The 288,358-nt window shown below is 42.0% G+C and overlaps 9 protein-coding genes across 15 annotated transcripts; 3 read left to right on the top strand and 6 right to left on the bottom strand.

The window, feature by feature from the left end:
• Window positions 1–46,280: 46,280 nt before the first annotated feature.
• bhlha9 (basic helix-loop-helix family, member a9) lies at window positions 46,281–47,135 on the bottom strand. The gene has a single exon (XM_042009322.1). The coding sequence runs from the start codon at window positions 47,133–47,135 to the stop codon at window positions 46,281–46,283; it is 855 nt and encodes a 284-aa protein (XP_041865256.1).
• Window positions 47,136–83,121: 35,986 nt separating this feature from the next.
• sptbn4a (spectrin, beta, non-erythrocytic 4a) lies at window positions 83,122–118,845 on the top strand. 2 transcript variants are annotated; one of them, XM_042009113.1, is made up of 20 exons: window positions 83,122–83,799; window positions 84,022–84,176; window positions 96,721–96,984; window positions 99,645–99,878; window positions 100,094–100,183; window positions 100,270–100,548; window positions 100,650–100,780; window positions 102,248–102,452; window positions 105,263–105,508; window positions 105,646–105,780; window positions 105,979–106,220; window positions 110,315–110,453; window positions 110,579–110,663; window positions 110,948–111,159; window positions 111,457–112,838; window positions 112,990–113,050; window positions 113,146–113,414; window positions 114,900–115,070; window positions 115,230–115,272; window positions 118,126–118,845. In XM_042009113.1, the coding sequence occupies exons 2-20, from the start codon at window positions 84,054–84,056 to the stop codon at window positions 118,423–118,425; spliced, it is 4,611 nt and encodes a 1,536-aa protein (XP_041865047.1). In that variant the 5' UTR covers window positions 83,122–83,799; window positions 84,022–84,053; the 3' UTR covers window positions 118,426–118,845. The 2 variants fall into 2 exon arrangements, with proteins under 2 accessions (XP_041865047.1, XP_041865046.1); XM_042009112.1 differs by having other exon boundaries at window positions 83,122–84,176.
• An 18,477-nt stretch (window positions 118,846–137,322) lies between these two features.
• On the top strand, window positions 137,323–144,810 carry micu2 (mitochondrial calcium uptake 2). Its single transcript, XM_042007970.1, has 12 exons — window positions 137,323–137,567; window positions 138,016–138,145; window positions 139,825–139,856; window positions 139,939–140,014; window positions 140,097–140,144; window positions 140,324–140,406; window positions 141,098–141,151; window positions 141,245–141,357; window positions 141,653–141,824; window positions 142,284–142,392; window positions 142,476–142,633; window positions 143,897–144,810. The coding sequence occupies exons 1-12, from the start codon at window positions 137,370–137,372 to the stop codon at window positions 143,996–143,998; spliced, it is 1,275 nt and encodes a 424-aa protein (XP_041863904.1). The 5' UTR covers window positions 137,323–137,369; the 3' UTR covers window positions 143,999–144,810.
• Window positions 144,811–144,861: 51 nt separating this feature from the next.
• Window positions 144,862–148,951, bottom strand: LOC121654087 (interferon regulatory factor 2-binding protein 1-like). The gene is made up of 2 exons (XM_042007969.1): window positions 146,589–148,951; window positions 144,862–145,631 (listed from the first exon to the last, which is right to left on the bottom strand). The coding sequence occupies exon 1, from the start codon at window positions 148,393–148,395 to the stop codon at window positions 146,614–146,616; it is 1,782 nt and encodes a 593-aa protein (XP_041863903.1). The 5' UTR covers window positions 148,396–148,951; the 3' UTR covers window positions 144,862–145,631; window positions 146,589–146,613.
• A 1,625-nt stretch (window positions 148,952–150,576) lies between these two features.
• On the bottom strand, window positions 150,577–170,152 carry hnrnpl (heterogeneous nuclear ribonucleoprotein L). Of its 2 annotated transcripts, XM_042007888.1 has the most exons (14): window positions 170,024–170,152; window positions 169,433–169,551; window positions 165,401–165,638; window positions 164,036–164,121; window positions 163,803–163,899; window positions 163,654–163,726; window positions 153,268–153,303; window positions 152,956–153,024; window positions 152,597–152,847; window positions 152,396–152,517; window positions 152,117–152,318; window positions 151,977–152,034; window positions 150,991–151,086; window positions 150,577–150,896 (listed from the first exon to the last, which is right to left on the bottom strand). In XM_042007888.1, exons 1-14 carry the CDS (start codon window positions 170,105–170,107, stop codon window positions 150,838–150,840), a joined length of 1,590 nt encoding a protein of 529 aa, XP_041863822.1. In that variant the 5' UTR covers window positions 170,108–170,152; the 3' UTR covers window positions 150,577–150,837. The 2 variants fall into 2 exon arrangements, with proteins under 2 accessions (XP_041863822.1, XP_041863823.1); XM_042007889.1 differs by lacking the exons at window positions 150,577–150,896; window positions 150,991–151,086 and adding an exon at window positions 151,094–151,322.
• A 2,326-nt stretch (window positions 170,153–172,478) lies between these two features.
• slc8a2a (solute carrier family 8 member 2a) lies at window positions 172,479–221,683 on the bottom strand. The gene is made up of 13 exons (XM_042007887.1): window positions 220,722–221,683; window positions 199,617–200,021; window positions 191,963–192,100; window positions 191,541–191,768; window positions 189,245–189,523; window positions 188,693–189,127; window positions 186,005–186,366; window positions 181,951–182,054; window positions 179,101–179,213; window positions 177,831–177,854; window positions 177,308–177,407; window positions 173,272–173,544; window positions 172,479–173,188 (listed from the first exon to the last, which is right to left on the bottom strand). Exons 2-13 carry the CDS (start codon window positions 199,950–199,952, stop codon window positions 172,812–172,814), a joined length of 2,769 nt encoding a protein of 922 aa, XP_041863821.1. The 5' UTR covers window positions 199,953–200,021; window positions 220,722–221,683; the 3' UTR covers window positions 172,479–172,811.
• Window positions 221,684–222,648: 965 nt separating this feature from the next.
• nccrp1 (P1, F-box associated domain containing) lies at window positions 222,649–229,613 on the bottom strand. The gene is made up of 6 exons (XM_042009369.1): window positions 229,399–229,613; window positions 228,429–228,509; window positions 228,021–228,117; window positions 227,741–227,836; window positions 222,932–223,070; window positions 222,649–222,857 (listed from the first exon to the last, which is right to left on the bottom strand). The coding sequence occupies exons 1-6, from the start codon at window positions 229,535–229,537 to the stop codon at window positions 222,711–222,713; spliced, it is 699 nt and encodes a 232-aa protein (XP_041865303.1). The 5' UTR covers window positions 229,538–229,613; the 3' UTR covers window positions 222,649–222,710.
• A 21,437-nt stretch (window positions 229,614–251,050) lies between these two features.
• ckma (creatine kinase, muscle a) lies at window positions 251,051–254,416 on the top strand. Its single transcript, XM_042008995.1, has 8 exons — window positions 251,051–251,145; window positions 252,215–252,422; window positions 252,518–252,672; window positions 252,782–252,914; window positions 253,172–253,343; window positions 253,444–253,567; window positions 253,644–253,833; window positions 253,952–254,416. The coding sequence occupies exons 2-8, from the start codon at window positions 252,230–252,232 to the stop codon at window positions 254,128–254,130; spliced, it is 1,146 nt and encodes a 381-aa protein (XP_041864929.1). The 5' UTR covers window positions 251,051–251,145; window positions 252,215–252,229; the 3' UTR covers window positions 254,131–254,416.
• Window positions 254,417–257,858: 3,442 nt separating this feature from the next.
• Window positions 257,859–281,137, bottom strand: mark4a (MAP/microtubule affinity-regulating kinase 4a). Of its 5 annotated transcripts, none has more exons than XM_042008813.1 (18): window positions 280,484–281,137; window positions 278,463–278,660; window positions 276,959–277,012; window positions 270,672–270,720; window positions 270,302–270,367; window positions 269,474–269,544; window positions 269,326–269,382; window positions 268,609–268,845; window positions 267,383–267,502; window positions 267,188–267,287; window positions 266,967–267,076; window positions 265,116–265,302; window positions 264,750–264,961; window positions 263,924–264,027; window positions 263,523–263,807; window positions 259,984–260,066; window positions 259,355–259,399; window positions 257,859–259,320 (listed from the first exon to the last, which is right to left on the bottom strand). In XM_042008813.1, exons 1-18 carry the CDS (start codon window positions 280,535–280,537, stop codon window positions 258,944–258,946), a joined length of 2,409 nt encoding a protein of 802 aa, XP_041864747.1. In that variant the 5' UTR covers window positions 280,538–281,137; the 3' UTR covers window positions 257,859–258,943. The 5 variants fall into 5 exon arrangements, with proteins under 5 accessions (XP_041864747.1, XP_041864743.1, XP_041864744.1 ...); XM_042008811.1 differs by having other exon boundaries at window positions 259,095–259,280; window positions 264,750–264,976; XM_042008812.1 differs by having other exon boundaries at window positions 259,095–259,280.
• Window positions 281,138–288,358: the final 7,221 nt, after the last annotated feature.

The raw sequence follows: 288,358 nt of genomic DNA, 5'->3' as shown, positions 1-288,358 counted from the left end.
AGACCCATGTAGTTTATAACAAATCTAAACATAACAATGTACATTCATCCTAACTGATCACCATCAGACCTGCTTGTACATATGCACACACAGGAATTAATGAGAGAGAGAGAGAGAGAGAGAGAGAGAGAGAGAGAGAGAGAGAGAGAGAGAGAGAGAGAGAATGAATTTCTTTCATTTTTAAATGTCGATATATCAGGATGATCAGGCCTTTACCATGGTTTAAATGAGGTAGATAAAACTGTATTATTCGTTTAACAAAAACTAAGCCAAAATGGAAAAGCAGGAAAGAAAAAAAAATACAGTAACAGGGTAAAAGCTGACATTAGATGGACTTTTACTGGCAGGAAAGAGCTCAAAGAAGAGACAGGATGCAAGATGGATGCTGAAGTAGCCTTTGTTAGGAAGCTCAGTGATTAAGACATCTCACAACCCAGACCCGTTCCTATGGTACACAGATTTTAGACCCAGAACCGTCTTTTGTGTTAGTGTCATGGCTGATGGTGTTTGTCTTGTGTTTCTGTTCTGGGGTCTGATGTGTGTTTTTGGTTTCTTGGCTTATTGTAGAGTCTCACTCTTGTTTTTCCTGTACTTATTGTTCCTGATTAACCTCACCTGGTTCAGTTATGTCATTCACGTCACCTGTTCGCTGTTAGTCGTCCTCAGTATACAAACCCCTGGTTTCTCTTACTCAGTGCCAGATCATTGTTGTTCTCCCTGTGTTCCACTCTGTGTTCGTCAACTGTGTTCTTTGGAATAAAGCCTGGAATGATTGCATACATCTGTCTCCTGCCTCATCGGTCCACTTTTGGGTCCTCACCTCAGCCACTCCATGACAATAAGCTCTTTGGGAATCACTTTGTTGTTGGCTTTTTTGTCGATGCAACTGAAGAAAGTAGAAGAAATGATTAGAGGTGTAATCATACAATGATCAACAAACTAATAGCACTGATTCTACAGATGTCTTAAAGAGCGAAAGAAAGAAATAAAGGTTTAATTTCGGATTTAGCTCAAGCCTTGTTTTTCTTTTTTTTTTAAACCACATGTTGATGTGAAATCTCTGGTTTGAAAAGAGGATAATTTCACTGTTGTCATGGTAGAGGTCCATCAGTGATGCTCCATGCCTGTAAAGCATAAGTGGGATGGTCATTATGTGCATTAGGAGCTAATTAAATAGATTAGCAGTGAGTTCTATTCCCTGGATGCGACACGCTCTCTATCTGCCTCTGCATCAAGATAAAAAGCGGCTAGATACAGTAACGAAAAGGAGCCCAATTTTCAAAAAGGCTTTCTATTTCAAAACCTATCTTCTAATGAGGGCTCTTATCGGGTTGAAATAATGCTCAGATAAAGGACATGCTCTCAGACAGCAACCTCCACTGACCCACAGTCATGTCCTCATCAGGGTAAGCCTACATACAGGCAGGTAAAGAGGCAGAGTCCACTCTCCTAGCCCTGCTTTTAATGTTGTCTCCTGCTCATAAATAACTTTAATGAATTGCAGGCTGTACTTAATACATCCCATTTAATTTTGTGGGCAGGTAAATTTATTTGAACTGTATTTCTTCAACATGCTTTGTGGATTTTTTTTGTCATCATCTCTTGTTTTGTCATAGCCGTTCACTCACCCCTTCCACCTCATATCAGGAGAGGAGTTCAGGAAGTTTTCCTCCCATGTCTTGGAAAACAATTCCGCATAATTTGTGTATCTTTTAATTTTGTCTGCAGTCTCCAGTAAACATCACAGTCAACTGATTTGACATGCATGCGGGTCCGTGTTGGTCTCCAATGTGCTTTGGTGTGGAGATTGGGGTGGATTGTGAGAACTGTTTCAATATGTTGCTTCAGCATGCTAAAAGTCATAAGACCTCAACCCTTCTCTCCTATTTTCCCTTTAAAAACCCTGGTTTAGCAGCAAAACCTTAGTTTTTACAGATGAGTTGCTTTAAGTTACACTATAATCTCTTAATGTTAAATCATAGTAAGCTAACAGTATTTTCATCCTTTTGATGTTAACCACAGAAGGAAACAGTATCATGGAGGTTGGGAGTATATCCTTTATAAAACACAGAGTTTAAGATGAAGCAGCCGTGAAGAAATGAAGTCCTGTCAACTGTCCTCATATGCATCACACACACAGCCAGCAAATGTTGCTCTTTGAGTGGATTAAATACTTTGAAGCAGTGGGTCGATTTCACAGTGGACACATCAAAATGATTCAGTGCTTCATAAATCTTTGGCCTCACCATCCTTAGGCATGGGGCAGGCCTCTGCCTGGGGCCTGGGTAGTTCATGGGTGTGCAAGGCCCCAGGACCATGCCTCGACACGTGGTTGGGTAGCCATTGTCTGGTGGGGCTGGTGGTCTGTCATCCTGGGGCTCTGGATTAGGCCTTCCTCTGCCATCTTCTGGGTGGGTGCATGATTGTCCTGGGCCGCATGGCTCAGCAAGGTAGAGCGGTTGTCTCGTAACCTGAGGGTTGCCGGTTCAATTCTCAGCCAAGTCGAGTTCATGTCGAGGTGTCCTTTGGCAAGACACCGAACTCCTAATTGTTCCTGATGGGTCGTGGTTGAACGCCTTGCATGCAGCTTCCACCATCAGTGTGTGAATGTGATGTATAATGTAAAGCGCTTTGGGTATCGTTCCAGGTACAGTGAAGCGCTTTATAAATATGGACCATTCACTATTTGTTCCCTCAATCTACCTACATTTCATGCTCCATGGTGGCTGCTGGCTGCTCAGGCCTTGAGGCCATCTCTTTCTGCTTCTGGAGGAGGCATAGTCACATTTTCACAATCGCATCCATCATTACAAATAATTCAAAACATACATTTACAAACACACACCTACACACACTAACACACATGTTGCTTTGTTGTCTTGTGGGTTTAATCACCAACAGCTACAGGTCTGTTAACATTTATTTATTGCTGGTGTTCATGTTGTTTCTTAATTTGTCTTCCTGCAGGTGCTCCTGATGGTTTTCTGCTTTGTTTTCCTATAGAGGCTTTTGGGTGAGTTCTGTACAGTTTCTTCTGGTTTTCCTTTGTACAGCTTTTCTCTTCTTTCACTCTCCTCCTTTCCTTTCTTCCCCGGTCGAGTCCAGCATCTGGTCAGCATAATTCAGCCATTAACAAGTACAAAAATTAGAGAAAACAATAGTGCATAAGTATCAAGATGATTCTAATATCCGTTAAGCTTTGCATCCTTTATACCTTTAAGCTTCTCTTTGTTGATGTTTTTGACACAACAAGGCAGCCAGTGAATCATTCTGCCGCCCTGATGCTGGGCAACACATGGCAAGAAAAGAAATAAATACCATGAAAAAACTCATAATGAAGGAATTTTTTTCCTCATTAGTAAGCAGAAATGAGCAGGGTCCATATAGAAAACTGCTCTAACTCCTGCATTATTGCATGAAGAAATGTGATAAATGTGTGCTACCCATTAATTAACTGCCCTGTCTCAAACAACATTATCCATTTCTTCCTCCAAGAAATCAATCCCAGATATTTTTCCAGCGTGAATGTGATCAATGCCCTCAATTATAAAGGCTGCATGCTGCTTAGTCTTTGTTTTTTCTGTTTTTATCTGGTTGCTGAATCGTGATCACAAGTTAATCTTGCTAATGTCACACAGCAAGTATTTACTGGAAAGTGTGCATCACAAATAGCGACACTTAAAATTAGTAAGAGATTCGGATAGAAATACAGCCCTTTTTAGTGTTGTTAAGAATTTTAAATGAGATCTATTGTAATATTTCATTGTTTCCTTTTTTATATTTGCAGCAGTGATTTTCCTCATAAGATATTTATTCATGGATTTTTACTGAGACTTAATAATAAGCTGACTTAGTAAAAAGCTTTACAAACACAGCATATTTATAGCTCTCATTTGTGTTTTCAAGGCTATGCCCACATTTACAAGATCAAACAAAGAGTCCTGCTTCTTGGCTCACGAGTGCAAGTAATTTTCCACCATAAACTTTGGGCTATGGCACAAAATGATTCTCCCCAATGAAACCAGCTGAAACATTATCTTCAGCTGGTTTCATAACATCTTGATTCTGCTTCAAAATCCATCATCGTAATGAGAAAAGTATTTCTTTATGGTTTCAATAAGTGATCGTTTGTCCCATTAACATTACAAGCCACCAAATTATGCTAAAGCTCTTTAGTCATTTTTGTTTTAACTGAACTGGTTTTCAGTTCATGTTCAGCTCTAAAAGCTCCAAAGTAGCCTGATGAGCCTCTCTCAAGCCCCCACGCTTTATCTACTGTACCTCTTGTGATGATATGCCGTCATGTATCTCGCTGAGTAAGAGTGCAATTAGTAGTTCCTTTAGAAAACCGTTAGTCCAGGTCAGATGAGGCTAAAGGAAGGTCCTGGTATGAGGGTACAGTCTAGGCCACCTTTAAAAGATTATTCTGCTGCTTGAGATTCAATTGCTTTGAGGATATCAAGTTTTTTTTTAAATAAAAAGAGAGATAAATAAATAAACAAATAAATGGTTAACTGGTCAAAGTTAAAGTTGGGCTGCACTGAGATCAATGTGACTAACTGAAAGGAAAACAATGTTTATCAAGGATCTAATGTCGCAAATTTCAGCCAGTCTTTAATTTGAAGAATATGTGTTAATTTTTTATACTTGCTTCATCCTTTTCAGGGTCAGGGGGTGGCACTTATCCTCTCAAAAATAGCTATATTATTTCTAGTAATTCCAATTATCCCCTATCAAAATGATTATCGGTACAATTTTGCTGTGAGACATTTCAGTCTGGACCTAGAGGTTTATTCAAGCTGGAAAAGGCCTGAAATGTGGCCCATATGTTCTATGTTCTTATGTACTTAATTTGAGCTGCTTTCCAGTACTTTTTATGACAAATTTTACTGGGAAAAACTAACTTTGTTTTTTATGGTTTTCTTTTTAAAAAAAAAGTCATTTAAAATTGAAAATATGTTTTAAAGATATTTCTGTCAGAAAAGTGAAGAAGATACCTTGATCTGCCATTATATCATGACCAGTATTGGTTAAAGTGAAAAAACATGAAATTCTAACCACCTGACAGGGTGGATATATCTGAGTGTTAAAAAGCTGATGTGTTGGAAGTAGAAAAAATTGGTCTGGTTGTTGAATCACTGTGCAGGATGGGATGTCTCCCAGGAGCATAAGCCTAGAGCAGCATAACTAAAGGGTTGTTAAAGTTCACCCAAGCCAGTCCAGAATTCAAGAGTTATCCAAAGGGAAAGTTTTAAGCTCTTATCTGAAAGTATAGAAGGTGTCTGCTTCCTGAACCCAAACTGGGAGCTGGTTCCACAAGAAATGGGTCTGATGACTGAAGGCTCTGCCTCCCATTCAACTTCTAGAAACAGCAAGAGACCTTGCAGTTTGAAAGCTACATGATGCTCTATTAGGAAAAACTGAGTTATCAGATCTTGAAGATGCAATGGAGTTTGGTTTTTAAGACTTATGAGAGTAGAGAGAATTTAAAATTCAAATAATTTCAGGGAGCCAATGAGGGGAAGCTAAAATAGGATAAATATCATTTCAAATTCTCATCACTGCAACAAAAAAAACAAAAGACTAAATTAGCTGATGAGCTGAAAGGGGGCAAGGTGCCGTGAAGCAGAAACTCCTGGAACACAAACTACCAAACACACAAACACACCTACACACACACACACACACACACACATAAAAAAAAAACCTAGCAGGAATGAAGCAGAGCCAGAACAATGGATGAAGGAACACAATGATCTGCCACTGAACAGGGAATCCAGGCGGAATAGATCTTGTGGAAAAATGACAAAAGAACAATAGACGGGATGACAAAGCAAACAAGGACCAGGCATCACAAAACTCCTGATTTAATCAAGAATTCAAAGTATAAATTAATAGGAAGTAAAGTTTTTGGTTTTTTTATTTAACCTTTATTTAACCAGGAAGTCCTATTGAGATTAAAAACCTCTTTTGCAAGGGAGTCCTGACCAAGAGGCAGCAGACAGTATCAGTTACAACTAAAGTATTAATTACAACAATTAACAGTTAAAATAAACAATTAAACATACTTACAAATTATGAAAACATTTACAAGTTAAAGAATCTGTCTCAAGTGCTCTGTCTGGATTTAAAGTCATTCAATGACATAAGTTCTGTTAATTTCCTTTTGCATCATGTTCCATGTGGACGGCCTAGAAGACAAAGGCCCTTCTTCCCAGTTCAGTGTGGGCAAATGGTACAGAGAGCAACAAATGATTATTTGATTGCAAACCATGCAAATCAACATTTCTCCATGTGATTAGGTTACAAATAGAGAAGGGCAGTAGTCCAAGCATGGCCATTGTAGATAAGTGTACAAGTGTCCCAAATGCCGGGTGGACAAAGAAGGCCAACCCACTCGAGAGTGATAGTCAGGGCTCTACACTTTGTAATGAACCTCAAAGAAACAGATAAACAGCGTTAAGCTTTCTTAGACATTGAGCTGAAGCATCCATATAAAACAGATCTCCATAATATAAAATGGATAAAAAGATGCAATGACAAGCTGCTTTTTCACCTCAAAAGAAAAACAAAATTTTTTTAGAAAGAAAAAAACCTAATTTCAGTTTGAGTTTCCTCACATGATTATCAATGTGGGGTTTGAAAGTGAGAGCACCACCAAGCAGGATACCAAGATACTTGTACACATAAGCTACCTCAGTTTCATTTCCCTCAAGAGTGGACACTGTGGGGATAATCTGAGGAACCTTATTAGAATTTGAGAACAGCATTAATTTAGTTTTGTCAGCATTAAGAATTAGTTTTAGTTGCAAAAGTGTGTGCTGGACCACGTTGAAAGCCTTCTGCAGAGATTCAACAGCTCTAGCAGGATTTGAGCCAAAGCAGTAAATAATTGTGTCGTCAGCATAAAAATGCATATTAGCATCGGACACATTCTGTCCAAAGCATTAATGTACATAATGAACAATAGAGGTCCTAATATTGAACCCTGTGGGGCCCCCTTGTGGAGACTCACAAATTCAGAACACAGACCGTCATACTTAACACATTGGGTCCTGTCCCTCAAATAATTTGTGAGCCAAACTACATGAGCGAGGACAGCTTTTTAATCTAACATTATTACAAAAAATCAGTTGAATCCGAGAGTTTTATTTAAGGTTAAATTACTAACCCTAAGCCCTGTCATTTTAATGATGCATCCACAGAACTGTGTGAACTGTTTAAATCACTTTGTTAAAAAAAGTAAATGACATAACAAAACAAATAATTGCTCCGAGTCACACCATCACTGTAATAAGAGAATTTCCCAAGTGTTTTAATTGTTTTACTAATTTTACTTCTGCATCTCTCTCCTCTTTAGCTGATGTTTTATCTCACATTAAAACAACTACGTACAGTCTTGATGTCCTACCCACCAAATTCCTCAAAGATGCTTTTAGCACAGTTGGGCCCAGCATGTTGTCCACCATTAACCTGTCCTTGTCAGAAGGTGTTGTCCCTCCTTGTTTTAAACATGCTGTGGTCCAGCCTCTTTTAAAAAAGCCTAATTTAAGCATTGATGATTTTAACAGCTTTTGACCGATCTCAAAGCTTCCCTTTTTATCCAAAGTTTTAGAGAAAGTTGTTTCTAATCAGATTTTAGGTTTTCTAAATGGAAATGACATCTTTGAGAATTTTCAGTCTGGTTTTAAAGCTCTACACAGCACTGAAACAGCTCTCCTCAAAGTCTCTAATGAGCTTCTTTTAGCCTCAGATAGAGGAGAAAGCATCATTTTAATTCTTTTACATTTCAGTGCTGCATTTGATACCGTTGATCACGCTATTTTATTGGATCGTCTTAAAACCTGGGTTGGCATCACAGACACTGCACTGGACTGGTTTTATTCTTGTCTTTTAGATCGAACCTTTGTGGTCCCCACAGGTAATTTTACGTCCTCCTCTGCCCCCATTGCCTGTGGTGTACCACAAGGTTCTATTCTAGGTCCCATTTTGTTTTCTATTTATATGCTGCACCTAGGACACGTTATAGCCACCATAACGTGTCCTTCCACTGTTACGCAAACGACACACAGATTTACCTCCCGCTGAGACCAGGGGACACTGGAGGCCGAGCTGCTGTGTTAGTGTTTCAATGATGTGAACAGTTGGATGGCACAAAACTTTCTACAACTCAACAGTTCTAAATCTGAAATGATCTTAATCACTTCCACCGCACAAATTGAAGACGGGCCTTTTTATAACCCATTTTTTTGCTTATTGACTTTATTTTTTACTTATTTATTGTCAGACTTCTATCTGCCCAAATGTACTCATGCATGTGTCTTTTTTTTTATTGATTTTATTACCTTATTTTGCTGTGTGCTGTTCAGCACTTTGTAAACCTTGTTTTTTAAAAGTGCTATACAAATAAAGATTTATTATAATTATTTATTATGAGCTGACAATCCCAAACAAATAAGCCTATGCTTTAAAATGGCCTGGTCTACAGTTTCAAATGATTTTGTGCTTTTGAGAGGTCAATAAAAAGTGCAGCACAGTTTTTATCAGGAGCAACAAATATATCATTGATGACTTTAACAGCAGCAGTGCTTTGCTTTTTCCCAAAACCTGGTTGCAATTTTGAAAGAAGATCATTTGAATATAAAAAATCTTTAAGTTGATCACACAAGAGATTCAAGAATTTTTGAGAAAACACACGAATTTGATACTGGCCTGTAGTTGGTTAAAACTCATTAAAGTATCATTAAGTGGATGGTCAAAAACAAAGCACACCAATACCTCCTGCACAACATCCTCATAATTCAGCAGCTGTTCAGCCACAGATCTGGGTGTTTTTAATAGTGCTGGCTGCACCCACTGCAGAGATGCTCAACCAACTCTGTTTTCACAAGCTTTTAATTCTCAAGCAGTCCTCAGACTCTGCCGAGACAGACCGAGTGACATCGCTGGAGGCCATTCCTCAGATTGTTCTCCCTCTAGAGACAGAAAAGCTTTGTTTTAATGCACTTTCATTTTTCTGCAACAACCTAAAACAGACTTAAATATGAAAAATTGGTAGAGTTTACCTTTAATGATGTACCAGTAGTTATGGAGAGTGCTCCAGCTGCCGAGAACAAGAAGTCAACCTCATTTTTAATTGGTCTAAAAAACTGTTTAACAAATAGGGCTACATGTACCCCAGGGAGTACTTGAAGATACTCCAGGGGGTACATGAGAAAATAAAAAATGAAGATAACTTGTTCTATCTTTCTTACTTAAAAGATACAAATAGGCAAGGCAAGGCAGTTTATTTGTACAGCACATTTCATGTACAGGACAATTCAAAGTGCTTTACATAAAACAAAGACATTACAGATATTTAGAAATAGTAAAAGGCATCAACACATAATCACAATAAAATAATAAATTACAATAAAATGATTAAAAGCAAGATAAGTTAAAAAGTTACCGTGCAGATTTCATGCATAGGCGCATGAGAAAAGAAATGTTTTTAACCTGGATTTAAAAATGTCTAAATTTGGTGAAAGTTTAATCTCCACTGGCAGTTTGTTCCACTTGTTTGCAGCAAAACAGCCAAATGCTGCTTCTCCAAATAATCTGACTTCAGTTTATATTATGAGGTGAATCAGTTTAAGTGGTCAGGATCACTACGCAGATGTACAAATGTACATGTATATATGTCTAAAACACAGATTTTAAAAAAATACTGTAAAAGTTTCATAGAGTTTCCAGATCCCTGAGATTAAATGCTGTGGGATTTAGTAGATTTGTCATGATTGGTAAGTTGTAATTAATTTAATTAATTAAGTGATTTAACCAAGGCTAAATCAAGTTCCAGTTCAAGTTAATTTATACAGCATATTTTCTGCAACAAGTAGAACAACAAATAGAACAACATATAGAACAACAAAGACAACAACACATAGAACAACAAATAGAACAACAAATAGAACAAGTAGAACAACAAATAGAACAACATATAGAATGATTAGAACAACATATAGAACAACAAGTAGAACAACAAATAGAACAACATATAGAACAAGTAGAACAAATAGAACAACATATAGAACAACAAGTAGAACAACAAGTAGAACAACATATAGAACGAGTAGAACAAATAGAACAAATAGAACAAGTAGAACAACAAATAGCACAAGTAGCGTAGCTGAACAAATAGAATAACATATAGAACCACAAGTAGAACAACTTATAGAACAACTTATAGAACAACAAGTAGAACAACAAGTAGAACACCCCACAGCTGAAAATAACAAAAACAGTTCCATTATTGGCTAAATGTTGTGGAAACTGAATTTATTTTTGTCAAGAACTTCCATGATTTTCATGTTTTCTAGAAAGGAAAGTTCATTAAATGTACATCTTGGTAATGTTCCTGTACTTTGCACTAAAACAAGAGGAGAAATTAGGAGTTTTCATTCATGTTGTTATTTTTTAGGATAGCATTTCTGCTTTTAAATGAGATAAATAGACCTTGGAAAAGATAAATGTTGATGCTTGTTAAAAAGAGCGTGATGCATGTGTTCTGTTTTTAGAATGGCCTCCCTCTCATTTCATCACTACTGTAACTGTCTGTCTCTGGCTGCCATATTACCCGCAGTTAGCATCCGAATCAGCAAAAACAGAGCTTGAAGGACCCTCTCTGCTCATGATGGGCCCTTTGTGTCCTCCGTTCATCTTTGAAGGAACACCAATCCCTTTCCCTGCTGTTATGCTGCAGCAGCTTGGCTCAGATCAGCCGCTCGACTGTCAGGTTTCTTCTGCTGTGCAGCTGAATGTGGGGGCTGATGGAGGCCAGCCTCTCCCTCTGGCAGCTGTTCAGACTTACCGGCTTTTCTGCTTGAAGGCTGACTCTTAGCTGCTCAAAACAACTACAAATTCTTTTTCACCACTGCAAGTGCTGTCTGCACCAATTTGGATGAAATCCTTGAAAAGATGGGCGGTTCCTTTGAGCTTTATTTAAAAGACTGACCACTCAACATCCAGCACAACTAGACGGCTGTTTAAAGGAGAGAGACCGAAATTCTCCCTTTTTTAAAATGAAAATTTAATCTTACCTGGCCAAAGGACACATTCAAATTTAAAAAGCGCAACTAATTATTTATTAATTATGATAACTACGTTTTTAGTCCAGGGGGAGGAAGAAAAAAACAAGATTTAATTGGTAAATCACAGCACATTACTTCCAGGTCACCTCAAGCTCTACATTATAAATGAGGAAAACAAAGATAGTTTTGTATCTGCCAGCAAGTCGAAGTGCTCCGAGAGAGAACTGTGTACTCGTTTACTGAAATACCTCATATAAACTCAGTGAAATGACTGAAAATGTGATGCAGTGCAGCTGCACCAGTGGATGTTTATTCTACAAAAGCATCATTTTAGTATGAACAGGAGGGCATCCCCTTGCTGACATTTAACCAGTGATTCATTTTATTGTGCTTGAATATATAACCTGCCCTATTAATGTGAGGGCGGAGGGGTAATTGATGAGCGATATTACTCATAAAGCTGCACAGTGGTGTGGTGGTTAGCACCACAGCCTCACAGCAAAAAGGTTGCACGTTTGAATCTCGGCTGGGGGGGGTTCGACCATTGAGGGCGGTGGCCTTTCTGTGTGGAGTTTGCATGTTTTTCCCGGGTTCTCTCCGGCTTCCTCCTTGCACGTTAGGTTAATTGATGACTCTAAATCCTCCCTAGGAGTGAGTGTGAGTGTAAATGGTTGTTTGTCCGTATGTGTTGGCCCTGCGATGGACTGGTGACCTGTCCAGGGTGTACCTGCCTCTCACCTCTTCATGGTGGGATAGCCAGTTTACCTGCGACCCGTAATGGACTAAGCGGTAACAGAGAATGAATGAATGATATTACTAAAGAAGTCTTAAAAATTGGGCTTTTATTCAGGAAATTCTGTTTTATTAAGGAACTTGCCATCAGTCAGAGGTTAGTATATGTTGTGTCGCAGTGAATCAGGTCCTGGATTTATAAGCTTATTTATCTAGAGTGAAATGTTTCAGGTACGGTGTATTCACTTGAGAAAAATAAAGGCAATTTCTAAATTAATGGAATAATTTCACAAAAAAAAAAAAACTACAAGATCATCAAAAGTGTTTGTTGTTTTCTAAGTGAAATCATTTTACAGAAACAAGAAATAATTGTTTATCAATGAGATAGTACAAAATCAACAAAAAGAATCTGTTTGGCTTTTCTAAATTAAAGAAGTAATTCTACAGAAAAATATGGTATATAAATATTTTTCTGAATGGATGAGAACTTTTTAAATTAAAAATAAATTCTTTGATTTTTCTGAATTAATAACAAACCTCCAAGTTCTGCAACTCTCTGCTGCAGTAAATTTTTTTCAAAACTAATTCAATTAGTTTTGTTAGTGACTGTCAACGCCACACCTTCATTTTCCACATCCTCGCACACCACACACCATAAGCTCGTGAAGTCAAACTAACGTCATGTATTTTCTTGATATCTTAGAAACGCAACGAGCAAAACTACCTTTTTTAATCCTCTTGCTGGCAGTTTTTATCAGGCAAGAAAAAAAAATCCACATGATGCAACATAGATTTTATTTCCTGTCAAGAAAAACAACATTGCAGAAGTAAAAGTGGGACATCAAGAACAGAAGAAATTAAAACCATAAAATGATAAAAGACTGAATGTCACTGATGAACTGCAGCGTCCTCCGACGAGCATCACCTTCTGTACTCAGATATGCTATTTTTAACTGCTTTGTCTTATACAAGCCCTCACTTGTCCATCAACCTGTTTCTGCAGATTTTAAACTGATGTGTTAGTTAGCTGCTCCCCAGCGCTGAGTCTGCCAAGCAGTCACAGTTTGCAGCTAACAGACCACATCAGTGCCGTTATGATCTCAAACATACATTGCCACCATCTGTTCCTTCAATCAGAAAAGTCTTAAAAAGCCAAGTTTAAAGCTTAAAATGGTGAACTGTAGTATCATTTCTGAAGGCTGGTAGCAGCTACTGTAAAGTACATCTACTGGAAAGAAACTAAGAATCCTGAATTTTAATAGACCTTTGCCTTTTACTGACTTTTTTGCTACTGCAACAATAATTAATTATAAAGTTCTTCCCAAAACTAACAACCACCAAAACAATCCCTTCATGATCCCATTTTTAGTCCTATACATGCAACACAACCACATGCATTTGCAGAGACATGCAAGGTGGATTTTTCCATCTTTGGGAACCAGAAACGTGCTAATGCCAGTTAGAGAAACGCCTCTTTCAGTGTTTTGCTCCAGTGAATAGACGGCTTTATGTTGCAGCGGCGTCCATCTGATTAAATCTGATCTCAGCTTATTGTTGTTTCACAGTCTGATTGATGTTTTCTGTGATTAACCTGTCTAAGTAATTTCATCCCATAAACAAATATAAATGAATTTATGGATGTGTCTGCCTCTGCTGTGTGTACAACGTGCTGTTTTGATCTCCTTACTCAGCAGACATACAATCCTCATAGCACAGCAGCATGTATACTCAATAACTAATTCATTTACTGGACCAGCTACAAGATTAATTTCTTTCTGCGCATCTTTGCTCATCTGCTGTCTGAAAACAGCTGAGTTTCATTTGTTTGACTCCTAGATCAATGACTCAAATTATGTTTCTAAAACTCTCTACCCGTATTCACTACTGTATGAAGGTAAGTGGTGGATGAGAGAGGATAAAATAAATGTGTGACACTTCACATGGATGTGTGTTTACATGAAAAATGGCTTCTAATGAACTGTGAAATATTCAGTGATAGCACATTTCAGCTCCTTCGATGGTATCTCAGCACAACTACCTGAACAAAATGATGTATTGTTTCAGGCATCCTTCAGGAGGCACTGATCTTATTAGACATCAGCGCATTCACAAATGAATCTGACTAATTTTTGTGCTCCTGAAATTTTGACGGGTCTCCATAAATAGTTCAGGCAGATGACCTTTTCCACTTTATCCTGTTTCATGGTGTTTTCGGTTCGCTCTCTTACGACATTTATCAAAGTGTGATACTTAGCTGTCACGAGTTAATGTGCTATTTTAAGCCAGATGAAGCTTGCAGAGGCTGATAACACAGTAAATTACCCATGTCTTAATGAGCCAGTTATGCGCCACATTGTCATGGCTGATCTATTATCTACAGAAGCTTCAGCATCCTCATTAGTGTCGTCTGCTTTGTGTGGTATAATTCAGGGTGAACATACAAAAATGACTTTGTTTGCCAGAGGGTGATGCCGACATTATCCTGCCACTTGTAATCAATTAAAACAGCATCTTTTAGTAAAAATATCTACATGGGTGAAGCAAAGGCTTCAGTAATCACTTGATCTTAAATTTGACTTACCAGATCAATGTTGTCGTTACATTTTGGGATTACAGTTAAGGCCCACCGCCGATTAAAGCAATACAACACACATTTCTAACCATAAAACTCTGTGCTTCTGATCCGTTTTTATGGTACACTGGCATTTATTATGCACATTCCTGGAGCCACCACGGCCCTCTTAGTGTTCTGATGCTGAGAAACTGCACTTTACAACTTTCTGTTCCAGCCTGGAGCATCAAGTGATAATCCAGTAACTGGATATCAACACACTGGCTGTTTTGGATGTGCACCGGTTGATTCTAATAAATATTGCAAGAGGACATTTGACCAGTGAGACGACTCTTCTTCCAAATCGCCTCATTTTCTCCTGGAGAAACTCTCCCTCATCATGTTGGGTGGAAGGATAATCTAAAAGCAAGATTCAGAGTTAAATTCACTTTAAAATCTTTCCTCTGAATGCACGTTTTCCCTGTTTTGACCAGTTTTAAATTAACATCTGTTAACGAATGTAAACAAATAAGGAAAAAAGAAAGATGTATTAATTTATATCTCAGAGAGGCAGCTTTGTATTTAATCTTTGAGGTGTCCTTAGAGAAAGCCTGAGCCTGTCCTTTTAATCAGTAGTTGCTATGAATTATCTTTGAGGATCATTGACCACCAGGCATACTCTTCCTACAATAAAACGGCTTGACATTTCAGTACAATCAGCTGAGCAAAGCACATTAGTTCTGCAGCGTGTACTTTCACCTGAAATCACAGAACAAGACTGGCAGAAAGTAAATTGATGGTGCAGGAAATCGTTAAATATAGCACGTTAAGTATCACTCAGCCTTGACATTACAAAGGTTGCTTTAAAGGTTTTGTTATTCAACCTGCAGCACACTTGAGTTCGAATATGTGATTTTCATGGGAGTTGTAGTTCTATAAAAAAAAAGAAAAAGCTGAAGCCTTGAGAATTATTGTTAACATTGTGGTGGTTTCTCACAAAAGATGTTTTGAATAATCACAGCAGATAAAGCCCATGCTTAATTCATGATGTTACTGTGTCATTTACAATCCTCAGTAAGTCACTAAAATGAACTAGAAGCACTCAGAGAGCACTGACCTCCCCACTGACCTCTCACCTGAGAAAACCCCCAAAAGGCCCAGCAGCCCACTACTTACCAACCCCATGCTAACAATCTTATGTATACTTCAAGCTCATATCACTATCTGTTAGCATCATCAGGATAGAGGCTACATCTTAGTTAGAATCCTTGGCCCTGGAAACAAACCCTTAGACGCCAGGATGAAGCAAATGGCTTAAATAGTCCAGAAGTTATGGAAGAATTTAGGTTTGATCCCGGCCCGGAGAGCTCTTGTCGAGGTGTCCCTGAGCACTATATAAGTACTTACCTTTTCATTTCTGATGTTCCTGCACCATTTACAATCCTCAGTAGTTGTAAATGGTGCAGTAACATCCATTTAACATTACTATAAATACTAATGGCACTTCTGAAATGACACTGGATATTAACATAAAACAAAATGTACACAGGCTAGATGTCTGCTGCTAGATGAGAAGAGTCCATAAACACATCTTAATGATGCAACTCAGAGAAATAATTAAAGCTATCTGGGTCAAGCGTATTATGAGTTTACACCAGACAAAAAAGGAAAAAGTTTAGCCTAGTTTAAGTCAAACTAGGGGCTTCAACTCAGCAGTCTATAAACCAAATTACTGTGTCTCTAATACTTTAATACTTTACTACAGTCAGTGTAGCTGACAACACAAAACATGCCAGTTTTAACGTGTCCTCAACCTGCATACGTAGCATTAACTGTTAAAATCCAGCAGATAATTACAGCGATGCACATGTGATGTTTAGAGTCTACCAGCAGATCCTGCATGCGTCCCCTATGCTGAGCATGACCTAGTGGGTTAGTAAGCAAACGGCATCTGAACACAGCCGCAGTAGAATTTTACAGGCATACAAACTAAATATAAGTCTTTCCATAAAATTTCATGTTGCCGATTATTATCTGGCTGCTGTGAAGTAGGAGCTGGTTTTCCATTTAAAGTAAAACATCTGAATGGGGAGTATTCATCAAAACAAGGATTCCATATGTTCAATATGATATTTATTATATTTAAAATGATCAAAATACACCAGGACATAGACTGAGAGGCATTAGAACCAGTAGTCCTCCAGAAGTCTGCACACAGTTAACAAGGATCAGTGATCCAGCATCTTCTATCACTGAGCAAAATAAAAAACTATACTTGTAAAATGTAGAGAAATGTGTTTATCCACGGTAATCAATGCTTTTTGAAAGACGTTGCTTCTTCTGGTGTGTTCATGTACAGGTGTAAGGGTTTGTTGTCTGGTGATGGTGTGGATTGAAGGGTCGTTGCTTCTGTCTGTGATGTTTTTGTCTCCTCTTTCTTCTTTCCCTTCTGCTTCTTTTTGCTGTCTTCCTTCTTTTTCTTTCTGCTGTTTTTGGCTAAATGCTTCAGAAATAAAGCAACTCACTGTGTCAAATTTCTACTTAAAGCTTTTCAAGAATGTCGCTCTCTTCTGACTTTATAACCTGTAAATCAACTTGCCTTGCCGATCCTTACACGGTGATTCAGCGCACAGGGCTGCAGCGTTGGACGAAACGTCGGACTCTGTATGACAACAACGGTTCAGCCTTAAGAACAAAGTCTAGTTAAAGAAAAGCTGTCATCAGTATTAAAGTTTATCAGTTTCAGTATTTACTTTTGTGGGTCACAGATTCCACCACCTAATGAGGAAAAAGTAATGAGTAATGTACAAACTGTGATTCAGGCTTTGTTTTGTGAGAATAATCATAAGTTCAGTTGTTATTAACTTAACAGCATGAATTATACATGAAAGATTAATACTACATAGTACATTATTTATTTTGAAGTACAATAATAAACAGCATTTATTAGATATGATATACAATATTATATATTTCTTTAATAAATGTTATTTATTGTATATTATACAGCATTCTTTAGGTAACAAAACAAGTCTTTCATAAAAGCGTTAATATTTAGACGTGTGTGTACAACTCTTTGTACAGAGCAGTAGTTTTTACTTTCATTATTATCACCTCATTAACGCTGCCCTCAGACCATGGTGATTACTAAAAGAAGGTGTGAGGTTTAATCTGCTGCATCACTGAAGTTTTATGTGATCCCAACCTAAACCAGCAAAGTGAGCGAGCACCCAAAGGAAGTTGGATTTCCACCAAATTTAAATCCAGATGTTGAAATGATTCCATCTTTTAATGGCCACGTTTGGTTATCCATTCATTCATTCCTTCGTTTTGTTTTTGTAATAATTTAATAATTTGTGATTAGTAAAGCTAATCAATTTTTTACCTTTACTAGCCACTTCAAAGTTTTTGCTGTGGTTTTCAGGAGGACTCAGTCTACTTATCTGAACTTAGTCCTGACGTTGGTTTCATTAATATCTTAAAAAGGCTACTTAACATGTAAAATATTTAATGTATTACTTTTAATTCAATGAAAAGTTACACGTTGCATTTTAGGAGCAGGTAATCTCATCTCTTTTCTCTGTACTGGAAATGAATGCTGAGAACAAAGATAACTATTTACCTGTGTTGAACTGTTTATTAAAAAGATGAAATACTGATTTCAAGGCCTGTTCGGTGAATCACAATCACTCTTAGAATCAGGATGAAACCGTCACAGGTTTTTTTGTTTTGCTTTTTTAAGTGGCGCAAATGTTTCTTATTTCATAAAATCAATGAATAATGTAGAATACTAATTTCTATTTAGTCTCTTTTCTATTTGTTTTGTGTCTCAGCAAGGTAGAACGGTCGTCTTTTGACCCAAGGGTTTCCGGTTCGATCCTCGGCCAAGTCCAGTTCATGTCGAGGAGGCAAGACACCGAGCCCCTCATGGTTAGCGCCTTCAGTGTGTGAATGGGTGAAAGTGATGTACGATGTAAAGCGCTTTGGGTATCATTCCAGGTACAGAAAAGCGCTGTATAAATACAGACCATTTACCATTTGCTATCAAATCCATACATTTTATTAAATACCACATTATGAAAACACATTGTTGCCTCTGTGCGGTACATATAAGGCATAAAGACATTCCTCACAGCCAGAAATTCTACACAACAAAAGACATTAAAAGACTTCAGAAACAAAACACACTCATTTCTCTAAAATATCCAAAATAAATCTAAAAACTAAAACACACTAAAAGCAATCAACAAATTAAAGTGCACTAAAAGAACAAATTGAGATACAATAAAACATTAAGAAAGGCAGAGTAAGAAACTAAAAGGCTAAAAACAAAAGACTTAGACTAGAAAAGATTAGAAGGCTTAAATACACACAATTTACACCACAAGATTCTCATGTTGTGCTAAAAGCCAAGGAGTAATCTTTTCATTATTATTATTATTATTATATTATTATTATTATTATTATTATTGTTATTGTTATTATTATTGTTATTATTATTATTATTATTATTGTTATTGTTATTGTTATTGTTATTATTGTTATTATTATTATTATATTATTATTATTGTTATTGTTATTGTTATTATTATTGTTATTATTATTATTATTATTATTATTATTATTATTATTATTATATTATTATATTATTGTTATTGTTATTGTTATTGTTATTGTTATTATTATTATTATTATTATTATATTATTATTATTGTTATTGTTATTATTATTATTATTATTATTATTATTATTGTTGTTGTTTTTGTTTTTTGTGCAAATAAGTGTGGACATTTCAGGATGGAAAGTATAAACCTGAATAAAACCTATAACACATGTTGATAATAATTTAATCATGACCACGGGGGTTTGGTTGCTCTCTCACTGTGAGCAGTTTAGTGAATGAACTGTTTATCATGCAGTCACTGATTTATAGGATTTAGAAGACAGTGTTAATGCATCTAAGCTGAACATTACATGGATGTAAGTTTAAAATTACTTTTGAGGATCATTTTCTTCAACAGCACAGTAAATATAAGCCTGTTCGACTTACCAAAGCAAAGAACGCCAATCCATCTTCCTTTGACAGCTGGGGTTCAACTCTTTACCCTCATCATATTTTCTACTTCAGTAATTGCCTTTTCTTCCTTTTTCTCAGGCTTGGTAAAGGGAATTGATTAAATTGTGAGTCTCAGTGCAGAGAGAGAAAGAAAGAAAACCTCATTCAAATAAAAATACAGTAAGGCCCCTGAGGCCAAGTAAGTCTGGTATATAATGCATCTTTATCTATGACTAATGACATAACTCCTGTAGTACTCTCATTACAGCCGAGCTTTGCTTTTTCTCCCAGAGGACGCTAATCTGAATGAGACTGTAGAAAAATGTGTGAAAATCTATGTTGCTCAGAAACAGAAGCTCTTGTCCCATCTCCATTTTGATCTCAGGATGCTGAAGCTTAATCAGTAATGTGAATTTTCTCTCTTAAGCTGTATCATTTACAGTAAATGGCAAGAGGTGGTTTGTGGGTTAAAGAAACTATTGGAGACTTTGTTAAGATACAAGTATACCTCAGACCTCTGAGCTCCCTTCCTGCATTTCTTTCCACCTTCTCCTTTAACAAAAGTTTTATAAACCAATCTTCCTTGAAGAAAATCAAATAATTAAGGCTGCAGCAGTGAAAGAAGGTGCTGAAATGAGCCTGACCAATCACTTCACAAAGTCTTGCTTTATATTCCTGAGAGGTGGCCATGTGTTACAATACAGATAACCTTTGAAATACCAATTTACATTTTGCCATTATTTAGACCCCTCTATTAAGTAAATTACATACTTTAAGTGGTCCAGCCTTTGCAATGCAGCATGCCAATGAGCTTACCCTGAAGAGGACGTTGGAAAAATACCTTAAAGTGGTGCAAAAATGACTAAAAATACATAGTTTGCATAAAAAAACCATAGAATTTAATCCTCTATGGATCCTTTTGTTATGTTTAGTTTAGTTATTTTATTTATTTCATTCTTTACTAAACAAAACAATTCAAACAGTTAAATGAAAAGGAGCAGAGAAAAAAAAACTTCTATAATGTAATTTGATATAATCTGATATAATTCCCACTTACACAAATAATTAAACCAATAATAAATAGAATGTATAATGAAATAATAAATCATGAAGAAAGAGAGAATAGTCTGACGGAATATGTTTTTAGTAAAAGGACAGCATCTCCAGGTAAATGCTAACAGTTAAATTTATCTCTCAACATATGAACGAGGGTTTTGTATTTAATAAGCTTTATTTAAATAGGATTGTGGGGAAGGACAGCCCAAATATTCAGTCTAGTTTATTATCAGGCACCTTGCAAAGTCTCTAACTAGACAAGAGTCAGGAGTCTCAGGAGAATAACTGGAGTGAATGCACTCGCTGCTCGGCGTGTTCTCTTATTGAACGCTCTGTTCTCTAAGCAGGCATCAAACAACAGATCACATATTTCTGCAAGTGTCTACAGTGTATGTCTCATGAAACATGACTGAGGGAAATGTGTGCATGTTGACAATATCTCTCTATTCTCCTTGGCAGGCTGACTGATGATGTTCACCAAAACATGAGGAAATGGTATCCATCTTTATTCTTCAGGTAGGACGAAAGATAAAAAAAAGGAAATTGTATATTTTCATGTTTGTGAGCCATAACAATCATCTGGTTACCACATACAACTCTGTAAAATCTATCCTAACATTAAAGGAATAACCATTAACCTCTGATTTACTGACACAATGCTCTCCAACATCTCAAAACTGTCAAAACATGAACCACAATCAGAGACTCAGCAGCCTCTTTGAACAAAGTGTTATTGAAGTCAAGTAAGTGGAACACAAGCTCAACAGTGTTGGGCAAATCAAAGGAAAACAGTCTAAAAGAGACCAACCACAGCGTGATACCTACACTGGTTTCAGCCCAAATAAGTGGGATTTTCCCATCTTGTATTTACTGTGGAGCTGCTTCTGCTCCAAAAGGGAGAGAAACTGTCATCTGTAATTGTGTTAATAACTGAAAATATGAAAGTAATTGCTTTTTAAATAGGAATTTTTCAAATACAGCTAGCAAACCTAAAGAGAGAAACTTGCTCCAGATACAGAAATAAAAGCTTTTGCTGGATTTTCACCCTCTAGCCAGTTCAGTTTTCTTATATTCTTGACACAATCGTTACACTGCAAAGCATGCATTTACAGCCTTTTACTAAGAGGGCTCAGCACAAGAAAGCAGATGTTTTGAAAGATGCTCCAGTTGATTTTTGTCAAATTCTCTTCATGTATTCATGGTGCAGGTTGAATTGAACAAACTGTTGTCCAAACTGAATCTGAAGAGGATTCACTGAACAGGCAGAAGGAAACGAACGGAAAAACAGAGCAAGTGAATGACAGTTCAAAAAAGCTGTTCAGATACTCAGAAAAACTGAGAAAAATACACAGCTCTGGGTAAATAGACCACACATATGTCATGAAGTATTCCCCTGTGAGTATGTGTCTGTGTGCAATATTCTAGATGAATTAAAGAATAAAAATCCCAGTTCTGGTTATTTCCTGCTGCATACCGACTGAAGACTTTATCTCATCCGAAAGAAGACTCTTGTAAGCGAATGAGAAGGATGCGAAGGAGATTATATATATATATATATATATATATATATATGTATATATATATATATATGTATATGTGTGTGTATGTATGTGTGTATATATGTGTGTGTGTATGTACATGTATATATATGTATGTATATATAAATATATATATATATATATATATATATATATATATATATATATATATATATAAATAAATTCATAAACCAAAGGTTTGTTCTCCTTGACCCTGAATACAGGCTGTTATCCCAGAGCCAGAGCTGCCACCCTCCATTCTCAGCTTATCCCCATGTCTCTGTAACCTCAATGCCTGCCAAGCAAGTTATTCATGGTGAATCAGGAGATGTGTCATCTTGTCAGAGTGTCACCTTTTTGCTCTCAAGTCAGGCTGCCGTAGCTTAACTGAACACTTTCTGTAACTGTCATATGCAGGTTCAACACAAGGTCTACACTACAATAAAATGCTTGGGATGAGAGGAACCGTTTCTCTCGCTAAGAAAATCAAGGAGTACTAATGGCATGCAATAATAGTACATGGTAAAAAGAAGTCTTTGCAGATATACAAGAGAAATAAGTAAACAATATAGTAGGAAATATGATCAACTATAGTAAATTATAAAATACAAAGGTGTGGGTAGGATTAAGAATAAGGTGTAAGAGTATTTCACAGGTTGTAATATTGCTTTAAATTAATTTGGTATTGCACAAAGTACAGCATTGCACTCTGGTTGTGGAGCAGGTTGTTGCACAGGTAATAGGTAGCATTAACGGTAATGTAGTGACATGCATGATACATTCATATAGTGCAGCAGCGGTGAGCGTATGATGCATCACAAAAGTAGTTTAGTGCAGTATTATGGAGTTCAGTAGTCTGACAGCTTGGGGGTAGTAACTGTCTTTGAGTCTTTTTGTGCATGCTGGCAGGCTTCTGTATCATCTACCATAGGGTAGCAAACGGAAATATCCTAGTGCTGGATGAGTGTAGCCCTTAGTGATGCTGCATGTCTTACGCAGACACCTGCTGTGGTAAATGTCCTGCATGGAGGGGAGACTGCTGCCGGTGATGTCCTCGGCCGCTTGCACCACCCTCTGTAGTGCTCTCTGAGTGGTGCAGTTCCCATACCACACTGTGGTGCAACCCGTCAGCAGGCTCTCCATGGTGCACCTGTAGAAGTTCGTAAGGATGCTGGTGTTCATACCAAACTTCCTCAACTTCCTCAGGAAGTAGAGTCTTTGCCAGGCTTTTTTTTACTACAGTGTCTGGTATGTAATGTCCAGGACAAATCCTCAGTGAAGTGTACGCTGAGGAACTTGAAGCTGCTGACCTTCTCCACCTAAGCGTTTTTGATGTGGATGGGTGGGGTGCTGGTCTACACGCTGTCTCCTGAAGTCCACTATCATCTCCTTAGGTTTGCTGACGTTCAGAGAGAGGTTATTTTCCTGACACCAGCTGGTCAGTGATTTCACCTCTTCTCTATAGGCACCCTCGTCGTTGTTGGTGATGAGGCCTAGGATGGTGGAGTCATAGGCGAACTTGAGGATGCTGTTGGAGCTGTGCCTGGCGGTACAGTCGTGGGTGAACAGGGAGTACAGGAGTGGGCTGAGAACACAGCCCTGTGGTGTACCAGTGCTGAGGACGAGTGGGGAGGAGAGGTGACTACTGATTCTCACTGCCTGTGGTCTGTTAGTGAGGAAATCCCATATCCAGCAGCAGATGGACTTCTCCAGGCCCAGGGCGGTGAGCTTTGTGACCAATTTGGAGGGGATTATGGTGTTGAATGCCGAGCTGTAGGCAATGAAAAGTATTCTCACAAATGTGCTATATATGCAAACTGCAGGGGGTCCAAGTTGACAGGGAGGGAGCCACAGGTGTATCTCAATGATTAGCTCAAAGCTCTTAATGATGACAGATGTGAGTGCTATGGGCCGATAGCCATTAGGACAGGATGCTGTGGGGGTCTTTGGGATGGGAATAACAGTGGAGGTCTTGAAGATGGTGGACACAACAGACTGGCTCAGAGACAGGTTGAAGATGTTAGTAAACACCTCGGCTAGTTGGTCAGCACAGGCTCTCCGCACCCTACCAGGGATGCCGTCAGGCCCTGGTGCTTTGCGGGGGTTTACTTTCCTGAATGCCCGTCTCACTGTAACCCTGTCTATACAGAGTACAGCATCCTCCCTGACCACATGTGGTTTGGTGGCGGGCGTGGTGTTGTCTGCATCAAACCAGGCATAGAAGGTGTTCAGCTCGTCCGGAAATTATGTGTTGGACAGCTCCACCGGCCTGTTCCTCCCCTTGTAGTCAGTGATACAGCGTAGCCCATGCCACACGCGTCTGGGGTCATGGCTCTGTTGGGCAGACTCCACATTCTCCCTGTATTCTCTCTGGGAGGTCCTGACGGTCCTTCTGAGGTCATACTTGGCTGCTTTATAGGCAGAAGTGTCTCCCGAGTTGAAGGCAGCGATGCAAGCTTTGAGTTTAGCACACACCTCTGGTCCAGACCATGGTTTCTGATTAGGGTAAGTGCAGATGGAGGTTTTGGGCACAGTGTCATCAATGCACTTCCCTATGCAGCCTACGACAGAGTCTTCGTACGCATTGATATCACCATCCGCTGCGTCTGCAAACAGCTGCCAGTCTGTTGTTTCAAAGCAGTCCCGTAGCACCTCATCAGCCATACTGCTCCATTTGTAGATCTGCCTGGGAACTGGATTTTCCAGTTTGAGTCTTTGTTTATAAGCAGGCAACAGCAGAATTGCAGCAAGTTTCAGATTTATCAAAGGCTGGGCGGAGGAGGGGTTTGTAACTGTCTTTAAATGGGATATAACAATGATCCAGAGTCTGCACCCCCCTTGGTGGGGAGACATATGTGTTGGTAATATTTTGGTAAAACTGTTGTCATCTTAGCTCTGTTAAAGTCCCCCAATATAATAAAAGCGGCATCAGGGTGTGAGTTTTCAAGTTTATAATGCCATTCAGTTGTTCTAGGGATTGGCTTTTTACAGCCTGAGGTGGGATGCATGCCACTGTGAGGATAACTCAGCTGAGTTCTCTAGGCAGGTAAAAGGGTCTTACTTTAATGGTTAGTGCAGTAAGTTGTTAAAATACGTGCATCTGTTTATTTATTTATTTATTTGAGTTATTTGACAGGGACATTTGTACATAGTCACAAAATATTGTAGCTGATGCCATACAGAGTTTTTAGCCAAAGCTAGTTCTCAACTCTTGTCCCTTTCTACACTATATTACAATACATTAAAATAGAAGGATGTGTCACAAAACCGATATAAAACTAACCTTAACACACAATACAAAATCTGTAATTCATTTACACACACATACAGTTGCATAAGACTTGCCTGAATCCTGTGTTCTGTCCTTCCAGTAGATGGTAAAGTTGACTGCGCTGTCGGGAATAGCCGGGTCCAGCTATGATTCCGTAAAGGCAAAAACACAACAGTTCCTTATATCCCATTCGTAATAAATCCGTGCGTGCAGGTCATCCAGTTTATTCCTCAGAGACTGAACGTTTGCAAGCAGGATGGTGGGAAGAGTAGGTCTGTTGTATCGCTGGCGGGTTCAGCATAGCACGCCGGATCGCTTTCCTCTCCGCATCTTCCTCTTACGGCACCAACGTGAACAAAGGAGCCACGCAAGAACATTTGCCTTAAAGTTCTCAAAAGTCGGCTTAATGTCCACACTAACTGACGAACGTAACTCAAAGTGTGCTGCGGTCATACTCGTAGCGTGGAAGTGTAGTGCAAGTGCAGAAGGTGAAAAAGATAGTTGTGAATAAAACAAAAAGAGCGAGTCGGCACAGAGCTCTCATCTCATCTCATTTAAGACACAACAGAATTTTTGCAGATTTTCTCAGTTTCTCAGTGATATGCCCCTATCGACAGCTAGTTCAGCAGCCACCTTGCATCCAATCTGTACTGTGCAATCTCTCCAGTAAAAGACTTGTTTTGATTCGTCTTATCTCTTGCAAACTGCATTTGCACCCAGGTCAGTTTATGAGTGCACAAGGGGTTTTGCAACTCTTCATGCTTCCAGGACCCTCACAGTTCTGAGTGCGTGCTGCATTTAAGTGCTGGTGGAAAGCTGGGTCATCTGGATTTTCAATGGATTTCCTTCACCAGTTATTTAAAAGTGGGAAGTGCCCTGTCTGTGGCACAGAGAGTTATGTTCAAAATGATTTAGAAATTATTTATTAAAAACAAACCTATGTTGAGAAACCTGGAGGTGGAGCACGGAGGCGAGTGTTTGGTGGCCGGGTCTTTGCCCATTGGGCTCGGTCAGGCTCAGCCCGAAAGGTTGACATGGGCCCCCCCTTCCGTGGGCTCACCACCTGCAGGAAGGGCCATAGGGGTCGGGTGCAGTGTGAGCTGGGCGTCTGCCACAGGTGGGGACCCTGGTGGTCTGATCCTCGGCTGCAGAAGCTAGCTCTAGGGACGTGGAATGTCACCTCTCTGTCGGGGAAGGAGCCTGAGCTGGTGCGTGACGTTGAGCTGTTCCGGCTAGATAGTTGGACTCAACTCGATGCACGGCTTGGGCTCTGGAACCACTGTCCTTGAGAGGGGCTGGACCCTCTTCCATTCTGGAGTTGCTCCCGGTGAGAGGTGCAGAGCAGGTGTGGGCACGCTCATTGCCCCCGACTTGGCGCCTGTACGTTAGGGTTTATCCAGGTGGACAAAAGGGTAGCCTCCCTCCGCTTTCAGGTGGGAGGATGGATCCTGAGTGTTGTTTGTGCTTAAGCACCAAACAGCAGTTCAGAGTACCCACCCTTTTGGGAGTCCCTGGAGGGGGTGTTGCAGAGCACTCCTTTCGGGGACGCCCAGATTCTGCTGGGGGACTTCAATGCCCACCTGGGCAATGACAGCGAGACCTGGAGGGGCGTGATTGGGAGGAACGGCCCCCTGATCTGAATCTGAGTGGTGTTTTGTTGTTGGACTTCTGTGCTTGTCATGGACTGTCCATAACAAACGCCTTGTTCAGACATAAGAGTGCCCACATGTGCACCTGGCACCAGGAAACTCTAGGCCGCAGTTCGATGATTGACTTGGTAGACTGACTCGTCTGTCTTGCGGCCGCACGTCTTGGACACTCGGGTCAAGAGAGGGGCGGAGCTGTCAACTGATCACCACCTGGTGGTGAGTTAGTTCAGATGGTGGGGGAGGATGCCGGTCAGGCCTGGCAGACCCAAGTGTGTTGTAAGGGTCTGCTGGGAATGTCTGGCAGAGTCCACTGTCAGAAAGAGTTTCAACTCGCATCTCCTGCAGAGCTTCAACCATGTCCCTGGTGAAGAGGGTGACATTGAGTCCGAGTGGGCTGTGTTCCATGCCTCTATTGTTGAGGTGGCCAGCCGCAGCTGTGGCTGTGAGGTCGTAATCCCCAAATTCGTTGGTGGACACCAACAGTAAGGGATGCCATCAAGCTGAAGGAGTCCTATCAGGCTTTTTTGGCCTGTGGGACTCCAGAGGCAGCTGATGGGTATCAGCGGGCTAAGCGGAGCGCAGCTTCGGCGGTTGCTAAAGCAAAAACTCAGGCATGGGATGAGTTTGGAGAGGCCATGGAGAATGACTTCTGGACTACTTCGAGGAGATTCTGGTCCACCATCCGGCGGCTCAGGAGGGGAAAGCAGTGCTTCGTCAACACTGTGTACAGTGGGGATGGGGGGCTGCTGACCTCGTCTCGGGATGTTATGAGGCGGTGGAGGGAATACTTTGAAGACCTTCTCAATCCCACCAACACGTCTTCTGATGAGGACGCAGAGTCTGGGGACACTGGTGTTGGTTCTCCTGTCTCTGGGGCTGAGGTCGCTGAGGTGGTTAAAAAGCTCCTCAGTGGCAGGGCCCCGGGGGTGGATGAGATCCGCCCAGAGTTCCTTAAGGCTCTGGATGCTGTAGGGCTGCCTTGGTTGACACACCTCTGCAGCATCGCGTGGACATCATGGACAGTTCCCCTGGACTGGCAGACTGGGGTGGTGGTCCCCCTCTTCAAAAAGGGGGACCAGAGGGTGTGCTCCAACTCCCTGGTAAGGTCTATTCAGGGGTGCTGGAGAGGAGGGTCCGTCAGATAGTTGAACCTCGGATTGAGGAGGAGCAGCATGGTTTTTGTCCCCATCGTGGAACAGTGAACCTGCTCTACACTATGGGAGTTCGCTCAACCAGTCTACATGTGCTTTGTGGACTTGAAGAAGGCATTCGACCGTGTCCCCCGGGGACTCCTAGGCAGTACTCGAGGAGTATGGAGTGCCGGACCCCCTTGTACGAGCTGTCCGGTCCCTGTATGACTGGTGTCAGAACATTGCCGGCAGTAAATCAGAATGGTTTCCAGTGAGGGTTGGACTCCGCCAAGGCTGCCCTTTTTCACCGATTCTGTTCATAACTTTTATGGACAGAATTTCTAGGCGCAGCCAAGATGTTGAGGGGATCCGGTTTGGTGGCCTCAGGATTGGGTCTCTGCTCTTTGCGGATGATGTGGTTCTGTTGGCGTCATCGGGCCGTGATCTTCAGCTCTCACTGGAGCGATTCACAGCCGAGTGTGAAGCAGCTGGGATGAGTATCAGCACCTCCAAATCTGAGACCATGGTCCTCAGCCGAAAAAGGGTGGAGTTTTTTCTCTGGGTCGGCAATGAGCTCCTGCCCCAAGTGGAGGAGTTCACGGATCTCGAGGTCTTGTTCACGAGTGAGGGAAGGATGGAGCGGGAGGTGGACAGGCAGATCGGTGCAGCGTCTGCAGTGATGCGGACTCTGCATCGGACTGTCGTGGTGAAGAAGGAGCTGAGCCAAAAGGCAAAGCTCTCGATTTACCAGTCGATCTTTGTTCCTACCATCACCTATGGTCATGAGCTGTGGGTAGTGACCGAAAGAAGAAGATCGCGAATACAAGCGGCCAAAATGAGTTTTCTTCGCAGGGTGGCCGGGCTCTCCCTTAGAGATAGGGAGAGAAGCTCGGTGATCCGGAAGGGGCTCAGAGTAGAGTCGCTGCTCCTCCACATCGAGAGGAGCCAAATGAGGTGGCTCGGGCATCTGGTTAGGATGCCTCCTGGACGCCTCCCTGGTGAGGTGTTCCGGGCACATCCCACTGGAAAGAGGCCCCGGGGAAGACCAAGGACACGCTGGATGGACTACATCTCTCGGTTGGCCTGGGAATGCCATGGGATCCCCCTGGATGAGCTGGTGAATGTGGCTGGGGAGGGGGAGGTCTGGGTTTCCCTGCTTAAGCAGCTGCCACCGCAATCCGACTCCGGATAAGCGGAAGAAGATGAATGGATGTATTATTAAGCACACACACACACTCACAATGACATTCACTTGAATGTATGTGTAATATGTACACCAAAGCGCAATATTTTACATAGACAACACAATCCACACACATTTATAAGTCACTGGTCCAGAGCTTTTCTCTCTCCGATTTGCCTCAAAAGCATCAATATAACAGTAACAGCAGGACTTCGTTATTCATATCATGATAAGAAGTGGTCACAGCAGCTTTGCCTGATGTGATTCAGCTAACATCAGAAAATGAAAAGGTCAACTCAACTTAGACAGATAAGACACTGTCCAACCTTAAGAGGGGTTCCCAAATTATTTCATGAGGCAGTCCACCTGTGGAGGTGTGTTTGGTCCAGCAGAACCCACCAAATATTTCATGCAGTAAAATAAGCCAACAAGCATAAAACATTGTTACTGCATCATTTCCAACCAGATAAACACACTGAAGTCACAAAGTTTCCTCATCAGGTTGATGGACTGATAAAATGTTCTGCACTGGCCCAATTTACAGCTGTTTCTGACCTGGACCAGGACAGATGTGGCCAGATAGGAACAGATGGGGACAGATATGTATGTATTTTGACCTAATTTGACATCATAAGTCTTTGTTGTTATTCAGGATTTTTTAGTTAGTGACTAAAGGATAATGGTGTTGGGAAAAATTCAATTAAATGATATACCACAGGGAAAGTCTAACCATAAAATATAGAAAATTAGGCAAAAACATAATGATAATGCTGCAGTGTTCTCACCTGCAGAGTTATTAAATGTGCCATGTAACCTGCTTAAAACTCACAAGCAGTTAAGTTTATAGAAGATTTACTTCTAACAACAAAAATCAAATCTTTGATTTCATGTTGTTCAGTTTGATGTGAAGTCAAAAGAAAACCATCAAAATAAATCTATTTTTACTTTTTAATTAACTAGGGTGGGGCACGTTAACACGTTACTAACGCATTAATAACACATTATTAATGCATTAACACTTAAAAAAGTGAACAATGTTAATTTTTTTTATGCTTTAACGCTGATTTTTTTTCCCCAAGCTTCTTGCTGCTGGCTCTGAGCCAGAGGAACCTCATCCAGAGGCTTCATCCAGCCTCTTCCTCCATGTCTGGTCCTGCTGCAGCAGTGATGATGGAATCAGGAGAGAGCGGCTTTATTAGCATGAAGACACATTTTCTGTCTGGAACTTAAGAAAGAAGGAGAAGATCCAACATTTCTCTTTGTCTGTCAACACTAGGCAAATAGGAAAAAATAGTGATTCTGGACAAGAAACTGCTCCCAAAAGACAACGAGAAACATTTCTTGTTTTTTGGTTTTTTTTTTGTTGTTTTTTTAAGTAAATGCAGTTGGATACAATGCTGGATAAAAGTTTTATTTTATTACTATGTCTTAGAACAGAACAGAAAGCATAAATTGTGGGCCCTCTTTTTCCTCTGGTTCACTAAATCTTGGTCATACCGAAATGAATCTTTTACAGGATATTTATTGTCATTTTTGAAGAACCATATTCTTATTACTATTCTTAGGTTTTAAAGTAAAAAAGAGGATAGACAGACTTATTAAAATGTTAACTGATTAAAAAGGTTAATCGCTGCCCAGCACTAATATTAACACATATATTTGGACCTTTCATGTAACATTATAGTAATCAATAATGCAGATTGTACAACACATGTTGTCTGAGTGTATGTATGTGTAGGTCATTCACTGTCCCCAATATTGTGACATATATAATGATCAGGACATAACCAATCACCTTCTCCAGTTTTAATTTAAATTTTTTTTTTTTTCTTTATTGAGAAATAGAAAACAAAATCTTTTCCAAGAGGGTCCTGGCCAAGACAGGCAGCACACAATATAAAAAAAATAATAGAAATAATGTACATGTTGATTTCATATTAAGAAACTATTTTAAAAACTTAAATTGGATTATTTTTTTTTATTTTAAACTATTTTAAATATAAAAAGCTTAAAAAATTAAGCACATCAAGACATTTGACCCTGACGTAACCACCATGAATGCAATGCATCATTAAAAACTATGTTTCCATTGCTATTTACTCTTTACTGAAACAACTGTTATGTTTTTATTCCCTTAAAAAGAGACATTTATATCTACTGGTTCAGCTGCCATATCGTGTCTCTGAATGGACAAACAACTCTGTGAATGAAGCAAGCACCCTCTGCAGTACCAGCTTTAACTGATAGGTGCCAGAGCAGTGGTTCCCAACCTGGGGTCCCTTGAAGAGTACAGGGTGTCCCCGAGGCTTTAAACATGTAGCGCATGTGGCAGGTAAGTGACGCTAATGCTGTAGGTGACGTAGTTCCGGGGAGACGGCAGATTCTAACTAGGCGCGCCCAAATATTTATGCTTTCATTCAATTGTATTTTGTGCCAGCCTAATCAAAATATTCTTTAAAGTAGAAAAATAGTGTCTTTAAAAGGTACACTCTGGAGCACAGAGGGGAGGATTTGGCAAGCCTGACAGATTTTATAGATCGTTGTGAATCGTCATGAGGAAACCAAACAACACGTCCACCCCCTCCACCTCATCCAAGGCCAAGAGACAGCGAAATGAGGATTCACCTGGAACTATTTCACCACCGGGGAACGACTCAACAGATGTTCTGATCTCTATAGATAAGAAACTCAGTAGTTTTGATGCGCGTTTGAGTCTGGTAGAAATTCTCCACAAGGAGTTCCAGGCGCTACGAGAATCATTAGAATTCAGCCAGAAGCAGGTGGAAACTCTGGCTGTAGAAAATGCTGGTCTCAGAGAGTCGGTAAAATCCCTCACCGAGGGCTTGACCCGTCTCTCGGAAGAAAATAAGAAGATGAAGGAAAGGGTGATCGATCTGCAGGCGCGGAGCATGAGAGAGAACCTGGTATTTGCAGGGATTCCAGAGCAGACGGAGGAGGACCCCGAGACCACGGTGAAAAACTTCATCAAAACCCACCTGAAGCTCCCGGAGGAAACGGTGAAAAACATCTCCTTTCACAGAGTCCATCGGCTCGGCGGGAGGAAACCCGGGTCCAGCAGACCAAGACCCATAGTAGCGAAGTTCGTCAGCTTCAAACAGAAGGAGCAGGTGAAGAACCAGGGCCGCGAACTGAAGGGGACCAACTTTGGAGTAAACGACCAATATCCCAGAGAGATTCTGGACCGACCAAGAGTCCTGTTTCCCATCAGGGGGAAATTTATCGCTGAAGGCGCTCGCGCTGTCATCGCGGTGGATAAATTATTTATTAATGGACAGCTGTACCGCGACCCGGACATCACTCCGTGGCTCTACTGACTTGGTATGTGCTTTAATTTTCCTGTTTTCTCACTAGATCATGTTATATCCTTAAAACTGCCATAAAAGATCATTTAGTTAACAGTAAATCCACTGCCCGTCTCCACTACACAGATGCATTTTTTAAATGACTTTTTTCCTTTGGCACTGTCGCTCTTTTCACTCTTTACACTTCTTCTCTCCGACCCTTTAATGGTTAACGGTAACACTTGTCATTATATTATATACACATCAGCACTTTTCATGATTCACAGGAACACACACAGAACAGCACAAGCGCACATACATCCCTGTCACAACCAGCGGGCACATACACATGCACGTGGAGAAGCAGTGGGATGCACGCACACACGCTTCAGTAATATGCATATAGCCTCATCTCTGTGGTTGGTTCATGAACGAACTCACATTTATCACTTGGAATGTGCGTGGAGCTGGCACAAGGGAAAAGAGGTTAAACATTTTTAATCGTTTGTAAGAAATGAAAGCAGATATAATATTACTCCAAGAGACTCATTTATCAAACTCAACAATAGATCTTCTCTCAACAACCCAGTTTCGACACGTGTATTCAGCTTGTTATAATTCTAGGCAGAGCGGAGCAGCAACTCTTATTAATAGAAGGTTAAATTTTGACATAGATAATACAATCATAGATCCAGAAGGCAGATTTATAATAGTTACATTATCTATTAAAAATGTTAAGTTATGTATTGCAAATATATCTGGTCCAAATGTAGATGATCCTCCTTCTTTCACTCCCTCTTCGCCTCTATGGTCACTCAGATAACACACTAATTATAGGAGGTGATTTTAACATTATACTGGACAAACAAAGTACCACAGGAGCTCATTGAGTCTGGAAATCCTCAGAAACTGTAAAACATGAAGGATTTTGGTCTCTGTGATGCTTGGTGCTCTCACCATCCCACACTAAGAGAATACACCTTCTTCTCTTCAGTTCACCATTCCTATTCTAGATTAGATTATTTCTTAACTAGCAGCTCACTGATGAATGACATGTCAGAAATCAGAATCCATCCTATTAGCATTAGTGATCACGCACCAGTATCATTCACTCTGAGAAGTAAGAGCAATAAACCAGCAACTAGAAACTGGAGATTTAATACGTCATTACTTAAAGATCCTGAGTTTATCAGCCACTTTAAAAGAAAATGGTCCTTATATCTAGAAAATAACGACTTGCCAGAAACTTCAGCGTGTGTTCTTTGGGAAGCAGGAAAAGCAGTAATGAGAGGGAAAATAATTTCCTTTTCTTCTCATAAGTAAAAGAAGGAAACTTTGAGAATTTCAGAGTTAGAACTCAGAATTAAATCCTTAGAGGAGCTTACCATGTCTCCCCAAAAGAACACACACTAAATGCTATAAGGAAAGCTAAACCTGAACTTAATGAAATAATAGATAAAAAGACGCAATTCTTGGTGCAAAGACTTCGCTTGGAGAATTTTGAGCATGGCAACAAATCTGGAAGGTTCCTGGCTAATCAGTTAAAAACAAACAAGGAGAAAACAACCATCTCCTCTGTCAGAGATCCAGAAGGAAACATCAGCCACGACCCTGACAAGATAAATAACACTTTCAAAGAATTCTATAAAACATTATATACATCACAACTAACTACAACAGATGACAATATTGATAAATTTCTTAGTAACATCAATCTTCCACAATTAAAACATGAAAATAAAATGGTCTTGGATTCCCCCCTTTCAGTCGGCGAACTCCAAGAAGCTCTCCAGCATATGCCCAACAATAAAGCTCCAGATGGTTACCCAGCAGAATTCTGGACAATGCTCGCACCCACTTTCTACAATATGATATTAGAAATAAGGGAAAAACAAAAAATACCTTCAAATATGAACCTAGCCAATATTAAAACCAGGTAAAGACCCGACACTTCCATCCAGTTACCGTCCAATTTCATTAATAAATGTAGATCTCAAAATAATTAGCAAAGCTTTGGCCAGAAGAATAGAAAAAAATAACCCCTCTAATAATCCATCCTGACCAAACAGGCTTTATTAAAGGTAGACATTCCTCTACTAACATGTGTAGATGTATTCTATTCTATTCTATTCTATTCTATTCTATTCTAATTAACATCATAGATTATTCTACTCTACATAATCTGGAATCCACAGTCATTTCTTTAGACGCAGAAAAAGCATTTGACCGAGTAAACTGGAAATTTTTATTTGCAACGTTAAACAAATTTGGGTTTGGGTCATCTTTCATAGATTGGATAAAAATATTATATAACAACCCAAATGCATGTGTGAAGACCAATGATCAAACTTCTCCAAGCTTCTGTTTGCAGAGAGGCACCAGACAGGGCTGCCCGCTTTCTCCATCACTCTTTGCTATTTTTATTGAACCCCTAGCTGCTGCCATAAGACAAAATAAAGAGATTAAAGGAATCCATGCCAAAAATATAGAACATAAGATAAGTCTTTATGCTGATGATGTATTACTTTTTCTCCAGAACTCACCGACATCTCTCCCCCAGACAATCACACTTATTAACACATTCTCATCAATATCTGACTACTCTATTAACTGGTCTAAGACTATTATTATGCCCATCAACTGTGACCTACAAAACATACCCAATACTACAATACAGCCTGGAAACATTAGATATCTAGGCATAAACATTTCCCCCAGGTTATCAGAACTAACAAAGCTAAATTATGTCCAGCTACTTAAAACAATAGAGGATGATCTCTCATGGTGGAGGCGCTTACCCATATCACTCATGGGGAGGGTTGCCACAGTTAAAATGATGGTTCTATCTAGAGTAAACTACCTGTTTTCAGTGATACCCACTAAACCATCCTCCAGCTGGTTTAAGTCACTGGACTCACGTATATATAAATTTTTATGGAAAACAAGCCATCTTGTATCAGTCTAAAAACTTTACAACAGACTAAAGATAGAGGCGGATTGGAGCTACCCAACTTTAATCATGTTTTCTTAGCTAACAAGCTGCAGTATATCTCCAAATGGCTTAAACCTAGCAGTCTGGATGAATCATGGTTAGATGTAGAGCAAGCATTGTGTGAGGATGTGTTTATCTCTGACCTGCCATTCATCAGCTCAGCCATCAAAACACACACAAAAAGTGTTTTAAAAGCATTAATATCAGTTCCTCTTTAGTGGCTTGGTGAGAATTTCTAAAAATAACCAAATCCTCACTTTTTCCATGTAAGTTTACACCCCTCTGGAACAACCCTGACATCCTGCAAAACAAAAAGCTGATTAACTTCACTCAATGGAAAAATAAAGGAATAAAACAGTTAGAACACATAATAGAAAATGGAAACTTCTTCTCATTTAATATTCTCACTTCACAATATGGGATCAGTAGCAAAAAATTTTTAGAATATCACCAGCTTAAATCTATTATATGTAAAAAATATACCATTAATCAATTAAACTTACAGCTACCTATTAGGGTGGCAGAATTCATGAATCTCAATGCCCCAAAGCTATTATCAAAAACATATAGACTATTATCCAACTAGAAGACTCAATCTGTCTTCTAACTTCAAAATGGGAGGGTGACTTATCCAGTAACTTTAATAAAGATAAATGGTCACAAATATGTTTAAACACCTTTAAAATGACTAAAAATTCAAATATGCAACTAATACAATTCAAAATTCTGCATAGAACTCATTATACAGGACAAAGGATGTTCAGGATGGGTCTGTCACATATGCACACACTGCAATGAAAACACACCAGACAACTATCTCCATGCCTTGTGGTCCTGCACACCTGTCCGCAGGTTCTGGCTTCAGATATGTGTGGACATGTCAACATGGTTTAAATGTAATATTCCTGCAATCCCCGCACTATGTCTACTAGGTGACTTGGGTGACATTAATATGGCAATTAACTCTGCACACATGATACGCACAGCATTATGCATCACAAAGAAAACTATCCTTGTGAACTGGAAAAACAAAAATAATCTGTGTATTCAGCAGTTTAGGAATCTCTTAGTTGACCACATCAGTAGTGAGACAATGTCTGCCTCCTTAAAGAACTATTTAGCTCTCATTTCCTCTGGTCCCCTGTGCTTAGCTCCATAACTTAGTGTAGGTGGAGGACTGTGACCTCGTTGCTATGGGGGTTTGGGAAATGGCTGGGAGTGACTGGTGGTTGCGGGTTCTTTGTGGTTGCCCGTGGTGTGGGGCCGGGCTGCTCTGCAATGGGGGTGGCTCTGGGTCTGGCCCTGTCGGGGGCTGTGGGGGCCACCGGTTGGAGTTGCCTTGTGGTGGGGGGTGAGGCCACTGGTGACGCTTGGGTTGGTGGGTGTTGGTCCTGGGCTGGGCGGCCGGGCTATTCTAGGGCGGGCTGGGCGGGGGTTCTGGGCTCTGGTGCCCAGGGGTGGTCCTCCTCCCTCCGGGGTGGTGGGGTCCGTATGTGCCGGGGGTCTGGGCCTGCCCGGATGTGCTGCCGTGGTGTGGGTTGGTGCATGCCCTGGTGTCTGGTTGTCGCCCTGGGACCCAGGGTATGGCCCGGGGGCAGGAGGGGTGTAGGGGTTTGAAGGAGGGCTGAGTGGGATTCGGGGGATTATAGGGGGAGGTGCTGGGGTGTGAGACAGGGATGCTTGTATGTTGTGTGTGTGTCTATACTTTGGATGATGTTTGTGTGGGTGTGGGGGTATGTTTGTGTGCGTGCGTATGCATGTGCTAGGATGAGTGGGGGTGTGTCTGGGGAGTGGTGTGCCGTGGGTCTGCCGCTGTCCCCATCCTCTCATTCCCCGTTAGGGATGTGGGAGGGTGGGTACTTTCTGGGGTCGGTGACAGCTTACTTGCTGTGGTCCCTGAATGGCCCGGTTGTGGGGGGCAGCCTCTCCTGGCCTGTCTTGCCCTGGGGTGCCTCCTAGGGAGCGGGGGTGCCTTATGCCACTAGAGGCTCAACATCCAGAGGGAAGTTTGCTTCCCTCTGTACATTTTACATTTTAACCTATTTTCCCACCACAGTACAAACAATAGATTAAACTCTGAAATCAAAAATTAAAGTGTTTATGTTATACATTGTGTGTAGAAGAGCATCGCTGTTCTAATCTTGTCCATAATGCAGGGACCTTGTGCATTATTGTCATGTTTTTCTGTGTAGGATCTTTAGTTTGTGGCCAGTGAGCCCAGACTTTGTAAGCCTCTGTCTGTTTTTAATTTCTGATATTTGGAAGATAGTCTAATAAGTCAAACCTCTTTTTAAGCCAGATGAAATTATAACCTACTTTGTCTTTTGAGTCCTTCTTTCCAAGGCTGGAGTTTGGAAAATGTGGTGCTGCAAGACCAGCCAAACAGTATTTGAGACAGATGCAGTCGCACAAACTGACATAGGTGGGTCTTTCTGGTGCTCAGTATTCCAGGTTTGGAGAGCTCTTATTTGGAGGTGTTGGGGATTAGGAGACTGAAATTAGGTTAAACAGAAGTGGTTATCTGCCCAGAGTTTTATACTGAGATTTGTTGGTGATTTTCTGTGTATGTACAAAATATATCTGCAGAGTTCTGCAGATTTATGTTGGCTGAATTAACAGCTTGTACTTTATAATACTGTACAATGGCATATGGCACCATTGGCTCAGTAGCACTGTAAATTAGATTAGATTAGATTAGATTAGATAAGATTAAACTTTATTGATCCCACGGACGGGGAAATTCACTTATTACAGCAGCAAAGCAGAAAAAGTGGAAAAAAAAAAAATAGATAAACTTAAGAATTAAATATAACACAATAAACATAAAAAAAAACAATAACAGAATAAGGTGACTGCATAAATGACTGTGTAAACAGACTACAACATGAAGCCTGGTTCAGGTGTTACAGATTGTTGTAGAGTCTGACAGCAGTTGGGATGAAGGACCTGCGGAGCCTCTTTCTTACACCGTGGGTGTAGCAGTCTGCTGCTGAAGGAGCTGCTCAGGGACCCCACAGTGTAATGTAGGGGGTGAGAGGTGTTGCTCATAATGGATGTCAGTTTGGCTAACATCCTTCTCTCCCCCACTTCCTCTACGGAGTCCAGAGGACAATCCAGGACAGAGCTCGCTCTCCTGATCAGTTTATTGATCCTGCACCTGTCCCTGTGTGATGGCCGCCTAGGCAGCCACACACTGAGCCTGGTCTGGTAACCTTTTTTCTTTTCAGTTAAATCATTTTATTTGTAATATTTACCACTTCCTTTATATTTCACATTTTTCTTAGCAAGTTTGGCAGGGGGGGGTTAACTGATTGGGTGCACACTTTTAGTTGACTCATTCTTGTCACCTTGTTTGGTTTATTTTCAGTTAATATGCATTTTCTTTGAGTTATAGTTCCTGGGGAAGTTGGTGTGTGGGAGGCCCAAGCCTGCAAAGAAAGTCCCAGCTGAGGTGGATCTCCATTGACGAGGCTACAGCCTAATTGGACTCATCCATCTGCCAAAAAGATAGTGGGAGAGGGGTTTAGATCTTCTATTGTTTTGTATTACTTTGTTTGTTCTTTATGTAGAAGTATGATTATTTAGATTTCTGTTTCCCTAATGAGTTATGAATCTAAATGGTTTAAGTTCTGTTGTGAATTAGTTAAGTTTATTAAGTTAGCTGAAGATTGTTATGTTATGTATTTCCCTCTTGTGTCAAAATGGCCTGATCAGCCAGTGTATATAGTTTCCCTTGTGTGTCAGTTTGTTAGGTCAGTTAGTTTTCAGTTTCTTATGTTGATGTTCTGTTTATTTGACCTCTTTTATGGGCCCAGAACTTTATTTAGGAATTTGTATTTTTGTTGTTTTTTGGTAAAATTAAATGTCAAAAGACTTTTCTTTAAAAAACCTCCTGTGCTCTCGTCATCCTTGGCCTCGGTCCCTCACACCCTGTCTGTGCTGCTCCCTCTCCAGCAGACCACAGCATAGAATATGGCTGAGGCCACCACAGAGTCATAAAAAGTCCTAAGGAGAGTCCCACACACTCCGAAGGACCTCAGTCTCCTCAGCAGGTGGAGGTGACTCTGTCCCTTCTTGTAGAGGGCGTGGGTGTTTGTAGACCAGTCCAGTTTGTTGTTTAGGTGAACACCCAGGAATTTATAGTTCTCCACCACCTCTATGTCCGATCCCTGGATGTTCACCTGTGTGAGAGAGGATGCTGTCCTCTGGAAGTCCACAATCATCTCCTTTGTCTTGCTGGTATTTAGCTGGAGCTGGTTACGCTCACTCCAGCTGACAAAGTCCCTGATGACTGTCCTGTACTCCAGATCGTCCCCCTCAGAAACACAGCCAACAACGACTGTGTCATCGGAGAACTTCTGGATGTGGCAGTGTGTGTTATTGTAAGTGAAGTCCGAAGTGTAGAGAGTGAAGAGGAAGGGAGAGAGCACCGTACCCTGAGGGGCACCTGTGCTGCAGAGCACCACGTCAGACTCACAGTGCTGCAGCCTCACATACTGTGGTCTGTTGGTGAGATAGTCCTTAATCCATGCAGTCAGGTGTTGGTCTACTCCCATACTTTCCATCTTCACTCTTAGCAGTGAAGGCTGGATAGTATTAAAAGCGCTGGAGAAGTCGAAAAACATGACTCTCACAGCACTTCCGCTGACCTCCAGGTGTTGCAGTGATCTGTGCAGCAAGTAACTCTGTTATGGTCCTAGCAAGTGTTTTCTGGGCCAGAGATGGCTCAGAAGTCACAAGTTGGGCCAAATTTGGGCTCCTGCATTGTTGTACAGATTTGGTACAGACATCATGAGCCATCTTTAACATGGCTTAAGGCAAGTGTTGTGAGGGCCAGATGTGGTACAAAGATTTAAGAAAATGCACCATGTTTGAAGGATGCATGACTCAATTTAGGCAGCTGCACTCACCCCTGGAGTCAATACCGTGTTTCAAGAGACCAGAACACTGCAGATGTAAGTCATAAATGAATTTCTTCCTGTGTATGAAATGATTATCTGTAGCTTTAGTCACTTGATGCTCCATGGTCATGCTTCCATCTAGTGTTCAGAAAAGAAACTGCTTGCTGCTCTATGACTCCAAACAAATCAAGCAAACAAAGTGGTGTTTCACTGTTAAAGGGAGGAGAGGGCCCTTCATGTGTAAGAGAGGCAGTGGGTTTCTGTATATAACAAGAGACTATGTTGGATTTAGTTTTATGTAACACCTTGTTAAAGATTCAAAACTATTGTGGTGTCTGTGAATCCTACCCTAAACATTGTGGTTGGAACATCGTAGGATCCCCTGGACTTATTTAATGGAGGAACAGAGCTCTGTATTTTAAAAAGACGTTTACCATAAACCAGAAACTTTACCATAACATTTTATTTCTAAAGCACTTTAACAACAGCTGTACAATAAATTACACTGAGTTATTTGAAAGTTTGGGATAACTCATGAGCAAATAATGCAAGGTGATGATTAATTTGTCACCACTGTACTTAATCATTAGTTTTTTAATTTACCCTGCCTGAATCTAAGTAGAAATTACAGTAAATGGTAAATGGACTTGTATAGCGCTTTTCCAGTCTGTTTGACCACTCAAAGCGCTTTACACTACTTATCACATTCACCCATTCACACACACATTCACACCCCAATAGGCAACGTGGGGTTAAGTGTCTTGCCCAAGGACACTTCTGCATGTAGTCAGTGGAAGCCTGGAATCGATCCGCGTACCTTCCGGTCAAAAGACGACTGCTCTTCCTCCTGAGCTGCCCTACAGTAAACAGTCACTTTATTAGGTCCACCTTGCTAGTACTGGATTGGACCCTCTTTTCTTTACAGCCTTCTTTTCTAGTTTCATAAATTCAATGGTGGAAACCTTCCTCAGACGTTTTCTCCATATTAACATGACAGCATCACACAGTTGCTGCAGGTTTGTCGGCTGCATCCATGATGAGAATCTCCCGTTCCACCACATCCCAAAGCTGCTCTACTGGACTGAGATCTGGTGGCTGTGGAGGCCGTTGGAGTCCAGTGAACTCATCGTCATGTTCTAGAAAGCAGGTGGAGATGATCTGAGCTTTGTGACATGGTGCATTATCCTGCTGGAAGTAGCATCAGAAGATGCTCCACTGTGGTCATAAAGGGATGGACATGGTCAGCAACAATACTCAGGTAGGCTGTGCTGGTTAAACCAGGACACGTTGGTACTAAGGGGCCCAAAGTGGACCAAGAAAATCTCCCCCCACCATTACACCAGCAGCAGCCTGAAGCGTTGATCTAAGGCAGGATAGATCCATGTTTTCATCATGTTTCCAGCAGATTCTGAGCCGAGCATCTGAATGTGGAGCTGAAATGGAGACTCATCAGACCAGCAACGTTTCTCCATCTTCTATTGTCCAGTGTTGGTGAGTGTGTGTGAATTGTAGCCTCAGTTTCCTGTTCTTAGCTGGCAGGAGGAACCCGGTGTGTCTTCTGCTGCATCCTGGTCCAGACAACTGCTGCTCTGGATATTTTCTCTTCTTCAGACCATCTCTGGAAACCCTGGAGATGGTTGTAGAAATCCCAGTAAAGACTCAGACCAACAACCATGTCACATTCAAAGTCTCTTAAATCCTCTTTCTCCCTCATTCTGATGCTCAGCTTGAACTTCAGCAAGTTGTCTTCACCACGTCTACTTACTACATGTATTGAGTAGATGCCATGGGATTGGCTGATAGGATATTCGTGTTAATATGCAGCTGTACATGAACATTTGTGCAAAGTATTTCTTCGTTTAAAAATTCCTTCTTTAGAAACAGTTTACAAACTATTATAGCCAAACTGAAACTATGTCACAGTTTTAATAATAACTGCTTTGTTATATGTTTATGAAGAGGAGATAAAATCAATCCTTTTTCACAAGCAGACTTAACCGGATGACAGATGTTTCTGAAAGAGTTTAACCCCTGCTGCTATTGAGGGTGTGAGAAGCTAACTCGTAATTTAGGTTTAATCTTGGTACGTCATGGGAGCAGAGTAAAACAACAACACCTTCACTTTTGGCACCTGTAAAAAATCTCAGCACGTTTACAAATGATGTCGTAAAGCTGTTGATCTACTCATGTCTGCACTGTGTGTGTGTGTGTGTGTGCGTGTGTGTGTGTGTGTGTGAGGACGACATATAACACATCAACAAGCATCTTCAAGGCTGACTCATCCTCATATATCATATTTTTCCTCTCCATCAGCGTGGCGGCCCGGGTGTCGAGGAGGCGGGACAGTCTGAAGAATCGATGCATCACTCGCAGCTTCACTCGCTGGATAGGTGAGCTAAATCCTCAGGTGAGTCACAAGTCAACAGGAATTGTTGACCAGGTAAAGCAACTTTTCTGCAGAGAGTCTCCATAAAGCAGGATTTCCTCATGCAAACTGACTTCTCTGAAACAGTCCCCCTTGTTCATCACAGCAGGACAACAACTAATTATTTCCTTCTTTGTTTATTAACTCTCATTTTCCCTTTTCTTTTATCATTTTGTCTCAACCTTTCCCACAATTTATAGAAAATCAGCTGTTCTTGGTTAACAATCTTCCTGAAGTTCCCACCAACAACCAGAAATGACTAGTTTACCTACAGTTAGAAAACCACAACATCCACTGAGTAAACAAGAGTTTTATTCTCATCTTGTGGAAAGCAGAATTTCTGGCTGTGTGTAGAATGTCTTTATGTCTGTGTTTTATACAGTATGTACATTACACTTGCCACCATGTGCTTTAATAATGTGCTATATAAGTGGGTTAGATTGGATAATTTATCATCTAGACCAGGGGTGGCCAACTCGTTTTAGCTCAGGGGCCTCATACATGGTGCAATTTGATCTCCAGTGGGTCGGACCAGTAAAAAAGTAGCACAATAACCTATAAATAACAAAAACTGTGAGCACAAGTACATCATCAAGATGAATACATTTAATGAGCTAAACGTTTAGAAAATATAAACCTGAAATTTTTTGAGAAATTTTAAATTTATAAATCACAATAGATCTACAACATCACTAAGCTTTAAATCACAGCTATTTTGAACTAAAACAATCTAGTATTTCAGGGTATGATCATATAAAGTTTTCAATAGCTAGAAGTTATTTAAACGTACAAGCCTGTACATTTTCACATTTGTGTAGTAATCCTGACCCACCTCATCATACAAAATGAAGTGAGATCAGTTAAAAAGAGAATCTATATAACAAGCTATCTCCGCCTTGTAAATGCATTTTCTAAACATAAATATTTAATTTAACTTTTTATTTTAATTTCGAGCAGATCATGTTCCACAAGCGAAACCAACAGAATAAGATGCAGAACAGTAGCTGTGCAGTTGAGTCCACAACTGACTTCAATCAGGCTACACAAAATAAGAATTATACACTGATGTGAAAAGGAGAGGAGAAACTGGCTGAACCCCACCTCCCTCAGCAAATACAACCACAGTTTAATATCTGATTCCCAGCTCTCCCACGGGATTGGTTGTTCTTGAGCTAAGTTGTGCACATCTGGTGCTTTTTAATTTCAGCTTGCTTTTGGTTTTCCATTGTATGGAACTCATCCTATCTCACACAGTCATGGATCCAAGCGTGACACCATACAGTCCTGTTCCAGTCCTGTTCCGTCCTGCAGGGTTTAGATGTTTCCCTGCTCCAGCACCTAATTCAAATTAAATGAATCTCCTCAACAGCTTGTTGTCAAGTTCTCCAAGCATATTAATGATCAATTGATCTCAGTAAGTTAAGGTAAAGCAGGGAGACATCTAATACCTGCAGGACTGGACCTGGTCATGCTTGCTGTATGGTGATGTTGAAACACTGCAGAGCGTTAACTGTTTGGAGAGTCGTTGCTTGTGGGTGTAAAATCTACAGCTGCACACACAAAAACACTCACACAGTATGAAACACCTCCTTGTTTCATTAAGTCACTTAAGCATCCAGCATGCTATGTCCAACATGGATAACAGATATTTGTGTGTATGGATTGCATAATATGAACATTACTAGTGAAAACACTAGCATGTTTACTGACCACGAGTTCGGGTTGACAGATGAACTCTGCACCAATAAGTCACCATGATCCCTGCCAGCTGATATTGAAACTCCTATGAAATGACAGCAGTCACAAGCAGTCAGTGCAATAACTACTTTACTCTTCACATCACTGAAAAGAACATCTGCTGATTGAATAGAGCGCAGTGGTTTCACCTCTTCTGAGATTTAATGAGCATATTTCTGCATTCCTGGATACATCAAACGAGTTTCTCTTTATTAAAATCAACTAAAAGAATCCAGAAAACAACCATTGTGTCATCAGTCCACCTTCACTCTGGGGTGTCTTGAGCACCCAGATGAGCCTGTAAACCGGCACTGGGGTGAATGAGGATGAGCGTTTGAGCCAAAAAGGGAGGAGGAAGAGACATGCCGTCACTCAGTGCTGTCAGCCACTCTTGTCTCTCACTGGTGAGTCAAGGTTTCCCAGTGATTCACGTCTGTGCATGGTCTAAACAACGGGCTCAAAGTGCTGTCACTCTTCTTTTTCTCACCACCGACATCCTCCTCTTCCTATTATTTCGTTCCTCCTCTCCATTCATCTCTGTGTCCGTCTGCCCTCTCCTTCCTGCCTGCTAATTGCAAATGTACCATACCGGTTATTTCTCCAATGAGCCTGCAGAAGTTCTCCACTTTTCAGCAGCGTCTCCAGGCTCTTGTTGTTAGACCTCCAGGATGTTCAAAAAAACTCATAACACACCCAGCTCCACCTGCGGGCCGGTGCAGCCCGACAGGGGATTTCACCACGCTGATGATGGGGCACTCTTCCTTCCTGAACCCACATAAATCTGTCGTGGGTTCTGTCCTTTAGTCTAATATTAAAGCTGTTTTCCATGACATGCTGATTTGCGGGAAGGGAAAAGCTATTGTTGACTAACAAGATCTGTTATAGGTGGAGGGAGGGGGGGGGGGGGTGGGCTGTGGTTGGCGTTCACTCTTATAAAAAATGACAAGGTGACACCTTTGAAAGTGCTGATGTATTTAACTAAATGCCATTCTGAGGAAAAGAATAGCTATAAAACAGATATTAAAATAAAACTAATGCTTGTTGACTTTAGGTTAAAACCCTGTCAGTGTTGTCTTTCTCACTCTCTACTCATTTATGTTTAGCTGTGTGTAAATAACACCTTGACTTCTCCTCTCAGAAAAATGACAAGAATGGACTTGTAAGGACATTTCTCAACTAAGTGAAGGACCTCTGTCATCTCACACTGCAGAATGGAAGAGACTACCATCCTTAGGCTATAATCAAACACACACCTCTACAGGCATGCATGCATGCACACATGCAAGTTTTGTTTTTATTCAGTATGGATGTTCTGGGAAGGATGAGTGAAAAATAAGAGTTTTTCTTAGAAAAATAAGAAAAAAAGGAGTCATAAGAATTGCACACTTAACATTTAATTTCAAGGTTTAAAAAAAATTAAATGATGCACAAATTCCGTACAAATAAAAAAACAGAATAAATACACAAATGTTGAATTTTTGCAGCAGAATGAGTAGTTCTCTTCATTTCAGTAATGCAAGGTAATGTCCAATTATTTAGATTATGTAGAAGTAGTGTACATTTGTATGTTTGATTTGGATGCTTCTGCTCTAAAATTACAGCATTGTTGTAATACTGAAATATGGTGACAGCCCAAAACCCCCAGTCTTCTGCTGTTCTTCGGTCTTCACAGTGGTGGATTTATTCTCTTACAGTATGTCAGAGCAGAGAGGGAGGCTGTGCTCTGGCTCCTGCAGGTAGCTCACCTGCCATGGAAGCCCAAAAGTGGGCGATGGCTCCACAAAAGAGTCCATGTATCCCTGAGCACAGGAGGCCCACATGCCCTCGCCCACCTGAGGGTATCGCACTGGACTGGGCGGGTGATCGTGGGGACTGCTGCAGTGTCCATGTCCGTGTGAGGCGTAAAGCTGTCCCTCGGTGGGGTAACAAGGGTAGTGCGGTGATGGGGGACATGATGATATGGTGTTATCCATGTAGGCGTGTGCATCTGTGGACAACCGGTGCACGTGAGGCCCTTGTTGCATCTGTTGAGACATGGATGCATGCCAGGGGACGTAGCTCTGATGTTCCAGACGGGGAACAGCGACCCTGGTCTGCTCAAGGCGAGATGCTCCCATCGCTGCAGGCACCACAGATGACCTATGACATTCCCGGTGGGTGCAGGGCTTGCTGGGGGGATTAGAGCTCAGGAATACAGAGAGAGCAGAGATACGATTGATGGCTCTCTGAAGTGTAGCAATCTTAGACAAGCGTTTCCCACTGAGGTCATGATTTAGAGCAACACGGAGAGCATTGAAGGCTTGGTTGTAGTCCATTATGCGCTTTCTCTCGCGGACATTAGCAGCCATTCTTCGAGCTTTGGAGCGAACAGGTCGGTTGCGCTTCTTGGTCTGGCCTTCCTCTGGGTCACCGGGGCTGCTGGATAAACTCTCGCTGTCTTGGAAAGATGGCTTGGGACTTTCTTCGTCTTCACCTTGTTCGAGCACGCCGAGCTCCAGCTCTTCCTCAGAAAATTCTGAACCTGCGACACTGCTGCAGCTCATTGTGTCAACAATGAAGACCTCAGGACCTCAGACAAGTCAAAACAACGTTCTTGCTGCTGTTGTAGCTGCAGTCACCAGAGTTTGTCAGTAAGTTTTCTTGTTTGCAGGCCGAACAAACTTGGTGCTTCTTTAGTGGGGCTGTCGGTGTTTGCTGCCGTGCCGACAGCCCGAATATTCTCTTCCTCCGACTCCTCTGGTGCTGTGTGGTTACTTGTAATTCAACAAGACAGGTTTGCCTGCTTTTTAAGGATCCAGGAGTCACATGGTACAGTCACCTGTGTGGAATGGTGCTCTCTCTCTCTCTCTTTCTCTCTCTCTTTCTAGGTTTATGGGTGCCCTCCAGGCAAATGGCACTGTCACCTCCTCCTCCTGCGCTGACTCTCCCTCACTTCCCTCACAGGGAAGTTTTAACACTTTGCATCTTCGTGAGCTATAATCAAACACTGTACAAAATATTTACAAAGAGACAAAACATAGCTTAACATCTTCTTTTAAGACTTCCATCATCTGCTTTTCATTCTTTAACACTTTAACTCGCTCTTTTTATATCTTTTTATGTAAAACCATCTATGGAGAGGAGCTGTTTTATAAGTCTAAATTACTTCTTGGACACTTAATTGTCATTACAACGCATTTAATTAAATTAAAATTAATTAAATGTGCATCTCAAAATTTTGAAAATGACGAGAAATTAAATTTCCACAAATATTTGTCTTAAGGATGACAAATTGCACATTTATCCAAGTGACCTAATCTGTTATACCTATTTCCCTGTTTGTCAAGACTGGGAAGAGAGGAGCCCTCTTATCTGCCGTAGGATTGATTCATCCTGCCACTTAGCTGTCTCTGGACTGGCGATTCTCCCGCTCCCTGTCTCTCAAGTTTGCTCAGGTTTAAGGGCCATGTAATTTAGAGTAGCTGCCCTGAAACCCTTTCCCATAAATCAGGTCTGGGCAGCACCTGAGGACAAGAGCAGAGCAAGCCCAGGACTTCAAAGAGAGGAAAAAACAAGGGTAAATATTTTACAATTAGATCCTGTGATTGCTACTGGCTCAGATTGTCGATCTTTCATCGTCTTTCAGAGTTCAGTTTGGATGGAAATGCAACACTATCTGTTAAAATACTGAATTACTTCCAGTATTTTATTAATGGTTCTGAAAATCAACGAGATAGATGGCATTTGTTAAACAAATGGCTGCTAGATAAGCCAGAGAACCACTTTATCAATTCCAAATTTTTCATTCTGACACGAGCAGAGGAAATATCTGTGTGACAGGTGTTAGCGTTTCCAGTGAAAGGTCTGTTGACGTTTAGGGGGCTCCCGGCCAAATGCACAACAGGTAGCTAAAGAACAGGCCTCAGACACTGAACTGCTGGGGGTCGTTGAAACGCATTGCTTCCTTCCTGCCCTTTTCTTTTTTTATTGTACGCATTGTGCCAACCTTTAAAACAATTAGAGCTCAGAGTTTCTTTCATGGGAACATTTTTCCAGCTTTTTCATGGTTGTGGCCCAGAGTTCCGTACACATTGCATTTTATTTCACGCTTGCTTAGCCACAGATATATGCAAACTTATTGCTTTGGGTTTATAGAGTTAAGAACACTAAATGCATTCCTCTCTAGCCTTTTAAAACCTGAGGTCCCCTAGGTGGAAGATTTTGAGAACTGATAGCCAAAATGGCCATTTTAGAGACCTGACCTGAAATATCTCTCTAATGTTGTTCTACTTAACTTTATCAGTTGCCCTTTTTGTTGATATATTCATATATTGTACTATTACTTGATAGAGGTTTAGAGCTACAGCTGCGTCTTTACAAAAGGATTATCATATTCATCATGAAAGCATTAGATTTTTAGAGGCGAGCCTGAAACTTTTTCATTTGTGCGATTTGCCATCTTCATTTATTTTTCACCAGTAACACATATACTGATATTTACACTAATCTTACAAGTGTCTCCTTAACTATGACTCCAGAAGTTTTCAAGTAGACCTTGTGGTTACAGAGATATACTCATACTAAGCAAAAACAAAAACTTTTACTTTTTTCTTTAAAGGTGTCCGGAGCCTGTTATACATCCGTACTGCATTCAACAGTGTGACTGTTTTAATTCAAATCTAACCCGCGGTGTTAAATCCACAGGATTTACACTTTCACTTTTAGTTGCAGTTTGTGCTTACAAGTTCTGTGAGGAACATCTGAGTGATGGAGAATCTGTTTTTGCACCCGATAATTCAGCCTGGATAAAGAATGATTCGTCTTTCTTCAGCATGGAAGCAAACATCCACTGTGATCATTAAAATCATTGTCATAATGGCTGTATGGTTAAAGTGACATATATGACATCCGAACCAAAGACTTGCTGTTCTAGGATGTCACTACTTGTCTGTTCCTTTCCTGGGAAAGTTATCACGTACAACTCTGTGCTTATCAGACCTTTCTCCGGCTGATATTCTGAATACTTTTAAGGCTAAAGCTGTCTCAACCCATGTCACTCAGCTCTAAAAAGCGCACCAGCTTTATCACAAGCAGTGATTTATGGCTTCACAAACATGTCAGATTTACTGCTGTGGTGTAAAGAGCATGAAGACTACAGCCTCGGACTCTCCCTGTCCATTCATTTTTGACAGGTGACAAGACACCAGTAATTATCAGCCGCCGGGAATAAATCACAAGATTTTTATCACGCTGCCTGCCATGCCCTTTATGGAATAACCATTTTCAAGCATGGGGAACTTGTCCAACACCACTGAACCTAAGATTAGTAAATCTCCAGCTCTAGCCCCTATAATGACTGGTTGTTAGTCGTTTGTTATTAGAGGTCTGTGTGCCAAAAGTTATAGATGTATATTTCCAAAGGGGTAGTTACAGGTAATAAGTGAGTAAGTCCAGGTTCGCTAACCTTGGCTTTGCAGTGGTATGTTAATGCATGTTTTTGGTGTCTGCCATGGAATTTTCTCACCTCAATAAAATGCCTCAAGTCAAGTAAAAGCAGCATTAGTTTGAAAAAAAAACAGCACATTAACTGAGTATTAAAATCTGTGGTCACTTCGTGGCAGTGATTGTTTTTATTTTTTTCTAAAGCTCTGATATCTTTATTGAAAAATGTCTGTATTGCTTCACATTCACTTGGTAAATGCTACCTATCAGGTCATCTTCTGCCTCAGCTGGGCATTACCTGGCCAAGGTGAGCCATGACACATCTAGACTGGCAACTACGCCAAGGCAAGCAGTTCATGGGGGATTAGCATGTTTAGGCTAGCAACTGCAAAGTAATTCTAGGCTACCTAATCGACTTTTGGTTATTAGTATGACATAGCAGACTTTGGCAGGAATATAGCCTCCAAATACAACATAGCGCTTCTGAAGGCAAATCAGACCACCTCTGGCTAAAAAAAAAAAAAAAAAAAACACAAAAGAGTCTCATGAATTATTTGTGAATTTTAAGAAATCCTGCAAATCCATGGCTCACATCATGTCTGCTTCTTCAGTAAAATATTGCTGTACTTCTATGAACAGCTCATCAGCAGCAACAGTGGAATTTTTTTTTTCTTCTGTAAAAATCTAAAACTGTTCCACCCTCCTGTTAAATCAAACTTTTAAACTTGATGTATTTTAAAAGCTCTTGCCTGGATGTAGCCCTCTATCATCATGCACACTTGTTGGGGGTAATCCCTGCAGTAATCCTGTTACAGACAAAGATTCTCGTAGAGTATAAATGAACTGGACCAAAACAAACCTTTTTCTTGTTCTTACAAACTTGAGAACACCAAAACAAAGAGATCACTTCTCGCGGAGTATTTAACAAGCGTAACCTTCACATGCAATATAACCTATGACCACTAGAGGGCGCATATTATTTTAATACAATGAAAGAAGCGCTACTGAACTTTGGCAGATTTTGTGAGGAGCTCCAAAGAACGACTCATTCGACATACATCTTGCATCCTGTGTGTACTGTGTACCTCTCCAGACAGCTGAAGTCAGTCCGGTGTTGGCTCATCTCTTGTTCTTTTTCTCTTTCCTGTCCTCTCTTCTTTCGATCATGTCTTCTTGCACTTCTTTGATGAATCGGTGCACGTGGTGTGCGCACTAAAAATTAATGCTAAAGGCTCTTGACAGAATGGACCGAAAGCAATTAATCATTTTCTCTAAAGTGAAGACATACTTTTTGGTTTGTAATAAAATTAGAACAGCTGCTCAGAACAAAAATAAATATAATAAATAAATAAAATTCTGTGGCATGTATAAAATCTAACAACTCACCCAGTTGTCTGAAGTTTTTTGGGTGGTTGTGTGGCCTCAGGACTGTGAGCTCCTCAGCAGATCTTTGTCCATCTATCACTTTCCATGTTGCTGTCAGCGCCTACTGCTGTCTGTCATGCCTGTTTGTAAAAGAGACGATCAGCCTCTTAGAGTCACAAAAAGAGACTGAAGTAGGATTCTCATGAACATTCAGAGGAAAAACAAGTTGTCACGTTCATGTAAGGAATCGTCAGGTTTATGGTGAGCTACTCTGTTAGCTTATACTATAAAGGCACACTTCAGTGAAACACTTTTTTTTTTTTTGCTTGTTTAAGATGATATACAAGTGTTCTGCATCAGATATTTTCCAATCTCTTAAAAATAAAATGTGAAGACGGCATGCATGCTGACACAACACTTATGAATCATTCTGTCTGAAATTACTGGCAGTTACGTGCAGTTGGCTGCTGCAGCGTGCACAGCGGCTATAAAATCTCCAATGTCGGGTTGAAACAATACTCTGCATATTTCAGCTTGCTCAGCTCCACACTGAAAGTGTTATTCACAGAATATCTGTCATCTCTCTCTGCTATTAATCACAGAGGCACGTTGAAGTTTATTGTACAACATTAAAGATGTTTCCAGTTGTTAGAGAACTTTGAAAGTATTTTTACTTATGTAGAAAAAACTTAAATAGTATAAAACCTAACTTGAAAAAAGAAAATGAAATGGTGAGCAATACTTTTGAATATGTTTTTGTCCCTCTTCAGGATCCATGCGATCATACTTGGGTGCAGTTTGCAGATTAGCTTATAATATAATAACTTATAATAATCTTTGGTTGCTTTCTTGTCAATATTTATCATAAGTTCAAGTTCAAAGAGAAGCCAACTGATTGATGAGGGATTTTTGTTTGCGTTAGGTCATAAAAGCAGGCTGGTTGCCATGCAAAGAAAAACAGCACACTTAATGTTTGGGCCACTAAAAATCTTAGAGTCTCTAATTTAGCCATAAGCACAGCATTACTATAACCTCTCCTCCTGGTGATTTATACTGAGTAGCAAAGCCATGCAAATCTGTCAGCACTGATGTCATGACATGTCTAACAGTTTCCTCCACATTGGAATGTCAGTACATTTCCTCCCCTGCCCTAAATACTTGAATCATGATATGAATCATTCATTTTTTTACTGGATAGTCTGCACAACGGCATCACATTTGCAGCAAACTGAGGGGATGACTGAAAAGAAGCACATTTGCTGCAGAGCGTAAGCAATAAATATGCATTAAGCTGCTCACTTAAGCCATACGCATGCATCGAATTTCACAGTTTTCTGCAGCTTTCTGCACACAACAAAAATGCAGAAAATAAGGCAGCGGTGTGTTTTCATGGAGCATTCCTTCCGTAGAGAAGTCAGTCATTACGCTGGGTTATCATTAGAGGGTCCGTTTGGTGGGCTGGAACATGTGGTCAAGGTTAACTGTCTGTTGGCTAGTTCCCACACAACCCCAAACACCTACAGCGAGACCCTCTAACCGCTGAAAGAATCTGTGGTTGAATGAGTCTAATAAGTTTACAGCACTCTTTCTGGATGAAGTGTTGGCTCAAAGATGCTGGGACTGATTGATGAGGAGTTTGCTGAAAGTTGGAGGTTTGATAAAGTGAGTGATTGGCAAAAAAAATTAAGGTACAAAGATAAATGTGAACAATTATTTGTTTATTTGTTTAAGACCAAAGCAAAGTCGCAATCTTTCTGTCATTACATGCGCTCAGATAATTGTGGCTTTGGTCTTTGGGTCAGTGGGTCATAACCTTGTGTCGCCCCTGGCCAATAACCTCTCAGTACAGAAAGGAACTCAATCTGCGAGTCCATAGATGTCATTAGGATGGATTTCCTCTTTTCCCAAGAGACATAAAGCTGACATTGACTCATCAAATTCAGACCAGAAGGATTTTTTTAACTTTTTTTTACCAAAAGAAACAAATTTGGCACTGACCTCAACAAATTTGCTCTTATTTTATCCTAACGGACTATTCTTTCATCAAGAGTTGACTTGATATACCGTAAATGTAATGAAAGATTCTTGTTTAGTTTAGTCAGAGGATCATGTGAATCCATCGCTTGTCATTCTTCCACTTTTTACTGGCTGTTTAAACACAGACTGCACTTCAGAAGCCTTGAGTCTGACAGAGAACTGGTCATTATCCTGAACTTCTTCGCGGGAATGATCATGAAAATAATTGTATTTAATGATTAATTTGTGTGTGTCTGATATAACATATATAATATAACATATAGTAAGAATAACAACCGTCATCATGCCGTGTTCACAGCAGACGACGCCATTAAAGGAGCAGAGGCCCGATCAGTCATTTAGATTCATCTGTCATTCAGCACCAGGTCTGTAAATGTTGGGCTTTAATACCAGTTTTGCCATTTTGACGTTTTTTTCTTTTTTTCAGAGCTGGAAGTTACTGTGTGATCAAGTGTTTCAGTTTGAGGATAAAATGAAAGAGTAAATGTGTCTGGGTGACCTGGCTTTTCAGGCTGATTCTGGAAGGACTTGCCCCTCCGTGCGGTCGACTCCGTGGACTCTTTTAAAAGCAGCTGAAGACGGTTTTATTCAGGAAAGCTTTTTGTTGATGGATATTTATTGTATGAAATCACGCTATTTTCTTGCACCCATTTTATGTCCTGTGTTTGAAGAGTGCTTTATAAATAAACATTACTAAATTTCTTAATGACATTGCATTTTTATTAAAACCCCAAATCACTGTAAGTTGAAATGGCATGAAAAGATATTAGAAAAAAAGTTAGTGGTAGAAGTTTCCCCTCTTTCTACTTCGAATACTTGACGGATACCACACGATTAAATGCTTCTGGTTTCATTTTCACGCAAACATTTGTTAAGATGTGCGCGGTCTCCATTTTTGTACTTTTTTGTTTCAGCATTCCCCAACAGTCTCTGTGAGGGTCGGTCCTGTCCAGTAGCCATACCCGTACTCTTCCTCCTCAGCCATTCCTCGGTAATAAATGCAGAGTTGTAAAGTGCATAAACATCACTGAAAAAGCTGTTGCACAATATGTTGCTTTAAATCTACGTACACTTTTCTGCCATCGTAGAAGTGTAAATAATCTGTAAAGAGGGGGTTGACATGACTGATTTGTCTCAGACATTTTTCAACAAACTTTTCATCTTTGTTCCTCAAAGACTCGGACTTTTATGGGTTCTAATTTTGTACAAAATCCTTACTTTTTACCTGCATTACTAGTACCATCCTAACTTTATATGAGATGTGTTGCAGGCCTGAAACAGAAAAATGGATGAACAAATTAAATGAGGGCCGGTTGTTGAAAAGCTTTAATCCGGATAAAAACTATCCGGATTTGGGAATCCCGTTTTTCAGGACGGAGGATCACGTACTCCAGTTTACTTTTATCCCGGTTGTTCAAAGCCACGTTGGATTGGATCTACCTGATCCAGACTCCCGTTTTTCAGGATCCAGATCCGGATTTCCAGCGTTTAAAACAACGTGGGCTTCCGGCTACATGAAGAACAGCAGGTAGAAGAGCCGGTAGGGGGTTAGTTCTATGTATGTAATGACTTCTCAACAAATATAAAACTAATCCGTTAACAACTACATTGTGGATATTTTGGGAATATCTTAAATAAAAAGCACGGCAACCCTCTCTGTGACGATGTTAATGATGCACCGGAGCCCCGTGTGGAGGCCCAACCTCTGGCCTCCTGCCAGAATGAGGGACGGACTGGACGTGTAGGGATGCAACTGTTAGAAATGATTCGAGGCAGGTTCTTCCCTGATTTAGCAGCGATGACTGACAGGAACATGGATTATTATATTTGTTTTGTTGTTGTTGTCAGCTTTGGGTTTATTTCATGGGGACGAGTTAATGTTCTGTTATTCTTGCTGTGCGATGCTGACAGGATTAACAGGAGCCTCTTCTACATTATCTCCTTCATCCCTGGAACGGTTAAACAAGTCAGGTGCAACATAGAAATATTAGCATATGCACGACTAAACTGATTATTATTATTATTATTATTGGTTCGAATCTGAGGTTTTACAACAGTTTCCTCCTGAAAGGGTTAGGGTTAGTAATCCTGCTCTCTGCTGGGATCAGGGTAATCCTGTTTTCTTGGATCAAAAGGCGCATTCCGACAGAGAAGTTCTAAGAACGCAGTTCTAATAACTGTCCTAGTTCTAGGAACTACCTTCTCCAGGGGAACTGTTTCATGTTGCATTCGTACATGAGTTGGGGGCGGTAGCGGGACCGATGTGACGCATACGTCTGCGACAGTGACGTGTGACTTTAGCGCCAAATAACAACAAAATAAAACCCGCTAAAAACAAAACAACACGGCAAGCTAATATGGAGAAGGAAGAGATCGTAGTGTTCATGCTCTGCTTGATGGAGATGTTACTGATGGACGATACAACCAGGCTTCTCACGTCGAGGCTGGAAGGCTCCTGAAAGTCAGAAGATGAAGAATCCAGCGGCAGGAGATCCGCCACAGACAAAGGAGACGACGTGTAAGTTTAACTTATTAAACATGCGCCGATTGTATACGTGTCTTATGAGTAGATATTTCAGACGGTTTTCTACTGTCTGTGTTGAGCAGATTACAATAAGTAAATATTTCAGACGGCGGGTTTATTGTAACTCGTGTTCTGTTTCAGACGTTGCTGCAGCTCATTGAACCTCCTCACCGTCCGGCTGGTCCGGAGCAGAGCTGATAACTAGTGGGAAAAGGTTGTTCTCAATTTTACCGATGAGCAGTGGATAGAGAATTTCTGTATGTCCAGGGAGACATTTCAATACATCTGTGTCCGCCTGAAGCTGCACTGGAGAGGATGGACACAACCACCTGCTGCAGATACTGAAGGAGATGGAGAGCAGCCTGGATGCTTTACCTCCTGCCTTCCAGCTAATCACTACACACCTCTTCATAATAAGCATCATGTTCTGGAAGTTCCACAGACAGAACATACATGTATACATGATGTACACATTTAAAGAGAAAATGTTCCATAGAAAATGCATCATTTCATTTTTTTTTTCATTTTTTTTGTGTTATGTGCAAAATAAAGATCTCATCATCTGCTATTAAGATTTGTGTGTTTTAGTAGAAAGGTGGAGGAGTAATCTGTCACTGAAGGGTTGGTTGTGACTGACTTATGGTTTAGAATTATGAGGACATACACAGATTTAGCGTAGATGAAGGTAAAAATATAAAAAGGGTGGTGAAATGTTTACAGGTGTGTAATTTGTGTCAGATCTTGGTTAAACATGATAAACTTCGTTCTGTGATATGGAGCATATTATAAAGTTGATAAACTAACGTAATTTACACCCAGGATAAGACTTAAAATGTAGCGACCAAAGATGGATTATTTAATATTTCATAGCTGTGATAAGTTAATAACTACTCAATATTTTTATTAGCTAATATTTTATAGATGTGGCCAAAGCACATCTAACAGACACAAACTGAAAACTTCAGACTCTTTACAAAGTCATTTATTTTTTTATAGTGAATACAGCAGAGCAAAAATAACTATGTACATGTGTGTGTATGCTGCATATCACACTGGCTTTTCCTGCCGCACGCAGGAGTCATTTGCTGCGGCGTTGCCCGAGTAAACATGTCGGTGGTACAAGCTGTCCAATTTACTGTTTTTTCGGTTCGTCCCGCTCCGGTTGTCATGATCCTTAATTTATTTGTAGTCTTGTGTGAGTTTTCTACGTGCGCTGCTTCACGTTATCCCGCGTTCTCTGACTGAGAGCTGATCGTCAGGAATATTTTCATATTTCGCTGCGAACCTTCAAAACCTCTCTGAAAATCCTCTGTGGTGTAGACGGTCAGAAGAGCTTTGACCTCCTCGTCGGTCCATTTATCGCTTGCTCTGTTGTTGTTTTTGTCCGTATGTGCAACTGTGTTTTTTAAATGTGGCGGGGACACAAAATGCGGAAATCTGGCAAGGGGCGGAGCTACCAGTCACCAAACACCTACGTCATGAGGGTTCCTATAGAACCCCGCTCAGACCCTGCCTCGGAGCAGGAGCTAAAATGGTTATAGGAACTGGGGGGTTTGGTCCCTAGTTCCTATATGTCGGAATGCAAGAAAAAACGGCCTGCTTCCTGAAAAGGTTATAGGAACTACAAAAGGTTCCTACAGTCGGAAACAGCCTAAAGTTATCAGGATCCTACTCAGAAGCTCTGAACCCAAACTGAGGGTTTCATCCGGGTAACAACCAGGACTGGACTACGGGATGCAAGCCGAGTTCAGAATCCGGATTTCCCTTTTGAACAACCCATTTTCAAGATTTGATCCAATCCGATACGTTTGAACAACCGAGCCCATAAGATTAAATATCCACATTTTATATTGTTTCCAATTACAAAAAAGTCTAAATAAAGGTTTTTCTTTCTCTGTTTTTTATTCCTACTCTCCCAACTTTTTTGTTGTCTGTAGTTAGTTTTTCTTCATTAGGAGAAATGCCTGAACTGAGTTTGTAGTATACAAATAAGCTTATCAGTGGTCAGTAAGCAAAACTGGCCTTTAAATAATATGAACATAAAGCATAAACGAGCTCCTGCTTTAAACACCCCTGACACAGAAAGTTACTGAGCTCCAAGTCTATCAAATTATTAGTCTTTAGTAAAAAGAAACATTATAAAAACAAATCCCAACAACGGCTTTCTTCATCTTAGTGGATGTACGCTTCCTGCACTTAAACAGGCGGACTCGTGCTTTGTTTTAACGCTACAGCTGGGGTGTCGAGCTCATTTGGATTCAGCCACAAACAGCACGATTTTCTCTCTGTGTTTCAGTGCAAAGAAGTTCACGCACATGACTACTACGATGTTTACAGTTAATGAACCTGAAAGTTCTTGAGAAAACAATAGTATTATCAATATTTTACCTCTCTTTATTATTTAGAATGCATTACTACTTACAAATTCCAACGGATGTACAAAATCACAAAAATTTTATCTGATAAATCTTGACAAGAGCTAAAAATTCTTTCAAATGCAAATTTCCATATCTGTGTGTAATCCTGACCACCTGAACTCAGCCACCTCAGAATACAAACTCAAGTCAGATCTACTAAGTGAGAGAGATATAAAAGATATCCACCTGCCTTGTACTTGCTTGCAAACAGAAATGGACCACTGTGGGCCCTTGAGCAAGGCCCGCAACCCCCTACATCTGACCCCGGGTGCCAAAACATGGTAGCCCGCTGCTCTCTACGCTTCTCTAGTAGAGATGGGTTAAATGCAGGGCTGAATTTTCCAGTCAAGATTAATAAACTAAAACTAAACTATAGGTTAGATCACACCCTCTGACGGGCCATATGCTTGACACCCTTTCACTTTGGCAACCGTAAGGCTCAGTCGTACAGTCTGTGATGTGCGTTGAGATATTCTAGACTATTTGAGATTAAAATGATGTATTGATGATGAAATATGTTAAAACAAATTTACAGGCAAAGTAAGTCACATTGATCATCTTTGCTTACTAGCCACCTGAGGACGGTTTCAGACTGAGCTCATGGACTCCATCACCAGCAGCCGCTCTCAAACCTGCATCTCTGAAACTGTTCAGGAGGAACTCTGCAGTCTAAGGCGTTGGCCTCCAGGTTCCCCAGATCCCAGCACGATCAAGTAAAACCTTCAAATCTACACTCCAGTCCTCTGAGGTCCGAGGGCCGGTCCCGGCTCGTGGTGCCTAAGATGAGACTTAAAACTAGAGGGACAGGCTTCTCTGTAGTCGGTCCAGACTCTGGAACTGCCCCTACAGGTCTGTTCTGCCCCCACAGAGGAGATTTTAAGTCTCGTCTGAAGACCCACTTTTATTCTCTGGCTCTTAACGCTGCGGGAGTCATGTCCTCTGTGTCCTTTTATTTATTTTATCTTTTCACTTGTTTTTATTTTTTAATATTAGCTGGTGAAGCTAAACAAAGAAGCACTTGGTTATTGTTTTTATTTATGTATTTATCTGTTTGTTTAATTATATTATATTAATAATTTATTTTATTAATCAGTATTGTTTAAAGTTGATGTGCAGCACTTGGAGACATGTCTTTGTTTTGAAAATGTGCTTTATAAATCAAGTGGATTGGACTGTCAGCATCAGAGCCCACAGGATCCAGAGAACCACCAGCCTGATGCCACTTTGGCACCAAAACCAGAAGGTCTCCAGACTGAGACGCAACCAGAAGGTTTGGCCCCTTAGCACCTTTATTTATGTAAATTATATAAAAACAAACTGAGAATACAATAAAATATTAAATAAATTAACAACAAGTAATAAAAACATATGACAAGTAATTAATGTAAAATAAAAACATAAATAAGTCTGAGTAAAAATAAATAGATAAAATAAATCAGATTGATAAAAAGACGTCACAAATCTGCGACGTCAGGGTCGAGGTCAGCAGTTCAGCAAAATGCTGAACAAAAAAATAACATTTTTATTGTTTCCCACAATCATACAAACACTAATCAGCTGGAATCATCTTCGCCCCAGCAGCAGGATTTCCTCGTGGTAAACGCGTGCTGTCCCCTCAGGTCCTGATTTAGCCACACATCATTAGTTTACTTGTTTCATTAGTTCCGACGACCATGTAAATCTGACCTAAGTCGTCTGCTCAGCAGTCTGTCGATGGAAAACTTACATTTTTGGCATGTTTAAGCATTTTCTAGTATGTTTTATTAACTAGCATGCTGTATGTACCTTCAAGCTGTCGTGTTTTGCAGCATTGTGTTTCTGCTTCCGGATGCCTTTTATTTAGATATTAAACAATAGAGGTTAAACATACATTAAAACTGATAATAATTAGTTGTAGATATAGATGATTATCATTACTCACAATTTGTTCATGTCAGATACATTTTTAAGTGAGTGCATGGTGTCACCTGATTAAACCAGTTATAAAAGACTTGGAGAAAGAATCTGTGGATTTTAATTAGAAAGTTTGGTTTCCAGTTACATGTAAAATGTTGGCAAATGAGACCACATTTCTGAATCTGTGAAGTACTGCAACGTTTGAATAATTCATAAACTGATAGGTTTTGTTCACATAAAAGTACATTTGAGAATGTATAACAGTATTTAACCTGTGTGAATCTCCACAAACAAACTGCTGCTATTAAAAGTGTGCGTTTGGTGGGAAAATGCTCACTCTGTCCTGTAGATGGTGGGATTGGGTTGCATTTGTTTTCTGCAGATTACTACGTGTCTGCATGATGCAAAAATGGTCAGTTATCCCAAATCTTTGTGATAAAAAGATAGGACTTTTTTTTAAATATGCTAAAATAATAAATAACTATACATAACTTTTATTTTTTTATCCATTTTTTATTTTTTTGCATGGAAAATCATAGGACAATACTGAAAAAGTCCAGCACAGATGCTTTAAACTGGGAAATTTTCCCAGTGAACTGGAACATGCCTTACACAGAACCACAGTTGGATGGGATGTGGGTCAATCTTCCTGGCGTTGCAACCTCCAAGAGCAGGCCTGTCACCTCCAGCGAGCTGGTCCACTGGTATATCCCACAATGCACTGCGCTGGCACGTCAATCAAAGGCCCTTGGTGTGAGGCTCTGCAGCGCTCACGTAAGCTGAGCAGCCTGATGAGGCAGGTGCAGGATTTGCAGCCGCAACTTCAGAGTCTTGCACGCAGGTTTGTGCTTCGCATCTGTGGACAGGATGTTTGCAAAAGAACTTTTGGTAATTTTCTACAAATACGAATCTGTTTTACATCCATGCAGGTCCTTTTCTTCACTAACTTCAATTTTTGGGCAGATTTTTTATTTCAGGGTGACAAAGTTTATTTATAAATACAAGCTCTGACATTATTTGCAAACATTCATTTAAAGCTGCAACATCTTTAGCTGGATTTAAAAACATTTGTCTAAATGGACAAAGATGCTCTTCAACTTAAGTTCCAGGTCTAGTCCATGACCAGTAGTACCAGTGTCATAAAATCATACTACAGAACTGTGAAATGAGAAGATAAAACTTTTTGAGAAATTAACAAAACTACTTTGAATAAAATAAACATAAAATTTCCCCAACTACAATGACCAAAAGGAAAAACAAAGATCACAAGCCAAATAAAATCATGACTAATATTTCAGAATAATTCTCACCAACACAGTATACATTGGTGGGGTGTGTAGGTTCTGATCCAGATCTTACCTTTTAATTTCTACCAGTGACTATTTGCCAGATTAGAGGGGAAAAAAAGGCTCCTCAAGATCCGGCTCCATTCAAAGAGCCAAAAATATCACCTCTGCTTAATATTATTTTTCACTGGAAACATCTCTGATGTACAGCCAGCGATGCGGACCAAGCTCCGGCACCGGTCGTACAGGGACCAGACAGCTCGTACAAGGGGGTTCGGCACTCCATAATCCCGGAGTACCCCCCACAGGAGTCGCCGGGGGACACGGTCGAACGCCTTCTCCAAGTCCACAAAGCACATGTAGACTGGTTCAGTGAACTCCCATGACCCCTCCAAGACCCTGAAGAGAGTAGAGTTGTTCCACTGTTCCATGACCAGTGATACCCATCAGCTGCCTCTGGAGTCCCACAGGCCAGAAAGGCCCGATAGGACTCCTCCTTCAGCTTGACAGCATCCCTTACTGACGGTGTCCAACAACGAGTTCGGGGGTTACTGCCACGACAGGCACCGACGACCTTACAGCCACAGCTGCGACTGGCCGCCTCATCAATAGAGGCATGGAACACAGCCCACTCGGACTCAATGTCCCCCGCCTTACCTGGGACATGGTTGAAGCTCTGCGGGAGATGGGAGTTGAAACTCTTTCTGACAGGAGACTCTGCCAGACGTTCCCAGCAGACTTATTCAGTCTTATTCGATTCAAATTTAAGAAATCCAATTTCAATTCATTAAACTTGGAGATTGATTTTTTTATACGTCCTCTTTTCCGGTAACCCGACCCCACTCTCATGTAACTTACCGAGGCTGTGAAATCTTAGCATATATACACACAACTGCTTATTTGTATTGGCTCCTTTCAAATTCAGCTTTTTTTGCTGAGATAATGTCAAACTCAGATGTTTTCATTCATTCATTGTAGGAATTGAGTCGTGTCACGGATTAAAATGTATCATTTGTAGGTTTTATTAACAGCAACACATTATCTGAGATCTGAACTTTCAGAAAATTCAGTGACTGCACTAAATGCGATGGTTTCATCAGGACATTTAAAAGTGTAGGGTTTTTGTTTTTGTTTTTTTGGGGTGTTTTTTCTCCATCATTTCTGGCTGTGAATCTGGGGAAACACTGTATTGTTGTGATATTTCTGAAATGCATGTACATTTGTTAGATCCGATTATTACAATTATCTGATTACTCCCAGATAACTAATTTTGAGTGTCACGTAAATGGACTCAGTGTTTCATAAACATATTTATCTGAGATTGTCTTTAATAATCAAGAAAAATATGTGGTGTTACACAATTAGCTGCAAATGAATCAGTATAGAATCAAATTGGATTTCATTTGGATTTGCTGTGAATCAAATCAAATCAATTCAGGAAATTAGTGACAATGCCCAGCCCTACACGTGGACTCTCATGCCTGAACACAGTGGCGAACTTAGGCATTTGGTGGCCCCTGCATCTACCAGTCTAATGTACCTTATATGTATATTCTATGGATATTGCAAACTCTCATATTGTCTTAAAGCATGGATGTGTGCAAATTAGGGTTGTCAAAATGCTTAAATTTTTTATTCAGATTGATCACAGCTTTCAAATGAAATAATCTTGATTAGTCACAGCTTTCAAATTGATCATGATTAATCACCATTCGCGACTATGCCTGAAATCTCCTCATTTTTACTGTATTGTATTAACAAAATGAGCCGATGCTACAAAAAGATTTACTGTTAACTGACCTTCCCTTGGGTAAATGTCAGATGTCCAATGGTCAGTAAATGCAGCATGTAATGTACTTTTATATGTTGTTCTAAATCATCTCTAACATGTTCTAGATCATGATGCAGAATTCATACATCATCTCACCAACCGTCTCCATGGTGATAATTTCTGTCCTAAAAGCAGCAGATGTGACGACTGAAGTTAAACAGCCGACATTGATGAAGAAACTCTGATAAAATGGATGATCTTTATTTTAAGTGTGAGTGCAGCAGTGATAAAAGTCCTACAGCAGCATCACCCAAAGTAAACACCTGCTGGTAAAATACATCATTGGCTGCTTGTTTTATTAGTTTTTCTTCACTTTTTACATCAGATGATCACTTTAGTTTTAATAATAAATTCAATATTTCACTAAATCTGGACATTAAAAAGGTCTCATCTGTGCCTCCCTTTTCCTGGTCAGGGCTCCTGGCCCCCCATCAGAACTTTTCTAGATCCGCCCCTGCATAGCTGAAGCATAAACCCTGTCTACCACCAGCCAGCTACTGTGTTAGAGAAGATCCTGCCAACAACAAGACTTTGGGGTAAATATGTGACGGTGTGAACATGAACTGCTAGTTTCCTCCTTCTCAGCTGATCCATTTTTTTTTTTTTTTTTTTTTTTTTTTTTGATTGGCGCCTCCGTCCTGGTCGGACGCCTGTTGCAGCAGCTCCAGTTCTGCGGGTGCTTTTACTGTTATTTAGTATTTATTTAGTATTTATTTTATCTTTCCTTTGGTTTTTCGCTGTGTTTATTATTTATTGCAACGGAACAGCAATGGTTTTTGTATGCTCCAAGTTCTTCTTTTCACTTTTATTGCTGCTCTCGTTACTCCTCGTAAGAGAGTTTACATCAGCCATTGTGTTAACTGTTTACATTCCCCCATCAGCTGATGCGGAGGCCGCCGCTGACGTCATCAGCTCCGTCGTCTCCCGGTTGCAGACGCAGCAACCAAATGCCTTCATGGTAATCACAGGGGACTTTAATCATGCTAGCATGGACAGAACACTGACTGACTTCACTCAGTATGTGGACTGCTCCACTCGGGACAATAAAACTCTGGACCTACTGTATGTAAACACACAGGGAGCATACAGTGCAACCGCCCTTCCCCCCCCTCGGCAGGTCAGATCACAACCTGGTTCTGCTTTCACCAAAGTATGTGCCTATTGTCCAGCGGCAGCCTGTGCCCACAAGGAGAGTGAGGAGGTGGACACAGGAGGCTGAGGAGGCCCTGCAGGACTGCTTTGACTGCACAGACTGGGATGCACTCTGCCTGCCTCATGGGGAGGACATCAACGGTATGACGGACAGCATCACGGAATACATCAAATTCTGTGAGGACACTGTCATGCCCTCCAGGACTGTTAGATGCTTCCCAAACAACAAGCCATGGATCACTAGCGACCTGAAGACCCTACTCAACAAGAAGAAGAGAGCCTTCAGGTCTGGAGACAGGGAGGAGCTGAGGAGGGTGCAACACCAACTGAGGGACAAGTTGAGGGAGTGTAAGGACTCCTACAAGAGGAAGCTGGAGGCCAAACTCCAGAAGAACAACATGAGGGAGGTGTGGTCTGGAATGAAAGAGATCACAGGATGTGGGGGGAGAGGCAGACTGACTGATGGTAATAGGGAGAGAGCCAACGAGCTTAACACCTTTTTCAACAGGTTTAGCTCTCAGACTGCCCCTGTCTCCTCTGCCCCTACCCCAGCCATCCCACACCTCCCCCCTCTTCCAACTGCTCCACTGCTCTCCCCTCCCCCCCCTACAGTGAGCCCACTGGATCAGACTGGACTTCAACCCATAACACCTCCCCCCGCCCCAACCCCTTCCCCTGGCTTGACTGTAACAGCCTGGCAGGTGAGGAGACAGCTGGAGAGACTGAACAGACACAAGGCTGCTGGCCCGGACGGAATCAGCCCCAGGATACTGAGGACCTGTGCCAGCCAGCTGTCTGTAGTTCTCCAGCACCTCTTCAATCTGAGCCTCAGCCTGGAGAAGGTGCCACAACTTTGGAAGACCTCCTGCCTGGTTCCTGTTCCTAAGAAGTCATCTCCATCTGGCCTCAGTGATTACCGTCCAGTTGCCCTTACATCACATGTGATGAAGGTGCTGGAGAGGCTGGTGTTGGCCCACCTGAGGCCGCTGGTGAAACCTTCTCTCGACCCTCTGCAGTTTGCCTACCGGCCACGTGTGGGGGTGGATGATGCTGTCATCTATCTGCTGCAGCGAGCTCACTCGCACCTGGATGGTAGTGGAGGCACTGTGAGAGTCACATTCTTTGACTTCTCCAGTGCCTTCAACACCATCCAGCCTTCTTTACTGAGTGGGAAGCTGCGGCTGATGGGTGTCGGCGGGTCCTCTGTCTCCTGGATCGCTGATTACCTGACAGACAGGCCGCAGTTTGTCCGGCTGGGCGGTGTCCTGTCTGATGTGGTGATGAGTGATGTAGGAGCCCCGCAGAGCACTGTGCTCTCTCCATTCCTGTTCACCTTATACACCACAGACTTTCAGTACCACTCAGAGTCATGTCACCTTCAGAAATATTCTGACGACTCTGCAGTTGTTGGGTGTATAAGTGGTGGACGGGAGGAGGAGTACAGGGGGCTGGTGGACGGATTTGTGGAGTGGGCGGGTAAGAATCACCTGCTGCTTAATGTGGACAAGACCAAAGAGATGGTGTTAGACTTCAGGAAGAAAGGATCAGCTCCACAGCCCCTCTGCATCCTGGGTAGTGATGTGGACATGGTTGAGGAATATAAATACCTGGGAGTGACTATCGATAACAGACTGAGTTGGCAGACCAACAGCACAGCTGTGTACAAGAAGGCCTGCAGCAGACTCTACTTCCTGAGGAAGCTGCGGTCATTCAACGTGTGCAGCAAGATGCTGGAAATCTTTTACCAGTCTGTGGTGGCCGGTGCCCTGTTTTCATCTGTGGTCTGCTGAGGGGGCAGCATTGCAGCCAGTGACGCCAACAGACTGAACAAACTGATCAGGAAGGCTGGCTCTGTCATTGGCTGCAGACAGGACACTTTAGAAGCAGTGGTGGAAAGGAGGACACTGAACAAGCTGTTATCTATCTTGGATAACCCGGACCACCCTCTCCACCCTGTGCTGGACAGACAGCGGAGCTCCTTTTCCAAAAGGCTCAGACAGCTTCGCTGTCTCAAGGACCGCTTCAGGAAATCTTTCCTGCCACACGCAATAAGACTGTTTAACTCATCATCATTGTGTCAGAGATAACAATATGAGTGACTGTTGTAACTGGTGAATTTTGCACTGACTGGATCAACATTGCACAGTTAAACTCCTCATGTTCACTACTAATCATTGCACTGGACTATATTATTTGCTGGCTATTCTCACTCTTACTGTGTATAGCTAAATATCTCCTTGTATAAGTCTTGTAAATATTGAAATTTTTATACTGTTTTCTATTTTTTTTTGCTACCTTAAGAAGCACAACTGCTAAATGACTGTACCGCTGCAACACCTAAATTTCCCAGCTTGGGATGAATAAAGTACTTCTATCTATCTATCTATCTATCTATAAACACTCGCAGCAAGAGAGAAAAGCCGATCAGCTGATCACCGACAGCCGTCATGATTCACGCTCTGTTTTTTGTTTTCCAAAAAGGTGACAACAAAAGCAAAAACCATGGTCTGCACTTTCACCGTAAACTAACCAAGATCTCTTCAGCCTCTCACCATTTTTCATTAATATGTAATTGTTTGCTGCCCTTTTCATTTTGTGGAAAATCTTAAACTTAAACTGGCCCCATTTTCACGGCTGAGCAGCCTCTCTGTCAGCGAGCAGCTTGGTGAATGCTGGATCGTCCGTGAGAACATGCGCCCCGCTGTCACTGGGGAGGGAGGGAGAAATGCTGCCCACCATAACTGGCAGCACTATTTGTGGATGGCTGCTGGCTGAGCCAGAGCCGCTTGGATTGACTGTTATCGGTGATGGGAGGAGCTTCAACTGCAACGTAACCGGCAGTGAGAGCAAACAGTGGAGGTTTCTCTGGCTCCGCGGCCCCAGTTCCAGTAAAAAGCTAGAAAGCTTCAGCAGCTTTGAAACGAACTGCTGCCTTTGGTCCCTCTTTTTTTTTTTTTTTCGTATGTCCGCTTCATTTCGATTTCTCTCTTTTACCATTTTGATTTTACATATTTTCCGCATACATACAGCATGATGCTTAACATGGAATAGTCTATGTAGTGCAAACTGCAGGGGTGGACGGTTAGTAAAAGACTATCAAAACACAAGCAGCTGGTCAAATTAGACCAATGATACGGCCTGCCTCTGCCTGATCATAATGTTTGTTATGGACAATCCCTGATGAGCACAGAAGTCCAATCACGCCCCTCCAGGTCTCACTGTCATTACCCACATGAGCAAGCAAGACCAGCAGAATGAGGGCATCCCTGGAAGGAGTGCTCTCCAACACCCTTTCCAAGGAATCCAAAAAGGGTGGGTACTCTGAACTGCTGTTTGGTGCATAACCACAAACAACAGTCAGGGTCCGTCCCCCCATCTGGCGGCGGAGGGAGGCTACCTTCTCGTCCACCGGGGTAAACCCCAATTCACAGGCGCCGAGTCGGGGGGCAATGAGCATGCCCACACCTACTCAGCGCCTCTCACTGGGAGCAACTCCAGAATGAAAGAGGGTCCAGCCCCTCTCAAGCACAGTGGTTCCAGAGCCCAAGCCGTACGTCCAACCAGGGTTCGAATTATGGGGGAGCTAAGGGGAGCTCGGCTCCCCTGAAAGGCAGAGGAGCTCCCCTAAAAACATTCAGCTGATATTTTAAGGGGAGCCCTAAAAATAGTCCACTCTAAGGTTACATTTCATTTTTAGTTGGGGTCCTGGTGTTCCTTGAAAAGAATAGCATTAATTAGTGGGCTTTGTGTATTTATTCATTCACTGAACTAATTAAATCTTCCAAATGACGCAGTGATCTGTTCTGTTTCCTTCAGCACCGTGGACAGCAGCATTGTTTGTTTGTTGTGCATTGAGAGCCTTCATACAACAACCAGTTGATGTGCTTCCTTTTGTGACTGTTAAAAGAACTCTCTATCCATGTTTCCTGTTTCTGATTAAACAAGCTGCATACAGTTGTAGCAGAGCGTTTTATTGCTAGTTGCTATATTTTTGACTGCACCCGACCCCCTCCTGCAGGTGGTGAGCCCACGGGAGGGGGGGCCCATGTCACCTTTTCGGGCTGAGCCCGACCGGGCCCCATGAGCAAAGGCACGGCCACCAAACACTCACCTCCGTGCCCCACCTCCAGGCCTGGCTCCAGAGGGGGGCCCCGGTGATCCAGGTCTGGGCAATGGACACCTGGGTCCATGGTTTTTATTCATAAGGGTCTGTTGAGTAGTTTTACTGAATGTTAAATGTCCTTGGAAATAAATAACTAAATTATTTTATTTCTCCTAACAGCTCCTCAACTATATTTTACTGTGTGATATTTACAGTTTTGATGAAGATCAGGAGTTAAAACATGTTAAAATCAGCTGTTCCCAGTTTTAGAATAAATATTGATTAAAGTAGTAGAAAAACTAAATAAGTAAATGAATTAATAAAGGAATAAATAAGAGGAAAAACTAATATTAACTAAAATGTAAAATGTGGATGCTGCATTTCATTGTTGAATTTATAACTAGTGAATTGTGAAAAGTCAAAATAATGGTGACCCGGGCGAAGGGCTGGACAAGCACCAACTCTCAGTCCCTCCAGGAACTAGAAAGTTGGACCAGAGAAGGAGAAGGGTTGGGTCTTATGAAGATCATCAAATGAAAATAACTTCATTTCCCATCCAGGAATCAACAATGTACTTTCATGATGTTATTATTGTTTAGATTGGTGTGTACGTGTGTGTTTTTGTGTGTCTCACTCCAGGTTTTTGTGTTGGCATTGATGTGATGGAGGGATTTGTTTTAGTGACAGGGTCTCTGGTCTGTTCTGGTCTGAGGTTCTTCTTAGTGACGAAGACTCTAAGACCAGTGTTGGAGGACTTTCATCAGTTTTTGAGACCTGGTTTTGGCTCTTATGTTGGTGGAGATTTGCTAGTGTTTCATATTTTTAATGTCTCCACTGAGAAGGTGTCTCTGAAGTCTAGATCTGCTATTAAGTCTTTCTTTGGACCAGAGACTTTCTGTGGTTGGAGGTCCACTTGTTCTAAGATCACCTGTGGTTTTGAGTGTGCTTGTGGCTCTGAGACTTGGGAGTCAGAGTCCACGGATTATTCTGAGAGCAGTTCATGTTTGGACTCTGCTACCACTGAGAGACAGCCTGTTTTAGATACCTGACCAGGGATCTGAGGGTCGTTGATGCCAGTTGCCACCTTCAGTTGGACAGTAAATTCTGCCAAGGTCCACTCAGGATCTTGTCTCCTCAGTTTGGATTTCAGGTCTTGGTTGGATTTGATCTCCAGCTCATCGAGGTTCCCCACCCAGGGTTCTACCTGTCCGAGCTCACTCTGATCGGATGATCGACCCAGTTTCTCAATGATGCCCTTATGTTCGTGAGGCCTTCTGAGGCGGCTTTCTTTCTCCCTTTGCTGGTCTGAATCTGCAAACATTTTCTGGGAGCTTTCTGATTCTTTTTCAGCTTTCATCCTCTTCTCTTTCTCCAAAGTGAGAAGCTGATTCTTCTTTTGCAACCTGGCTCTCAGATCATCCTCCTCATTGGTCAGCTAGTAGCACTGGTTTCGGTTGGATTAAGATTCTTGTTTCGCTTTCATCTGTTTCTCTTTTGCAACCTTGCATCTTCCACCTGATTTTTTAAATTGTCCAGTTTTGTCTGGTGGAATTGTGATGTTTTTTGAAGGATTTAGTACGGTGGCCCAGAGGTGTCACAGCAAATAAAAGCCGCAACACAACAAAATAAGTCACAACACTACAAATAAAAGCCGCAACACAACAAAATAAACCACAACACTACAAAATAAACCGCAACACAACACAATAAACCACAACACTACAAAATAAACCGCAACACAACACAATTAGGCACAACACTACAAAATAAACCGCAACACAACACAATAAACCACAACACTACAAAATAAACCGCAACACAACACAATAAACCACAACACTACAAAATAAACCGCAACACAACACAATTAGGCACAACACTACAAAATAAACCGCAACACAACACAATAAGCCACAACGGAAGTTATCTTTTTTTTTTTTTTTTTTTAAGATTCTACCACCGGAAGTTAGCTACACCAAGTTTCAGTCCAAACAGATGGGAAGTTGGAGATTTTAGGACGCAGTCGGAGAATTAAGTAAAATACTGTTTGTTAATAACGTTTATTAATTTCGGCATGCGCTTTTATGAATGCTTTTAACTTTTATGTGTAAATTAAGAGTCATTGTTCGAGGTAGTAATGTGAACTGTTGACATAGACCGCTTCAGTCCGTTGTAAGTATTTACAACTGAAAAGCCTACCTCTGTTGTGAAAGGAGTGACTGCGACTGACTGTGTGCATACATAGAACATGCAATGACTCTTAATCTACACATAAAAAGTTAAAAGCATTCATAAAAGCGCATGCCGAAATTAATAAACGTTATTAACAAACAGTATTTTACTTAATTCTCCGGCTGCTTCCTAAAATCTCCAACTTCCCATCTGTTTGGACTGAAACTTGGTGTAGCTAACTTCCGGTGGTAAAATCTTAAAAAAAAAAAAAAAAAAAAAAGATAACTTCCGTTGTGGCTTATTGTGTTGTGTTGCGGTTTATTTTGTAGTGTTGTGGTTTATTGTGTTGTGTTGCGGTTTATTTTGTAGTGTTGTGGTTTATTTAGTTGTGTTGCGGTTTATTTTGTAGTGTTGTGCCTAATTGTGTTGTGTTGCGGTTTATTTTGTAGTGTTGTGCCTAATTGTGTTGTGTTGCGGTTTATTTTGTAGTGTTGTGCCTAATTGTGTTGTGTTGCGGTTTATTTTGTAGTGTTGTGGTTTATTGTGTTGTGTTGCGGTTTATTTTGTAGTGTTGTGGTTTCTTGTGTTGTGTTGCGGTTTATTTTGTAGTGTTGTGACTTATTTTGTTGTGTTGCGGCTTTTATTTGCTGTGACACCTCTGGGCCACCGTAATTTAGGAACTCGGGTTTTCGCCATGGGATGTTGGTTGCACAATCAGCAGATGTGTTTGTGTCCCATTTTTCCTGATGCCTTGTGAACGGGGAGATGCAGAATTACCAGGATCTGCTGATCTGACTGATCCTTCTGGACATAGCCAGATCTTGGAGCTGGAAACTTCTCCATTTCTTCATGTCGACTAAAAGTCGAAGATGTCTGGGAGTGATTACAACCCTGAACATTTTGTGTACTCTGAGTTGTCGACTCCTGGGACTGGTTGTCACCAACCTGCACATCCTTTGAAAAAGTTGATGAGGTCTTTAGTTGGCTGTCACCAAAAGTAAAGATAAATTATCCTGGGTTCACATCTTTAGGGAAGCCCAGTTCCCCGTCTACTATATCCCTCTGGAGTTTTTGTGTCTGGTTCTTGTTTTCCTCAATTTGTTTTTCTTAGAGTCAGACTAACTGATGTTTCCAAAAACTATGTCCAAAGATCCTTTGAGATCTTTAGAAAAGTTGAGAAATTAGACATTTCCCAACACATGTTGAAAGATATTGGAAATCTTTGCTTAAAATTGAGAAAAACAATGTTTCCGAAAATGATGTGCGATGTTATAACGTTGTGAATCCTGTGTGGTTTACTACAGTAACCTTACACAACACCAGCAACAATTCATCCATTCTGTCCTGACATTTAGACTAAATAACTAAATTGTAAAGTATTTTATTCCTTTTCATACCTTCATCCCACTGTCATGAGCACAACTTTCATATCCAAATTTGGGTGTCAGAATCAAATCAGAGCAACAAAAAGTACCTGGAGATTTTAAAAGGTGCCAACAAAAAGAGAAGTTATTGTAAAATCCCGTGGAAACTGCATTCAACACTGTAGCATTTTCAGTCAGCTGGAATCTTTTGGAACATACTGATAATGGGAAATTACACTAGTGAAAGCTAGAAATAACTATTGCTTGGACTAGTTTTCCAGCATCACTCTGAGAGAGGATCATTTTGGCTGTGTTAAACGGATCTGACTAACTTGTACAATATTGTGGGCGAGGTATAGAAAGGTCAAAGTGATTAACTACAGTTTCTCCCTGAATCTTGAAGGAGAAAATTAAATCTTATACAACTAACTGATTGGTCCAATCTGGCTACACAGATAAATATTGTTAGTGTCATCTGCATAGCAACAGACTGCAAACTGCTTAATAATATCCCCTAATGGAAGAATATATCAAGTATCAGCCCTGGTTGAGAACTCTGTACAATTCCTAACTCAGTTTGGTTTATCCAGTCAGTCTATATCAGTGTAACAGCTTTATCCAACATCTGAAACACATCTTACTGCCTTGATAAAAAGTTTTTATTTCAAATGCTGAGCCCACGGGAGGGGAGGCCCATGTCACCCTTTCAGGCTGGACCCGACCAGGCCCCATGGGCAAATGCCCCGCCACCAAGCGTGTAACGGATCAGCAAACTGGACCACAATAATAGTCAATACTACGGATTGGGTGAGGATTTTTATTGTAACAATGCAAATAATCCAGGAGGGTCTGGTCACAAAGTCCGTTTTGCCTGAGAGAACAGGAGATCAGGGTGAGAAAAAGCGTGATCAGGCAGGATAATGTACGAACAACAGATCACTTACCCGCAGAGGGAATGGAAGCCGGCCACGAGGTTACAGGAACCGAGATGGTTGCGATGAAGCTCCACTGGGCTGTGGAGACTGCTGTGATGGGGCTCCGCTGGGCTGTGGAGACTGCTGAACCAAATCAGTGTTAGTTGGATCTGATAGTGATAAGAGCAGAGATGTCCACTCTGGACAAATCCTCAGGAAAGAACCAGGTAAATCCTCCAAATGATCCAAACAGGAGAGAGACAGGTACTGTAATCCAAATCCAATATCCAATATCCGATTTCCAGTTTCCAAAATCCAACAAACAGTCCAAAGGTCAGAGTACCCGCAGAATCCTAATGACAAACAAACTGAGTTACCAGAAAGAGCAGAGCTGGAGGGAGGATGCCTTCAGGGACGGCTCGGAAATCCTGACCCCAGCCAAACACCGTGACAGTACCCCCTCACCAAGGGGCGGCTCACGACGACCCACCAGGCAGATCGGGATGGCGGCGATGGAAGCGGGACAGAAGGGACCGATCCACCACAAAACGGGCCGGAACCCAGGAGCTCTCCTCAGGACCATAGCCCTCCCAATCCACGAGGTACTGGACGGAACGACCAGAACGACTGCAGGATGCGGAGCACCGTATACACCGGAAGCAAGCAAGAAACCAGGCGGGCGGAGGGGGTCTGGAGGCGGGCACCAACGGACAGGAACGGACAGGTTTCACCCTGTACATATGGAAAGTAGGATGCACTCGGAGAGTCCGGGGCAGATGCAGGCGCACAGCCGCCGGGTTGACCACCTTTGTGATGGGGAATGGACCGAGGAGCCAGTTTCCCATTCTCCAGGCGCAGAGGAAGGTCCTTGGCAGAAAGCCAGACACGCTGACCCACCTGTTAGGACGGGGCCGCAGACCTCCGACAGTTAGCCGACACCTGGTAACGCATAGATGTACGTAGCAACGCAGACCGGGCCCGCCACCAGACCCAATGACACCTGCGCACCGCAGCATGGGCGGACGGGACCCGCACCACCTCCTCCTGGGGCTCGAACAGAGGGGGCCGAAAGCCGTTGACGACTTGGAAAGGAGTGAGACCAGTGGCTGAGGAAGGAAGGGAGTTATGGGCATATTCGACCCAGGACAGGTTTCAGGCCCAAGAGGAGGGGGTCTCGGAACGGAGGCAATGGAGGCTGGTCTCCAAAACCTGGTTGATCCTTTCAGACTGGGGGTGAAACCCGGAGGAGAGGCTGACGTGGACCCCCTTTAGACGGCAGAATTCGGCCCAGAACCCAAGGTTGGAAACCACATCCAGGGGAAGACCGTGAAGCCAGAACACATGGATCGTCAGAAGATCCGCCATCTCCTTAGCAGTGGGCAGCTTCGGGAGAGCCACAAAGTGGGCCATCTTGGAGAACCGGTCCACAACCGTCATTACCACAGTTTTGCCATCGGAGGGGGGAAGACCGGTCACAAAGTCCATAGATATATGGGACCAGGGCCGATGGGGAATCGACAGCGGATGTAGGAGTCCAACCGGACTTTGACGTGAGGTTTTGGATCGGGCACAAACGGGACAGGCAGCGACAAAACTCCTAACATCACGGCGGCACGCAGGCCACCAAAACCTCTGTGATAACAGGTGATGCGTCCTTTCAGCACCAGGGTGACAGGCTAGCCGGGAGGAGTGACAGAGGATGAGAACCTTGGACCGCAGGTTAGGCGGGACATATAGACATCCGGTGGGGCAACCAGGAGGCACATTGATGGATCCCTGCACTTGCCTGACCTCCGTCTGTACTTGGACACAACTCACCCCCAGCCGGGCATGAGCAGGGAGGATAAAGTCGTCAGAACCGTCCAAATCCACCTCCAGGGGAACAGCCTGTCGGGATAGAGCATCAGGTTTAATGTTTTTAGTTCCAGGTCGATAAGCCAAAGAGAAGTTAAATCTGTTTAAAAACAATGCCCAACGGGCATTTGGCGGGGTTCAGTCTTTTAGCAGACTTAAGATATTGGAGGTTCTTATGATCCATCCAAACGATAAAAGGATGAGCTGCCCCCTCCAACCAGTGACGCCATTCCTCCAACGCCATCTTGACAGCCAGTAGTTCCCGATCTCCAACATTGTAATTGCGCTCAGACGAGGACAAACCCTTGGAAAAGAAAGCACAAGGGTGAATTCTTGAATCATCCGGACATCTTTGAGAACATCCACTGTTGACTGAAAAACAAAGAAATGTTTTGTTAGTTTTCTGTTTCAAAGTTAATTTCCAATTTTGGAATTAATAAAGTATCATTCAGTTATTTCTGACCATGTGTCTACGGTCTGTTCACCAGACAGGATCTTCACACTGTTCCTGCACAGGGAGCAGTGTGAATAGAGTTTTTATGTTACATTTCTGGATGTACTGGCAGACTGTACTGAGTAACAGTGATATGCCAAAGGGCTGCACGGTGGTGTGGTGGTTAACATTGTTACTTCACAGTGAAAAGATTCCAAGTTTAAACCTTGGTTAGGGCCATTTTGTGTGGATTTAGCATATTCTTCATGTGCATATGATTCTCTTCAGGTACTCCTCCTTCCTTACAGAGTGCAAAAAACATGCATATTAGGTTAAAGTGTAGCTCCACCCCCAACTTTCTGCGTAACTCCACCCACTGCCAAATTTGAAAAATGCCTGAAACTGTAAGGGTTGGGTGGGAGGTGTGGGGTGGTCAGGGGGCGGAGAGTGGGCGGTTCGGGACACACAGGCAGAAATGATTGACAGACAGCAGCTCAGCTCACTGGCCAGATGCAAAGCCAGATTCATAAAGCAGCTACGCCACAGAGCGTCTTTGAGGTGGAAGACTTGCCCTCCTGAATCTCCTCAGCTACACATGAACCAGGTGGTCCTGAACGTATCAGTGTGAGCCGTTAGCGCTCTTAGCTGTTAGCTGCCTGTCAGCAGCTCCAGCAGCTCTGGAAAGCTGTGGAGACTCGCGGCAGGTTGTGGCAGCTGCAGGAAGAGCTGCTGGAAGTTGCTGCTGCTACGATTTGAGCTGCTGTCTGTAGCCAGATGAGGATCAGCAGGTAAAGAATAAAGTCCTGTTTTACTTTTACACCCTCAGAAGCACAAATCCGTCCCATTGCAGGAAGATTTCACCAAAAACTCTTTGAAAGAATAGAAGTCTGAAACTAGCCGATCTACACCAGATAAGCTCACAACCCTTCATATGCGTTGGTGGGCGTGGTTTTCTATACCTGCAAGGTGAGGACCCACCTACCTGCATCTGGAAGGAGGGGCTGTGGGGTTTTTAAGTTTCTTGTGACGTAGATAACCTCTCTGTCATGAAAAACATAACCTGGTTTTACCCTGTAGGGGATGCTATGAGCCATTTTTTACCCACAAAATTTTTAAAATGAATTTAAAAAAAATAAATTTTATCAACAGTATATGTGTAAGCAAATATGCTGAGCTAATCAGGATCTATCTCTCTCTCTCTCTCCTTGCTACTACCTGGGTCTACCACTGGGCCCTGAATGCAAGTTAGCAGCTGGTGATCAGTGCATCAGTTAGTGGCACTATAAGAGACTGCTCTACGTGTCTGTAGGCAGAACTGATCCAAGAGCGACCAAGGCCGAGGTGACAAGACGGCTAACTGGTGAGGTATGAACAGGACTTACAGATAGTGTGTGTACAATTGTACTGATTTTCTTTAGTTGTAAACCTAGATTTGATTTTTGGTGTATTTCAAGAGACCGGGTCGCTGTATGTCTCGTCGCTCACCCTGGTCACTCCTGGTGAGGTTTTTATTGCATGCACGCTTTCATTTATGGTTGTATTTTCCTTTTTAAACTTGTTCTTATTGAAAATTGTCAACTTGTTTTTATTCTCTTATAGCATGCCTCTCCTGCTGGACCGGCTTACAGCTGTACATTTGGTGATTGTATAAGTGCTAGACTGAACTGGTTTTGAGTGTTACTTGCATGTGTTTTAGGGTGTTTACTGCTGTGCTTTGAGTGAAAGTTCAGTGTATAGTTGAGTTGCAATCAATACAGGTAACAGTCTGTTGCCATTGTATTGTGTTAAGCAGGAGACAATAAATGTTGTTCTTGATTTAGTTGTCCTGTCTTGCTCTAGCTTACCAAGGTGGTCTGCCCATGGGTTGTATTTTCAGGTGAATGAGCCTCTCTTACCTTTACTGGTATGTAGTTTTCATCACACTTAAGTAATACTATGTTGTTTACAACTCAAATAACACATTTTCGGGAGCACTACCCCTTTAACTGGTTATTCTAAACCAACCCTAGGAGTGTGTGAATGTTCATGGTTATTTGTCTTTATCATCTCTATTTTGGCCCTGTGATGGACTGGCAATTTGTCCACTGTGTTCCTTGATAGTAACTAGGACCAGCTCCAGCACCCCTGTGACTCTGCATTGGAAAAAAGGGTATAGATAATGGATGGATGGATGGATGGACGGACGGACGGACAGACGAATGGTAGTCCCAAACCCATGTGCCCATCCTGATCATTGTGGCATGACAGTTTCTCATGCAATACCATGTAAAGGCTTATTAGTCCTGCATTTCCAGTTGTGCTTTCACAATATTATGGACTGTAGAGGTTGCAAAAAACACATTTGTTTGTTTGTTTTTTGAGGATTCTGTGGTGGATTTTGGCACACAGGGATAAGCAATGATCCATCTTCATCTGGAAAGACAAGGTCTCTGATGGATGTTCCTTTTTATAACCAATTCGGACACCCTTACCCAGGAAAATGCTTCCTTCATCCTTTGTTCTGTTAAAATGATTCTCTTATTGATTTTCTATATCCACTTCATTCAGTTCAGTAGCTGGAGCCTATGCCAGCTGTTACCAGGTGAGATGCAGGGTCATGGCCATAAAAAAACGAGACATGTCCCCTCTTCAAATTTCCTGTAAGTCCAGAGTTGTCCCTATCGTTTTCCATTACACAAATATTTGAGAGATCAGTATCCTTGGTAGTTTAGCTGTGACAAGTGATCACTGCTATAACTCCCTCCTTATAGGATGTGATTGGCTTTGTTGTTTCGTTTCTTGCCAGTGTCATTAGCTAGCATTAGCCAGTGGACATCAGGAGTTATTTTAGAGGGAATCAACGTAAACATTTAAGTCAGTTATTTTTCTCTCACTCTGTTGTTGAGTAATTAATTATGGTGATAATAATAGTCAATAAGCAAAAATCATGCATCATTGTGCTACATGTGTTTTGTCAGGTAACAGAATCAAAGATTCGAGGAGATGCTGAGGCAGGTGGAGAGGCAGTCATGGCCAGTGGATTGGGCTATATGAGTGAAAATGAACCACAGTCATGTTTGGCTGACCTTCATGTAATACTGTACCGACTAAAAAGCCATTTTTGTTTGGTCCAGAATCCTGCCAAAAAAGTACCACAATAATTTCAAAATGCTTTTAAACTGAAATGAGAAAAACTATGTAAAAACGAACATTTCCTCTAATATCACAAATTCTATGCAACTGCAACAAGTCAGAGTCACATACAGAAGGATGATGATGTACCGCATAATGATTTATCTTTGTGTTTACAATTATCACTTTTAATGGGCACATTTTGTCTCATCTTCACAACATGGCATCAATATGTTAGTTTGTCAGGTGATAAAAGGTGCAGAGGCAGGTGTAGAGGCATGGTCACAGGTGAGGCCTTAGCCCGAACCGAAATGTTTTTACCTGTTGACTTGAACATAACAAAATTGATTCATTAACATTATGCTGTTTTCAGGAAACCTTGATGTTAATCCCCGAATAGAAAAATTTGGATTATAAACAATTGCTTGTTTAGTTTTTCTATCTGCTCTAAATGACATGATATTGCAGGTGAACAGCTCTTATTAATGAAAATAAATAAATAAATAAACAATGCTTGTCTTCCAGGGACCTGTTGCCATCTTTTATGTCCTTATCAATGTCAAACCAAACCTGTGCCCTTGGGCAGGGTACAGCTTGGCCAGGTTACCAGCCCATCACTGGACATGCTACATATGTCACGTCTTTCACTGCAGCCTGTAGCTGAATTGTGTTCAGTTCAATTCAGTTTAGTGCAATTCATTCAAACTTGTATTCATTCCAGCTGTCAATGGTTTTTAGTAATCTTTTTATTCAAAGATGAAAATTTTACACACCAAGCTATTTGAATTGGGCCTATCAACAAATTCTCATTGTGGCAGTATTATAGGACAGACGAGGATCCAAATTCAGACTCAGGCACATGAGAAAGACAAGTAAAGAACATAAATTAATTTATAAATTCAACTAAAGAACCTTAATTGAAAGAAAATCACTACTAAGGCGAGTACAGCATAAACACACCAAAATCCAAAGTGCAGACGTGAGCATGAGTGAAACAAAACTAACTTGGCATTCAATTAAAAACCAACTTAAAACAAAGACGAGAAGAAGAAAAACCTGATGTACATATACTGAGAATAGTTAATAAAAACTAGAGTCAGATGTGTTGGCAGATCAGAAATTGAGACTAACTGGGAAAAATGGAATAAACCTTAGAATACATTGTGAAAGCAAAAGATAAACAAAATAACACAGATCCCATAGATGATTACACAACTAACATCAGAACTAACGACAGTATCAGAGTAACACAGTAAATGTACAGGAAACGGTACTACTTAAGCATGCATTGTGAGAGGCATCAGCAAATGATAAGTTTATTAGTTCCTTAAAATGTCCATTTCATTACTGAGGCAGCTTTTCATTTGTCCCACTACATGTTAATTATAGATGATAATACACCACAAATACAAACATTAATGTGTGTTTCTGAAAGTCTGATTGGTTTGGATTAAGTTTTATTTTCACATGGTTAAAAAGATTTGAATCATGCCGTCTGCATCAGCATTCTCACAATCTCAGCACGTGTTGTTGCCCATGACCATGCAGAACATAGTGCAAGCTTTAAAAGAGAATCCAAACTTACAGTTAAGACATCACTCCAAACACTTCTAATCTAAATGTGTTTTTGTATTGTTATACACTCGCCTGCCACTTTATCAGATCTACCCTTGCTAGTACTTAGTTGGACCCTTTTTACCTTAAGAACTCTCATCATTCTTGGTGGCATAGATTGAACAACTTGGTGGAAACCTTCCTCAGAGGTTTTCTCCATATTGACATGACAGCATCACACAGTTGCTGCAGGTTTGTCGGCTACATCCATGATGAGAATCTCCCGTTCCACCACATCCCAAAGCTGCTCTACTGGACTGAGATCTGGTGGCTGTGGAGGTCGTTGGAGTCCAGTGAACTCATCGTCATGTTCTAGAAAGCAGGTGGAGGTGATCTGAGCTTTGTGACATGGTGCATTATCCTGCTGGAAGTAGCATCAGAAGATGCTCCACTGTGGTCATAAAGGGATGGACATGGTCAGCAACAATACTCAGGTAGGCTGTGCTGGTTAAACCAGGCCACGTTGGTACTAAGGGGCCCAAAGTGGACCAAGAAAACCTCCCCCCACCATTACACCAGCAGCAGCCTGAAGCGTTGATCCAAGGCAGGATGGATCCATGTTTTCATGATGTTTCCAGCAGATTCTGAGCCGAGCATCTGAATGTGGAGCTGAAATGGAGACTCATCAGACCAGCAACGTTTCTCCATCTTCTATTGTCCAGTGTTGGTGAGTGTGTGTGAATTGTAGCCTCAGTTTCCTGTTCTTAGCTGGCAGGAGGCACCCGGTGTGTCTTCTGCTGCTGCAGCCCATCTGCTTCCAGGCTATACGTGTTGTGTTCAGAGATGCTGTCCTGCAGACTTTGGTAGGAACCAGTGCTTATTGGACTCCCTGTTGCCTTTCTATCATCTCCAACCAGTCTGCCCGTTCTCCTCTGACCTCTGACATGGATCAGACATCCTGGTCCAGACAGCTGTTGCTCTGGATGTTTTCTCTCTTCAGACCGTTCTCTGGAAACGTAGAGATGGTTGTGGGTGAAAATCCCAGGAGATCAGTAGCTTCTGACCAGACCAGGCCACGTTCAAAGTAATTTAAATCTCCTTCCTTCCTCATTCTGAAGCACAGTTTGAACTTCAGGAAGTCGTCTATATGACATGAGTTGCTGCCATGTGATTGATGTGACTGGTTGATGAGCTATTTATGTTAACAAGCAGTTAATCAGGCGTACCTAATAAAGTGGTCAGTGTGTGTAGGAAACAAGTTCATTTCTATAATTGAAAATACTGAGTTAAAAGTGACATTTTTACTCCAAATACCTGCTGCTCTGCAACAACCAACCTTTTCAATCATATACTGAATTTGGGAATACTTATAGGTACTTACTGATACTTACTGGTCTTGATATGGTTTGATGACGTTTTCCTGCTTTGATGGATGATGATGAAAGTCACATTAAAAATGTTGATGTTGTTGTCATGTTATGTTGATACACCGTGTAGAAGATGTTAATTATATAAGATGTGGGATCGGTTGGCTCAAAACTGCAAAAAATCTATTAAATTATGAAGTAAACATAAAAAGCAAAAGAAAATACGCAGCCAGACTGAACAACAAAACTTGGTGGTTTAGGACAGTGCTCCACTTCAGCCTCATCAAACTTTAATCGCTGCTATGCCATGGTGATTCTATTTGTAAAATTGGTATTTTGAAATAACAGTATATGAATTAAAAGTTTAGTCTCCCAGTAAGACCAGGAGAAACTCAACCATGTATTCATCTCCAGTAGACTGGATTACTGTAATGGTCTTTTAAGAGGACTTCCTAAAAAGAGCATTAAACATCTGCAGCTCATCCAGAAAGCTGCTGCTAGAGTTTTAACCAGGACTAAGAGATCTGAACACATCACACCAGTTTTAAAATCTTTACACTGGCTTCCAGTCAGTCACAGAATAGATATTAAAACCCTTCTGATTGCTTACAAATCCCAGAATGGTTTAGGCCCAGAATCCATCTGTGATATGTTCAGAGAATATAAACCTAGCAGAGCTCTTAGAGTCAAAGACGCTGGTCAACTAGTCCAGACCAGAGTCCAGACTAGAGGCCAGACTACAGTCCAGACTAGAGTCCAGACCAGAGTCCAGACTAAACATGGAGAAGCAGCATTTAGCTGTTATGCTGCAAACAAATGGAACAAACTGCCAGTGGAGATTAAACTTTCCCCAAATTTTTAAATCCAGGTTAAAAACATTTTTTTTCTCATGTCTATGCATGAAATCTACACGGTAACTTTTTTAACTTATCTTGCTTTTAATCATTTTAATGTAATTTATTATTTTATTGTGATTATGTGTTGATGCCTTTTACTATTTCTAAATATCTGTAATGTCTTTGTTTTATGTAAAGCACTTTGAATTATCCTGTACATGAAATGTGTTGTACAAATAAACTGCCTTGCCTTGCCTATATAAATAAAAAATGTTTCTGATGCTGCAGCACAAACACAGACTGAGCCAAAGTCAGAAGATTTTTGTTTTGCTATGTAACCGTCATGTTTACCTGTAATTTCAGTGCAGGGTGGTAGTTTCCACATCTGGAGTAAAACGTGCAGGACAGACTTGCAGAAACAGAACTACATGCAGGTTTCCTTAAAGAAGGTGAATGATTGGTGACCTGGACCAGTCGGCTGCACTGTGGAGCATGTGTGCATGCATCCTCCTTCCCTCTCATTCAGCTGTTTTGCCCCCCCCCCCCCCCCCCCCCCCTTCTCCAAAATCCTGATCCCGCTCTTAGTGCAGTCATTTCTAGTGCAGAGAAATGTCCCTGGTGACACTGAGGGATGACGCAGACTCGCTTCCTCGCTCTGTTTCACAACCCCCCCCCCACCCCCCTCCCCCCGCCTTCCTCTTTCCTCTCCTTCCACCTAACACCATCTTTTCCCTCTTTTGACTCGCTCTCCTCCTTCTTTTTTCATTTTGGTACTACCCCTTTCTCCATTTCCTCTCCCAGTCCCCCTCTACCCCCCTCTCGTCTTACTGCCTCCCCTCTCTCCACTCCTTCTCGTGCTCTCTCTCCCTCTCTGCTCCGGCACTGCAGTGCTGATTGTGATTGAACACACATTCGCACACGCACACACACACACACACACACACTGGAGCATAGCTGAGAGGGAAGGACTGCAGCAGCATGCAGCAACCTCGGCTGAGCCGTTCAGGGACTCAAGGAAGGGGAGCTCAGAAGAGAAAATAGTGTGCTATCACAGACCAGCCTGCATGTACATCTTTGCAGAGGTGGGAACGATGCATTTCAAGAGCGGATGGCTTATGTTATCAAGCCTCCTCTGCACTGCCTCTGCATCCTGTTCATCCTGCTCCTCCCACTCCAACTCTTCCTCCTCCTCCTGTCTACAGCATCATTAGATGGGACTACAGGCTGACCAAGACTGGCGAGCAGTGGACCACCAGGTTATGCCCCTACTGAAGGATTCTTCTGTGGCTATGCTACAGCTACACCCTCACTGATGGCTGGATTTTAACTGACATTCGGAGCTAGAAAAATAGCCTTCAAAGTCGCGGGGAATCCTGGATCTGTATGTTACCCTTTACCAGTATTGTCAATGGTGCATTTCTTCTTTTTCTCTGGTTGTTTTTGCCTTTTCTGAGACTGGCTAGCAGGCACTGCAGCATCAGGACCGCAAGATCCATGAAGTGGTAGGGCATGAGGACCCAGGGGCAACCCTAAGGAAGGGCTTGAGTACTTCCATTGCTACCACTGCTGAGGTGCTTATCTTGATTTTTTTTTTTCTTTTTGATTTTCCTCAGAAAAGGGTGTCTGGTGGGGGTTGGGGTGGGTGGTGACAGCACAGGTACCTAAGGCCCTTGCAGAGCCAACCGGGTGGCTCCTGTGTAGACGAGGCAGGCAGGACGTCCTGTGGGAAAGGGGGAAAGAAGGGCTGGCTCAAGCACTGGGCTCCTGATGGTGGCTATTTTTGTCTCCCCTAGCTGAGTGATTGGGACAGCGGGTGGAAGAGAAGATGCTTATGGCCCGAGACACGGCGCGGGATGAGGCTCAAAAGCTACACAGGAAGTGGCTGAAGCACCAGGCCTTTATGGCAGAGCTGGCCCGCAATAAAGAATGGCTGGCCAAGATAGAACAGGTGAGTGGAGGTGACCTGGGGGGGCAGAAAGAGAGCGAGAGAGAAAGAGAGAGACAGCACATGCCAAGGAGAACACATGACTGAGAAACAGTGTTGGTGGTGGGTGTGGTGGTAATACAGTCAAATAGGTGAAAATGGGTAAAATGTCATCACTCAGCTTTCATTTCATCCCTTAGCTCGGGGACATCCTGTTACACTCTCAAGGTTATATTGATAAAGCAGCTGTGTTATTTCCAGTTTTACATTTGCTGTGATCCCCGAGGTTCTTTGGGTCTGATTGCACTTAGGTTTGACTAATCGGGATTTGATTTGGAGGCTACAGTAGATCATACTGAGGACAAGCAAACCTTTCAGTGGTGAAGGCCAGAAGTACAGTGGAGACCGTATGATATCTCTAGCTGACATGTGATCAGTTCACATCATTAAACATTATCTGGTTTGCTTTTTTCGCCCTGGATTCCCATCATGCTTTGCAACACTGACAGAGCAGCATCCCATCCACACAGAATGTTCTCCATGCTTTGACACGCAGGTGGGCTCTTGACATTTGTATCAGTCAATGAGACTCCCGTTCTGCTAATTGCATGGTGCATTTGGCAAGTTTAACTTGCGCTTACATCGCTGCTGTTATCCAGGAAAAATAATTCATGTCAAGCTGCTGACATCAAATCCAGCTGACGACCGTAAAGTCTGCATAAAATGCACTTTTTGCTGTCATTTCATACTTTGATTTTTAAGCTATTCAAACAGATGATGCAGTAATAGATTTGGATTGATCTTTAAAAAAAATAATAAAAACATGGTCTGGTTAAATTAGGAAGTGCTCTTTTACTTTCAGCCCCAAGCATCATGTGAACAGTAGCAAAATGTCAGATGGAAACCTGTTTTTTCTGCTGAAATCCCATAGTTCCCTCATTTTACTTTATACACTAATTATTAGCAGGAAATAAAAGCTGTTGAATGCCTTTTCATGTAACTCGGTGCCAAAAACTACAGAAGGGAAGATTGTTTCTGTCTGGACTTAAGCTCTGCTGATTTTACACATTTGAACAGAAAATGTCTGTAAAGCTTTTCAGGCTCACTCAGATATATTTACATCCATGATACATTCATTATTTAGAAATTCATTACTCTATAGATTCTATACAAACTACTGTGGTGGTATGTGTTGTATTATAAAATATTCATTAGATAGAGTGAAACTAATTATAACCACAGCCCTTGAGCCAATCCAACTCCAGTATTTTACCTAATGTTGAAATCTTCTGTAGCCGTCTTGGTTGTCCATATATGAAATGTCTTTGAAGGTTTAGTATGTTGTAGTCTAGACCGTCTGACTAAGTCAAACACCTGAAGTCAGAATGCAAGGAGTGTAAGATCAGTCCTGACAGGCCTTTGTTGCTTCTTGTGTGTCTTTGTGTTCAGGGTTTGACTCTGAATATATGCAGTCACATGTATTTGTTCTCTCAACAGGATAAATGCTGTGTTTTAGTTGTCTTTCCTCAATTATTGCTGGTTCATTAGTGTGCGACAGTTTTTTCTGTTCATTGCAAGACAGAAATACATTTCCTGCTGGTTTTCTGCTAAAACCTATGGTTCGTCTACAGTTAGCAGCTTTGCATCCAAAATATCTGGGGGATGAGACATGTTCTTCCAGGTCTCACAGCATGGAACATAAAACGTTGTAATATGCCAGTAAACATGAACTAGGACAAAATCTAGATCTGCTCTAGTGACCAAACAGTCAGCAGGGCTGCCGCTGCTAGTCATGGGAATGAGAGTGAAGATCATCTTAAATAATTTTAACTAATACACACGCCAGTGATCTTGTGGACCACGAACGCTAATGTCTGACCAGAAACTGAGATCCTGGTATTGACATGACCTTTTTTTATAGGTTAGAAAGACTCGTAGGAAAGCCTGAAAGCATTTAAAACCCTGAGTGTCTGCTAATAAAAAGGGATTTCTCAGCAAAATTAATGTGACAAAGATCCAGATCAGCATTCTGGTTGTATACGTACAGATTTGTTGTAACCTTTCTTCTTTAATCCAATTTTTACTGTCAACAAGGAGGAAATTATAGTGTAGAATCCTCTACACATGAGGGTTTCTACCAGCTTTTTTCTGTTCAGCCTTAAACCTGGTGATCAGAATTACAATGGCAAGTAAATAGTTAGATCCAGCTATCAATACAAAGCTAATAAACTGAATCACTTTATGTACAAATTTAATTAGCAGGTGTCATTACTAGCTAACATCTAACCTTCATCCACAACACAGACCAAAAGGAGCGCTGTTGTGTTTTTCCATCATCTAACAAGCACTGCAGTCATACGAATTATAAGAAAACGCAGCCAAGCCAGGTTTGTCAATAATCTACATTCTAAAGAAAGCATTTGTACAACACAGTAAAATATGAAATCCACCTCCTTCAAGCTCCATGCCACCTGAACTTTGAGTTGTATTATTTAAATATGATGTGATATAATAAACAAACAAACAAAACCATGTAAACACTGGAGTAATATAAATCTAATCTGGAATAAATGTAGCGCTCTGAACTCACTATGTCTCTTTTATCTAATCTGACTTTGGTTCCCCTATTTTCTTAATCCGTACACAGCTTTTCCACATTTTAGACATTTTCTGTTTTTGAGACATTCCAACGATCCATGGCTGTCGAGACGTTACCAGGCAGCTCTGAGCAGCCTGATGATGTCCGGTTTATTCCCTTTCTCTTTAACAGGACATGTGGTGCATGTGTCCAACACGTCTACATGATAGACACATGCAGTGACATTCAGTGAAAGGATATTTTAAATCTATGTTCTGGTTTTGACTGTTTATAATAAACCATGACATTCTCCTAACTTTTACCAAGTTGAGAATAATATGTAAAACAGAAACAACTGATTCCAAAAATCAACATTAGAATTTTGCAATGAAGCCAAGTTAACTCATTAAGAGAAATCTGCAAACTTTAGTGAGTATTGTGGAAAATAATCCAGTCTTGGGGCTGACCTGGACTGATGTGGAGAGGTGGTTTCAGGCCGGACCATCCACTCTCCCCTGTGACTCCTCGGACAAAGCCAGAGAAGAAACCACTAATGGAAGAAGGCAAAGTAAAAACACAAAAAGAAACCAGGACCAGAATGTAAAAAGTGATGTTTTAGGAAACAAAATGATGTTTTTTAGGGAGAAAGCTTTGCATCTATTTGTTTATTAGTTATATAAGGAAAAGAAAACGTACAGATGTGGTCATGCTGTGTGGCCAGAGGTTGGACAGCCAGGTGTGTCAGTGGATGATAACATTTTTTTTTTTTCTCTAATCCTCCATATAAAAAGCCTTTTGTTTTGTTGTTTTGTAGTCATTTTGCACAATTTATTAGAATATTCAGATTTGGAAGAAATGGTGCTTTGGCATTAATGCATTTTGAAAGATTTACGAGACAGATACCAGTAATTCTTAGCAGAACTCTAAGCTGTATAGTATTGGTGGCTAGATCTTTTTAAACAAAATTTCCAGCAACTTTAACAATTTCAACTTTATCTTTTCGGATAAAGTCAGACTTACTTTGACATGTGCAGCAAGTTCAGTCAGCACTTGACTGAATTTCTGCACCATCGAACCATTAAACCATATTATCTCCACCACCAAAACAGTGAACAGTCATTTCAAGCATTAAAATTGTAATATTTCAAGTTTCTAGATGTTTAAGAAATCCCTTTAATGTTATTCATTTCATGTAGCTCCTCAGAGAAATATGGAGAAATTCTTTTCTTAGAAAAACGTGTCCTCTTGAAATAAAAATGCTTACTTCTTCATCATCAGTATTTGTGCAACCATTCATGTCAAATACCAGAACTTTAAACTGAAAGGACTGACCCTGAGTAAGAAGATGGCTCCTTCGCAGAGGCTGACTGAGCTCCTGCGTGGCCACATGCAGATGGTTAAAAAGCTCATCATGTCTCCATCGCCGTGCTAGCATCACTTCATCTGCCCAAACGCTGTCTCTGACACCTGAGAAACAGGGAAAAGATGACGCTGCGTCCTGCAGCGATCGGAGAACTCTGCGTCCTTTTGGAAGGATTCCTGCCGCGGCCTGCACCTCTGTGCTCTCGCAGTACTTACTCAGCACATGGAGCTCCGGGCCGACCCGTGCACATGGTGGAGATCTGTGGGTGCTTCTCTGTTACAGACTCACACCCGACCTTGTGCCGAGCCTCGCTTTGGGCTCAGGGGTCAGCACTTTTTTTTATAAGCAGCCATCTAGCTTGAGTGCATACTGTAGATTTATATGGGATTAATAAACATGCATTACTTATATGATCAAAAAATAGAGACCTTTTTTCTGGTCAGCTGTCTCCATAAATCCAAAAAACATTGATGTGGATAAAAAGGAAAGGTGGTTGAATTCCTTTTCCCTGCTTTAGAGTTCATGTTGGTTTGTGACACAGTCATGTTAGTGGTGTTTTTTCCTGTAATGACTAATAAAAATGTCCACTTCAGAAAATACATAAACAGTGGTGCATGGCAGTTTTACCCCTTTACAATTTTTTTCTGCATAAATATGGTCTTAAACATCATATTTTGCATATGAATTGAACCCACATAAATATTTTACTGGATCATTTATTAATTAAGGAACATGACCCTATATTTCATTAGTGCTAGGTCAGTTAGAAACCTTGATGACAACTTTCAATTTCACTTGAATTCTATAGCCTCAGTTCCTTAAAAAAAGGACTTTGACTGAGCGAAAGTTATGTTTGGTAGAACCACTTGTGTGCCATTGCCTGCTGTCTTGCTCCAAAACCCACTTTATGGTGGGGTCCAGGCAAATTCAGACGTCCAGACGTTTTCCTTTAAATTTGTTGGTATAATTAATATTTCATTATTCAGTTAATGATAATAAATCATCCTGCAGCAAAATAGTCCCAAACCATTATACTGCTACCACCAAGTTTTACAAACAGGATAAGGTTCTAATACTGGAACACTGTTTTTGTTTTTTATGTTATTAAACATAAAATTCTATCATGGTTTCATTGAGGTTTTTTTCTAAAGGACCTCCAGTTTGTTGACATGATTTTTACCAAGCATTAGACGTTAGATGTCTCCTTCCAACTGTGCAGGCCGTTATTGCTCAGTGTTTTGCTGTTGGTCAAGTCATGGGCATTTACTTTTCAAGCTCATCATAAATCTCTCACCACGTTATTTCTTGGTTCTGGTGGTGCTTCAGCTTTGCTCTGCTTATGAAAAGACAGAGGTCAAAGTGCACAAAAGATTTTATTCTGTAGTAGAGGGAAGTGATTTTCTAGTGCAGCTTTTGTCATTCTGGCCTGTTGTTTTTGACAGTTTGTCTTCTTTGTTATGCAATCAACTGTCGTCAGCCCCTCCAAGCTCCAGCCAACTTGAGGTAACTTTCGACCAATCAGCATTTAATCAACACACAGATACATCTCCAGAGCCTTTGCCTTGTTAGCTTTTTGTAGAACTGCATATCTGTCTGTCTGCGTCAGAAAAGCAGTCGTCCGAAGAGACTGAGAGTGCTGCACATACATACCTCAGAGGAGGTATGAAGCAACCTCCAACCAACATAAGACCGACCCGCAGTTGGTTGGAAATTGTCCCGGGTTTCTTCATGACCTCGTAGATTACTACACATGCTGTGGGAGTGATCTTTGTTGATTGGCCGCTACAGAATAACAGCGGTGCTGAATTTCCTCCATTTGTCCATCTGACTGTGGATTGGTAGAGCCCAAAAATTTGATTTGGTAAGCTTTTCTGACCTGGTGAGCTTCAGTAATGCTTCCTGTAAAATCTTTAGGAATGTCTTTACTCGTGCTATGACACACTTTTGCAAACACGTTATTTTAGGATTGATATGCCTGAAACTCCTGACCTCATTTATCTTTAAATTACACTTTACCACTTGTACATATGCAGTAGTGTATCATTTTGATATATTCCCTATTAGTATATCAGGATGTTTCACCAAAATCAGTGATGCAACAAAACCTCAGGCCACAATGTTTCGTGTTAGCTGGTATACAACTCATACATGTTCTACAGGAGAGTCTAACAACCTGCAAGGCAACGCACACAGGTGGACATCGCGGGAGTCACGTAGCACTGTCTGTGCACATAATTTGTAATATTTATTAGCCAGCACTGGCATCATTAATCACTTATCCATCCATCCATTTTTTATATGCCTTGTCATCTTGTTCAGGGTCGTAGGGAAGCTGGAGCCTGTCCCAGATGTCAAAGGGCAAGAGGCGGGATGGATTCTGGACAGTCTATCACAGGGCTAAAAGCAGACAAATAAGCATGCATGCTTGCACCTACAGTCGATTTATAACTCCCGTTTATTGGATAAGAACACCCAAATACTGTCATTGGCTCCAGGCAACTTCTTGCTCCCTGTGAGGAAACCATCAGCTTACCAAACACATTCAATAACAACAGCTTTAGCTTGGTCGCATCTTCTGGAGGATTTGGTGACACTGAATAAATTAAAGGCGCACTATTTAACTTTTACCATTTTCTCAGTGTCGCGCCCCTATGACGGCTAATTCGGCATCCATCTTGCATCCTACCTGCACTGTGAGCTGTCTCCAGACAGTAAAGACAGTCTTATGTTGGCTCTTAATTCTTGCTCTGTCTTTGGTTCTCTTTTGTTTCCTCTCTTTCTCAATAATGTCCTCTGATGTTTCTTTGCTGAATCAGCCACGATGCGTGTTCAAAATGTTTGTTTACGTCTCCTTGCTACCGTGTGACGTGTGCGTGAAGAGAAACTCAGCTGCAGCGTCGCGGGAGCGGCAGTTTCAGAAATGTACAAAACCAATGTCACTGTACCATCAAGCGAGTTAGAGCGCTACATTTATTCCAGATTAGATTTTTATTACTCCAGTGTTTACATGGTTTTGTTTGTTTGTTTTATATCACATCATATTTAAATAATACAACTCAAACTTCAGGTGGTATGGGGTTTGAAAGAGGTGGATTTCATATTTTACTGTGTTGTAAAAATGCTTTCCTTAGATTTAGTGTTATAAATGTGGTCAGTAAGGAGAAACAGTGGACAGGATCAGTTCATCAGTATTTTTTTGTTTTGTTTTTGGTTGTTTGTTTTGTTTTTGTGTTTGTTTTGTTTTTGTGTTTGTTTTTTGTATATCTTGTTTCTCAATCAGACAAAACATGTTAAGCATGGTAAAATTTAGTCTGTTACACCAACACAGTCTTGATTTGTGGAACTCTTATTAATAATCTGTGGATTTGTTTCTCTTCTTTAATGCCTGCTGGCATAAGAATAACTTAAATAGGAAAACAACAGCCACAAAGTAAAGTAAAGTAAGTAAAGTATTGTCACATTAAACTGTATTTAAAGATTGGAGGGTTTGGTGGAGAATTTAAAAACATTCTTCTGTTTATACCAACACTGTTGTTTTAATAATCCTTTACTTTCTTTTTCACTGTTTGTTTAGGTTTAGAAATGAATATATGTATGTGTTTTGGTTGATATAATGAGGAAAACATCAGACTTATATTAAAGCAATAAACAACTGAAATCTGTATTAATTATTTTAAATGTTTTCTCTACCCACCAACGTCTTTGTATTTAGATAATATAGACAAATCTCAAATTTAAGACTCCAAAAGGAAGTTGGTTGGTTGGCCATGTATCAGCTGTTTTAGGACAAAATGGGGGAAAAGGATCAGAGACTCCAGGTATTTATATATCTATGATGGTGTGGGGGTACATCAGCGTTGAGGGCATGGGTGTCTTGCATATTTATCAAGACACCAATGATGTGGGTTTTATCTGCGATATTTATACTGAAAATGTATAGAGCATCATGAAGGAGAGAATCAGACAGACTTTTAAGCAGCTGAAGGCTTGTTTTCAATGAACATGGACACAGATTCCTCTGAAAATCTCCAACAGTTGGTATCCGCAGCTTCCAAACGAAAAGTATAACTAAAGGTGAGGTTTTTCCTGATTAAAGAAATAAATGAGAATCCAAATGAAGAAGCACTGATGTGCACAGTAAAACTGCGATGTCACACACTCTGGAGTTAAGCTGCATTTTATGTGTTTATAAATCTGAGCTTTACCACGCTCGATTGTGGAAGTGTATCAGCACAAATAAAAGATGCTCTCAGATCCAACATGACACCCTGTTTTAGTCCAGAAAGATCTTCACTGTTTCCGCTTCAGTTTTTGAAAGTCAGAGTAAAGAAAATGTAGAGATTTCCACGTAAACAGATTTTATGTGTTTGATGATAGCTGCTTAAAGCAAAAAGCAAAGAACTGTGTTTTACTTGAATGTAAAGTTAGATGGTTAAACAGTTTTTCACTGGCTTTCTGTTCAGGGTTTTTAGGCCCAGTCTAAAATCCATAATGCATTGGTTTGTGTACTTAAGGTGAGTAAAGGAAACCTCACCCCTAACACACTCTGAAATTATAAATAGAGCCACTACAGAACATTAGCTTCAGGTTAGAAACTAGCTAGAAAATCTTTCTGCCTTCATCACAGAAACACACATAGTTTCCAAAATTTGCTGAAGCTGGGTTCTAAAGTTTAGAAGAGCAATAAGAAGATGAAACACTGAATTAATGTGATGAAGCGTGAAGCTGAAGCACCACCACAGACCTGGCAACACACCAGCAGCGCCGGTGTTGCATATGTTCGAGGTTGGTGGATGCTGTGTGGGTTTGTCAACCACGGTATTGCTCCAGAAACGTCCTCCAGAGTTTCAGCAAAGAGACCACTGCTGTGACGTTGAGACCTGATTCGATTTACTTGTTGATACATTCATTCACAGTCAGAATCAGAATCAGAAATCAGAATGCCATTTACTGTCATTATTCTGTGTATAAAGAGACTGGGAAGCGTCGCCTTTTTTAATGCAGTCAAATCATTTAAAAAAGAAGAGAAAAGACATAAAAAGGGAAAAAAGGATGCTCCATAGGGGTTATCAAATATTAAAAGTACAAAAAAGGTCAAATTTTAAAGTGTTAAAAGTGTAAGTGAAGTTTAAAAATGTGTTGCGCCTGTAAAAATGTTTACAGCTAGAAATTGCAACAAGAGGAAAAGTAAAAAATGTGAAAAACATTTTTCATCTTTTCTCAGTTTTCAGTAACATTTTATCTGTGATTTGATAAGAATGTGGGTTTATTTCTGCTTCTCTCTGACTGAAAGATTTTTGGAAAAATAGTTTTGGATGAATTAAACCTAAAGAAATTTGAGAGTGATTTTTAAAATACCAATGCTTTTCAGCGCACTACAGCCACTATTAATACACCACAAAAACTAAGGCATTTTAAGACATTTTCAAAGGAGGAGCCTTGGAGTCTTTTTGGCATTGAAGTTAAAATGAACACGGCTGTTTGGTGAATCATTCCAACCTCATCCCATCAGCCCGCATGTTGACATGCACCACTGAGACGAACTTCCGTGAACTGTCCGACCTCGACATTTAATGGACTACTGTTGTTCTCTACGTGCACAGGAAGCCAATCAAGTTTGTTCGCCAACGAGTGTCCGACACCTCAATGCAGTGTACTACATACAGTATCTCACAGACGTGAGTACACCCCTCACATTCTTCCAAATATTTTAGAATTTATTTTCATGGGACAACACTATAGAAACTAAACTTTGATATTCTGTATGTCAAGTTTAATTGCTATAGTGTTATCCCAAGAGAAGATATTCTAAAATATTTGCAAAAATGTGAAGGTTGTACTCACTTCTGTGAGATACTGTAAGTAAACATTTACAGCATTTTGCCACGTCTGCCTTCCTCTACGAGAGACTATTGTGCATTCATTGCAATGATATTGTCTTTTAGTTGTTTAAACATTGTCTTGGTGCTCGGTTAGCAAATCAGGGTTTCGTCAGAGCAGTCTGACTGAAGTTGCACTTTAGTGGTTAGGGTTAGTGTGTTTACATTTGGTTTAAAAGTCCAGTTTTGGTCTTCTTCCCAACTTCAAATCTTGACTCTATCAGTGTAGTTAAAGCTAGCTGCTACCAGCATCTGCATCACTCTGGGATCCACTGTTACATTTTTAACCATGGGTTTAATGTTTAGGCTGATCATGTTAGGATTATCCACATCACTGATAGATGTTATGGTCATGAACAGACAGTTTAGTCTTGTAGGGGATTTGCTTTGGCCTTTGTGGGGCTCCAAGTAGGCTCCTAAATGTATGTCTGGGGCTTCTGTTCTCAGTGAGGGGAACCAGAGCTGCTGGTAGGAAAATAACAGCTCGGAATTTGTCATTTTTCTCTCTTTGGTATTAAACCTAGCATGGAGTATCCAATATTTTCCCTAAATTTTCTTAATTTGCAGCATTGAAAGCAGCTGAACCGAGAGCCAGAGGTACATACTGAACTTTGATTATCTCTCAGTGTGTGGGACTAATCACTTACCAAAAATGTTTAGTTGTTACTTGTGCAGAGTAAGGTCAGGACACTCTCTTGTACTTGAAATACTTATTAACTATTATGGTTGAGGTTACCTGTTACAGCTACAGAGTTCATGAATACATGATGCAGCAGAGCTGATTTAAAGCTGCTGATATTTACATCTGGTTTATTAATGGTAAATGTAAGTTACATGTATGAAAACACTGAGGAGTACTAACAGATTAATTACTCTTTAAGAGTAACCAAGCCTGGTTTATAGAGTTCCTCAATAAACAAATGAGGTTCTGTGCAATACACAAAGGAATATTTATGCAGATAATTGGAAATGTATATGAAAGAACTGCAAACCTTCCAGCCCTACTGTAACTCTCACACAGATAACAGTGACACTGTTCATACATTGTTTATACAAGTGGTATAAGACAAGTTCTTTAATCCCACCCACTGTCTCACTATGCCGCATCAGCATTGTGAGAAATCCTGCAGAATTTGGAACACAATGCTGCCATGAGACCATGATTTATCTGTGGTAGCCTTTAAAATATCGCACTGTCAGCCTGGAAAATTCACTTCACAAATGGCCTTTGGATCCAACTGTTCTCGGGCTGTAGCACAGCCCGGCACACCCGCAGCCTCATTCCTGTTCCATAAACCTTTGATTCGCTTGCCTTCCCTTCTTCCTGTAGTCTGCCTTTTCCCCCTCTCTCTTCTCTCCTCCCCGTCTTATTTCTTCTCCCTCTGCTTCTCTCTGTGTGTCAGTAAAGCCGAGAGAAAGCGAGAGAGAGAAAGCGAGAGAGAGAGAGAGAGAGAGAGAGAGACTTGCTTTTTGCTGGCTCTGCATTATGAGAGGGAAAGCAAGGCAAAGGAAAGATAGGAGCAGAGAAGGATGTGAGAGAGCGAGCACTAGCAGCAGTTAAGCAGAGAGCTTGTGCCAAGAGAAGGAATGCAGCACTGCATTATGAAAGCAAAAGGATGTAGGTCCAACTCTGTGAAAAGATAAAGGGGAAGAAACAGGATTTAAGAGATGCACTCCATCACTGGCTGTTATTATAATACAAGCTAAGTAAATACTGAATGTGTCTCCCATTGTTTTATAACACAAGATAGAAAAGCTTGTTTCTTTAAACATTATACAAAAGAACCTGCATTATTTTTATTTTTTATAAAATACAAAGATATCCTAAAGCTGGTGTGGGTATTTTATGACTCTTTTCACAGAGGGGAAACACCCGTTACTTCCCTCCTTGGCATTTGAGGAGACTGGAACAAATCTATCCCTGGAAAAAAAAGAAAAGCTTAATTTAGATGAAAAAAATGCTAAAAGCTTTGATCTTACAGCATCTTCTCATACAGATCCCATCATAAACAAAGCTCAGGATTTAGTGAAGGAATGAGAGCAGAAAAAGCAAAGGCAAAAGACAGAACAGGGGTTTATTAGATGTACCATGCATGATTTTTAGGTCAGCCTAAGGCCAAACGTTGCTTTATACACCTGCTTCTCTGCAAGCAGGGGGGCTCCAGCCTTAGCACAGAGATCTGTTGTGCCGTGTTATTTTGGGGACAAAACCAAATTTAGCTACTCACTCTTTGGCATCATTCTCCCAGTTCCTTCCTGAACTAAAGGACTAGATGTAGTGACACAACATCTACAGGATTATGGCGCTGTAAAGCATGATGTCTATCCAATGTAATGTCAGTACAAGTGTGGGTACGTAATACAGTCGTTTTCTTGGAAGAAAATAGGCTAATAATGATTGCTGTCATAGATTTACTTTAAATCTAAAATGGTGGACAGTTCTCTGCTGCAGTCTTGCAGTTCATAGATTCTTTGTACAACACCAATGAGGCATTAATCACTTCAGCCCATAAGAACCATCCCTTTAAGCAAAAGCTGACATTAAAGCAGTATATGAGGGGAAAGCAAAAGAAAGCACTCAGCCAAGAAATGGCAGTTCCCACTTAATGTCATTTTCAAGCAGTATAAACTTAGACACCTCAAAGATGCATAGACTCACAGCGTATGAACGTCCTGATTATTCTCAGTCTGGGTTCTGTTGTGCATTGCAACAAATAATCTTTAACACTCTCAACCTTCTCCATCTAGGAGGGTCAAGAGCTGATCCAGGAGAAGCCGGAGCTACGTTCAGTAGTGCAACAGAAGCTGGAGGAGATCAGGGAGTGTTGGTCCGACCTTGAGACCACAACTAAGGCCAAGGCCCGCCAGCTCTTTGAAAATAATAAGCCCGAACCGGCAGTTAAGAGCTACTCAGACCTCGACAACCAGCTTTCCCACTTGGAGCAGCAGCCCCCCCAGCTGGAACAGGCGCACCATCTACCCACCTTCAATGAGCAGCTCCAGAAATTCCAGGCAAGTCAGTTATTTTATACCCTGGTTTAAGATTTTTGTGGCTAAGCTGTACAAAAGCATTAAACTTTTAAAAGTATCCGTGCGTTATGCTAGACCAGGGGGGCCCAAGTCCGGTCCTTGAGATCAACCATCCTGCAACTTTTAGATGCAACCCTTCTCCAACACACTTGAATCAAATGACTGGCTCATTACCAGGCCTCTGCAGAGCTGAATGACATGCAGATGACATCTGATTCAAGTGTGTTGGAGAAGGGTTGCATCTAAAAGTTGCAGGATGGTTGATCTCAAGGACCGAACTTGGGCACCCCATGTCTATCAACATGGGTTAGATGTAACATTCCTGCATGTCCTAAACTTTGTTTACTGGGTGACCTAAGTGACATCAATATAGACACTAACAAAGCACACATGGTCCTCACGGCCTTATGTATCGCACATATATTTGGGGGACCTGCGGACATGTTCTTGTCCCTGGGGTGCCTAGCCTTGGTGTTGGGTTGGTGTGGCCAGCAGTGGTTTTGCCTGGGGCGGTCAGGCCCCGTTGGGTTCCTGGGTGGGGCTCTGCTGGGGGGGAATGGGTGGCCCTTGGGCCTGTGTGGTGCCTGCCCTCTGTGCAGCCTGCTCACTGTCGCCCTGTGCTGCCCGGTGCCCGGTGCCCCTGCCCCATCGCACCAGGGGGTTCCAGTCTGGGTGCCCCTCTGCTCTGGTCTGAGTGGGCCGCTGCTCTGTCTGCTTTGGCTGCCTGGGCTTGGTGCTATGTGGACCTGTTGGGCCTTTGGGGCCTCGGGCTCCCCCCTTCCACCGTTGATGCTTCAGGGTGCGGCGTGATCACTGCTCCCTTGCAAGCACACATTTCTTCCTTGTTGCATGGCCACACACACACGTTCACACGCGCATGCTCACAAACGTGCTCATCTCTCCATCTGCTTCTGACTGGATGTTGCTGATGTTTGTGTGTTGGTACGTTTCTCTGCAGGTACGTTTGATGACTACTGTACTTTTTCATATCATCATTATCCTATTTTTTTATGTATCATGTAGTACTTTGGTAGTTTATATTGTGTTTTTTGTTTGTTTTGTTTTTGTTTTTTTGTGGTGTTTTTTTAGGAAGCCTAGAAAACGGTTATTTACACATTTTAATCCTGACCTTTTCTCCATTTTTTTTTTTTTTTCTTTCCCTCTTCCTCTATCTCCCTGTCAGGTTCAGCACTGACATACAAAGACTAAAGAAAATATCAAGGGCAGCCATGTAAATAACGTGTTTCCCTTGGTAGAGCAAATCTGTCAAGCAAAATATGGCACAAAGACCACCATTCTGTATGTTAGGATGTTGGACAGGACAGGGTATAAAAATATGTATACACATATATATATATACATATATATATATATATATATATATATATATAAGTGACCAAGTATATCACAGACCACAGCGTGAAAGTTAGTAGCTGGATAAGCATTAAGAAAGAGGACAAGTATCAGGAGAAACATCCAACAGAGCCATCATGATGGAGAGTTAGCAACATTAGCCAAAGATAGCTAAGGTTGCTTTTGCAGTACTACAGAATTTGCCTTTACATATCAGAGTATTACAAATCTAAAGGTGGATTAGGCCTTTTAAATAGGACCAAAAGCTGAACCAGATGCCCAATAATCAACTGAAAGGTTATTAGTCATATCACACGCTGTTTAACTAAGTGAAGAGAGAGGAAGGGTGAGTCAAAAGATACACGAAAGACAACCTATTAAATTAGACTTACGCTGCACAGTTTCCATAGCTGTCAAGCTATATCTAATTATTGGCCCTGCTGCCTCATACATCAGTGTCCTGATAGCCTGATGTGGATGGTTACCTGCAGTAGAGCTGGCTTTTCAGAGTGACTTGCTATGAGGTATCAGTCTCTCAGGATTCTGGCTTCCCATCTAAAGCTCTGTACAATCTCCAGATACATATCTGTACAATCTAAAATAAACATCACACACTGTAGAACTGAACCCATTCACCTGCACAAAGGTGCATATAGGAGGGGCTACGGTATAACTCTTAGTCAGAAAAACTGCAGGAGGTTGTGCAACTTACATGTCAAAATGTAAATGTACCGAATATCACAACAAAGGTAAACGAACTTTAACGAATCTTCAAAGAACTGACTGTCATCTATACCGTGCATGTTGCAGAGACAATCCGCCGTGTCAAATGTTGTGCATGCACTTTGTGAATAACACAAATTGCCCATTGCGCTGAAGGGATAGTGCTTTACTTTGTCCTAGTTTTTCTGCTCTGCTTCAGTTGTGTAAAAAAAAAGACTTTTTTTTACTGATCCAGTTCACATTTACTTTAACCAACAGGATTATTTCTCCCTTCACAGTTTCAGAAATGTTTGGGTAACCCTGACACAATGCTTTTGACAAACTGGTCAGTTCAACCTCTTGTAGTTTATGTAATTTTTCAGCTGTGTCATGTGTCCACGGTGGCTACTGTAATGTTGTTTTACACAGCATTCAGTGGCATTAAAAGATACTCCATTTGCTTTTTGTTTAAAGTGAGGCGAACATTACATAACCTTGAAATGTTCATGTAGGAAAACAGCTGATTGGTTTTGTTTGTTCATCCTTCACATGTCTGTAACATGACCTTCCACTTCCTTCCGGTGCAGGCTATGGAGTCCCAGATAGGGGACTTCTACAAGGATGTGGGGGAGCTGGGAAGTTTGCAGGGGCTCTGCCTACCCCAGCAAGGCCTGATGGCTGGTGACAAGGAGGGCGGCGAGCAGTCAGGCGTGGTGGAGACCCGCATTGTCCGCCTCATTGAGCCCCTGAAGGAGAGACGCCGCATCCTGCTGGCCTCCAAGGAGATGCACCAAGTCGCCCAGGACCTGGAGGATGAGATAGTGAGTGTCACACTTCATTTCCCTGAGTTTCGTGACCTTCACTTTAAGTATTTGCTTAGTTCTTCCATCAGAGTTACTATTTTTTAAACAAAACTAAGATACATGGTACAAGAGATTGAGATATATTCTCTTGTCCTCTTGTCCTCATCTTGCCTGCAGTTCTCTTAAATTTGTGCTCTGAAAATTGTAATGACCTTCCTGTGGTTGTTTGATAGATGTGGATCCAGGAGAGGCTTCCATTGGCGTCCTGTAAGGATTATGGGAATAATCTCCAGAGTGTACAGCAGCATGTAAAAAAGAACCAGGTTAGTGTCATGGTTGACGTTTTGTCGTGGTCAGCTGGAATTTGATCTATCCAAGCTCAGTCTCTTACCTCTGATTGGTCCTACAGACACTCCAGAGAGAGGTGACAGGACGACGGGCTCGGGTTGAGGAAGTTCTAGACCGAGCTGGAATCATTGCTTCTCTAAGAACTCCTGAGGTGGACTTTGTGCGTGAAGGGGCGGGGCATGTGCGCCAGCTGTGGGAAGTTTTGCAGCTAGAGACTGAAAGGAGGTGTGTGATGCTGGATGCTGCACTACAGTCCCAACAGTACTACAGTGATGCAGCCAAAGTGGAGTCCTGGCTGTCAGGACAGAAACTCCATCTGGCCAATGAGGAAAAAGGCACGGTATGTACAGCTCTGACATTCATCAGCGTATTACTGGAATAACTTTGCATGACAGTGAACAAGTCTTTCCGACTGTTTCTTGGCATTGTGATATTTTGCAGGATGAGGCAACCACCCTGCAACTGCTGAAGATCCACCTGGCTCTGGAGCAAACGGTGGAAGCTTATGCAGAGACAGTGGGGATGCTATCCCAGCAATGTCAGCGTCTGCTGGAACTAGGACACCCAGATAGGTGTGTTTTGACCCCCACACATAGGTAACATTTTATTTTTGCACATTGCACAGGACAATATAGTCATGCGAAAAGAAAATGAACCCACATATCTACATTTACATATCTAGTTGTAATAAACAAAAAGACATTCCCAAAACATCTGGTTCTAAGCTGGTCTGAGATAAATGCAGCCTCATTTGAAGTCAAGTGCATTTTGTGATTCAGTAGGTTGTGGAGCCATCTTCAACAGTATTAATTTAATAATCTGTATAGTGTTATCAGTCTCTCACATGGAGGAATTTTGGTCCATTTTTCTTGACAAATTTGCTTTAGTTTAGTGAGTTTTGCAGAAATGTATCTATGCACAGCTGTCTTACCACAGAAATTCAGTCAGATTGAGTTCAGGACTTTACCTGGATCAGTGCAACACCTTGAATCTTTTCTTTTTTAGCCATTCTGTCTTAGATTTGTCGCTCTGTTTGGGATCATTGCATTGCATTTGGAGCCAAGGTTCACTATCAAACAGATGGCTTCACAGTTCACTCTTGACGACTTTGGTATACAGAGAAGTTCATGATCCGCTCAATAACTGCAAAGTAATAACTGAAAACAAGCCCACATCATCAGCCCTCCATCACCGTGCTTGACAGTTATTTTGAGTCTGTACAGATATGCTGTGTTTGGTTTTCACCATACTTGCTGGCCAAAGGACATTCTTCCAGAAGTCTTCCGGCTTGTTTAGATGCAACTTTGCAAACCTAAGCTGTGCTTTCATGTTCTTTTGAGAGCAAGAATGCTTTCTCCAGCAACCCTACCAAAGAAGTCATACTTGTTCGGTCTTTTTAATGTCATAAACTTTAACATTTAACATGCTAACTGAGGCCTGGCGAGTCTGAGATGTAGCTTCTGGATTTTTTTTTGCCATTTCTCTGAGTGATGCATGGTCTGGCCTTGGGTTGAACTTGCTGAGAAGATTGGCAGCTGTTCTGAATGTTTTCCACTTGTGAATAATCCTTCTACCTGTAGAATGAAGGACTCTAAATTATATGGAAATGGCCTTATAATCCTTTTCCAGATTGATGGGCAGAAACAGTTGCTTCTCAAAGATTATTGCTGATGGATTTGGCTTCATGTTAACCCACCCCTGAATCTTCCAGATCAGACAACTGCCCAAACCTCTGCTCTTGTTGGTGTACTTACACTTTCTGGTTTTTGTATCTTATTATCGCTATGGCAACAGTAGGAATATATTTAGCTTTTACCCATTACTTCTACATTTTTCCTTAGTTTTTTTTATAAAATAATAAATAATGACATTTTGTAAGGAATCATGCATTTTTAAGGTTGTATTTATGGAATTTTAAGACCTGGTGAGAACCTGATAACTTCCCTCACGTTCTGAAGCATGAAGCATTTTTCACATGATCTAATGCACAAACTGACCAATAACTCACTGACATGTTGTCTTCTCTTCATTTTAATCAGTGAGCAGATAACAAAGCAGCAGTCCCACATAGACCGGCTGTATGTGTCTCTGAAGGACATGGTGGAGCATAGAAAGACCAAGCTGGAGCAGCAGTACTGGCTCTATCAGCTCAACAAGGAGGTGGAGGAGCTGGAGAAGTGGATCACTGAGCGCGAGGCGGTGGCCAGCTCCACCGAGCTGGGCCAGGACCTCGAGGATGTGACGGTCAGTGCATCAGCATGGTTTCTGTGTCTGTTTTGCCACAGGAGGCGATTGTGGTGATCATATAATTATGCCTGTTCACATCAGGAATATCCTACAGTTGCAGTTTTTTGTTGATGTTTGTTTCTTTTGTTAAAGGAGATGATATAGAGAATTGAAGCAGCTCTTATTATGGCTGATACTGAGATACTTTATCTCACTTTGTAAGGAAGAGTCATTAACAAAGATCCCTGGATGGAGCAAGTTAAGGAAGTGAAAAGCTTCACAGAAAGCCAAAAGACAACAGAAAGAAAGGCAAAGACACATAAAAAGACATGTAGAAAACTTCTAGAACCTGATAAAACCCATTTACCATGATAACTGACAATACTATTATTCAGGAAGCGCATTGTGAAGATCCCAGTTATTACAAAAATACCCTCCTACCAGGGCTGAGGCCCAGATTAAGAGTTTTCCTTGGTACAAATTTTAACTCCTGCTTTCTATGGCAGAAATGGTGGAGAGGGTGGAAGTGAAGTTCCTGTCAAAGTTTCCTGTGGTCACCGTACAGCTTTACTTACTTACCTAATAAACCTTAGTGAACGTTATTTTCAGGTTGGGTGGCCTGATCTGGCAACGCTGGCATACACGCTGGTACAGATCCATCTGCTCCCCCCAACAGCCTGATGGTCCGTAGGCTTTGTGCTCTCAGGAAGTGTACACATTGTCTGTCCTCTGTGTTCGTACAGAAAGTGGGAAAACAGCATTTCAGTATTGAGCTCCTTCAAACTAGAACAGTCTACAAAATAATTTACAACTTTTAATAATTTTAAATCTTTATTAAAAGACCTAGAGATGCAATCATTGACCTGTCACTGCTTTCAATTTATTTTTATATTGGCTAAATGTCTCAGTTCGTTTAAATTTGTCCATTTTTATTTTAACTGTGTTTTTAATTGTGATTATCTCGTGTTTGTGGGTTGTGCTGGTGCTTTTCTTGGCCAGGACTCTCTTGAAAAAGAGGTCTGTGATCTCAACGGGACTTTGCTGGTTAAAGATTGACTAAACAAATAAATAAATATTGTGTCTTTATTTACTCTGGGTATATTTTTAGATCATTTTTCCAAAATTATGGCCAGGGCTTAAGGGGTTAGACTACAACCACAAAACTGTCATGATTTTAAAACAGCACGCCAAATTGACTGTAGTTTTTACAGTAAATAAAGTTACATTGTTATTAATGACAAACTGACAAAAATGACAAAACTCAAACTGACATGTTAGCATTGAACAAATGTCTCCCTCTCCAGCCCTTTCCTTTAATTTATACCCCTTATGATCTCTAGATAAATGAGCCTTGAAGGCAGCAAATTTCCTAAATATCCGTGGACAGTCAGGGTTAGCCAGGCACAAAACATGTAAAAAGGCAGTTTGGTGAATTACTGTGAAGTTTTACATGTTGTGTAAACCCAGTTATTGTTTTAGTGACATGGCTGCACTGTTTGCATTGATGCGTGTCCAGGTTATTATGAGCACAACACAGAATACACTGGAAAAATAATTCAGGCTGCCAAAATTGAAAATGTCTCAGAGACTGGCATAGTTTTTAGACAGTACATAAGCAATAAAGTAATTTTTTTAAATCTTAAAACAGTCTTCTGCGTTTTGTATTCACCATGCCTTCACAGCATTGTGCATGTCCTTCCTTAGGTAGCTAGCTTAAGCTTAGCACAGTAGCAAAAAAAAAAAAAAAAAAAGTTAAATTTGGTTCTTAAGCTTCTTTAAGGATGTTACTGATAACATTTTAAATGAAATAGCTACCAATGTTGCAGTATAAAAAACTATATTAACTTGCACTATTAGCTGGAGGCTAACTACTAACTCCACATGCAAACACAATCAAACCAAGCTGAAGCAACATCAAATTAGGCTATATTCCTTAAAAAGTGTCATCACATTTTCACTTTGTCGCTTTAGTTTAACTTACGTGTTCACGGTGAGTGGATGGAGGTGGAGATGATATTCCACTCTCTGGTTTTGCTCTTTTCCTCCACCTGCTTTGTCCACAGCGATTTGGCCTTAACAATGTTAAACTGTAATGTTCTCATTTCTACAGGCAAATTAGTTTACCTGGAAGTTAAATGTAAGTACCTGTAGAAAAATGCTGTAAATTACTGCAATTTTTTGTACCCATAATGCATTGCAAAATACAGTTAAACTCGGGAAAATGTCAGAACAAGAAATTATTGTAAAATTTTAATGTAGAAACTACAGCAATTTGTCACAGTGACGGTGTGGTTTCCATTAATGGCTCCTTACCTACCTCACTTGGACCTCCTTCTGGCCAGTTTCCTCCCTCTTCTCCTACAAACTTTAACAGTATTTTTTTATCTTGTAGTCAAATTTCTTATTGTTCTCAACACTTATTTATTTGCTGGTTATTTTCAGTGAATTTAATTATATTGGCTGTAAGATGCTTTGATTCTACAGGTAGATTAAATCTATCCTCACTTCAACAAAAGTATTCAGTACAAATCTGCCTTCTTTTTATTTCAGTGGATTAATTTAATGGATATAATGTTTGTGGAGACACATGTGGCCCCTCATCTCCTGTGAGATATGCTGGAAAAATCTGAACATAAAGACAGGCCTTAGCTGATTCCTGGATGACAGATTTTAGGAGACGAAATAGGATGGAGGAAGATTTTAATTAACAGAAAGAAGTGGATCCTTCATGTAAAAGAATAAATAAATAGAACTTCATATCAGAATGGCTAAGTTTTATATTTATGTGTACAGTCCTCATAGGAGGTTCTCTCATCTCTGTGTTCCAGGTGCTTCAGGAGAGGTTCACTAAGTTTGCCTCAGAAACCAACAGCATTGGTGAGCAGCGTATGGACCAGGTGAACAAAATGGTGAATGAGATGATTGACTGTGGCCATTCGGATGCAGCCACCATCGCCGAGTGGAAAGACGGCTTGAACGAGTCATGGGCCGACCTCCTGGAGCTCATGGAGACCCGTAGGCAGATGCTGGCAGCGTCACACCAGCTGCACAAGTTTTTCACCGACTGCAAAGAGGTACAGTCAAAACAAATATCCAGCTGTGCCTCAGGTGCACCGTGTTCCTCATCACCACTTCAGGTAGACAGTCTGGCCGTGACATGCAGCTTCTATTTTTAAAGCGCTCGTGATGACAGCGCTTTCCTGTGTTGTAGGTCTTGGCTCAGATCGCAGGGAAGATGAAGCAGCTGCCAGAGGTGAGGGCGTGCCAAGCCAACATCACCAATCCAGCCACCCTGCAGAGACTCATGCACTCCTTTGAGCATGCCCTTCAGCTGCTAGTTGCACAGGTAAGTCACAGAATCAGTTATGCGGTGTAATAACTGAGCATAAGGAACAAGATGCACTGTTACTGAAATTATCTGAATACATTTTTAAGAGAAACTGTACAATTTACCGAGCCCACACACTAAGAACAGGACAGCTTATTTGGATTCTCATTCCAGGAAAATGAAGCAACTAATCGCCACCATTGTGTCTTGGTGCAGGTGAGGCAGCTGCAGGAGAACGCTGCCCAGCTGAGGACCATCTACGCTGGTGAGAAGGCTGAGGCCATCATGGTGAAGGAGCAGGAAGTGATGGAGGCGTGGCAGGAGCTGCTGAGCTCTTGCGAGGCCAGTCGCGTCCAAGTGACTTCTGTTACCGACAAGGTGCAGTTCTTCTCGGTGGTCCGAGAAAACCTCATGTGGATGGAAGGCATCATGGGCCAGATAGGATGGGACGAACCGAGGTAAGAGATCATATTCTTCTTTTTATTGTGATGAGAGGTGTAAAAACCCAGATGTGAATAGTTCATAGAGGAAGTGTAGAAACTGCGTGTCAGTGTGAGGTTCAGCCGATGGTCCCTGCAGACACAATATCATTATGTTTAGTGTGGAATTTATCTTTCGCACCACCTTGACCTAATTTCATCACTTCCAATTCAGTTGTTCTTATGATGTAACAGAAGGCTATAAAATTCACATTGTAGTTATTGCTGTTTTTTTTACATTATATTACCATCATTAGACACTTTTAACCAAAGCAACTTACACGTGAGGTTCAGTATTTTCACCCAGGGATACCTCAAAACATATAGATTTTGAAAGTTGGGAATCAAACCAGTGACCTTTAGAATCATGGAGAACCATTTCACAGCACATCATGTTATTCTGTGATCGTGTTACTTTCCAAACCGATTTGACTGTGCAGCTTTCACCTTGTAATTCTTCCACATTTGGCTTGATGTCTTTAGAAAATGTTAATAAATCAACATATTAATGAACTTTGAGCTTTAGTGCTGGTAGAGATGGAAAAACATCATGTTTAGGGCTGTGGCTATCTCTTTCTGTTGCTGTTGTTGTTTAGCGCTTTAGTTGATAAATACTTGACAGTAGTAGAGGAAATGATGACATTCTTTATTAAATATTTTACTGCCCTTATTTTAATTTAAAAAAGGTAAATCAAAGGTAAATTTAGCAATTATTATTTGCAGCATCTGTTTTAGCTGTCTTGCATTGCATTATTATATCTGATCAAGAGTTAAATCTAAAAGATTTTCAGGAAAGAAAGTTAATTATTGCTCATGAACGTCCTCTTTAGTCTTTAGTGATTGTAATTTTCCATTAATGATCATTTGTGATAATGAAAAAAACATGAAAAACCCTTTATTTATCCCAGAAATAAATAGCAAATTATAAATAATGTTATAAATATTCAGTAGGCAAAAACCAGATACAGGCTGTGATAATAGATTAATAATAAATTTTATTTGAAGGCACCTTTCTTGGCACTCAAGGACACTGTACAAAGATACAAAAAATATTCAAAGAAAACAGCAATAAATACTAAAATCAATAGAATAGCCAGAGCAGTAGGCATCAGATGGGACAAACAGATGTGTTTGGGTTGTGAAATGTGGGAGTGAGTCGGTGCTTCTGAGTCGGGATGGTAGTGAGTTCCAGAGGTCCAGGGTGGTGAGACGGGTGGAGGGGACAGACAGGTGTATGGAGGGAGAGGATCTGAGGGAGCAAGAAGGAGTGGGAACATGGAGGAGGTCAGACAGATATGGGGGGGCGAGGCTGTGGATGGCTTTAAATGTTAACAAGAGGATTGTAAATTGAATACAGAACTGGACTGGAAGCCAGTGGAGCTGTTGGAGGACAGGAGTGATGTAGTGGATCGAGGGGGGTCGAGCAGCTGAATTCTGGACCAGTTGAAGTTATTGGAGGGACTTGTGAGGGAGACCAAAGAGGAGAGAATTACAATAGTCCAGAAGCGAAGTGACGTGACTGTGGACGAGGATGGCCGCAGTGTGGGGGGTAAGGGAGGGACGGAGGCGATTGATATTACGTAGGTGGAAGTTGGCAGATCTAGTAATGTTACTGATGTGGGATTGAAAAGATAGCGTGCTGTGGATGACACCCAGACTCTTAACCTGGTGGAATTATCAATAGTCAGAGAGAAGCTCTCGGTTTTGGGGAAGGTGGATTTGGTGAAGAGAACCTCAGTTTTCCTACTGTTTAATTTAAGGAAGTTTAGGGTGAACCAGGTTTTATTTCAGAGATGCAATCAGTGAGGGAGGTGGGCGGACGAGTGAACGAGGGTTTAGTGGAGAGGTAGAGCTGGGTGTCATCAGCGTAACAGTGAAAGTGAATATTAAATTTACAGAAGATATTGCCGAGAGGAAGAAGGTAGATGATGAAGAAGAGGGGCCCCAGGACAGAGCCCTGGGGGCCACCTGAAATAACGGGGAAGGGATGGATGTGAAGGACACACGTTGAATGAACTGAGTGTGGCCAGAGAGGTAAGATGTGAACCAGTCTAGAGGAATAATGGTGATGAAAAAGTTGAGGTGTTGAGGAGGGTGGAGTGACAGATGGTATCAAAGGCTGCACTCAGGTCAAGGAGGATGAGGATGGTGAGGAGTCCAGCATCAGATGCCATGAAGAGGTCACTGGTGATTTTGTTGAGTGGGGATTCAGTGCTCTGGAGTGGGCGGAAACTGGACTGAAACTGTTCATACAGATTATTGTGGGATAGGTGAGAATGGAGTTGGGAAGCAACTGTTTTTTCAAGGATTTTGGAGATGAAGGGTAGATTAGAGATAGGACGGAAGTTGTTGAAGTTGGAGGAGTCAGTGCCAGGTTTTTTTCAAAATTGGGGTAACGGCAGCAGTTTTAAAGGATGTAAGGACCGTTCCAGAGGTGAGAGAGGGAGCTGGAAGGAGGAGAATGAGTGTGTGGATGAGTGAGAGTCGGCTGAGAGACTGAGCTGAGAGGTTGCTCCAACGTGCTGGTGGATATTTTTGATTTTTTCAGTGGAAAGGGACATCGTGGAGTTGCAGAAGGACATTGATTACAAGTGAGGGGGGAGAGAGTCCTGGGGTTGGGTGGTGCTGTTAAGTAGGGAGAACCATGACTTGGAGTTTCCCTTATTGGCAGTGATTATACTGGAACGGTGGGTTTTGGTGCTGGCAGTGGAGATGTCTAACAATCAAGGTTGTCACACTGTCAGTCGATTGTAAAATTCTTTTTTTCATCTTTTTTTACATCTTATTATTTTAGTTTTTTTTTGTTTGTTTGTTTTTTTTTTTTTTTTTTTTTTTTTTTTTTTTTTGCTTTTATTCACTCTAATTTATGTATTTTTTTCTATATTATTTATTTATCTTTATCTATTAATAATTATGTTTTTAATCCAGTCTTTTTACGTTTGTTTTTTTTCCCCCTTTATTTATTTTGTTTAATATCATTTTAAATAGATTCAGGCATTAAGGTTGTATCGACCAGACGCCCATCTTTAAAACATAAACATATAACAATGTTTTAACGTTTTAATGCTAATCACTGCTTCCTTAGATTTACAATATGTACAACAATACGGACATGTAATAACTTAAAAAGATACTTGTGTGGTTGCATCAAGAAATAAAAGTCTCCTCATGTAAAAAGATGTTCCTTTTAGATGCATTATCATGTTACTACAGCAGCAATTAAAGAAATATCATTGGCTGCCAACATATCAAATGCATTAAAAACTGGTCTTAAAGAAAACCATGAAGCTGAGGGTCATTACATATAATGTGTATTTGTTAAAGTCTTATTCGCTATTGAAACATTATAGTAAGGTGATAACTTCATCAATAATTCAGAGCATTTTTCCTTCTGTGTGAATTTTGTGTTTTAATACCACTTGAGCAATTTTTGTCCCACACCTGGAGTTCATATTTCACATGTGTGTGCTCATGTGTAATTCATAGCTAAAATTTCACATCATAAAGCACTGACAAAAGCCAAAAACAGCCAAAAACAGAACCAGTGCCCACGTTAATGACAATAATCAACAGCAGAGATGTTCTCTCGAAGTATTCCTGCTAAAGAGTCCTTCCAACAGGAGTCTCACCACCACGGTGTCAGCACCATTAACTGGGAAACGTACGGCACCAATACCAGTGCCATTAGAAGCTCCAAGAGCCATAAGCATCCACCCTGAGGGAGTGAGCAAGATATGAACAGCAACCAGAAATGCAGTCCACAACAGAAGGCTAATTCTTCTTGGGAGGCGTGACTAAAAAGACTGAGAATGATTTTAGATAATAAGTTATCAGAATCAGGTTACTGTCATACTGTATTAATCAGCAATAGGATGGTTTGGTCAGAAACCTCTAAACACATCTAGAAAGATTCTCTTAATTTTTAGTTTAATTCAAACTGATGGCGCTACACACATAGTATGTCAAGAGAATGCAGCCGTCATAATCTAACATTCAGAAAACAGCATAGTGTTAGGATTCCTAAACAGCATTTAATTCATCTTATCCACATAAACTGATCTGTCCCTCCTCAGGGATTTGACAGCTTTGGAAGTGATGATGAAACAACACCAGGAGCTGAAAGCCAAAATAGACGGCCGCAGCAAGACCATACAGCAGTGTGCAGATCTCGGCAAGATTTTGATAGCTGCAGGCAACCCTGCATCAGAGGAGGTCAGCTAACAAACTTCACATCTTTACTGTTGCACATTAGACAAGAGAATACATAGAAGTCACACAATTACTTTGTGAAGATGCCTCAACATGTCTTGGTTGTGCCTGCAAATGTGTCACAACAGATCAAAGAGAAGTTGGACAGTCTTCTGACGAAGCAAAAGGATCTTGTTGAAAAATGGGACAAACACCAGGAAAAGCTACAGCGCAGTGAGTGACAACAGGACACGAGGATTAAACATGAAATTGCCTTTTTCCACTTTATCCTTTAATGTGCTGTTAATGTAGCATAAATCATGTATGGATCTTAGTGTTCTTGCTTGAGCAACATCACACATTCACTAGAGCAGAATTTACCAGAGAGATAACTACCACAAAATCGTCACTCATACGGCACATACATGCATGAAAATAACAGATTTCTTCTAGAGAATACATAAGTTATAAACCATGGTGAGATACTAAGCATGTTGTCCACCTGCTGTCACCTCCAGAGCAGGAAAACTTCCAGTTTGCCCAGGAGACAGTAAAGGCAGAAGCTTGGCTGAAGGCCAAGGATCCGCTGATCACCTCCAAGCAACAAGGAGGAGGAGAGGCTCATGCCCAAACCGATGAGGTGGAGCAGCTCATACTTCGCCATGAGGCCTTCCGCAAGGCTGCTGTAACCTGGAAAGAACGCTTCAGCTCCCTCCGCCAGCTTTCCGCAGTAAGCTTTACTGAAGATAAATGTTTAATCAGTTTGGTGGAGTCCCAATTTAATGCTGCTACAGAAAAAAATGACCTTGGCATGTTGTGTTTGCTTATCATCTGCGCATGCCATCAGTTCAGTCAACATGATGTTTACCGCATGTGTACGTCCACCCACTGGGCCCTTCTGCTTTCCATGCTACACTACAACATACAAGTTGAAAACACATCTTTGCTGATTATTTTTTACACCAATATTTCATCAGATCATCAGCTCATTTTTAGTTTTAATTGAAGTTGTTGACTTCCTCTATAGGCTGAAAAGAAAAAGGAGGAGGACAAAAGAGCAACCCCTCTCTCCAGTCGAAGGATGTTCCCATTATCTTGTCTGACTCCCAGCGTTCCCTCAACCAGTGCTACCTCTCCTTTCCTGAGGCAGACGATACAGGCTCATGTAGAACCCAAACTCTTACAAACCAGTTTGGATCTGGGTGCCACTGCTGCAACCCAGAGATTGTCTTCAACACTAGCCAGCTACAACCCAGTTATAAATGGATCAGGCTACCACGGACTGGAACAGCAGTGCACTGGGAAGCTGGTAAACACTTCATACCTTGGGATGAACAAACAGGCAGCTGGAGGTGGAAGTGACTCTGGTTTTTCTGCATCCCAGAGTGGTGGAGCAGACTCCTCTTCTTACCAGGGGATAAATCATCAAACTATTGGCAGTGCAGAGAGTTCTGGGTACTTTGGAGTTACTGCTGGTTGTATGGGTGGTATGCAGAACCATCTAGGAAGTGGCAAGTTAGGAAGTTCAGGTAACATAGCTCAGCAGCCAAGCAGTGGAGGTTTGGGAAATCCTAGCTTTCTGCCCCAGCAAAACATGGGTAGTTCTGGGTATTTGGCGCAACCACAAAATTTGGGAAGTGTTGGTTATTTGGCACAGCAGCCTAATATGGGGAGCACTGGGTATTTGGCACAGCAGCCTAATATGGGGAGCACTGGGTATTTGGCACAGCAGCCTAATATGGGGAGCACTGGGTATTTGGCACAGCAGCCTAATATGGGGAGCACTGGGTATTTGGCACAGCAGCCTAATATGGGGAGCACTGGGTACCTGGCGCAGAATTATCAGAGCAGTGGCGGATTGGGAAGTTCTGGCTTTTTGGCACAAAATCATTATAGCAGTGGAAGTTTAGGCAGTTCTGGTTTTCTGGCACAGAGTGGTGGCATCATGGACCCAAAAATGGCATATGCATGGCAGCATCTGAAAGCAGATTTCATGCAGCCCAGGATCAACCACATCCACAAGGCTATAAACCCCCTCCTGGAAGCCAGCAGAGTGCAGCGAGAACAGTATGGGGACATCCCAATGGCAGATATGATGGGGCCAGAGTCAGGCCTGGAGCTCCTCCACGGCCGTCTCCAGAGGGACCCCCGCGGCAGTCGCTCTGATCCTCAGATGGACCATCTGAGGCGAGAGAGGGAGTACAAGCTGGGCAGGCAGACCTCCAGCGAACAGGAAATCCAGGCCAGGCTGAATGAGCTGCCGCTGATTGTACGGCAGGAGCGCTACCGGAGGCGCGTGGAGAGGCAGTCATCCAGTGAACAGGAGGGGAGCAACAAGCAGAGGCTACAGAGACAGGACTCAAGTGACCTAGAGGGTTCTGTGAAGGATGGCTCTGACAAACGCTCAGGGTATGTGAATACTGCAGCTGTTGACCTAGAAATGCAGATAAACTTGACTAAACACAGCTTAATAGTCAGTCTTACAGCATTCTAATGATCTTAAAAGGTTTGATGATAGTTGTGGTTGCTGTTTGAATGATTATTTTTATTGTTCCTGCAGGGAGAAGAGATCTACAATGGCAGAGATTGTTGAACAGGTCCAGGAAAGAGAGGCTGCACATGTAAGTTAGCTCACATAAAGATCCCATAATGTTTGTGTGTTAGATCATCTTCCATTAGAGCTTGGTGTCACGTTTTCTTCTTTATTTTTGACCAGGCACGGGGAGAACCTTATCGACCTCCCAGTAGTCTCTCAGCCCCTGTGACCCGCTTCGATGGCCGTCCGCGAGCCCGAGATCGCCCCAAGCCGAGAAGGCGGCCCCGTCCGAAAGAGCCAGAGGAAACTCGCCGTTCTCGCTCAGCCCCGGCAACTGGTGCCCCAACAACACCCCAGCCACCTTCACACACTGCCCAAAATGAAGGCTTCCTCTACCGTAAGAAGGCCACCAGCACTGACCTTGAAGGTCAGCAGAGAAGTCCAAACAGGTACAATCATCTCTGAGAGATCATATCTCTCCTCCTCTAAAAAATGAAGTCATAGAATAGGAACCATGATTAAGCACAATAGCTTTGAAAAACTTTGTATTTCTTTAAACGCTTAAAGCAGCACAGACCATTGAAATATTTGGGAAGATGGTGTCTCTTTTCTTCTCAAAAGCAGCAAAACAAGAATAAAAGGATGAATTGATTAAACAGTTAATATGCTGTGATGAAAGACCCAAATGTTTGCATGTCTGGGGAGCCAGCTAACAACTAGGGCTAAGGATCACTTCATAAACCATGTGCTATAATTAACCATGTACCTGCTGCTAAAAACATGCCCCCTACTGACCTAACTCATCCTCTTAATCTAGCTGTTAGAAAAAAATAGAAATAAAAAAATGCTTTTTTTAATGCTAAAAGTGAATTAAAAGGTACATTATATTCTTTGTTTATAATTCTCTGTTTCACAAACCTGTGAGCAGGCTAACCTTTCAGTCATCAGATGAGGCTTTGACCACAATTCTTTCTGCCTTTTTGCCGTTGACACCTTTTCAGTAAATAATAATAATGGATTAGACGTTGCCACAGCTGCCAGGCCAACCACCGTTTCAACCAGCACCAGCAAACACTGTGAGCACGGTGTGCATGGTAAACACACGAGGGTGAAGCGTCTTGCCCAAAGACACAACAGATTTGCTGGGTTGGGACTGTCAAGATTTCGAGCTAAAATTAAAGCTAGTTGATTAGCTCAGTAGAGGTTGTGAAGATACGTCACTCTGTGTTGCTTGCTGGGATTAGATAATACACAGCACCGCCAATAAAGCTCACAAACTACGGCAGCTGTGAGAGTGCCGAGCCACTGCATCTGTGTTTGCTTTGTATTGTTCTTTTCTATCAGAGCGACACAATGTCGATGTTCCAGCAAAAATCTGCTGTTGTCTATGACAATGACAGTAAATCTTGAAATCAGATGAAGTCTTGTAGGGATCGCCATTGCTGCCTTATTCGTTTTTGTTTTGTTTGGCTAAAAAACTGAAGAAGAGAAGGAGAAAGCTGGGAGGTAAGATGGACCTTATCAGAAGTAATTAATCACACTGCTGATTAACAAGATGGTGTTGTGCTGAGATCGGATCCTCTGCTAAATTCAACCCCTTTTTTATCTGGTCAATTTATTAAATAAAACAAATGATCAAACTTTTAAATATATTCTGCAGTAAGTTTAAATAATAGAGTCCAAAGCAGTTCTGACTCTAAACCGCGCACATCACATGCACAGCAGCTGTTAAATGGAGCTGAGCTTCGTCACCCACAGCAGCATTTTTTAAATTTTCTCTTTCTTTTAGCTTTTTAATGACCATGCTGGGAACTTGTACAATGCACTCTGTCCATTTTAAAACAGGCATTGATGAGTAATCCAAGTAAATTTGAGAACATTTCTCAGAGGTGCATTCAGTGTTGGCTTATAATGCATATTTCATTCATTTACAGCAAATCTTGGGTGAACGTATATTGTGTGCTAAAAGAGGGAAAGCTGACTTTCTATAAGGATGCCAAGAACCTCACTGCAACGTACAACGGAGAGCATCCCGTTGACCTGGGTGACTGCACATTTGATCCTTCATTAGGATACAAGAAGAAGAAAAATGTCTTCATTGTTAAGTAAGAACTCTTCTGTTTCTGATTTGTTTTCAGTTGTGATTTTATTGACAGGTTTTTCAAAGTATAATAATCTTTGTAAAAAGATAAGTTTAAGTTCATGATCTAATAACTTACAGCTGCTGATTTTATTTACTTATTTCTTGTATTTTTCTGTCACAGAGTAAATGATGGAAACAACTTTGTATTCCATGCAAAAGATGAGGTAAGAACATTTGATAAAATTTTATACATGAAAATATCTACTATATTGAAAAAGATCAGTGTATTGATGTATTTCAGCCATGTTTAAGAGGAGCATATATCACATAGTTAAAACATGACATGACAATTTCAATAAAAAAGACTTTGTCATATTTGGAGGCAAAACTCAGACAGTAACACAAAACCAGTCTGAAAAGAAAGCGGAGAAAGCTTCTCTGGTTCCTCCTTGTGCTTCAAATACAACAATTCCTAAAAGTGCAGAGCTCCTTCACCCCAAATGTGGAAGGAACGGCTTCGCGGCGCCTTCCTTCCTGCAGCCGTTAGACTGGATAACCAGCAAACACACAACGCACAATAAAACACATCAATTATTATTGTACATATTGTAAATTACAATCAGTTTTTTCTTTCTTAATTTTTCTGTTATTTATATATCTCCACTATTTTGTTTTATTTATCATTTCTTTTAGTAGCTTTTCCTTCTATCTTACATCAAAATTATGTCTCCAATAACAAAAAGGAAGAGATGTTGTGTGAAATGTAAATAACAGAGGTTTAAATCACAAATTTGGACAGGACATTATATCATATCAGCTCAGTTGTGTTTGCCAATATCACAGATTCTGAAACAAATTCAGTTTGATATGATTCAGGAAGCAGCTGATTTAACACTCTGCTTCGATTCATATTAAATCACAAAGTTACTAAAATATGAAAATATCATTTTATTCCTGAGCATTTTTACGCAAAAATGCTGCGTCACATTCAGCGCGCTGAGTTTTAAATTTTCATATCATGTAAAAGAAAACTGAAAGAAGACATTCCCGTCTGTTATTAATAAAGGATATAACGCAAACCTTGCTCCTGTTTATTGAAACATGTAGAACATATTGAAATAATTAGGTTAACTGGCAAGAGGTCAGTAACATGGCTGGGTATGAAAAAGAGTCCCTTATAGAGGCAGAGTCTCAGAAATAAAGATGGGCGTAGCTTCGGAAATCGGCAAAACATTTCTCAATGATTAAATATCCCATCGTCCTCAGAATATAATATTATAATAATGCTCATAATCTCTTTAGTCTGTATTATACCAGTCTGGTAGCACTGTGCTAAAAACATGCATGGATCTCTGCTGGAATTCTCTCCATGGGCTCAGGAACTCTTCCAGAAATCTTTGTCCTTGAACACAGCTCACCCTGCAACCCACAAATGCTGCTTAAAGCTCTGTCGTGTGGGAAGAAGCCACACGGTAGGTGAAAAAGATCCAGGAATGCTCATGTCTGCTCTGGAATAAAGAAACAGCACTGAGCCAAAGGTGAAATTTGTTTTATGAACAGACAAATCAGAAAATAAATTCCATTTGTAAATCATAAATGTAGCATCCTCCAGACCAGGGTTTCCAACTCCGGCCCTCGTGAGCTACTGCCCTTCAGGTTTTAGATGTCTCCTACTACAACACACCTCGGCACAAGTCTGTTAATGACCCAGTGATTTGAGTCAGGTGTGTTGCATCAGGGTAGAATCCAAAACCTGCACGACAGTAGTTCACGTGGACCGGAGTTGGAGATCCCTGCTCCAGACTAAAGGCAAGTGTCCAGCTTGTTATCAGTGATCAATTCCAACCCTATTTTTGCAAACTTGCAACATCAATGCTTTTACATGTTAAGGACCAGCACCCAGACAGCATCTTGTTCGGGTGAAGGCTTTGCATTTTTCAGCAAGACAATGCCAAACCGCATGTTTCTGTTACAACAGCATGGCTTCGAGGTAGAACCAGGGTGCTGAGCATGGGTGTTAGCCTACACATCCACTAGAGGGCAGGGCAGACTTCAGTTTACCTCTGAGCCAGTTTCAGACAACAGAAAATGTGACGTCCATGCAGGAGATCATGATGAAGTACATTTTCAGAAAGAGACACGAAAGGAGGCAGCGCAGCAGACGACAGCCAACCCAACCAGGAAGTGACAAAGTATAATTCGCAATGTCATAACTGAAAAATAATGTTTCATAGCCTCAGCTAGAGATGTGACGTTCATTAACGAATCGATTCTTTTGAACGGCTCTTCGAAATGAACGATGGGAACCAAGTCACAGCTGTGAGCCGTTCATTTGTGAGCCATTCTTTTTATATACAAATTTTCCACACTGACTTCATCAGATTTGTGACATCATAGAAGTCTGATGTCCAACACGTTCCATTCATGTGAAGCATCTATGGACAGAGATTATTGTTCAGAAACAAATACTGTGAGTTCTATCCAGAACATTTACTAGAATTTGCACTGACTGCTCAGGTTTATCCTTTTTCATTTATATTTTTCCTATAATAATTTAATCTTGTATAGTAGATTTTATATAGGTACATATTTTGATTGTCATTCTTATATATTGTGAAATTGTGTAAGATATTGTAAGAACAAACCAGTCTTTTGAACTGCTCTTTGAATGAACGGCTCCTCAAGATCCGGCTCCCTTCAAAGAGCCATAAATCCCATCTCTAGCCTCAACCGTGATCGTTTTCTAACCTAATCAATTAATGTCACAGCCTAAACCCAGCCACAAAAGTGTGTAACTGAGGCAATACTTCCTGAACTCTGAAGTTAAAAAACAGCAGGTTTAATCAGCGATGAACTCAGATGTAAAACACCTGCTGAAGAGGATCTGGGTGTAGGGCTGGGCGGTATGGATCAGTACCAAACCTATCTGGTCACATCTGCTGATCTTGAGAAGATTCTGGGCTTCTCAGCTGTAATGATGTAATAACAGGCCAATTCCAAACCAGAATGTAAAAAAAAAAAAACAATATCAAGCAGAGTCTTTAAATAAGTTGTCTGTCTCATGCTGACCTCTGTAGGAGGACTTGAAGGCTTGGACTTCCAATATCGCCACTGCTATTTCCGAGCATGAGGCCATGGGCAAGTGGGACAAGCCAGGCACCTCATCCATGGACCCCGACCACTCAGAGAGGAAGGAGAAGTCAGAGGGCGACGCCGATGCCAGGTCAGAGAGGTCCGAGCTAGTGGAGGGGGAGGAGAGGTCCGAGAAGGAGAGGTCAGAGAAAGGCGATGGCTCTGAGAAGTTAGACACGTCTGAAATCGCTGACAAGCTGGAGGGCGGGGCGGGGGGGTCCAGCACGTCTGGAAGGAGCAAATGAGGAGCCCCTCGTGTTTTAATGTTATTCACTGACTAGAAGCATAGGAGGCAGTGGGTGGGAGGGATGGATGGAGAGCATGTTGGCAGAAACTCAGTCACAGAAGCTGAACGCACTGAGGCCACGCCCTCAGACTGACTCCTGTAACTGTGACGGACTAAACTCTCAGCCCCTCCCCTTCACCCAGGCAATACATCAGTGCTTGCATTGCGCCCCCTGCTGGTTGACACGGAGGTTGGCTCGGACGGACGGATGGACAGAATCCGAACAAATGGTTCCAGGAATTAGTCACTGTCACGTTTCATTGTTGATCGTTTAATCTCTTGGATTCACAGCATCTTTCTGTATGTACCTTTGAAAATGTAATGCTCTGTCTTACCAAGACAAACCCAAGAAGTGGTGAATGAAATGTTTCACAATATTTAAAAAAAAAGGGAAAAAAAAGTTTTTTGAAGCAATATACTTTTTTATTTTTTCTCTTTGTTAGAGAGAGAAAGGGGAAAAGGAAACAAAAAGTAATGTAAGAAGCAAATGTAAACTATATGATTTGTCACATCCACCTGAGCTTACTCCAGGCGTTGTGCACCTTAGACACTCGACACATCTGTATAGTAATCATAATGACATTTAATCCCATCACATGCCTAGCTTTGAATCATGTTAATATAATGGAATGCTGGTGTTACCACCTTACTTCAGTGGTGTCGATGAATAAACATTTCTACACTTTCTTTTCAGGTATTATTATTATGAATATGATTATTTTTCTCCATGATGATCCATGCCAAGAAAAGAGCTTTCCATCAGGTTCCAGTCCAACAACCCAAGTTGTGTTCGAAGTGATGATGCTCTCGTAACACAAAGCCTATGTGACGCAATGCCTTTGTATACATGACAAAAAAATCAGAACATTGCATGAAATATTCTATTAGTGCACCTGTTAAACTTGCCTTTATTTTTCTGTTCTTGACATACATTGGGCAGTATAGGAGTTGCAATAATTTAATGTGAGCAGGGATGAGAATGGGGATGTGTTTATCACGATCCACTTCTAAAAAAATAAATAAAATCCAAAAGGGGTTAGTCAGTTTGACAAAGCAGGGTTGCCATATCGTCATGTTAAGCATGAGGAGGGGCTACTCAGAAAAATAGAATCGACTCCTCCTTTATCTGGAACAGGAATAACAACTTCTGCTGTTTGTACTGTATTAGCGCCATTTATTTTCCACAGAATGTACTGAGTTCAGCTGTAAAATGCTCAATCACCACCAGGTTTGTGGTGCCCCCCCAAAGCCGCTGTCTGAGAGTTAAACCTCTCGAAGCTCAAACTGATTGGAGCCTCTCCATCGAAGGAACGTTAACTGTAAAATTCCCACAGTCCAAGTCATGAACTGTATATAACTATCTTTGTATGTATACCAGTAAATCCTGTGCTCTAATAAAAACAATACTCTGAACTAAAATGGGTAAAAGTTAAACGTTTGTATCAAGCCACAAATAAAAACAGTCATCACTCAAATATATTGATGTTTATTACATTTAAATAAAAAATATGCAAATTAGGAGTCACAATTAATTATTATAGTGTGTGTGTATATAAGGACACCAGTATCTAGTTATATTAAACACCTTTTACCAGGGAAGAGCAGCAGGACATACTGTAGGTATGCTTGTTGTATTTTTATATACCTATATTTATTCAGATCCAGGACTTGTCCCACAGCCCCAATAAAAGTAGTCGGTTCACTACTAACTGCTCCGGATAACCAAGTTACTGGTGACTAAACTGAGGTATGGTGAGATGACCAGGCATTGATCCACATATTGTTTGTGATATTTTTCTTTTTCTTCTTTTTTTTTTTTTTTTTTTTTTACTTACACATGTGAGTACACATGAAATTTCTGTAGTGTCATAAAACTGTGGCGACCAATGTACTAATGACAATAACAATAAAAAAGGAGGAATTGCACATCTATTTGATGAATCAGAGGCAGCAGCTGAGACCTTATTCAGAGTTGTTTCATTTTTTCGTTGCACCATGTTGCACCTCACCTGTGTAAAAATGACTTCTTAACCGTCTTCCTTTCCACAGAAAAAAAAGCCAAACACACTAAGATCACTGACTGGTGATTGTGGTGACAGAGGGCTGTGTCTGTCCACAGCCTTCAGATTAGCGAGATGAGAAGTTTGCTCTCATTGTGTTTTATTAGTACGTCACTTTGTTTGTTTTTACATAAGTGCCATGTCATGCAGTTTGCTGGGAAAAAAGCGCTTTAGGAGAGAAAACTACTGGTCATTTCATCTGAAGTGACACTTGTCTGACAGTCAGCCTGTCATTGCAATACATATTTTTTCACTGGATTAGGAACTGCGGCATTCTCCTGTGACTGTGATTGTCCTGGTTCATAGCAGATATTTAGCTGCATCACCATGTGCATTAAAAAATGTTTGCTTCCCATCACTTTTATGAAACACACAGGGGATATTTTCCTCTATGTTGTAACTTAAAACAGCCAAATAGATAGGCAGCATAAACCGTGAATGAAGACAAAAATATTGTGCAAACTTTGTTTCATTCATTGCTGGTCTTACAAGTGTGTATGTCTTTGTTACTTTACATTACAACTTGCTGCTATAACATTAAATAAACCTCCAAACTTGCTGACGCAAACTTGATGTGGAATTGATGTGGACACACACACAGGTCTCACATGCACTCTCATGTAGCGGAAACTTTGTTCCTCACTTTTATTTCATGTACAAGATGAGAGGGGTCTGCATTCAGTTGCATATTGATCCAATTAGCAATTAGCTTTGCATGAAGAGGCTGCAGCAGCACTGATTAGCACATATTCAGCTTAATATACACGTCACTCAAGCCTCACAACGAAGGTTGGACGTTTGCTGTAATACTAATAAACAGCCCAATGTGTGGCACAAAAATAATCTAAATGTATACAATAATGTCTCATAGAAGCATTTTGTGTATATAGCACCCCCTGGTGAGAGAGTGGAAATTGCCCCCATACTGATGCCTTGCTGCACAACTGAATCACCGCTAGAACGCAAGCAAAAGGCTGGTGCTCTCCTGACTGCGTGCAGCCAGCTCCCCTACGCCCCAAGGACGACCTTCTGACACTGTAATTGTGTCTTTTCTTACAGCCACCAAAAAAGGAAGAAAAAGAACAAAGAAAATCTTCCATCCAGACTGCAAACCGTGCTGTCTGACATAAAAAGGAATGGATGTGTCAGTAATTTATGTGAATAGAGATAAAGGTTCATGTCATTTTTTTATTTTTTGCACTAAAGTACAGGCCCCGTCCGCCGTGTGAAAGTGCAGTGGTGATGCTGTGGGTCTGAACACAAACACCCAAATGCTGCACAAATTCTGCACAACCTCGTGTATATTTTAAGAATGTACCTTTTAATTAGGATTTGGTTTTTTTGGAATGAAATTACATCTGCAAATATCTGTCTGTGGAAATATACGATATGGGTTTATCTCATAAAATCTGTTAATTCCTTCAATATTCCATTGTCTTTACCCCCCTCTGTACAGCAGATTTATAGCTTGAGACACTTTGTATTGTTGCTTTTTGTTCCAAGATTAGCCTATGTGTAATTTTAAAAAAATGAGACCAAATCATTTAGAAGGTTTTGACCTGTTATTCTAAGCCATCTTGAACAAGCAGAATTTGCACCTAAACGCCGTTTCAGTGTGAATTCAGTGCAATGTGCATCCATCTTTTACCAGATACTGCAGATATCTGGCAGGTCGCCGTTACAGCTGGAAGCATGGTTGAAAAAGAAAAAGAAATCCCAGGATAGTATTAAAGCTTGAGTGTTAGGTTACGCTAGTTTCATTTGACAGGAGGAGATACTTTGTACTGCAGAATTAAATTGAAATGACACTCATGCTTCATTATGACTAAAGGAATTTTAAATTTGAATGTCGCTGTTCTTCTCACCACCTATTTACAACCGGCTTGCAGTTGAGCCTGCTGGATCACACTTCCCAGAGATCACGCTTCACAAAGATCACGCTTCACAAGGATCACGCTTCCCAGAGATCACGCTTCACAAAGACCACGCTTCACAAAGATCACGCTTCACAAAGATCACGCTTCACAAAGATCACGCTTCCCAGACATGACACTTCACAAGGATCATACTTCACAAATATCACTCTTCCCAGACATCACGCTTCACAAAGATCACTCTTCCCAGAGATCACGCTTCACAAAGATCACTCTTCCCAGAGATCACGCTTCACAAAGATGACGCTTCACAAGGATCACTCTTCCCAGAGATCACGCTTCACAAAGATCACGCTTCACAAAGATGACGCTTCCCAGACATAACACTTCACAAGGATCATACTTCACAAATATCACTCTTCCCAGACATCACGCTTCACAAAGATCACTCTTCCCAGAGATCACGCTTCACAAAGATCACGCTTCCCAGAGATCACGCTTCACAAAGATGACGCTTCCCAAAGATCACTCTTCCCAGAGATCACGCTTCACAAAGATCACGCTTCCCAGAGATCACGCTTCACAAAGATCACGCTTCACAAACACCACGCTTCACAAATATCACGCTTCACAAATATCACTCTTCCCAGACATCACGCTTCACAAAGATCACTCTTCCCAGAGATCACGCTTCACAAAGATCACGCTTCCCAGAGATCACGCTTCACAAAGATGACGCTTCCCAAAGATCACTCTTCCCAGAGATCACGCTTCACAAAGATCACGCTTCCCAGAGATCACGCTTCACAAAGATCACGCTTCACAAACACCACGCTTCACAAATATCACGCTTCACAAAGATCACTCTTCCCAGACATCACGCTTCACAAAGATCACTCTTCCTAGAGATCACGCTTCACAAAGATCACGCTTCCCAGAGATCACGCTTCACAAAGATCACGCTTCACAAACACCACGCTTCACAAATATCACGCTTCACAAAGATCACTCTTCCCAGACATCACGCTTCACAAAGATCACGCTTCCCAGACATCACGCTTCACAAGGATCATGCTTCACAAAGATCATGCTTCACAGAGATCACACTTCACAAAGATCATGCTTCCCAGACAACACGCTTCACAAAGATCACGCTTCACAAAGATCACGCTTCACAAACACCACGCTTCACAAATATCACGCTTCACAAAGATAACTCTTCCCAGACATCACGCTTCACAAAGATCACGCTTCCCAGACATCACGCTTCACAAGGATCATGCTTCACAAAGATCACGCTTCACAGAGATCACACTTCACAAAGATCATGCTTCCCAGACAACACGCTTCACAATGATCACACTTCACAAAGATCACGCTTCACAAAGATCACTCTTCCCAGACATCACGCTTCACAAAGATCACGCTTCCCAGACATCACGCTTCACAAGGATCATGCTTCACAAAGATCATGCTTCACAGAGATCACACTTCACAAAGATCACGCTTCACAGACATCACGCTTCACAAAGATCATGCTTCACAAAGATCACTCTTCACAGACATCACGCTTCACAAAGATCACGCTTCCCAGACGTCATGCTTCACAAAGATCACGCTTCCCAGACATCACGCTTCACAAAGATCATGCTTCCCAGACATCACGCTTCACAAGGATCATGCTTCACAAAGATCATGCTTCCCAGACATCACGCTTCACAAAGATCGCGCTTCCCAGACATCACGCTTCACAAAGATCACGCTTCCCGGAGATCACGCTTCACAAATATACCGCTTCCCAGAGATCATGCTTCACAAAGATCACACTTCACAAAGATCACGCTTCCCAGAGATCAAGCTTCACAGAGATCACGCTTCACAAAGATCACGCTTCACAAAGATCACTATTCCCAGACATCATGCTTCACAAAGATCACGCTTCCCAGGGATCACGCTTCACAAAGATCACGCTTCCCAGAGATCACGCTTCGCAGAGATCACGCTTCCCAGAGATCACGCTTCACAAAGATCACGCTTCACAGAGATCACGCTTCACAAAGATCACGCTTCCCAGAGATCACGCTTCACAAAGATCACGCTTCGAAAAGATCACACTTCGATAAGATCACATTTCACGAAGATCAAGCTTCACAAAGATCATGCTTCACAAAGATCACGCTTCACAAAGATCACTCTTTCCAGACATCACGCTTCACAAAGATCACGATTCCCAGAGATCAAGTATCACAAAGATCACGCTTCCCAGAGATCACGCTTCCCAGACATCACGCTTCAAAAAGATCATGCTTCCCAGAGATCACGCTTCACAAATATCACTCTTCCCAGAGATCACGCTTCACAAAGATCACTCTTCCCAGAGATCACGCTTCACAAAGATCACGCTTCACAAAGATGACGCTTCCCAGACATAACACTTCACAAGGATCATACTTCACAAATATCACTCTTCCCAGACATCACGCTTCACAAAGATCACTCTTCCCAGAGATCACGCTTCACAAAGATCACGCTTCCCAGAGATCACGCTTCACAAAGATGACGCTTCCCAAAGATCACTCTTCCCAGAGATCACGCTTCACAAAGATCACGCTTCCCAGAGATCACGCTTCACAAAGATCACGCTTCACAAACACCACGCTTCACAAATATCACGCTTCACAAAGATCACTCTTCCCAGACATCACGCTTCACAAAGATCACTCTTCCTAGAGATCACGCTTCACAAAGATCACGCTTCCCAGAGATCACGCTTCACAAAGATCACGCTTCACAAACACCACGCTTCACAAATATCACGCTTCACAAAGATCACTCTTCCCAGACATCACGCTTCACAAAGATCACGCTTCCCAGACATCACGCTTCACAAGGATCATGCTTCACAAAGATCATGCTTCACAGAGATCACACTTCACAAAGATCATGCTTCCCAGACAACACGCTTCACAAAGATCACGCTTCACAAAGATCACGCTTCACAAACACCACGCTTCACAAATATCACGCTTCACAAAGATCACTCTTCCCAGACATCACGCTTCACAAAGATCACGCTTCCCAGACATCACGCTTCACAAGGATCATGCTTCACAAAGATCACGCTTCACAGAGATCACACTTCACAAAGATCATGCTTCCCAGACAACACGCTTCACAATGATCACACTTCACAAAGATCACGCTTCACAAAGATCACTCTTCCCAGACATCACGCTTCACAAAGATCACGCTTCCCAGACATCACGCTTCACAAGGATCATGCTTCACAAAGATCATGCTTCACAGAGATCACACTTCACAAAGATCACGCTTCACAGACATCACGCTTCACAAAGATCATGCTTCACAAAGATCACTCTTCACAGACATCACGCTTCACAAAGATCACGCTTCCCAGACATCATGCTTCACAAAGATCACGCTTCCCAGACATCACGCTTCACAAAGATCATGCTTCCCAGACATCACGCTTCACAAGGATCATGCTTCACAAAGATCATGCTTCCCAGACATCACGCTTCACAAAGATCGCGCTTCCCAGACATCACGCTTCACAAAGATCACGCTTCCCGGAGATCGCGCTTCACAAATATACCGCTTCCCAGAGATCATGCTTCACAAAGATCACACTTCACAAAGATCACGCTTCCCAGAGATCAAGCTTCACAGAGATCACGCTTCACAAAGATCACGCTTCACAAAGATCACTATTCCCAGACATCATGCCTCACAAAGATCACGCTTCCCAGGGATCACGCTTCACAAAGATCACGCTTCCCAGAGATCACGCTTCGCAGAGATCACGCTTCCCAGAGATCACGCTTCACAAAGATCACGCTTCACAGAGATCACGCTTCACAAAGATCACGCTTCCCAGAGATCACGCTTCACAAAGATCACGCTTCGAAAAGATCACACTTCGATAAGATCACATTTCACGAAGATCAAGCTTCACAAAGATCATGCTTCACAAAGATCACGCTTCACAAAGATCACTCTTTCCAGACATCACGCTTCACAAAGATCACGATTCCCAGAGATCAAGTATCACAAAGATCACGCTTCCCAGAGATCACGCTTCCCAGACATCACGCTTCAAAAAGATCATGCTTCCCAGAGATCACGCTTCACAAATATCACTCTTCCCAGAGATCACGCTTCACAAAGATCACCCTGCACAAAGATCACACTTCCCAGAGATCATGCTTCACAAAGATCACGCTTCACAAAGATCACGCTTCCCAGACATCACGCTTCACAAAGATCATGCGTCCCAGAGATCACGCTTCACAGAGATCACACTTCAAAAAGATCACACTTCCCAGACATCACGCTTCACAAAGATCACGCTTCACAAAGATCATGCTTCACAGAGATCACAATTCACAAAGATCACGCTTCCCAGACATCACGCTTCACAAAGATCACGCTTCCCAGGGATGACGCTTCCCAGGGATCATGCTTCCCAGAGATCACGCTTCACAGAGATCACACTTCACAAAGATCACGCTTCCCGGACAACACGCTTCACAAAGATCACGCTTCACAAAGATCATGCTTCACAGAGATCACACTTCACAAAGATCACGCTACCCAGACATCACGCTTCACAAGGATCATGCTTCACAAAGATCATGCTTCACAGAGATCACACTTCACAAAGATCACGCTTCACAAAGATCACGCTTCACAAAGATCATGCTTCACAGAGATCTCGCTTCACAAAGATCACGCTTCCCAGAGATCACGCTTCACAAAGATCACGCTTCGAAAAGATCACGCTTCGATAAGATCACATTTCACGAAGATCAAGCTTCACAAAGATCATGCTTCACAAAGATCACGCTTCACAAAGATCACGGTTCCCAAAGATCACGCTTCACAAACATCATGCTTCACAAAGATCACGCTTCCCAGAGATCATGCTTCACAAAGATCACACTTCACAAAGATCACGCTTCCCAGAGATCAAGCTTCACAGAGATCACGCTTCACAAAGATCACGCTTCACAAAGATCACTATTCCCAGACATCATGCCTCACAAAGATCACGCTTCCCAGGGATCACGCTTCACAAAGATCACGCTTCCCAGAGATCACGCTTCGCAGAGATCACGCTTCCCAGAGATCACGCTTCACAAAGATCACGCTTCACAGAGATCACGCTTCACAAAGATCACGCTTCCCAGAGATCACGCTTCACAAAGATCACGCTTCGAAAAGATCACACTTCGATAAGATCACATTTCACGAAGATCAAGCTTCACAAAGATCATGCTTCACAAAGATCACGCTTCACAAAGATCACTCTTTCCAGACATCACGCTTCACAAAGATCACGATTCCCAGAGATCAAGTATCACAAAGATCACGCTTCCCAGAGATCACGCTTCCCAGACATCACGCTTCAAAAAGATCATGCTTCCCAGAGATCACGCTTCACAAATATCACTCTTCCCAGAGATCACGCTTCACAAAGATCACCCTGCACAAAGATCACACTTCCCAGAGATCATGCTTCACAAAGATCACGCTTCACAAAGATCACGCTTCCCAGACATCACGCTTCACAAAGATCATGCGTCCCAGAGATCACGCTTCACAGAGATCACACTTCAAAAAGATCACACTTCCCAGACATCACGCTTCACAAAGATCACGCTTCACAAAGATCATGCTTCACAGAGATCACAATTCACAAAGATCACGCTTCCCAGACATCACGCTTCACAAAGATCACGCTTCCCAGGGATGACGCTTCCCAGGGATCATGCTTCCCAGAGATCACGCTTCACAGAGATCACACTTCACAAAGATCACGCTTCCCGGACAACACGCTTCACAAAGATCACGCTTCACAAAGATCATGCTTCACAGAGATCACACTTCACAAAGATCACGCTACCCAGACATCACGCTTCACAAGGATCATGCTTCACAAAGATCATGCTTCACAGAGATCACACTTCACAAAGATCACGCTTCACAAAGATCACGCTTCACAAAGATCATGCTTCACAGAGATCTCGCTTCACAAAGATCACGCTTCCCAGAGATCACGCTTCACAAAGATCACGCTTCGAAAAGATCACGCTTCGATAAGATCACATTTCACGAAGATCAAGCTTCACAAAGATCATGCTTCACAAAGATCACGCTTCACAAAGATCACGGTTCCCAAAGATCACGCTTCACAAACATCATGCTTCACAAAGATCACGCTTCCCAGAGATCACGCTTCCCAGAGATCACGCTTCCCAGAGATCACGCTTCACAAAGATCATGCTTCACAAAGATCACGCTTCACAAAGATCACGCTTCCCAGACATCACGCTTCACAAAGATCACGCTTCACAAAGATCACGCTTCCCAGAGATCACGCTTCACAGAGATCACGCTTCCCAGAGATCACGCTTCACAAAGATCACTCTTCACAAAGATTGCGCTTCACAAAGATCACGCTTCACAAAGATCACGCTTCCCAGAGATCACGCTTCACAAAGATCACGCTTCACAAAGATCACGCTTCCCAGAGATCACGCTTCACAAAGATCACGCTTCACAAAAATCACGCTTCCCAGACACCACGCTACACAAAGATCACGCTTCCCAGATGTCACATTTCAGAGACACCGGTATTCAACTGGAAGACATATTACACGGAGCGATGACACACAAAAAAAAAAAAAAAAAATTTTCATGCACATTAGACATGCCCCCCCCCCCCCCCCCCCCCCCCCTCTCTCTGTCTCTCTCTCTCTCTCTCTTTCTCTCTCTCTCTCTCTCTTTCTTTCTTTCTTTCTTTCTTTGTTTATGTTTTTCACTGCTAGTTATATTCCTACTAAAGCTAATTAGAACAACATTAAGAATTCAAAATTCCATTTCTGTTCCTTCCACCTTGATGTACAATGTGATGGTCCGTTCTACATTTGTGCACTAAAGGAAGAAATTATTCCTTATGTCATGGCTCTGTGTGTGTGTGAGAGTTTGCAGGTTGGGTTGAGCAGGTTGCCGTGGGGACGGAGGGCGGAGGCTGGAGCCTCAATTGACACCACCTGCAGCTCATCAGCGGGCTCGTTAGCCAGCTCTTCTCCCAGCTATTTAGAGTCATGCAGGAGCTCCAGTCTTCGCCAGATTGTCAATCAATGAAGGGTGGTAATCAGGCCTCTACCTACGATCTATCGGTGCTTTGCTCTTGGATTATTGACCTTGTCATTTTTTCTACAGACTAAGACCTTGATCCCCTCAGTTAACCTCAGCACCCAGGATTTTGGACTACTCCTCACATCAAGTTACCTGCCTGCCTGCTCGCCCTGCCTGCAACCAAGCTCACAACACCATCCACAGATAACATCTCCTGGTTCACCCCTCCACAGTCAGTCTCACGCAGAAACAGTAAGCCGCTGTCAATGCTGACACAACCCAGCATCTTTCCCTGCAATAACCCTCTGCCCTTTCCACAGAAGAGTTGCCCGGACCTGGATCAAGCTACCAACACTTATCATTAATAAACATTGTCGCACCTTTCTCCCGGCTGTCTAAGTGTTCTGCTTTTGGGTCCGCTTCCTGGTACCGCGGCTGCAGGCCGTGTCAGTACAATCTGGCCAAAAACCATGGACCCAGCAGACTCTTTTCGAACGGCCCTAACAGACCAAGGGAAACTCCTCGCCGAGCACGAGAGAGCCCTGCGCTTAATAGGAGAACAACAGGGTCATTGTAACCATCGCCTGGATGCAGTTTTCGAACAGATACGAAGTATTCACAGTCTATTATCTGTTTCATCCACAGCACCCACCGGACCTCCTCCCACAGCCGCCGTGCCCAGCCCTCCAGCTACTCCAGATCCCGTTTTCCGTGACGCCGCCTTCCCTACTCCTGAGCCGTTCTCCGGGGACATAAGCAGTTGTGGAGGTTTTGTATTGCAGTGCAAATTAGCCATTTCTCGCTCTCCCCGCTCCTTCCCCTCTGACTCCGCCAAGATTTCATTCATCATAGCCCTCCTCCGTGGGAAAGCGCTCTCATGGGCTCTGGCATATTTTCAGTCTCATCAGCTCGATTCAACCCTTTTTTCTTCGTTTCTAGACGACCTCAGCAGTACTTTTGATCACCCCTTAAGAGGAGCCGATGCAGTGAAACGACTGCTGAATATAAGACAGGGAAGTCGACCCGCAGCGGAATTCATCATAGACTTCCGGGTTCTGGCCGCAGAGACGGGTTGGCCGTCGGAGGTATTAAAGGGAATCCTGCTTAACTCCCTCAACGATCAACTCAAGGATCAGCTGGCTCTGAGGGAAGAAGCCGCCACTTTCGAGGAACTCGTCACCTCAGTAATCAAGGTGGATTCCAGGCTAGCCGAGAGGCGTAGAGAACGCGGAATCCGGAATTCCCAGCTCAGCGAACGGACGGCCGCCAGGCTGGAGATGCCGTCGGGCGGTGCTAGCTCCAACTTTCCGGCTCTACCCGAACCAACTGGAGAGGAGGAGCCAATGCAGGTGGGACGAACTGGTCTAACGGCAAAAGAACGCCAGCACCATACCCGTAATCATCTGTGTTATTACTGTGGGTCAGCAACACACCTAGTTTCAGGCTGCCAGCTGCGGCCAAAAGATGGTGCCCGCCAGTAGGGGCAGGAGTACTGGTGGGCGGAGCTCAACAACCGAATCCTCCACGTTGTGTGTTTACTGCAGTTCTCTCCATAGACGGTACAGATCATCAGTTACAAGCTTTAGTCGATTCTGGAGCCGAACAGAACCTGATGGATCCAGATACGGCACATCGTCTCGGTCTTTCCCCCGTCGCTCTGACAAACCCCATCTCAGTGACTGCTTTGGATGGTAGGATTCTCACTACCATCACCCATACTACCGGTCCTCTCTCATTACAAGTTTCCGGTAATCACACAGAGACCGTCAGATTCCTTCTGTTTCCTGTTGCTAACAGTCCTCTCATTCTAGGATATCCCTGGCTAGCATTGCACAACCCGCACATCAACTGGAGCCAGAACCGCGTAGAGAGTTGGAGTCTTTTTTGTCTGTCAAACTGCCTCAGATCAGCACGTTCCCCCACTAATTCTCCGGCCCATCCTCCTGAAAGTCCAGTGGATTTATCAGCCATCCCTCCAGTTTACCACGACTTAGGTTCAGTTTTTAGCAAGGATAAAGCTATGTCCTTACCACCACACCGACCGTACGACTGCGCCATAGACCTGGTCCCCGGAGCCACATTTCCGAGCAGCAGGTTATATAATCTGTCCAAGCCCGAACGTGAGGTGATGGAAAATTATATTCATGAGTCACTGGATGCAGGCCTCATCAGACCTTCATCATCTCCCCTCGGTGCAGGGTTTTTCTTCGTCCAGAAAAAGGACAAAACCCTGTGGCCGTGTATTGATTATCAAGGACTGAATCACATAACCATCAAAAACAAATATCCATTACCTCTGATATCATCTGCTTTTGAACCCATCCAGGGGCCAGGATTTTCACCAAGTTAGATCTACGAAATGCCTACCACTTAGTCCGGATACGAGAGGGAGACGAATGGAAAACTGCCTTCAATACTCCCCTCGGTCACTTTGAGTATCGGGTTATGCCTTTTGGTCTCACAAACGCTCCAGCCGTCTTCCAGGCCCTAATTAATGATGTCTTACGTGACTACCTGCATCACTTTGTTTTCGTGTATCTGGATGACATACTCATTTTCTCTCGATCCCTCACAGAGCACCAACAGCACGTGCGTCTGGTCCTGCAACGACTGTTGGAGAACCGCCTGTACGTCAAGGCTGAAAAGTGCGACTTCCACGTTTCCTCGATCTCCTTCTTAGGATACATCTTCCAGGGCGGGCAGGTGAAGACGGACCCCTCCAAAGTCAGGACAGTGGCTGAATGGCCCACACCAACCAGCAGGAAGGCACTGCAACGCTTTCTTGGGTTCGCAAATTTTTACCGACGCTTCATTAGGAACTACAGCATGGTGGCGGCTCCTCTCACAAGGTTGACCTCAGTTAAGCTCCCCTTCATCTGGACCCCGGAGGCAGGACAGGCCTTCAGCACCCTCAAGGACCGTTTCATCTCAGCTCCCATTCTGGTTCAACCAGACCCTGACCGACAGTTCGTCCTTGAGGTAGACGCCTCCGATTCCGGGGTGGGGGCAGTGTTGTCCCAGCGCTCAGGTAAGGGGGATAAATTACACCCCTGTGCTTTTTTTTTTCTAGACGATTATCCTCTTCTGAGCAGAATTATGATGTGGGCGACAGGGAGCTGTTGGCTGTAAAGCTAGCCTTGGAGGAGTGGCGGCACTGGCTGGAGGGAGCTCAACATCCCTTTTTGGTTTGGACAGATCACAGAAACCTGGCGTATTTACGAAGCGCGAAGAGGTTGAATGCCCGTCAAGCGCGCTGGTCACCTTAAATTACGACTTACAGATCAACAACCCCTAAGACTTCAAGTGTAGGGACATGTAGTAAGAACAATATTTATAGAAAAAAGGTTTATGTCTTACAATAGCATGTCGACCTTTTGGCATTGAATGTCAAGAGTGCCACATAAACTAATACATACAAATTTTATTAAATATATCAAAGAAACAAAACTGCATGACATAATATACATAAAAATAAATAAATATAAGACTGATAAACATAAAATCTAATGACAAAAAATAAGAGCAATTAAATGTATTTTCCTTTATATGCTTATTTTATATTTATCTTATTCTTTTAAAATATTTCTATTTTTTCTTGCTTGTAAATTGTTCAATTTTTCTGTACATATGTTTTGATCTGTTTATTTTTTAAGGTTGTTGATGTTTACCCCTTCATTTAGTTTATTTTTCTTTCATTCCTTTTCATTTTCTTGTTATTTCTGTTGTTAATATGTTTGGCTTCAGCATTTAAGCCAGCTGAGTATGAGCATGAGTTGTCAACTTCGTTTTATTATATATTATTTCTTCACTTTATCTTGATTGATTTTATTTCTTTTCTTTTTGTGGCATTTCTATCACTCCATAGTTTTAGCATTATGGTTGTGCACACCTTTAAAAAAACTGCTCATCAGCAATGTAGCATAAAGGAGTGCATCCAAGCTAGTACAAGAAATATGAATTCACACAGGAACTCTGATTCTGAAGAGGTCAAAAGTCTAATTCCTTATATTTATTAATCCAACAGTTATCTAAGAGATCATGAGAAAGAGAGAGTATAAAATAACATCCATCAGAAGGAAATGAACTTGTGGTCCAATGAAAAGCAGTGTGTTACTGAGTTAGCAATGTATGCTAACGTTTGTTAATGTGGTGTTGACAGTACTATAAAGTTTGTCATAACATATCAAAGTATTACAAAATTAAAAGTAAATAATATATAAGACAAAAATAGAAATTAAACCCAAAAGATCAGATGATGTGTGGATTATATTACATAATATAAGAATCAAAGCTGTTTTATGATACCAGAGACACTGGAATGAGAGAGCACTGAGAGAGGCCAAATATGGCCTACATGAGCATTTAGCCTGATTCAGCTTTTTCTTTTAGCGTTTGGGCCATGCCTGGCTCGAGCAACGCTCTCTCTCAGCTCATCATGACCCAAGTTAGGCCCAGCTCATAGCCTGTAGACCATGTCTGGCCCATATTATACTAGTCAGTGCCAGTACTGAGCAAAAAGTGCCTACAATGGTACAGATTGGGCCCAGATGTCTTTGCTATTTAAGAGGGAGGATGAATCAAGAAAGACAAGAAAAGCAAACTGTTACATTAGAAGACTAACACAATACCGGTCTCTTTCATGCTGTCTCTTAGTCTTTCAGTCTCATACAGCAAGGTTCTGGCAGCCTGCTGTCCCAGGAGACATACAGTAGACGGGACTGCATGGAGAGTCCCAATCTGTTATCAGTTTTTACACAACGCTGGCTTCTACATCTCATCTAGACCTGCACTCCTCCAGGTACCTTATTCTCATGTCTGAAATAAGCAGCACACATGACTGTTTGTTGCTTTGGAAGATTTACAGCTACAAAATCCTCTGTCATGTATATAGTATACACTGCTGGAGAACATGACACTTCACTAAAAATAAAAATAAATTAACTTTTTAAATGGGGGGGTTAGACTGCTACTTTATTTTATATGTCTCATTAAAGTACACTAATGTTATCACTATAATGATAGACAAAGGATAATGTATATGCTTTTTAGATATTTAATGGTTTTAGTTGTTTTTATTTGTTTTGTTTTTTGTTTGTTTTGGTTTTGTTTGTTTTTTTTTGTTGTTTTGTTTTTTTTTGTTTTCTTTTTTTTTGTTGTTTTTTTTTTTTTTCATTTTTTGAGAGTGTCCCTGTGTCTGTTTCCTCTTTATAAATTTTGTTTTTAATTTTCGTCTATGGTTTTAATGTTTTCCTTGTTTTATTTTATTTTATTTTATTGTACAGCCCTGTGGTCAGCCACATTGTTGTTTTTACGGTGCTTTATAAATAAAGATGGTGTGGTATGGTATGATATGGTATATGAACTATGAATAGCACAAACAGCAAGTTATATAACAAATACAACACCTTATACAATGAACACGCGTAAACTGTATCCAGATACTGGACATATTATTATTTATAATTTGTGTGTGTGTGTGTGTGTGTGTGTGTGTGTGTGTGTGTGTGTGTGTGTGTGTGTGTGTGTGTGTGTGTGTGTGTGTGTGTGTGTGTGTGTGTGTGTGTTATTATCACTTGTGTGCTTCTGCTTATTGCACCTGTACTGTTGCCACAAGGCTAACTAATAAAGATTATGTTAATCTTATTTTAGCCTTAAACTATATATCAATCTGTTTTGGGAGCTTTGTCTTCGAGTTTTCAGTGGCTCTCTATCTTATTTTTCATCCTTTTCTAAAACTTGGATTAATTCTAGAGGCTAACTGGAAAGCTGTCCAGAGCAGACTGGTGGGACAGTTGGATCTACCCAGAGCCCTTGATATTCTCACAGTCGCGACACTCTCATTGACTCCTGTGTAGAAAAAATGGCGGCGCACTTCCGGGTTACTGTAGACGAATAGTTTACGTCAGATCAGACTGCGTTCATCGCCAATGCGTTGGGTTCGTTTTCAGAGGGAGATCGATGTAAGTCACGGAAATACACGTACATTCTGTCAGACGTCCTGCATTAAAATAATTGTGTCTGTTCAATGTGAGAAGTTTTTGTTTAAATGTATTTTGTCTTTGTATGTTATAGATAGTGTCCTTTTACCCCATGGCCAGCTTTTTTGTTTAGTTTGAATAAGTGTGGTCACGGTCTTATATTATTTATTTCAGTGTACTGATCAAGTGCATCGTTATTCGTAGATTCATAGAATTCGATGTTCAATATGACTTAGGTTAGTGGAAACATACTAAAAAATGGATAAAAAGGTATTGTTCTGTCACCTCTGTAGACATAACGAACCTCACACAGTTTCTTATTGTTGCTTATTCGTGCAGCTATATTAAAATCCTTCCTGCCGACGTTACAAGCCGCCTCTTCCTCCGTTCTGGGTCCCTCTTGAATCCACACATTAGGAAGCTCCTCTCAGACCGGTTGGAGCTTTCCATGTTCCACCAATAACTGACTAATAATCACCTAAATTTGATTCCTAATTAACTTATATTTCACAGATTTCCTGTGCATCTCTATTCACTCAGTATCCCTGTTTCATCTTCCATCTTTCCTCTTGCATTACTGTTTCACACATACTTGTTGACTTATCTGGTAAAACTCATTGATATCAGCTCATGTTACAGCAGCTCTACACTTACATTCTGTAGCTAATTTAGCCATTACTGTCATTTTTTTTTATTATTTGTTCAGGAGCAGCAGGCAGGAACACTGACATCCATCAGTTTGTCATTTTTCCTTCCCCAAGGTTTATTTTTATCATTTCATTATGCAAACTGAAACTGATTTATTATTTTATTGTCTTATGTCAATAAAAAGTTTGTTTTTTAAAGGTTTAACTTGTTTTCTTGTCCTGTCGGTGCCAGTCCCACCAGCAGGTCAGGTGAGTTTTTAGTAAACCAGGTTGTTACTCAGTGAGACTTTTCCTTTTACATTCAAAGCAAAGCAACTTTATTTATACCGCACAATTCAACAACATGGGGATTCAAAGGGCTTTACAAAGACATTAAAAACATAAGAATATATGAAGCATAATAAAAAAACAAGGCAAAAAGGGAAGCACATTAACTAAGCATGATCAAGTTAAAAAAATCCAGCTTAAGAGAGACGGTGCAGATTAAGACTTTTAAATAGAAACCATTGAAATGACAGTCTGTCTGAAGGGATCTTCTGTGTTGTCTGCATCGTGTCTTTGACTTTAAATCCAAACTGCTGGGACATTACAAGCTACCACACGGCTGGCTTTAATAGGTAATAGTAAACAACCGGATCATTTAATCTTACTAAAGTGAATTATAAGGATGGTTAGCAGTAAGAAATAAAGAGGCTAATGAGGACCATCATGTCTGATCTTTAATAAATGCTAGCTTGTTGGTTGAGATGAATATTTCTCTCCAAAAATGTATGAAATTATTGTGCTGGTTACACTTATTTAATCTATTGTCAAACATGACTTGATCATCACTTAAATCAACATTAACATAATAATGCATTCACTGACAAACGTGTATGTGTTTATTTAGTTTCCACCCTCAGAAATCCGATTGCTGCTGTCTGTTCCGTAGTAAAGTCCAGCAGCGCGAGCTTTGTTTGGTACTGCAGGCTCCATGACCCACGTGACCGCTCTTACAGCGAAGTCAACGGATGTCGCAACTATGAGTATATCGAGGGCTCTGGATCTGCTGCGAGATTCGAGTTAAATTTTGATTGGTTACTGGAACAACGTACCAGGGATACTGTGCTGCGATTGGTTGTCAGTTGCGCAACTACGGAAGCTCGTTTGCGCAACGAACTAGCGAGTAAGCTTCCTCAAAATGGCCAGCTGGGGAAGGTTCGGCCTTGTATTCAGGAGTTGTTTGAGGAGCTCTCGGACTCTGAAAAGTGTAGCATTGCGCCGTGCTGCGGCTCCTGGTATTTTGGGGTCTGTCATTGGAACCGGGGCTATCTGCTACTACCAGTATCATGCTAACAACAGGACTCTGCCCTGCGCTGTTTATGCCGAGGAAGAAAAAGTGAGTACACACTTCAAAAAGTTTTTTTTCTTTTTCTTTTTTGTCAAAATTGACCGCAAACAGATTTCTACTGTTATATTCTTAGTGTTTGTCGCATTTAATCGAAAGTAATGTGCTGCTACGTAAAAGTAAAGGTAAGTATTATAGTGAGGGAGTAAACGCTTCTTATCAGTTTATGACAAACCACGCCCTCTAGCGGCCGTTAACGACAATCTTAAACGAATATCCCTGTTTTTAATCTTCACTTTTCCTTCATGTATGTGTGGCCATGTAATTAAATATAATAGACTTTAGTTTAAAATGTAGCTTACATAATTACAACTTAATCAAAGTCAGTTAATCCCAGACCAGTTAAGGAAAACCAGTTCAGTAACCACCCACTTTGTTTTGAGTAAGAAATGAGACGAGTTTCTGGTCCACCGTGTTGTTTGTTTCCCTTGTGTTGCAGGAAGGTGTTGCTCCCATGCTCTCGGCCAGAAAGATGCGTTTCATTCAGTTCGCCTCAGTGGGGTACGAAAAGGAGCCCTATATGACCCCAAGAGACTTCCTGTTCTCTGTGATGCTGGAGCAAGTGGATCGTAAGCTGAACACGTACACGAGTAAACTGCACGCGTGCTCGGTGGACTCCACATGCAGTCTGACTTTATTTCACACATGCATTTAGAGGTGTCACCAAAACATACTGAATGGAAGTTATTGTTTGGGCTGTTTCTGTTTAATTTTTTACTTTTCACTACTTTACATTCACAATAAATTTGACTGTGTTGTGATGAGGATGGTGAATTTTTTAAAGGATGGATTGGTGTCTCTTTTCTGGTACAAGTAACATTATCATTACTACTAAATCTACTCTTCTGAAAAGCAAACAAACTAATTTGATCAATCCTCAGTGAGGATTTTGTGCAGAAGTATACAAACGAATTAGATAAAGTCTTGTCATTTATGTACCGATATGTTGTGTACATGGTTAGAAATGTGCATTTTTTTGACACCGTTTGTACTTTCAGATTGGTTTATTACACTTGTAGTAAAGTGAAATCACAGTTGCCATTGTCATGAATTCTAATATTAATTAATCAGATTTAATGCAGAAAAATTAAAAATAAGAAGAAATTAGTGTGTTTACTTTAAATTATACTTTCAGTCATGTGAAAACACTTAATTGTAGAGCTGGGTTAAAAAAATTGGTTTTGAAGCGATTCAAATTGAATTAATCCAGTATTCATTCATAAAACAAGCAAAAAAAACGAAAGCAGGTTTCTCAGTAGAGCGCGTCATCACGTGCTTTACAGAAAAGATTAAAAGTAAAAAGAATCCGAATCTTCATCTCACCCGACATGCTAACCGAGGCTGGCCGAGGACGAGGTGCAGCTCAGCTTCTCCCGTCTCAGCCGCTCCAGACGTGGCTCTACAGCAGGGGTCTCCACCTCCGGTCCTCCTGAGCTACCGTCCTGCAGGTTTTGGATTCTACCCTGATGAACACACCTGACTCAAATCACTGGGTCATTAACAGGCTTGTGCAGAGGTGTGTTGTAATAGGAGACATGTAAAACCTGCAGGACAGTAGCTCACGAGGACCGGAGTTGGAGAACCTGGTCTAGTGGCTCTCCGGAGAACGGGCTGTTTCTGTGTCTGAACCTTTAAATGTATGTCATGAGTGGAGCCTGGCCACGCCCCTCTCTGGGAGAGGATCCGGCTTTCACTGGCGCCCGCTCGGTGATTTTAGAGGGCAGGCTCAGCTAGCCGGGGGGCGGGTCAATGACAGTGTCCACTACCGGGGGGAGAGGTCGTTTCCCTCTCAGACTCAGACATTTTTGGGCCTCATACGCAGGCTGAGGACACATGGATGTTAGAAAACCTTTAGAAAGTGGGTTTTGCATCATATGGGACCTTTAATCAGTGTAGAATGAAGAACTTCACGTAGTCTGGAAACGACGTAACCTCAACGAGACCGATGGGCAGCAACTTCTGTTAGTTTTTTTAGTTGGTTTTGGTTAAATAAGTAGTTACGAAACGTATGATGTCATGTGATGTTGTTCACTTGAGCGTTGACCTCATTTTAATACGCGGGGTTAAATGTGTCCAGGTTTTCTGTCGTAACTAACCCGAACTACGCAGATCCTGCGTAGGTTTCTGACGACACCGGGCATCTATTAGGGCGACCGAGTCGGGTTTTCTTGGACTCGAGGCCAAAATGAGTTTTTTGGGGTATAAATCTTTGTTATTGATACTTTTTTCTGTCTTTGGTCTCTTGCAGGAAAGCTCCAGAAGAGAAATTTAACATCACAGGTGTGTTTGGACCCTCACGCTGCTCCTAAATCCTTGATTTCTCTCCGGGCAGCTTGATCGTAACCTTTCCTCTTCCATGCAGGAGGTGGACGGTATGCTGCTCGCTGCCTCCAAAGCTCGGCCTGGCACCGAGCTGTTCAGACACTTAGGGGACAACGGTGCGCTCCCTCCTCCACATCTCTGCTTGTCATCGGCCGGCAGTCTCTGAAGCAAACTTGAATTTCCCTTTGTTTCCTGCAGGTTTGATTTCCTACACAGAGTATCTGTTCCTGCTGACCATCCTGACCAGTAAGTTATTCTTGGAGCCCATTAGCTGCTCTGTGGGCCTTTTCTGCTGTAATCTTGGTGATCTTTGAGTGGATTGGACTTCATGTGGGACCAGACTAGTCTATCAGGACTGGATTTGCTCCATAGTTTGTGACGGTTGTAGAGATTTCCTGAATGACGTGACTGTCCTGCGTCTACAGAGCCGCGTACCGGGTTCCACATCGCCTTCAAAATGCTGGATGTTGATGGCAATGAGCAAGTGGACCAAAAGGAGTTTCTTAAGGTGAGAACTTCAGCTGACTGTTTAATCTAAAATCATGACACGTTATCCAGATTTGTTTCTTCATGTTTGTTCAAACACCTTTAACGCTGCCGCGGAGCTGCTGATGCTGCTGCAGTCGGAAGTCGGAGCGGAGGCGGCGGGAAGGTGAGGCGCCCTTCAGGGTTTAAAGATGCCTGCCTTGTTTCTGTCCGCTCCGTCCATCCCTCCTGCGAGCTCGGCTGGTTTCTTTCGGTGGACTGCATGTTGGCACGTTTTGCACGTATGTCGACGTGGTTCCAGCATCCAGTAGAAAGCAGCAGATTCTCGTCTGCTCGCGTCTCCGTGTTGATGAATAAGACGAAAGAGCTGCACGTTGGTTGGTTGGACTTTTCATGGAGGGAATGTTCAACCCCTGAATTTATTTACAGTTCTATAAAAACAAAATAAATACTGGAAAAAAATAATTTTCTGATTCTACAGGGGAAAGAAGTAGATTTTTATTCCACTGAGACGGGAGCAGAAGTAGAGAAATGTAATTTATTAGCAAGATGATCCAAAACACACCGAAGCGAGTTTGATTAAACTTGATGGAGCGCCTGAACAAGAGCCTGCTGGTATATTTGGTTATGAATTGTTTTATTCTTTGTGTGTGTGTGTGTAAAATTTGCAGTATTTGCTTTTTTTTATAGTAACTCTATTTTTCCTGCCTCAGCTCAAGAAAATCCTCGGGCAAAGTAAAACGAGACCTCCGAAGGACGCAGCAGAGGTGTGTTTCCCGTCCACGTGATGGAAAGATCTGCTGGTTTGTTCGCGGTAAGTCGCCTCTTCACTCTGAGGAATAACAGCAGTGTTTGTTCAGCCTGGATCGACACAGACGGCAGCAGATGGAGGAGAAGGCGTGAACACAACGCTGCAGGCGTACTTCTTCGGGAAGAAAGGAGACAACAAGCTGCAGTATCAGGAGTTTCGCAGGTAAAGAAAGCTGCCGTCAGCAGGTTCCGGAGCTCTTTACTGTTTTTCAATTCGACAAACAGCCGAAAGTCTGGACACAACGCTGGAATCAGTGTGTCCAAACGTTTGACTTGTAGTGGACAAAAGCACCTTGAACACCACAGAAACATCATGTGTACACTGTTCAAGGAAAAGAAGGCGTATTTCGTTTAATTTTTACATGAAGCCGTATTTATGATCCGTCAGTTTTCTCCACAAACATGGTAGGACTGGGATTTCAGAGCATGCCCGGTTCTGTAATCAGCCTCTTGTTCAGGTTCATGGAGGACCTGCAAGCTGAGGTCCAGGAGATGGAGTTCCTGCAGTTCTCCAAAGGAATGGACACCATGAGAAGAGAAGACTTTGCAGAGTGGCTGCTTCACTACACCAACGAAGAAGACAATGAGGTGTACTGGGAAAACATGAGGAAGAAGATCCCTGCTGGTCAGGTACAGAGACTCCCCCTCTTCTTGCTCCTGTCAGCAGGGGCGGACTGGGAACAATCGGCCCTGGAAGTTTGGCCCAGACCGACCCGTATCCGGTCCTGAATGCCACAGACCTTTCAGCTGCCTTGAATGTGAAAATCAGCTGTTCAGCTTCTTAAAACTACTAAAGCTATGCAGCGAGTTAGCAGGAGTCACATTAAATAGGTCCAAAAAGAGTGAATAAAATAAAGGTGTGTACTCCAGGGCAGCGATGAACATTACAGCAGCTCTGCTGGAGAAAGACGAGGAATGAGGCTCAGATGGAAACTGTGTTTGCTTCCAGAGATGTTTTCTCTACCAGGTTCAGCTAAAGACTGAATGGAGGTTTTTAAGGTGCCAGTATGACCGATGGCCAGTCCGCCCCTGCCTCGCAGTACGACTTTAATGTGGGCTCATAGTAATCGAGCACATCTTGCTTCCTAGAGCATCACATTTGATGAGTTCAAAGCCTTCTGCCTGTTCACAAACAACCTGGAGGATTTTGCCTTTTCGATGAAGATGGTGACTGAGGCCAACCGTCCTGTGGGGCTGGGTAACACGTCTGCTGGTTAGACCCGACATGTTTCTCCTCATACCAGATACTCCGATAACCTCACTTTTTGGTCTTTATTGCAGCCCAGTTCAAGCGAGCCGTGAAGATCGCCACGGGCCACGAACTATCGGAGAACGTCTTGGACACGGTGTTCAAACTCTTCGACATGGATGGAGACAACTGCCTGAGCCACAAGGAATTCATCGGCGTGATGAATGACAGGATGCTGCGCGGCCTGAAGGTGAGCTTCCCGCTTTTCATGTTGCTGTAGTTGCTACATAAAAAGAGATTTAATAATATTATCCACGTTTTTAATATTTTTTCATTAAAAATTTCCAGTAGAAGATGCAGAAAACACTGGAAAGCAGCGATCCTGCAGCTTTACTGCATAAATGATGTTGATCCATCTTCCGTCTGCAGCATCTTAGACTTGTTTTTAAGAAGAAAGAATACACAGAAGCATTTTAAAGCTCACAGAAGAAATGACTTGATCATCTGTGTAGCTCTCTGCGCTCGCAAACTAAAGGATTCTGGGTAATTTCTAGTTGCAGACTGGCAGACATGCATTACTCCGTGGGCTTCAGTGTGCAGAGAAGAAATCGGCTGTGAGCGAGCTGATTGGCTAAACCTTTAACCTCTTCATCACAAGGCCTATTTTTTCTGTCTGAACGAGCACCGTGAGGTTCCTTCAGACGAAGACGTCAGAGTAGATTCACCTGGAAAACAGCAGATCTGAGAATGAGTAAGTCTGAAGAGGAGCTGTACAATAGAGATGTTACACAGGTAAATATCTCAGGAGGCCGTCGGGTGATGTGTAGCATTTCGTTTTAGGGTTTTGAGCTTTTTAGCTCCTCTTTAGCTGCTAGCTGCTGGAGTTTTAGTCCCAGTGATGGAAGACGTCTCTGTAACCTGCAGCCTCTGCTTCCATGTGACACCTGGTGTGTCTGGTTTGCTTGAAGTGGAGACATTAGCAGTGGACAGGGCTGTTCTCGTCTTTGTTGTCAGTGGTTGACAGTCCTGGCGATGGTTTCGGTATGCTACGTGTTTTCATGCCACCTGTACAGGGGGGCTCGTGATACGAGGAAGATGCTTGATTAGAGGTCAATGAAAGGAAGACATAAAAAACATAAAGTCAAGAAGATCCACTCAGCTAGTCCTGAGACGTTGCGTCTTGTCTCTCTGATGGGATCCATACTTTAGAGCTCCATGATAACTGAGGAAAAACCAGAGAAGCCAACAGTTCTATGATTTTCTACTCCGCCTCCGTGTGCTGAAGATGGACTTTTCTTAGCTTGTTCATTGTGTGTGAAGGAGAATGACGGTAAGAATGACATTAAGGTGGATGGCGTCCAGATGTGGTGACGTATCAGCAAACAGCAGATCCGTCTTTGACCTTGAGGAGCACCTTTCATGCACGACTCGTACGGCAGAAACCAAACTCCATGTGATGTGATGAAGGAGTGAAAGGTAGATGCTGAGTTGAACATCTGCTTTGTGACTTCAGGTGCAGCCTCAGAACGGCATCCCCGGCTACTGGAAGTGTGTGAAGAAGGAGACCCTGAAAGGAGCTCAGGAGGCCCTGGGACACAACGGGAGCCCCATTTGAACCACTCATGTGTTCTGCAATCAGATATTCATTAAAACAAGAGTTGTGAATGAGATTATACAGGTAACAGAGAAATATAGGATTTCTACCACTTTAAAATATGTTCACACATCAACAAATGTGTGGTTCTGATCGGGGTGTGGTGGTGGGGGTGTGCACATCGCTGTAGCCATTTACATTATTTGGTCAAGCATGTTGTTCATGTGCACTTAAGAGAACCAGGTTGCCACTGATTTTCTCCAGGAAGCAGGTTTCCGACCTGCCGTGGGGGTTGGGAAGCTGTTGAACTGCTTTGCTCTCAGACTTTCAGCCATAGTGGAAGCACAGAAATCCCTGAATGCGTCGTTACCATGACGCTGTTTTACCAACAAGGCTGGTGATGGAGGCGGTCTCTCTTTAGAAAAGCTTCCACCCGAGTTAGTTTAGCTATAAAATAAAACCCAGTAAGAAAACATCATGCATGGGTGAAAGTCTGGTTTAAAACGCTTGATAAATAAAGTCTGTAGGGGGAACCTAGTGATGGTGGCGGTTGTGTGCACGTGGCCCCAACGTGGACTTCTATGTGCATCCGATGACCGACAGCTGCACCGTCTGCCATGATTCCTGCCTGTTGTGGTGTTAGAGGTTGAAACTAATGCTGCCCAAGTAATTAGCTTTGTTTGTGTTGGGAGAAGTCGAGTTAATGCGAACACCACCTATACGCTGCTTTCTGCTGTCATCACCTGCGTTTACATGTTCAGCTTTGGCTTAAATTCATCCTGATGGTGGGGTTTGTGTTTGTGATGTTTATCAAATAAAGTTTGTTAAAAACACATTTAAAGTCTGAGAGATTTAAATGAGCAGTAAATGAGTAAAACACCTCCAACTATTCAGGTATTTATTGTAGAACTGACCTGTTAGGATCACATATGTGGGTTAACCATTAAAGATTGTGGTGCTAATTATCTTACCATACATATAGATCAAAAAGTAAATGGACAAAACAAGCTTACATGTGTGATAAGTGGACTAATTCGTGACTGATGCCAGGGTTATCAGTAAATAGAGCATACACCGCTACGATACAGTAAAATACAATGAGCATGAAGCCATCTTTGGTCTTCTTATCACTATAAACAAATACATAGAAATTTGTATTGTATCAAAAATAGAAATTACATCGTCATGTTGAAAGTAAATTCACATTTTTGACATACAAGAATACCTAAGAGACGCTGGGGGGCCATGGCATTAAGGACCAAATGTTTGGGGTTTTTTGGGAACATTTGTTTTTCAAAAAAATTGCATGATTTTGTCTCGTTATCAATCAATATCGCTGTCTTGTGTCTGGATAGAAGAAAATGCAACACGTATACCAAAAACAGAAAATGTAAATAAAGACAAATCAGATTGTCGAACAGACCAACGTGTGCTTTCAACCCCCGGCTTTTTCAAACGAGGCCTCGGCCGTGCTGGACAAAGCCCCGACACAGGCGGCCCCTCCCCGAGCGCCTCGTGTCTTTAGTAACTGGTCGTTGTGGAGGCGTCCTCCTGGGGTTCAGTTTCTCTCCTCTGGAGGCACACAGGATGAAATGCAGCCAACGTGGACCTCTGCTTGAGATAACTGGGAAGTGCTTTCAAAGAGTTTGATCCACTGTGGAGAAGAAAGAAATCAGAGCAACAATGAGCTGCTTCATCCTGAATCAACCACGGATATTCTGTTGCGTCTGGACGTAGCTGTTAAAGCATTTCCCTCCGACAAGCGAGTCAAACACTGGATCAGAGATCCATCAATCGCTCCACCCAACAAGCAACATTAATCCCAAATTCAACCAGGACAATTAAACCAATTAACACTGGAGACAGAATGAGCCCATTTCAACCATGACAAAGATTAGGAGTCCGGCCTCGACGGATGCTCTGACCCTGCAGAGTCCTGATCCTCACGGCTGAACATTTCCCCGGTTTGTGTGAAGTTCATTCAATTAAACTAGTTTTGTTTATCCTGCACAGGTCTGCAGCTTCCAGCCTTCAACTCACATTTTTATTACCAAATATAACATTACAAGTTCCCAAAGAAATACTGAGATACACTTCGTATTGAAGATAAAGTTAAAAAGGCTGCAGCAGAATAAAGAATGTATATTATATATATATATATATGGAATTAAAAAGTAAAAGTAATATGTGGATACATACAAAATTCTTGGGTTGGCAATTCAAAGATAAAACTTTTAACTTTTTATTTGCTCATTCCTATTATTTCCACACCATGTCACCATGTTTGTTTTTCTTTCACCCAAAACATTTTAAATACTCAGAAAAAATGTGAAGAGGCAATAAATAAAAGATATATTTATGTAAAATCTGTCAGGTTTTACATTCTCTAACATGGGCTGTGAGCTACTGAAGCCTGAGATGCCACGGCAACAGGCAGACTGACTAACTAACTAACTAACTAACTAACCCTGCAGCTAAAGATTGTTTCTATTAAACTTGTTTGTCCTTTTTTGGGTCATTTTAGCGTGAAAGGTTTGAAACTTTGGTATTAACATCAAGAGAAAGATGCTCGCCTGTGATGAACATACTGTTTCATGTTTCCTCTTCTTACCGTTCACCACAGCAGGACAGAGACGTCAAGGATCGCTCTCCTTCTTTACTGTCACATCTCCATCTCCGGCCAGGATGGTTGAGATTTCTCCCTGCATGAAGGCCCAAGGCACGGTGGATCCTGCCAGGGGGCAGCGCTCTCCACTGGGGCAGTACACCTCCCCTCCTTGACCCTGGCTGCGGATGAATCCTCGGGTACAGGGGAAACAGAACTTATGGTGGGGGACAGAGGGACACTGGACAAAGTGTGTGTCCTCCAGACGCTCTCTGCAGAGGGTGCAACAGAGGAGGGCGCCCTGCGTGCTGCTCGTAGACTCCCCGGCACTGGTGTTGCTGCTCGGCCCCACGGCACTCAAACCCTGCCCCATGGTTGCCTGGGAGACGGAGGCAGAGGCAGTGGATGGGCTGCTGCTGGTGGAGCGGCCAGTTGTGGAGGGGTGGGCTGTAGACATGCTGGGACTCTCCCTGGCCATCTGACTGGAGCTCAGACTATCTGCGACTCCCATGAGTGCCGAGATGGGTGACGGTTGGCTGTGTAGACGTGGTGGGCCTTCTTGAGGGGCTGCCATGCCCGAAAGGGGATCGATACCTGTATAAGCACCACGAGACCAGGGCTCCCTTGTTGTATGATCAGGCCTCCCTTCGTTCTCTCCATTCTCTGAACCTGGAGAAGCCTTGCGGCGCCTAGTAGTGCCCTTTGCTGGACCAGGGCGCCCAGCAGCTGCCAAAGGCAGCACTGTATCTGGCTGTGGCAGAACCTCGGGGATAGGGGGCTCTTTAAACAGTCGCACACCATCATTCAGGAGCTCAGACAGCCCACGCCAGTCTCCTGTGCCTTGCCTCTTCTCATACTCCACATAGCGCAGCCCAGAGTTCACCGCTTTGCCTGCATCTTTGGCTGAATCTCTGAACATCTGCCTGACCAGGTCTGGGATTCCTGAAAAGATTATTCCAGAGCCAGCAGGATACTCCACAAACACCTTCAGCTCAATCTCTGAAGTTGTGCTGGCATCAAAGGCCAGAATACGACCCATCATGTTATGGTCTTTCCTGAAACGCACATTAAAGGGGATGCAGCTGCTGAGAGCTATAAGCACATCTCGGACTACTTTGGGACGGTTCGGCCATCCCTCCATCCTGCTACGAGCCACCTCATTCAGTTCAGCCATCATTTCACTGTTCCTCCACATCGCGGGATCTATACCCACAAGGGCTGAGGTGCTAGCTCCCACACCCAGAGACACAGCCTGCCTTCTGCCAGCATCACCTATTATGGGGCCAGCTGAGACCGCAATAGGTGTGGCCCCCGCTCTGGCACCTGATAACGGGGCTAAAAGCCCATGTGGGGCTGCTACTAGCCCCTGAGCTATCAAGGCATGTGATATGGTTCCGTGCAGACTGGGGACTGCACCGGCTACAGCCCGGCGGGTGTTTGGGCTCTGACGGCTGCCCTCTGACAAAGCCGCGTCTTCAGCTCTGTGCAGCCCGTTGGGGAGGCGAGAGGACACCCCATACTCCCCCCTCCCCCTGTCTACACGCTCACCGTGTTGCCGCCCCGCTTCAACGGGCCCAACCGAGCTGGGTTTGCCCTGCTGTGGACCCGGAGACCTGCCGTCTAAAACTCCGTGCGTGCTCTTCAGCTGCCTGGCTGTTTCTATGAGGAGCTCTATTCGATCAGCCCCGTCGTAGTTCACACATCCCCGGCACACTGCTTCGCTGAACTCCCACAGCATGGCCCACGGCATCTTGGGCAGATCGCAGAGGTAGCACCACTGCCGTCTCGATGAAGGCTGCGAGGCGGAGGACATGTTGTTTACAGGCCCTCGACCAAACTTTCTTCGGAGGCCTACACGTTAGGGTCCGCGTTTGTCAACGATTCTTCAGGCCTTGCACACCACGGACCGCATTCTGCGGCCCACCCGATACAAATCAAATAAAAACTCGCTTTTAAAAGCGACTACTGGCGGAAACACTTTAAACTTAGCAACGTCTCCTTTTTCGATTTGTTCGCGTCGGTCTGTGTGGAAGGAAGTGAAATGTTATAAGACACCGGAAACACCTACGCTGCATGTGCGCAATGCATGATGGGAAATGTAGTGTCTGCAATATGGCTGGATGGCTGTCAAGAAGCCGCGCTTTAGGAAGGGAAACAGAGAAAGGGCAGAGATATGCTAAATGACTGAAGACGTGGACGTACGGTCAGAAGAGCGGTTTGAGGGAGTAAAGAATCCAAACTTTGGAGTTTTGGTTCAAATCACGGACCATATTATAGCAAGAAGATCGGGATAATGAACAGCAAACATGAAGCCACCGGGTTGTCATGGTGTGGGGCTGGTTATGCCCAAATTAGTGGAGCTATTAACAGAGAGGTAGTCAGACGTGATCCACATTTATAGAACTGTATGGAAAGCATCCAATTGGCTGTGGCCTCATTTTTCAGCATGATAATCATTCCAAATACACTGAATCCAGTAAATAAAAATAGAAAACACAAGCTCTTTTGTGTTGGAAGGTGAATCATAGGTAGGCCTACCCATCATCATCTAGTTTTTCTTTTCTTTCTTATAATGGTAATGCCAGCAGTTCTGTTTCAAATGGTGGTCTAAGAAGAACTCTGGCCATTGAAGGCGGCCTGCCCTGTGTGAGCCTGCATGTTCTCAGTCTTGATTGGATAACTGAGTGGATGTGATTTTAAGTAGAAAGGTGAACTTCGGGGGACTGTACAAATAAATTATTCTATTTGAATTGTTCGTCCATGAGCTATAAGACTGAGTGAAAAATGTTTTAATAAAATCATGTTTTGTGAATAAGTTTGCTGAGGTCTGCTGTGACTGGCCTTTTGAACTGGGGGGCTGGTGCTTCATGGTATGTAGGGCGTGCTGCAAAGCACAAAGTTTTTATTTTGGTCTGCACAGAGAGAAGATGCAAAACACCTGTGCTGATTGTACAAATAAACAGAAAACTGTGTTTCTGCTTCCCCAAACCTGCAGCTGGTTTTATTTTTCCTTTTGCTTACACAAGTCATGGACCTGCTTCCCCGGAGCTCAGACCTCAACATTACTGAAGCAGGGTGGATCATCTGACCGGAGAACAGAACAAAAGGCAGTAAACGTCCAAAGAAGAGCTTTCAAGCCTGGAGAAGTATTCCTGAAGAACTCATGAAAGCTAATATGATTCAAGCTGTGGTAGCACTTTCATTCGCTGCTGTGGCCTCACCAGCAGACAGTCAACATGCAACTAAAAGTGCCCTCACCTGTCACCTGATTAATAGATTTAAGGTAAAGCCTAACGTCTGTCTGTGCAGGACAAACTTTAAGAGCACAAGCTAGACGTATGAACTGGCTTGTGTGGAAGGAGGTCCTAAACTGGACTAATGTGGATTTGTTTTATTGGATCACAATGACATGCCTTGAGTTGAATTTGTCTGTTGGATTGACTGGAATTAAAAAATGGTGAATATGGAGAACTTTCTAGTCACTGACTGAACTCTACAATCAGAGAACTGACATGTCTAAGCTGGTAAAAGGATCAATTATTGGTATTAATTCTCAGCTTTAACCTAACCAGCGCTTGTGAATACAACCCACAGGTTCTTCTTCATCCTGGCTCCCAGTGATTTCTTACACCCTTTTTCTAATTAAGACAGTGGCCATTTTATATTTTTAGTATCTTTTGCTGCTGTAAAGGAGGAATTTCCATGTTTGGGATTAAACAAGTATAATATGCTGTAATCTAAAAATATAAATATAGCTCGTCTGATCTAGGCTGAAATTCCAACTTTTTAGTCAAAATAACCTTAATATTAGTTATCAGAAAGCGCCTGAACGCTGCTCACAGATGTCGAGCATCCTCACGTCTTCATCAGCATCACCGCTGGCTGATCCTCTGAGGAAGTGATTTATTTTCTGAACAAATCTGGAAGCTTTTTGGTCAAAGGAGGAAAACGTGATGCAGTTCACGGCATCTGTAATGATGTCAAGGTGGACAAATCAGTCTGTTAACTTTATTTAAAAACCAAATACTGGGAGTCGGGATGATCAAATCTAGTGTGAATATACAAAACTGACAAATGATTGAAAACATTTTAAAAGTCAAATTAATAATAATTAAAAAACATCACTTAAGTAACATTTTCCAAAGCACATTAATGTAGTTTTAGTCGACACTGTTTTAATGGGACATGACAACAGAACTGCGATATACTCGATGCAAAGTCACAAAACATTACAAACAGTCTGCGGGGAAACTTCTTAGTTGGCGTGGTGTGTGGTTGAGAAACACAGCTTCAGTGTGTAAGGGTAAGGCCCACCTGAAAGAGGGGAAATAGCGAGCATGAAAGAGGTCTCATAGATCTGACCAGACTAGAATATTTTATAAAAAGTGGTGGAAAAACAAAAACTTACTGGGGTTTTTCATCTGATAATGGTTCATCATAGCTAGGGCCTCCATGGCGTCATTGATGGATTCCCACTCCAGCAGCCCAGATGAACTTCTCTCACCTGTCGGGCCGTAAGGTCATGACAACACAAGTGAAGCTGGGTTTGATTAACCATCAAACACACTAAAACAAACCCACTGCTCGTCTGTGACTGGCAGTGTGCTGCACGTGAACGCCCTTCGGAAAGTTTTCAGGGATTCCCTGAGGTTAATGTGGACTGCGGAGCTCCGGAAAAGGATAACGGGCTTTTCAGGTTTCAGATGGAAAAACACTGCTGTTAAAAATGAAGTTGATAGTCTGAAAATCAGAAAAAGTACAAATAAGCTCTTCATATTTTCAACAATGTGGATTTTACACCAGTCTCCACCGTGCTGAGGGTCTCTGAACGTTAATCCCAGAAAATCACGCCGAGCTGCATCCAGAGACCTGGTCATCAAGAAATAAAGTTGCGGTGTGGGAATTAACGGCCATTTTGACAAAGCCAGCAAAAAGTTTTTAACCTTAATTTAAACTGCCGAGTCAGCAGACCTTTTCCATGAACAATTTTGTCCTAACTGGAGCTTAACAAACAAAGCTGAATAGAAATGAAGTGAATTAGAGTCTAGTGTTGGCTGCTTCTGGAACTTCAGTTTACCAGCATTTTAAGTCTTTTTCGATCACATTAATGGTTATTTCTAGTGTCGAAAACAGAGTATACCGCCACTGGCTGGTGTTTAGCTCGTTGCTACGGCAGGCAGAAGGCAGTTTCTACACAAACATATCTCTTCTAGTGGGTCACGTTTGATTTAGAGGAATTACTCTGGCCAAAATCTTTGTTTTTATTTTCTAAGAAATTCCTGTTTAGTCTGGCCTCAATCAAAACTAAGCAGTCAGAATCCTCATGAAAAACATTTATGAGTAAATTAGTATTAAAACATGTGGTCCATATGATTGCTATGGATCATTACTCACTCTTTCCAGTAAAAAGTTTCACACTCGAAGGACTCTTGAATCCCAGCTCGTCACAGATCTAGATGGACAAAGACCAGATCCAGTGAGAAAGTGAAACAAGATTTTTATGATGCTTGTAGAGCTCTGACGGCTCCTCTAACCTGGTTGAAGATCTCTTCAGAGATGTCGGGCTGGGCGTTGAAGAAATGCAGGACGTTACTGGGGTGCTGAATTCGGTTTTTTGCAGCCTGCTCCGGGGAGGTGAAGCGGTTGTTGCGGGATCCATGGAAGTCCTTGAAGCTGCTGGTGTTATCCTCTAACTGGTAGCACTGCCCTGGCACGATAGCCTGCTGTTTGGACACACTGCAGGGACAGAGGATTTAGCTTTCGGCTTTCTTTAGACACCCAATGCTCCACATGTTTTCAGATGTTTCTCTTACCAAACATTGAGTTTCTGTCCAAAGAGGAAGTTGTTGTTCAGGTGAGTGATGGCGCGGTCAACAGAGTAACAGTCTCCCATTTCCACCATCGCTGCTCCAGGTTTGCTCTTCATGAACTTTACCTGTAAGTAGGAGGAAAATAAACATTAGAAAAATACAAAGAGACTAGGTAAAACTGTTGATGAGCATCACTTCTCTCACCCTCTCTACGTTGCCATAGAGACAAAAGATGTTGAAGACCTTATCAGCGTTGATTTTAGAAGGCTCGAGGCCATACACCATAAGAACCGGTGAATCAGCATGAGGGCCATACTCAGGTGGCGGCGGCCCGTATCCAGCACCGTACCGCTGGTTTCCCCGACCTCGGCCACCCATGCCAGGCCCCATGCGATGGGGAGGAGGGGGGCCATAGTGATCATCATTATAGCTGTGATAACCTCCTTGTGGGCCACCTGTGTTACAGGAAGAAAAGGAAGTAAGTAATAACAATCCCAGTGAAAATGTACGTATTGGGATGAGATAAATTCTTCTACACATCATATTTTGAACTTGATCTTCACCAAAATCAGGTGGGTAGTCCCCTAGAAGAGCTGGCTGCCTCTGGCGTTTGTTGGGATTGGCGTTGGGATCTAAAAACCGGCAAAGTCACCCGTCAACAAGCTTGTTAGCCCAATGTACCAACAGGTGCCTCACATGAGCATGCTCAGAACAAGGATGTGAATTACATGCAAAAAAGTCTGCAGGCGTCATTTCACTCATCTACTGGAACAGGTGAAATAATGGAGATTTTATTTTACTCTTTAAGTGGTTTTAGTTTTCAAAGCATTTATAAATATCTCCTATACCTGCCCACCCAGTACAAGAGCACACACCTTGTGAATTGTTCCAATTGCCTTCACCATCAGCATCTGTGCAAGTACACACACATACATGTCAAATCCAAATTAACAGGAAAAACACAAACTGAATAAAACACATCTCTTCACACATTATAGAGACATCAAGGAGTAAAATATGCGTCGATGCAATGAATAGCACCTGACATTTTATTGAAAACTATGAGAACAGTTGTTACAAACCAGGATAAGACAGAGGTATAACACATCAGGAAGAGAAAAGACACAATTCAGATTTATTACACTATAGAAACCAAATATTAAACCAGATTTGCATACTGGCTTAACTTTGCAAACAAAAAAGGAAAATCTGATGTTCATAATAAACCATTTCATTTCTAAAGCTTCTTTTAAGAAAATCCAGGGTACAGCAGCTACTCTTTGTTCCACACACTTCCTGTAGTTTAGCAGAATACCAGATTAATGAGGAATTAAACATAAATGTGTTCATTTTGTATTACTGTAGGCCATCTAAAGTTTTCAGTGACCTAGAGGCAGCAAGGTGTGTCCTCTGGAATCATGAGCAGTAATGGCAACATCATACCACCGTGTGCAGGAGGCTGTAATATTATGTGCAAAAGCTTCATTATCATTATTGTGCAATAATCTGATTACGGCACAGCTGTCTTTATTATTTATCTTTCTTTAAAGGTCCCATATTATGCAAAATTCACTTTTTAATGGTTTTGGAACAGTCATACTGGTCCCCCCGCATGTGTAGGAGACCCGTAAGTGTGAAACTCTTTCAGGCGCTCTCTCTCCCCCCTGCTCCACCTCTAGGGAAGTAAGCGCTGAAATGAGCGAGTTTGAAAGCGTGTACGTTATGACGTCATAAGGGACAATAACCACTCCCCACAGAGCGATGGACCCGTCTACCGGCTCTCAAAGCCCGCCCTCTAAAAATCACCTAGCGCCCAGTGTTTTTCCCTCTTCGGCAACCCTCGTTAGCGGACATGGCTAAGCGACAGAAGCACTGTTCTGTTTGTGGCTGCATAAATGAACACGAAAACGTTTTTTTTACTTCCATCCACTGAACCCACGAGGACTGAGTGGATTAATTTTATTTTTGGAGGAAATGTACCCGGAAAACTTCCAAAGGTTTTGCATGTCTGTGGCCAGCATTTCAAAGAGGACTGTTTCCACAACATGGGGGCATGGAAAGCAGGCTTCGCCAACCGTTTGAAGCTGAAGCCAGGTTCAATACCAACTGTCCGTGACACAGCTGGAGAGGTAAGAGCTGGCAGTTATTTTATCGTTTCGGCCTTATTAGTCTGATAGCTTGAAAATATATTAACCTGTCAATCACCTCATGACGGGCGATGCGATGGGCGGAGCCAACAGCTGAGCTGCTCCACCAGGGTTCCGCCCACCATAAACGGCACATTTCTGAAGCTGCTAAAAAGAGGGAGGTGAAGAGAAGCCGCTGCACTCAAACTAAGGGTCGATTTGTCCATACCATGGCGGAAATATTTCATTTAGATTGGGAATAAAGTGTATAATATGGGACCTTTAAGGTCTTTTCCTATTTCAATATCTTGTGAGGCTCTATGAAATCCATTTTATTTTTCCCTAAATTACATGTTTTACGTGCTCCTCCTGGTTTGTAACGTTTCACCAAAAACAGGGGGAACATTCTCATTTTTTCTGGAGACACTCCGGGCAGCATTTCTTCATTTCTTGGACACCTTTAGTGCTTCTGTTGGTCTCTTAGCAGTCGCTGACTTTCTGAGGGAGACGCGAGTCCTGCCGGTTCAGGCAACATCACGCAGACAGGACAGAAAAACGTTTCGACTCCACTCACTTTTATTGTTCATTTGGCTCAAACACGGTAAAAAAACGCTTGGATTAGTAGGGACAGCAGAGTTACACCAACATTTGTATCTGTGACCGGCACTTCACCGACGACTGCTGGATGAATAAGGGCCGGTACAACGAGGGATTTGCGACCAGGCTTTAGCTGAAAGGAGGGTCTGTTGCTACAATGAAGGACCACGTTTCTGATCCTAAGCCACAAGCTGTAATTAAAACCGAATAAGTTGTCTGTTTAGTTTTGATAGTGTGTGAGCAACGGTCCAACTACAGGAATAAACCCAAACTTACTTTACCTGATCGCTACCAGCAGGTAACACATGATGACCAGAAAGTTAGCGATCAACACTGTAGATGGAAAAGCTGCAAACGTAGCAACCAGGCTAAAAACATCCAGCTGATTATCCATGTGGAAAAACAGATGTACATGGAGTGGCTAGAAATGCAGCTAGCTATAGTGTAACATGCATGAAAGTGTTAGCAAAGAGCATCATTAGCTTATCTATTTCTTGGCAGCACATTTTCCACCTCTGTTGGCATCGTGGTGCATTTGCCACATGAACACCTGATACCATGAAGGCGAGTGAAGGACGGCAAGCAGCGTTATATCGGACTATAGCTGGTAAGCAGTTTTTACCAGATATGTCCTCCTGCATTCCTTGCTGCAGGTTGCTGAGTCACCGCGGTTTGATGAGTCGGCATGACTTGATGAGTCACCACGACTTGATGAGTCACCACAGGTTGCCAAGTCGCCACAAGTTACCGAGTCACCAGGGGTTGCCAAGTCGCCGCGAGCAGATGAGTCACCATGAGTTGATGAGTCATCACGAGTTGATGAGTCACCACGAGTTGATTAGTCGCCACGAGTTGATGAGTCGCCAGGGGTTGCCAAGTCGCTACAAGCTGATGAGTCACCACGAGCTGATGAGTCGCTCTGGGTTGCCAAGATGAATTGGTTTACCGAGTTGCTGGGTGGTGCCAAGTCGCCGCGGGTCGATGAGTCGCTCCGGGTTGCCGAGTCGCCGCAGGTTGACGAATTGGGTTGCCAAGTTGTTCACTCTGGATTTCGGGGTCTGATTTGGGGCTCGAACATGGACGGCTGTATGTTTTGTGTTAACATTGTTTACTGGATATTTATATTACTTAGGTTTGTTTACGAGTTCTGCCGGTGTTTCTATGATGAAAACAGTACGCGCTCTCAAAAACTGCTCCCAGCAGTGGACCAATCAGAAGCAGCCTGCATCAGGGGGAGGCGGGGCTTAGTGCGGAAGAGTCTCATTCTGCTGGCAGAGGCTGATCCGAAGGCCTACAGAGAGGATCCATATAAATAAATAAAGGGCTTTGTGAAAAGTGCTGGATTAATTCCTGTCCTTGTGGACTCACATTAAAATAAATTAGCCTGTACAAGCATAATAGAGCCCCTTTAATCTAAATCTTGAAGGCTGCACCAGGACTGTCAAGCTTTCCAGAGATGAAGCTGTAAGCTCAGGAGGAAGAATGGCTGTTGGTGATTCAATCCCTAACATCCCCAGTCTGCATGTACAAGCATCCCATTTTTGTCCCATATGTGCTCCTCTAGTATAGCCTCTCTTAAACTGATCATTTTAATAAAAGTACAGCCTACATTTATCAAATAAATTATTAGGGCAGTGAAAATGAACACGTTAATGTAACGAGATTAATCTGTGGAATTTAACGCATTAATGCATAAATAAAATTATTACTCATGGCCAAATTAAAAATCTGAACTTGGCATTAATTTGGTAAGAGAAGCAGATTTTTGGTATGTAGGTGCTTTGTTACAGTGATTAACCGAATCCTCCAAAAACCGCTTTGTCCTTAGTATTTATGACGTTTCTCATGTTTTTCAAGCCTTACATTTAGTATTTTCTTTCTCTGGGTGTCAAGAAACAAAGTTAGTGGTGTTATTTTAAAAATCCCACTTTAGTTCAGCTTGGTGAAAGAACACGCCTCTTGTGAATGAGCAGGGGGAGCTGTGGCGGCCGTTTACCTGCACGAGGCTTGGTCTTCGCGCTGCAGTAGCCAGAGCAGGAGAAGCTCAGCTCTGCTTCATGAGTAGCCGCTACTGGCCGATCCTGCCTGGCTTACATTCAAATATTAATGTCTATTAATTTAGGGATGTGTGGCACTTAGGGATATCTAACAGTATAAAAAAAGCCTTAAATTGCAGACGGATTTATTGTATCTATAAAGACAAACACGGACAGGCACCGGGATGTCTGGGTTCATTCACCAATGGGAACCTTGATTACAAGCACCACTGTTAAAAAAAAAGGACATATAATCTAAAATTAAATTCTCGTTTTGGTTTAACATTATGTGAACATTAATTATAACTTTCATTAAATTCTTCCTGGAGCAAACAAAACTTCACAGTCATGTCAAAATGTGCAATGGGGGTAAATTTAAAGATAAACCAAAATGAATACCAGCCATAAAACAAACAAACAGAAAAACTCCACATTTACAAATTAAATTTCTGCCTCATTAATTATGAGACGTGATAAATTATTCAAATATTCTGTTTAACACTATGGGGCTCAATAGCCCACAAAAGGCAGTAAATTACAGTAGATTATTTTATATAAAATTCAGAGGAAATAAATGGAAATGAAACGAGACTCAGCCAAGTTGATCTAATTTCATATAAACTCTGAAACGTTCACTATCAAGTCAGATCATTCATTCATTTCAGTACTTACAGCACCACACATGAAGCATGGGACACAGTGGGCAGGTAGGGGGCAGTCTTCAGCAGGGATGCTACCCGCCAACCTCTGACTCCAGCCTTAACTCATTCTCCCTCTTCAGTGTTTTGTTTCTTCTTGCTTTCCTTGCATCCCCACCACCAGAGAGAAAAGTACATTCTGAAGTCCATGGCTGGTTTTGACTTGCTGCCGGTCTGTTTTGAAAGTTGCTATTAGAGGCTCATTTCCGTCTTACCGTACTCTGACCACAAAGCAGGGCATTTGCACCATTTGAGAGTGGGCTGTCAGTCCACAGACACACTGAGCCAAACCTGCATCACACGGGAGGCGTTAAAGGCATCACTATGGGCCAGTGCAAAAAAGGGAAAAATGAAACAACGCAGAAACAACACAAGAACAGCACAGAGAGAAGAGGAGGGAAATGGGGAGGAAGGTAGAGGGAGAAACAGAACACCAGAGTCCATAACGGTAGAAAGCTTTGGGAAAGGATCTGTGACCTGTTTGCCTCTGTGCTTGTATGCTTGACAGGTGTCTGATGGTTGTGTCTTCGTAGGCCCCCCTGTGGATGTTTCTTCTCGTGTAAAACTGGGTGCTCACATGATGCTTGTTTGTTTGCTTTAATAGCTGTCAGCCGCTTGCAAAGTGAAACAGCATCTAGTGCTTGACAATAAGTCATCTGGAATATCTGCGTGGTGATGTTCTGTCATGGCGACTCGGCTGTGTGTTGCTTCGGATATTCATCGTTGTGTTGTCATGTTGTGTTCGGCACAGGAAGGTAGAGACGAGGAGTATAAGCGTCTGAGAGAGAGAATGGCCTCTTATTTGTTTACTGCCCCAGTATGTGGTGTCATCTGTTCCCTGGTCGGGCTGAGTGTGCCTGAAAACTCCTCTGTTGCTCCCTGTGGTTGTGTTATGGCAGGCACATCCCGAGAGCTAGGAGGTGGGACTTATGACCACACACCTGACTCCCAACCTCATCATCAATGTGATGTGTAAAGGTGCGGACTCCTCAGGGCTCTGCAGATGAGATGTGCTGCCAACAGGCTGCAGTAGATGCTTATCAATCTATCAACGTCAGACTGTGGTGGATATGCGAGGTGTCTGTTCGCGTGGTCTCGGAGAAAAGGTGGCTACTGTCTGCCACCCAAAAATAAAATGATTCCCATGTCAGGTGGTGGAGATAGGGGTGATGGTGAGCTCCTGATAAAGAAGTACTGAGTTGAGGTTGTGTTCCGGTATTTGATGCCCCACTGTGTCCAATGTGTGCCACAGAAAAGATTTAAATGATTTGAGATCGTGGTTACTGTTATGCTGCAACTGTAAAGCCCACTGTGTCTGCATAGCGGTTGAGGTAAGCCTGTATGAGTTTGTAGAGTAAGGACACAAGGAGTACCTCTGGGTTGCAAAGTAGCACAAACTACAAAATACAAAGAAACATGACAGAAAAGTATGTCAAGCCAAAAACCTGCATTAAACTTGCAATGTACATGTTGAAATCCTGGTTGTGCAAAAGAAAGACGACTACACCTCTTACTTGGGGTGGGGAAATAATCTAATTTTAGATGCATCAAGATAAGAATATAATGACGATAAATCTTACTGAATGTAAAAGGAGGAAGTTGATATGACAATCTTTAGCGTGCAAAAGATGGCTGAGCTTAAGAAATCTGACGAGCACCAACCAGAAGACAGGGTGTTGTCACATGGTTTATCTCCAACTTGGACAGGGACAAACAAGCTGCAACGTTTACAGTTAAGCATGTGCATCCACAATCAGTCCTACACCGTTACAATGCTTTGGTTGAGATACAGACATTTTACTGACACAGCGGTCCGACATGACAACAAAACCACATGGAGTAACTGAACATAAGCAGGTAGGATAGCGCTAACGTGTGCTGTGTGCCACACTGCCACAGGACCCACGTCACTTCAGATCACTGGCTGGTAGCAGCATGCCATGTGCTCCACACAGGAGCAATACATGAGCTATGAAGTTACTCCCTGCAGATAACAGGAGGATATTTGTGTTAGAGATTCAGAATATGCTGACATCTGCATTAACCCCTGGACACCTGTTGTCACAAATTTAAGACGAACCACTGCTGTCCTTGTTTGTTATTTTTTATATCAAATTAATCTATTCTATCAATTTATTTACTTGTATTAACTCTTACTTATGTATTTATTTTGTATACTCAATTATCAATCTTTATATATAAATAATTGATTTACTATTTAACTGTATTTTAGCCTTTTCCCTGTATTTATTTGGTTTTTATATAACAGTATATTAAGGGGTTCATTTTCTGCCAGTATGTGGCTACAGCGACACGCTTCCTGCTGGTTTTATTTTGACACTGGGAAAGGTAACTTCCAGTTAACCAGCCACATTTGTTGGTTTCATTAGTAATAGATATTTTAAGTAATTAATATTAAATAGCTACAAATACTTTACTTATAAAAAACAAAAAGGCCTGTGGAGAAAGAGAGATGCATCAGAATCGGAGCCTTCCGAATCCTAACCTAATCGACCTGAGACAGTCCCACTCCTACAGAGCCTGGAAGGAAAAGAAATATAATAAAAATTGAAATAAATGAAAACTGACACAAAGCGGCACTAAAAGTAAATTATGTTTAAAATAGTGGAAACTGTGTGTTATTCCTTCTCTAACAAGCATCTGTTATAATTAAGCTTCCAGCTTGATGGAGAATCGAATGATCAACGATGGACCTTCTAAGGCCACGAATAAACTCGCTTTTAATTACACATATTGATCAAGACTGCTTCTCGTATTTTATGATACCACTGCCGCTCTTTTTCTGCCCTGATCTTAAAATGAACCATATGCTAACCTCCCATATTGTGGCCATGTTTATTGTTTTGTTTACACTGTACAGGGTGTGCAGAATTATTAGGCAAGTTGTATTTTTGAGGATTAATTTTATTATAGAACAACAACTATGTTCGCAATGAACACAAAAGACTCATAAATATCAAAGCTGAATATTTTTGGAAGTTGGAGTGGGGCTTTTTTAGTTTTAGTATCTTAGGAGGATATCTGTGTGTGCAGGTGACTATTACTGTGCATAATTATTAGGCAATCTAACAAAAACCAAATATATACCCATTTCACTTATTTATTTTCACCAGGGAAACCAATATAACAACTCAAAATTTACAAATATACATTTCTGGCATCCAAAAACAAAACAAAAACAAATCAGTGACCAATATAACCACCTTTCTTTGCGAGGACACTCAAAAGCCTGCCATCCATAGATTCTGTCAGCGTCTTGATCTGTTCACGATCAACATTGCGTGCAGCAGCAACCACAGCCTCCCAGACCCTGTTCAGAGAGGTGTACTGTTTTCCCTCCCTGTAGATCTCACATTTGATGAGGGACCACAGGTTCTCTATGGGGTTAAGATCAGGTGAACAAGGAGGCCATGTCATTATTTTTTCTTCTTTTAGACCTTTTCTGGCCAGCCACGCAGTGGAGTACTTGGATGCGTGTGATGGAGCATTGTCCTGCATGAAAATCATGTTTTTCTTGAACGATGCTGACTTCTTCCTGTACCACTGCTTGAAGAAGGTGGCTTCCAGAAACTGGCAGTAGGACTGGGAGTTGAGCTTGACTCCATCCTCAACCCGAAAAGGTCCCACAAGCTCATCTTTGATGATACCAGCCCATACCAGTATCCCACCTCCACCTTGCTGGCGTCTGAGTCGGAGTGGAGCTCTCTGCCCTGTACTGATCCAGCCACGGGCCCACCCATCTGGCCCATCAAGACTCACTCTCATTTCATCAGTCCATAAAACCTTAGAAAAATCAGTCTTATGATATTTCTTGGCCCAGTCTTGACGTTTTATCTTGTGTGTCTTGTTCAGTGGTGGTCGTTTTTCAGCCTTCCTTACCTTGGCCATGTCCCTGAGTATTGCAAACCTTGTGCTTCTTGGCACTCCAGTGATGTTGCAGCTCTGAAATATGGCAAAACTGGTGGCCAATGGCATCTTGGCAGCTTCACGCTTGATTTTCCTCAGTTCATGGGCAGTTATTTTGCGCCTTGTTTTTTCAACACGCTTCTTGCAACCCTGTTGAGTATTTTGAATGAAACGCTTGATTGTTCGATGATCACGCCTCAAAAGCTTGGCAATTTTAAGAGTGCTGCATCCCTCTGCAAGACATCTCACTATTTTTGACTTTTCAGAGTCCGTCAAATCTCTCTTCTGACCCATTTTGCCAAAGGAATGGAAGTTGCCTAATAATTATGCACACCTGATATAGGGTGTTGATGTCATTAGGCCACACCCCTTCTCATTACAGAGATGCACATCACCTGATATGTTTAATTGGTAGTAGTCTTTCAAGCCTGTACCGGTTGGAGTAGAACAACATGCATAAAGAGGATGATGTGATCAAAATACTCATTTGCCTAATAATTCTGCACACACTGTACAAATTCAGCAGCTTGATCCAGTCTGGGCTCTCTTATTTGTCCCTAAGTGGATTCCTTGGTTAACAAGCATTAAACACAAGCAAGTTTATGAAAATTAATGCTCACAACACAGCCAGATGCCTACTCAAACGGGAGATTAAAAAGCAGGTATATTCTCGACCTAAAAACAAGCTACTCACTACTTCAACCATCTCCACCCCCAGCTGGTTCAGGCTATTGTCTGCCTGACTGAACCCGGTTCAGCTGAAGGTTTTTCCTTCATATCTTTTCTTTTCCTTTCCACCCACCGCCCCACGCATGCTCAGCATGGGGTTAAAGACATACTGGATGCAATCCATTGCTCTTCCTTAGCTAGGCCATTATTTTTGTATGGGGACTGTTATAAATGGAACTAATATGGATTTGTTTTATTTGATCACAGTATATTTCCTTACATTTATTTTGCCTGTAAACTGCCTTGAGATGACTGCTGTGAGAATTGAAGCAATACAAATAAAGCTGAACTGAACTGATCTAAACGTTAAATAGCAGAAGTTTGTTTTTTTTCTCAGAAAATGAACAGTAATAACTAATGATGCAATCCCTACTTAAAAGGATGGTTAAAGGACAGAACTGCAGGCAGTATGCTCTGTATGTGAAATGACGACAGGTTACCCCATCAAGTGTATTTGTATTATACTGTATGATTTACAGTAACAGTCCCATGAAATTTTGGGAGGCCAAAATGTGTTGTTTTACAATTTAAAGAACTTTCTTTCCTAATATACTGTCAGTTTAAGTCAGATTTATCCATAGGTCATAAGACAGTGATACACGTGTATTTCTGCGTTGATCTCAGGTGTTGTATCTTTGGCCATTTGACTAAAGGTGTGCTTAGAGTCTCAGAAGGAAACGAAGTAGTGCAACGTCCAATTTAAGCTGCGATCAAATCTCCACTATGTTTGAAGGAAGGCTACAGGGTGTGATCTTCTGTTTTTATTTCAGTGTGCAGGGATGTGAGATTGTGCAACTGTGCCATGCTCTACGGGGAATGTGAAGCTATGTGAAGAATGATGCATCTGCTAATGTTTGAGTGATCTGTACTTTTCACATGCATAAGCCTGTAACTCAGGTTGCCCTGCAGGTTGCTCCTCATGCCCTTACTTGTGCCTGCTGTGTGGTGAAAAAAATGCATGAAGACTATGAAGGCGTCACAGGAATACTGCCTCTGTGCACCACATTGAGCTGCATGGTGGTACCATCAGTTTGTGACCAAAGGCAATACTCCCGGAGGCAGAGAACCCTAACCATCCCATGTAGTGGCATGAGAGGAAAAGAGGAAGAAAAAAAAGGAGGAGGGAAGGGTTAGGAACTGCATGTTACCTTGGCCACTCAGGTTGGGGTTTGTGTAGTCCCACGTGTCCTGGTCATTCTTGAAGACATTAAGGCGTGCTGGCTGTGGGGAAGATCACATTTCAAAATAAAAATGAGGACCCTGGTGCTTTCATCACATACAACAGTCATAAACTCACCTTTGCATATTCAATCTTTAGAGTACAACAGCCAGAATAGATGTCTGCTCCATTCAAAGACGCTTTAGCCCTCTGAGCGCTTTGAACGGAATCAAATGTGGCAGCAAGGAGTTAAAGTGAGGTCTGATTAAATGAAGACATCTGAGGGCCAATGTAAATTCTAATGTTACTCATGACAACAGTAAGTCTAAACAGCAATGTTACAAATAAAATGCAACTTATGAAAAGGATATTCAACCATGGCTTGAACCCCATTCTTTCTGAAGATGACAATCCTCTGTACGGGACCGCAGTTGTTGCAAATAGTGTAGAGCACATCCTGTAGACACACAGAGAAATAAATGGGTTAACATGCACGAGACACAATACATGCTGCTGGTCACTCTGGATCCAACGGTTTGATTTTTACTTCTGTTGGTGAGACGTGTAAAGCCGATAACACATTTCATTTTGAGGCTTGACCCCTACTGCAGATATGAAATTTGTCCTATTAACTCCTGAATGGCTGAATAAATTTACAATATAAAAAAAAAAAAAAAACAAGAACAAAATAAAGTAGAATTTAATCTTAAACAATCTAATAATAAATAAAGATTAATAGTAAATAAATAACATAGAAATAAATACCCTAGCGTAAATACAAGCAAATAAATTATTAATAAAAGAAACAGATATAAATAGAGGCATATTTGCAAAACCAAACGTTAAGGGGTTAAACTTCACATTTAGCATATCTGCCAGATCACGATTTCCCACCTGTGTGCATAGATTGATGAGGTACAGTGTAGGGACAGCGACATTTACAAGTTTAAAATAAGGACACTGAGTTAATTTAAGATTAATAGAAACGTCACTGCAGCGGCGTTTGATCAGCCTTCATCTGGTCCATGTTATACAATCTGAAAACAGAACATGTGATCAGTGCTTGGCTATCTATTGTCAAGGCCGTGTTTTTAAGTCAGCTAAATTTGTCCAAAACTATCTGCTTTTTTTAAATACTCAAAGTAATTCAAATAAGTTAGTGGAGTGTTTGCTGCTAAGGTGTAAAACAAAAGTAAATGGTTTGTCATTAAATTATTTCTAAAATAAAGTTCCATATATAAGCACCTTAATTGGAACAAACTATACTTCTAGTTTCAAATACCTTCAAATTTAATAAAGAAAAATCAAAGCAGGTCTAAGATGTCCTTAATTTTAACTAAATTTGAGACATGTGTATCTTCATTTTAGATATTAAAACGTTAGATGAGAAAGGTTGGAAATCCAAATAAAGTTGTGGCATGAAGTGCTGTTGCCACTACACATAGTAATGTCAGAAGGTAGGGCGAGCAAGGTGGAGCAAAGCCTCAGAGTTTACACGTCATGCAGCTGAGTTGCAAGAAATCAAAGGCAGAAGTGAAAGAATAGATCCTGTTTCTCTGATTCAGGGACAGTAGAGCTGTAACCAAACAGTACTTTTTCCACACCTGCTGACAACACAAACAAACATACTCATCTGTCAATCATAAAAGTTATTTATGCTCAGTTCAGTAATATTTTAGTGCATCCATTTGTTCCACACCACTACATAAACGATTCAGTCATTGCATGCACATTACCGTGGTGATTGGATACATGGGGTTTATGATTGTGAGCAGGAGCACATTGTTGACGCTCCGGGTGTCATCCGAGTCTCCTGGCCGGGAAATCTTCTGACTAGTGGAGTAATTGATGAAGGCGGGGTGGCCTGCAATATAGACCTGGTTCTCTGCTGCATAAGTAACAGCATTGCAGGAGCCATTCATATCCTCATACTCCACCAGGGCTTGGCGCTTCTTAGGCATCATGACCACATAACTGCAAAGACATCATTCCACAGTAAATTGCAAATAAAATCTGCAGCACTGCACAGCATTTACTGCTGATATGCATGTATATAATTTCACCTGCACATCAACCTTTACGTTTCAGGTTCAAACAAACAGGCTGTTCCCGTTTCGGGTGACAGAGTAGTGCATATGTGAAACATATCTGGAATTTGAGTACTTGTAAGGAAGGCACACAGGGAAAAATAATTACTAATAAATGTTACTGAAATAGCAGCTTCGCAGTCATTTAAATATGGTCTTTGATCGCTTTTGGCCACAACATGTGACATTAGTGATCTGTGTACATTAGTAAGTACTAGTAATAGTGTAGTACTAATGGCACTTTAATTAAATAAAAAATGTCTAAATGAAAGCTTGAGGTTTTAATATTTGATGTAACTAAATATAGCCTTTTTTTTGGAAAGGAAGCTGAAAAAGTTCACATGCGTCCATGTGCTACAGTCACCTGAGTCTCTTGGCAAAATTTCAGCTTATGAAACAAGGACGCTGTTGGTTGACAGCTGCTCACACCAGTAGGCCCATTTGGTGTAAAACACTTCTTCAGATCTTCAAAAAACATTTCAAAACACTAAAGTCGCAGAGAAGTAGAGCAGCAAATGCCACGTTCTGAGAGGAGAAGGAACATTTATCATCTGGCAATATGTAAAGCTAATCGTCCATTCTATTATGTTTACACTTTTACTTACAGCATGCTGGAAAATATGTTTTAAACAAAAAGATTCACAGCAACAACAAGCTTTGTTAAACCTTTTGCTAATCTTTGCATGAAAGAACAGAGCAAAAAAAAATCATATTTTTTGTTTCTAAAACAAAATGCTTATTGTGTTTCCAAGAAATCCTGAACAGAATGTGACATAAATATGAAACTATGAATGTTTGTGTGTGTGTGTGTGTGTGTGTGTATGCATGTATGTATGTGTGTGTATTACACATATATACAGATATACATATATAAACATATACACACACACATATATACATATATATATATATATATGTGTGTATATATATATACATATATATATATATATGTGTATATATATATATATATATATATATACTGTATATATATATGTGTATATATATATATATATATATACTGTATATATATATGTGTATATATATATATATATATATATATACTGTATATATATGTGTATATATATATATATATATATATATATATATATATATATATATATATATATATATATATATGTATTCTCCCAGACGGCAGAATAGCAGACATTGAGGACAGCTACAAGTACTTTGGAATCCCACAAACAAATGGCAACCTTGAACAGGCCACAAGAAAAGCAGTCACACCCAAATACCTCCGACGAGTAAGGCAAGTCCTAAGGAGTCAGCTCAATGGCAAGAACAAGGTCTGGGCAATTAACAGCTATGCCCTGTCGGTCATCAGATACCCTGCGGGAATAATAAGCTGGCCAAAGGAAGAGATTCAGACCGCAGATTTTAAAACACAAAAGCTCCTGACCATACATGGAGGGTTCCACCCCAAATCCAGCACCCTGAGACTGTACACTAAGAACAAGGAAGGAGGCAGAGGACTAGTGAGTATCAGAACCACTATCCAGGATGAAACATCCAACATCCTTGAATACATCAGGAAGATGGCCTCAACGGGCAAAGTGCTCGGTGAACATCTCAGGCAGTGGAAAACAGATCATGTGGTGATGGAGGAACCATCATGGGAGGAAAAGCCCCTCCATGGGATGTACCACCGACAGATAACTGAAGTGGCTGATATCGTGAAATCCTACCAATGGCTAGAAAGGGCTGGACTGCAAGACAGCACAGAGGCACTGATCATAGCTGCACAGGAGCAGGCCTTGAGCACCAGAGCAATAGAGGCCCAGATCTACCAAACAAGACAAGACCCCAGGTGTAGACTGTGCAAAGAGGCCCCTGAGACAATCCAGCACATAACTGCAGGGTAAGATGCTGGCAGGGAAAGCTTACAAGTGGCTGGTATAGTGTACAGGAACATCTGTGCGGAGTACAGACTGGAAGCCCCAAGGTCTGGGTGGGAAACACCTCCGAAGGTGGTAGAGAATAACCGAGCTAAGATCCTGTGGGACTTCCAGATCCAGATCGACAAAATGTTAATGGCAAACCAGCTGGACATTGTGGTGATGGACAAACAGCAGAGGAAAGCCGTTGTGGTTGACATTGCAATACCAAGCGATTGCAACATCAGGAAAAAGGAACATGAGAAACTGGAGAAATACCAAGGCCTGAAAGAAGAACTTGAGAAGGCCTGGAAAGTGAAGGCAACAGTGATGCCCGTGGTTATCGGAGCACTCGGGGCAGTAACCCCCAAACTGGAAGAGTGGCTACAGCAGATCCCAGGACAAACCTCAGACATCTCAGTCCAGAAGAGAGCAGTCCTATGAACAGCCAAGATACTGCAGAACCCTCAAGCTCCCAGGCCTCTGGTAGAGGACCCGAGCTTTGATGGATGAGACCGCCCACGAGGGGACAATTTATATATATATGTATATATATATATATATATAGAAATAACAAACTTCTGCTCCCCTCTTCAGCCCAGTAGCTCAGTAACACGCAAATTAGCTGCTGGTTTGCCTCAAACTAACTTCAATACAAGAAAAAGAGACAAACACCAACGAAGAAGACGACAGCCAATGCGTGTGTGAGCTGGGACGAATGAGCACTGTGATTGGCTAGTGTGTGGAAAGAGGCGGGTCTTGGGGGAATTTATTATTCCTCAGAGTTGCCAACTTAGCGACTTTGTCGCTACATTTAGCGAGTTTTCAGACCACTAAAAAAGCGGGTTTTTCTGGTTATTGGAGACGGAGGTGAATGAAGGGAGTTTATCTTCCCAACGAGGAGCGGTGCTGTGCAGACCCTCACATACGAGGCTTGGTCTTCTCGCAGCAGCAGCATTCAGAGCACTACTACTACACTACACCCCTCTTTATGGCAGCATCCATTACAACTATATGTACCAGGCTGATTATGCTAATTTGTGCCTTCTAGCAACTTTTAGGACAGCCAATAGCTGCTGTTCTTACTGAGGAGTGGGAACAGCGGCTGGAGAGGAGCATCAGTCCCTGAAGCTGTTTATTACCAGGAACTGCTTGTTTTGTTTTGTATTGTATTCTTTCTTTGTCGACTGCTGCACAAAAAAAAATGTGAATTGTAAACATTGTAATTTCTGAATTCATTGTTCAAGTATTTATCACTAATAGTGAAAATGAGAGGAAATGTGAATATTTGCTTTGCAAGGTGATTTCAGTGTGCAGCCCTAAATTTTCTGTTTGTGCTCCTAAAAATTTTAAGTTTGGGTGCCCCCGTGCTCCTTGTAAAAAAATTAGTCTGGATATATATATGTATATATATATATATACATATATATATATATATATGTAATGTGTATATATATATACACATACATACATATACATATATATATGCTAAGTAAATATCAGGTGTCTTTCTTTCTTCTGGTGTCTGGCACCAGTCACATGAATACTTGCAAACTATGTGGCAAACCTGGAATTCAAGTATAACCAGCTTATTAAACTTCCTGTTTTCTCTTTCTATTCGTGGCAATTAATAGTAGCATTTGTTTCCAGACATGAGATAACAGTGTGTTCTATGGTTTTTATCAGATTATTACGAATGTTCCATAAATGCGTAAAACATGGGAAATAAACACATTACACAACCTCATGGAGTACGATTAAAACAGCTTTATATGTTGTCTGTTATTACCTTATAGCCCCAAACTCCTGCAGGGCCTCCACCAGGTCTGACTCCATTACACCGTCCACCAAACCCCTGATGTGAACCACCGGGGAAGGTAGCGGTTTATGAGGGTCATCATAAGACTCCTGAAATAGACAACATGTGGATGTTTGTAGAGTCATTAAATTACATAGTTGATAAAAACAGATTTTTCTCAGGAGGCAGAAGTTCAAAACAAGTAGTTAAAACAGGTCTTTTATTTTCTTTTGTTAAAGCAACGGATGTTAATGGTGTTAATAACTAACGTTATCATTAAAAAAAAAACGTCACACTGAAAATACGTTCTTTGTACTATTGGTGCACTTTTCTAAGTTGGTTTCTATGTATCTAAGTTAAAAATATATTTGTTTTAGCATAGCTAATTATCACTGAATTAACTGAACAACGATACTTGACACAACGCTAACCATGTTAGCTAAGGCTAGCTAACGTCTTGGATGTTGCTAGCTGTGATATAAGAACCGCTTTTTACACTAAGTTATTTACTTGAACAAGCACACACTCGCATATATTGAAAGAATTGCGCACTTTCTCCTGGGAAAAAGAAGAAAGCCTTACCGTTGTCATCCCTCCGTCTTCAGTTTTCTGTCTTTTCGTAGCTCTGCCGCCTTCTCCGTAGTATCGGCCCGCAGCAGCAGCCATGTTGTCCTGTCCCCTTTGCCGGGCTATTGCTGCGTTCCCGTTGCGTAGGAAAAATTAGGTACTCCATAGTTTTGCATCATCCAAAGGTGGGCGTCTTGAATCTCTTGTAATTTTTAAATAAAATATTGATTTGCAGTCTTGAGATGGTTTAGAGATAAAAAATGATCAGTGATTACATATTAATGCGGTCTCTTCTAAACTTAATCTAACATTGTAATCGCATGGTAAGCCTACTTATTATACTACTGATTATTTTGAGACACTGCGGTGGACTGGCGACCTGTACAAAGTGTATCCCGCCTCTCGCAGTATGAAGCAGACATAAAAAAAACGAATTACAGGATTGGTGTTATTTTAATATCTTTGAAATCGTCAACAACTATATAGATGTTATATTCTTATTGTCCCTATAGGTGTCTGAACGCAGCAGGAGAGCGTCACACCTTACTCGCCTTAGTATTGGTCATTTTCTCGTGTCCGTTATGTCACGCACGGGGCTTTCAGGGGCTCGTTTGAGCCCGATCTGGCGTGGATTTCTTTCCTGTGAAATTCAAGCCTTCAGCAAACTATGTCGGTGAGGACCAAGAATTGTCCCGCTGATATGATTTTCTGCAGGCAAGCATTAGATTACATTACACATTTTAAATTACGTGGTCTGCAGTACAACCACACCTCTCTTCTACTTTATAAGCTAAATTGGTGTGGAAGTTGGGTATTTAACATAAAAACACCAAACAAGTGAAAAAAATCTTAAAATAATTGATTAATTTATTATTTAATATCCACTGCCTTAGTGGAGTTTTAACAGCCAGACTACCATCATAAGGGTTGGGAATGTTATTAAATCAGAATTAGACTGTAATGGGTGTGTGTGACTTCCTGCAGTAAATAAAGGCTGCTGAAAACGTCAACATTTACTACAGTTCTTCCAGGAAAAGAAGCAATGGTGTTAAACCAGGAATTTTCTATTATTTTGGGCAGATGTTTAAAAGAAAAATAAGCACAATGAAAATGTGTTTTTGCCTTTGCATAGCTGCGGCCATCCTTCACAAAACAAATGTTACCCATAAGCTTGATGGAAATTTATATAATGGAAAATCTTCTGGTCCTAATACAACCTAAAATGAACTATACATGACATTCAAGAATGTAAGTAGCAGCCAACTGCAGCTAATTAAACACATTTAACTGATCATCAACAAGTCTGAGCTCTATTATAAAAGCAGGAGTGCTGGCATTTTGCAGGTCGGGGGCAACAGCTTTTTCTGAACATGGGAGAACAGCTCAAGCTGCATAGTCCTTTGGACAGACCAGACCGAAGTGACGATGTTTGACGAAAACCAAACACAGCTTATCTGTGCAAACACTCGTGCAGTCAAGCACAGAGGTGGAGTGCTGTTGATTTGGGCTTGCAGTCCGAGTCAGCCATGAAGTCCTCTATGTGCCAAAGTATTTCACAGTGCAGAGTGAGGCAATCTGTCTGAAAGTTAAAGCTTGGCTGAAATTGGGTCATGTAACAGAACAATAATCAGTAATAATCAATTGTCGGCAAACCTCAACGAACTGAAGCCACTTTGATCAAAATTCCTCCATAATGACGTAAAAGACTGATAAGGCCATACAGAAAACCATTACTTCAAGTTATTGCTGCTTAATCATCTGTATTATGTTGTTTCTGTCTGCAGTAATGAGGATGTAACAACCAGTTTGGTATAAGATCCAACAGACAGAGTCACGATCACTTTAAATGTCAATGTAATTATGACAACTTGAAATAAATTACAATACATTTTGTCCATATCAGCTCAAATACATTAAATTATAAATACATTCAATTACACCATTGATAAATAGACAGATAAGGTCTCAGGGGTGAATGTGCTTACAAGACATTTAATGTGTCATTTCTCAAATGAACATTTGAATATCAAGCCCACATACTGAATCAACAATCACCAAATTCAGGTGCTGCAGTTTGCTACAAAAAATGTCTGGTGCCTCATAGTCCACGTTCATCAGTTTTACACCATAACTGCAGAAAACACTCTGATTGGCTGGCAGGGTCATATTCAAAATCACAGAGGTTCATGCGTACGAACAGATTAAGTTTGACAAGATGAAAGATAGTTTGAACTAAGTTTTCTTTTTGCTAGTGATAAGTGGTGTTGGTATAAGCATGCTAATTCAGTCAAAAGTCCTGAGAGACAATAACTGATTGCTTTAACAGAATAAAATAGTGATCTTCCATTGCTATTTTCCCACATCAGAGCAGCATATCAAGAATAATCTCTTTTATAGCTGACCTGTGTAAAAGCAGCTATCACTGATGATTTCATTTAACAGCTAAATTCGCCCAGTGTGAGGAGAAAAATCCTCACAAATCAAATCCAAGTTAAAAGCCATCAGGTAAACGGTCTCAAGTATATTCCAGTGTTATGAAGACATGCGGACCGTTATCAGAAAGTCACTGCATTAAAAGAACTGAATGGTATCACACTGAGTTCCAGTAACTGGAACAGTCCTGCAGTGGGGATGACAGACTGACATGTGTGACTGTAGTGAGGATGCTGTTTTTATGAACCATGGCAGCAGTTGTCAAGTGGTGACAGTGATTCCCAGTGATAGTTACTGTAAAAGTCCAGGTGAATGTCCTGGTGCTGTGTTTGACAGTGTGCAGTTGTAACTCTCCCCTAGCTGTGCTCTCTCAGAAGCCTTGTATATGGCAATAGGCCTCCAGGCTGGAGAAGAGGATGTAGAGGAACCAGAGTCCGAAGAAGAGCAGAGAGGTGAGGATTTTGGGGACCCGTGGGCCTCCCAGTTCACCGCCTATGGACGGCCTTCGACGCAGCATCAACACTCCCATGCTGAAGAAGGCAAAACATGTGAAGAGTGTGACGGAGAAGGCCAACGAACCGGGATCCACATGGAAAGCCTTCCCTTTTACCTCCCAATATACAGCAGCCACAGACCAGGCCACGCCTATGCCCAAAAACACATTAACTGCATTGCTTCCAGTCACATTTCCCACACATGCATCTGCATACTGATCCTGAGTGGCTGCCACTTTACTGGCAAAGGTGTCTGGGAAAAAAAACAAAAACAGCAGAGTTAAAATGAGGTTTTCTAGTCTGTCAGCTGTTAAAACAAATCAAAAGCTCACATACCAGGAAGCGACGTTCCAAGTGCTACAAAGACCACTGCAGTGACAGAGTCTCTTAGGCCAACAGTGCAGCCAAAATGAGAAGCAAGGTCTCCGATAACGGCTGTTAAAAGACCAATGACAGAGATTGACACAATGAAGCACGCCCAGCCGTTCCAGTACTCGGTGGGAGGGACGCAAGCAAAGAGGATCTTCCAGAAGATGCACAGTATGTGCATGAAGTAGTCGAAGCAGTTCGGCATTCTCTGCTCCTGACCCTCCTCATCGTCTCCATCACCTGTTTACAGAGGACACGGTGATGAATCAAACATGGCAGCCAAACATGTGACATCATCCATAAATGATTAAATCGTACTTTGGGTCAGCCGTGGAGACGTATGGGTTTAAATTTATAATAAACCAGAAAACAACATGTTATCAAGTCTTATGACTGTTTAATTAACTGACTATACATATACATACTACATATACTATACACTCACCGGCCATTTTGTTAGGCACAGCTGTTCAATTGCTTTAACACAAACACCACATTAGCTATTTAGGGATGTAGGCATGGTCAAGACGACCTGCTGAAGTTCAAACTGAGCAACAGAATGAGGAAGAAAGAGGATTTAAGTGACTTTGAATGTGGCATGGTTGATCGAACTGGTTCCAACCAAGGTCTGCAGGACAGCATCTCTGAACACAACACATCCAGCCTGGAAGCAGAAGACACACCAGGGTGCCTCCTGCCAGCTAAGAGCAGGAAACTGAGGCTACAATTCACACACACTCACCAACACTGGACAATACGATGGAGAAACGTTGCTGTGCCCCTTTGCTCCTCGTAAAAAAAATGAGTCTGGAGTCCTGACACCTGTCCCTGATCCTCTCACTCTGCCTCATTCACTCCAGTTCTGCACTACAGCCAATCTCCCCTGATCAGTCACACCTGCCTCCCATTTGCTCACTGGTCCTTATATTCCCCAGCACCACATTCAATCCCTGTCGGACCTTGATGTTCTTAGCCTCATGGACCCGTCTCCTCTCCTGTCCTCCTTCCTTGGATGTCCAGCCAGCCCTTCCACTGCCTGCCTAAGTATGAAGATTCCTCTTTATTCCAAGTTCTAATAAAGTTATGTTAACCGTCTTCTGGCTCCGTGAGGTCCATGCATGACACTGTGCTGAAGCGACCATGTTAATTATCCGTGCTGCAGACGGCTCGAAGGCTTCATCTCTTACCCAGACTTAGGCAGTCTATAACGCTGTTCCTAGTAGCATCATCAGATACGGGATGGCTGCACAGTTCGACACATCAACAGTTCAGTCTAAACCTAGACTCACACATATAGTGAAAACAGCAATGAAAGTAACTGGGTCAATAACCAGTAACCAGTAGCTGTTCTGTACTGGGAGGCTTCAGTCCAGTCAAGCCAGCAACAGATGCAAGCTGACGTCAGACGGAGGAGCATCCATCACTGATCAATACATCCGATCGGACTTCGATTAAGACTGACAGGCTGGAATTGCAACGTGTTTGACAATGAAATTCGACCACCACTGGTTTACAAAATTATAGATTTACAGCGTGACTGTCGCAGCAGTGAAGCACTTCTAGGCGTTGTTCTACATCATCACTGAAAAATATCGGCAGCTGTTTGTTTTTCCTATTTTAACTTCTGATGCCTGCTTAAGTTGTAGTGATCAGCTAATTATTTACTAAAATCTAACTTTATTTTTTATTTCTTTTTGTGCCCCCTTTTCCTGGTCAGTGCCCCTGCCTGGCCCCCCCATCAGATCTTTTCTGCTGGAGGACTTCAATGCTCACGTGGGCAATAACAGCGAGACCTGGAGGTCCACCCCCCCCCCCCCCCCCCCCCGATCAAAATCCAAGTTCTGATTTGTTGTTGGACTTCTGTGCTCGTCATGGACTGTCCATAACAAACACCTTGTTCAGACATAAGAGTGTCCACATGTGCACCAGGACACTCTAGGCCGCAGTTCGATGATCGACTTTGTAGTCGTGTCGTCGGACTTGCGGCCGCATGTTCTGGACACTCGGGTGAAGAGAGGGGCAGAGCTGTCAACTGATCACCACCTGGTGGTGAGCTGGCTCAGATGGTGGGGGAGGATGCCAGTCAGGCCTGGCAGACCCAAGCGTGTTGTGAGGGTCTGCTGGGAACGTCTGGCAGAGTCCCCTGTCAGAAAGAGTTTCAACTCCAACTCCCATCTCCAGCAGAGCTTCAGCCATGTCCCGGGGGACATTGAGACCGAGTGGGCTGTGTTCCGTGTCTCTGTTGTTGAGGTGGCCATCTGCAGCTGTGGCCGTAAGGTTGTCGGCGCCTGTCGTGGCGGTAACCCCCAAACTCATTGGTGGACACCGGCAGTAAGGGATGCCGTCAAGCTGAAGAAGGAGTCCTATCGGGCCTTTTTGGGCTGTGGGACTCCAGACGCAGCTGATGGGTATTGGCGGCCTAAGTGGAGCGCAGCTTCAGCAGTTGCTAAGCCAAAAACTCGGGCATGGGAAGAGTTTGGAGAGGTAATGGAAGATGACTTCCATACGGCTTCGAGGAGATTCTGGTCCACCATCCGGAGGCTCAGGAGGGGAAAGCAGTGCTCCGTCAACACTGTGTACAGTGGGGATGGGGGGCTGCTGACCTTGACTCGGGACGTTGTGAGCGTTGGAGGGAATACTTCGAAGACCTTGTCAATCCCACCAACATGTCTTCCGATGAGGAAGCAGGATCTGGGGACCCTGGTGTTGGCTCTCTCACTTCTGGGGCTGAGGTCGCTGAGGTGGTTAAAAAGTTCCTCGTTGGCAAGGCTCCGGGGGTGGATGAGATCCGCCCAGAGTTCCTTAAGGCTCTGGATGCTGTAGGGTTGTATTGGTTGACACGGCTCTGTGAGTCAGCAGTAGCCCTACTTTGACCCGCCAGTGAAACCTGCAGACTATTTCCTGTCGCCGGCCTGTTGAGTCACGGCCTGTCCCCTACACAGGTCTCCCCAACTCTTGGCATCCCTAGAGCGGAGGAGCAGCGGAGAGTTTGAGAGAGATGGAGCCGTGAAGGGGGAGAGTTCGACAACCACCCTCCTCTCAGCTAAGTGCTCCCTTCTGTTTTCTCTGGAAGCACTTATTACCATATGACCTATGATCAGCTAAATATTACCCATCCGGCCCACTGATTCCTTTTCCCTGGTACAGGTTCTTTCCCCTTGACACCGAGTGGCACACGGAGAGGGACCCGGTCGTGTACAGAAGCTGCCAGTAGAGGGCCACCTTATTATTTGGACTTGGCTGAGGCCTGGCTTGTCTAATTTTTTAACGAACTGTTTAATAAACATTCATTGGCTTATTTGTGGGACACTGTGTTGTATGTTCTTTCATATAGATTGTCCCCCCTTGGGCCCATAGCTGGTATATTAGGGCTCTCTGCCCTGTGACATGAACAGGATCCAGAACCTGGAACGAAGCTCATGTGAAATGGTCTGAGGAAAAGTTGCTGCACTGGTCTGCCTGCAGTCCAGACCTTTTACCAATAGAAAACATTTGGAGCATCATGAAACCAAAAATCTGACAATGACGGTCCAGAAATGGTGAGCAGCTGGAATCCTGCATCAGACCAGAATGGGACAACATTCCTCTCCTGAAACTCCAGCAACTGGTCTCCTCACTTCCCAGATGTTGCTAACAGACGAGGGGATGCTGCACACTGGGAAACATCGTCCTGTTCCAACTTCTTACAGAAGCCTTACTGCGTTCAAAATGAGCTAATAAGTCGGTTTCAACACCTGATATGCTGTTTATGTTCTATTGGAAGTAAAATATGGTGTTATGAGATTTGCAAATCACTACATTCTGTTTTTATACACATTTTACGCAGCGTCCCAACTTCTTGTGGTTTAGGGTTGCATTTCAGAACTTTTACTTGTAAGAAATTAATTAGATTTTTTTTTAGTTTGATCAGCAGTGCCTCTACAGAAATATAAAGACTATTCATTAAACATTTTTGTAGATAATAGACTGAAAAATAAATATTAAGTACCATTTAATCACTGACCTGCACTGACTGTGACTGCTTCAATGAACTGCTCTCTCCAGGAGTGTGTGCCAATCACTACAGCCAGATTTGAGTCCTTGATGAGTTTGTCCACAGTGTTCTGTTCCAACAAATGAAATGGGTCAGTTATTCAGCAGAAGTGTGGATGTGCACACAGATGAGTTCACATTTCAAATCTTCTGGGAACATTTTTTTTTGCACTGTGGTCAGTTGATGCAGACTGAATCAGATAAGACAAGCATAGGAAATTTTATCTACCATATTCTATATTGAAAGTAAACCTTGGAGCATCTTGATTCTGATACACAGCTTGTAAACATTTAGACTGAGCAGTGGACAACACACATGGACACAGATTGCCTCAGCATATCTAAAATCAAGATGCATGAAATGCAGGAGGAAAGTAAAAAAAGAATAAAAGATTAATGCAGGAATGCCACATTCTAGTATTCACAAGGGTATCATGTGAGTTCAATGAGAAAAGTCACCCCCATCATACCCAGCATGCTTGTAGAAGCCGTACCTGGTCTATGACTCCATTGGGGGTCTGATGCATCAGAGGGCACCAAGAAGTTAATGAATTAAGACATTTTATACTCGTTAATGTTTCTAAAGAAATTACAACTAAAAATGAGAATTTACAGGATGTATGACAACTTATAGCCACTTAACACAGGTTGAAATACAAATACACAATTTCCTCCAGGATTAATAATTCTAATTATTCTGATTCTGAATACATTCACTGGCCACTTTATTAGGTACACCAGTTCAACGGTCTGTTAACACAGATAGCTAATCACATGGCAACAACTTAATTATTTTCAGGCAGACGTAGTTCAAACTCAGGATCAGAATGAGGAAGGAAGGAGATTTAAGTGACTTTGAACGTGGCCTGGTCTGGTCAGAAACTGCTGATCTACTGGGATTTTCACCCACAACCATCTCTAGGTTTCCAGAGAACGGTCTGAAGAGAGAAAACATCCAAAGCAGCAGCTGTCTGGATATAAATGCCTCGTTGATGGCAGAGTCAGAGGAGAACGGGCAGACTGGTTAGAGATGATAGAAAGGCAACAGAAAATAGAAACATGCTGCTGGTCTGATGAGTCTCCATTTCAGCTCCACATTCAGATGCTCGGCTCAGAATCTGCTGGAAACATCATGAAAACATGGATCCATCCTGCCTTGGATCAACGCTTCAGGCTGCTGCTGGTGTAATGGTGGGGGGAGATTTTCTTGGTCCACTTTGGGCCCCTTAGTACCAACGTGGCCTGGTTTAACCAGCACAGCCTACCTGAGTATTGTTACTGACCATGTCCATCCCTTTATGACCACAGTGGAGCATCTTCTGATGCTACTTCCAGCAGGATAATGCACCATGTCACAAAGCTCAGATCATCTCCACCTGCTTTCTAGAACATGACGATGAGTTCACTGGACTCCAACGGCCTCCACAGCCACCAGATCTCAGTCCAGTAGAGCAGCTTTGGGATGTGGTGGAACGGGAGATTCTCATCATGGATGCAGCCGACAAACCTGCAGCAACTGTGTGATGCTGTCATGTTAATATGGAGAAAACCTCTGAGGAAGGTTTCCACCAAATTGTTCAGTCTATGCCACCAAGAACTAAGGTCGTGAGGGAAAAAGAGGTCCAACCTGGTACCAGCAGGGTGGAAGTAATAAAGTGACCGGTGAGTGTATATCTATCGGCCCTGGTATTCAGAAATCTGTTTCGCAGGCCACAGATTGTGGTTTATTTGTAACATACAGCCATTTTTCCATAACTCACAAACCTTAAAATCACAGGACTCGTGTATGATGACTTCTAGTGTGCTGTGCTCTCCTAGAATGGGCTTGCCCATTTCAGAGATCCTCCTGGCCTCTTCCTCTTCAGGGGTGGGGATGCCTGCAAGGGAGCACAGATCCTTGTTTAAAAAACTGCTGTCATTTGTGAAACACACACACACACACACATACTAAATGTCATCATGGCATCATTGCATGCTGGGGTTGAATATTTTAAAGGTCCCACATTATGCAAAACTCACTTTCTAAAGGTTTTCTAACATTGTGTGTCCTCGTGTGTATGAGGCCCAAGAATTAGAAAATTCTGTCCACTTTTTACCAAATGTGTGCTGAAACGAGTCTGAGATCTTTCCCTTTGTGACATCACGAAGGGAAATAACCACTACCCCGGTAGTGGATACTGCCATTGACCCACTTAGTCCATTACGGGTTGCGGGGAAGCTGGAGCCTATCCCAGCATTTATCAGGTGAGAGGCAGGCACACCTGGACAGGTCACAGGGCCATCGCAGGGCCAACACAGATTAGGACAAACAACAAATCACATTCACTCCTAAGGAGAATTTAGTGCAACCAATCAACCTAACATGCATGTTTTTGGTCGGTGGGAGGAAGCCAGAGAACCCACGCATACACGGGAAGAACATGCAAACTCCACACAGAAAGGCCACGCCCCCCAGGTTTGAACCTCCTCCCAGCCGAGGATCGAACCAGCGACCTTGCTGTGAGGCTGTTACCACCACACCACCATGACGTGAGCTGAGCCTGCTCTCTAAAATCACCGAGCGTGCGCCAGTGAAAGCCGGATCCTCTCCCAGAGAGGGGCGTGGCCAGGCTCCACTCATGACATACATTTAAAGGTTCAGACACAGAAACAGCCCGTTCTCCGTAGAGCCACTAGAGCCACGTCTGAACAGCTGAGATGAGGACAAAGGCTGAATTTGGGGTAAAACACTTTGAAAACAGTGTTGCTGGACCTCTGACACCCTTATGAAGTTGTTGAAGAAATGTATAAAATGGGACCTTTAAAGGTGCAGAGCGTAGCATTTAGAGGATATTTGTTTTAAACACATTGATGTCTGAGTGGCCACAGCCTGGGAGAAAGCAACAAATGGAAGTTCTTACTCAGAAACAAACAAACTACGGCTTGCATCATGCATTTCATGCATCTTGATAATCCTCCACATAAGCTTAGTAAAGCACTGGACTTCAGATATGTGATACATGAAGATTAACTTAATATTAGATGCAGGACTGAAAGCAGAAAAACTAATCACACATTTATACCTTAACCAGCTTTAATTTTCATTCGTAAAACAAACATTGCCTTTTCTGTACATACGTGATGCATTCTGGTTCAGTGGCATTATCTGGCTGCTCTGAACTATTATTATATTTTTGATTTATTGCTGTTTTGGACATCAGTTCCAGTCCAAAGAACAAGAAAAGTATTGCAAGTCCTCTGGAAGTGTAGAAAATCTCAGTTCTAAGATGCTTTACAGTGTCGATTAGAATGATTCTGCATGAATGAAGCGACAAAATTAGCTTCTTTCAGCAAGAAAACAATGAGGCTGCACAGTAATGCAAAAAACTGTGTAAGAAGTGTAAGAAGCAGAAGAAAAAGAAGGGTTATGTTATGCCAGTGTTACTGTGGTATGCTGGGGACATTATGGAAGAAGACAGAACTAGCTGCAAAGACTAAAATGAAAAAAGAAAATGAGTGACTAGCGATCGTGTAATGAACTGTGTGTGGATAAAAGTCACTGAGATGCATGCTGAGTTTCACTGAATCGGCTATTAAACAGCTATTTTTTTTTAATCAAAAATCTTTAAGACAGGGACTTTAGTAGGGGAGTGGGTTAATCAGTTTAAGTTTTTATAGGTATGAGTTTTATTGTGGTGGGATGCTGCTTATTTATTGGCATTATATTGTTTTAATTGAACTGTTTATTTATGTGCTTGCCCTGGGATTGAAGTGGAAATTATCCAGCAGCTAAATCTGGTGCAATCTTTTAATGTTTTTTGTGCATTGCCTCTGACTAATAAAAATAAAACTAAACAGGTAAATTCTAACCAGTGCAAATGTCTATTAATTTATCCCACACTAAATCTATATGCCATCGGAGAACAAGTGACTAATGCACAGAATTGAAAAAGTGGTTTTTGAGTGTTTAAAAAAGCCTGATAGAAGCAATAATGCAACACACACACACACACACACACACACACACACACACACAGAAAAGAAATCTCAAGCAAGCAACGTTTTTCTTCTTTTACTGGACTGAACATTTAGAAATTATTTCAATGTTGTTGCCAACTGTTTAAAACTACCATGTGGAATCGGGTTCTTTAGACAAAGTCTTTGCACGTTCACAATCATATAAAAGACTTTAAAAATGCTGCAAACTGCACCTTTAACACCCATGCCTGAGGAAAAACAACCTTACCCTGATTGAGCAGCAGTGCTGGGAATAAAAACAGAGCATGATTAAATGCATCATTCAATCACCATCAGCCTAAAGCTTTAGAAAAAAAATCAGCGTTCAGTGTTTTTCAGCTGATTGCCAAGCAGTGTTAGTCTTCTTAGTCTTTATCTTCATTCTGACCCACGGAAATAAACTACTGTAGAATACAGGCGAGTAACTGAGTCTCTTGACCTGTACAAGGACGCACATATCCAATTCCTCCACCATCCTTTTGCATACTGAAGTTACTGGAATAGGTAACGAACAATTAATGACAACTAAACTGATGATTGGCTGCAGTACTTGTGTTGTACTAACGCAGTTGATTAGTTGTTACTGAATGTTGCTGCTTTGGTTACTAACAGACTTACCAGAAAGCCCTCGCTTCAGCCATTTGGGTGGCTCGAGCACAATGAAGAAGTTTTCCTGTTTCTCGTACTCCTCCACATTTAAAATGCGCACCTGCAACGTCTGACTGGAGATATCCAAGCAAGCACAAACACAGACACACACATTTTTCTTTCTGTAACAGATTGTTTCCCTGTAAGTACCCAACACCTTAAACATTTCTCCTGCCTACTAAATCACATCACAAATCGAAGAGACTTCAATAATTAATTACAATGAACCTTTAAATAATTCAGTGTTCATGCTCCTCAGTTTGCCAAGAGATATCACAAAACTAAACAACATGACACCTGTTACAGCTGATTTACACAATTAGCTCTGCAGCCACACTGCACAGGAGGTCAATGATGAAGGTCTACAGAGGAAAAGAGAGATTAAATAATTGTTATACCCACCACTAAATTTTTAGTTATCTATGATCTATAATTAGTTGTTCGTGTTACAGAGAAGCGTCCATCGGTGGGCCACTTTACAAAACATACATGTACGACCAGCCCGATCTGTCAGTTTAATGGGGTGACCCGAAGTTCCCAAACCTAATCTGAGATGGGATTAACGTTAGGTGTCAAGCTATCAGGTAATTCTGTCTTAAAAGACCCCTTTGAGAGTGTGTTAGATCCTTCCAAACACACTGGGCCTGCTGTGGATCAGCAGTCTGAACTCCTGTTCTCATCTTTGCCTCAGCTGTTTTTCATCATATGCACTTTGTTCATTATTTATCTGCCAAATGTTAGCTAAAGGAGAGGATGGAAGAGAAGATAATGATCACACTACTATGCAAAAGTCTTGAGTCATCCTTCATTTCTTTAAAAAACTGCCAGGAAAATGTAAGAAGGAGCAGCAGTTTTCTGAAACATACACAATATTTAAGGCAAAAACACAGTTTCCAAAAGTCTAATTAGCATGAAGTCAATATTTGGTCTGAGCAGCTTTATTCTTCTGAACAGTGTTAGACTAGATTTCTTTAAATAGTCTTCAGGAATAGTTCTCCAGACTTGGGAAGGACTTGTTCTACTTTAGTTCTGTTCTCTGTCTAGATGATCACACACTGCTTCAGTGATGCTGAGGTCTGCACTCTGGGAAGGATACGTCATCAGACAAGCTGCCCCTGATTTCATCATCGCCATCCGTCCATCTATCCATCCAACTATCCATCCGTCCGTGCGTCCGACCGTCCGTCCATCCATCCATCCATCCATCCATCAATCCATCCATCCATCTGTCCATCCATCCATCTATCCATCCACCCATCCAACGGTCCATCATCCAACTCTCCATCCCTACATCCATCCATCCATCCATCCCTTTTTCCATCCAACTATCCATCTTTCCATCCATCCATCTATCCATCCATCCATCCATCCATCCCTTTATCCATCCAACTATCCATCTTTCCATCCATCCATCCATCCATCCATCCATCCATCCATCCATCCAACTATCCATCTCTACATCCATCCATCTATCCATCCATCCATCCATCATCCCTTTATCCATCCAACTATCCATCTTTCCATCCATCCATCCATCCATCCATCCATCCATCCATCCATCCAACTATCCATCTCTACATCCATCCATCTATCCATCCCTTTTTCCATCCAACTATCCATCTTTCCATCTTTCCATCCATCCATCTATCCATCCATCCATCCATCCATCCCTTTATCCATCCAACTATCCATCTTTCCATCCATCCATCCATCCATCCATCCATCCATCCATCCATCCATCCATCCATCCATCCAACTATCCATCTCTACATCCATCCATCTATCCATCCATCCATCCATCTATCCATCCATCCATCCATCCATCCCTTTATCCATCCAACTATCCATCTTTCCATCCATCCATCCATCCATCCATCCATCCATCCATCCATCCATCCATCCATCCAACTATCCATCTCTACATCCATCCATCTATCCATCCATCCATCCAACGGTCCATCATCCAACTCTCCATCCCTACATCCATCCATCCATCCAACTATCCATCTCTACATCCATCCATCTATCCATCCACCCATCCAACGGTCCATCATCCAACTCTCCATCCCTACATCCATCCATCCATCCATCCCTTTTTCCATCCAACTATCCATCTTTCCATCCATCCATCTATCCATCCATCCATCCATCCATCCCTTTATCCATCCAACTATCCATCTTTCCATCCATCCATCCATCCATCCATCCATCCATCCATCCATCCATCCAACTATCCATCTCTACATCCATCCATCTATCCATCCATCCATCCATCCATCCCTTTATCCATCCAACTATCCATCTTTCCATCCATCCATCCATCCATCCATCCATCCATCCATCCATCCAACTATCCATCTCTACATCCATCCATCTATCCATCCCTTTTTCCATCCAACTATCCATCTTTCCATCTTTCCATCCATCCATCTATCCATCCATCCATCCATCCATCCCTTTATCCATCCAACTATCCATCTTTCCATCCATCCATCCATCCATCCATCCATCCATCCATCCATCCATCCATCCATCCATCCATCCAACTATCCATCTCTACATCCATCCATCTATCCATCCATCCATCCATCTATCCATCCATCCATCCATCCATCCATCCCTTTATCCATCCAACTATCCATCTTTCCATCCATCCATCCATCCATCCATCCATCCATCCATCCATCCATCCATCCATCCAACTATCCATCTCTACATCCATCCATCTATCCATCCATCCATCCAACGGTCCATCATCCATCCATCCATCAATCCATCCATCCATCCATCCATCCATCCATCCATCCATCCATCCCTTTATCATCCAACTATCCATCTTTCCATCTTTCCATCCATCCATCTATCCATCCATCCATCTATCATCCATCCATCCCTTTATCCATCCAACTATCCATCTTTCCATCTTTCCATCTTTCCATCTTTCCATCCATCCATCCATCCATCCATCCATCCATCCATCCATCCATCCATCCAACTATCCATCTTTCCATTTTTCCATCCATCCATCTATCCATCCATCCATCCATCAATCCATCCCTTTATCCATCCAACTATCCATCCATCCATCCATCCATCCATCCATCCATCCATCCAACTATCCATCTCTACATCCATCCATCTATCCATCCATCCATCCATCCAACAGTCCATCATCCATCCATCCATCCATCCATCCATCCATCCATCCATCCCTTTATCCATCCAACTATCCATCTTTCCATCTTTCCATCTTTCCATCCATCCATCTATCCGTCCATCCATCCATCCATCCATCCATCCATCCATCCATCCATCCATCCCTTTATCCATCCAACTATCCATCTTTCCATCGTTCCATCCATCCATCTATCCATCCATCCATCCATCCATCCATCCATCCATACATCCATCTAACTATCCATCCCTACATCCATCCATCCAACTATCCATCCATCCAGTGCACCGCCCAATCCAGGGTCGCGGGGAAGCTGGAGCCTATCCCAGCAATTAGCAGGTGAGAGGCAGGTACACCTGGACAGGTCACCAGTCCCTCGCAGGACTAATGGACAAACAAACAACCATTCAATCCCTAAAGCTAACATCATGTGTTTGGACAGTGGGAGGAAGTTGGAGTACCTGGACAGGACCCACGCATACACGGGGAGAATGCGCAAACCCCACACGAAACGGCCTCTTCTCACCCTCCCCCGCCTGTGCTAAACATGGACCGCCTCCACTGCATGGATTGTTACTCAACAATGCATCAAATTTATGTCAGAAGGAAGCCCTGAACTATGTTAATTTCTTTCTTTTGCTTTCTTTACTGCGGGCTGTTTTGGGGCTCATTCAGAGTTTTGTGGGTTATTTCTATAGATGTTTATCTCTGTACCCGATGGACTTGAGGATGTGTCCAACAACACGTAATAGACAAATGAACATCATCTTTGTAAGGAACCTAATCTAAAGAATGCGATTGTCACAGTTTTCCTGTGCATCCTAGTTATTGCCACTAACTGTGCCTCACCTGGTCTGTTCATTTATGAATTCCAGCTCCCCTCTGGCCTCCTCATAGTCCACTCCGGCCTTGGCACTGCCATCCTCTGTGTGGTATGGCACAGCCACTGTGCCCCTGCAGCCTGAGTTCCTCACCACAGTCACTGTTAGTGTGCCGCTGTTCTCGCTCACTCGCAGTACCTGCTGCCCAAAGGTGAAGATTCCAGCATGGTCATCATCCAAGATGGTGATGGTGGCAACCAGAGGTTCCACTAGCAGACCCCTGGGGGGAGTTCCTGTGCCTTCGTTCCCTCCCTCTTCTAGCCTCAGCTTCTGAAGACGCACAAGGAAATATTCGTCCTCCTCAAAGATGTCATCATCCAAGATGCCCACCTACAGTGCAAAATATGCTGTGGTTACACACCACCTGGATACATAAAGTTTACATAATCTGAACATAAATACTTGTCCTAGAAGATGCTGAATGACTTAACAGTTCTGGGTGAATATTTACAGTCTACAGAATCATGAATGTGATGACATTATTGGATTTTAAGTTCTTCTTTGAACAGTTTATCTGGGGCACAAGGTTTGTACAACATACATAAAAATGTAGGTTTGCTTACATTGACACAAGTAAACTGTTGCACCAGACCCTGACACGGACAAACCTGAAACGCATTACCGCAGTCAATCACCGGAACTCTGATGGCTTACAACTGCTACCCACCTGATTCAAGAACTAATTTGTTGTCGGACCTCGTTTCAACGCTGTTGGACTCTCCTAACCTTCCTTTCCCGGTCCCAACTACCTGCACTACTGATTATCCTCCAGAGACTTTCTATACTCCAATCTTCATAGTAAGAACCTGCGGTACTACATCAGTTCCTGTAATAAATCTTGTTTACCTTAATCTGTCTGTTTGGAGTCCTTCATAACATAAACAACATCCATGCACAAATACAAACATAAACCGTCTTAGAACATTAATGCAACGGTGCTTAAATGCCGTAGGTTGCCAAAGGTAAGGAAACGTTTGCACCTTGCTACAGAACATAGCTGATTCCCACCTTGTTCTGTAGCACTTACTGGCCAAGTCCTGATCTTTGCTACAGGCACATCAGGCCTAGGTGCCATCTACATGGCAATGTGGCTTTTGCTGGTCAGATTTCTCTTGGCAGCTGTTAAAGCCTTGAGCTGCCCAGAATCAAACATGTGCAACAGAGGGGCCAGTGAAGAAAGCATTACAAAGTGAGTCAGTCATTATATTGACTTTTCTCCCTTTTTCCAGCTGCCCAACTCTGAGTGGAAGAACATTTATGAGACGATTCCATTTATGTGGGCCATCAGTTTACCTTTGGTTTATTCCTGTCACTTAGATCAATATTTATGACCTTTTGTGGTTTCCTACATCCTGCAAAAGTTGGCACACAGTTTAAAGTAAATTAACATGTTTTTCAATATTTTTTTAACAGGCCATTTTAATTTATTTTTCTAACAATTTAATTACCTTCAGTAGGTTGTTTGTTTCTTTCTTTGCACTGTTGGCAATTTAAATCCCATTAAGGAGGACTTGATATTAAAACAAAATAACTGCAGATGCACTCTATAATTTTACTAAATATTAACTTAAATTTTTTTTTAAAACACAAAAATCAGTGAAATCCAGAAAAATCTAGAACTGTTCGGACAAATTCACTCTGACGCCACGTGGCTCCTATTTTTTTTATCTACATCTCTATAATCTTTGTGTGAAGTGTAGTAAAGGCAGATACAGCTAAAATACAGCCTGCTCTCATTGGTCAATCCATGAAGACACTCGCTGATTGGTTGTGCTGCCATGCGACAGCAAACATTTTTCTATTTTCTTGTGTCGCATCACAAGGCCAGTGTGCACGTCTACGTGCTCAACATTTCACATGCACAAATGTTGTCTGTCGTCTGGCTCATCCATCAATCCATCCATCCATCAATCATCAATCCATCCATCCATCAATCATCAATCCATCCATCCATCAATCATCAATCCATCCATCCATCAATCATCAATCCAAGCATCCATCATCCATCCATCCATCCGCCCGTCCGTCCGTTCGTCTGTCCATCCGTCCGCCCATCCATCAATCCATCCATCCATCCATCCATCTATCCATCCATCCATCTGTCCATCTATCCATCCCTACATCCATCCATCAATCCATCCATCCGTCTATCCATCCCTACATCCATCCATTTATCCATCCATCCATCCATCCATCCATCCACCTATCCATCCATCCCTACATCCATCCATCCATCCAGCCATCCATTCATCCATTCAGGAAGCTGGTTAATGGCTACTCAGTGTGTCTGATCAAGGTTTATCTTGTTCAGAACAATTTACTTAATACTAGGAATGTGTCATAGAAAGCAGTTATACTTCAGACCATATGCAATGATCAGAAATCCATGAATAAATTAAGATTTGTGCTAATTTTTGGGCTATTTTTGTAAGAAACATTTGTTAATAAGATTCCACTTTAGGGAAAAACAGAAACAATTAAAAGGTATCAGCCCTAGTTTCCCATGACGTCCAACATGGGCAGCATCTAAACTTCCCATTCCAAAACATCTGAACTTTACATTAAACAAATTGTATATAGTCCTCATTAGCACCTTGCAGTGAGGAGGAAACAAGGGAACAAATCTTAAATTAACATCCGCAAAGATATTTTTCACCTTGATCTCTTTACGGGTTTCCCCTGGTTTGAACACCAGGGTTCCCTCAGTAAATTCATAGTCTGACCCCGCATTGGCAGATCCATTTTCTGTACAGTAGTCCACATAGAACGTGTCCTGGCCCAGACCACCATCAAGGATCACCCCCAGGGTCAGAGAGCCGCAGCTCTCTGTGCACTGGTACTGGGCATTTTCAAAATAAATATGTGAACAAGTTGCTTTGTCAGGATCCTGTCGTCCAGCACGTCGCCTGTGATCAGTAGCATGTTTCTTTAATATGTTTCCAGCACCAATCATCATGCGTGTAGCCTGGACACGGTAGAAGGCGCGACTCTTTTTCTGTTGAACCAAGGTGGAGTAGTTGGCCATCTCAATCAGCTGGTCCAGGTCTTTGTCTGGGTGTTTTTCCTTCAGGTCCTTCAAGATGCGAACCGCCTGTCAAAGAGAGGGAACTAGTTGTGATGTAATGCTTATTTATAATATCTATGTGCTGCCAAATGTTTAGAAAAATCTCAGAAAGATCTCTTGAAAAATCAGGGCCACGTGTCTCACCTCATCTTTGTTCTGGTCAGGCTCGTTGCCCGTCTGCACAGAGACTGTCACACTGGAGGAATTTCCAGGACATGTGCTGCCATCTGACAGCTTTCCGTCCATGATGACATCAATGCCTTTGGGAGAAAGGTCTCCTTCCATTTCCACCACAATGCCGTGCCTTTTGTCTGCACGGTACCGCTTGTGCATATATTTATAGATGAGTAAACGGCGGTCCGCGATCCAAGCCAAGAGCACACACACGGGGAAATAAAGCAGCGTCACTATGGCTTCCCACACCTAGTGATACAGCAAATATGAGCATAAGATGACTTAATGGCTTCATCTATTACAAATACACACAAATATGAAGTTGGATGCAAAAGTTGGGCACCTCCAGGCAAATGTCATCTTTTGTTGCTTTTTAAACAAGAATGTTGCAGCAGCATGTTGAAGCCTCCACAATGATTGTCAGCAGGGGACAATCCAAAAGCTTTAACATGATTTTTTAAGTAGTCCGTTGTAGATTCTGAATTTTCTTTGATTTGTGATGATGTGGATACCTAAAGAAGTCACACACGTGCCTTTTCATTCACTTCAAACATAGAAACATGCTAAACTATTTTGCGTGCAGCTTGAAGTTCCTCTACAGTTGAACTAAATTGTTCTAGTGGCAGTAAAGTCAGCGACCCATTAAAACGACGGACTGATGTGTCTGATCTTGTGGCTGACCATCACTACAAACCCAAATGTCTGTATTAAATCTTAATGCATTGACTATCTTCGGCCTTCATGCTAAAGCTCAGGTGTTGTTACTGAGAAAATTACTCAGAGGAGTCACATACAAACACGCAGAGAGTTTCAACTTCTTTGTTTGACTTTTGTTTTAAAGGTGTTACAACATTGCAGTTTACGTGCCTTTCTTTTGGTGGGTCCTTCACATGCTTAGAAAGGCAAACATGCTTGCACATTGTTCCCTCCTGCTATTGTGGATTTCAAACATGGCAGTTGTGCCTCACACTGAGGTTAATCAGGAAGTACAAAACTGGTTGAAACAACATCAAAGTTTCAAAGGAGCTCAATTTAGCCAGCTCAGTCTTGGCACATGCCATCATATGTAAAGTTTAGAACTACGACTATAAGTTTGCTAAAAGGTTTCTTTCTAAGGACTCTTCCATGCAGAGCCTGCTGGTGATAAGTGCTGCACAATTTAACCATTTCAGATTCCATTTCTGAGAAGCCAGTGAAGAGACTGGGCAAGGTTTTCAACAGCACCCTAAAGGACACTGAATCCCTCAGAGCAGCCGGGTTTGAGCTGGAAAGATGCTGTCGGCAGTGGACGAATCCGGCCTCCCCGGCAAGTTCAAGGCCTGGATCTACCAGCATGCCATCCTCCCACGAATCCTTTGGCCCGTCTTATGTATGACTTTACCATGTCCACAGTTGAAGGTTTTGAACAAAGGATTAGTCAGTACTTCCCAGGAGCCTGAGCAGTATCACTTTGTATGGTCAGAAGAACAAGCTCACACTCCCTTTCAACAGCATCAAGGAGAAGTTTACGATCACCTGGACAAGAGAGGTACTGCAGTACAACCAGGGACCACAAGTTGCGGGGATCATGGTGAGGACAGGCAGGAAGTGGAACCCCTGTGGAGCAGGCAGAATCCTGACTACACCATAAGAGGCTTGTTGGGCAGGTGGCATCCGAGAGAAGTGGGTTAGGAAGTAACCCTTCACCTTGCCCAGACCTGACCAGCAAGGGGAGAGCCAGACACCAGTTGGTCCAACAGGAAGTGAGAGCAGGCTTGGAGGAGGAGCGGACCACTAAGGCAGTGGGGATACAAATGCAAGGAGCTTGGATGTGTTGGGACCAAGCATTGAACCCAAGGATATCGTGGGCAAAGCTATGGCGTGCGGAACTACACCGTATCAAGTTTCTTTTGCAGTCGGTTTATGATGTGCTGCCAACTCCATCAAAGTTCCACTGTTGGGGCAAAGCGGAATCTCCAGCTTATTCCTTGTACTCTGGAGCTGGTACCTTGGAGCATATCGTCAGCTGTCGGGGCCTGATCAACCCTGGCTGGGTCGCCCAGGTGAGGATGTATGAGGTTTCGACCTGAAACACCTGATGACCCTGGGAAACATCTATGATGATGTGTCTGAGTGCATTGGAAGATGTATCCTGTAAACAAACTGTTAATCAAAACTCAAATAAAATAAAATTAAATAAAAACATTCTTTATTTAAATGATCAACAAAATGTGCTGTTTGCCCAGGCATGCCCAAACCACTAAAATGAACTAAATGTCACACACACCTCAACAATCCCTGGAGAAATGACAGCCAGTATGAGGTAGAGCCAAATGTAGGCAAAAATACTCCAGAACGCTGTGATGAAAAACACTCGCAGGTGTTTGATCTTGCGGGACTCTCCGTCAGGGATTACCCATACACACAGGCCAATTATCACAAACATATTGAAGGCAGCACTTCCCACGATGGTCCCCGGGCCGAGCTCCCCAGCATCAAAGTTGTGTCCACACACCTATCAAAGTGAAAGAGGGACAACAGTAAACCAAATTTAAATTTGTCTTAATATGTGTAAATAAGTGGGAGTCAAACATGTAGGTAAAAAAAACATCTGCATCTTTATAAAACTATAAAATCATAGACTTTTTTAATAGAGGCACTATAGTCTGAAAGTTCTTGCATATGTTTAAAGTGAATGAAAGAAAGTACCTCAATAACAGAGAGCAGGATCTCAGGTGCAGAGGATCCCAAGGCCATTAGTGTGAGGTTGGAAACAGTCTCATTCCAGATCCGTACTGTCATTACTGTAGTCTCACCGTTGGGTTTCGTGATGGTCACCTCTTTCTCCTTATTGGATCAAATATGGTGTTTACATGGAACACAGAAATCTCTGGTAATTATCTGGCATCTGGGACACAGTCATGCTGGAGTTCAATGATACAAAGCGTAGAGAAGCGTATCCTCACACCATTTTTAAGTCATATCTGCTCTGTTCATAAGACAGGCGAAAACAACTGATGAGTACTGCTTATGCTAAGGATAAGCAAAGTTGTGGGTACATTCCTTTCATAGCCGTCATTGTTTGTGTTTCTGTTATGTCCGTTGTTGGAAGTCATGCCTGTGCACTTAGTTCACAGCATCAGATAATATGTTTGCATGCAATGCAGAAATCTGAGTTCCCAACCAACAGTCTGATAATTGGAGGTCTTAAAATCAGGGTGTGGGATAAGGGGTATTTTTTGCATTTATAAAATTGCAATTATTGGTTTGCATATGCAAAAAAAAAACAAAACAAAACAAAAGAAAACAAAAAAACCCAAAAAAACAACGAAACAAACGAACAAAAAAACAAACAAACAAACACACAAAAAAAAAATCACACAGGAATAACCTTGTCATCCATATCTTTTTGTTCAAACCTGTCCTGTCCAGCATCATAGCAGCAGAACGATAATCTGGTTGCTGTATCGTGCTGAACAAATTTGCTCTGCCAGGGGAGGTTTATGGGTAAGGCTCCTCTTGATAATCTGATTCGTTTATTTATTAATTTACTTTGAATCATGGAATCTATGTAATCTTGCTGGACCTGACCGGAGGGGACAGAAAAAGAAGGACAACAGCAAAAAAAAGCACAAGGGAAAGAAGAAAGAAGAAAGAGAAGACAAAAACACCACTGACAGAAAAAAAGAGAAATTATCTCTTAGTATATAAACCCACTGAACAACTCAGTGACTGTGTCAGCATGCAGAGGATGAGGAAGAGTAGGGATCAGTGATGAAGAGTGGTGAGTGAGATCATGCAACCACACCTCTACGGAGGTCAGAGGCAGACCAGGGCAGCCCAGAGACCCGGGCCCCCAGCAGCAGCCCCAGAGCACCAACCCAAGCTACCCCACCCTGAAGAGGATTCCAGCCCCACCCGAAGGGCGGCAGAGGAGAGCCCCAGCAAGAGCCCCCCACGGTCTTGGGGCACAGGTCCCCATTGGGCCCAGATCGGCAGCCGGCGGCCCCGCCAGGGACCGGCCACCCAGGGCAGCCCAAGCGAAGGGTCCCAAACAAAAAACAATCACACAGGAATAACCTTGTCATCCTTATCTGAGCCATGTCTGATCCCTAAACTTGCCTATTTTTCCTATTTTTTTTATATAAAATGATTGTTTACTTTCTGTTTGACATTGACAGCTGAGCAATATAATGTTGTACCTCCATCTGTTTTAGTGCTGAGATGGACTCATGCATATCACTCGTTAGCCTGAATCTGGTTTTATCTGAGGCTGAAAATGAACCTTGACTAACTCCAGTAACTGATGAGGGGGATGTTATTTTAAAATCAGTATAAGAATATAATTTAATCCATCGCTACACTTGCAATATTCATTTTAAAGCAACATTAGATAACTTTCCAATCTTAAAACTTTGTGTTTCTGACTTGTTTTGATAGTACGCATTTATTTACGGAGTACATTCCTGGAGCTATTGTTGCCCTGCAGCGTCCCTAGGCTGAGAAACTACACTTTACAACATTTTTCCCCCATCATGGAGCATCAGTTAACAGCATTTCAGTTTATGGCACCCATAAACCCATGCTAGCAACTGGATATCAACACATTGGCTGTTTTGAATATGGCTGATTCAGCAAAGAAAAACAAGAGGGCATTGTAAGAGTAAGCGAGAAAATAGAGACAGAAAAAGACAGAATAAGAGATAAGACTAGAGCCCAGGGCTCCAGACTGACCAAACGGTCACATTTTGCGACTAAAATGTGAAACAGTGTGAGTGAATTTTTCATCTACTCTACAACGGCGACGATACATTAGCCGGTCTTTGGTCGCTAACAAACTTCTGCTCCCCTCTTCAGCCCAGTAGTTCATAGTAACACACAAACTAGCTGCTGGTTTGCCTCAAACTAACTTTTACGAGAAAAAGAGACAAACACCAACGAAGAGGACAGCCACTGTGTGTGTGAGCGGGGACGAACGACCACTGTGATTGGCTAATGTGTGGAAAGAGGCGGGTCTTGGGGGGATTTATTACTCCTCAGTATTGCCTATAGATATGTACACGTAGATGCCGCGTTCGGGCTTGTCAGGCACGTCAACACGGCCGCCATCTTGGGCCGGGCTTTCATACCCGGTCAGATCATTCAGGTTGTGTGTGAAACCAAAATGCCAGATTTTTGTGCTGCATACGGATGTTCCTGTGAAAGAAACCAAAACCAAGAAACAAGGGATAATATTTCACAGTAAGAAGTGGTTTTATATTATTTAACTGTTATGAACGTGTTTAATTTGACGTATTTCTTAAGCTAACGGAAATGAAACCGGTTTATGTCAGGACAAGAAAATAAAAAATGTTTTTGTTAGTAAGACGATGTTTACAGTAAGATATTTAAGTGGCAATCAGCCACTTCATATAACTGTGCTAAGTAGGTCATTTCAACATTATCTATTAAATCAGTGTCATGGCGCTAACAGGAACTTTAACTTTGACCTGCAGCTACAGAAGAACTGAGCACTGAGTGATGTTCAGATGGATGTTTTGTATATTTCCAGAGGATAAATGGAGGCAGCAGGACTGTTCAGCCGTCTGCAGCCTCATTTTAACCCAGAGGACTTTAACAGGACTGGACAGTCCACTGGTTTAAAGGAAGGAGCAATACCATCCATTTTTAATTTTCCTGACCATCTTTGCAAAGTAAGTGTCATGACAATTTCTCATGTAATCCTGATATTTCACTAACACAACGGAGTCCCTCTAAATGATAATAAAATACACTATTAGAAATGCTTCCTTTTGAATGAACCCTTCAGTTCTTACTCTTACAAATTTCTCTGGTTTTGAAATTCTATGTTTATTTATTTCTTTGACGCTGTGTTAAAAAATGTGTGTTTTACGTTGGTGATGTGTTCTTTGGTACCTTTATCAGGTTCATTACTTGCTGGGCATCACATCAGAGGTAAATTTGGGTTCTTTATTTTGTATGAAAATGGCGAGAAGAACAGATGTAAGTTTAACTTATGTATTTCGTTTTGGGGGTATTTTTGTAAATTTTTAATGTAGGCAATGTTTTTTTTTTTTTAAATAAGTGTTTGTTTTTCAGTTTTTTGTCATTTTTAACTCATTCCTTTATTTTTTATTTATTTATATTTTATAGTATAAATATAATATAACTCCATATATGAGCATCACCATTATTATTTCTCTGAGGATTGCAAGAAAAAATTCAGTATGCATGTGGGTGTGTGTCTGAGAATGTGTAAGTGTATGATATAAAATAATAAAAATATGTGTGATTTTTCTAATAAACCAAACCGATTGAAAATCAGCTGCAAATTCAGCGAGTTATGGTGATTTTCATCATCGATAGACCTCTGCCTCTGTTGACTAATGCAGGAAGTAGATGTGGCCCAAGATGGCGGCCAATGGACAGCAGTGTCAGAGGCGACATCTACGTGTATCAATGTTGCCAGCTTAGTGACTTTGTGGCTATATTTAGCAAGTTTTCTGGTGTTATTGGAGACTTTTGGAGACGGAGGTGAATGAAGGGAGTTTATCTTCCCAACGAGGAGCGGTGCTGTGCAGACCCTCTCATACGAGGCTTGGTCTTCTCGCAGCAGCAGCAGCTGCATTCAGACGACGTTCACCTCTGTTTCATGACCAGGCTGGAAATGAAACGTAAAAGCTGCTGCTGGAGGATCCTGCTGGTTTACCGTCACAGTAACGTCTGTTAATGAAGAGTGTGGAGGAAATATTTAAAAAGTTAAAAGTGTTGTGATATTTTTAGGTTGTTTTTTTTTTTTATCAATTTTTGTCTTTCCCACTACATCCCTCTTTATGGCAGCATCCATTACAACTATATGTACCAGGCTGATTATGCTAATTAGCGCCTTCTAGCGACTTGTAGGACAGCCAATAGCTGCTGTTCTTACTGACGAGTGGGAACAGCGGCTGGAGGAGCATCAGTCCCTGAAGCTGTTTATCACCAGGAACTACATGGACCAGTCATGCCATGCCCTGTGGGGGATGATGGGGACGGCCAGGTTGCGTTAATCCGACCGACAGGTCGTACATGACAATGTGTATAACCTCTTACCTGTTAAGGATCACATGACTCTCCACCACTCCTGGCTGCGACTCCGTACCCATGTTTCTCTGTACAGTCGTTGCTGCCACTACTCCACTAAATTCCATGGCCACAAATCTGGATCTCGTCTTTTATAATCTCCTCCCTAAAATGAAGCCAGTGGAAATGTGCTGGCAACGGTTGGACAATAACTTTAAAACTGCAACATACGCTCCGCTGTTACGCAAACACCAAGACGTCGCACGCTCGCTGTCACGTCGTCGAGTCCTCTACGCATGCGGGACACTTTTGGTGCGCATCAGGTTCATACAGGAGATCACATACAAGTCGCATTTAACTGGAAATGTGAACGGACTTAAAAAATCCGAATTGAGCATTAAGCCCTGCAGCGTGAACGTAGCCAAAGCTGCCGTTCTGCTTCAACGACAAAGTGAAAATCAAATCTGATTTGATAAGTTCTATGTCTACTTGTTTTGAAATTCGTTCGGCCAGTAAGACGTTTTTTTTATGTGAATTGTAAACATTGTAATTTCTGAATTTATTGTTCAAGTTTTTATCACTAATACGGTGAAAATGAGAGCAAATGTGAATATTTGCTTTGCAAGGTGATTTCAAAGTGCGCCCCTAAATTTTCTGTTTGTGCTCCTAAAAATGTAAGTTTGGGGCTGCTAACCAGCCAACCAGATTATTATTTTGCTTGCTATGATGCTGGACAGGACAAGTTAAAAAAAAAAGAAAAAAAAAAAAAGTTTGGGGCTGCTGTGCTCCTTGTAAAAAATGTTAGTCTGGAGCCTTGGTGTCAACATGGACTGACTTTTACTGGAAAGAAAGAGCTCTGAGAAGAGACAGGATGCAATACAGATGTTGAATTAACCGTCATTAGGTGGCACCACAGTGAAAAGAATACCTAAGGTTCAGTAGTAGGCCTTTGAGTGCCTAAGTGATCTTGTTGAAAATATAGAGCAAGCCGTTAAACAGGAGCAAAGAAGGCACAATAGGAATTATTTCATATCTTAGGTTTTACATATCAGGACATGATAAAAATAATAATCTGGTCCTCACAAGGTCTTAAAATTAGACAGAAACAACCTCAGCACAAGATCCTCAAACCAACTGTAAAGCACGGTGACAGAGGAATGATGATTTGGGCTTGTTTTACAGCCACAGGACCTGGACACCTAGCACTGATTGAGTTGACCAAGTTCTGTATTTTTGTGTCAAATGTGAGGCCATGTGAGGCTGGCAGGTAAAGCCTAGCCTAAACTGGGTCAAACCAGGTCATGCAACAGGACAACAATCCCAAGGTAGTCTTCAACAGAAGGACTGAAAAAGAGAACAATCAAGATGCTGCAGTGGCTGTTAAGAAAGCTGTGTATAAACAAAGCAACACTGGTTCTGTCATGGTGCGGCCGAGCTGAGGACCCAAATCCAGGACTCGGAGGCAGGAGGCAGATGGAAAACAGGAACAAATTAATCCAAAAAATCCAGGAACACAGGAACCGCACAAGAGGGATAAAACCGCAAGGATGTGACAAGGTAAGTGAAAAACCAAGAGGTATAAACAGGGATGCACAATAACTATCAACCTGATAATTATCGGGCTGAAAGGAAATTATTATAATTATTAATTATTAAACTCAGTCATAGTTTTGGTATGGGGGCAGCATGACTCAGTGGGTAAAGTGGTCGTCCTGTAGCCCAAGGGTTCGATTCCGGCCTGGTCAAGCTCATGTCGACGTGTCCCTGAGCAAGACACCGAACCCCTAATTGCTCCTGATGGGTCGGGGTTGAACGCAGCTTCCGCCATCAGTGTGTGAATGTGTGTGTGAATGGGTGAATGTGACATACATGTAAAGCACTTTGGATAAAAGCGCTATATAAGTACAGACCATTTATCATTTAATTTGTTATCTAACCAGAAAACCTACTGAGTTACTGACTTAAACCCACATCCAGTGTATTTTTCAACATTTTACAACAGAAGCGTTAATTTGAAAAGGCTGGAAGCACGACTAGCCAACATGGAAATTTCCATCACCCCGTGAATGCAGCACCACCAGCCTGCAGCACAGCATGCTTACGTTTGACAACAGAGAACATGACAGTTCACTGGTTAATTGTGCTAACTGTTCAAAACAAGTTCCACGAGGAGGGAAAAGTAGCGCGAGCTTCCCTACTACAAACCTGATCAGTCACCTGAAACATGAAGATGCAAAAAAACTTAAAGCCAACTGCAAAGAAGCCACTGGGACAACAGACATCCGTGAGGAGTTGGAGACATCCGAGAAGTTTGCCAGACATGACCCACGGGCTAAGGCTGGTGAAGATTTAATCATGGAAATGATGGCTCTTGATGACCAGCCCTTTACCCTCGCTGAGGACGGAGGCTTTTCTGATTCATTCCTTGGCGCCACAGCTTATGATGCAGAGCCGTCGCTGCTTCGCTGATGTGTGCCTTCCATCCAAGTATGACGGATTGCCAAATATTCACTCATTATATCAAATAGTTCTGTTTGATATCTTGAGAAGCATGCTAAAAGTTTTTCACTGGAAAAAAAAATCAACATCTCTTCATATAAACAGTGAAAAGTACTGATGTCATGATCTTAAGTGTGTTTGTTGTCGGTTATTAGTTATCGGTATCGGTCTTTAGTAGCTGAAATTAATCGGTTTTTAAAAAATGGTTATCGCTCATCCCCTAGGTATAAATACACTAAGGGACTAATCAGGATCAGGTTAACTAACGAGCAGAAACCAAGAGCAACACACAGCCAAACATGACCATTAACGCAAAACCCCAGAACATGGCGGCAAACCAAAACCGTGACACACACCATGATCATGACAGGTGGTTCTAACACCTGAAGCTCAGTGTGTGGCCGCTATTCCACATACTGTTCAAATAAGTCATGGGATGCTGTTCATCTGAGGTTGCCTAATTTCATAAACCTGATAAGGACCAGATGTTTTTTTTAAAACAATGTCCCGATACATAAACTTTAGAATTGAAACAAGATATCTTTTTTCACAGTGCAAATTCAATCTGAAATTAACCCCAAAACATGTCAACATTTATTGACAGTTATTTTATATGGTAGATAAGTACTGCACTGCAGCTACCTGTGACATATTTAGACCAACAGCTATTTATCATCACAGTAAAATAGTATTATCACACTCAGCCATGTGAACTCAGTAAACTAAAAGAAGCAAAAGCAAGTTCAGAATGACATTTATTACTTAGAGATAAAAAAAAAAAAAAAAAAAACCCAGCAGATACCTGAGAGGTGATGACTTCTATTGATGCCATGAAGCGGTCTGCGATAATGGACACTCCCAGGAAAATGTACATGAGACAGAGGAAGTACAAGACAGCCCTCCCCGCCTGCTCGCCAACTGGAGGGTTGAGTGGCAGCCACACTGGCAGCAGGATGCCAGGTTTACACAGTACAACATCTGTGCACGTCCGCTTTCCAGACCCTGTTGTATTACTAGAGGACTGGGGATGTTCATGGCCAGATGCTCGCTCTATGACCTGAGGTCTAAAGGAGGTGCAGGGGTGGCACAGGAGGAGGAGGAAGAGGAATGGGGTGAGGTGAACAGGGAGGGGCCCCATGGTATCCCTGAGTCAGGAGGGGCCTCAGGGTTGGGCTTCGCTATGGGAGCTCCTGGGTCCAAGTACGTCCTGGAAAAGCAGAAACAGCCTTCTAAGCAAAAGATAATGATAATGGTGTACATCAACTTGTGTTGTTTCTAAAAGGAAACAACTAAATATTTAAATTACAACAAACTCTCAAACTAAAATGATTTCAAATTATTGCAAGAGCCATCATGAAATGATTTGGACTTTGTTTTAAAAAAAAAGTCTAAATGTAACTAACAACCTAAAATCTTCTAAATTTAAGATCATTGGTCTCAAACCTTCCTAATGAATCATGTAGAACAGAAGTCACTAACAAGCGGACCGCGGTTCACGGTAGTGTTCAGGAATCACACGGACCAATTGTACGTGAGATAAGCCATGCCCTCGGCCAATCAGTGTGTGAGGCTCCCGGCGCGGCGGTAAACTGCCCGCTGGATCAGACGAAGCCGGGATAAAGACGACTGCGCCGGAGAAAAGCAGCAGAGTTACTAAATCTGCCTGTTATCGGTGCCTTTGGGCTGGTTTTTCTGTTAAGTCTCTTACAAATATGGTCAGTTGTGGGTTTTTGTGCTTGTTTTTTTCTGAGTGTAACTGCTGATTTGGGCTGGTCCTGCTCCTGTTAAACCCCCTGATTCTCTCACAGCTGTCCACAAGATGGGATCTTATGTTAGAAGAGTCCAGAGGGATCTAGGTCAGTTTCTGGTCGCCATCAGAATGTGTACCTGCATTATAATGAACTCAGATTTAAATACAAGTTTTCAAGACTTCACTCGTCTCCTAAGACGCACATGCAGAGAAGCGCACAATATCACCCCCCGTGGTCACAGATTCTGATGGGTCACAGATTTTGGTTTAACACCAGCCTGCCCCTTCACACATGCACGTTTAACTTCACGTGACACAGCAACAGTGACAATGCCTGCAAATAAATAGGAGATGTGTAAAACTTACATAATAAAGAGAGTGTTGGAGGGCTCATCATGCAGCCCCTCAAAAAACCTTATTCACGAGGCACAAATCAGTTTCACTGTCACAACATGAGGAGGAGTTACCCCAGTTATTTGTTACCCCAGGTCTTTTTGAGACGAGTCATGTATGACTTATTTTGATTAAAGTTCAGTTTATTCAATGTTTTCATTGTACATACAGCTTTTTACGGTTAAATGACGCTAATATAACAATCAAACCACATCAACTTTATTTACTGTATAAAGCACTTTCATACAAAAGCAGCATAAAGTTCATTACATAATAAAAACTATTTTTTATATACTGTATATAAAACCTTCACACACTTAAGTATCAGACATCACGGAGCGCAGCTTCGGTGGTCGCTATGGCAAAAACTCGGGGATGGGATGGGAAAAAGCAGTGCTTCATCAACACTGTGTACAGTGGGGATGGGGGGCTGCTGACCTCTACTTGGGATGTTGTGAGGTGGTGGAGGGAATACTTTGAAGACCTTCTCAATCCCACCAACACGTCTTCTGATGAGGAAGCAGAATCTGGGGACCCTGGTGCTGGCTCTCCATCTCTGGGGCTGAGGTGGTTAAAAAGCTCCTCGGTGGCAGGGCCCCGGGGGGTGGATGAGGTCCGCCCAGAAGTCCTTAGGGCTCTGGATGCTGTAGGGCTGTCTTGACTGACACGCCTCTGCAGCATCACGTGGACATCGGGGACAGTTCCCCTGGACTGGCAGACTGGGGTGGTGGTCCCCCTCTTCAAAAAGGGAGACCGGAGGGTGTGCTCCAACTACAGGAGGATCACACTCCTCAGCCTCCCTGGTAAGGTCCATTCAGGGGTGCTGGAGAGGAGGGTCCATCGGATAATCAAACCTCTGATAGAGGAGGAGCAGTGTGGTTTTCGTCCCGGTCGTGGAACAGTGGACCAACTCTACTCTCTTCAGGGTCTTAGAGGGGGATTGGGAGTTTGCTCAACCAGTCTACATGTGCTTTGTAGAATTGGAGAAGACGTTTGACCGTGTCCCCTGGGGACTCCTGTAGGGGGTACTCCGGGAGTATGGAGTGCTGGACCCCTTTGAACGAGCTGTCCAGTCCCTGTACGACCGGTGCCAGAGCTTGGTCTGCATTGCCGGCAGTAAATCAGAGTCATTTCCGGCGAGGGTTGGACTCCGCCAAGGTTGCCCTCTGCCACTGATTCTGTTCATAACTTTTATGGACAGAATTTCTGGGCATAGCCGAGGTGAGACCCAATCCTGAGGCCAGAAAGGGTCTCTGCTCTTTGCGGATGATGTGGTTCTGTTGGCTTCATCGGGCCGTGATCTTCAGCTCTCACTGGAGTGATTCACAGCAGAGTGTGAAGCAGCTGGGATGAGAATCAGCACCTCCAAATCTGAGACCATGGTCCTCAGCCGAAAAAGGGTGGAGTGCTCTCTCTGGGTCGGCAATGAGGTCCCAAAGTGGAGGAGTTCACGTATCTCGGGGTCTTGTTCAGGAGTGAGGGAAGGATGGAGGGAGATGGACAGGCAGATTGGTGCGGCGTCCGCAGTGATGCGGACTCTGCATCGGTCTGTCGTGGTGCAGAAGGAGCTGAGCCAAAAAGCAAAGCTCTCGATTTACCAGTTGATCTACGTTCCTACCCTCACCTATGGTCACGAGCTGTGGGTAGTGACCGAAAGAACAAGATCTCAAATACAAGCGGCCGAAATGAGTTTTCACTGCAGGGTGGCCGGGCTCTCCCTTAGAGATAGGGTGAGAAGCTCAGTGATCCGGGAGGGGCTCAGAGTAGAGTTGCTGCTCCTCCAGAGAGGAACATCGAGAGGAGCCAGATGAGGTGGCTCGGGCATCTGGTTAGGATGTCTCCTGGACGCCTCCCTGGTGAGGTGTTCTGGGCACATCCCACCGGAAAGAGGCCCCCGGGGAAGACCCAGGACACGCTGGACAGACTACATCTCTCGGCTGGCCTGGGAACGCCTCGGGATCCCTCCGGATGAGCTGGTGAATGTGGCCGGGGAGAGGGAAGTTTGGGTTTTCCTGCTTAGGCAGCTGCCCCTGCGACCCGACTCCGGATAAGCGGCAGATAATGGATGGATGGATGGATGGATGGATGGATGGATGGATGCATGGATGGATAGATGGAATATAAGAAAAAATATAAATAATACTTTTTTTTCTTTTATGGTGTAACAATAGAATTTAAAAAATTTTTTTCCTTATTTTCATCCATTATGTGTAGTCAATATTAAATATGAATTACTAAGCCCTCTCCGACATGATAATAATGCAAAGCAATGATGATTCACACAGACAGCAGCAGACACCACTTATATTACTGAGGAACGTTCAGGCAGGATGCAGGCTGTTTGTTCGTTGCTGCATTTTTAACCACAGCCAACAACACCAGAGCTTTTTAAAAGCAGTTAACAGCAAAGTGACCCTGCAGACTGCAAGATGACCTCTTTGCGTCACTAAAGCCTGGTTAAGGCAGGCGGCTGCTGCGGTTTTCATTGTTAGTGAAACCTGGTAGGAAACACTAAGTTACAGCTAAGACAATGTCCTGCTGTTCAAGGACAGCATCAGTCTGTATGAAAACTAACCAAGAGATAATTAGATGTCATGTTTTTAACAGTGAAGAAAATAAAAAAAATGCTTAGTCTGCATGTTGACCTCAATTTATGAAAAACAAAGATGAAAAAAAAGTTAAAAAAAAATTTACATTATACATTATAAAGAATGCCCAAATCATGAATGAATCATGAATAAAGTATTTTACATCTCTAACAAAAACAACATTCTCCATAAACTAGTCATTTTAATCAACTAAATATAATATATGAATATGTAGTATTTTAAAAAACACTCTTGGCTCAGTGTTGATTTAGGTTAAGCTAAATTATATGAACGGACTGAAGCTGGTAGAGGTGATGTAATCTCGTCTGAGGTTGAGTGGGTGAGAGCACGGTGCAGAGCTAGAAAGCTTTCAGCTTCCGAGTGCTCGTCATGGGCCACAGTGTCCATTCCCCCTAAACAGCTGACATTGTGTGTTGAAACAGATACTGAGGTGCTGCATCTTTGATGCTGCCAGAGCTCAGCCAGCTCATTATGGAGTTGTGATTCAGAAACTTAGCCCAGAGGGCCCGCTGCATCGCATTTCACTTTCCAAGGTCTGCTATGGTTACCACGACCTCAGACAGAGGGCTACCTTACACCAGCACGTGCTGGGGGGTGGGTGTCTAAATAAAAATATCTCCTAGACATTCATATTTTGACAACATCTGAACGGAGAATAGTTATCAGGGGTGGAAATGTCCTGACGCTTCAGTAGTAAGACGATGCTCCAATTAAAGCACCAATCATGTCTTCTTTTAACATAAAACCATCAACACACACTCAATCTGCAAACATGTCTGAAGAAAAGCCAAAGTGTTAATCAAATGCTTCATAAAGCGAATATCGTGTCCTTTAGGCTTTCAGTCGTCCTGTGTGAGTTCTAAAAGTAGATTTATTCAGATAAGTAGTCCATCACTACCAAGCAGAGCCAGGGTTGTAATGACTGCAAGCTGATCAAGAAGCTGCCACTGGAAGAGCTGGATGCATTATTGATCAATGCATTCATCTAAATATAGCAGGGTATCTTTTCCCCTAATGTCAACAAGCAGCTCTGTAAACATTCAGATGAAAGCACTTGTGGATTTCTCCTGTGCTTCTTCTTAAGCAGTTTAGTAAATAGGTCCACACGCAGTGAACTTCCCCACCTGAACAGATCAGTGCTGTCCTCTTCAGTGACACTGATTCAGGTCGGCTCTGTTTTAGTTTTCCTTCAGACATAAAGTTGTTTGAGAATTTATATGGTTTTGTTCAAAGACTAAAAAACTAGAAGATCAAAAAGAAAAAAAAAAGAAAAATCTTTGTTTAGAAACTTGTTGGGGATCAGAGGTCGCATTTTCCTCATGCAAAGGAACATTGAGCCGGACGACAGCTCATCTCCCCTATTGCCTGCGACACAGCCACTATCTGTCAGCACCCCCGATAAGTGATTGCCTGGGATTATCTTACACCGATCAGAGCGCCAGCAGAAAAAGGAATTAGCACCTTTAACAGTTTAATATTTCCTGCCTGTGCCCTGGCAGTAGGGTACAGGCAGACAAGGGATGTTCTTTCTGACATGCGAAGCACTCAGGCATGAGGCTGGCATGAATTATTCACACACCAATAATAGTAAATAAATGAAGGCAGAATGACTCACAGTAGTAATTTTGAGCAGCACTAATGTCTTCTTCTCCACAAGTTATCCTTTATCAGCTGAAAATGCCGCTGCAGCTTTGAGTCAGACAACAAGGACATATGTAGGTGGACTTTTTGCCTCAAGCGTTTGTATTTGTTCATCAATGGATCATCTATTACTGTCAAGCATTTAACATTCACTGGTGAATATTTGCACAAAAAAGGGTAAGAGGTAAGTGTTCATCATCTAGAACACTACTGGAATCTGGGAGCGATGCTCTGGTGATTAAACGAGCTTGTGTTTCAGTATAAAATTCAATTATCTAATATACTCATTTTGAGCAAAAAATAAAACCAAAGAAGCTCAATGCAGCTGGTTGGAAACATGGCTGCTAACAAGTAAACACATTAACAGACAGCAGTACACTGCGCTCCTTGCTAAGTAAGTGCTATACACAGGTACAGCAATAACATCATGTATCCGTTTCACAGCATCCCAAACAAAGCCTGGCGGGACAGTCACCGGGCTATGGAGCTAAGATTTGTATCTCCATATTTGTACGTGGTAAAACAAATACAGGTACAAACCAAAATATTAATTCTGCAAGTCTGAAAATACGAGTCATTTTTACAAACCATGTGTCCCACATTTTACACACCTACTCACGAACCAATCAGATTTCTCTAATCCCTGAGTGATCACAGACAGAGCTAACGATGGCCAGTGCGAACATCATGGCTCTGTAAAGGTAAGCCAGTTTATGGCTACATGAAACATTTCAGAACCTTTAGCAGAAGAAGTGGAGACCTGTTTTTTGTCAGACGTCGTGGTACTTTTCTACACAATGATAAGTTTAGTTTGGACACAGAAAATCTTAGCCCTCTCTCTGTGATTGGTTGGGTGTTAGAGAAGCCTGACCCTAACCCTAACTGACTTATATTTTCAGACCTGCAGAATAATCCATACTTCTATATTTGATTTTTATCTGTACTTGTTAAAGTTTCAATATGGAGAAGCAAGTTACAAAGCTTACGTCCCTATCCTAGCTGCACATCAGCTGAGCAGAGCTGCTGCTTTCAAACATGCCAGTCAGTTACAACATCATGTATTTAATTTAGCAAAGGCTCCTCCTGTGTTATATATATATATATATTGAAGACTGTGTGGTGGTGAGTGATTGTGGGTGCGGCACAGTGGAGGGTGTGAGTGTGGGGTTAGATAGGGTGCAGATTGGAGTAGGTGGGGAGTCGGGGGAGGGGGCCGATAGCACCCTGGTTCCCGGGGTGTGCGGCTGGAACATCGGGGTGTGTGCTGGCCTACGCCGGGTGGCTGTCTGGGGGGGCCTGGTCCTCCTAGGCATGTTGCGGGCCCTCTGCCTTTGGGGGGTGGGGCGGCTGCCTCTGGGCTCCTGGGGCCCTGGGCCCTTCGCTTAGCCTGCCCTGGGTGGCTGGTCCCTGGCGGGGCCGGCCGCTGCTGATCTTGGCCCACTGGGACCTGTGCCCCAAGACCGTGGGGGACTCTTGCTGGGGCTCTCCTCTGCCGCCCTTCGGGTGGGGCTGGAGTTGTCTTCGTGGTGGGGTGGCTTGGGTTGGTGCTCCGGGTCTGCTGCTGAGGGCCCGGGTCTCTGGCCCCAGTCTGCCTCTGGCCTCCGTGGAGGCGTAGTCGCATTTGCACGATCTCACTCACCACTCTTCATCACTGATCACTCCTCTTCCTCATGCTCTGCATGCTGACACAGTCACTAAGGTGTCCAGTGGGTTTTTATACTAAGATGATTTGGTTATTATTTAAAAACTCTTAATGACTTGCAGCCCTGTTTTTTCTGTGTGTGTTTCTGTTTTTGTAAAAGTTGTAGGAAATGTTCTGGTGTGTTCATGTACAGGTGTAACAGTTTGTTGTCTGGTGATGGTGTGGATTGAAGGGTCGTTTCCTTCTGTCTGTGATCTTTTTGTCTCCTTTCTTCTTTCCCTTTTGCTCTTTTTGCTATTTTCCATCTTTTTCTGTCCCCTCCGGTCAGGTCCAGCAAGATTACATAGATTCCGTGATTCAACGTAAATAAATAAATAAATCAGATTTTCAAGAGGAGCCTTACCCATGGCCCTCCCTTTGGTAGAGCAAATTTGTTCAGCACGATACAGCAACCAGGTTATCATTTTGCTGCTATGATGCTGGACAGGACAAGTTAAAGAAGAAAAAAAGTCTCGATATATTTGAAAATCTGGATATATTGCCCTAGGTGGAGTAGCATTAGTTCAAACTGAACGTTTAACCCAGTTTGTATAAAATACCATAATCAACCACTGGCTGGCTTTCCCAAATATGGAGAACCCTGCAAACTTCTGAAGAGCTTCTTTTCTTTATTTTTGTCTCAGATGCTGCTCGTTACTGCAGCGTTTCCAAACCTAGACTCCCTCCGGTCCAGGATGACACCCACAGGATGCAGAAGGCTGTCCGGTCATGAAAACTTACTCACATATAAAACCAGAACACTTGAGCTGGATCCTCAGAGGTCTGTTTCAGGACCAATGATCCAGCACGGCTGTTATGCACAGAGGTGTGTTGGCTGTCGACTGGACCCGAGTTTGTATGTGTTTTTGGAATTGCATGAAATAGAAGAAATATTGAAAAAGCACAACCTACAAGTGTGCAAACGGACTGATGTGTACCTCACAGACACAATGACTTTACACAAGGACACCAACATTTAAACATACTGACCTGACTTCAACATCATGCAGAAGCACAGCTAGAATAGTTTCCACAGCAGGTTAAACAGTCCAGCGGTACTGCTGCATGCTTCTTTATGCACCATCAACTCATTATTATGGACATGCTGCAGGAGAAAAGTCAGTTCCCTTTTCCTGATGCTGACATGTACTTATCAGAAGAATTATACGGGTATAAACTCCCACATATCCCAGCTCAGTAGATGAGCTTTCTCCTTTATGGTGACTGAGGACCAAAGAAATATTTCCAGCAGAATGTGTACAAAATCATCTGGATTGTCAAAGCACAAGCTGTTGTACACAAACAGGCCAAAAACACAGTTTCATGGGTTATTTCCACATTCGGCACAACATACCTGTCTGTAAAAACCTTTATTATACTTGTAAGAATATTTGTGCTGGGATGGCATTAAACATCGATATAACAGGTCTAAGAGGAAAAAGTATTAAAAATCTACAACATAAAGTGTTAAAGGTTGTTGGAAAGCTGAGAAGCTATAGCTTTTTGTATGTTGTTGTTTTTGATGTAACTGTATGGCTAGACAACAGGGTGACTATAAGAATGTGTACAGCACCCTGTATTTAATTTGTGAGGATGTTATTTCGAATAGGATAAATTGCTAAAATACATCAACTATAACACAACAGTGTCTGATCAAGTTGCACAGAAATCAAGGCAGTTAGACAGTCTCAGTGTTTGACTGTCTGTTTGAAGTTGATGCAAAGAAAGGAAAGGGATCCGTCCCTTTAATAAGTAACACAGGACTTTGGCTTGTCAATGAACCAGATGAATCAGAGTGTAAGATAATCCATCCTGCCACACAGGCAGACAGGCTGAGCCAAATCACTAGTGTGGCATAAAAGTATCTTATAGAGGTTTCATTTTAACCATGCAGTTTTTACTTCCAGCACTTTTCACTGTTTACTTTTTAACATTTTTAGATGAACTTACCTTTTGCTGGAGTTTGAAGTGGGATAAACAGTTAACACAGGAGCTTTGATTGAATGTGGCATTTTGATTTATTTAAATGTCTCCTTCAAGCCTGAACGGAAACATGAAGTGCATGTATTTCAGTCCCCAGGCATGCCAATGCACAGAAGCCTGGAGTTTGTTAGTTATTATACTAAGTTGTTTCCATTGCATGAAACTTTCCAGAGAAGTCCCTGCAAATGTTTCAACAAGCTTGTTACAAACACAAGTCTAGTTATGTGAGTAACGGTACAGGACTGGGTGGGAGATTTTTCATTAAGTGCAGGGTTCGTACGTTTCCAGCTGATCTGCTGCTCTCATGCAGCTGCTGCTGCGTGAGGACAAGTCTGCGTAACACCGGATCCTCAATGAGAAAAGTAAAACTTCGTTACAGTCCTCAAAAGTCTCTAATAAAACCAGAAAAAGTCGCTAGTCGCTTTAAAAAAAAAGTTTCTAGAGGGGAGTGAAGAAGAGCAATTTGATGCATGTGTGCTGAAGCAGGGATACATGGAAAACCTGCTGGATTGCGGCCCTTGTAGGACCGAACTGAGTAGCCCTGATCTAAGTAAACAGCATTGCTCTGCCTCCTGCCTTTACTATCTGCATTTCAGTCTTCATTTCCACCGCATTGTGATGCGATCTGTATTGATATTGAATTATTGTCCAGCCCTACTCAAGCATAAATTCAGAATATTTTAAGAAACATCTAAATTAGCTTTACTGGCAGGGCTCCAGACTGACCAAACGGTCACATTTTGCGACTAAAATGTGAAACAGTGTGAGTGAATTTTTCATCTACTCTACAACGGCGACGATACATTAGCCGGTCTTTGGTCGCTAACAAACTTCTGCTCCCCTCTTCAGCCCAGTAGTTCATAGTAACACACAAACTAGCTGCTGGTTTGCCTCAAACTAACTTTTACGAGAAAAAGAGACAAACACCAACGAAGAGGACAGCCAATGTGTGTGTGAGCGGGGACGAACGACCACTGTGATTGGCTAATGTGTGGAAAGAGGCGGGTCTTGGGGGGATTTATTACTCCTCAGTATTGCCTATAGATATGTACACGTAGATGCCGCGTTCGGGCTTGTCAGGCACGTCAACACGGCCGCCATCTTGGGCCGGGCTTTCATACCCGGTCAGATCATTCAGGTTGTGTGTGAAACCAAAATGCCAGATTTTTGTGCTGCATACGGATGTTCCTGTGAAAGAAACCAAAACCAAGAAACAAGGGATAATATTTCACAGTAAGAAGTGGTTTTATATTATTTAACTGTTATGAACGTGTTTAATTTGACGTATTTCTTAAGCTAACAGAAATGAAACCGGTTTATGTCAGGACAAGAAAATAAAAAATGTTTTTGTTAGTAAGACGATGTTTACAGTAAGATATTTAAGTGGCAATCAGCCACTTCATATAACTGTGCTAAGTAGGTCATTTCAACATTATCTATTAAATCAGTGTCATGGCGCTAACAGGAACTTTAACTTTGACCTGCAGCTACAGAAGAACTGAGCACTGAGTGATGTTCAGATGGATGTTTTGTATATTTCCAGAGGATAAATGGAGGCAGCAGGACTGTTCAGCCGTCTGCAGCCTCATTTTAACCCAGAGGACTTTAACAGGACTGGACAGTCCACTGGTTTAAAGGAAGGAGCAATACCATCCATTTTTAATTTTCCTGACCATCTTTGCAAAGTAAGTGTCATGACAATTTCTCATGTAATCCTGATATTTCACTAACACAACGGAGTCCCTCTAAATGATAATAAAATACACTATTAGAAATGCTTCCTTTTGAATGAACCCTTCAGTTCTTACTCTTACAAATTTCTCTGGTTTTGAAATTCTATGTTTATTTATTTCTTTGACGCTGTGTTAAAAAATGTGTGTTTTACGTTGGTGATGTGTTCTTTGGTACCTTTATCAGGTTCATTACTTGCTGGGCATCACATCAGAGGTAAATTTGGGTTCTTTATTTTGTATGAAAATGGCGAGAAGAACAGATGTAAGTTTAACTTATGTATTTCGTTTTGGGGGTATTTTTGTAAATTTTTAATGTAGGCAATGTTTTTTTTTTTTAAATAAGTGTTTGTTTTTCAGTTTTTTGTCATTTTTAACTCATTCCTTTATTTTTTATTTATTTATATTTTATTTTATAAATATAATATAACTCCATATATGAGCATCACCATTATTATTTCTCTGAGGATTGCAGAAAAAATTCAGTATGCATGTGGGTGTGTGTCTGAGAATGTGTAAGTGTATGATATAAAATAATAAAAATAATAATCTGTTGTATTATAAATATGTGATTTTTCTAATAAACCAAACCGATTGAAAATCAGCTGCAAATTCAGCGAGTTATGGTGATTTTCATCATCGATAGACCTCTGCCTCTGTTGACTAATGCAGGAAGTAGATGGGCAGTGTCAAAAATTTGAATATAAAAAGAATGGCTCACAAATGAATGGATTACAGCTCTGAATCGGTTCCCATGGCTCATTTAAAAGAGTCGTTCAAAAGAATCAATTCGTTCATGAACGTCACATCTCTGCTCTGTTCAGTGGCCCCCAAACTCTGGAACTCTCCTCCCTTGGACTTGAGATCGGTGGACTCTGTGGTCAGCTAAAAACATCTTTTAAATCTGCTTTTTATTCATTTTTTGTTTCTTTGTTTTTACATTGTTGGCCTTTGTAAAGCACTTTGTGATTTTATATCTTGAGAGGTGCAGATTAAATAAGGTTTTACTTCTTATAGTAAAACTTTTGTATAAGTAAAACACTAAATTGTAAACAGGTTCTAAAATACAAATCAAAGCCGGACCCTTCTCTAACCAGGCGGTTGACAGGATATAGAATTTATATGCAGGGGCGGGTCTAGAAAAGTTTTGATGAGGGGGCCAGGAAAAGGGAGGCACAAGTGAGACTTTTTTTAAGGCCTAGATATTAGAAAGTATTTTTCTGATTAATACGTCAGTGGCCATGTTAAATGTGTTAAAACAAACAGCCAATGACATTTTTTAGTGTTTACCTAGAACAACATATAGAAGTGCATTACATGCTGCATTCACTGACACTTAGTACATCTGAAGTTTACCTAAGTGAAGGTTAGTTTACACTTAATATTTTTTAGCAAATCATTACCCACAACCATGTCTTTGTATGAAGATAAACAGCCCTCTGATAGTAAAATAGGTATTTTACCTATTTTAGTAAAATACCCATTTTAAGTGTGTGTTTGAACGCCGCCTGCTGCCCAATGACCAACTCCATCGACTGCCACAACACCGCGACACTGGATTCCCTCACCAGCACCAGGGCAGCACAAACCTGGTCTGTGGGAAACACTGAAGGGTGAAGAAGCAAAACCTTTAAAGTAAATAAAATAAAAATGTGCAGACACAAAGCCTAAAACAACTGGATCACATTGAGACATCTCAGATAATTCTCTGTGGGCTTAACTTTCATGGCTAAGCAGAAATCAGTAAGATCGTGTGTCTAAATCTTTTTAATACTTTTTTTTACCTAAGGTGCTTAGAAAGATCCAGGTGCTTCCATCATCCTGTTTCATGGGCGCTTTTCTAACTGTATCATAATTTGATTCCACACTTTTTCAGGATTTATGGTAATGCATATTGGTGGTTGTGGTTTATGAGAATAAGTAGTCTCTAACCAACTGGGATCCATATGGACTCTTTGCAGTCCATTACAAAAACACATCTTGTACTTCCACACATACCAGTAAGAGGTACAGAAAAAGTTTCATTTCTACAAGTACTTCATAATAAATCTTGTATAGCTTGGCGTATAAATGAACACCAGCTCAATCAGTGCCACAGAGGGAATAACTGGTTTCCGAGAGGTCGGTACACATGCTCTGTTCCTCCATATCCACTGGGTCACAACCTTTAATCTGGACGGCAGCACTGCAGGCTTGGCTGAGCACAAGGCTTCGTTTACAGCACGGCATGCATGCTGCCACAATGTTCAGTTCCTCAAGTATGCCGATCTCCTTTCAACCTGTGTGCTTCTGTTTCACCCTGTTCAAGCTGTCCTGTGATGTCTAACACTGAAAGAAATGCTCTTTAATATTTCCATTTTATATCGTGCAACTTTCACAACATTTTTCTTTTAAAATTCTTGCCTGACATTATTTATTTACTGGGGATGTCAACATAAATTCAGGACTCCAGACTAATTTTTTTTACGAGGAGCACAGGGTCACCCAAACTTCAATTTTTAGGAGCGCAAGCAGAAAATTTAGGGGTGCACACTGAAATCATCTTGCAAAGCAAACATTCACATTTCCTCTAATTTTCACTGTATTAGTGATAAGTGCTTGAACAATAAATTCAGAAATTACCATCCATCCATCCATCCATTTTCCGCCGCTTATCCGGAGTTGGGTCGCTGGGGCAGCTGCCTAAGCAGGGAAACCCAGACTTCCCTCTCCCCGGCCACATTCACCAGCTCATCCGGAGGGATCCCGAAACGTTCCCAGGCCAGCCAAGAGATGTAGTCCATCCAGCGTGTCCTGGGTCTTCCTCGGGGCCTCTTTCCGGTGGGATGTGCCCGGAACACCTCACCAGGGAGAAGTCCAGAAGGCATCCTAACCAGATGCCCGAGCCACCTCATCTGGCTCCTCTCCATGTGGAGGAGCAGCGACTCTACTCTGAGCCCCTCCCTGATCACTGAGCTTCTCACCCTATCTCTAAGGGAGAGCCCGGCCACCCTGCGAAGAAAACTCATTTCGGCCGCTTGTATTCGCGATCTTGTTCTTTCGGTCACTACCCACAGCTCGTGACCATAGGTGAGGGTAGGAACGTAGATCGACCAGTAAATCGAGGGCTTTGCTTTTTGGCTCAGCTCCTTCTTCACCATGACAGACCGATACAGAGTCTGCATCACTGCAGACGCCGCACCGATCCGCCTGTCCATCTCCCTCCATCCTTCCCTCACTCCTGAACAAGACCCCGAGATACGTGAACTCCTCCACTTTGGGGCAGGACCCTATTGCAGACCCGGAGAGAGCACTCCACCCTTTTCCGGCAGAGGACCATGGTCTCGGACTTGGAGGGGCTGATTCTCATCCCAGCCGCTTCACACTTGGCTGCGAATCGCTCCAGAGAGAGCTGAAGATCACGGCCCGATGACGCCAACAGAACCACGTCATCCGCAAAGAGCAGAGACCCAATCCTGAGGCCACCAAACCGGATCCCCTCAACACCTCCCTCAGCTGCGCCTAGAAATTCTGTCCATAAAAGTTATGAACAGAATTGGTGACAAAGGGCAGCCTTGGCGGAGTCCAACCCTCAACGGAAACGATTCTGATTTACTGCCGGCGATGTGGACCAAGCTCTGGCACCAGTCGTACAGGGACCAGACAGCTTGCACAAACGGGTCCGGCACCCCATACTTCCGGAGTTCCCCCCACAAGAGTCCCCAGGGGACACGGTCAAACGCATTCTCCAAATCCACAAAACACATGTAGACTGGTTAGGCAAACTCCCATGCCCCCTCAAAGACCCTGAAGAGGGTGTAGAGCTGGTCCACTGTTCCACGACCGGGACGAAAACCACACTGCTCCTCCTCAATCCGAGGTTCGACTATCCGATGGACTCTCCTCTCCAGCTCCCCTGACTAGACCTTACCAGGGAGGCTGAGGAGTGTGATCCCCTGTAGTTGGAGCACACCCTCCGGTCTCCCTTTTTGAAGACGGGGACCACCACCCGAGTCTGCCAGTCCAGGGGAACTGTCCCCGATGTCCACGCGATGCTGCAGAGGCGTGTCAGCCAAGACAGTCCTACAGCATCCAGAGCCCTAAGGACTTCTGGGCGGATCTCATCCACCCCTGGGAGCTTGCCAACAAGGAGCTTTTTAACCACCTCAGCAACCCCAGCCCCAGAGATAGAAGAGCCAGCACCAGCTACCCCAGACTCTGCTTCCTCATCGGAAGACATGTTGGTGGGATTGACAAGGTCTTCGAAGTATTCCCTCCACCACCTCACAACGTCCCGAGTTGAGGTCAGCAGCCCCCCATCCCCACTGTACACAGTGTTGATGGAGCACTGCTTTCCCCTCCTGAGCCTCCGGATGGTGGACCAGAATCTCCTCGAAGCCATATGGAAGTCATTCTCCATGGCCTCTCCAAACTCCTCCCATGCCCAAGTTTTTGCCTTAGCGACCGCCAAAGCTGCGCTTCACTTAGGCCGCCAATACCAATCAGCTGCCTCTGGAGTCCCACAGGCCAAAAAAGCCTAATAGGACTCCTTCTTCAGCTTGACGGCATCCCTTACTGCCGGTGTCCACCAACGAGTTTGGGGGTTACCGCCACGACAGGCACCGACGACCTTACGGCCGCAGCTGCAGCTGGCCGCCTCGACAATAGAGGCATGGAACACAGCCCACTCAGACTCAATGTCTGTGCATCGAGGTGAGTCCAACTATATCTAGCAGGAACCGTTCAACCTCGCGCACCAGCTCAGGCTCCTTCCCCGCCAGAGAGGTGACATTCCACGTCCCTAGATCTAGCTTTTGCAGCCGAGAATCAGACTGCCAGGGTCCCCCCCTCTGGCAGCCGACCAGCTCACACTGCACCCGACCCCTATGGCCCCTCCTGCAGGTGGTGAGCCCACGGGAGGGATTCAGAAATTACAATGTTGACAATCCACATTTTTTTGCAGTTGACATAAAAAAACGTCTTACTGACCGCACGAATACAAAACAAGTAGACATAGAACTTATCAAATCAAATCAGATTTGATTTTCACTTTGTAGTCGAAGCAGATCGGCATCTTTGTCCCCATCATCCCCCACAGGGCATGGTATGACTGGTCCATGTAGTTCCTGGTAAAAAGAACAGCTTCAGGGACTGATGCTCCTCTCCAGCCACTGTTCCTACTCCTCAGTAAGAACAGCAGCTATTGGCTGTCCTAAAAGTTGCTAGAAGGCGCTAATTAGCATAATCAGCCTGGTACATATAGTTGTAATGGATGCTGCCATAAAGAGGGATGTAGTGGGAAAGACAAAACTGGATAAAAAGACAAACTAAAAATGTCAACACCTAACTTTTAAATATTTTGTCCACACTCTTCATTAACAGACGTTACTGTGAAGGTAAGCCAGTGCAGGATCCTTCAGCAGCAGCTTTTACGTTTCATTTTTAGCCTGGCCATGAAACAGAGGTGAACGTCGTCTGAATGCAGCTGCCGTCTCCAAAAGTCTCCAATAATCAGAAAAACCCGCTAGATTTGTCGCTTTTTTAAAAAAAAGTCACTAAAGGGTCTGAAAACTCACTAAATATAGCAACAAAGCTGCTAAGTTGGTAACACTGAGGAATAATAAATTCCCCTAAGACCCGCCTCTTTTCACACATTAGCCAATCAGAGTGGTCCTTTGTCCCTGCTCACACACACACCAGTGGTGTTGTCAGCCGATTTTTCCGGGGCTTTGGTCCCGGGTCTTTTGAGTCTAGCCCCGGCAGCAAAGACCAATGCAAATCACAGTATATAGATGCTGTTAAACTTAACTGGCGCCCGCTCCTCCAGCCACTCTGCTCCGTTATTCCTCAACAACCAACACTGGGCTGAGCAGGGCTGGACTGTGGGCTGGAGGGTCTGATTAGCCCTGTCGCTAAAGTTAAATGATGTTACTGGGTGTCAGATTACAGTAGTTGCTTCTATGGTGCAACAAACCCACAGCCGATAACCAAGTGGCTCTGTGTGCGCATGTGCAGAGGAGAGAGCAGCAGCAGTCGAGCGCGGCAAACCAGAGATGGCAAAATGGACAGAAAATCAGATTTGATTATATATATATATATATATATATATATATATATATATAATAGAATAGAATAGAATAGAATAGAAATACTTTATTAATCCCTTTGGAGAGTCCTCAGGGAAATTTGGGTACCAGCAGCAATACAACACTAACAGTTAAGCAGGACAAGCACAAGACACAATATATACAGGTACAAAGCAAAATAGAGGCAACAAGGTGCAAAAAAAGCACAAATAGAATGCAATAAATAACAATAAGATAAGTAAAATAAAACAATATAAACAAGCATTGCACACAGTAGAGGTGGTACAGATTCCCAGTTCACTATTGCACGTATAAGTTATAGCAACTGTTTGTATGGGTTATTGTGCATGTGTTGTATCAGGCGGACTGCACACCTCCCTCTCCCCCCTCCTTCTCCCCCTCCCTCCCCCCCCTCCTTCCTAATGCAGAGTTGTACAGTTTGATGGCTCGGGGGACAAAGGAGTCTCTGAGCCGGTTGGTCCTACTCTTGGGGAGGAGGATGTATATAGGAGGAAAATATATAAAATATAATTTTTATATATATAAAATTATATATATAAACTCCTGTTAATGTTGTTGCTGCTTAATCTTGACCTTCCAAAGAATGTGGTTGCTGGTGGTGTTTGTTGTTTTTATGTTTTCATCTATGATCCGTTGCAATGTCATTTTGTTCCGCGCTGCGTCTTTGAAGTGGTGCTTTGAATGAGAATAAAAAGAATCTTGAATTTTGAATTGCAAATAAAAGTGCATGTAAACATATTGACTGATTAGCGTTTTAACTGTTAAATATAAGTATTACTGCGTTTAGTAAGGATGTTTTTCCAACTGAAACCATTTTTAATCAAACTCAATTAAAGAAAATGAAGTAAATTCCTTGTAGTTTTTCCTGTAGAGAACCATAGTTTAACAGAAATTATAAAAGTGAATAACCGATTTATTTCTATGTATTTCTGGTTTGAGGCAATACTGCAGCTTTCTGTGTATTTCTGCTGTAATATAAAGAGACTGAACAGCAGGAAATTTGTAGTAAAAAGAGAACCAAACAAACAACATTGACATTTGAAAAACTCTACAGCTCAGTGCTCTAGAAACTAAGTTTCTTAAAGAGAACCTTGTTGTGACGGTTTCCTCGTGACCACAGCAGCACACCTGGATGAAAACAAGGACCCTCTGCAGCATGGATGCTGCACTGTGGTGACCATGCTGTGTCTGGTCTGTTTTTAGATGTGCTGCACATCAAATACATGAATAGCTTTTATTTTTGATGAAACAGCTAAATGTCCCACTTTTAATATTTAATATGATTCATGTGTTCTCTAATGAGTAAAAAATTGATGAGACATTTACAAATCATTGCATCATTGTTTCTGATCGAGCCGCACTTCAACTTGTCTAAACAAAACTAAAACTATTAGGACATTAACCTGCAGATCCAGTGGTGATTTCACATCAAGCGTCATCCCTTTCCTCTCTAATCTGTTTGGCTCTGAAATAAACACCACTAAGCCATTCTCACCCTCAGGCTGTTCTGCCACACAACTTCTTTTCCTGAGAAATCTCCACGCTAACCTGATTGTAAAAGGCAGAGGCTGCATGTGGCCAGAGGTTAGGCGGACAGAAAGGAGTCGGAGACAAGCGGCTGACAGCCAGCAGACAGCAGCTGCTGAGGTTTCCGTTACCTGAGTCACTCTGCTCAGTCACCAGCAGCCCTGTCACCCTAGAAGGAACAGCATTCTCAGCTTCACCATGAACCCAGACAAGGACACTTGTTGTGCAATATTCAAGGTGCTGTTGAAAACATCATCAGAAATCAGAATATACAAACTCCTGGCTGTGCAGTGATATGACCACATGTACAAACTGCTAGCAATTTACGGCCAGTTCAGACTCGACTACTTGACTCAGTGAGCAACCCCTAACCTAATTATGCGTTCACTGCATGTGACCTATTAAGGAGGAAAACTCTACTTCTACTAAGTGAACATTTTGCTTCTAATCTTCATGAACTGTGCATCATCACATGGTGGAGAAGCTTGATGTGTAACACAAAAGATGGAAGCAGAAAGTCAACAAACTATTTATATTTGTGTTTGAAACAAGCATTCAGTTCAAAGCAACAATCTAGTTTACGCCAACAAAACGTTCAGAGGCAGCCAGCAGTCCAGAACTTACAATGGATGAGGGAGGCAATAAAAAAACAAAACAAACAAAAAAAGAAGCAGACCCCCACGGGCAGCCCAGAAAGCCTGGTAAATACTATACATTACAGCACAGTACACTGCTGCAACACAAAGCTATGCAGGTTATCTGTTTAACTATTAATTGTCAACGGAGCTAAGATGACCAGGAAACTAAACATCTCTGACTAAGAGCTGTAACACAAAGCAACATCCACATCCTAATTTATGTGACTGGGGTAATTGACATTCACTGCTAATGTCACATTAAGCATTAATAACTAAATGAGTCTCGGAATAAAGGAAACCCATCCATAGGTCCTGACTTCCCCAAATCAAAGAGATGAAGAGGTGGGAGAACTGGATCATCTGTCTGGTTTTACTGATTGATTGTACAGGAAATGTGAGAGAAACGTGAGGTGTAGTATGGCTCATTGTCCCATGGCACCCACCAGTGGTGTGCGTAGCGCTTTCTGAACACAACCAGCAGCTCTGGCTTACCTGAGCCGTCACACACGCTGCTGCTGTTGTGGTGGATGTCTTGGAAGAAACCCCCAAGCAACAATACATATTGTCTTCTTCAGATATTAAAACAACCAGGATAAAAAAAGTTTGCTAATTTATGTTTGATTTCATTTTTATTTAAATGCAATTTATTGATATGATTATGAGCCAAATTTTCACCATAGCATCCAGAATGTAGATGCAGTTCAATGTTATTGAATTAACAATCAGAAATATACAAGAAATTCTCAGAATTAATCATCTGTTATCAGCACAAATTGAGCATTTGTGTTTTTAAAAGTGCCATAAAATTAATCTATAATTTAAAAAAAAAAAAAGCACACTAATTGTGGCCTATTTTTTTTTATAATAATCAATAAAGGAAGCTTTGTATGAGTATTACAAATTCTATTTTAATAAGTTTTTATATTTACACTCTATAGAATTGTTAAATATTCCATCTGTGGGCCAGATAAAGCCAAAGGTTTATTATAATCCATTTAATACCACTATGCTATAACTCGAGAAGGGCGAGTGAGAGGAGAAGAGGAACATGTTTAAAATATATAGGGACCAAAAAATTGTAAAAATATCTAATAATTGTGGTGCTGTTAGGATGCTCATCTGAAAAGTGATCTAAGCAATATCATCTGCCTAATTACTAATAATGGCCAGCTCTGGGGGGTTGTGTGCGGGCATCTCTTGTGGACACAACAGACAGGTGAGAAAGGATGCAGCACGTGGCAAAGCCAGTCTGCTGAAAGAATGATGCTTCTATCAGGTGAGCGCTGAGCTCCAGCCCTACTCTGGAAATGTCAGGGAGAAAGCAAGAGGACGTTTTAAATAAAACGATCTTTAAGTATCAGATAGTGAACCTATGAACAATAAAAAAGTATAATAATAACCATGATGATGATGAATGAAATCAAATCAGTATATTGTTAAGAAGTAAAGGCATGGTCTGTTTATTAGGCTAACCAAATTATGAAGCACCACTTTTGCCTGCAACCAAAACCCCTTTTGGGGAAAATTTTAGACTTAGCCCGCGTCTTCATCACATCTGTATTCCTTCTGCTCGTCTTCTCTTCCCTCCTCTCTTCTCATTTCCTGCTTAAAACAGAGCAGACTAGAAGCAGAAGAGACGACAGCTTTTAAATTAGACGCTTGCAGCCATATTTAACTTTGTTTTATTAGAAAGTCTTTAAATTACCTCCAACTCGTGATAAAATAGCTGTCTTTGTCAGAAAGTGCCTAACAGTGTGCTACTGTTTGCAATCACAACTACAGAGGGTTCCCGAGGGCGCAGCCAGTCTCCCCAAACATGAGCTCGTGCGCCGCGGCGGCTCCTCTCACCTCCGTCCCGCCGCCTCTTACCTTTACTTTTCCGGCGCGGCTCCAGCAAAGGCTGCCATCGCTTCTGGGAGGCTGGAAGCTTCGCCTGGAAAAACTATCCGGGACTGGACACACAGCTGGACGCGTCCTTAACTCACTTTGTCTCTAACTAACGGTTCCTGTGATGCTGCGGGCGCACGCGGAGGATGACGTGATGCCTTCAGTGCATGCTCGAAAATGTTCGATTCCAGTTCCCGTCAAGTTTTAAAGGCATGAAAAACGTGTTTCTAGCAGGAAATAAAACCAGCATAAACTTGTTATACGCCCATTAAATGTTTTAAAATATCTAATATGAAGAAGCTATTTTTAGTGAACTAGGTCTATTTTATGCTGAATGAAGGAGTTTTTTTTCCAGAGTACCTGAAGGCAGCGCAGACCGAGGACTGGCTCCTCGCGCCCATCGGAATATTTTTTTCTTTGAAGGTGTGAGAAATGATATTTCCCTTGTACTTCAAAAGTGAAAGAAGTACTGATATTTCGCTCACATTTGGAGGAACACTCACACACACACGTGTGTGTGTGAGTGTATAGCCGCCCGGGTGGCTTGGAGAGTGGTTATCCTGTAGCCCGAGCGTTGGCGGTTCGATCGCGGCCCAGAGAGCTCATGTCAAGGCGTCCCTGACAGGGAAAAAAAGGAAATAAAAAGGAAAATACATTTATACAACTGTTTTCATATCAGACATCATATTCAAGTGATTCGTCAGGAAGCCACAAAATCCTAGTAAGGAGGTAAGAGATGGACTTAGGTGGTGCACTACCCGATAAACATAAAATCATGGCGCAAACTGATGACCAATGTTTAACAAAAGCTTTTCCATTTCAGTTAATAACCCGAGAACACTTTATTTAGTTTGGTACTTCCTGGTTGGGTTTAAACAACAGCATTGTTTAAAGATAGAAAAAGCTCATGGCTGGGGTTTAAAAGTAGTTTTTTACTATGCAAATATCACCTTCATGAATGTTGTTTTTCAGGTTGCCTTGGTTACATCTAAACAAGACAATAATTTCCTTAATGGGTTTGGCCAATAACTTTGCTCACGTAGGGATAGAAATAAAAACTAGATATTGACGGGTTAATATAGACCTCTTCTTCCCTCAACGCATTACCTTCAGTCACAATTTTTACAATTTTGATGCAGTGAAGCTCAAGGCCACTACAGGTCACATTTTGCTTTAAACATGAAGCCTATTTGTCTCGTCAACAAAGACCCTATGGACACATTTGGTCAGCGGATAGTTTCCTGGTTGGTGCTAAACACAAAAATTTTTTTTAAATATATAATTAAATCATTCTCGAGGATAAATAGTTTTAATGCTCCAGAAAATTTATATTGAGACAGAGGTTTGCCTTTCAGCATGACAATAAGCCTAAGAATATTGTAAAAACGTCCGAGTGGTTTAAGGGGAACCATTGAACTGTTTTTGTCTGGTCTAATCAAAGCCCAAACCTGAAAATAATTCAAATCTTTGACATAGTTTAATGATTGGTGCACACTAATGGAACACATCCTTTTGAAAAAGCTGGGGGAGCTTTGCTTTCAAAAGAAATACCCTAAGAAATGTGCAATAGTATTTGTAAAATGAGCTGAAAGAAGAATATATCAAATATATATATATATATATATACACACACACATATATTTGATAAATATATAAAAATATTCAGCAGCTTTAAAGTGGTTGGTATGTTGAGGTGTTCAAATGAAACACATACAGTAAATCTACCTCAATTCAAAGTAATAGGGACAGAAAATAAAAAACGCATATCATTTAAGTTATTTAAATAATCTCCAACACTCAAATTAAAATGTTCCTTTCTACTTAAAAGCAAATAATTGTTGACCACACTGGTAGGGCTGGTTGGCGTAACCCTGATGATCACAGGAAAATAAGGCAAAAATAAGATTAGTGATTGTAGCCAACAGTTTATTATGTTCATTTCAAATATTTGTCTGCATTGTAAGATTCAGTCTATGAACTGCTTTTGACTGGTCTTACAATGACGGAGCTGCCGGTGAACAACGTGGGGAAGAAGTCATTGTGGAAACTGTTCTTCAGTCGGTGCTGGAAGTGGACATATCTCACCCCAGGTCCGTAGCCAGCAAACACATGAGACACCTGCACAGATGCATGCAGTGAAACATTTAGACAGAAGCGATCACTGCACCAGTCAGGGGGACTCAGTAGCTCACCTTCTTCCAGTTGTGTGAGTAATTGCTCAGGTCCTCGGTAGGGCCAACAGTATGCTCGGAGATCACGGTACTTTTGTCAGAACCCAGTAGCTTGACATGCAGCTGGTAGATATAGTCATGTAACTGACTCTCCTCGTACCTGACAAAATGACACACACAGTATACCTGTTATGTCCTAACAGCTTCCAAAATGTTTTTATGTGTAACTTAAATCTTATTTCAAAGCAAGCTGTGATATATTTCAATTGAATGAATTAATGAAGTATAATTTAATTTCCATCTAATTAATACATTTCTAATTGGCCAAATTAGGGACCATGTCTTCTGTTATTTTTACTGATTTTCCTGACAAGCTTGCAGCAGTAACAACAGACACAAAGAAAAAAGGTGTCAAAATGTCCAAAACTGTATTTTATCAATTTAAAATATTTAGTTAGGTATTCTAATTTTCCTAAATCACAAGAACTAAACCAAGGTCAATATCTGATGTAGCGGTTGCTGTTACACTGCTAAGCTAATTAGCCTTCCTTAAGTGGGAGTTTTCTATATGTTTTAGCATCATGGTTAAATGTAGCTGCTGTCCTCATTATCTGGAATAACAAGCTAATTTATCAAGTTTTTTATTTATCTAAATGTATATTCTATGGCTGTTAGCCTAACCACTTCATGTGTGACTACGGATTAAATCTGCTGGCTGCTCCACTGCTAAGCTAATAAACACAAGCACTTTTCCTATTTATTGATCTTTTTTTTTTCCTTTACCAGATCAGATTTAGGTGCTGCCTTAGTTATCTGGAATAACAAGCTAATTTCTCAATATTTTGGCTTATCATATTACTCTTGGGCCTGTAAACCGTAAAACAAACAAACAAATAAGTGGGAACGGACCTACGATTTGATCCAAGTTATTATCTGAGAAGAATAAATAGTAGTGATGTGCAGATCAATACTGGCATATCTATTCTGCCTATACCAACATTTATATAACTAAACTTTCAGGATAAGTAAGAACTACTTCTTCTTCCGCCTGTCATGGGAATATGTGAAAAGGTTCATCCGCTGCTCGGTGATCAGTCCAACACACAGCGATGAGTGGAAATATTTCAGCTCCACAAACAGCAACGATGTGCAGGTTGATGTGTGTGTGTGACGACCACACACCTCTTTAAACGATAGAACCCGTCATAACACAGAAGCAGACGTGATGAGGCGCACTAAAGAGGAGAGGAGGGGGAGGACAGGTATAGATAGGGCGGAGACAGACGTTACTCTGAGTCTGGTGGTGCGGCAGGTAATATCAGGTACTATCAGAGGGAGAAAATGTGGAGCTGGTGGGTATGTGTAGGAACGTCGCTGTCTTTTGGTGAAGTGGTTTAGGTCTGTCTGCTGTAAGTTTAAGTTTTGTGCTGATATTTCAACATCAGGAGTCCATGCAATCTTAAAACTACGTGCAGTAATAAATATCAGCCACATTGCTCACAGCTGAGTTTATTTGGGATCTATCTATTGAGCCTGAAAAAAAGACTCACGTGATCCTTAAGTTATGCCTGCAGAGAGCGTGAGGGCAGGGGCGTTGCTAGACATAGGGCTCTACAGGGGCCCAGGACCCCCCTTACTCAGATTATATTTTTCATAATAAAGATCTGATATGTTTATAAAATGAGCAGAGTGATGTTCCATCTGTTTCCCTTTCCTAAAGCGACTGTTTCTGGTGCTTCCAAGTAACTGCTATTGAAACTGAAACAACAACAACAACAACAACAATAATAATAATAATAATAATTATAATAATAATATGGTTGTAAAAGACTGAAATGACTTAAAAAATCCTCCTTTTTGTGTGTTGTCAAACAAATTTCCAAACAAATTACAAACAAACAAATTACCCAAATTTTCCTGAGGACTCTCCAAAGGGATTAATAAAGTATTTCTATTCTAGAAGGAAAAATATAGAGAATTTATAATCTAATCAAATGTATAAATTCATATAGATTTAAGTTAGTGAATATCAGATTATTGTGGTAAACGCAGTCAGGTGACATCATTTTTGATCTCTCTTGAATGAGGTGGTTTGTTTTAAAAATCCAGTATAATAAAATCCCTATAGTCAGACTTTACTCATATTTATTTATATTTACAGAAAGACATTATTATGAGTGATTGTCGAAACTCTGCTCCAACAAATATGTTTAAATAATTATGTTAATTTATTCTCCAGTAAATGTCGCTGAGTCATGTTTTGTATTAACTGTCTGACTGGGAACTGTCTGACTAGGAATTGTCTTACCGGGAACTGTCTGACTGGGAACTGTTTGACTGGGAACTGTCTGACTGGGAACTGCCTGACTGGGAACTGCCTGACTGGGAACTGTCTGACTGGAAACTGTTTGACTGGAAACTGTTTGACTGGGAACTGTCTGACTGGGAAATGCCTGACTGGGAAATGCCTGACTGGGAACTGTCTGACTAGGAACTGTCTGACTGGGAACTATTTGACTGGGAAATTTCTGACTGGAAACTGTCTTACTGGGAAATGCCTGACTGGGAACTGTCTGACTGGAAACTGTTTGACTGGGAACTGTCTGCGTGGAAACTGTTTGACTGGTAAACTATCTGACTGGGAACTGCCTGACTGGGAACTGCCTGACTGGGAATTGTTTGACTGGGAAATGTCTGACTGGGAATTGTCTTACTGGGAAATGCTTGACTGGGTACTGACTAGGAACTGACTGGGAACTGTCTGACTGGAAACTGTTTGACTGGGAACTGTCTGACTGGGAATTGTCTTACGGGGAAATGCCTGACTGGGAACTGCCTGACTGGGAACTACCTGACTGGGAAATGCCTGACTGGGAACTGTCTAACTGGGAACTGTCTGACTGGGAAAAGTCTTACTGGGAACTGTCTTCCTGGGAACTGTCTTCCTGGGAACTGTTTAACTGGGAACTGTCTTACGGGGAAATGCCTGACTGGGAACTGCCTGACTGGGAAATGCCTGACTGGGAACTACCTGACTGGGAAATGCCTGACTGGGAATTGTCTGACTGGGAAAAGTCTTACTGGGAACTGTCTTCCTGGGAACTATTTAACTGGGAACTGTCTGACTGGGAATTGTCTTACGGGGAAATGCCTGACTGGGAACTGCCTGACTGGGAACTACCTGACTGGGAGCTGTCTGTCTGGGAATTGTTTGACTGGGAACTGTCTGACTGGGAACTATCTTACTGGGAAATGCTTGACTGGGAATTATTTATTATTATTATTATAATATTTTATCTATTTAATTTTCATGCTGAACTCTTGTGTCTTGTCATTGTTTTCTTTGCTGTGTGATGTTCAGCACTTTGTAAACTCTGTTTTTAAAAGTGCTATACAAATAAAGATTTATTATTATTATAATTGCCTGACTGGGAACTACCTGACTGGGAACTGTCTGACTGAGAACTATTTTACTGGTAAATGTCTGATTGGGAATTGTCTTACGGGGAAATGCCTGACTGAGAACTGTCTGACTGGGAACTGTTTGACCGGGAACTGTCTAACTGGGAACTGCCTGACTGGGAAATGCCTGACTGGGAACTGTCTGACTGGGAACTGCCTGACTGGGAACTGCCTGACTGGGAACTGTTTGACCGGGAACTGTCTGACTGGGAACTGCCTGACTGGGAAATGCCTGACTGGGAACTGTCTGACTGGGAACTGCCTGACTGGGAACTGTCTGACTGGGAACTGTCTGACTGTGGCAGTTGTGTGTGTTTTTATGTGCCATGAACAGCTGACCTGGTGATTTCATATCATTAACCAGAAACTTGGTCCATGGTGGATGGGTCTGAGCAGCAGAGGTGTCCCTATCTTGCTTTTTATTTTCGTACTTTCTCACCACCTCGATCAGCTGTTAATTAAGGCCTCAAAAAAGGCCAGAAGCCAGTTCGACATTTTAGAGAAATTATTATTGTGAAATTCCCTGCGTCTTAGTGCCACTTCCTTTGTGTAGTTGAGTTGGTTCCTGTTTTATTTGGAAGTTTCTGTTGGTACTTTTCATAAACTATTTGTAAACTTCTTTAAACTTTTACTTTGTTCTCTGAATCCTGTATTTATGATACTCAAAATGAGACTAAAAAAAATTCTTATGTCTTGCTGTCATGTATGTGACAAAATTTTGGTTGGTTCCATCAGATCTCACTCCAGGGATTTTGGAAAATTTGGCAGCTCTGTCCCCATCAGCTGTCTAGCAGGATGTCTCTCTTGGCAATTTTGAATGTATTTTAATATCACCATTCCAAATCAGAGATGCTATTTTTTTCTTTGTCCAGAGGTTTCCACCCTAAACTAAATAGGGAAAGATTCATTAATGGCAGGTCCTTATTAGTATGGCATGTTCAGTTAGCTTCTGAAGTCAAAATTTGCAGCTAGGAATTAGTCTGTCACAATCAACTTATTTCCAGCTGTAAATCAATAAGCCAGTAGGATTTCTTTTGCAACCAGACTAGCTGTTATAAGCAATACAAGTTGATAACAGAAGCCTATACTCTGTATAAATTAAAATGTAAATTCTGCAGGTAGAAAACATTTTATCTTGAGGTCAGAACTGTTGAGGTTTGTCTAAAATCTGTCCACATGGGGCACAGCATTCCTGTTGAATTTTCCTACTAGGAGCTAAGAAATCCTGACTTCTGAGTTCAAATGGAGCACAACATCATTTTCTGAATATTATTAACACAAACACAATCTGAAAACCAGGAAACTGGTCAATGTAAACCAATATGAACACATTTTCTGTTTAAAGGGTGGGAGTGCTAGGTAGCCCACCAGTCTTGAATGACAACTTCAGGCTGAAGACCATCCAGTAGTTCATTCCACAATCCCTCTGCCTTCAGGTCCACAATCTGCTCCAAGGTGAACCAGCTGAGGACAGAAAGCAGGACAGAGTCAACACCTGGCCCTGCAGTTAATTAAGTCTAGTCACCTAAAGAGGACTAGACTTCTCCTTTTGTCAGTTTTACACAGTACTATATTATTATGTGTAATTTTGACATGCATATTCACAGATTACCCCTGTGATTGTTGTCTGATCTGCAGTAACACCTACCTATACTGAGGCAACGAACAAATCACAACTCCTTCTGGGATGCCGCTGGTATCATAGGGCAGCACTTCTGTGCTTGTGGTCCAACCAGTAAAGTCACCTAAAGATGACTAGACTAGTTACACTTTTCAAGGTTGCAGAAGTGCACACGATCTTTATTTAAGTGGAAAAATATATAGTTTTTTTTTATCTGATAATTACTGCCTTCTTGCATGAGTATTATATTAAAATCTTCATTTGTCAGTTTAGTCAGGTTATGTGTGTGTGTTTTTTTTTACACCTGTTGTGTTCTGATGAATGCAGCAAAGTTGGTGGGAAAGTGCATATGAATGCTAAATAAAAGGTAATCAGTAATTCTCATATAACAGATTTACCTAAAAGTAAAGAACAAATAGTACAGATCTTTCTCACCATCAGGCTGAAAACGTGGAGGTCCACCTGGGGGGAAATCAGGCCGTTCAGGCTCAGGTGGAGGGACATCTTTATTCAGTCCTGTATGGAAGAATAAGAACGTGACAAACTGTCACTGAAATCCCACAACAAATATCACAAAGTGAAGCAACTCTAAGCCTAACCCCAAATCCCTGGGTGTGTGTGTAAAAACACACACCTTAAACATTATCATCCACGTCATCGTTTACAGACACACCTCAGCTTGAAATGGGCAACCATTCTGTGTCAAAGCTGCTTTTGGATTTATAATCTTTAAAACAAACGACAAAGTTCAGAAAAATAACTTCTGTTTCACACAATCCCAGTTTTGTTGCTTAACATGTTTTCACTAACACAGCTGTTAAAAGCTTACAACCAGGAGCAATGAATAAAATCCAAATGACTGATTTTTCTTAGTTAAATTAGTATAACAATCACATCTTAGGTCATTATCTTTCTATTTCAGCTGCCTCTACAAGTATTTTAGTACAGTTACTAATGTGCACTGAATCTAAGAAAACGTGGAAGGACAAGAACATCATGCAGGAAAAGGCGTTTTCTCCTCATACTTCTCCTTTCTCAGTTTTGGTCTGATTGCTCAAAGGCGCTGGTCAGGATGCCTGTCCCCAACGGGCTCATTTTTTACTCACATTCCTGTAAATAAGTTGATTAGAATAACTTCTGAAACAAAAAACACAATTTCAGAAGTAGCAGTATGTTAACAAATGCTGATTAAAGTAAAACACTGAAACTTTGTGTGAACTTGATAAAAAACCAGCATGTTTACTACATGCGAACCAGCACTTAACTAGTTTTACATTAATTACTAAACTGTGACTCCAGACCAGGTCCTGGACCAGGACTGTTCCCAGATCAGCTCTTAGGGATTTTAAACTTTCTATGAATCATCACTGATCAGAAATGAATGTTTATAACAGAAACGCGGTACCGAGGGGCGCAGGGTTCCTCAGCAAGTTTCTTCCCAGCGGCTTGGCTTCATACACGGACTTCCAGTCCACGCTGTCGGGCATCGGCGCGCCCTGTAGACCCCACTCAGCCTCACACCTCTTCTTCCACTCAGCAGACATGGTGCGTGAAAATGCTGCGGGATCATGTACAGATCTGATTAAACCAGGAAGTGTTTGGGGATCTTTAGTGCAGCAATGCAAGCAGGGCGCGGCGGCGCGGCGCAGCGGCTCTCTTAAAGCCACAGAGGTTTTATCATGTTTCCAAAGTCTGGGGACACAGCAAACTTGACTAACTAAACTTTATTATATATATATATATATATATATATATATATATATATATATATATATATATATATATAATATAAAACTGTAAAGCCCATAACAGTGAAATAGAGATGTTGGCTTTAGGCTAAAATAATGCTCACTTATCAAAAGTTCTTTTAAAAACAGAAAAAAATAACATTTTCTTTGTTTGCTAATATATTTATATATTTATTGTAATTTAAAGCCAGAAAACTGAAGCGAGAGAAACACATTTCTCTGAATGGAAGTTCAGAAATCTGGTTTGGACGCCTCCTGGACATGGACTAAGTGAGGTGTGTCTGACCAGCAGAAGACCGAGGACTTGCTAGAGAGATGCATCTTGGGAAAGCAGATAATAAATTTGACTCACTTTCTAAGTATTTTGCTGGTTTTTATTGTCTTTCCCACCTTTGCACTCTGTATAATCAGACTGTCTGCGACCTTTGCCCCACGGTGATGCTTGAACCAGACAAGGCTGTAAAGACCTTAAATATTAAATTGGTGAGAGCATCTCAGTGCTGTGGTGCTGCCTAAAACCTGACTGGAAGACACCGTAGCAGTTGTTTTGTGTTAAAAAGTCGTTTAGCTGATGAAAAACGGCTTTTTCAATTATCTTACTTAGAAAAGGAAGATTTGAGATCGGCCTGTAGTTTCTCATTTGTGTCTAGGTTGTCCCTTTTCAGCAGGGGTTTGATTACAGCTGTTTTTAAAAGTTCTGGGAAGACGCCAGAAATTAAGGACAAGTTTACAATCTATAGCAGATCTGGCTCCAGAGTCTTTGAGACCTTTTTGAAGAAACCTGTGGGCAGGATGTCCAAGCAGCAAGAGGAGTTCAGCTGACATAAGATGTCGCCCAGATCTTTGCTGTTAATGGGATTAAACTGTGTCATGGTGCTTAAACTGGTTTTCAGTGGACACAGTATGTCTGTTGAACCTGCTGTTGATAAACCAACTACTTGTCTGATATTTTGGATTTTTTCCATGAAAAATTTGGCAAACTCATTGCAGCCTTGGTGGAATAAAGATCAGGTGCTATTGACACAGAAGGGTTTGTTAAGCTGTCAACAATAGCGAATAAGACCCGAGCATTATGATAGTTTTTGCTAATAATGTCAGAGAAATAGGACTTTCTTGCATTCTTCAGTTATAGATTATAAGAGCGAAGTTTCTCTTTATACATGTCATAATGAACCTGTAGATTTGTTTTTCTCCACCTGCGCTCGGCTTTCCAACACTCTCTTTTTCCATGTTTCACCAGTGTGGAATTTCTCCATGGAGACTTTTTCTTTCCAGAGACAACTTTCACCTTAATGGGAGCAATGACATCCATAATACTTAACATTTTAGCATTAAAACTAGCGACAAGCTCATTGGCTGAACCGCCTGACAGGGCAGGTGTTGAAGAGAAGACCTGGTTAAACATCCCAGTCGTGTTTTTAGTTATACAGCGGTTTGTGATCATCTCTGTTGAGAGATTAGTGTGAACAGAAACTGTACACTCAAAGAAAACACAATAATGATCAGACAGGCCCACATCACACACAGTAACCGTGGAAACATCCAAACCCTTCGAAATCACCAAGTCTAGAGTGTGTCCTTTAATGTGTGTGGGCTCTGTTATATGCTGAGTCAGCCCAAAGTTCTCCAGACTGTTACCCAGATCTTTTGTCGCCTTGTCCTAAGGGTTGTCTACATGGATGTTAAAATCACCAACAATAATTACACAGTCAAAATACAAACAGATTGTAGCAGCAGTTCACTAAACTCTTTATAAAATTCTGCGCAGTGCCCTGGTGGTCTATAGAAATTTAGATATATTATTTTATAATAAGCTTTCAACTGAAGAGCCACATATTTAAAAGAAGTAAAACTTCCAAGAGATAACTGCTTACACTGAAATGATTCATTAAATAAAACTGCTCCTCCTCTCCTGTTCAGTCTGACCTCACTGATAAAACTAAAGTTGGGAGGGCTTGACTCTATCAGAGCGGCTGCGTTGTTATCTTTGTTTAACCAGGTTTCTGTTAGAAACATAAAATCAAGGTTGTGCTCAGTTATAAAATCATTAATTAAAAATGTTTTCCCTGCTAATGACCTAACATTTAATAAAGCTAACTTAATGGGTTTGGAATTGTTTATCCTATGTTTGGGGGCACGCTGTGGCTCACAGGGTATGTTAACACTACTTAGAAACCTTTTAGAAAGCAGCCCTCTGTGTTCTGACCGAGCTGCTTTTCTCCTTCTGTTTCCAAACAGTCCAGATAGTTTTGAACCTTCTAGTAAACAGGGGTCCAGCTGGACCTGGGAAAAATCACAACTGCCGTTATCTACACAGCCTGGACCCTCCACACATCATACATCCGAAACATGAAGCTGGCATAGTGGTACAGGAGGGGCTGGGTGCCCCCCTTTAGCCGCCCCGGTGGGGGGGTTTATGGGGGACTGGGGCATGGGGTTAGTTTGGTCGCAATAGTGACCAGCTCTTTCATCTGGGAGGTGAAGTCCAGGAGGGGTGGGGAGGATGGGGAGAGGGAGGGTGACTTGGATGGAGTATGATGAGATGAAGGGGGTGGGTCCTCATTGAGAGCTTTGGGGCTTTCTTCGGGAGGGGGCTGAGGTGGTTTTTTTCTTAAGGTTTCCTCTAGGCTCTGTCTTATCACGTTGTTTTGGTCTCTCTTGTCTGTTGTCCTTGTCCGAGGGAACAGAGTCTGTTCAGAAAATAAAACAGGTTGGAGGCGAACAGCTTCACTCCTGACCTGTTCAGGCAGAATCCATCCATCTTAAAAAAGTGCCTACGGTCCCAGAAGAAGCTGAAGTTGTCTATGAAATTAACTGGATGCGTGGTACATACAGCCGACAGCCATGTATTCAGACTAAACAGCCTACTGAATCTCTCCACTCCTCCTCTGATGGGAGGAAGAGGCCACTGATGAATATCCAAGCATCCAGACAGCTGATCGTATCCAGCAGTTCAGTAAAATCCTGCTGACTAGCTTCCATTCCTGCACACTGCTGCTCTTTTGCCGACATAAAATACCAAACGCTGCCTTGTTGTTGTTTGGCAACTGTGGGGAGTCGCGTATGATTGGTTAAGGAACCAGGAAGTTGGAAAGAGCTACACAGAGCACCCAAGTTATTCTGGCACGGAACTCTTATTTTGAAGGAGAAAAACTTGACGAAGACGTTGTTGATGAAGGAGACAGATTGTTTATAGAGAAGCTTCCTTTTATCCCTCGCAGCAAATGAGAACATTTTAAATTATTTTTAAGGAAAAAATCCTAATTATTCAGCCTTTAAAAACAATGTCAACATGGAGGATTCTCATTTTTGAGGCTTGTGGTTTACATGCACATCATAAAGTTTGTTGACAACTTCACTGTTACAATGAATGAAGTCCACTAGATGGAGACATTTGTTACAGATTTGGTGAGGATGGCCTCTGCTTAATATGCTTCACAAAGATGTGAAGAACAATGATATTCTGTCTTCGTTGGACAGGATGAGACGAGGTCCTTGTCTCCAGGATTTATCACCACTGATGTTATACAGACCTCAGACTTCTTACTCTAGCTGCTCAGTTAAAGATGAGAGAAAAGATTCTCACGAATGTTGTGTTAAAGTATTTCGAGAGCCGTCTAAAAATCATTGGTTGCATTTGACTTTTGGTAAAAAACAAACAAACAAACAAACAAAAACCCTTCCTTTCTACATATCGGTTTATTTATTTTGTTGTGATGTACACTTGTATTTTATGTGAGAAACGGTTGTTTGTGTCTCCTCTTCAGCTGAATCAGTGTTTTGGATGTAATAATTTTCTGAATGATGCATCCTAGTTACAACATGCTTCCCAGAACCACATAAAACATTACAAGTGGAAAAAGTAAAAAATAAAATAAAAACATAAACAAAAACTTACAAAAGGAAAACGCAACAGGTCTTAGTTAAGAAATCAAGGAGGAAACATTCCTGTTCTGCCCTGTTTTCAGGTCCACAATGAAACTTTGGAAGATTTGTGATCAGATGGAATTTATCTACTGATCAGAAGCTGGTTTAAGTAAATAGGCACAAACAAACGTACACGAGGTTTCTCTAAATGATAGTGATTTTGTGAAAATATTAGAAATTACTTACTTTTTCCATCTGAGTTTGAAATCATAGCTTGGCCCAAAGTTTCTGTGAGAGCAACAGAACAGCATCTAAACCAGGACAGGACCAAAAATGAGTCCAACTTTAAGCGACTCCATCCCATACGGTAGCCGCCACACCATGTTTGGCATACAAAGAAGACAGGCTGTGGTAAGAGGACAATAACTTCTCTAAATCACTTCTCAGAAGCAGAAACAAGTCCAAATATGCTGGTGTTTTACGGGGTGGTGGGATAAGTCCCAAATCAGCCCAGTCTTACACTGATGGGACTGAGCTACGTTTGTCCACATGTCCAGTGTGTTGTGGTGTCACATTACAAACAAAAACTGTGATGTAATACTCTCCATGGACAGTTTTTATTTATAGAAAAATATTCAGGAGTTGGGATTTGTACTTGTAACCGTTCATTTATTAATATTTAAGTTAAAAGGGACTCAAACTTGGTTCTCGTGTGTGACAGTTCTTGGGTAAGGCAAGACAAATTTATCGATATAGCAAATTTCATACATATGCCGACCCAATCTGACGAACAGTTAAAAGAAACATTCAGAGGACTTCCGGTTTGGCAAATGGCGGAGTAGGTAGCAGACTGGGAGAGCTCTGTCGAGATCCTTAAGAAATTCATTTAAAATTGTATCAACACATGGTGTAACCTTAGCCAGGACATTTATTAAGATGGGTAAGCCGACAAAGAAACCCAACCAGGTGCCGGAGGAGCCGGATGAAGAGGAAAACCCGCACGGATCCCACGTCAGCCAAAAGACGACATGTGCTGCTAGCAACCGTGAACTCCCGCTGACCCGGGCGACATGGAGGCGATGCTTCTCAGCTTGGAAGAGCAAATTATTTCAAAGTTGTCAGTACAACTTTCAGCAGGCCGAGCATTAATTGATCGACACGACCAAACCATTCAACAAATTGAAACTTCAATGAACGACATGCAAAGCAGATTAATGGAACTTGAGTCCACCTGTAGCATGCTAGTGAGAGAAAACGAATTATTGAAGCTCAAGACTGATGACCTTGAAAACCGGTCTCGACGCAATAATATTCGCATAACTGGCTTACCGGAGAAGTGTGAAGGCCCACATGCAGCGGCTTTTGTTACAGAATGTCTGAAGGAGATCTTCGGAGCAGCCGCATTCTCCGCTCCGCTGGCGGTGGACAGGGCGCACCGTGTCAGTGCCCGCAGACAAAACCAGAACACTCCGCGCCCGTTCATTGCAAGGATTCATCATTACCAGAACAAAGAACTCATCCTGAAGCTCGCTCGAGAAATGGGTCGTCTTGTCTACCATGGGGCAGAAATCCACATTTTCCCAGACTACAGCCCCGTGCTTTCCCAGAAAAGAGTCGCGTTCTTCGAGGTCAAGTCCCAGCTCAGATCCGCAAGTTATCCATACGGGATGTTTTTTCCAGTTAAACTTCAGGTTACGGACAAAAAAACGGACAAAAAGTAACTTTCCTCACTCCGGGGAGGTGCGGACCTCCCTAGTCGACGCAGGCAAGGGAAAATGAATCCCCTACGTTTTGCTGGGATTATCTTTACCTGTGTTTTGGGCACCAGTATTTAGGCTGAGGTAGGCTAAGGCAAGCCGTGTTTCACCCCGTTAAGAGGTGTAATCTGTTTACTGTTCATTTATGTTCATAACAGAGTTCGTAAAGAAGTTTAGTGTTTAATAGGGTTACTTAGGCATGAAAATGACTGAGTTTGCGACATCATTTCCTTGTGTTAATTTCGTTATGTTTTTGTCTGGTGTCACAAACATTTTCCTTTTTTGTTTATTTTTTTTCAGTTTCTATTTGTTGACAGCCGACTGTCCCATCTTCATTCCTCCAAACTTCTCACCTCTGACTAACAATGCTTTTGTTATTTACCCAGGTTACTCTAAAATAACAGCTACACCCCTTTTTTATGGCTGATATGGCAAGGCAGAGCAAAAATCATAGCATCACTTTTGTCTCTTTGAATGTAAAAGGTGTCAATAATGTGATGAAAAGACAAAAAATTGATTGTTAGACAGTTAAAAGTGGATGTTGCTTTCCTCCAGGAAACCCACCTAAAACAGGGACAGACTAGACTACTTAAAAGAAGCTGGGTTGGCCAAGTATTTCACTCAGATTTTAATGCCAGAGCTAGAGGTGCTGCAATTCTAGTGCATAAAGATATTCCTTTTCAGTCAGAAGAGGTGATTTCCGATTCGGCGGGGCGATATGTCATAGTCCGTGGTCACATTTTCTATATGCCAGTCAATATTCTATCAGTGTATGCCCCGAACTAGGATGACGGTGATTTCTTCAGCAAACTTTTCTCTGTTTTGCCCAGTCACAATAATTATATTATAATAGGGGGTGACTTTAACTGCGTTCTTAATCCCAATCTGGATAGATCCTCCAATAAACCACAGTCCCTCCTTAAGACTGCTAGGGTCGTAAATAATTTTATGAATGGATCTGGTCTATCGGATATTTGGAGATTTAAAAATCCCACAAAGAGAGTGTTTTCCTTTTTCTCCAATGTTCATCACACTTACTCTCGCATCGATTATTTTCTTATGGATAATAAACTACTGGAAAATGTCCACTCCTGTACTTATCATGGTATAACTGTATCGGACCATGCCGCTGTCTCTTTTGCTTTAGAGCTGCCGGATTGCCCTAGACCTAACCGCAATTGGAGGTTTAACACGCTCCTCTTAGCGGATGAGGACTTCACAAAATTTTTAGCTTCTGAAATAGACTTTTTTCTGAACACCAATAGATCCCCAGAAATCAGTAACTCAGTTCTATGGGAAACACTTAAAATCTATATGCGGGGGCAGATAATCGCCCACTCCTCTTGGTCAAATAAAGTTAGAAATTCTAAATTAACTGATCTGTCACGTTTGATCACAGATGTGGATCAGCGATACTCCGCTTCCCCATCACCTTCTCTTTGTAAAGAAAAACTGCACCTACAGACTGAATACGATCTGCTCTCCACGGACAAGGCCACACAGCTAATTCTGAAAGCTCGCCATAATAACTATAAACATGGAGATAAAGCTAGCAAACTGCTGGCTCATCAAATCAGACAGAACAGAGCCTCTTGTCTCATTACTAAAATACAGGATTCTGCAGGCAATATAATTACAACTCATAAAGAAATTGACATCTTTAAACAGTTTTATGCAGAATTGTATGAATCTGAAGGACAATGCGTTCTATCCCAAATAAATGCCTTTCTTGATACACTAGTTTTTCCCACTGTCCCATTGGAAAGTCAACCTGCACTTGATGCTGGAATATCTTTATTGGATATTAAAGAAGCCAATAAGTCACTGAGAACAAATAAAACACCTGGTCCTGACGGGTTTTGCGCCGAATTTTATAAAAAGTTTGAAGATAAACTCTCTCCCGTTTTACAAATGCTTTTTAATGAATCTCTGTCCTTAGGCAATCTCCCTTCAACACTATGTTAAGCTGCAATTACTGTTTTGCTGAAAAAAGACAAAGACCCACTCCACTGCAGTTCATATCGTCCGATTTCATTACTCAATGTGGACTATAAAATTTTAGAGAAAATTTTGGCATCTAGACTGGAGAAAATTTTGCCGCAAATAATTTCTTTGGACCAGACGGGCTTCATTAGAGGGAGGAACTCCAGTTCAAATGTAAGACAGTTGCTTAACATAGTGTTACACTGGACTCCAAGGAGACAAGGGCAGGTTAAACATCCTTTATTAACAGACAGAATATTTAGCAAGAGGTCTTACGGTGACAGAACTGAAGGCGTAGATCGGAGGGACAGGAACCATGGAATGGAGTAGGGGTGAGTCCGCAGTGTGTAGATCATCAAGGTCCGACAGGAAGTGAGTGTGGCGCTGGGAAATACAAGGGCTAGTGAGTCCATAGGAAACAGGTGTGACAGGTTGACTTGATTGGAGTGTGAGGATCAGGGACAGGTGTGGAGGATCAGGGAACTGCAGGTGGAGGAGTGGCATGACAGGCTGCATGTGGCATGACAAGATGTAACACATAGTACATACTCCCCAAAGGAACAGCACAAAAGTGGTATTGTCTCTGGACACAGAGAAAGCTTGCGACCGGGTGGAGTGGGGATTTCTGTTTGCTACACTCAAGAAATTTGGTTTTGGAGATGGTTTCATCTCGTGGATAAAACTACTCTACTCTAGCCCGGTCGCATCAGTCATAACTAATGGACAGCAATCTCTGGGCAGAGGGACCTGACAGGGTTGTCCCCTATCTCCGCTGCTTTTTGGTGTAGCTATAGAGCCCCTAGCTATTGCCTTGAGGCAGTCCAAAGATTTTCATGGTATAGAAAGAGGAGGTTCGTATCATAAATTATCTCTGTACGCTGACGACCTGCTACTTTATGTGTCTGATCCGCAATCCTCCATTCCTCATATCATTGACCGCTTGGACCAGTTTGGGAGGCTCTTGGGATATAAACATTAATAAAAGTTTGATGTTCCCTCTAAGACAAGAAAACATTACACCCTCTCTCTATTCATTTCCATTTAAAATGGCCAAAACCTCCTTTAAGTACCTTGGAGTGGAGGTTACACGTACTCTATCATCACTGTTTACCAAAAACTTCACTGTTCTACTGGAAAAATGCAAACAAGACTTGGACAGATGGAAAGATCTCCCTCTATCAGTTGCCGGCAGGGTCAATATAATTAAAATGGTTGTGCTGCCAAAATTTACGTATCTCTTTCAAAACATCCCAATTTTTATAAGAAAATCTTTCTTTAAATCACTTGACATACTTCTAGCCACATTTATCTGGAAAGGGTGGTTCACACAAGATCAAGAGCGCTGCTCTTCAGAGATGCAAAAAGAGAGCTGGGCTGGCACTTCCGAATTTCCTTTATTACCACTGGGCCTGCAATATACAAAAAAATCCTTCAGTGGGTTTATTTTGATACCACAAACCATCCGGAAGTGTTGGTGTCAGTTGAATATGCTACAAGCCACTTACACCGTGGCTCATTGGTAAGTGCTAGTCCAGCTCTATCGACCATGCAGTCACTAAACCCAATTGTCTGTCAGACAATTAAAGTCTGGGCACAATTTAGGTCACACTTTAATTTGAGGACACCCTCTGTATACGCCCATATCTGGAGAAATCATAACTTTCCTCCAGCTTCTCTGGATGCCACTTTTTCAACATGGCACATGAAAGGTATTAAACTCATATATAATCTGTTTGCTGAAAGCCAGTTTGTTTGGGAAACATTTGAATTACCAAAGTCTGACTTTTTCAGATACCGGACTCTTGTTTGTTATAAAAACAAACAAATAAAATAAGTTAAAAAAAAAAAAAAAATCTTATTCTGAGACTATATGGTAAATTCTCAGCGAGAGATCCATGATAACACCATTATTTAACACATTTATGTGATTTAAAAAAAGATAGCTATCGCCACTATGGTGCTAAGAGAGCTCTGTTTTGTCCTGGGAATTATGATGAAGCCACCTACTGTCACTTAGATAAGAAAGTAATGTCCAATCAGGACCAACCAAAGTTCAACAAGTGACAATAAAGTTTTATGTCTGTCTGAAAAGAACAAAAATAAAGCATTTGAGATAAAAAAAAAAAAAAAAATTTAATAAAAGAAAATAAAAAATAAAAAGAAACATTCAGACAGGAAAATACATCATCATCAACCAGTCTGCGCTTCATATAGCATCTGCAAATCAGCTGTATACTTTGGGAATATTCTTTACTCTGTTTACTCTGTTTATACTGTTTACACTGTTTACGCTGTTTATACTGTTTACCCTTTTTACAATGTTTACACTGTTTAAACTGTTTATACCGTTTATACTGTTTATACTGTTTACATTGTTTATGCTTTTTAAACTGTTTACACTGTTTATACTGTTTACACTTTTTACACTTTTTACGCTGTTTACACTGTTTACACTGTTTATACTGTTTACATTGTTTAAGCTTTTTAAAGTGTTTACATTGTTTATACTGTTTATCCTTTTTACACTTTTTACACTCTTTATGCTGTTTACACTGTTTACACTGTTTATACTGTTTACATTGTTTACGCTTTTTAAACTGTTTACACTTTTTACACTTTTTACACTGTTTAAACTGTTTATACTGTTTACATTGTTTATGCTTTTTAAACTGTTTACGCTGTTTATACTGTTTACACTTTTTACACTGTTTACACTGTTTAAACTGTTTATACTGTTTACATTATTTATACTTTTTAAACTGTTTACGCTGTTTATACTGTTTACACTTTTTACACTGTTTACACTTTTTACACTCTTTACGCTTTTTACACTGTTTAAACTGTTTATACTGTTTACATTGTTCACGCTTTTTAAACTGTTTACATTGTTTATACTTTTTACACTTTTTACACTGTTTACGCTGTTTACCCTTTTAACACTGTTTACACTGTTTAAACTGTTTATACTGTTTACACTTTTGAAACTGTTTACACTGTTTACACTTTTACACTGTTTACACTGTTTAAACTATTTATACTGTTTACATTGTTTACGCTTTTAAAACTGTTTACACTGTTTATACTATTTACACTTTTTACGCTGTTTACACTGTTTACACTGTTTACAATGTTTACACTGTTTATACTTTTTACACTTTTTACACTGTTTACACTGTTTAAACTGTTTATACTGTATATACTGTTTACATTGTTTACACCTTTTAAACTGTTTACGCTGTTTACACTGTTTACACTGTTTACACTGTTTACACTGTTTCTGCTGTTTACACTGTTTACCCTTTTTACACTGTTTACACTGTTTATACTGTTTATGCTGTTTATACTGTTTACGCTGTTTATACTGTTCATACTGTTTATACTGTTTACATTGTTTACGCATTTTAGACCGTTTATGCTGTTTATACTGTTTTACTGTTTTGTTTATGCTGTTCTTAGCAATTCTGTAATCTGGGCAGCATTTTACTGAAATGTGGACAGTAAGACAAGCTGAAATCCTTGGAGACCGGAGCTGGAGACCTCTGTTAGCTTGTGCAGCACGTTTCAAACTGTGTTCAAGAATAAAGGCACACAGACCAAATATTGACTTTCAAACTGTACAAATTTATATTTGCATGTTTTAATAAATCACTGCACCTGCCAGAATGAAGGAATGAAGTGTGACTCAAATCCCTTATCTCTGTTTAAAAGCAACTCTTTATTACCATCTTCATTCCTTTCCCACTCCATATCCCTGTCCCATCTATACTATAACAAGTCAATAGAAAAACATCACCTTAGGAACATTTATACTATGATTGACTGTTTCTATGTTGCACAGCAGCAAAACAATTCACATCAGTTTAAAGCAACACATTGTGCAGACCAAAGAGATGTTGTCTTTTGTCACAGAGGTTAATTTACAGCTCAGCTGTTGACGACAGAAGGAAGACTCGGAGCCGCCAGAGAGCCAGAGATGCAACAGTGGGCAGCATACGTGCTGTCTGCTGCAGGGCAACACTCTGCTGCTCAAATCTGCCTCCAAAGCACACATTTACTCCAAGAACGCCACGCTGCATCAATGTTTCATGTGTAAATGAAATGCTTTTAAAAAGATTTTTCACTAAGGCTCTGAGGTGTGTTTGACGTCCCACCTGTTGTGTTTGCAGGGTGTGTAACAGATAAGTAACAGGTGTGTTTTCTCAGTTGCCCCATTAGTCCCGTTAGAGTATGAGCAGGTGTTTAGAGTTCAGACAGAAATTAAATATAAAGTAAATGTTCTTTAGAATAAAGAAAATCTTGAAAACCCAAGTTATTAAAGTTTTTACTGTATTTGAAGTGTGTATCAAGCTGTAATTCAGCTGACATATCATTCACCCTAGAGCCCCAGTGCATTGTGGGTTTATTGGCCACTGTGTGTTAGAGGTGAACTTTGGCTGCCTGATAATTCATGAGTTAATCCCTTCAGGTGGTGAAGCAGTTGAACAATAAATCCCCTCTAATATTAGGATTTTAACTGGGCCTGGAGGGGTATGCCTGCTGCCTCTCCACCTAAATGTCAGTTTACTTTTCTTTGGCTTCTGAGAATCTTTGCCAAGTCAGACTAAAATAGTTTTGGGGATTTTGTCTTTTGTTTTGTTTTTTTTTAAACCAGTGAATTTTTTATTGTCACATTTTGGTAAGTAGCAGCAAAATAAAATAAATAAAGGTAAAGGAAAAAGTACTAAAAGGAGTATATTATAATAAAGCTAAACATAAGATTTAGAGCGCGCTCCCACTGTTTAAACAAAACCTGGGCTGCTTCCACAGATAATGTGGTTCTTTTGCAGCAGTGTGAACTAGTGGTGTGTGGATCAATCCAAATATCGATATCGATACCATCTGTATGAATTTCGATCAGTATTAGTGTACTAACATCAGTACTTTAGTGTCAGGTCTCCTTGTTGCAGAATTTCATCATAGAAGCGACCCGGCCTAAAGGTCCTCTCCGGCAGCCGTCACATTGCTCAGCTGTGCAGGTAAACGAGCAAGCAAAGAGGCTCCGCCCAGCAGCACACACCACTAACTGGTAAGGAGTGTGGACCAGAGCGACACATTTGATCCATCAAATGTGTCGTCCTGCAGCCTTCCTCTAAACTTAAGGCTTGAAACAATCAGAATCTTTAGAAATAAGGAGGAGAAAGTGGTTTTTGGTGGACTGGGTTCACCGCTGTGACAAAGCACCTACATTCCGCCAAATTCTGATTTTTATAGCATGAGCAATAACTTAGTTGTTTATGTGTTAATTCCGTGGATTCATCCCTTTGCTTTAGTGATGACAGCGCTATTAAAAAGTATCAGTATTGGTATCGATGATACTAGCCCTTTATTTACTGACATTATCATTGTGTGAATGCTCATTCGCACTCTGCTGCTGACCAAAGAAGTGAGCCCTGGTCTGCTTGAAAACCAGGGGTCTCAGTTCACTTGCAGTGAGAAAGCAAACAGACCAACAGTGAACCAAAGAAAGTGACGTAGGCGTGTAGTAGTGCTCATACTGGGCAGCTGCTTGGGAAACCCCAAGACTGCCCTAAGTTATTGTTGCCCCATTGCTTACTCGAGGTGAACAGGCTGGTTTTGGTCCAATCAATGAGCCGGATTTTTCTTTAATTCCTTCTTTGTCAGCGGCCGTTTTAAGGAATACAGCCTCTAGTAAGCAGCTGTTGTAACTGTGTGATGTTCAGGCAGTTTGGTGCGCCGGGATATCCTGACCTGTCATGTGGCAGACGAACAACACAAGATGCAGCTACAAAGTAAAGACACAGGCAAAGATACAGATAAAAAGACAGAATAAGATGATGATGAAGATATAACTGAAGGTAGAGGTAAAGAATAATAATACTTTATAATATTTAAATATAAACCATTTTTATGCACATAGTGCACAAGAAATGACAGAGAAAACTTGAACCTTGAAAATAAAGATAAAGATAGAACTAACTACAAAAATAAAGTTGAAGATAAAGATCCTGATAGAGATAAAGGTAAAATGAAAGATAATAGAAGGTACTGTAAAGACAGAAAGCGATGACAGTACCCAGCCAGCATGTCTATATGGGGCCCATAAGGGTTAAATCTGGGCTGCAGACAAGGGTCCTAGGTGGGTTGGTCCGCAGTTTCCACAGTGGCCTCACCAGTGTTTGCCCATTTGGGCCTTAAATGGGTTCTGACTTGGTTTCAAATAGGACCCATATCCATGTTACCCAGCTCCAGCCCAAACTCACTTAGCCCATATTTATACTTTATAGGGCTCATTTAGCCAGCCTACATGGGCTCCCCAATGTGGGTCCCAGTTTATAAAAAAACAGTTGGGCCCTATTTAACTTTGATGTGTTTATGCCCAAGCCCAAATAACCCACCTAGGTCCTTTATGGGGCTCATACAGCAGGCCCACATGGGCTTTGCAAATGGCACCCATAAGACCTACATAAGACCTGCAACATTTGCCTAGTTCAAGCCCATGCTCACTCAGTACCCACATAGCCCGTATTTAACCCCTGCGGGCCCCATACGGACATGCTGGCTGGGTAAGGATGAAAAATAAAAATGAAGCTGTGGAATAGCTTATCATGCACAAAGTGCTCAAGAAAGAACTATAAGAATATCTTGAGTCCTAAAAAAAAGAGAAAAAAGAGAAATAAAGATTAAGGCAAAGAAAGCTGGAGGTGAATAAATATAAAGGCAAAGATAAAGAATAAAACTATTTTGGGGAAAGAATTCTAGGCATCCATTCCTTCTAACATCACGCTGTCAGTATAACTTGATATTGGTCAGTTGTGTAAATTTAAAGTTGAAGTTTTTGCAGTTTCTAAACGGAAAATGTTTCACACAATTTGTGACGACCACGGTGAAATGCTGCAGGTTAAACCTTTAAAGTTCCAATGTAACCAGGACTTAAAACCAAGCAGGAATATCTTCCACGTCATGCTGTCGAGCTGCATGACAGGAGTCCTGGACTAACATCTAGGAGTTCTCCTCATCGAATGAAACTCCACCTTGGAGGGTGAAGAGGAAACAGAATCACTCAGTACAAAATTACACAAACAAGTCATGCGACTTACACACTATAAATACATTTTCACCAAGGTCCCGCCAGTGAGCCAGGTGTAGATGCATGTTAGTCATGACAGCGCGTCATCTGTGGTTACGTCACGTATGCAGTGATCCATGCTCACATGATGTACTCAAAGCCTCTGGAATGCCGACCCTTTATTCATTCAGATGAACTGATGCACATTTGCAACGCTTAAATAAACATTTTTCTGTCAAAGCTCTTTGCATTCATGTGGTTTGGTTTCCGTTAATCCTCTTGAAGAGGGTCATACCCATTGGCCTACCAACAGCACCTGCATGACTCATTTGTTAATGCTGCGGTGGAGGACAAGGGTCACAGCCCTAATCTGACTTCATCCACTCTTTCTTTATCACCGTCATGTCATAAACAAGCTTGACTGACTGACTGATCTACTCTGGGAGGGATTTTAGTCAGAAGATCCTGGAAAACCCTCTACACCAGGGGTGCCCAAAGTAGGGCCCGCGGGCCAAATTTGGCCCGCCAGCTCATTACATCTGGCCCACCACCGAGAAATCAAAACTATTTGAGTATGTCAGACTTGAAAGATTGGCTCACATCTCAATGACATACTCACCTTGTCAGTCACTGTTAGCAATTTGATTTGGTGTACATGCAGTGTTTTCCTTTTTGTTGATGACATTTTGCACTATATTTGGTTACAATTTACTGTCTGCAATTTTTCTTTGTTGTCCTTCTAACTATGCCTTTATTGTTATTTTGCCATATTGGTGTTTGTAGTGTGTTATTTGCAGTGAGGACAAGAATGCATTTGCATGCACTGACAATAATTAAAAGAACCACGATTTACATTTATTTGTGTTTCACCCCTAAAACCGCTGTGTTTGGCCCGCGGCTCACTGGTACATTTTCACTTTGGCCCATGGATACAAAAAGTTTGGGCACCCCTGCTCTACACGGAGTTTCATGGTGTATTTAGCCAAAGCTAAAGGTCTAGGCTAAAATGAATAGAAAACTGAGTCAATGAAATTGAATCAGGGTCCTCTGTGGGCGGGGGTTGCTCTTTGACAGGGTACAGATGGACCCAGCTAGCCTGGTATAATTATAGCCTCACACTGACCCTGATATGTACACATGACTTGAGTTCCAGAGGAGTAAAACTAAGTACGGTCACTCCAACAAGCACTGCTGCGAGTTCACAACTCCAGGCCGACAAAACAGAACTCAGCTTGTGTAATTTTTAGCTGGACTACAAACTAATCATCCCTCAAAACAGGTGTAAGACTTTAGATTGTCAGAGGATCAGATCTATTACTTTATTCCTCTATAATTTTTTTTATCTAAAAACCAATATAATCATACTTGCATAATGTGGATCTCCATTTTGGTTCTCTACAGACAGGTGCTGCATAGACTGTGGCAGCTTTAAATAGTCTTCCATAAAGGTGTTATTTATAAAGCCTTGATACGTCATTGTATTTAGTTACCAAGAAAATACAGTTATATTTCCAACCACGCTTCTTTCTATTTACAGGACGGGAACATCTAGAGGTATCAAAATGATAGATTTCCCTCATTTCTAAGGCGCGTGCAGCAGTGTGCCCTCACCCAACACTTGAGCGTAGCACTGGACGCAGCTGCAGCTTGACACTGGGCTATTCTGACACAGGTCAGAGCAGATGGCATGGATTCTTTTCAGTGTCACGTTGTTTCAAGAAAGTGTCCTGCAGGGCTACGAGCTACAGCTCACTTCCCCTGATATGCTCAGTGAGCCAAAAAGACAAAAGGCTTTGGATCAAGAAAGACTTTGTGTAATAGGACAGTGCACGCTATGACTGGGTCACTCCACTTCAGGCTGATATTTTATTCTAAAGCCATCATAAAACTCTGCAAGCTGTGTGACTTTGTGACTATTTCTGTGACCTGACGGGTATTCCAGCATCTTGTGAAGTTGGAAGAACTCCATTGTCACCACTAGCACAAGAAGCAAGCATCATCTCACCAGACTGTTGCATAACTGTGCTAGACCAGCTTTATTCAGCGGCTGTCAGTAAAACGTCAGCAGCTGATCACTGGATCTAGTGTCTAATTTACAGGTGATATTACTCTATAGTCCTTTCAACCATTTGTTAATCTAATTCAGGGTCACAGATATCACTCTGGCATAGAAATTAAACATTATTTTGAGTTTTACTTACACATAGACCCATTATTTATCATTCCCTCCATGAAAAACTGAGAATCGTTATTATATTTGAGTGCAAACCCACCAAGAGATATACACTAAAGTTTCACAAGGTAAAGGGGAAGACTGGCACATGAAGTGATAGCGGAAACCTGCGCTAATTTGGTAACTCCTGACTTCGGGGAGGACAGGCAGCAGACAGCTGGGTAACATGAGAAGTGGTTTCAGGATTAGGGCACCAACAGACGCCTCTGTTGCCGGTATTTCTGGACGCTGGCAGCACCAGACCGCAAAAGAAAAGAGAGGAACTCACACAGAAGAGCTGTAGAAAAGAAAGAGGGGACATGAAGGGGAGAAAGTGTGTGCTGCGTAGTGTCTGGCAGTGTTGAAATGAATAGCTGCGAGGGAGGAATTGAGCTGTTGGCACTGAGGATGCATCAGGGTGGTAATAACGTAAGGGACTGGAAGGAAGGAGCAGGTGGAAACCAGGCAGCTGTCTGCTGAACGATGGGAGGGGGATACACCCTGGGAGGAATCTTGAAACAGTGCTGGCTTGAACAATCTTATGTTTCCTCAGTGGAACTATCAATGCACTTGTGAAAGCTGTTCTTTGCTCAAATTCTCAAATGCACTGTGATAAAAACTGTTTCAAAGCAACTACCAGTAGAGCCTAAATAGAATTAAACTGAAGCAGAAGCATTCAGAGAGCACAGACCTCTGCCAAGTCATTTTTTTCTTTTTTTTCTGATTGTGGGCATTATTTTTGAGTTAGAAGCTCTAATGGCAAAAATGAATTACTATCTCCCCACAGCACAGTCCTTTAAAAATTTCCTGGATCCTGGCGGCGATCCGGATCACCCCCAAAATCTAATCACGTGCTACTTATTCCATTTTGGAGATTTCCTGAAAATTTGAGTCATGTTGCTAACAGACGGACAAACCAGTGCCGCTGATGATGACTATTATTAAGTTCCTCATGTTACTTGTCCAGAAAACACGGAAAAGCCTTTTGAAAGAGACAAACTAACATTAGAATCAAATTCATTACGATAATTGGAACATTTGTTTGAGGCTGATGAGAATAAACACTTCAAGGATTCAAGCATTTTGCCAGCCTTGCATGATTAAAAATGTAGGCAAGTTTTTCTGGAATAACATTATCTACAAAACAAATCTTAAATAAAATGAGAAATTAACCCTTTGTTTGAAATTTTTATATCAAAATTTAAATGATAGATAGATAGATAGATAGATAGATAGATAGATAGATAGATAGATAGATAGATAGATAGATAGATAGATAGATAGATAGATAGATAGATAGATAGATAGATAGATAGATAGATAGATAGATAGATAGATAGATAGATAGATAGATAGATAGATAGATAGATAGATAGATAGATAGATAGATACTTTATTGATCCCGAGGGAAATTCAAGCATCCAGTAGCATATACATACATTAAAGGTTAGTACTTGACATTAGGGGTTAGTACTTAAGCATAACTAGACTAATTTAAAATTAAATAGAGGCAACGGTAGATAAAGAAGACCATTATTATGGTCTATGTACATATATACTGTACAGGTGATCAAGTATGTACATATGTTGACGGTGGTAGCCAAACAAGGTGCATGAGTGAAAAAGTGCAGGATGTGCAAAAACTGCTGAGACAGTGTTAACAGAATGGGATAAGAGCAAATGTGCTTCCAAATGAGAAAAAGGCACATGTCCATAAAAACTATTCAGACTATGGTTGTGGTTGTGACCCCTGCGCCCTCAGCGAGATGTTGTACAGCCGGATGGCCCGGGGTACGAAAGAGTTTTGAGTCTGTTGGTGGAGCAGGTCAGGGACAGTAGTTTGGGGCTGAACACACTCCTCTGCCTGCTCAGAGTTCTATGCAGAGGGTGAGAGGAGGAGTCCAGGATGGTCAGGATCTTGTCCAAGGTCCTTTTTTCTGCCACTGAGACCAAAGAGTCCAGCTCTGTGCCCACCACAGATCCTGCCCTTCGGATCACTCTATCCAGCCGTGCTGCGTCCCTTTTCTTTATGCTGCCTCCCCAACACACCACAGCATAGAAAAGGACACTGGCCACCACAGTCTGGTAGAACATCAGCAGCAGTTTCTTGCAGATGTTGAAGGACCTCAGCCTCCTTAGAAAGTACAGACGGCTCTGTCCTTTCTTGTGGATGGCGTTGATGGTCTCTGACCAGTCCAGTCTGTCATCAAGCTGCAGTCCCAGGTACTTATATGAACTGACCGACTCCACCTCCACACCCTCTATGGAGACGGGCCTCAGGTCTGATCTGTTCCTCCTGACGTCCACCACCAGCTCCTTGGTTTTGGAAGTGTTCAGCTTCAGGTGGTTCGCCCTGCACCAGCCAACAAAGTCTTCCACCAAACTCCTGTACTCCTCCTCCTGTCCATCCTTAATACATCCAACTATGGCAGTGTCGTCTGAGTACTTCTGCATGTGGCAGAGCTCAGACTCATACTGAGTATATCTCTGTGAGCACAAAGTATCTTTAAATACTTTTGGAGTAAAATGAAAGGGAATGCTTGTGAGATTTGCTAAGATGTGTAAACACCAGTACGTGTGTTACTGGTAAAGAACAGACGAAGATGGCACATTGTACAAATGAAAAACGGTTCAGGCTGGAATGTTAATATTCCTTTGGAATGATGCAGATGTAGCTCTAAAACACTATCAAGTCATAGTACAATATGTGAATATTATCCTTGGAAAGATAAGTGCTGATAAAGTGAAGCAGAAGAAAATTAAAGATGTTTCAGGACAGATTGGGAGACCTCAGGTCTTGAAAGATTAAGGACCTGTACACCTCTAACTGACCACAGATTAGATTAACTGGTGGAACAAGAAGCATAACAGCTCTGCAGCTGAAAAACTTGGTGCAGATATCTTTATTTATGTTGCTTTTGTTTAATCAGCATGGATTCAAAAGTGTCTTTTTGCCTGACAAAAAACGAGATGTCACAGCTACCTGCAAGCAATCGCCAACCAAGCACTCAGTGGATTTGTCTTACAACAGAACAAGTCCAAAGAGGACAGAGCAGGTCTGAGACACGGAATCATAGATTTACACTAGCTAATAATAATAATAAGAGATTAGATTTATATAGCGCTTTTCAAGGCAACCAAAGCACTTTCATTGTGTCCATTATTCATTCACTCCTCACTCATACCTGGTGATGTTAAGCTACTTGTGTAGGTGATGCTGAAACATGGACATAAGCGCATCTTCCAAGAGTGCAACAACCCAAAATACACGTCAAAGCTGCTTGTGGAATGAATAAAGCAAGTTAAGCTTTTCCAATGGCCTTTCCTAAAGATACTGACCTCAGCCCATCAGTAATGTAAACATTGCTGAAAAATTGAGAGATTTAACTGAACATGTAGGAGAAGATGTCTATAAAAACAATTCTGTCAGATGCTTGATCATTGCTAGCAAAACCTGCTAGCCCTGTTAGCTTGGGAGTTGCTACATTGCTGAGCAACATTCAACTAAATAGATATATTTTTTAAAAACGTGGGAAAAATATATACAAATTTTCAATATGTAAAAATATATATAAACACCATGAAATAAAAGTTGTCATTTAATTTTCAATACATTTATCTACATGCTTTTTGGCATTGTGGGACTACAAGCTAAATACTACCATTAGCTTGTAAAAAAAAATCATAACTACAACAGTAACATTAATTATGTCATACATTTATTAATTTTTCATACCTGAATTTTCTTATTCAGGGTTGCAAGGGGACTGGGATTTAACTCCCTCAACCACTGGGGTTGGGGTGACAGTACTAACATGCGAACACTAAATCTCATGTGAGTGCGTTAGCATGCTAATATGTTCTTTACAGTACTGCACAGTTTGTACACAGCGCAGGTTGATGGCAGTAATTATCATGAAGGAAGTGTTCTTCAAAGGCTTACCATTTCAGATTATGATATTGGATATACCACCTTTTAATTCCGCACATCCAGAGAGAACTGAGGATGAAAGATCCCTCAGGACAGTATTTGCTGCATAAACTGTTAACATCTGAGAAGTGAAAAGGACACCGACTCTTTCTAACATTCACACCTAAGAGTCCATTTCTTCATGGCATGCTTGGCAAAGTGAAGCTAGTTTTTTCACCTGATTTACCCTCAGTAAGTCCTACCCCTAACACCACTACTCTTATGACCCCTACCCTCTCAGATCACCCAACTGGCGCTATGTTTGGGCCCAGGATACATTGAGTGAGGGGTGCTGAGAGGCGTGAGGGTACAGCTGCAGTAATCGTCTTGAATGACAGTGATGCAAAGGCGTCCCTTTCATAAACTGTTCAGAGTATCAGCACGGTGACTCTGACCAATGAGGGCTCAGCAGCCACTGAAATGACCAAACCAATGCCCGCTATATAAACGGAGAGCAGAGACCTCCAGAGCTGGGTGACCCCTATTTTGGCTGTGGTGAACAGGATCTGATCCCAAGGACTGTTACCTCTGTTCTTGTCTTGTGTGCAGGTAAAAAAATATCAGAGTTAATTATTTTTATGGTGTTGATGAAGGGAAGAGAAGGAAATATGGATGGATTTGAAAACTATCAGATCTTTTTAAATGTCACAAATAACCACTTTATGGTGCTTTTGCTTTTACTGCAGTTAAGGATTTTAAACTTAAATGTTCAAAGGATAAGGGCACAACATTCCTGGTGTGTTTGCATCCTCAAGGTGAATTGGGGAAAGTCCCACCTGCCTGGAAATAAAAGGTTGTTCAGTTTTGGCAGATTTTTCAAGTCAAGTCCAATTTTCCATTAAGTTGATGTTTTAGAATTACTAGCAGCAGATATGGTTGAATTTATTATCTCTGCAAAGAGAAGATTTACATGGACAGGTGCGTTACTGTTTAATGCATGTGGGGAAAACAGCCGGAGGAAAGCAGATGTCCTACAATTCATTTTAGTCATTTATAAGCTAATTTTTTGTAGTTTTTTCAGCTTGAACCTCTTGAGACAATCGATCAACTTAAAGGGGGTTGTTTTTGTGTGATAAGTATATATGCATGTGTAAGAATGAGAATCAAAATGAGATAAGCACATAGATGGATCCTTTCAAGTAGAGGAATGTGGAATGTGGTCCAGTGAGAGGTGAAAAAATGTCGACAGCTCATTATAATTTTGTCACAAGTTTAACGTGGTGTGACCTTGAAGTGATTCATTCTGTCTGATCCTGTGATGCCAACTAGTAGTTTAAGTCTTCCACAGTTTGACTCTGTCTCTACCCATTTAAGTTGCTGCTTGTATGTCCTGCGAGAAGTGAGGGTATACAGTCAGATGTGCTGTTGCTAAAAATACTCGGTAAACACATGTTCCTCCCCTACACTATTTCAACTGGATATCTGAGCCTTTGGAACTGAGTGACATTTGTTACCAGGATTCCTCTGCTTAGACTTTGCAGCTGTCCTGCAGAATATTTCATATCTCCAAATTATGAAACATTTTTACACCTATTTGAAACACCAGTGTGGACAGAGTCAGGTTAGTTGATGAATGTTTCAGGAGATCCTCATTCTTTCTGTTTCCCTATCTTTGCAGTGTTAGAAAGCAATCATGCCTTTTGGAAACACCCACAACAACTTCAAACTCAACTACAAAGTTGAGGATGAGTTCCCAGACCTGTCCAAGCACAACAACCATATGGCCAAGGCCCTGACCAAGGAAATTTATGACAAGCTTAGGGACAAGCAGACACCCAGTGGCTACACTCTGGATGATGTTATCCAGACTGGTATAGACAACCCTGGTAAGACCCATAGGGACTTTTAACATTAGAAAAATGACCGGCTTGTTTAGAAAAATATTTTTTCATAACCCCGCTATCTTCTCGGACTTGTTCAGGTCACCCCTTCATCATGACTGTTGGCTGTGTCGCTGGTGATGAGGAATCTTACGAGGTCTTCAAGGATCTGCTGGACCCCGTCATCTCTGACCGTCATGGTGGATACAAGCCCACTGACAAGCACAAGACTGACCTCAACTTCGAGAACCTGAAGGTGCAGAACAGCACTTGATTTTTCAACAACAAACTGTATAGCTGTTGAAAAATACAACTTAATGAGATGTTTAGACCACGTAACATAAGGTTTAATGACTTTTTCTTAGGGTGGTGATGATCTGGACCCCAACTATGTTCTGTCCAGCCGTGTCCGTACTGGCCGCAGCATCAAGGGGTACACCCTGCCCCCCCACAACAGCCGTGGCGAGCGTAGAGCTATTGAGAAGCTGGCTGTTGAGGGTAAGTTACAATTAGTTTGGGTTTATACGTATAGAAATGGTTGGGCCAAAACAATAATCATGCTCAAAATAACCCCAAAAAGAGCTCAAGTTCTTGATTATTTAGGCACTTGAGATTGTTGTGCTTTGGATGGCTGAGATTCTACAACATAAACCCGTTGAGATACCACAAAAGGAAATATATTTTGAGCTTATTCTCATCCATTTAATCACTGCCAACCTTCATTAGATGTCCTAACAGTAAGCTTGTCCATGCAGCTCTGACCAGCCTGGATGGCGAGTTCAAGGGAAAGTACTACCCCCTGAAGTCCATGACTGATGCTGAGCAGGAGCAGCTGATCGCTGATCACTTCCTGTTTGACAAGCCCGTCTCTCCTCTGCTGACTTGTGCTGGTATGGCCCGTGACTGGCCTGACGCCAGGGGCATCTGGTGGGTGTTAACTGTAGGTAAATTGGCCAAGGAAATGCTTTTGTGTGATTTGTACTTTTATTAAACATCAAACTATCTCCACATTCTCTCCTTCTGTCAGGCACAATGACAACAAGACCTTCCTGGTCTGGGTGAATGAGGAGGATCACCTGCGTGTCATCTCCATGCAGAAGGGTGGCAACATGAGGGAGGTCTTCAGGCGTTTCTGCGTCGGCCTGCAGAAGGTACACAATAACAACTAGCTAAAAGCCAGGGGGTTGTTATCGCTATGCTCTTCTAAATGTCTCCACTAACTCTTAGATTGAGGAGATATTCAAGAAGCACAACCATGGCTTCATGTGGAACGAGCATCTTGGCTACATCCTGACCTGCCCCTCCAATCTGGGTACCGGCCTGCGTGGTGGCGTGCACGTCAAGCTGCCCAAGCTGAGCACACATCCCAAATTTGAAGAGATCCTCACAAGGCTGCGTCTGCAGAAGCGTGGCACAGGTATGTTCAGATGTACTCATGCAGCATGGTCCACCAAATGGTTTCTCTCCAGACGGCACAACTCTGCTGGAGGATGCAATGACTATTCAGCATTACGCCCCTTGTGACTTCTCTATAGGTGGTGTGGACACTGCATCCGTGGGCGGTGTGTTTGACATCTCCAACGCCGACCGTCTGGGCTCCTCCGAGGTGGAGCAGGTCCAGCTGGTGGTTGATGGTGTCAAGCTGATGGTTGAGATGGAGAAGAAGCTTGAGAAGGGTGAGGCCATCGACAGCATGATCCCGGCCCAGAAGTAAAGAGGGACAATCTTCCGTTTTTCTCGTGATCATTCATGTGCAATCGAGCCAGCTGACAGGCGTGCAGAGGGAACAGCCGCTCACCTAGAGACTCTGGACTCTGCCAACCTCTTTTTCTTCCTTACAGCTTTTTTCCCCTTTTCTCTGTCCTCCGTCCATTTGTCACGCTCTCCAGTGTTGGTTGGTAACATCCTGGGATCAGCCTCCACTGCACTGGGATCACCTGGCAGACGTGGCATCACCTACTTTTTGTTATAAAAAGTAAAAAAAAAGTTACTGAAACTGTTCAATAAAAAAAAATTGCCATGAAAAAAAACTATTCTGGTCTTTTTTGAAGCTGCTTGAGAAATGAAGGCCATTGACAATACTCACATCAGTCTTTGTGACATAGCTATGAAAGCACAACACAAAAAATGAAGGAAAAAATGCCAACATCAGTGAATTTTATTCATCTTCAGAACCAAGTTCTCCTCATATACCACAATCACTCAATCTCAGTTTACAGTTTGCTTCTGAGGGAAGGAATTTAACAGAAGGAAAGCAAAATGACTCATAGAAGTCAAATTGTGTGTATTATTCAGTCTATTTTGCATATAGCATCAACTGGTTCCAAAATCAGTTTTGAAATGATGGTGCATGTTACATGCTGAGCCCCCTCGGGGTCCTAATACTGCTATGCATTTCTGCAACACTCGGGTCAACAAAATCTCTTTTTAAGATGTTTTCACAGTAGATTTCCTCCCAAACACAATGCTCATCAGTCTTATACTTGAGCTGTTTGACTCTAAATTATACTTTTTCTTCTGTTTTACTTTAAAAAAAAAATCTCACTGAAATTCTCAGCAAACCACCTGATTCACATTTGAGTTCAGAAGACAGCAACATAACTTTTCTATGGCTTGATTGCAACCCAGTGCTTTTTTTTCTTTGTCATGTCATTGAGTTCTGTGTAATCTGTGTAAATTCAAGTTAAATTTCTATCCTCTAGCAACAAGGTGGATTAAAGTCACTGTACCTCACTGGAGCCCTTCTCTTTGTTTTTGTGAAAGGGGAGAAAATACAAAGAAAAATAAAAATCTGGCGCTTCAATTAGCAATTCATGTCTACAAACGGACTTAGTGTACATTTCATACAGCCAATCCAATCCTTACTGTGCATCATTTTTCCCAGTAAAACCCACACTCTGAAGTCATGCAGGATTGCAGGTTGGTTTTGTTCCCCATTATCACTGACAGAAACTGCTTTTATCTAGTGTTACTTCCCTTGCTCTAGCTATAAATAAACCTTGAGCTCTAAGATATATACTATATTCATATATTTTATATACAGCCATCAAATGACTGATATAAATCCTGTTTTTTTAATGATATTATTCTAAAAAATAAATAAAGTACCTGTGCAAATATCCACAAATCGAAGTGTTTCACATTTAAGACATTGGCGCCCTCCAGTGGCTAGTTTTGGACATTACCTATACAGGTACACTGGAAGGAGCTGATTCAAGTCAAAGCGAAGTGCATTGAGGTCTATATTACCTAATGCTAATATACACCACAATGAGAAACGTCCAGCGAGAGGACAAGGACAGACTCCCCGTGTCCATTTTGGCGTCTGTTTCTCAACCTGAGGGGGTGGTGGCTCAAGACTGGCCTCCCCTGTTGGATTTCATGAAACAGCACACACCAAACAGGACTGAGACAATGTCACACAACGTGGGAGAGTGGATGATGGCCGGGTGCTTCCCCATGGGAAACAAAAGCCAAATGCGCATTGTGATGACAGAAAAAGGTTGTTAGTGTGTATGAGGCAGGGGGCAGATGCAGTTGGCATCACTGGTAAAGTGTTGGGAGTTGGTGGTTTATGGTTGGGAATGGTATGAGGGCGGATAGGGGAAAGGGATGGGCTGTTTGGTTAGGGTCACCATGAGTAAAGCCACAACTGAGAGATAGTATTAACAGTAAACCAGCAGCCAAACAATATGACCTCTGTTAGCCTACGCAAATATCACAGTACATTATTCACTAAAAACAGGGAGGGAGTATAGAAAGCTTCTTTTTTTCTTTTTACATTAAATATGTACTGTATGAAGGCGCTGGGGGCTGTTCACTGTAAAGGCAACTGGACTAACAAGAAGAAAACACTGTCCACACTGCCTTCTTTGTGCCTTTCTGGATTCATAACGCTCCCCGATCCCCACAGTCATCAATAAGGGACAGAGCAGGTTGTGTACTGTGCCACAAGTAGAAAGAAGTGGACATTTGGGAGTGTGTATTAGCTAAGGTGAGTGTGTAATCTGAGAAGTTTTGCTGTTTGGCTGATCCACTTTGGTTGTGTTTCCCACCAACATGAGATGACGCGTAGGGTGAGATCACATGGCACAGAACAGGACCAGTAGAAGAGCTGCATTGCAGTGAAACTACGGCAGACTTACAGAGGTATCGGTTCGTTTGGACGAGTGACCACAAACCCACTGACGTTTTTCTCAGGGCTGAATCAGGTTAGGTCCATAATGGCCCTTGTTAGGAAGTGGACTTTGTCTTAACATAGATAGATGTGCTCCACGTCCAAAAAACAGTCACACTGATATTTTGTAGGATTTCCTTTGTTTACAGCAGCATTAGCTGTGGCATTGTTCCGTGAATGTCACATTTATTTCCGTCCAAAGTTCTTTTACCAAGATCTTATTGTGATGATGGGCAAGTTGGACGATTACGTAAAAACTTCTCCAGCACATCCCCAAGATTTTTAATGGGGTTACTGCTTGAAACCACGTGTGAAAATGGTGCCTCATGCTCCCTGAACCACATTTTTACAAGTCTGATCAACCCTGGAAGTCATCCTGGAATATGGCCGAACCATCAAGGAAGAAAATTCCATTGATGGAACAACCTGCTCATTCAGGATATCCAGGTATCAGCTGACCTCATTCTTTGGTCACATAATGATGCTGAACCTGAACCTAGACCTGAACCTAGACCTAGACCTGGACCTGAACCTGAACCTGAACCTAGACCCAAACCTAGGCCTGAACCTAGACCTGAACCTGAACCTGAACCCAGTAACTCCACACCATAGACTGCCCCCACAGGCTTGTACAGCAGCACCAGGCCTGATGCTGCATCCCTTCATCCTCCTCTCTTCTTACCCTGATGCTCCATCACTCTGGACCAGGGTAGACCTGGACTCATCAGACCACATGACCTTCTTCCATGGCTCCAGAGTCCAGTCTGTATGCCCCCTAGCAACCTGAAGCCTTTTTCTCCAGTTAGCCTCACTGGTTAGTGGTTTTCTTCCGGTTCCCTTTTGCAGCGTGCTTGGGGGAACGTTCTTACTTCCACTATTAAACTTCGCCCTGAGTTTGACAGTTTGTTCTCAATTTGATTTCACCAAACGTTTAAGTGATCACCAATTTTTCCTTGAAGATGAAGGTTCTCCTCTATCTTCTTGTTTCTAATAACGTGTTGGACTCAGTTTTACTCATTTCTGCAATCTGTTTAGATGTTTGGTTTGCTTGATAATAACAATTTCATCTTTCTGAAACAGATTAATATTGTTTCCACGACCACAGGATGGGTCTTCTGACATGGTTGTTTAACAAATGAAAGCAACGTGATTATTATTTAGGATTAAATCTGTTTGCTTTGTTAAATCCAAGTTAAATTCATTTTTTTTTTGATGGGCAGTGTAGTTCAGATATTTGGCAAAGTCATCTTTTCCTTATCTTTTTCTGGTTGAGTAGTTGTCGTCGTTTGAGAGATTTCAATAGGTTTTTTTTTACCATATTGGCAACTCACTGAAAAACGGTAGAGCAAGTTGAGTTTTATAAATACTAAAACATAGTTTATCTGTGGGTGAGTAGTTCTGACAGACATTTAAACCAGCCAATCAGAGAGCACGGAGGTGCATCTTGTTCTTCTATTCAATAAAAACTAGAACCTTAGCTAAGATTTAAGATAGCAAAATTGGTTTGTTTTTCAGAAAAAAAATATCATTTTTCATTTTTGCTCGTGCCATGTCAAGAAATAAACGTGACTGCAATGCCATGACTCCACCAGTTCAAGTTCAAGATCCCCCTGGCTCTCAGGTGTCAGACTCCATCACTCATTGGCTGGTTGAGTTTAACCTCCACCTCTGATTGGCTGTTTTAAAGACCCATCAACTCTCACTGACCTTAATCCCGTGCGGTTGTCACTGCTGTGCTGTATGTAGATTCAAAGCAATGCGACGCTCTGCAGCTGCTCGTCTGGTCATTGAGTCGGACCATCCTCACATTATGCGTGCGTTATTGTCTCCAGGTGATGGAAAGTTAGCAGGTAATTATTGGTAAGGACATGAGAATGAATGTGTATGGAGCTGACATATAAAAGAACAGTTTAAAAAACTTCTGTGAGAGATGTTCTTTTGTGGTGATGACAGTGACAGTGGGTAAAAACAATGAACAGCATAACAAAATAAAGAGTCATTATGGCTAAAAGTAGCAATAAAAGATTCAACTAGACTCCATCTGATCCAGATCCAGTGGTTGCAGCAGCTCGGTGAAGAGCTGGGTGGAGGTGATTGGGTGGACGGGGGTGCTTCAGTTCTGAGTTACTTTTAGGGTCAGATGTGAGCGTATCAGTGTGTGTATGTGTGTGTGCAGGGGGGTTACTTGAAAGAGACAGAGAAGTTTCTTCTCTTGGGTCCAGCCCCTTGCCCCGTCTCAGCATTTTTTTTTTCTTCTCCATTTCCCTTTGCACACACACAAACACTCACACAAAAACAAACAAACAAACAAAAAAGAATTGCACATTTGTACGCAAACAAACCCTCTGGCTCAAAGTTCAAGGTCCTTAGAGATTTGGGTGGCAATGTCCCGAAAAGCTAGCGGTGCCCCCCACAGTCGCGTGTAGCGCACCCCGTTAGAAGTCTCGGAGGTGCCTGTGGAAAGATGGCACACCTCGGCCTCGAAAGCCACGCGGCCCCCTGCCACGCCGTGGGTGCAGGAGAGCAGAAAGGGGCCGGAATGGTGGACCTGGCAGCCACATCCGAGTGCTGCCTCCCGCAGAGCCATTACCACCTCCGCAGGGTCCCGCCGACCACCACCTCTCAGATTCCAGCCACGTCCGACGGCCCGGGGCTCGGACGTTTTTTGATACCCAGGTAGATGGCAACTACAGAGGAAGGAAGAGACTCTCAGCTGTGACTGCTCTACTAGTCTGTAAACAGGTGGAACACAAATACTCACCTTGTGACCGCAAATCTCCTGATTCCCTCAGATTCATTTGTGACCCTGTGGGGCAAACGGACAGAGTGAGAGATAATCCACCAGACCACTGCGAGCCTTACAACCAGTCCTCAGTTGTCAGATGAGATAGCATTCAGCGGTGGATGCTATACAGTGCAAATAAACAAGCTTCAGCAACAACAAGCATGTCATGTGCAGAACGTTGTGTCCTCATCTCAAAGGAAAGTATGTCTCCATTTTTTACAACACAATCCTACTAGCATGCAGATATGGATGCACTCCTTAATGCCATCACTTATGTGATGTTATGTGTTTTTCATACATGATATAAACAATGTTTCACCTGAACAGAAAGCATAAAGCACAGTTTCTAAGTGTTTATGTACAGAATGATAAAGACTTGAATGATCCTGAAAGTGAAAAACGACTCAAATGACTTTTGCCTGATTGCAACCATGCTTGAAACCAAGTGTGTGGGACCTGGACAAAATGAAGATTATAAGCAAAGGCATGCAGACAAGCAGGATGAAAAAGTCAGGCCTTCGTTGACTTTCATATTCACTGTAACCAGGCAGACAGACGGGGCAGCACAGGCAGACAAGAAAGAAGCGAGAGACATGGGAACTTACTAACTGTTTTTGATCCTTGTGGAAGAGTACAACCCGAGACTGATTTGTTTGAGCCCTGGCGCTTGGATGGGTCAAGGTTGACCCTGATGCCATAACAGCAGGAAAGCAGAACAAGATAAAGATGGAGAAAAAACAGGGTAGGAGCAGGGAGGGGTTGGGGTAGGAGGAATGTAAGAGAGAATATAATTGAATCCCAGGAGAGCAAGTGATGAAGAAGAGTGCAACACGGGGGCTGATTGGCAAGGATAAAGCTGAGGTTTGATAAGATTAGACATGAGTGATTATGAGGGGAGGGGCTGAGGGGAGAAGTGGATAATCCAGGGCCACAGAAGGGTTTGCAAAAAGGCCTGGGTGTATATCATATTTTGATAAGCATGGACCAATACCCAGGCGATGCTCGAGCTGAAAAGCAGAACTACATGACGTCAATGCTATGCAATCTCATATTACATTTTTTAAGGATCTTTTATCTTACGCCCAATAAAAAAAACAAACAAAAAGAAACAACGGAAAAAAAAAGATAAGGCTGCTTCCTCTATGACAGCAGGAGAATAAAATGTCAATTCCAAAGAATTTACGATGCCATGAAAAATGTACAAGAAGAAAAATAATACAATGTTTTGCAAATCTTATATTTATTCACAATAGAACAAAGAAATGTCAAATGATGAAGGCTTTTTATTAATGAATTTTTCCTCATCATTAACTTGATGGCAGCAGCACGTCACAAAAGTTGAGACAATGCAAACAAAACTGGAAAAGTAATAAAAGTTGCACCTCTCATACTTTCATCCCTTATGTTGGCATGGTTGTTAGCTAATAAATCCATCAGAGGGCAGTGCAGAGTTCAGACGTCAACAAACACGGTGACAATGGAGGGGATCATGATAATGTACATTCTCATAAAGAGACGTAAAAAGGAGGCCGCCGCAGTAGACGGCGGTGGTCTGTGTGGCCATTGAAAAACATCCCGCTTCCTCTTCTTTATTCTTTTTACGGGTTGCACGTCAGCTACACTGATCAACACTGCCCCTATGGTTTCCAGTAGTACTATTTCATTTGCTCCGTCGGGGTATGCATCCGCAAGGGCTCCCTAACCCTCCCCAAAGGATGCAGAAGATGGCCATAAGGCTCTGTAGCAAAGAGCATAAATGGGCCTCATAATTTAATAATAAAAATATTTAAATAATCTGAAAACATTTTTGTGCAACAGTTGCAAATAAATTTCAAGGGAAATCAATACAGAGTGCCAGTGTTTTTTAGGCCTACAGGTAGCGCTTCATTAAAAAAGATCCACAGGTTCAGGAGCACTTAAAAAAGATCATTGTGCCATCAACAGGTTAAAGCTTTATCATGCAAAGAAGAAGCGATATGTGAAGAAGAACCAGAAATGCTGCTGTCTTCTTTGTGTCAAAGCTCATTTAAAATGGACTGGAGTAAAACAGAAAACTGTTTCTAGGGTTTATGAAAATGGTAATTTGCACATCTTGAATAGAACGTTTAATGCTGAAAGGTATATATTGGACATAGAGCAACATGTGTTCCTATCCGTACAATCTGTTTTTCAGGAAAAACCTTTCACATTTCAGCAATACAATGCTCATAATGCATCCATAATAACAGCATGGCTTTGTAGTAGAAGGGTCTGGGAGCTGGACCATTTACCAGTGCATTAAACATAAAACACAACTGTTGAGCATCTAGAATCCTAAATCAACATTTCTCTCCATAAGGTCCAACAGCTGGTCTCACTGTTGACAGTGGGTGTGACACAGTGGCAAACATGGCTTCCAGCCTTTTTGAAACATTTTGCTGGCATCCAATTCAAGATGAACTAATATTTTTCAAATGTGATGTTTTCTATGTTTTCCTGTAAATTAAACATAGGTAGGATACAATCTGTGGATTTTAACAAAAGAAAAAAACTGACTGAATACACTGGTTGATTCTTCCAACTCCTCTTCTCGTAGACTTTTAAAAATCCACACTTTATAGGATTTCTTTTTCTATTCTTTAACCATTATAGCAGAAGAGCAGGCTGGGGCTTGGGTGGTCGACAGCTACAGGAGTGGCAGCATGGTCTACAGAATGCTAATGCTAAGCTGCGTGGATGCTAACATTATCACTGCTGGAGTGTAAGAGAATCCTCTGAGAGTCATGTCTAGTTGAAACAGCATCATAGAAATGATTATTGATGCATAGTTGTTCATTTATTGTGGAGCAAAAACCTTCAAATTCCAGTAATTAATTAATAAAGCAAACTAGCTGGCTAATCACTCCTTTATTAATTAAAGCTACCCAACTAGCTACAAGGTGGCTAGCCGGGTTAAGCATGTAGACAAAAGGCAGGAGAGAAAAGCTCGACTGGCTCTCTCCAAAGTTTAGTTTTGGAAAGTTAAACTACTAATAGCTGATGCAAGTTTTAAATGTAGATCAAATTCAGAGTAAAAAATACACTGTTGGGATACTGTATTTAGTGTTAGGGTGGAGTTAACAGCTAATTGTAAAGCATGCTAGTTTGCAGGGGTGTATATTACAAGTTTATACTATGCCATTTCGATTCAGTGGACAATGATTCAATATTTGCGGATATCACAAATTCAGCCACCACATAATAACGATTCAATTCAGAACAGACATTTAAATGAAAAAGAATTTGTTCTTTTAACCCAAAATGGATTGAAAGGAACCATATTCTGTTTAAGCTTTAAAACGTTCACATAATGTAAAAGAAACTGAAAGAATAAATTTTGTTTATGTTGAAGCTGGATAGGTTTAACCCTGACACCTGTTTGAAGTCACAAACTAAATATTTTAATTAGTTAGTTATAATAACCAAGGTACAGTGTAACTTTATTATAGTTACACATCACACCTTTGGATGTCAGTATTTTCCTTATCAAAATAAAAGAAGACAGTTTGGTTGTTAAAACATAGCAAAGGTAAACAATCCCATATGTTCTTTGTAAGCCTATTTTAAAAATAACTGACTGATGTTTGTTTGATATTTTAATCAATGCAGTTGGTTCATTGATCACTGAATCAGTGGATTGATGTAGATAGATACACCGTTATACCCCTACTAATCTGAAAAAAAGTGCTAATTTTTAAAAAACATTTAGATGAAGACTAAAGTAGAAATCCACCAGAAATATGTTTGTAAAGTTTTCTAGTATGGACAACATTTTTCATAAAGCTGCTTCACACACACACATCTGCAAACTGGCTGGAAAGATTTTTACAATCATCACAGTTGTCGAGTGGATACCCGAGATTAGCGTCACTAATACATGTGAAATATGGGGACAATTTCTCAATTCTTTCCTGTTGAGATATAGACAGAAAACAGTTATTATGCTGAGCCACGTGTCTACTGCTTCGTTCACATGAAAGTTCTCTGCCCCAAATCTTCATAGGAACAGTTTTTAATCCATCCTACAACTATTGTGGCTCCACAACACTTGAACAAAATTTAAACAGGAACTGGCCACTTTTGTGTTTCTTGCTAATATGATATGTGATGTGTAGCGTGCATTCACCTGCGAGTGAGTTTCGAGGTCAGCTTGGTGAACAGGTTGGAGGTTGCCCTGGTGCGGGCGTGGGGCAGCGGGCTGGGTTCATGGTGGGACAGGGTCGGCGATGTGGGTGGGGCGGAGTAGACCGGTGGGCCGCGATCCCTTAGTTGTCCACCATGGAAGGTGCTGCGGATTGTGGAACCACGGGTGAGGCGACATCGATCCGAAGAGGAAGAGGAGGAGGCGGCTCCGGCTCCAGCCATGCTGAGCGTGGAGGGGGAAGCTGCGGGCATGCGGTGGCCCAGGGAGCTGCACGGAAGAAAAAAATGATAGGAGGTTCTATCTTCGTCTAGCTCAAATATCATGTCTTTTATCCACTTTTCGCTCTAGCTGGCAATGAAAAAACATCCCACAGGTAACAGTACCTGTTGTCTTTGCCATTCTGCAGAAGCGAGTGTCTGTCAGCGCCTGAGCGATCCGTGCACACGTATGTATTCCGGCGTGTCATGGTGCTTCCAGGGATGTTATTCTATATAAAGAGGAACAGTTCAAGAGGCTTATATTAACTCTGATTTTGAAGATACTCACGCTAAGATTGTGTTTTTAAGTGTGTAATGACCCAGAGGCACAACAAAGCAATGCTCTACATCTATATCTCCATATGTTCACAAATATCCTAATTAAACAAAGAGTGTCTTCAGTCAGAGACTTCTTCAGCTCTGCTGCAACAGGAATCCGTACTGGAAGTCATTCCTGCACACTACAACAGCCTTTTTAAACTGTTATCCATTCGATGAGGTGAAAAAATATAATGGAAAATGATAAATAGAAAAAATGAAATGGAAAAATAATTAAAAACCACTGGGTGATGCTACATTAAGGAGGAAAAATTCTCAGCACTTCTATCCATTTATCCCACAGAAACGTAAAGATTACATGATTACATCACTGAAACTTTTCCCAGCACCACAAAACAAATCTGTAAATCCAGTTTAAAAAGCATGAACGAGCTTGATCTGCATCTCTGGATTTTTGTTAATATTGTGGCTAATCTGCATTAAGGAAACAGCTGTTCTGGCCACTCACACTTCTTCTCATTGTTCACACAACACAGACATCTAAACTTCCCCAGTTCCTGAAGAAAAAGTCCAAACATGACGACTGTAAATATCACATTATAAACACAGAGTTTTGAGCAGTTGACCAGAACCATCATGTAAAGCTTTCCCCTCTTGATTTGCCGTCCCTCACCGTGGTGGCAGTCATGTCTTTGCGGCGATCCGGGATCTCCGACTTGTTGGGATTGTTGGCACTGCTAACCATCGGGCTGGACGGAGGGAGGCTGTGGCTCCCCATCACACTGCAGCTGGCTTTACGCGAAGGCATCCGGCCCTCCCGTAGCTCCCGGTCGCCCGTGCTGGTGGGGCTCCTCTTGGGGTGCATGACGGGCATGGAAGGGCCGCCTTTGTTGTGGAGGACAGCAGAGCACAGACACACAGAGACTCATATAAGGAACAATCTGTGGATACAGCGGGCTTTAATATAATAATAAATTTCTTACGCATTTTACATTTTCTATTTTGCATGACTCAGATTGGAAACACAGTAGAGACTCACAGAAGTCGCTGTGTCGTCGCTGCCTGTGGTAGGTGGAGGTACTGCGCTGGGTCTTGCTATGCGAGGAGGAGGTGGAGGAAGAGGAGGAGCCGGTGGCTGAGGAGTGCTTGTTGGTCCCGTTAGTGATGGGGCTGGGTCGTACCCTCGCCAGGGACAGGCTACTAGCAGTGCGAGCATCACTGCTCTCCTGTAACGTCAGAGGAGTATTTGGCATAAAAGGGTGAGGACGTGTGCCAAAGTTTGAAGAGTTGAACATCACAAGGAAAAAGAACAGATAATGAGGATGAAGATGATTTTAAATCTAGTCATAAATACAGATTTGAGAGAGAAATTTGACAATAGTTCTGTATTAAACCTAAATACTATCTGAGACTTCGAAAGCCTCCAACTGATCCAAAATGCTGCAGCAAAGTTTGAGAAGAATCAACAGGCAAGATCGTATTTCTCCTATTTTAGCTTCTCATCATCGACTCATTTCTATTCATTCTTCTCTTCACATGTAAACCTCTTAATGACCAACTGCCATTTTATCTAAAAGATCTCAAAGTTCCATATTTTTTCCAACAAAGCACTTCACCCTCAGGCTACAGGTTTACTGGTGGTTCCTGGACGTTCTAAAAGTAGAATGGGAGGTAGAACCTTCAGTTATTAGACCTCTCTGTGGAACCAGCTCTCAATGTGGGTTGAGGAAGCAGACACCCTCTCTACCTTTAAGATTGCACTTCAAATTTTACTTTTTATCTCCGTGTACAGTACCAATCAAAGCTTTGGACAAGTTTACCCATGCAGTCTGAAAAAATATTTTAAAGATATTTTAATCCAGGATAGTCCACGACCTTCTAAAGCCACATACAGTTTATATTATTGTTTATTTTTATATAGTTTAAAAGGGACCAATCCACCTGGGTTGATTTGAACTGCTGCACTTTTTATTTTATTGTATTTTAAAAAGTATTCTTATCTAATTTTTGATTTTTATGGCACATATCCAGTACTGTGTGGTGTCTGTGTGTCTTCTGTTACACACACCTTGGTGTGCAATAAAGATTAAAAATGTAAAAATGTTTTTGTTAAACAGATGATACAGCTGGGTGCAGATTGTATAGCATTATCAAAATGACTTTTTCCAATCAATCAATCAATCAATCAATCAATCAATAAAAATCAAATCAAAATATAAAATCATTAGTAAATGCGTTTAAATATTTAATATTATCAAGTCTAAAAAATGAATATCATCATCCTCACTGTCCAACTTCAGTCTTTTAAATTGTAGTTTTTGGTTGTTGTTTTTTTTCAAACCAGAAAGTAATGCAGCAACATGCTGAAGTCAGCTGACAGAGTCATGTGATCCTGTTTTCAGCTGCCTCTCTCAGCTGGTCTTTGTTTATCTTTCCAGTTTCTGGCATCAGTTACTAGATTTGTTTAAATGGTCTAAATACAATTAAATTGGTCAGTGAAAACAAGTAAATTTATTTATTTTTGTCTATTAATTGAATGTTCAAGCCCTGTGATGGACTGGGACCTGTCCAGGTGTACCTGTCCAGGTGTACCTGTCCAGGTGTACCTGTCCAGGTGTACCTGTCCAGGTGTACCTGCCTCTCGCCTGCTCAAGGCTGGGATAGGCTCCAGCTTCCCTGCAAGGCTGTATAGAAAATTAATGAATGAATTCTACATTCAAATGCATAAACTACAGATGTTTTTTTAAAGAAAGATTTCATAACTTTTCCGCAGCTGATTGCATTTCAAAGTTTAATGTCTTTTTATTTAAAGGACTTTTCTATTCTTATAGGGTCATCAGTGAATAAGAATAAACGACGAGTAAATGGAAGGTAAATGTACAGAACTCACATCCCCTTTTCGGCCCAGCAGTAAGTAGGTGGCGGTGACCTCATTGTATTTCTGATTGAGCAGAGAGTCTTTGATTTCCTCTGGAGTGAAGCCCATCCCGACCATCACCTCTGAGTAACACACACAGGCAAAAAGGACGCCATAATGAAAAACATCAGATATTAGGACCACATTAACCCGGTTGGAAGGATAAACAAGCAGCCAGCAGCCAAATGACTCACCTATACGAGCTGGGTCGCTGTAGTCCTCAACAGGTTCTATATGGGGCTTTAGCTCCTCCCCCTCATACCCTGTATTTATCCACTTGTCCTTCATGACTTGCTGTAGACAAAAAAAAAGAAGCAAAGCCTCATCGGAGTTCGATCATCACATAGGTCATCGCTGTCTTGTTTTTCAGTGTTTTCTCCACTGCTCACCTCGAGGGTGCAGCGTTTGGTGGGATTGAGCACCAGGAATCGGCGAAGGATGCCCTCACAGTCGGTGGACATGTAGAAGGGCACGCGGTACTTTCCCCTCAGCACACGCTCCCGCAGCTCCTGTTGGCCACGTTAATGGCAGGTCACATAAAAAACATAGATTTACCGGACAAACAACATGCAGGACCTGGACAAGTTCTAATGAGAGAAAAAGTCATGCTCAGCGTGTCTGGAGTGATCCAGCAGGCGTTCATGTCTGACGAGTTCAGTTTTATGTTAAAGTGCGTGTTGCGTAAACAATGTTCCCCCTCATGTTTTTACTGCAGGCAGCGTGCTGACAGCTATATGAGGGGTTAAATACACACTTGTCTCCACCTCCTGAACTCTAGGGGGCATCGATGCCACCTGCTCCATAAAATACAGTATTTGTGATGGTTTGAGCAGCAGCTCTTCAAGACGTCTGGAGAACTATTCCTGAAGCCTTCTCAGAGAAACGACCAGAAAGCTGTGATGACGAACAAAGACGCTGACACAAATTTTCACGTTTAAGCTCCTCAGACTTTTGTGTTTGCCTTTTGTATTCCCATTCCATTTTAATATCTGGCACATGGTTCAATCCATTTCTGCAACTATTTCCTGTTTTCCCGTCATATATAACAGATTAACTGTATGCCATAAACCTCTAAAAGATAATAACACAACGTCATTGAAGTATTTTGAGGGGGGAAAAAGTTATTTTTGAGTGTTTAAGCAAAAAAAAAAAAAAAAAAGGAAAAAAATTAACATCATACATAAAACAACATTTAAATCTTTCAACATCTCATAAATACAATTTAATACAGAGGTAATTTTTTAAACAGTTAAAGAAGATTAAGATAAAAGCCATTAGGTAAGAACACTGTTTCTCTGCAGGGAGTGAGTGAAAATGTTCAAAACAGAGCCAAGAAACTGAAAACCTAAATTCCACATGTAACTTGATTGTATTCAGGTGTCATTCATACTTCTCTGTGAACCCTCCCCACTTCTTTCCACACTCTTTGACTCACATTGACAGCTATGCAGTGACATAAAGCCTCACTGTTTTTAAAAACCCAAAAATATACCTATTTTCAATTTTATTTTATTTTAAACCCAAATGAATGTTCTGAAAGATGTGTTTCATTATAATTCAACTAATTCCTTAAAAAAGAACCCAGACACAAAATCCTGCCTCCCCAACAACTTGCCTTCAGGTTCTGCCCATCAAAGGGCAGCGAACCGCTGACCAGAGTATAGAGGATGACTCCCAGACTCCAGACATCCACCTCTGGCCCGTCGTACTTCTTTCCCTGGAAAAGCTCGGGTGCAGCATAGGGCGGCGAGCCACAGAACGTGTCCAGCTTGTTCCCCAGCGTGAACTCATTGCTGAAGCCAAAATCGGCAATCTTGATGTTTGCGTCGGCATCCAGCAGAAGGTTCTCCGCCTGAGTCATGCCGGCATTAAGAGCAAATAGGATAGAATGGGTGGATGCAAGGTGGAAATGAGGAGAAGAAAAAGGGATGTATGGAGAGATGGCACATTGAGGGAGGGAAGGAGGATCAGTGGAGACTGTTAGCTGAACTGAGGAGCAAAGAAAAACATGAATTTTGATGAAGAGCAAATAGGAATGCCAAGGAGATACACTAGCAGAGGGGATGGCTAACATCAGAGATACTGGACATGACTCATACTGTTCTATGTCACTGTGTATTTAGGCTCTGGCTACAGTCTCTTTACTCATCAGTGCGATTAAGATGATAAACGACCATTTTTAGTGACACAGATTAAGACTAGTCCCAGATTTTGTCTTTCGTTGGAGCATATTATGTCAGAGAATTAAACCTCCAAGTTTTTGACATGCCTTGATTCCCCCAACCTAAGCCCCTTATCTCTGAAAGCTGCTCAATAACCTCATCTGCTATACCTTCAAATCTCTGTGGACAATGTTCTTCATGTGGCAGTAGTGGACAGCAGAGACAATCTGTGAACACAAAGGGACAGAAAAACCTAAAGAAAAGGCCAACAAATAAAAAGATAAAAACAGATGCAGGCATTGAAAGGTTTAGGTCTACCTGTCGAAATTTGGCTCTGGCTTCAACCTCCTTCATTCTCCCATGTGACACGAGGTAGTCAAACACTTCACCTGTAAGTAAAAGAACCAGTCAGGGAATAAAGCCAGATGCATTGCTATTACTGTCATTCTTTTAGTTGATTAAATACTGCTGATATAGGCCATCAATTTAATTCACATTTTGACATTAATATTTAATAAAGTGCAATAGTTATCTACTTTATAGTCCTCAGGGGAAAACTGCTGCAAACAAAGACTACAAGCAGAATTAAAGGATTAGTAGTTCATATAATGGGTAATAAGTTTAAGGAATAAATCAATACCACTCTCATATCTGTCAAGCTAATATGAAGCTGCAGCCAGTTTACCACTTAAAAGACAAATGGGGCGCTAGTATCCTAGCTTTGACCAAAAGTGACAAAGTCCATGTACAAAAGCATCTAAAATTCACAAACTGGTTCATAGGACTATCTATGGAAGGAGGAATCGGGCTTTCTGCAGAAGTACTCAGTAGTTTTGTTGCTACAGTACCAGATAAGCACAAGCTATCTAATATTAGCCTTTGTTAGCCTGTGCTCATACTAGACCATGATGTGCTGCAGCAGCAAAACCGCTGATCACAAGCATGTTAAAAAGGATTATTTTTCATGAACTGTCTTCTGTGAATAAACATAAATATCCAAATACTGATAACACAAAAGAATTTCCTGTATTTCTTGAATTTCCAGGGTTTTTATTTATTATTATTATTTTCTTTCACCAAGCCTTAAACTTTCTGCACAATATCTGCCTCATGACATTTCATGATCATGACAATCAGCGCACTCACCTCCACTGGCATACTCCATGACCAGATAAAGGGTTTTATCAGTCTCAATCACCTCGAACAGCTGCACTGCAGCCCAAAAGAAAAAGTGATTCAAATAAAATGATGTATTACACACAACTCCTGCAAACATTATAAATAAGACACAAGCATCTGCTGTTCTGTATTATTACAGAGGAAGCCGGCAGTGACGCTGCAGGGTGGAGTTTAATTCATATGATATTTCAGCTTTGGGATATCCAACCTCTTGACCTCTGTACGAGGCTCCAGTTCAGTCAGCAAACGCTCTACTTAAAGTATCATGCTTCTGTCTGGTCACACACATGTACGTGCACATTTCCACAAACAAACATAATGTGTATATGTATCTTACCTATGTTAGGGTGATTTAAACCTTTCATTATTCGTACCTCCCGAAAAAGCTAGAAGAGAACACAGAAATTAGTCATAAAGATAAATCATCCTTCTGTCTGAGCCTCTGCTTCTAAAGGCAATGAAAGTTTTTTTTGTATAACACAGTTCCACCTCAGGGTGATTCAAAGTGTTTTACAGAAAACAAGAAGCATAATTTAAAAGAAACAATTAAAAAAAAGAACACTGGATAAAAAAACTGGATTAAAACATGATCCAGTTTAAAGATTCCTGCTTAAGGAACCAGATCCAGATCTGGACTGTAAATAAAAACTAGTCCATGCCAAGGCCGGCTTTACGCAGGGGCAAGAGGGGGCAGTGCCCCCTCAAACAAACATTCTGCCCCCTCAATCAAATGCGCCGAAATGGGCAAATCTCTCCAAACGCTCTCTCCCCTCTGTACTGAACTCTGTGTGTCGGAGCTTCACAGGATCCATTGTACTGTCTTCAACAAGTCCTTCCCACCACCACAGAAAACAACCAATCAGTGTTTAGTATGCAAATGAGTTGACATACAGCCTGATCTTGCGGTGTCATATTTCTCCCCCTCGTAGAGAGAGCGGCTGCTGAGCTCCAGCGGTAAAACTTATAGAGTAAAGCTCTGTTAAATGTGTTGTAGCGATACTGAATAAATACTTATAATAACAGACGTATTTATTGCATCTATTCTGTCAACTGGGGTTTGTTTCTGTTCTATTTAAACGTGTCTACGCCTGTTAGTAGGAGCAGTGATCAATCACGCACGGGCCATAGATGTGACTGCCTCCTCGGTACTAGACTGAGGGAAAACGAGCTGCGCATATGAGACCCCTCAAGCTCCGCCCAGCCTTTAGTTCAGCATGCTAGTTTGAAGAAAAAAATAACAGAAAGTTTCACTCTACATTCCCGCTGCTTTCAGCAGTTCAGCTCAGAGCTTCATGTATGCCTTGTTGGTTCTTAAAATTTTGATGAAGGATCATTTAGTTTTTACTCATTTTCATTTATTATTATCATTATTTCCCCCTGAAGGTTCACTGTCTTATTTTGGTAGGGGGTTTAATTTTTTGCTCTGTTATTGTTGTGCTTAATAGTTATGATTCTTTAATCATTATGGTCTATATACAGACAGAAACAAACACACAGATAGTTGAGTTTATTGTTATTAGTTTCAAATTTATTCAAAATGCTTAGACATCTAATGGCTGTCCAATAGGGCAATTGTTATTTTGTTGGTTGTTAAAGCTTTGATAATGGATCATTCTTTTCTTTTTTCTTACTTCATTTTGTTATTGATATTTTCTGTTCCCCCCCTGAGGGATTGCCACCTTATTGTGGTCAGGGGGTTTGCGTGCCTCAGTGACTCTAAGAGCTATACCAGCAGGAGCTTTGGTTTCAGGTGGGACACCCAAGCTGGACAGGTCTTAGAGTAGAGGCCTGACAAAGTGCAATCCATTTCTTTGAAGTTGGACTCCACTAACAGCACAGTTCCGTTAAAGAAACACTTAAAAAACAACAACAAGAAAATGCTGAAGTATGTACTCATAATGCCCCCTTCAAATTTATGCCTGCCCCCTCATGTATGCATTCCTAGAACCGGCCCTGGTCCATGCAGCAGAGAACAGGTGGGTCTTTAACCTGGATTTAAATAAACTGAGTGTTTCAGCTGATCTGAGGCTTTCTGGGAGTTTGTTCCAGACATGTGGAGCATAGAAGCTGAATGCAGCTTCTCCATGTCTGGTTCTGACTCTGGGAACTGATAAGAACCTGGATCCAGATGACCTGAGGGTTCTGGTAGGTTCATACTGGGTCAAGAGGTCTCTGATGTATGTTGGTCCTAAACCATTCAGAGCTTTCTAGACCAGCAGCAGAACTTTAAAGTCTATCCTCTGATGGACCGGCAGCCAGTGTAAAGACCTCAGAGCTGGACTGATGTGGTCCACTTTCTTGGTCTTAGTGAGGACTGGAGCAGCAGAGTTCTGGATCAGCTGCAGGTGTCTGACTGATGTTTTAGGTAGAACCTGTAAAAACACTGTTACAATAATCAAGCCGACTAAAGATGGAAGCTGGACTAGTTTTTCCAGGTCCTGCTGACACATCACACCTTTTACCCTTCATATGTTCTTAAGCTGATAGTAGGCTGACTTTGTGGTTCCCTTCATGTGGTTCTCAAAGTTTAGGTCTGAGTCCATCACTACACCCAGATTTCTGGCCTGGTTGGTGGTTTTTAGGTGTATAGACTGAAGATCTGTGGTGACCTTTAATCGTTTCTCTTTGGCTCCAAAAACCATCACCTCAGTTTAGTTTACACATCCAGTCATTAATCTCCTCAATACATTTACCAAGAGCCTGTACGGGGCTTCGGCCTCCTGGTGGCATTGTAATATATACCTGTGTCATCTGAGTAGCTATGGTAACTAATGTTGTTGTTCTTTATGACCTGTGCCAGTGGGAGCATGTAGATGTTAAACAGAAGAGGCCCCAGGATGGAACCTTGGGGAACTTACTTTACCTGATCGCTACCAGCAGGTAACACATGATGACCAGAAAGTTAGCGATCAACACTGTAGATGGAAAAGCTGCAAACGTAGCAACCAGGCTAAAAACATCCAGCTGATTATCCACGTGGAAAAACAGATGTACATGGAGTGGCTAGAAATGCAGCTAGCTATAGTGTAACATGCATGAAAGTGTTAGCAAAGAGCATCATTAGCTTATCTATTTCTTGGCAGCACATTTTCCACCTCTGTTGGCATCGTGGTGCATTTGCCACATGAACACCTGTTACCATGAAGGCGAGTGAAGGACGGCAAGCAGCGTTATATCGGACTATAGCTGGTAAGCAGTTTTTACTGAAGAGATACGTCCCTGGGTTGCCAAGTCGCTGCAGGTTGGTGAGTTGTTCACTGTTTTTTTCGGAGTCTGATTCAGGTTCAAATGTGTACAACGGTAGTTTTTGTGTTAACATTGTTTACTGGGTATTTATATTACTTAGGTTTGTTTACGAGTTCTGCCGGTGTTTCTATGATGAAAACAGTATGCACTCCAATACTGCTCCAAGCAGTTGACCAATCAGAAGCAGCCTGCATCAGGGGGAGGCGGGGCTTAGTGCGGAAGAGTCTCATTCTGCTGGCAGAGGCTGATCCGAAGGCCTACAGAGAGGATCCATATAAATAAATAAAGGGCTTTGTGAAAAGTGCTGGATTAATTCCTGTCCTTGTGGACTCACATTAAAAAATGAGCAAAATAGAGCCATTTTAAGAACAGATCTCCGGGCTTCTTGAAGGACTTTTCGAAGCTCTTCTTTGGATGCTGGTTTACTGTTGCACCATTGTCTATCACGATAGACAATGATTGTTTCAATGTTTATTTTCAGTCCAGATCTTTTGTCATTTGCCAAACCTCATCCTTTTCTCCATGTCTCCTCCATCCTTAAGAATGGCTTTTTGACAGCCACTCTTCTATGGAGGCCTTCTGATGAGGCTTCAGCAAATAGTAGATGAGTCAACTGGTCTCACAGGGTCACTCAGATCCATGTGTCACATCTTTGCTGGATATTTTCTTTCAGCTTTTTAGGCGTGACATGTCTTGTGTCCTACAGTGTTCAGCTTGCCCCAAATTTTTATATTACAAAGACTGGGCTGAAACTGTAAGAAACTTCAGAAAGCCTGACGAATTATTTCGTAAGTCCACTCTGGTGGAAGGTAGCCAAATATGAAGAAATGTGGAGTAGCTAAACACACATTTTACTTTAACCTCTCAGCTTTCTCAGCATTATTCTTGTTTTATATATAAATAAAGCCAACAAAATTAATTATGTGCAGTCACTTGAGCAGCTGAAATCATACCAAGTGTCGTACATACACAAAATTCTAAACTTAAAAATAACCATATCAGTTTGAGAATTTGTGAAAACCTCACCGTCATTAAAAAAACCAATAACAAAAGTCCCACGCACAACTGTGATGAATATTCAGCCAACTTCTCTTCTGAGCGCATCTCCCTGCATGTGACATGTTTGCACTGAGGGATGCGTTTGTACACGCGTGTCAGGGATTAAAGCTGAGCAGCATTTCATGTAAATAACATCAACAAAAGGCCACCACTGAAAACCAGTGCCTCTCATCCACATCATACTAAAATCAAGGTGGAAAAAAAGAAAAACTGATTTCTCACTTTCCACCTCCCCCCACATCATTCCTCCAATGTGTCCCCTTCTATTCTCTCCTCCTTCATTCAGTTCTTCTTGCAGCCTTCTCTTGCCAATGTCACTGTTGCCATAGCAACCCAAGTATTAAGACTGGGCTGTTCCCAGCTTTTCCAGCTGTGCTAGAGGGAATCTTGGGATATGTAGTACTGAGATATGGGGGGGGGGTCAGAGTGGTCAAAACAAGCAGCGATCCCCCGGCAACACAGTCCACCCCCATTCATCATTAACAACCACAGCTAGAAATGGGTGGCGTACAACAGGAAGAGCTGCACATGCTCTGTAGCAGAAAGGCTCCTCCTGCAACTCCTGGCTGTAGTTCAAATCTAACAGATGGTAAGAAACGACATTAAAATGGACGTTTCAGGCTTGGAAGTGTTGCATTTAAAAAATATACAATTAAAAGTATCTCATTTCATTTCAGACTTGAGAAGAGATGACAAAAATCTCCGATAATCTGAAAGAAATGAAGAAATCCATCTTCAAGGATGCTTTGTTTTGATATTTCTCATTTAAAATTTCCCCTCCCTCTTCCTATTTCCCATTCTTTTACACATTTACAATACTACAAGCCCCCCTTCTCTTTTTCCCTTTTCCCCTCTACACACATTACCATCCAGATTATGCTAATTTGGGCTCTTTCATGTCTTTAGTCCTGAGGATTTTCCCTAGCCCATGGGCATGTAAAGAAGTCTGCTATCATTACTGGCCAATTGTAGAGGATTCTTTCCAATCAGAAGCAAATCCTTCGCCTCTTTTTTCTCAATACTGCACTAAATGTTGCACCAAAATCTCTCACAGCAGCCAGTTCAAGTCCAAGAAAAGAACTGACGTATGTGTGCGGGTTACAGTTCCCACAAAGCGTGTTCTGTTCAGGTATGGTAAAGAGAATCCATTTACTGTCATAATTTAAGAATCAGAACTATGAGGAGTAAAAGTATGCCACAGACCCAAAAGGGTCAAAGAAAAAAATGAGACGGTGCATTTATGTACTAAAGCCTTGATAATAACAACACAAGGTCACTGCTATCGCTGCACAAGAAATGCAGAAGAAAAGGTTAGTAAAAAAAAAAAAAGTAATTAATCTCTTTCTGATGTTCATTTGTTTTAAATCTATTACAACATTTTGCTGTACACAGGCTAAAGAAGAGGCCTGCTAAATTTTTAGTGCCTGTTCACTATGCAGGACGGCATACAGACATCTTCACACACATGCCACAAACATACAAAGCTTGGTTATTTCACCCGATTTGATCCTTCTGGTTTCTTCACTTCTTGCTCACAGGCGCAGGAGCGGCCTTGTGCAGGCCGAGGGAAGTGAAAGCAGAAAAAAACAAGAGGATGGAGAGACTTCTGGCTAAATGCTGGTGACACTTGAGCCCATATGAGCATATAAGCTGTTGCCTTCCCAAGCTTTAACTCACATGTCCTCTTCCACATCACAGTTCTTTACTTGATGATTTGCTCTGCAGCAGCAGTGATCAACCAGCACAGGTTTCCTGCTCCAAATGTCCCAGAAATCTAAAACTAAAACTGCCACATCCCTATTAGAGAATCTCCCACCTTCCCACAGAAGCAGTCTAAGTACTCCATACTGTCTCTGCGCTGTGCTTTCGTTATAAACAGACACATGTGTGCGGGGAAGACAAATTAAGAACACGTGTGCTCTCAGGGAAGAAGGGAAACATGGGATGGGTGACCGCAGCTGGCTGAGATGAGTCACCCCTCTCTCAGGGCAGTGATTAGCCAAGAGAGAGACGAGGGAGGATCTGTGGAGCAGAGGTCTCCTCTCGCTCCCATCCAGTCCCTAGCACCTGCCAAACAGCATCACATCCCACGAGCCCTCTCTCCATCAGCTGCTCCTGCTGCGGAGGGAAACAGCTGAGCAGAAACCTCAACCTTTCTCAAAGACCCCCAACGGCATTTCAGTATGTTTCTTTCTTTTTAATGAAAGCAAAAAAAACAGCCACAAAGACAGGGAGCGTCAGACAGAGCAGGTACGGCTTCTTTTAGTGCCAAAAACACGACATAAAGCAAACAGGTGGCCAGCGTGAAGCAGGACTCACCTTTTGTAGGCTGGTTGGGTTCAACTGAGTTTTGTCAATGATTTTTATTGCAACCTGAAAGAGACACGAGGGACATCTGATTAGGAAGAGTCAACATGTCACCATCCTAACATCTTCATCAGAAATATAGACAAAGAAAACAAATCTGAATATACAAAAACAAATATTTAAAAAAACAGAAAAAAGCGAATGACTACGAGGTATTTCATTATGTATGTTATTGCTTATTTCTCTATATAGATAGATCTGTAAAAAACAGGAATCATTTACGACACAGTCCATTTAAAAGTAAATTAATAACATATGTAGTATGTTTTCATGTGCTTTGAGTTGAATTGGGTTGTACTGACTGAACAAGTTGTTGATTATTTCAACAAAAAAAGAGTGGAAAACATGGAAAAAAGGCACAAGCAGTTGCTGCTGATCAGGTTTCTCAGCTACGCCGCTGGAGCTGGCCTGCAGTAGGTTGTTGGTTCAAAGCAAGACGCATCTTAATCTTTAACTGGAAAACAGTCAAAATAATAATAACAAAAGCAAGTGGGAACTGTCAAAGGCAACAGGGAAAATAAAAAAAGCCACATAATTCTGAAAATCCTGAAAATAAGACCATCTATTTCTGTATATATTTATTTTTTCTGTATATATTTATTTATTAATTAATATTATAAATATAATAATATAAAATTTACAGGCACATAAGCAGATATATACAATAAATATCTATTACAGATTCCTGCATGTGCTTATAAATGAAATAAAAATATTAAGAACTAGATCAATGATAATAAATTAATTTCCATTCCTGCCTATCCCCGTTTTTATTTTTATAGTTGCTATTTTTTCCTTTTTATTTTTTACATTTTTTTCTCAATTTGTTTGTTATTTAATTTCATTTTTATTTATCTATTTATTTATCATTGTTCTGCATGTGCTTTTTCTTTGGAGTTACTATGATTCCAGTCTGAAGTAGCGAGCAGTCGACTGGAAGCGTCTCCATCTGCAGATTCCAGCACGATGGTCACGTCCAACCTGCTGTCAAGTACATCTGAGTGATTTTAAGCCAGTCAGACTGGAACTGGTGCAGATAACCCAGACTGTGATCATGGAAGAAAAGTCAGCATTTAAAATGATTTATCCAACTGGGAATTTCAGAAAGTCACACGATCCAACATGTTACTTATCAGCACTTAAAGTGACATATAAACCTCCTTGAACTCCATGCAGGGTTAATACTGCTTTACGGTGAATTATACACATTATGTGTTTTCATCTAATTATTGAAATTAAAGTTTCCCAGTTTTGCAAAGATTTTGTGAAAAGAAAAATCCTTCCAGTAACCCTCCATTATTTGGCTCAATAAATGAAGGGAAGAGAAGCAGGAGGTAAGTTTTTATCTGCTTTCTCAGTCTACATCACCCTTCCAGTCCTTTATGAGGTACGCTCTTCTCTGTCTATCAGCTACACATCCATCCACTCATCCAGTTCCTCCCACACCGCCTCTCACCTCCCTGCCCGTCAGGATGTGGCGGGCCAGCTTGACCTTGGCAAAGTTTCCCTTGCCGATAGTCTTGAGCAGACGGTAGTTGCCGATGTGTGGCTGCTCATCAGAGCAGGAGGGGATGGAGTTCCTGCACCGGGCCCCCAAAGAGCGGCTGGACTGGCTGGTGGCCTTGTCTGCACGACTGGCCCCCAGTGACACATGCTGGAGGAAAAGAAAGGGGAAGGAGGGGTTAGAGAGAGGAGAGAAGGGGGATCCCCAACTATGCCACAAAAATGTACGACACACTGCAGCATCATCAGCGGGCTGGAGGGAAACATCCGTCACTGCTGTGCCTCTGGAGGTCTGCTGAAGCCAAAAGATCTGGGTTAGTCCACAATGACTGGACAAACCTCATCATGAACTCTGTTCAATAAACAAAATCAGGAACGTTTCCTGCTTTTATGGCAAAAAAGACTATATTAAAGAGCAGCTATTCACTTCGCAGGTAACATTATCACGAGCATACAGTGCACATGTTGCATAATTATGAAAAAAGCAGCACTGTTGTGTTTGTAATCTACTGGTAGCTACATGTTGGTGCCATCATTCCAGCAGATGTTCTGCTCACACAGACAAAAAGAAGCAATGCTCAGCTGAGCTCCATGTGAATGCACGCCCTTTGTTTCTGGGTTAACAGCTGTTATCCAGCACATGAGCAAAATGTTTTCATTTCCAGTTTTGAGGTCTGCTTCTCTCCTCCTGAAGGATGCTTTCATGTAACAGAGGACAAAGCACGACTGTTGCAGCTGTGGATAAGTTTCACCAGCCCTGTAAGAAGTTTATTCTCCTGATTCCTGCTTCACTGTAGTCCTGATAGTCACAAAGACAACTAGGCTTCTTTGGTAGAGTCTGGTCAAAATGCAGAGAAGGAAAGATGACAGAGTCTGTTAATAAAGTCACACAAAGAAAAAGGCAAGAAGAGAACAGAAAGGCAACTGGTGCAAAGAGGCATATAGGAGGAAAGAGTAAATAAAGGGAACAGATGTCAGCACAGGGATCCCTGGCTGGTCTCGGGCCTGGAGGCATCACCCTTCCAATCCCCTACCCCACCACCACCCCAAAGCAAGTCATCTTGCTTGCAGCTTCACAAGAAAACACATATAAACCATGCAAACACATTTCCTCCTCCCCATACTTCCTGTCCCTCGCCCCACCTAAGGCACCGCAAAACTGCCCCCCACCCATCTACACAAACCTCCACCACCGACTGCTGGAGGCTCACAGGCCTCACCTGAGCCAAGGTAACGTTTTATCTGCTCATTCACTCATCTGCCATCACCCCTTAATTGTAGGGCGATGACAGAAGACTGGAACACACACACATGCACACACACATCATAATCTTTTTGAAAGCTACTAACAAACCGACAGGGAAGTAAAAAACAATGATTTTTTTATAGTTCATATTTTGCAGGCTGCTACTGTTGTCCGCTGTACTGACTGCATGGCGCGTCTGACACCCACTGGCTGTGGGGTTGGGCGCTTTGAGGCTGCGCAGCGACGGACTGCACATCATTTTACGCAGTAATCCCCCCGCTTCATACGAACAACCCACATATTCTCTATACGTTTATTTTGGCCTCCACTGCTCTTGTCCCACCCATCTTTATCCACACACGCGCGCGCGAGCGCGCACACACAGATCCACACACGCACAGAAGCAGAGTATACTGTGACATCATTATCTCTCCACAGCGTTATAACAAGAGGTGACGGCTGGTTTTCAGGCTTCCTGCGCATATTCGTATGCGGATGGACTCATCAGCTTTTCCCTGCACACACACACACACACACACACACACACACACTCAAGGTTAGCGGTTTTCCACTATCACATCCAGAGCTCTTCAGTCTAATGAGGAGAAACAGCTCCATCTCTGCCCCCCCCCCCCCGTGAATAAAAGCAGAGAAAGCCAAAGGCCACACATATGAGGAGCTGCATGATTTATCATTTGCACGCGCACAGATGCAGTGTTTGCACTTACATGTTCTCCTGTGCTCCTGTCGTTTCCAGACGGTAATGCAGATCGAGAAGACATGTTGTTTTCTTCCTTTTTTTTTTCCTTTTTTCCCTGAGTAAGAATCACGGTGCGTTCGCAAGGATGGTATTTACAAGCTCCACACACAGAATAACATCCGCAGATGCGACCCACCGTCCCAAATCAATCTGCCTCTTCTCCAACCGACCAACGAGCCGCGCTCGAGAGGAGACCTCTGTCTGTCATGGCAGCGATGGATATGTGGAAGGGGGGTTGTCCTCAAACAAGCTGCATTTTCCACCATGCACCTTGCAGAAGATACACGGCCGGTCGGCGATGCAGCAAAAATGCAATTCAGTGCAAATCCTGGGCAGGGAGAGGTGCTAAAATGCGGAGATGTTTGGCCGGAGCCCAGCGTCTCTGTGGCGACTCTCCACCCCCTGCTTCATGTCGCCATACAAAACAAACACGGCTCCTTCTGGATGTGTGTCATCCCGGTTTGTCATAATACTGACCGATATAATCTTCCGCTTGATCCCTGCGACGCCAACGCGGCCAGTTCCGCTTGGCAGCCGCTCGAAGGAAAACACAGCTTACGGTGTAGCGTGGGGGGGGGAGAAGGCCGAAACGCTCAGAAATCGGTATTCCCGGTCGGTCAGATGCGCACCAGCGTCAAGTCGCAAAGAAGACACAGAACCGGAACTTCCGGTCGGTGGTTTGGACGTAACTTCATCACATCAAAAATACAAATCTTATTTATCATGTTTCAGCTGATTTGATTCTTTTGTCTATTTTACTATTTTATGATCATTTTAAAAGACAAAACGGAATTACTGGAATTAAGCTAAATCAGGGGTAGCCAACGTTGGTCCTCGAGGGCACCAATCCGGCAGGTTTTCCAGATTTCCCTGCTCCAGCACACCTGACTCAAATTAAATGGATCCAACAGCCTATAAGGATCTCCACAATGACTCTTAGTTTAAGTCAGGTGTGTTGGGGCACGGAACTCTGGAAAACCTGCCGGATTGGTGCCCTCGAGGACCAACGTTGGCTACCCCTGAGCTAAATCAACTTAAAATCAGCTGTAACCGTATTATAACCTGTTCCAACTTTATATTATCATTAATATTATTAAATCAAGCAAAATCAAGAGTAAAAATAAGATGACGAGTAAGATAATCAATTCCAATGTTCCTAGATTTTATTATTGGCTGTAGCAGCATTATCATTTTGATCATCATTATTATTTATATCAAATTGTTTTAGTGGAAATAAAAGCAGTTATGTTATTATTTTTGTTATATAAAGCTTACAATACAACTACAACTATTAAAAATATCAATGTTACTCTAATTTATGTTGCTGTTTTAATATTTTTATATAGAACATACAGCCATTCTCAATTTTTAATTTTTAATCTAATAGATGTTGCTGTCACAAGGCAAGGCAGTTTATTTGTACAACACGTTTCATGTACAGGACAATTCAAAGTGCTTTACATAAAACAAAGACATTACAGATATTTAGAATAGTAAAAGGCATCAACACATAATCACAATAAAATAATAAATTACATTAAAATGATTAAAAGCAAGATAAGTTAAAAAAAAAAGAAGTTAACATGCAGATTTCATGCATAGGCACATGAGAAAAGAAATGTTTTAACCTGGATTTAAAAATGTCTACATTTGGGGAAAGTTTAATCTCCACTGGCAGTTTGTTCCACTTGTTTGCAGCATAACAGCTAAATGCTGCTTCTCCATGTTTAGTCTGGACTCTGGTCTGGACTCTGGTCTGGACTAGTTGACCAGAGTCTAGCAGCTTTGGTTCACTCAGAGTGGAAAATCAGTAGAAACTATTATTATACTATACTATACTATTATTGTTCTCTATATGAATTTCTTACAGAACTATTACAATTTTTTTCTTAAATGTTAATAAAATATTATTATTTGTCACATTTCTGTTTAACTATTTGTTTTTAAAATAAGTATAATGTCCACTTGCGTTTCTCTTGTTACTGATCTGTGGAGGCTTGTTGTAGGAAAAAGAAATTAGTAAAAATAGTACCAGAAACGGTAAAAGAAATGAAACCAACTTGAATTTTCCATGTGAGGCTCCAGAGCTTTTCCATCTCACTCCCTGCTGCAGCTTCCGGTCACTCAGAGTGGAAAATCAGTAGAAACCAGTCGACAGATGGAAGGATAACGACGTTACAAATCGACACATCAAGCTTTATTTTGAATTAGAAATCCCTCAACTTCCGGTTTTTGGTTAACCATTTTCATCTTGATGCAGATGCACCACATCAGACGCTGACAGGTCCAGCGCAGCGCAGGCCGCTGCCGCTTTTACCAGCGGAAATTTGTGCGTAAATTAGCATAAACTCTCCAAAGATGGCCGAAGTACGAAGCTTCACTACCCAAGCCTCTAAATCACGAAGCAGCTCTTTGCTTTTATCAGACCTGCTGTTCATGACAGGCTGAGGCTGCCAAGGTTCTTCCCTCTGTCTGAGCAACCTTTGAAAAGGCAGAGGCATCACCTCCCTGAACCTGGAAACCTTTTCTATTTGAGTTCATGCTACAAAATGTCCATTAACTTCACTAAATGGTTTGGAAATAAGAAAAGTGTGTGTAATGAAGAGAAAAAACTTTCTAATCTAGCCTGAACACTGTGTACACAGCTCGGTTTCTTATTGTCTCTTCCTTGTCTCTAAAGCGATTGTACTTTTATTCATATTGTTTATGAAGTACTTCCTGTATTTCATGCAAAAAAAGAGATTAAAAAAGAAAGACATGTGTAGGTCAGGGGTGCCCAAGTCCAGGCTTTGAGAGCTTCTATCTTACAACTTTTAGATGCATTCCTTCTCCAACACACCTAAATCAAATGGCTGAATTCCCGCTTCCACATGTCGTTCAGCTGTGCAGAGGCCTGGTAACGATCATTTGATTAATACATCTGGGGGACTGGACTTGGTCACCCCTGATGCAGAAACATGAGGTGATATGTTGGACACGTACTGAAACATGTGAAGATGTGTACATATGAGGCAGTTTGTGCCTGAAGCCATTAAGTGACTGAATTACTGCACTTGTGGAGGTCTGTTTGTGGTGATGAGGCCCAGTCTCCCTCCAACCTCCACTTTTCATTGTTACAAATGGGACATGTGCCCTAATTTTTGAGAGGATTAACAAATAATGATAATGTGGTCGTCAAAATGGCCCCAGCTGAAGAGGTAGATGACCACTACTCCATGACAGCCAAAAGGAAAAGGAAACCTTACGTCTGTACGATAGAGGATTAGGGACAAGTAGTTAGGCCAAGGCAGGGGATTGGGTTAGTGTTAATAGAAAGGCAGTAATTCAGCATGATGTGTTGTAATGGGCAGAGCTAGAAGGGTGCTCAATTTGGTGCTGGCCATATCTGAAACCTGACTGGTTACCCCAGGTTCTACCTCAGATGACTGATAGGTTACTGGAGGAGGACAGAAGCGACTTCTGAGTCCTGCATGGATCACTATATCCAACCATAAACACTAGATCAGTTTTAAGATAAAGCAGGCAAATCATACCATATTTAGCTTTCACGGAATGCATTAAGGGACTTTCAACTTTCAAGATTTTCACGTAGGAGCTGAAAGTAAAGATGTGTAAAGACAACCTCAGTATCCACCTAGCTCTGATGAAGCTAGAGCTACATGATACAGATCGACTCCCCTCCCCCCATTAGGGAAGTCTGATCACAACCTGGTCCATCTACGGCCACTGTATACCCCCCTGGTCCCAAAGCAACCGGTGACAACCAGATCAGTCAGGAGATGGACCCCGGAGAAGGAAAGTGCCCTGAGAGACTGCTTTAACACCACAGTCTGGGATGTGCTTCTTCAACAGGTTCAACCAGCCTGTGTCTCCCCCACCCCTGCTCTCACCACCTCCCTCTCTCCAATCCACACACTTCCCACCAGACACCCCCTCCTCCACCCCCACATCAACACAATCTTCACCACTTATCACCACAGACCAGGTCAGAGGACAGCTGAGGAAGCTCCGACCCAGGAAAGCTGCAGGCCCAGACAAAGTGTGTCCAAGATCACTGAAGACCTGCGAAGTTTACCTACCAGCCAGGTGTTGGTGTGGAGGATGCCATCCTCTACCTGCTTCGTCGAGCCCACTCCCATCTGGACAAGGGAAATGGCACAGTGAAGATTCTTTTTCTGGACTTCTCCAGTACCTTCAGTACCATCCAACCCTCTTTGCTCCGGGACAAACTGAGCAGGATGGGAGTGGACCTCCATCTGAGGGACTGGATCTCTGACTACCTCACTGGCAGACCACAGTACGTCGGGCTGAAGGACAACATGTCTGACACGGTGGTTTGCAGCATGGGAGCCCCCCAGGGCACAGTGCTGGCTTCTCTTCACCCTGTACACCTCATACTTCTGCTACAACTCGGAGCTGTGTCACATTCAGAAGTATATCGATGACGCGGCCATCGTTGGGTGTATCAGGGATGACAGAGAGGAGGAGAATCTGGTGGGGGACTTTGCTGCACGGTGCCACAGTAACCACTTGCAGCTCAACACCTCTAAGATGAAGGAGCTGGTTGTTGACTTTGGGAGGTCCAGACCAACAACGCGACCAGGCCGGATAGAAGGAGCTGAGGTGGAGGCTGTAGAACAGGGGTAGCCAACGTTGGTCCTCGAGGGCACCAATCCGGCAGGTTTTCCAGATTTCCGTGCCCCAACACACCTGACTTAAACTAACGAGTCATTGTGGAGATCCTTATAGGCTGTTGGATCCATTTAATTTGAGTCAGGTGTGCTGGATCAGGGAAATCTGGAAAACCTGCCGGATTGGTGCCCTCGAGGACCAACGTTGGCTACCCCTGCTGTAGAATCTTATAAATACCTCGGGCTGTGGCTGAGACTGTTCCTGTACAGTGTGTGTGGTTTGTTTTATTTATTGATTTAGTTTGTTATTAATTTGTTTATTCTTTTTAAATTGCTTATTGTTTTAAAACTGTTATAAAAACAATGAACAATTATTTTATTATATTTTATTGTATTATTTATTTCCCTGTTGATTCTTGTATTTTCATGTGTTGCTTTGTCCATTTATGTACAGCACTTTGTTTCAGCTGTGGTTGTTTTAAAGGGCTATATAAATAAAGTTAAGTTAAGTTGAGTTGAGTTGGACAATAAACTGGACTGGACAACACACACCAGCCACCTGTATGGGAAGACAAAAAGCAGGATGTACTTCCTAAGGAGGCTGCGGTCCTTCAATATCTGGAGCGAAATTCTGCTGATGTTCTACCAGTCTGTGGTGGCCAGTGTCCTCTTCTACACTTGGTGTGCTGGGGGGCAGCTTATCCAAAAAGGACACATCCAGACTGGATAAACTGATCAGGCGGGCTGGCTCTGTGGTCGGCATGAAGCTGGACTCTCTGGTGACGGTGGCAGAGTTGAGGACTCTGGACAAACTGCTGGATATTATGGACAACGCCAGCTACCCTCTGCACACGGTCATCAGTAACCAGAGGAGCGTGTTTAGTGAAAGACTGCTCCTTCCCAAGTGTAGGACCACCAGGCTTAAGAACTCCTTAACCATCATGCCATCACACTCTACAACTCCTCACGTGGGGAGAAGAGGGCAGCAAGGAGCACATAGAACATAGAAAACAGTTAAAAAAGAGGGGTTAGCCATTTACATCTACTTGTGCAATTACAAGCACACACAGAGACACTTTCCTGGTGCAATAACCTCATCTTCATCCGTAGTGTAATAATTTCAACTCACATTCTATACAAGCCATATCTGTCTCTTTTGCCTTATTATCTTTATTTTTATCTTATTTATCTCTGTGTTGCTCTTTTTACTCATTTTCGTATCTGTGAGCTTATTTACCTGCTTTTTCTACTGTGCTGCTGAAATTTTAAATTTCCTGAGGGCGTCATCCCAAGGGATTAATAAAGTTAAATCTAAGTATAATGATCCAGTTTCATTCTAACATGAGGGATTAGCAAGGTTGCTAGTTGATTTTAAAGTAAGCTATGGCATGAAAAATGTGGAGAAATACAGTCTGGAACCAGTTTGATTTTGTATAGAAAGATATAAGAATAAAGAGAAATGGAGATATTTCTGACTTTTTTGTAAAGAGGAAGGACACAGATGGCAGCCTCAGTATCAGCAGCCTCAGCATGAAGCAGCCACTGTCACTGTGGTCAGAAACAAGGATTCAGTGGAAGGAGGAGAACCACTGATCCTCCTGCTGCCCATCCAACGCATCGCTCCCCAAAACCAACCCGTCTTTCTTTCTATGGACCTCTATCAACTTGTATAGATGTTTTTTTTTCTCGTGTCTTTCTAATGTGCCCTAAGTTGACCACAGCAGTGTGTATGAGTGTGTGTGTGTGTGTTAAAAGAGAAATACAGCCACTTCCTTTCTTGCACATGGGCCCCCTGATAAAGTTTTGCCCACCCTCTGGCCACCCCATACATAACTAGAATAACTCCTATCTTGCAGGCCTCCACCAAGCCACAGAGTCACCTGAAAAAGCCTGAGCAGTTAGCAGCCGCATACTAACACACTCTGAGCTAATATCACTATCTATTAGCATCATCAGGATAGAGGCTACATCTTATTTAGAATCCTTGGCCCTGGAAACAAACCCGTAGACCCCAGGATGAAGCAAATGGCTTTAATAGTCTAGAAGTTATGGAAGAATTTAGTATTTTCTCTAATGGTGGCAATCTGAGGAAGCTATTATTTAACATCTACCACGATGTCATCTATTTATTTATTTATTTATTTTTGAAATCTAATTACACCATACCCCTTACCAGCTTGTGTTTAGCTTAACTCCTTATGCAGCAGAGCCCATACAACTAACACAGCTTTTGTTCAACAGTCAGGGTCAACTCTAAAAGTGTCATGGGGCTGACAGGTTTGGACTCAGAAGAAGGCTCAGAATCCCAGGGATGGGTTACAAACATTTATTGGTATACAATTGATAGAGAAGACCAGAGGGGTATTGCACGAAACCAAGATAAGGGATTAAGCCGGGATATGTTGGTTATCCTGGCTGAATTTAGCCCTAAGTCGGTTGCATGAAAGCAGCTCAAACTAAACCCGGCCAAGTTACTGTGGTGATTTATCCGCTGCAGCTAGCCTGCTCCAGACCAGGCTAACTGCTCAGGCTAAGATTAATCCTAGCGAGTCACCTGCATGTCCAACGTCAATTCTATGAGGAATTAATGTGTTTTACAGCATGTCCATGGTCTTCCTAAGTATGGCGCGTCATTTTAATCATCCAATATTAAAATATTACATATACAGTCACTGTACATTTAATCCAAATCTGTTCGTAATCGCAACAGCCTTTTTATATGGATTCGAGTTGTAGTATTATTCTATTCTATTCTATTCTACAGTCATTTAGCAGACGCTTTTATCCAAAGCGACTTACATTTGAGAGTAAGAACAACACAAGCATGAATTCAAACAAGATGGGACGTCATCATTAAGTGTTAGTCAGACCGCTTTGAGTCCAGTTAGACCAGGTGCTGTCGTGTAGTGCTAGTGCAGTGCATATCATTTTTTTTTTGTCATTTTATTTAAATACAGGATCACGATTTCATCACACAATATCAACTTGGTCATAAGTGCATGATTTCATCAGGCCAGGTGTTATATTGCTATGCTAATGAAGACTGCTCGTCAAATTGCTGTCAGAGGTTTTATAAATATGTGTTTTATTGCATTAATTGAGATTACAAAACACAGCGGATGAGGTTACAAAGGTGTATTCAAAGAAATCCGTGACGAGGGCAATGTAGAATATTCAGGTCCAACTCCCCTCCACCTGTTCCCTCTTCATAA

The sequence above is a fragment of the Melanotaenia boesemani genome, chromosome 15 (genome assembly GCF_017639745.1).
Source record: "Melanotaenia boesemani isolate fMelBoe1 chromosome 15, fMelBoe1.pri, whole genome shotgun sequence".
Classification (NCBI taxonomy): Eukaryota; Metazoa; Chordata; class Actinopteri; order Atheriniformes; family Melanotaeniidae; genus Melanotaenia; species Melanotaenia boesemani.
The sequence above is the reverse complement of the archived record's forward strand: the minus strand, read 5'-3'. Positions and strand labels throughout refer to the sequence as shown.

Coding starts and splice junctions, on each gene's coding strand:
- bhlha9 (XM_042009322.1), bottom strand. CDS start 47,135: ATGAGCTGCAGCAGTGTCGCAGGTTCAGAATTTTCTGAGGAAGAGCTG.
- sptbn4a (XM_042009113.1), top strand. CDS start 84,054: ATGCTTATGGCCCGAGACACGGCGCGGGATGAGGCTCAAAAGCTACAC. Junction 100,184..100,269: donor AGCATGTAAAAAAGAACCAG/GTTAGTGTCATG, acceptor TTGGTCCTACAG/ACACTCCAGAGAGAGGTGAC. Junction 115,071..115,229: donor AAAAATGTCTTCATTGTTAA/GTAAGAACTCTT, acceptor TTTCTGTCACAG/AGTAAATGATGGAAACAACT.
- micu2 (XM_042007970.1), top strand. CDS start 137,370: ATGGCCAGCTGGGGAAGGTTCGGCCTTGTATTCAGGAGTTGTTTGAGG. Junction 138,146..139,824: donor GATGCTGGAGCAAGTGGATC/GTAAGCTGAACA, acceptor GGTCTCTTGCAG/GAAAGCTCCAGAAGAGAAAT. Junction 139,857..139,938: donor AGAGAAATTTAACATCACAG/GTGTGTTTGGAC, acceptor TCTTCCATGCAG/GAGGTGGACGGTATGCTGCT.
- LOC121654087 (XM_042007969.1), bottom strand. CDS start 148,395: ATGTCCTCCGCCTCGCAGCCTTCATCGAGACGGCAGTGGTGCTACCTC.
- hnrnpl (XM_042007888.1), bottom strand. CDS start 170,107: ATGGCTGCTGCTGCGGGCCGATACTACGGAGAAGGCGGCAGAGCTACG. Junction 165,639..169,432: donor CAGGAGTTTGGGGCTATAAG/GTAATAACAGAC, acceptor ATGTCTTTGCAG/TTATGTGGTCATGATGCCTA. Junction 150,897..150,990: donor TTATCAGATGAAAAACCCCA/GTAAGTTTTTGT, acceptor CCCCTCTTTCAG/GTGGGCCTTACCCTTACACA.
- slc8a2a (XM_042007887.1), bottom strand. CDS start 199,952: ATGGGGCCCCTCCCTGTTCACCTCACCCCATTCCTCTTCCTCCTCCTC. Junction 189,524..191,540: donor TTTCTCCAGGGATTGTTGAG/GTGTGTGTGACA, acceptor CTGTATCACTAG/GTGTGGGAAGCCATAGTGAC. Junction 179,214..181,950: donor GCTGAAGCGAGGGCTTTCTG/GTAAGTCTGTTA, acceptor GCTCCCTTGCAG/GCATCCCCACCCCTGAAGAG.
- nccrp1 (XM_042009369.1), bottom strand. CDS start 229,537: ATGTCTGCTGAGTGGAAGAAGAGGTGTGAGGCTGAGTGGGGTCTACAG. Junction 228,510..229,398: donor GAGGAACCCTGCGCCCCTCG/GTACCGCGTTTC, acceptor TCTTCCATACAG/GACTGAATAAAGATGTCCCT. Junction 223,071..227,740: donor GAAGTTGTCATTCAAGACTG/GTGGGCTACCTA, acceptor TCATTTTGTCAG/GTACGAGGAGAGTCAGTTAC.
- ckma (XM_042008995.1), top strand. CDS start 252,230: ATGCCTTTTGGAAACACCCACAACAACTTCAAACTCAACTACAAAGTT. Junction 252,423..252,517: donor GACTGGTATAGACAACCCTG/GTAAGACCCATA, acceptor GGACTTGTTCAG/GTCACCCCTTCATCATGACT. Junction 253,568..253,643: donor TCTGCGTCGGCCTGCAGAAG/GTACACAATAAC, acceptor ACTAACTCTTAG/ATTGAGGAGATATTCAAGAA.
- mark4a (XM_042008813.1), bottom strand. CDS start 280,537: ATGTCTTCTCGATCTGCATTACCGTCTGGAAACGACAGGAGCACAGGA. Junction 270,721..276,958: donor ACCCAACCAGCCTACAAAAG/GTGAGTCCTGCT, acceptor GTTCTCTTCTAG/CTTTTTCGGGAGGTACGAAT. Junction 265,303..266,966: donor TGCTGGGCCGAAAAGGGGAT/GTGAGTTCTGTA, acceptor CTGACGTTACAG/GAGAGCAGTGATGCTCGCAC.